This window comes from Somniosus microcephalus, chromosome 8 (genome assembly GCF_052327205.1).
Source record: "Somniosus microcephalus isolate GS21.2 chromosome 8, FLI_Smic_1.0, whole genome shotgun sequence".
Lineage (NCBI taxonomy): Eukaryota > Metazoa > Chordata > Chondrichthyes > Squaliformes > Somniosidae > Somniosus > Somniosus microcephalus.
In genome coordinates, this window is record NC_140994.1 from 167,163,846 (window position 1) to 167,424,917 (window position 261,072).

The 261,072-nt window shown below is 45.7% G+C and overlaps 2 protein-coding genes across 2 annotated transcripts; one reads left to right on the forward strand and one right to left on the reverse strand.

The window, feature by feature from the left end:
- Positions 1–1,882: 1,882 nt before the first annotated feature.
- stk10 (serine/threonine kinase 10) lies at positions 1,883–116,001 on the reverse strand. The gene is made up of 19 exons (XM_085995334.1): positions 115,477–116,001; positions 84,106–84,270; positions 64,787–64,835; positions 63,485–63,634; positions 56,387–56,459; positions 54,465–54,659; positions 50,138–50,219; positions 34,454–34,588; positions 32,634–33,308; positions 29,838–29,968; positions 29,297–29,420; positions 28,088–28,267; positions 24,868–24,960; positions 19,974–20,103; positions 18,199–18,323; positions 14,755–14,943; positions 10,251–10,376; positions 6,926–7,039; positions 1,883–2,533 (listed from the first exon to the last, which is right to left on the reverse strand). The coding sequence occupies exons 1-19, from the start codon at positions 115,630–115,632 to the stop codon at positions 2,396–2,398; spliced, it is 3,030 nt and encodes a 1,009-aa protein (XP_085851460.1). The 5' UTR covers positions 115,633–116,001; the 3' UTR covers positions 1,883–2,395.
- A 106,437-nt stretch (positions 116,002–222,438) lies between these two features.
- Positions 222,439–244,309, forward strand: LOC147113921 (EF-hand calcium-binding domain-containing protein 9-like). Its single transcript, XM_085994049.1, has 4 exons — positions 222,439–222,669; positions 223,571–223,719; positions 225,987–226,163; positions 244,075–244,309. Exons 1-4 carry the CDS (start codon positions 222,534–222,536, stop codon positions 244,219–244,221), a joined length of 609 nt encoding a protein of 202 aa, XP_085850175.1. The 5' UTR covers positions 222,439–222,533; the 3' UTR covers positions 244,222–244,309.
- The last annotated feature ends 16,763 nt before the right edge of the window (positions 244,310–261,072 follow it).

A 261,072-nucleotide genomic window follows, 5' to 3' on the forward strand; every position in this document is an offset into this window, starting at 1 on the left:
AGTGAGAAATGATCTTGGCTCGGAAGATCAAGATGTAGAATTGTGTTTGACTACATTGAGTTTTTTGATGAGGTAACAGCGAGGGTGGATGAGGGCAGTGCAGTTGATATTGTGTACATGGTCTTTCAAAAGGCATTTGAAGTACCACCATATATTAGGCTTGTAAGCAAAATTGAAGCCCATGGGATAAAAGACACAGTAGCAGCATGGATACAAAATTGGCTATGGGATATAAGAGTTGTGGTGGTGAATGGTTGTTTTATCGGACTGGAGGGAGTTAAACACTGGCATTCCCCAGGGTTCAGTACTGGGACCACTGCTGTTTTTAATATACATTAATGACTTGGGGATACACAGGGCACAATTTCGAAATCTGCAGATGACACAAAACTTGGAAGTGTAATAAACATTGAGGAAGATAATAATAGACTTCAAGAGGACATAGACAGGCTGGTAGAATAGGCGGACACATGGCAGATGAAATTCAATGCAGAAAAGTGAGAGATGATGCATATTGGTAGGAAGAATGAGGCAAGACAATACAAGCTAAATGGTACAATTTTGAAGGGGTTGCAAGAACAGGGAGACCAAGGGGTGTTTGTGCACAAATGTTTGAAGGTGGCAGGACAGGTTAACAAAGCAGTTAATAAAGCATCTGTGATCCTGGGCTTTATAAATGGAGGCATAGATTATGTTAAACCTATATAAAACACTAGTTCAGACCCAGCTGGAGTATTGTGTCCATATTTGGGCATTACACTTTAGGAAGGACGTGAATGCTTTGGAGAGGGTATAGAAGAGATTTACGAGAATGGTTCCAGAGACGAGGGATTATAGTTACATGGATAGATGAGAGAAGCTGGGGTTGTTCTCTTTGGAGCAGAGAAGGCTAAGAGGAGATTTGATAGAGGTGTTCAAAATCATGAAAGATTTAGAAAAAGTAAATGAAGAGAAACATTTCCCAATCGTTGAAGGGTCGATAAGGAGAGGGCACAGATTTAAGGTGATTGGCAAAAGAACCAGAGGCGACATGAGGAAAAACTTCTTTACGCAACGTCTGGTTAGGATTTGGAATGCACTGACAGGGTGAGAGTAGCCTTCAAAAGGGAATTGGAGAAAATATTGCAGTGATATGGGAAGAGAGTTTTTGGGGGCGGGGGGGGGGGGGGGGGCGCGGCAGAGAGTGTGGGACTAACTGGATTGCTCTTCGAAAGAGCCGGCGCAGGCTTGATGGGCTTCAAATGGCCTCCTTTTGTGCTGTACTATTCTAGGATTCTCTCTTCGGTACCTTTCCAAGTTGAAAATCTCAAGCTTCTCCAATTCTCAGGCTGTCAACACGGGGGGGTCTGCAGCACTTTAATTTTTCCTTTGCGCCATGGCAAACCGGATGGAGTGCTCAAGGTGTGAGTTGATTACAGCACAATCGATCACCAATTCCTCCTACTTGTACTCTACGGTTTTGGCTGTGTCACTCAATATTCTACTGGCTTTGTTTATTGCTCCTCTGCATTGGTTGGAGGTCAAGTCAACTAGGATTCCTCTGTCAGTCTGAACTCCATTCATAGCCATTTCAACTGTACTTAGGCTATTTCAATGGGCAAGGATCCATAAAAAAGTTGTCAAATTGAATCAGTCAGTCTTTGCTGGTAAAGATCTGTCTGTTCAACACTGCTCAGTGAGACAAGGAATGTACCTGCATATCAATGTACTGGCTTAAAAATGTTCTCCACTCTTCCTCTCCCCTAAGTTAGCTCCCTTGCATTGTCCACATTTCTTGATGGTTTTGTTCACTCTCCTAGGTCATTGCATCAGATTGTTCAAAAGCATTTCCTGGTCATATCACCAAAGAGTAGTAGAATAAAAGTCAAACAGCGACCAATGCTGCAGATTATAACTTTTATTGGCAGTATTTTTTTATAAACATAGTGGTTCACTTAAACAGGATTTTTTTTTGCTTGAACCCAGTTCTTCATTAGGTATTAAGAATATTTAGTAAAAATTGCTTTTTGGTATATGAACTAAAGAACAGATTTTTGAAAAACTTGCTTTATAATCTTGCATTATCTCACTTGGTTAGCTGGTCCTGTACAGACAAGGAAGCTCTGAAAAACAAGCAAAGAATTTAGAAGTAGGCACAACAAAGCCTCCCTCAACTAAAGAACACTTTTGTACATCAACATGAGCATACACTTTTGTTCATAGCAAGGTTCTTAGTTGAACACAGTAACATCGAAGGGTTCGTATTCTTTGAGATATCAGTAGTAAATACAGCATTTCTCTTCCTCCGAAATCAGGAAACATTAATACAATTTAAATTTAGAAAATATAAATTAAAGACTTGTTCATATCTCTGTAATCCTGAGTTCATAGAGAAGTAATGGAATCCTGATCTTCCTTAGGATGGCTCTGAAGTAAAAGGGAAAAATTTGGCAACCTTGTTTGGAGAACTTGGACTCTGACACTCCACTTCTTCACTAAGTTTAAAGAAGATCTCCTGATTTTTCTTTTTCTGGGTCAGTTCTTCTTCCAAAGCCTGCATCAAACACATCGCTATTAAAACGCTGACAAAAGCATTCAGAAACACAGAAATCAAAAGAAACTCTTGATTTATCAGGTACTATTAAGCTTTTCTTGAGTAACCTTTTAAAATATCACTAGTGTTTGACGGTGTTAATAAAGCTGAACTAACATTTGTAAAACCAAACTTTGTTTATTGAATTACTGGAGTAGTACAAATTTATTTGGGCCCATTTAATGCTTCCGTTGTTACAACTTACAAATTCTTAACTTCAAATCATACTTGTTGCCCTCTGATAATGCGGTGTTTTGATGCAGTTCAAATCTAAAAATGAGCTAAATAAATGCAGATATTATAAAATCATACTAATTTTCATAATCTAATCTATTGCTTACTATATACGAAGTCAAAAATCATAGCATGAAGACTGGCTCTGGAGACTTTCTTGAAGCTTCACCCACTCTGCTGCCATGACTTCAGTGGAAGTTCAGCCCATTTACGCACGTAAACTGGGATTGTGACGATGTACCAGTGGTGGAACAGGAAGAGCCTCAAGGAAATTCTTGGGGCCAGAAATGCATTTCATAACATTTCTATTCAATGTTCAAATCATCGCACTAGAAATGTAATTACTTTTAAGCATGAAAGCACTAAATATTATTCCAAGTATAGTATTCCGAATGGACAGTAAATTAATATCCTTAGTACACTGAAGGTAGGACATTAAATTCAGTGTAAGATAGAAAAGTAAAAAGCCAAATGAGATTACATTAAAAAAAAAAGTTGTCATTTTTACTCAAGATCTCAGAATGTGGATGATCCAAGTTAAGGTTTGTATTTTAAAAACAATATCTAAATATTCGTGCCATAACGTCATTGGTCATCAATTCAACAGGTTGTTAGTTACAAGAGATCTGAATTTAAGTCCTGGCAAAATGCTGAGCTTGCAAGATCAGTGCACTCTAGAAAGAATCCTGAAGGCTTAAGTATTTTCTTCAAGTCACATCAAGAGTTTGACCCATTAAATACTTTGACATGGAACAAATTACATTCATGCCTTTGTTCTTGTGCACAAAATCTGGTAATGCTACTCTGCCCAGAATCCAACAGAACAGCCTCTAAACTGGAAGTTGCTCACCGTGAAATGACATAAGCCCTCTTGTGCCCCCTACTTCTTCAGATAGTGGAAGAATAATTATTATATTGTGTGTGTCTTAGACTATAATCTTTGGTTTGCACTCCCTAAATGTAAATGATCAACAAGACAGATTTCACTAGATTATCACAGTAAGGTTCACAAAAGAACAGAAGACTTCATATTTCACTAACTATCCTAATAGGATCAGCATCTGCAAGGTTGACTCTACTCCACTGAGGCTCCATGTGTTCATTTTTGTTCTGATGGAACAAGAACTGCTGAACTGTCAAAAAGCTGAAGACATTTCTCTGCCTGGACAAGGAATTGTCAATCAATTCCTTGCCCCAGACACACCTTGTGGGGCATCCCCGGTTACAAGAATTAGGTCACTTGAATTCAGGTTTGCAGGCATTCAAGGTTGTCAATCAAACAATACAATGGCACCTGGTTGGCCTTGGTCTGACAGCCTCTTAATAGCTGCTGGACTCACATCCATTCATAACTGGTTCCAAGTACCTATTTTTACTTTAATTGACTATTTTCAAAACAAAGCAGACAGAATATTAAGGATACTGTCTCATTACAGCATTCTATAGCTGGTTTGGTTTCAAGAACATGTTTATTGGTTCAATTAAAGTGCCGCTTCCGGACTGAGTGCGGAATTTATTTAACGCAACCCATTTTAAACTCTAAAATACTGTAAAAGGAAAAAAATAATGGACAATAATATTCCATTTTTGTCACCTGGGATATTAGTAAACATTCAATACCCAGCTTCACTCAGTGGTGGCACGAAGTTCGTGCAAGTCCCACTGCAGCACTTGAGCACATATTCTAGGCTGACACTTCAGCGTGGCACTGTGTTGTAAGATCATAAGAAATAGGAGCAGGAGTAGGCCATTCGGACCTTCAAGCCTGCTCCGCCATTCAATGAGATCATGGCTGATCTTCTGCCTCAACTCCATTCACCGGCCTTATCGCCATATCCCTTGATGCCCTTACTAGTCAGAAATCTATCGACTTCTGTTTTGAATATACCCAATGACTGAGCCTCCACACCCCTCTGGGGTAGAGAGTTCCAAAGATTCACCACCGTGTGTGTGAAGAAATTTCTTCGCATCTCAGTCCTGAATGGCCTACCCTTTATCCTGCGGCTGTGGCTCCTGGTTCTAGACTCCCCAGCCAAGGGAAACATTCTCCCAGCATCCACTCTATCAAGCCCTGTAATAATTTTGTATGCTTCAATGAGATCACCCCTCATTCTTCTGAATTCAAGAGAATACATGCCTAGTTTACTCAATCTCTTCTCATTTCACAGTCCTGCCATCCCAGGAATCAATCTCGTGAACCTCTGTTGCACTCCCTCTATGGCAAGTATATCCTTCCTTAGGTAAGGAGACCAAAATTGTACACAGTACTCCAAATGTGGTCTCACCAAGGCCCTATATAATTGGAGTAAGACTTCTTTACTCCTGAACTCAAATCCTCTTGTAATGAAGGCCAGCATACCATTTGCCTTCCTAATGGCTTGCTGCACCTGCACATTCACTTTCAGTGACTCATGTATAAGGACACCCAGGTCCCTTTGAGCATCTGCATTCCCCAATCTTTCATCATTTAGGAAATACTCTGCCTTTCTGTTTTTTCTACCAAAGTGGATAACGTCACATTTATCCACATTATAATCCATCTGCCATGTTCTCGCCCACTCACTGAGCCTGTCGAGATCCCCTTGAAGCCTCTTCGCAACTGACACTGCCACCTAGCTTTGTCTCATCAGCAAATTTGGAAATGTTACATTTAGTCCCCTCATCCAAATCATTGATATAGATGTACCATCTTTTGGATCAAACTTTAAACCAAGGCCACATCTGCATGTTTAGATGAGCAGAAAAAAACCCCACAAGGTACATTTAAGAGGAGTAGGGGCATTCTCCTGATGTCCTGGACAAAATTTATCCCTCAACTAACTCAAACCAAAAGAGATTAACTGGTCAGTTATCTCACTGCTGTTTGTGGGATCTTGCTGTGCACATATTGGCTTCTTTGTTTGCCTACGTAACAGTAATTACATTTCAAAAAGTAATTCATTAGGACACCTGGAGGACATGAAACGTGCTATATTAATGCACGTTCTTTTTTCCTTTGTTCTAGTGCGATGACACTCTCGAGCCTGTCAAAACACCTTTGAAATGTTGGAATATATATCTTCATTAATACAGTTCAAAACTTTCTCTTTTGCCCTACCACACACCATCTGTAGGTAGGAGTGTGGGGGATGACCTGCTCTATTTAATTGCACCATTACAGATTTGTAATAAATGTTGCTTATTCTCCACTATTGAAAGCTGTAGAACCCAAAGCTATTAAACAATCCAGTTGTTTGACAGCACGTTTTGTTGGTTTAATCATTATTCTGGAAGTCCCCTCCCCTACTATTGCTCTCCCAAGATCGCCTGTCCACCATAGCCTAGGGTGTAGGCAACCTGCCCTCAGGTCTCTATTTATATTGCTGAGTCAGACACTTAATGGTGCACAAACGCAGGCCAGCAGCTACTTTCCCTCAAATCTTCGCTCCCTGTCCTCTGCTCAGCAATTCCCCACAGTACGGTGGCTGCACTCAAAACAAAAGCGAGTCTCATTTTAAATCCATGCCCCATTCCCAACCAAAGTGATGAATAGACTAACTTCTCTCGGGCCCCTCCCAATGCCAATATAGAGCTCGTCACTAGGTGCCGAATGACCTAGGCAGATCCACTGAGGCCTGCAACAGGAAGAAAAAAGGTGACCCTTATTGGAATTTTGTCTGTGGAAGATGAACTTGCTTGGGCTCAGCTGCCAAGGACCCCCACAGTTAAACAGACTTCGAATGCTGACTAAGACTTGGAGATAAGGAGCCACTTGGGAAATGTACCAGGCAGCTACCGCCACCCATAGAACTGTAACCTTCCCCCCCACCCCACCACCACCTTCAGAAGAGAACCTACTGAAGAAAGGTTTTTTTGGGGACACACACCCACATTTGTGCCACGATAATCAGAAGTTAAACACAAGACTGCTTTTTTTTTACTAAAATAATGCAATGTTGAATGAATGGAAACCACTCGATACGAACTTGTTTTATAAGGACAGCATGCACAGATAAACAGCAGGATGTAGGAGCAGTTCTCAAATTTCCCTTTTTAAGAACCCCCCATATAGTAATGAAAAAGGGATGAGCAAACACTAACTGTTTCATTTAACCCTTTCGACTGTTCATAACCACTTACCTTTTTTCTTGGTCTCAGCTTCTCTTGCCATTCCTTGAGTTGCTGGTTGTGGTTTTCATCAAGTGCTTTTAACTTTTGGGTCTCGTGTTCAATCAGAAGATGGCACTTTTCATTCTAAAGAATAAGGGATAATTAAATTACTGTAGCCCATCAATATGTGCCACATGCCTTTCTTATATTGACTAAAGCACTACTAAATATCAAAATTTACTTTTACATGTGATCTCACTTGCAGTTCTTGACAATCTACAAGCAGTAGTCAAAAGTAAACCAAAATGTACATGACATTCCAAATCTTTAGCACCCCCAGGACAGGGATCCAATTGTTTGCAAAATATCAAATTTTCATTATGTATTCAAAAAGATACAAATGCAATTATGAAAAAAAGGTATTCCTTTTAATTCAAGGAACAACCACACATCAACTTCACAAAGTTGGCTATACTTGTTTGTAATTACAGGAAACTTTGAGTTATCCGGAGGCGAACCATCCGGCAAGCTGGAGCCACCGGCAAAAATCAGGAGCCGTTTTTTTATTCTTTTCGTTTCTTTTCTTTGCTTTTTTTTCCCCAGTCAAGCACTGCAAGGTCTGTAGCTATAGCAACAGCTTTAGCTACAGACGCTTGCAGCTGCACCCGACTGTTTAGAAGCTGTTGCTAAACAACAGTGTTTGTTGTCAGATACAGAGATGAGAATCTCCGTATCTTTCAACATTAACTCTGGAGTGTCCGGCAGTTTTGAGGGAACGGCAGCAGCTCGGTCCCGTCGGTGCCGGATAGCACAAAGTTTCCTGTATATAATTAGAGGTTAATTACTGAGAATACCTGGGGAATTGCTGGCAAGTTCTATTACTGGATCACTTGAAAATGGCTCTACAATTTAGACTTCCTTCCAATCTTTTACCTAATGCAAATATTTTATTAATATGTAGCTAGTGTTCAAGTTGTGCTTTGAATCAAAACTTTACAAAAGGTTATCTGCAGGAAACTTTAAACAGAAACTACAGAGGGTTCAGTTGTTTGATATATTAGACACTTTGAGCTTGATTTTACCGGCACTCAGAGGGCGGGTTTGGAGGCAGGTCAAAATAGTGAAGATTGACAGCGGGTAGAAAACCCGCCTCCACGGTGTCGGGTCTGTTACCGGAGAGCTGACCAGACACCAAGCGGCAGGGGGAGACAATTGAGCTCATTAAATGGCTTAAGAGCCAATTAAATGATATTTTGAGGCTTCCTTCCAATTTTAGGTGCTCCCCCACAGGTTACCCGCTGCTCGGTGAACACGCCAGCTCACCCTGGTGTGAGTTGAGTCTGCTCTGATGTATCTGATAAGCTGACAGCGGCAGAAGTGGTGTAAAGGATGCCATGTTGCAGATGGTCAGTTTCAGAGTACAGAAATTGTTGGTTACTGCATTTGTAGGACATAGAGATTTCTTTAGCTTGCAAGTGTTGAGGCAACTGTACGTACAGTACCACCTCATTGGAACAACCTCTTTCACCACTGACAGATCGCTTCTGTCACCTCACCTGCAGCTGCCATCTATTGCCCAAGAAACTATCTCACCTTGCTCCTCTGATTCCTTCCACACTCAGCCCAAACACCAACATCACCAGGCACACCAGCAGCACCAACACCAACCTTCTCTGCCATCATCTGATGCTGCACAGGACACAGGGAATCAGCCCCTGACAACACTGCTGCCTGGGAGGCCAGCGATGGCATCACCATGGCCAGAATAACTTCACTTGATGCTGTAAACCCTGGGTGCCACATGATGCGCCAGGTTGATACCATCCCTTTAATGTCCAAGCCATTCCATGCACAATCACCACAATAGTGGGGGGGGGGGAACGTTATGTCTCAACATTCACTGGAACTCAGTAAGATTATTCTCGAGGTGCACACAGATCTGCCCAATAAGGTGAAGTGTTAAAAATATAGATTTCATTGTATGACAACACATTACCAGAAACTTCACATGGACATTGGCTAAACCTCTCAAGTGCCTACCCTTGTGTGTTGTTAGTTGGTATGTTTGCAGTAGGATGAGGGTGAATGTGAGGGGTGGCTAGTGAGATGGGGAAGTGATAATCTAGATAGAGAGGGATGGGTGGAGGTGCAAGGCAAGTTGGTGAGTAAGGATGTGCAGGAGTAGGGTATGGAAGGCAGAGTGATGGGGATGTGTTGAGTGGCACAGCATGGTGAGTTTGAGTGTGGCTTTGCAGTAACGTTTCATGATCCACTGAGATCATTGAAAGGTTGGCGTCACTGCAACCAGGGACTCCTCACGACATCCCTGCTTTTGCCATCCTGTGCAATGTGCAACCAGGCTGCGTTGGTGTCCTGGGGTGGTCTCCTCCGCCCTTGGAAAGGAAGAGAACCTCCCTGCGTGCTGTGACACCCTCCATAAGCATATGGAGGGAGTCATTGGAGAGCCTGGATGCAGCCGTGCACCTTTGTGCAGTGCTTGTCAGTGTTTGCAGCACCTCAATGCTGCAGAACACTGACAGAACAACTGTCAAAATCAATGTGGCCCTGGTCCCTTTAAGGAAACCGGCTGATGATGTGTCATCAAACCCGCTTCCTGTTAATTGGCTGGGAAGCCCGCAGGGCAGGCTTAACAAGGCCAATCAAGGGAAAATCCCTTTGACAGAGCGGCTGCAGCCGGGAGCAGGACCGGAACCCGGCAACCAGCTATCCAGACACCATCCCGACACCGCAGAGAAAATCCATCCCTTTATCTCCATTGCAGTACATATTTCTTAACCTGTTTGAATTCCTTTGGTTCCAATATTATGTTCATGTGCTTAAATGGCATAGACTGCTGTGACATTTTTCTAGAGAATGGGGCATAACGTTGTGATATTCACATCAAATTTACAAAACCACAAAAAACAGAACTGCCAAATTTCACTCAAGGATTTGGACTGACATAAAGCCCATTAGCTTCATTTTTAAAGTTGCACCCGACAACTGTCCAAAGCAGACGGCGCATAATAGTACCCATCAAAACCATTAATGAATTACGATACAAGGATGACTCGGTGAACTTGCTGTCAGGATGCACAGCCAGCTTACAGCCACTGCAGAAAATGAGCATCCCATTTTAATCTGAAACAGCATGAGGAAAATGGACCAGAGATTTTGCAGCAACTGCAACCTGGCCTGTACAAGTGAGCAGGTTATATATTATTCAAGATTCAGCTCCTGTATACCATCCAAAAACAAAAATGATCATAAATAACCAGGAGATTGCAATGTGCTTTATACAGAAACAAACTCAAGTGTGCATGCAAAGACATGTAGCAAATGCTAAACTGATTACCTGTAGTTGCTGGAGCTCCTGGATATTATTCTCACACGTATGTTGCATGTCTCTCATTTGGGCTTCATGCTTTATTTGCTGATTTTGCTTTTCCATCTTTTGTCTTTTCTCTTCTTGCAGACCAAACTATTTTTGAAAGCAACACCATATCACAAGTTAGAGAATGAGAAGGAGGTTATGTCAATATGATTCACAATATAGTCATTTTGAGCCACCTGTGCATGTAAAAGCGTAATGTCCAGGGAATGGAAGTAAATGTTGATTACCTAGTTTTTTCGGGGCACCTTCATTCTTTGAATAAAGGCATTCTCCAAACAATACAGGCCCTGCTGGGTTTCGTACATATCGGACTTAAAAAATCAAAAGATTACTATGGTGTGTGGAGAATGTAGAAGTTTGAGCAATTGCCCTTTCTAACCACGACAAGCATACCTGTCAGATTGCAAATTGAGTAATGTTTAGCCTAGTAGCAAAGTGATGGAAGGTGTCGTCGACAGTGCTATCAAGCGGCACTTACTCAGCAATAACCTGCTAACTGACGCCCAGTTTGGGTTCCGCCAGGGCCACTCAGCTCCTGACCTCATTACAGCCTTGGTCCAAACATGGACAAAAGAGCTGAACTCAAGAGGCGAGGTGAGAGTGACTGCCCTTGACATCAAGGCAGCATTTGATTGAGTGTGGCATCAAGGAGCCCTAGCAAAACTGAAGTAAATGGGAATCAAGGGGAAAGCTCTCCATTGGTTGGAATCATACCTAGCACAAAAGGAAGTTGGCTGTGGTTGTTGGAGGTGATTCATCTCAATCACATGACATCACTGCAGGAGTTCCTCAGGGCAGTGTCCTAGGCCCAACCATCTTCAGCTGTTTCATCAATTACCTTCCCTCCATCATAAGGTCAGAAGTGGGGATGTTCGCTGATGATTGCACACTGTTCAGCACCATTCGAGACTCGTCAGATACTGACGCAGTCCGTGTCCATATGCAGCAAGACCTGGACAACATTCAGACTTGGGCTGACAAGTGGCAAGTAACATTCACACCACACAAGTGCCAGGCAATGACCATCTCCCCTTGACATTCAATGGCATTACCATCGCTGAATCCCCCACTATCAACATCCTGGGGGTTACCATTGATCAGAAACTGAACTGGACCAGCCATATAAATACTGTGGCTACAAGAGCAGGCCAGAGGCTGGGAATTCTGCGGCGCGTGTCTCACCTCCTGACTCCCCAAAGCCTTTCCACCATCTACAAGGCACAAGTCAGGAGTGTGATGGAATACTCTCCACTTGCCTGGATGAGTGCAGCGCCAACAACACTCAAGAAGCTCGACACCATTCAGGATAAAGCAGCCCGCTTGATTGGCACTCCATCCACCACCTTCAACATTCACTCCCTCCACCACCGGCGCACTGTGGCTGCAGTGTGTACCATCTACAAGATGCATTGCAGCAACTCGCCAAAGCTCCTTCAACAGCACCTTCCAAACCCGTGACCTCTACCACTTAGAAGGACAAGGGCAGCAGACGCATGGGAACATCACCACCTACAAGTTCCCCTCCAAGCCACACACCATCCTGACTTGGACCTGTATCGCCGTTCCTTCACTGTCGCTGGGCCAAAATCCTGGAACTCCCTTCCTAACAGCATTGTGGGTGTACCTACACCATATGGACTGCAGCGGTTCAAGGCGGCGGCTCACCACCATCTTCTCAAGGGCAATTAGGGATGGGCACTAAATGCAGGCCAAGCCAGCGACACCCACATCCCATCAATGAATAAATTTTTTTTTTTTTTTTTCCAATTACCTTGCCACCTAAAACTGCATGAAAGCAATGGTGTATGGAGAAATAAAAAAGCTTGGTCAAAAGGCAGAAACTAATTTTCACCAAACTTGGATTTGCATTCAATAGGTTAAATACACAAGAACATAACTCATCTAAAAAATCCACTGGGGATAAAAAAAAATCCCCAGCTCGATATATTGGGCCAGATATTCTGACCCCTATGGGTCTGTACGAGGTGTGTACGCACCCCGTAGGGGCCTCACAAGTGCCGGTTTCAGGCATGCGAAGTGCATGCGCTAAAACCAGACACTTCCGATCTGTCAAGAATTCCTCCGCCTGCCCGGGAGAAGAGTCTACGCGGGCAGAGAGTTCCACTCTCTGCACAACTTCTGCCCACTGAAAACCTTTAAAAAAAACTTACGCCTGGCGTAAAGCCGGCTTTTTACCAGCATAAGAGTTTTAAAAAAAAACTAATTTTTTCCCCCAACTCATTTATAATTTCAAAATACTTTTTAAAAAAGTTTATTTTTAGCCCCGTAAAAAACTTTATTTTTTCAAAAAATTAAATTTGTTTAATATTTAATGTAATTAACTGATTTTAAATGTGTGATTAAAAAAAATTATTTAATGTTTAACTTTTTAAAAAAAAGTGTGATCCCCATTCATAATTTTGACAGATCTGCATGGAGAGACCTGTCAAAAGTGTGCTGGAGTATTCCCTTCTTTGATTGGTTCCCCATGGCCCACGTGATCCCAGGGACGTTTGCAAACCACCTGCGCCTCTGGGCCTCTGCGCATTTCGAAGAGGTGAGGCCCAGGATTGGAAGTCTCGGGACCTACGGAGCCAGCAGGTAAGTGCGTAGATATTTTCCCGATCGGAAGCATCCGCCCTTAGGAAGCCTCCGATTGGAAAATCCTAGCCTTTATTCAGATTACATTTATATTATGGACAGCCTTTTAAAGGATCAAAGAATATTGCTTGGTGTCAGACTTGGCTCAGTGGCATCAGTATGCATCATATCCAGAAGATCGTGGGTTCAAGATCCACTCCAGAGACTCAAGCAGATACTCTAGGCTGACACTTCAGTAAAGTACTGAGATAGTGTTACAGCAGTCTTGGATAAATGTTAAACCGAGGAATCATCTGATCACTCAGATGGAAATAAAAGATCCCATGACATTATTTGAAGAGGAGCAGGGGAGTTTGATTGGGTGTGCTGGCTGAAATTTATCCCTCAACCAACATCACCAAAAAAACACAGAATATTTGGTCATTTATCTCAGTGCTATTTGTGGGACCTTACACAAACTGTCTGCCACATTTTCCTACATAACAGTATGGGGAATGGTAGTATAGTGGTTATATTACTAGTAATCTAGAAGCCTGGAGATACGAGTTCAAATCCCACCACAGCAGCTGGGGAATTTAAATTCAGTTAAATTAATCTGGAATAAAAAGCTAGCATCAGTTGTAAAAACCCATCTGGTTCACTAATGTCCGTTAGGGAAGGAAATCTGCTGCCCTCACTCAGTCTGGCCTATATGCGACTCCAGACCCACAGCTATGTGCTTGACTCTTAACTGCCCTCGAAATGGCAAGCCACTCAGTTAAAGGCTATTCGTGATGGCCAATAAATGCTTTGCCAGCGATGCCCACATCCTGTGAATGAATAAAAAAAGTGACTGCACCTCAAAAGTACTTCATTGACTGAAGTGCTCCAGGTGGAAGGTGCTATATAAATGCAAGTTCTTTCAATATTTTAAAAATGTTTCAAGCATTCCCAAATGTAACTAATTGTGAGAAGTGTGGCAGAGTACTTCTTTAGGAGTTAAAATATTTAATACAATGATGAGTGCAACACGACCATGTAAAGATCTTATTGGTAATATTCATTATACGATTATTAATTAGGCAAATTACATATTTTCCCCAGAGCCCATTAACTGGGCAGTTGTGTGTAAATTGGACAAGTCCCAAATTTGAATTTTATGGTATTGATGCAAGAGGTAGCACCAGAATCTGATGCCATTTGAAGCACGAGACTGTCTGGAACCAGGGTAAGCACACACAAAGGTTCATTTTCACCACCACAGATGGGTCCCATTTTGCTCACAAACCATAACTGTCATTGTAAATGTGAAGTAGTTGTTTTGACAAAAGTCTGCAGTTCAGACTGGAAAGCTACCAGGAGTGAAGGATAAAGTGAGGAATGAGAAATTAGAATTACAAAAATTCCTTCAAATTCCCTCCAATCTAAAGCAATAAAAAGTAACCAGCAAGTTCACAGAGCAAACTAATAGGGGGTAATGTTAAACGCCCCCGGGCTCAGACACCGCCACCATGCCCCCCCCTCCCCCTACTCTGGTGTGCTCCGCGTCCGTCTGGAAGCCAAGCCTGTCAATCAGGGTGACTTCCAGGCTGGGAACCTGTCGGGCCAAAAGATGCACACAGTGGAGTTAAAATTCCACAACTTCCGGGTTTCCCGTCCAAAACTCTTGACCACATCACCACCACCACCCCCAACCGCCTATGTAACCTACCCATTATATCCAGGCCATTATTTCCGTAAATTAGAAATTTGAAAGGAATAAATCCGTTTTGTATATTTCTGAGCTTTGTGCTTTATTAAAAATCTTTTGTGCAACTATAATGATAGCCTGGTGGAAATCACTAAGCAGCAACTAAGTTTATTGAGCTTGGGTCACACAAACTACCTGTTTGATTTTATCTCTGTCTTCTGTGTGACTCCCCGTAGAGTTAATGCGCAAACTCTTCTTGTACATCACCATTCTAGTCTTCCCCTCGCTTCTTTGGATTTTGGGAAGTCTGTTCTTTTCCTGTTGCTGTCTGATCTTTAGCTGCTCAATCATTCGCTGATTGTAACGCTGCATCTGCTCCAACTCCTGTGGGGGTCAACCATGCAAAGTAAATAAAATGAGACAGTATGTACTTGAAATGCAATATTGCCAAACTCCACTGCAGAAAGCTGAATATACCATCGATTGTATAACTAAAGATGACCTAGGTTACCTCAATATTCTTGAATGAGCTTTCCTGTCCTGCATTACCTGCTGCATATTCTCCCGTTTCTCCTCTGGGTGCTATACCCATCCTAAGGCACTACTTAGTACCAATAGCTTTCCACCAACTCATCCGAGTGGCCCCTCTTCACCAGTCAATTTGAACACGGAGGGCCAGCAAATTTTTCAATCTAAAAGGGCATCATAGCCGAGATCAATCATGTCCTCACTGGATGTCCAAATGTGTACTTTCTAGCAGGCGTCATTATCTAGCTACATGGAGCTGGATAATTTTTTCCTCTTCCAGACCTCAGGACATTAAGGTCATTTGGAGCTCCTTGATTAGTTTATGCTGTGTCAGCAAATGTCTAAGATCTTTTAGTCTGTAAGGCTCAGGCAGAACATTTATCCATGCAACCAGGGAAGCTTTAGCAAGTTTAAAATGTACATTGTTGTGACACAGCAGGGGTTTCATCCAATCTGTGCTCCAGCAAGTTGGCCAGAATGCAGTGATGATGAAGGTTGTGGTTATGATTGTGTTCACTCATCTGTCCTCTAAGCCAGAGTCTGGGGCAGATAAATAAGTGGAAGGATACAACCAGTTCTTCCCATCATTTATCAAGTAAAAGCTCTTGTCCAATAATACAAGTTTTGTAGAAAGTGTACTAATTCATATATTTAAAGTCCATGTTTGATTTAAATTACATATTCTATCCTTATATTTAAAAATAAAATCCTATATAACAGCAAGAACAATCTATTCATTTCTAACATTGATTGTGTAGAATTTGGAAATGTAGAGGCATTTAAGTATTACCTTACTAAACAGTTATATAAAACAAAGGTCTCATCTAGTACTACAGAGAGATTATGTCTATTGAAAATGGATTGACGGACTCAACTCAACACTGCAACAGGATCATTTGTCAAAATAAGATAAAGCAATTCAAAAATGTAATGACTAAACCAATAGCTGTTCTCCCAAGTAATAGAAATGGGGTATTTTTAATGCTTCATTTCTTTTAATCTGTAGAAAGTGTTTTCTCACGGCACCTGGCAAAACTTTCTACAAATTTCTGCTGTTAAATATTATGGGAAATAATTACAGAAAAATTGCTACTTTGTGATCAGAGATCTCTGAACAAAATGATTCAGCTAGAATTCCTGTTTTCATGTAAAAATTCTGCCATAATTCACAGGTTAATTGTACTGTAAATATCCATTTCTACACAGCACACATGGAGCAAACAGGAATTTAAAATGCTAATTTGAGTTGACAGGATTTAAATGCATAGGCCTAGAAATTCAGTTGTTAGCGCCAGCCGCTAGCGCCTTAGGAGGAGAAGTGGGGTGCTAAGCGGCTAGCGCCCGGGCGCGGTGCGATCTGCGCCTCTCGCGAACTTCACTCAAGATTTAGCGGCGGTGCTAAACCGCAGCGCCCGCTCAGCTGCGCGCGCAGATCCTGATGTCATTTCATGGTGCAACGCCCTTGGTGCGCCCCGAACTGGAACTTCAGTGGCGCCGCCCTTCTGTGCGCCTGGCACCCCCAGCGACTGGTAAAGGGGAACGGTTCCCAGTCGCTGCAGGGCGCGGGGGGCGCTATTTAAAGGGGACTCCTCCTGCATTATAAGTGGCAGCCATTTTATGCCAATCCTTCTGTGTGACAGACGGATATTTGGAGAGAGACTAAGGCAGAGAGCTTTCTGCTTTGACTCAGCGCTTGCACAGGTACTTCTGGCTTCAGGCCAGAGCTTTGCACTTGGATTTCACTTTCAGTGCCATAGCCTTGAGTCGCCACATATAATGGGGGCTGCAATGGGTGGAAGCGTTGGCTTTCTGCATTGCATTTAAAGGGATCAGAGACGCCGTGAGAGAGTGCCAGTCATGGCCAGATGGAGAAGGGCCAACAGGCGTCGGCACAGGAGACCTTACCCACCCAGGCTATACCGCCAGCAGTTCTCATATCTGAACATGTCTGAGGAGCAGTGTGTTCGGAGGCTGCGATTCAGAAGGGAGGTGGTCACTGAGATCTGCCACCTGCTTCGCAGAGATCTGCAGCCACAGCTGAGGAGCAGGACGTCTCTGTCGGTGGCGGTGAAGGCGATGGTGGCTCTCAACTTCTATGCCACCGGCTCCTTCCAATCCGCTACTGGGGATATTGCCAACATCTCCCAGTTCGCGGTACATTGCTGCATCCGCCAGGTGAACAATGCCCTTTTCAGAAGGAGACGTCAGTACATCTCCTTCCCCATGACCCTGGACAAGCAGCAAGAGCGTGCAATGGGATTTGGAAGAATAGCAGGCTTCCCCATGGTCCAGGGCGTAGAACTGATGAACCAGCAATGGTCAGGCCTTGCTTCAGGGCTGCAGTGTGCAGGGCATGGCAGCCAAACAAGTCGACCCTCCCCCTTTAAGAGCTGACTGGCGCCAGCGTGTCTGCCTTCATTCAGAAACTCCCCGCACCTGCGCTGCGCCCGCCCTCGGTGTTAGCGCCTCGGCACGCCGGCTTAGCGCCTTATGATAGTCGTGCATCGCCTGCTTTAGCGCAGCAGCAACCTCTTGGGGCGATGCAACTGAATATTGGTGAAGGTGGCGCTAGGCGCTAAATTTAGCGAACGCCCGGCTGTAGCGCCCCAAACGTGGCTGTACTGAATTTCTAGGCCATAGTCTTTTCAACTCTGGCGCTGATTGAAGTATTTTCCCATCTATCTCAGCAGGTTTAGTTGAGAAAAAGGAAATGAGTCAGCTTCCACTGATCTAGTAGGACTGTGTCCTACCAAACAACTTTAAAATTCAAACAATGAACTGCCCAAATTGGAATTCATCGTATATTTACTTGCTCTATTATTAGCTTTGTTTCTTTTTAAAATACTGCAATTATTTAACTTGCATAAGAATAGCTGTGGAGTTCCTTTAGCACCGGTTCCTTTTTTGCAACGTTTAACATTATTGTTGATATTCAAAAAGTAAAGTGTAGAAGATACAAAACCCTTCCCTAAACTGGCTGAACATTAGTGAAATTCATTGATCCTCGAGATTAAAACTGCTCCATCTTTGTAGACAAACAAAAATTATCCAATCCTTATGGGTCATATTGATATTTTGGTTTTTCTACATTGAACCAGATTTTTTTTTTACCTTCTCATGCTTCTTCAGCAACTGATGCCTTTGCAGAAAGTATTGATCCTTCAACTGCTGCTTGAGGAACTGATGTTTCTCCTGAAGATGGTGCTCTTCCTGCTCCCAGATGGCAGCCTCCCTATCTGCAGTGACAGGTGGTGGTTCAGGAAGTGTTAGTTATACAATCTGAACTAAATGAGGGCAACCTGGTAGCATACATTTCTATCATACTGAGATCAGTAACCCGTTATATACTAGTTCTAAAGCAATGAAGATGGTATAAAAACATATATATATGCTGGTTTATTCCCCCCTTTGCCATTTTCTCCCCCTCTTCTAAGCATTGACTCAGTTCCACAGGCAGTGAAGGACTTCCAGTACACCTCTCAACTGGTTTTTATTCATGCGACAGCATGGACAACAAGCATGTTTTCTAAAATTTGTTTTAGGATGTGGGATGCACTGGCTAGGCGGCATTCATTGCTCATCCCTAGATGCTCTGGCTTGCTAATCCATTTTGGATGGCGTAATTAAAAGCCTCGATTTTAACCTGGGGATTGGGGGGGCGAAGGCAAGCGTGTGGCCAGTGAGGCAAACGGCAGGCTTGCCCAGACTCGCCAGTGATACTCGGGCTATTTTAACTCCTCACTAACATAGTGCGAACCTGACTCCCAGTGGGAATGTCACAGGAGTGGGGTGAGCACGACAGGAAGCTCCCTCCAGGGAGCCACAGGAATGTTCCTGGCAGTTTGATGAGTGGAGGGTAGGGGGCATGGACATGATCAGAATCAGGAAGGGAGAAAGCCCAAGGACATATTGTGGGGCCTGGAGGTGGCCCATAAGGAAACAGTCAAAATATAATTTTCTGACCCTGAAGCCTCATCATGCCAGCTTACCCTGGCGCAATTGGCATTTGCACAAGTCATGCAGACCAAGGTTAAAATAAAGTGGGGGTCTGAATAACGTCATCAGTACCTGACTTGTGCACGTCAATGAATCACTTGCCCGCCTGGGGCGAGAGCCTCGCACGCTGCCCAAAATGCAGCTGTTAAACGGGGTGTGGTGTGAGTGCAGCATGGCCTAGACGAGTACCATGCTACCATATTTTAAGACCGCGCACGTTCCATTCTCACAGGTGGAAGGGATTAAACTTGGGCCTATAATGTGGGACTGGAGTTGTGTGTAGGCCTGACTGAAGGGCAGTTTTGCTTCCCTGAAGTTTTTCCAATAATCCGGCAGTTTTCATGGTAATTTTTCTGGTGATAACCTAGATTTCTTGAATTCAATTTCACAATCATTGGTGGGATATGAATTCACAACCTCAGTTAGTTCTCCAGTACCATAAGTGTTGATAATCTATTTACCAGCAGGGGGCATCGCAGCCAAAACCTAAACACTGAAGCCAATTGTAGAGCCTCTGGTCTCACCCTGGCTCAGTTGAAATAGTGAGGCACCAGGGATTGAACTGGAGATGTTTCTGGTCTGTATGGCTTAACCACTCATTTGATAACTTAATTGGAGTCATTGGGGCAGCTGGAATTATATTTTTAATGTAAAGCCCTGTAGACTCAGTGGAATTTTAAATCATTCCAGCAATCCTAACTTTTGCATGTACATTTTGCCCAATGTGAAGATTTAAAATGTGTATATCTATATTTAGTAAATCTGAAGTAATTCATTCTCCAATGATACTACTTTCGTTAATGTACATTACAAACCAAGAAAAAGCAGTTCATTTATGCTACTACAGTACTATATATTTAACAAATCATGACTCCACAAAAGCCTCTTACCTCTCAGTAGCTGCTGTTTCTTTGTAAGACATACCCTTTCCTGGTCAGAAATTTCCTTCTTATTCTGTGCAATTATTTTTTTCAGTGCCATATCCAGCTCTTGGTGTTGTTTTGATTGAAACTCCTGCTCCTAGACAGTTACACAAATGTTTTAGTAGATTTAAATATGAGTTTCAGGCTACCACCTTAATGAGCCACTGGTAACTTCATTAAGATGCCTTTATCGCACCACGCTGATTAAGCCAATTTTGTTTCCGTGTAATTGGCTATGCACCATTTGAAATTTCTAACAGTTTTAATTCTTCTACATCAAGAAAATACATGTTTACTATGCCATGAGTCACCTGTCAACGCAGTATCTTTACAATGACAGATCAGCATTACATTGCAGTCAAATTTGGAAATGGCAGCTGCTAGCAAAATGACTTGAACGGTCACGTTGAATGAGTAGGAGAGATATTTAAGGTCATAAGGGGATTCAAGAAAAAAAATCAGACATCAGTTGCCCTGAAGACCCAAAGCTTTGGTTTGAACATCATCCTTTCCCAAGAATTGTATAGATTATTTAACTAATGGAATTTGTGCACATTAAATTAAATCCAAGCTAATTATTTGAAATAGTGATTAACTAGTGCCATATTAATAATAATGCAACAAAGTCACAAGTTTTTTGTTTTCTTGCACAAAGTTCAAAAGGCAATGTTTTGACTGAAATGTTCGGATATAAATATTAGTCAGTAGAGGGGAAAACAGAAATAGGCCACAGCAAGAGTTCGAAAGCTGAACTTGCATTCCCAAACCATGAAAGATAAAGACTTCATTACAACAATATTGACTAAATAAAACTCAATATTCAAGAGAAAACAAATTCCTTGAATGTTAAAGAATTCATATACAACTGCTGCTGAATAAACTTTACTGATGTATGATAGGAAGGAATGTTGCTTCAGTGAATATAAATTTATTTACAGCAGAGGTTACTAGGACCTTGGCATGTCAAAAATTAAATTGGAGCCTTAACTGGAAAATGACTGAACATGATTCAAGTCTTTAAAATAAATGTGAAGTATTGTCAACTCTTAAGAAATTCTGGGCAAGTGAGTTTAAGAATGGGATTGAAGAGCAAGGTTGAGGAAATAGATCAAATACTGCAAAGAACATGATAATTCATGCACTGATGGCACTTGCCAAAAGCAACTGCTCCAAGTATTCTGTTTGTTAACCCTTGGAGTTTGGAGAGTCTAATATCTTGGAGGTTTACCCGAGGTTGGCTCCCTCCATCAAGGGTGTGCTGGATAGAGTCCACAAGAGGACAAATAGTACATGGTCAGCAGAGGGAACGGGTTTGATGAGCCAAATGGACAGCTCTCGCTCCATATGTTATGTTCTTATATATGATTTTAAAGACACTAAATTTGCAAATATATCAAATGCTAGCCAACATGTAAACAACATTGCCACACAGACAGATGCAAACACATGGCAAGGCTTCAGTGAGATCATAATTACGTGGTAATACATAGCAAAGTCTGTCCCACATTTGCTAATAATAGGTAATGAAATATTCAAGGGATAACTGGCTCGGATCTTCCTGGATTGCATTAATGCAGAAATTATACCAAAATTTACGCCGGTTTCTGCACCAATTTTTCAGGAACTTGTGCCGAAATTTCCTGCGGAGCTCATTTGCTTACGCTGGAATGTAAAAACTGGCGGAAAACATGCACAAATTCAGCAATATCATCTTGCCCTCATTCTATATTCTAGATGGCTGGACAGAGGCTTAAATGAATGGTTGTTTGAGTCATTTTCTAATACAATTGATCAAATTTATATATCTGTATGCTAACAATTTTACTTCATTGTTTATTTCTTTAAATAATCAATCTTGCTAATAAATTAAACTTTGTTCTTCACTATGTTAATTCTTAATAAGTGCAACTATTTAGGAACCCCAAATGTGAATTTTTAGAAAACTAGATTTGAATAGTAGCTATAACTGGATCGTATGGTTTCATACAACCACCTTTATAATTGTATCGCTGAACTGGACCAGTATTTTTTCCCATATGGATTTACACTGCAATTTCTATTTAACAGTTAAAATTCTTTTTATAGACGGAAATAAAAATGGTATTTTTGAATAAGCGTCAATTATAAAAGTGTCTTTCCTAAAAAAAATTAAGTATCAGATCTAAGAAATACAGTTATTTCTCCAGTTCTGCTGATAGGTGCTGACTTCGGATCCCACTGCACCTAAATTGAGGGGTAAATCTGCACCAGCGCATTACTGGTGTATATACAGTTAACTCATGTGAGCTAGTCTTTTGCGTGGGGGGGCGGAGCTATATAAATGATTGGCAGAGAGTTTCAGCAGACCTATCTCGGAAGCAGCACAAATGATCCAGGAAGTTCACAGCTAGCGACGTGTCGGTGTTAACCCATCGTAAATCAGTTACGTGCGAATTTCCTCAGTAAAAACGGCACAACTCTGCTCTTGCGCTGTAGATAACGCCAATAAGTTCCAGGAAATTCTAGCCTAATATTCCAGACAATGTGGCAGAGAAAATAGCCTTTTTGTAACTAACTCTCCAGTGTTGATTTTTTGGTTAATCCTGGTAAATGATTCTGGTATTAATATGAAGGAATTAACAATTGGCACTTTTCAAAACAATCTGTTCCCCTGAAGACCTCTGACGAAGACATTCAGCTAAAGTGGCAAAGCACACTGTTCACAAAATGAATGTGCACACCTTTGAGAAAACTTGAGATCAGTAAGTTTATCATTTGCCATTTAGTTTCAAGGGTTAAACTGAAGCCCCAGCAAAAATAAACTTTGTGCCTCTACATTCAAAATTGTAGTTAATTTTGAAAAGAAAATTTTGGTTAAAAATTCAACAGAAGCACAGAAATGTGTGAAAACTTTAGTTATTGCATCAGCATCGTCACCCAGGAATAAAATTTACTGTCAGAAAGATAGAGCTCCAATTAGCACACCAAAGATAAAAAGAGCAGTGTCCACCTGTGTGTCAGGTATCTAATAATAAATGTATGATAAACCTGAAAGAGATTCAGAAGGGTGCATTCCTATTATGCATAGACATCATGAACCGTAACCACATATTCAGAAAATAACATAGAAAAAGTTCTGAACAGTTATGGAAACCTTGAAAGCCTGGTCAAGAAGATAAAAGTGAAAGCTGTAGATGAAGAGGCAACGAGATTTGACAGCACAGACTGTGGACCATGAAGCTGGGCTTCAAGCACGTGACAATACATGTAAGAAAATGCACTTCAACTAGCAAAAACAGCTTATGTTCATTATCTTAAGACAACAGATCCAAGATGAACTATGCCTGTGGAAAGCAAAGCTGGCTCACACGCCATTTCTGCTGGAAGCTGCTGCAGAAACCTGTTGGGAGAAATATTTTAGTTCAGCTTTAAAATCAAATAAAATAGTTTCTCATAAGGTAGCTGAAATTGCTTTCAAAGTTTAATGGATAGAAAGTAAAAAAAAATGCAAAAAATCATGAATATTTTATGAGTATCGAAACAAACCATGTTTTTATTTGCTCTTGGGATGTGGACAATGCTGCTTGGCTGCTTTCTAGTCATTGTTTTTACAACTCACCACTTCAGAGGGCAGTTAGAGTCAAGCACATAATATGGGACTGGAGTCATGTGTATACCACACTGGATTGGGGTGACGGGCTCCCTTCTTTCATAGGCATTAGTGCATCAGCTGAGTTGACAAACTGGCAGTTTTCAGTCATTTTTTCAGATGCCAGCCCATTAATGATCAGATTTCTTGTATTTAACTTCACAACTTACCATGGTGGGAACTGAACTTGAGTCTGGAGTTGCTATTCCAGTATCAGAACCACTATACTACCATATCCAAACACCCCTTAAATAGGAACAAGTTAAAGCTCTTTTTCAGCAACAGAGAGGATGTATAATTTTGGAGTTTACTTAGTGGAAAAGTGGCAACTCTTGATAATGGCTCTTCCAAAAATTATAAAATATTACAGAAAAGATCAGATTTCTGTCCATAATTTACCAACCCAATATCTGAAATATATCAGTTCCCCAAATGCAATTAAACATTCAAGTACACATCAATACATGATCCCAAATACTGACTTCCACAGGAGTTTGTCCAAAACCAGCTATGTTATCAGTTGTAAAGTTGGTATGGTAGTCAACAGTTAAAGCACCCTGCCCACAGGTGCCACCATTACTGTGAACCCAACAGTCCACATACACCACAGGAAAAACATGAGCAAGGAGGTTATGAAGAGCACAATTCAAATCTGGGTCTCCAAGCCAAGAATCCAAAATTCCAGTGGTCTCATTGGGACTGCCTCTAATCTACCTTTTATTGCACTCGAGTCCAGGTCTTCCACGTGACCGAAGAGGCAGATTTCTTCATAAGAAATTTCACTGGACCAAGACCAGAATCCCAAATTCAAGCCTATCCAAACTTCAGCAGCGAGAGCTGGGTAAGAACCAAAGTCAACCTATAAAAAAGGTAATTCTGGCTCCTTCACATAAAACTAGGGCATTTGAAACATCAAGGGAGATCCATTTTCACAAACTTGCTGGAAAAATTGAACAATTATTTTTTGGGGTAAAGAAGGATTTGAGTTAGGAAAGGATATCCAAGTCTGTAGTGTGCGGTTAGATGTGTGCCCGAGTTAGTCGCCAGATGTAATTTTTTGTTTATAAATGGTATAAAGGAAAGCAAATGAAGAGTTTTAAGCAGTGGTTGGGATGGAGAGATGAAGAAGGGTCCAATGGGTTTTGGCCAGTTCAACTCAAGAATAGCTGGAAGCAGCTTACTTATTCAATTTTAGGCCCGTTCTAATCCATTATTTTTATTCACTGCTGCTACCTGTGTCTGTTTCTTCTGTGCAAATTCTCCCATTTTTTGTTTCATGCTGTCTCTGCGTTGGTTTCTGGGAAGTTTTTCAACCTCACTCTTTACCTAATGTACAACAAAAAAGTACATATTTTAACAGTTAATCTAATAATCTGCATCAAATGCAGAGATTTCAGGATCAAGAACAAGAGTGCTTAAGCTATGTATGAAGCAGAAGTGTAACTTATTTTATGCCATTTAGTCATGGCTAAGTAAAATAAACTACAAAATGTATTTTTGATTTTCAATTTCTTTATAGACGACGTTCCATTGTACTTCAGGACCAATCCGCAGCCGATGCCTGAATTACACTGCTTGGCTGGAATTGCACTCTCGTAGTCAGAAAGATAAGTTCAATAAGGACCCAGGAAGACCATTGAGGATTTTCTAAACCTGGTTTGACCACTCAGTAGAGTTCTACTCCACATGGTGCAAAGTTGGAACAGTGCAATACACCCTCCCCCGAGGAGCACTTACACAGCTGTGTTCTGGAGTCGGATCAAACCTGAATTTGAGTGATGCAAAAGTGGCAGTAAAATGAAACCCATGGCAATATACATAAAGATACAGTAAGTGTGTTTTTTTTGGTTTTTGTTGGAGGTGTGGGTCCCGTAGAGAAGCCGTGCTTCAAAAAAATACTTGGCGTCCTCCTAAAGTGGAAGCATTTAACCACCCCAAGGTTCTCTTACAAAATATACTTCATAATTGACAGTTTTCTTCAGTGTGTTCAGTTGCAAATGTATTAAAAAAAAATGTTTAATAACACTTTTCAGCCAAATCTGAATACTAGTAAAGGTAGAAAAAACTTCCATCATTTTTTTGGAAGTGTTCCATTGATACTGGAACAGTAATCATATGGACACTTAAAAAACAATCAGAAACCTAGGCAAAGAGCCAAAGCCCATAGTGCATCATGGTTGGAGAGCAGAAGAGGTTGGCAAGAGTAGAAGAGAAGATGAGATAAATCGGGTAGGATTACCAATATGGGTTTAAAAAAAAACTAAGTTGTCAGAAGAAGGACAGACCAAGGGAGGCAAGGAATTCTACAGTTTTTGAAGTCCTTGGAAAGAATGAAGCAGGAGACAGTGTGACGAGTCTTGACTTCAACACAACAAGGAGGGAGGGAGGAGGAAGAATGTCTAGGACAGCATATTTGCAGCTTACGAGGACTAAGTGGAAAGGTCACAGGCAGCGATGGTCAAAGTTTTATTGATAGAGAGGAGAAAAGTTGGAGGCAAGTGTGCGAGCGATGAATCACAGAAGAAACCAGCCTTTACTTGTATCCTGTCCAGAGGCACAAAAGGGGTTAAAGGAGCCTCCTCAGGTGAGAGAACCTCCTCTGCTACAAGAATTTATTGTGAGAATGTGGAACATGCTGCAACATGGAGAGGCTGAAGCGGATAGCATTGGCACATTTATGGGAAGGCTTGATGCACACAAGAGAGATAATAGAGCGATATGGGGCAGGGTGGGAAGAAGTAATTACAGTGGGAGTAGGCTTGTGTCGAGTATAAACATCTGCATAGACCAATTGGGCCGAATGGCCTGTTTCTGTGCTGTAGATTCTGTGTAATTCTATTCCTAGCTGTTTCTTCAGAAGTAGGATATGGCTAAGATTTGTGTATGACTTGGAAGAAAGCTGCAATCTTAATAAATGGATTAGTTATTTTGCATGCAAAGAGGTTCCCACATTTCTACCATACCCCAGGCTGACTTCTCTGCAGATGATAATACTAAATTGTCTCAGGCGGTATACTTTTGCATGGTATACCACACTTACCGTTGCCTCTGCCTGAATGGGGTGCCACACTACAGCAAGGTATGCCATATATTTACCAACTGGAGATATTAAAAACATCTTGCATCTCCAGTAACAACTAGGACTTCAACTGGAGTTCCCAGCATAGTTGTTTAGTATTGTAGCACTAGAGCTACAGACCAGGGATGACTGGCCATATGGGAAATTTCTTGTGTGTCCCCGTGAATGGTTCTATAGCACTGTATTGCCAGCGCTCCCTATTTCATGAGAATCCTGAAGAATCCTACACACTTTCGGGGGAGCCATTGTTGGAGATGAAACTTTTGCTAACATGGAATCAAGCATCTAAATATTTGATCAGTATAGTTACAATGACCACATTATTAAGTGATTAAAATAATTAACTTGCATATCTCCTGAAGAATTCCAAATTAGACAAAATCTAAATACAGTTAGTTACTTGTGTAACACACTTGTGGGAGGGTGTTATGCTTGCTATCCTTCACACTGATGTCCCCCTCCCTTCATGTCAGTCATGCTATGATACAAGTGGTGGTCAGGTACTCTGGGGAAGGATGGAAGATCAGAAGGAGTATCCCACCCCCCTGGCTGCTCTTGCACACATTAAATTAGCCCAGTTTTTGAGGGGCACTGCCAGAGGTACAGGACAAATAGTCAGTCCACTCATGCCTTTGGTACAGGGCACCTAGTGAAGAGAAAAATACAAGAATTGCAAACAGATTACAAAACACCAACTGTAGTCTCTAAAAAAAAAAAGTTAAGATGTGTATGTGATTTGTATTGGAAAACAGTACCAATGCAACAGTTCTAGAGTATCATCAAACCAAGTATTTCAATCACAATGTAAAAAGGAAGTTACAACATTCTTCAGGTACAAAGATCAAATGTGCATGACCATGTACACATTAAAATCTTTTGACAGGAAACCTCACATCCTGTGCACGATAACATTTTGTGTGTTTTAAACTGAAAGGAGGTTAGAACAGAATGAAATCAGCAAAGTATCAGAAACAAAGTAACCAAAGATGAATAAGTTATCTAGCAAAGAGCAGTTTTAGTACATGGTTCATTAAATTTTTAAACCATACAAGCAAGAATTTAAACCCAAAGTCCAGTGCTCACGGGATATGTATGCTACCTGCACTTGGACTTCAAGTAACTTGCAGGCGTTATTATGTTCATCAAAAAACTAAAGAAGTACAAGAAACGGGAGCTTCAGAGATCATGGACAGATTAGAGGTCCCATTCTAAATAATAGGATCCAAAAAATTGCTATCAATAGTCATCTCAGTCACACAGGTTGAAAATGTAGCTTGTTTTGAATGTATTTCAAGCTTTAACAAAATTTCCGTGCAAGTTTGCTGGAAAGCTTTCAACTTGATAATGTACTTTATCATATTTTATTAATTTTACCTCTTTCTTCTTAGCTTTCAACTGATCGATGAATTTGACATATTCCCTTTCTTGCTCAGCTTTGATTCGTTTGGCCTCATCGCGTAGACGGTTTGTGTGTTCCTGTTCCATTTTCTCAATCAGCTGCTTCTGCTGTCTTTCCAGATTCTCCAACTCTGTGTCAAAGAACTTTTTCTTTGCCTGCAGACAAAAATAGTAACTGTTCACACTGCATTCGTCATTAGAAATGAACTACTGAAAAAAAGCCAATTCTATAAAAAGAAAGCTTATCAAATATCTATTTCCCAAATCATTTCTGAAAAGGTTTTCATAAAGAATATACTAGAACAACGCTGTACAGTGGACCTAACCCTCAACTATTTCTCCTAAATGCCCTGTTTAGAAAAGTGATTTAAAAAAACTATACTGCGACAGGACTGGAATCCTAATCATCTTTGTCAGCCGTGGCTCAGTGGGTAGCATATTCGCCTCCGAGTCCGAAGGTGTGGGTTCAAGTCCCACTCCAGAGACTTGAGCACAAAAATCTAGGCTGACACTCCAGTGCAGTACTGAGGGAGTGCTGCACTGTCAGAGGTGCCGTCTTTCAGATGAGACGTTAAACCAAGGCCCCGTCTGCTCTCTCAGGTGGACGTAAAAGATCCCATGGCACTATTTCAAAGAAGAGCAGGGGAGTTATCCCTAGTGTCCTGGCCAATATTTATCCCTCAATCAACATCACTAAAACAGATTATCTGGTCATTATCACATTGCTGTTTGTGGGAGCTGGCTGCCGCATTTCATACATTACAACAGCGACTACACGTCAAAAAGTACTTCACTGGCTGTAAAGCCCTTTTGGATGTCTGGTGGTCATGAAAGGCGCTGTATAAATGCAAGTCTTTCTTTTCATAGACCCATGCCTAAAAGTGTGGTGTTCGGTCCCAAAAATCCAACTGCCAGCAGTACACTGCTTCCCGCACACTCCCAACTTGTACTGAAAAGTATCCGTAGGGGCGCTGTGAGCTGAAATGTGGGCTTCCAGATATGCACATGCAACCCTTGGGCAGATCATGAATATGATCGCCATAATCAGGTAGTTAGCACACTCTCGGACAGTTGTTTTTATCCACAAAGACAATTACCCAAGAGTGACACAATTTTGAGCCTCATCTCAGAAATTACAAATACCAAGTGTTTAAAAAGAAAATGTGACAGTACAACAAATCATACATTCATCTCTTGCTCAAAACGGCGAATCATTTGTTCCAATTGCTGTTGTAGTTTGAAATTGAGTTGAGTTCGAGCCCGGTGTTCCTCCTTCTGAAGCAACCGCAACTCTCGCAGCTCCTGCCGCCTGTTGATTTAAACAAAAAAAAAATTAAAAGATCATGCAGAGCTTTTACGTGATGTACTATAGATCAGGCAATTTCTGCATGAGCCTTACTTTCCCGAATTCCATAGCTGTCCTTTGTCACAAAAATAAAACCATAGCTTAATTTTTATTTTTACAAAACTTCACAAAAATAACCAGGTACAAAGTTAACTCTCTACAATTTTTTCCAATCAGCTTGATCTTGCAAATATTGTGCCCATGACCTACGGTAGTTTCTACAGCTTCCATTATATTATGAAAACTTAGAAATTTGCTCAAGCCGTTCAAAAGCAAAGCCTGTAAGGTGAAATAAAATGATCAGAGTAGATTGTGAAATTAATAGAAGCTATTTGTTCAATAGATTCAAAGCTATATAGATAAAAAAAAAAATTCACATGCCTTAGGAATCGCATTTCCTCAGCTTTCTTCTCATCCTCACCAATAATCTTTGAAGTAGTGACACTCACTTCCACTCCATCGACAACAAATTTTCTAGTTCGTTTCAGAGTTTTGTTGTATGCTTGGTTACCCTACACAGAACACCACAACAATACCTATTAATTTTAAATTGAACAAAGCGAATCACACTTGACTAGTTACAGGTAATTGCATTCTCTAGTTAGTAAACATGAAAGATCTATTTTTATAGCACTTGCTGGCTATTAGGTTTATTCAAGCTTTTTCACCAGTTTGACAGAATTTCCTAAACAGAATACTTAAGAGTCCTGGTTGTTCATGTTATGAGGTACATTTCTCTTAAAATGCATGAGCATCAGGACCAGAAGTCAGTGTAGTTGGAGTCTTGTGTATTTTAATATTCGTGGAAAATTCTCAATTTTACTGCCAAGTTGACATTGCTTACTGAAAAGTATTGACTCAAATTACAGAACAGGGAAAATAATCATGCTTTGTTCATTTAATCAAAAAGCAGTGTTTCAAACAAATGTGTAGCGATATTACTTTGGCATCCAAGTACAGTCTGTCTGCAGGGTCATTGACATGCCACCAGGTTTTTACTGTATCCCTTTGCCGAAGCCCTGTATCTTGACTGTTGCAGCTAAGCAATGTGCTGATGGTTTATACACCACAACCAACCACTTGGATTACGAGTGAAGTATACAAATTTGAAACTAATGAGTCTCCAACAAGGCTAGAAATTAGAATTGTGCCTTCCCAAGAGTACTGAATATGTGGAAGAGAGTAAAAGTAGCTGCTGCTGTGATGATTAAAACCATTAGAAAGAAGCATCTCGGATGGCTCAGCTGGTTGACATGGTCACTAGCTGAGCTGTACAAGCCCAGGAAAGCCCTTTTGATCCCTGGTCTGTGCTCACTTAGTTGACATTAGCTGGGGGAGCAATCGGAGCACAATTGGAATAAGCACTCCTGGGTTAGAGAGACAGAGAAAATAACTCAAGGCTCACTTCTGATTACTTTGCAGCTACTCAGGCTGGTTTAACAGACATTTTGTCTGGGTTTGAAAATGATCAATACCCACTTGGTTGAGAAACTGGAGGGCACCTGTCCTTCAATCAAGTAACCTGAGCAAGGAGCCTACACCTACAGAAGAGGGAAGAAAATTTAGCAGAATTTTTTCTTATAAAAAAGTGCTGCAGGGAGTTAGGAAAAAGATTCTAAACACAGGCAGAAATTGGAAGAGCCAAGCAGCAATGCTTACTGTAAACAAACAAAAACCCACACAACCACAAAATGAGGCAGAGTCTGAAAAATGAACACTGATTAGTACTGAAGACAACAATGGACAATGCCCTAATGAGCAAGTTACTGACTGAGAGGAAGGCATGCTGAGGAGCTTTATCAATGTCAAAAACTTAAAATGGAGCGATGTCACCATCCTCGGCTGACATGACAAAAGTATATTGAACAGTGAAGGAGGAATGGAAAATAAGAACAAGAGGTTGGGGTAGGGTAAAGGGTTTACAGTTGGGTAAGACTTCACATTTGAAGTAATAAATCTTTTGGATTGAAATATGCAGTGCTTGATTTAGTGCGCCACTTCCTTCCTGGAGCGCTAAGGGACGCAGGTGGGGTGGGCCATGCAGCGCTGCTGCGTTCCGAGGCTCCTTCCCTCCCTTGAAGGGAAGGGCCATCACTGCAGGCTCTGCATTGGGACCAGTTAGCTGCATTCTGGCTCGATCAGCCCCATGTACTCCAGCAGAGTGCCGGGCTGATCAATCGCGGCCCAGTAGAAGTAAAAAAAAATTGAACAAATACATTTCAGAAATTTAGGAACTTACCTCAGCAACCTCCCCTTTAACTGTCGCTCCCGAAGTGCCCGGCCTCCCGAAGTTGTCGGTGTCATCGCCCGGCGATGCTGCAGGGGGCGGAACCGAATTTCGGGTTCAGGGCGCTACACATGGCAGTGACGTCACGATCTCCGGGTAAAGGAGATCGTGGCGCGAAGTCTTACCGCCGCCGCAAACCTCTCACCGAAGTTCATGGGAGTCGTTCATCTTGCTGTGCCCCATTATCACCACCCAGAGGCGAGAATGGGAGGTGCTAAGGAGGCCAATTTCTAGCCCTTGTTTTCTACATGCAACACCACAAGACTGCATTCTGTTTACTAAGGGCAAGAAAAGACTCTTCTATTTTACTCGAAGCAACTGTTCCATTTCAAGAAATTAAAAGAAAAGCTGGCAGAAGTTTGGCTTGACCGTTCATGGTCACCTGGAGAAAGCCTAAAACTGGAAAAGGATAAATTAACCCTGAGCACTCTACATGCAAATCTTTCATAGGCTGAAAGAGGAGTGGAAATAAACTCAATCGGTTAATATAGCTGCAGGATAAGTTCCAGCATTTGATGCTTTCTGCCTTCTGGGTTTACAGGAGATGTAATGAGGCTATTATCAATTCCAATGTACAATGTTATGTTAAATAAGATATTAATCCTGGGTTAAGAAATCCAAGAATTACACTCCTAGCTCTTGCGTCTGGTTCACTTGAGGGGAATCTGCTGTAATTGTTGAAGAGTTTAAAAAAAATAACCATAATAATGGCATTTATTAGAAGTAATCTATGGCAAATATAAGTTGTGTGTGCGTGGTATTGATCTAATAGAAGAACAATACTTTTCAAAAATAGAAGACTTCTAACATACACTTTTCTGTGTCAATGCCATAAGATAGTGACTTCCTTAACAATACTAAACATTTTGACAAGAACAAAAATTTCTTACCCGTATTGATAGAGAGCCACTTTCCTTGTTTAAAGAGAGATCACCTGAAAGGGAAATGTTCAAGTCAACGCTATCGGATGCAGATATGCTACCCGAATCAGAATTTCTCTTTGACTTTCTATTGGTAGAATCTACTGCTCCATTGAGAGTTAATGAATCCGGGACCAGAGTGACTTGTTCATCAGATTTACTTTCCTTTTCATTTCTGGTTAGCAATTCTTTTTCATTCTTTGAATCAGCAGTGCCCTCAGAAATGTGCATGTCTGTAGACTGGACAGACTCAGAATTCTCTGTCAAACTATGTTGCTGTTGTTCAGTGGAATTCTGTTCTGATACTTTGTTCTCATCTGAAGCATTTATGCACTCCTTCGTTTTTCCATCATTAGTCTGCAAGTCCATTTTAGACTTGTCTTTTGCACATGGGCTGGTCTTACCATCATCAGTTCCAGAGTCTGAGCTGATTGTCTTCACCGAGTTCTCACTCTCTGCTTTGTCACTGTCACTGCTGCATATGCCCTCATCCAATAGTCCTTCACTGGACTTAACAGCTTGAACTTTCGTAACTTCAGAACCAGCATTGTTGACTTCTAAAGGCTCAAGTACCTTGGGAAGTTTTTCTGCTTCCAGACTGATTTGGCTCAGTTCGGAGGGACCACGTGCGTGACCTGGTAGGGGCTAAAGAACAACACTTCATTTTAATTAGGTAGGATACGAGTCTGCATTTCAGCCAATTACTACTTTTAGTTTCAGAAAGTCTGGAAATAGGTTTACTGCATTTTGTTTGCAAGCTATGAAAATAAAATTCTGTTAAAACCACATGTTTTATTTACAATGTACAGCATTTTTCTACTTCACATTACATAAACACAACCCTAAATATAACCCTTTCAACACAAGAATTTCTGCATTTCCACATGGACTTGCAGTACTTTAGAAGTCTCATTTTTATTATAATACAGAAAATAATAGAGCTAAAGATCTCATATGAAGCATCTGTTTGGCTAAACTGATTTGGTACAAAATAACAATGCAGACAAATAGGATAAAAATTATAGAATGACACAGCATGCGAGGCCATTCAGCCTATCTTGCCTGTGCTGGCTCTTTGAAAGAGCTATCCAATTAGTCCCACCCCTCCCTGCTCTTTCCCCTTAGCCCTGCAATTTATTTCCTTTTGAAGAATATATCCAATTCCCTTTTGAAAGTTACTACTGAATCTGCTTCCACCACCCTTTCAGGCAGTGCATTCCAGATCATAACAATTCACGCATAAAAAAAATTATAATCTCCCCTCTGGTTCTTTTGCCAATTATCTTTGCCCTCCTGCCAGTAGAAACAGTTTCTCCTTATCTACTCGATCAAAACCCCTAATAATTATGAACACCTCTTAACCTTCTTTGCTCTAAACAATTCTCGCTTCTCTAGTCTTTCCACATAACTGAATTCTTTCATCCCGGATATTATTTTGGTAAATCTCCGCTGCAGCTTCTCGAGGGCCTTGACATTCTTCCTAAAGCGTGGTGTCGAATGGGACACAATACTCCAGCTGAGGCCTAACCAGTGATTTATAAAAGGTGTAACACAACTTCCTTGCTTTTGCAAATTATCATAAACACTATTTTAAAATGGAGTCCCTAGAAGATATAAAGCAAAGCAAATTAATTTTGTTTTGAAGTAATAAAAGCTGCTGTTTTCAAATGTATTCCAAACATTGCTTTATATTCCGACAGACAGGCACTTCAGTCTACATTGCAGTCTGGGCCTGGCCATAATTTAAAAACACAATTCTAAAAGTAAATGATATTTCAATTCGCACTTACTGATAATGGTTCAGATGAGTCATCATCTTCTGCTTCCTCTCTATTGTCTTCTATTTCCTCCATCACTTCAGCTTTTGCCTCTGCCACCAATTCCCTGAGTGGCTTATTACTGCTGACACTGCTCACAAAAGGGTGCTGTTAAAACAAGAGATTGTATTGACTACACTAATTCAGCTGCTACTGCGCACAACTGCATCTATTGAAATTTTGGACCCTGCTGGATTGCAATTTTCACTCAGTTCTGGATTATATACATTCTGCTCAGTTGCTCTTTGTGGGGGATTGCGAGAATAATAAAACGAACAGCACCAGGTTATTCCATCACCCTCACCTAGTATCACAGAGGGAAAAAACATTTTCAAAATCTGGTTAAAAGGCTACTGCAGGAACATCCACCTCCTTCCACTGAAAAATACAAGTGGATCAAAATCAAGAGTTGTGCTTCTATTAAAAAGGTACAATGGCTTCATAGAACACATGTGTGAAACACCTTTGAGAATTCAGTACAAAGCATATACACAATACATACACACAGTCACACTCTGCTAGCATGATCAAAGGTTAAGACAGAAAAAAACAGAGGTACTTTAGACTACATTAAAGAGCATTCAATTAAACGGTAATATACATAGTCTTGGCACAAGAGAGGGAACAGACATTTAGTATCAACACACTTCAATTTATTAAAAGTAACCAACATTATTCAGGAGGGAGTTTCAATTTTGATGAACACATCTATTTTCCCTGTTTTGAAGAAGAATTATTTTGCCTTTATACCCATATTTCTTTAAAAAAATTAAATTGTACATTTTATCTCATCAATAGTTTTATCAGGTTCTGAACCCATAATGTTGCAACATCCCAAATAACTGCACTGGATGGCAGAGTGAGCCCTTGGCTTAGTGGTAACATTCCCACCTTTGAGGCAGAACGTGCAGGGTATGAACCCCGCTTCAGACAGTCCCAGCGAGAGGAGACCACAGATCCAGAATTCTGGGTTGACATCCAATGGCTACTCACGTCCAGTGTGTACAGGTGCCCCACTCACCTTCACCATATGGGTTTTGGGAGCCCATAAAACCCTCCCATAGTGTAGAACTAACCACTTTAATCGGATGATATAAAGATGGTTACGGCCATTGAAGGAGCGTTTATGTCGTGGCCTGTTAATCAGCCTGCTAATCCTTCCACTACTTCACACTATTCTCTAAGGGAAGAGTGTGAAGATACAAAAAACAAACAACTGCAATGCATATTCTCAGCCTCTGGTACATACTCCATCTCATAAGACAAACTTCAGTACGGTTTAAAAAAAAAAAAATGCCAGACACTTCCATGTTGACCTGACAAAGTTAAAAATGGAATTTGGTGAGCAAGCGAATGCCCTATATTACCCCATCATGTCACACAAGAAACTGCCATTCTTTAAGCCTTTCCCTGGTTTACCAGTGTGAAGAAATTTTACCCCATTGTTACTAAACACTCCTGTGAAACCAATTCTACTGTAGTTTGCACACAGTTTGAGGATTGGGAGGTTCCTTCACCCCTTGTCCTTACACAAAGAAATGTGAGCAGTTGGAAGTTATTTAGTCATTTGTTGAAAGTTTGTCATTCATTTCAAGCCAATAACTTCAAAATAAATTCACAGCATTTGTCAATGTCAGGTACAAAAAGTTGTGATAAAGAACCTGTATTAGAAAATGGAATAATAAATGCTCTTTAAGTAACCCACCCCACCACAGAATTTAAACCGACAAAAATCAGAAAACATTGGAATAGCCACAAACAGAAGGTTGAGCAATATGTAAATAAGCTTTCTTAAATTTAGATGTGACAAATAGTGCAATTACAATGCAGCTACTGGTTTAATACAGTATAATCTTGAAGCTGGATCCTCAAAATCATGAAAATGCAAAATTTTTTATTGGGTACACAGAGCTTTGCTTGCTAGCTGTTTCACAACTTTCATTTTCAAGTTTAAAACATTGGCTGTGGGTAAAATGCAGCCTAGGTGAAGCCAGAGGTACCAAATCTCAAACAAATGCTGTTTGGCTGTAGTTAATCTGCCTGCTTGCATTGTTGCAATGCCCAAACGGGTTTACACCAACAAACTACGCAGACTAATTGCCCTAAACACACAAAACAGTTCTTTCACAAATTAATTCTGTTGTCCTTTGACAAAAATGGATAATACAGGAACTTTCAATCAGTGTTAACATACACTATTGTGAAGGGAAGGGGGAGTGACTCCTGGCAGATTATTCACTTTCAGTGGGAGAAGTGTGATGTAGGTGAAAGGTTAAAATGAAAGTTACATTAAAGTTATGTTAAACAAATCTCTCATGGCATTGCTTAAGGCAAACCAGAGGATTCATTTTTCTTTTTCTTTTTTTTTTTATTAAAAGGACAGTAACATTGTACCATGTAATACAATGCATTAATCTGCTGCTAAAGTGTAGCTTTGTGTCCCTTTAAGGTTACATGGCGTAATTGTTCTGCAGAATCAGGACTGGTAGTTAACTACATAAGAATGTCCGAATAAGGTGCAACAGAATAAATGTGACGGTGATCGAGTGAGACTGTTAGAAAATAAAAACAGTAGAGAGAAAGGATCTTGGCTCTGAAAATCAAGTAGTAGAATCAGTTTGGGTGGAGCTAAGAAACAGCAAGGGGCAGAAAACATTGGTGAGAGTTGTTTATAGGCCCCCAAACAGTAGTTGTAATGTAGGGCAGAGTATAAATCAGGAAATTAGAGACGCACGCAACAAGGGTAATACAGTAATCGTGGGGGACTTTAATCTACATCTAGACTGGGCAAACCAAATTTGCAGTAACAATGTGGAGGACAAATTCATGTAATGTATGCAAGATAGTTTTCTAGATCAGTATGTTGAGGAACCAACTAGGGTACAAGCTATGTTAGATCTGGTATTGTGCAAAAAGGGTTAATTAATAACCTTGTAATAAAGGAGCTTGGAGGGAAGAGTGACCATAATAGGATAGAATTTTATATTGAGTTTGAAAGTGATTCAATTAAATCTGAAACTAGGGTTTTAAATCTAAACAAAGCAAATTACATAGGCAAGAGGGGCAAATTGGCCAAGGTAGATTGGAAAACTACATTAAAAGGTAGGACGGTAGAGAAGCAATGGCTAAAATGTAAAGAATTAATATATAATTTACAACAAATATACATTCCTTTAAGGCACAAAAACCCCACAGGAAAAGTGGTCCAACCGTGGCTAACAAGAGAAGTTAAAGGTAGTATTAGATCAAAGGAAGAGGCTTATAGTGCTGCCAAAAATAGTAAGCCGGAGGTTTGGAAGGATTTTAGAATTCAGCAAAGGAGGACCAAGAAATTGATAAAGAAAGGAAAATAGAATGAGAGTAAACTAGCAAGAGACATAAAAACAGACTGTAAAAGTTTCTATAGGTATGTAAAAAGGAAAAGATTAGCAAAAGTAAATGTGGGTCCCTTACAGGCGGAGACAGGAGAAATTATAATGGGAAATAAGGAAATGGCAGAGAAATTAAACAAATACTCTGTCTGTCTTCACGGAAGAAGACGCAAAAAACTTCTCAGAAACCGTGGAGAACCAAGGATCTTGTGAGAATGAGTAACTGAAAGAAATTAGTAAAAAAAATAGTACTGGAGAAATTAATGGGACTGAAAGCTGATAAATACCCTGGACCTGATGGCCTACATCCTAGGGGTTTGAAAGAGGTGGCTATAGAGGTAGTGGATGCATTGGTTGTCATTTTCCAAAATTCCATAGATTCTAGAATGGCTCCCGCGGATTGGAAGGTAGCAAATGTAACCCCACTATTTAACAAAGGAGTGAAAGAGAAAACAGGGAATGACAGACCAGTTAGCCGACATCAGTAGTAGGGAAAATGCTAGAATCTATTATTAAGGACGTGGTAACAGGGCACTTAGAAAATAGTAATAGGATTGGGCAGAGTCAACACGGATTTATGAAAGGGAAATCGTGTTTGACGAATCTGTTGGTTTTTTGAGGTTGTAACTAGCAGAATAGATAAGGGGGAACCAGTGGATGTGGTGTATTTGGATTTTCAGAAGGCTTTCGATAAAGTGCCACACAAGAGGTTAGTGAACAAAATTAGGGCTCATGGGATTGGGGGTAATATACTAGCATGGATTGAGGATTGGTTAACAGACAGTAAACAGAGTGTAAGAATAAACAGGTTGGCAGGCTGTAACTAGTGGGGTACCATAAGGATCAGTGCTTGGGCCTCAGCTATTCACAATCTACATCAATGATTTGGATGAGGGGACCAAATGTAGTATATCCAAGTTTGCTGATGATACAAAGCTGGGTGGGAATGTAAGTTGTGAGGAGGATGCAAAGAGGCTTCAAGGGGATATAGACAAGCTAAGTGAGTGGGCAAGAACATGGCAAATGGAATATAATGTGGAGAAATGTGTTATCCACTTTGGTAGGAAAAATAGAAAAGCAGAGTATTTTTTAAATGGTGGGAAATTAGGAAATGTTGGTGTTCAGAGGGACCTGGGTGTCCTTGTACACGAATCACTGAAAGTTAACATGCAGGTACAGCAAGCAATTAGGAAAGCAAATGGTATGTTGGCCTTTATTACAAGAGGATTTGAGTACAAGAGTAAAGACATCTTAGTGCGATTATATAGAGCCCTGGTGAGACCACACCTGGAGTATTGTGTACAGTTTTGGCCTCCTTACCGAAGGAAGTCTACAATTGCCATAGAGGGAGTGCAACAAAGGTTCACCAGACTGGTTCCTGGGATGGGGGGATTGTTCCATGAGGAGAGATTGAGTAGAGTAGGCCTATATTGACTGGAGTTTAGAAGAATGAGAGGTGATCTCATTGAAACATACAAAATTCTTACAGGGCAGGGAGGATGTTTCCCCTGGCTGGGGAGTCTAGAACCAGGGGTCAGTGTCTCAGAATCAGGGGTCAGAGATGAGGAGAAATTTCTTCACTCAGAGGGTGGTGAATCTTTGGAATTCTCTACCCCAGTGGGCTGTGGAGGCTCAGTCGTTGAGTATACTCAAGACAGAGATTGAGATTTTTGGATATTAAGGGAATCAAGGGATATGGGGATAGTGCAGGAAAGTGGAGTTGAGGTAGAAGATCAGCCATGATCTTACTGAATGGCGCAGCAAGCTCAAGGGGCCAAATGGCCTACTCCTGCTCTTATTTCTTATGTTTGTATGTAAGGGTTACATGAAGTATGCAGTGTGTGCTATATGTTATTTTTAACTGATCACGTGCTGTTGAACATGGGGTGTCAATACCAAGTATAGTCATCAGATGAAGTGGAGTTAGAGGGCAGGGGCATTTGGATTGGGGTGCACAGATGTAATTCATTCCATAATTTAAAGTTATATTTTATTTGTCCACAATAAATTCCTATTGTCACATTAATGATGGAAAGTGCCCATGTAAACTTGTCACACTGCAGCACTGCGGGGTGGGGCGGTGGTGGATGGTATCATTACAGTGTGACAAGTTTACATAGGCAGCTTCCATTATAAATGTGAACATAAGAATTGTTAATGGAAAATGTTAACAGGAGGTACTTGGAGACGAAGATTTTTACTATATTGATACTTAAAATTAAATATATAATTATACTACAGTAGCAAAGATTCTCTCAGTACTGTTTACATTACCATTTTGGCATGACCATAGCGAAAATAATGTGTCCTCAAAAACAATCAATTATTTTTCTATGTACTCAACAGGCTACCAATCATGGGCCATTATAAAGTTAAACATTTTTAGTGACTTAGTGTAATAATTCATATGCAGTCACAGCTACCACAACTAGGTGCGGCACAAGAGTGTGCAAGCTTTGAACTTCCAGCTTGGTTTGTAATGGTGGCATAAAGCATTTCTTAAGTGAACTCCTGAGAGCTGAAATAAGCTAAACACCAACTGCCAGAAACAGATAAAACTTTTTGTGCACATTTAACCAATCTGTCTTCCTGCGTGGGAAGGCCAACAATTTCTTGATTTGCTGACAACCATATTTAAGACAGTGCTCTACAGGAAAATATACCGCTATTCATTGGAAAAGCTCAAGTTTTCTCCTCTTATCTTGTTGTTGCCAGCTAACACAAATCTGTCCTTGTGCAATTGCTGCTGTCATGTTACCACAGATCTGTTCTCATTTGGAATGTGAAAGAACCACACAAGAAGTATAAGCATCCCTTCAAGAATCATTAGTAAGCACTCATAAGCTGCTTAGTATAGGATATTCATTTTTGGCATCTGTGGCTCCATCTGGCCAAGCTGCAAAAAAGTGTGTTGAAAACAGCCATAATTTTTAAATGGGAAAGTTCTGTTCACTTATATTCAGAAAGTTATCGGCTCGGAATTTGCAGTCAGCGGCGAAGCAAAGGCATTCACCGCTGGTCCCAGAGCAAGCGTCGCACAAAGATCGCACAATCTCTGCGTCGAGAAGTTTGGGTTTTCCGACGCATAATTCAAATCAACGGCATATAGTGGGGATCTCCTAGTGTGAACTGCTGTGATGTCAACAAGCTGTCTAAGCAGCCAATCAAAACACAGAACTCTCAGACAGCGAACAAGGAAGTGAGTAAACTCTTAAAATTCTAACTTTTTAAAAATGTTAGAGAGCAAAAAAAACTGTGGCTCTCACATGGGGAAAAAGACAAACCTGAAATAAAGAACAAACTGTAAAATAATTTATTATTATTATTTTTTTTTAAATGTTTAATTTTCATTTTTATTAAAATGGTAAAATTCATACTGCACAAAATTAAAATGCATTTTTCTGGCCCATAACCTTTGTTTAACAGTCAATACGCTATTAAAACCCCAGTTACACCTAATCCCTTTGGGTTTCACTTTTAGTGGGGAATTTAACAACACAATTACTGTGGAAGAGTCAAAGTTTTTGTCAGTTTCAATGATTTGAGTGATTTCACTGATTGCCGGTTCCATTTGGGGGGAGGGGGTCGCACAGCACAGCCTGTGGAGGAGCAGTGAATGACAGACCGCAACTTCAGGATTTCTGCATGCACATGCGCCAAATCCTGATGCTGCGGTCAGTTTCAACGGCAGAATGACAGCAAACGCTGCCAGTTCGCCGTCATTCGGACCACAAATTCCGGGCCAATATTGTTGCTCAACAGGGTCTACAATCAGAAAGCATCTTTCCAAAATATACCATTAAACCTATTTTCAGGTTCATGAAGGTGGGAAAGCTAGGGTATCAGAGGAATGTTCTTTCATTAAAAACATTTCTCCCATAAAAGTTCTTAAAATTCACACTTCTTTTGAAAGAAAAGGTTAAGCTACAGGAACTAAACCAATAAATGTATACACCCAGAATCATTCATATTACGGCATAGTTATGATCCCTATTAAGTCAAATGAAAGACAAAAATCATTACATATCCCAAGACACACAAAAACCAGCGACTATTATAGAAATATCTGCTCTAGTTTGAAGTTGTTCACGCCTCTTTTTAATGAAGCTTTTCAGCTTTGAACACAAAAGGTAAAAGCTACAAAACTACAAATACTAGGGCACATCTGGGTTAAGTACTTCCTGTTATGTTTTAGGGCTGTATTCTAGGTATTTTTTTTTGCTAGTACACCACCCCAAGCCATTTGTTATCTTACTCCTTATGACCAGGAGTGTGCTTTTATCTGCCCAATAGTTAAGTAATATGTAGCGAGTCCAGGGATCGAACAGAAAACCTCAATACTACGGCTGGAATTTTGTCTACCTGGGCATATCTGGTGCGGGTGGTGTCCGTGGCGGGTTGCGACCCCGCTGCTGGCCCCATTCCGCTGTTGAAAATGAACTTACCTTATTGGTGCCTATTAGGCCCGCCCAGCATGTTACCCGGTCCAATGAGATGGGGTGTGTCTAGTGATATCATTCGTGATGAGTTTTCAGCCGGGATCTTTAAAGGGACCCTGACCACATTACATTTGAAGTTTAATCTAACAGTGTTGTCAGTGCACTGCAGCATTGGAGCGCTGCAAACACTGACAATGACTGCACAGAGGCAGAGGGCTGCACCCAGTTTCTCCAATGACTCCCTCCATGGAGGTCCTTCCCTTCCAATGGGTGGAAGAGACGTCCCCAGGAGACCAAGACAGCCTGGTTGCAGATTGCAGGAGGTCACAAGCAGGGATGTGGTGAGGAGGACCTGGGTGTAGTGCCGCAAACGATTCAAGGATCTCATTAGATCAGAAAACGTTTGTACAATGCCACATTCAACCTCATCCTGCTGTGCCTCTCATCACATCCTCATCACGCTGCCTTCCCTACCCTACTCCTGCCAACATACCTTGCACATCCACCCATCCCTCTCCCTCTATCTACATTATCACATCCCCACCTCACTAGCCACCCCTCACACTCACCCTCATCCTAGTGCAATCATACCAACTAACAACACACATGGAGGCCTCTTGGGTGTTTTATCCAATGTTTATGTAAAGTTTCTGTAAATTGGTGTCAAATATAAAAATCTTTATTTTCAACACTTTGCATTCTTGGACAGATTTGTGTGCACCTTTGGAAGTGGCTTAGTGAGTTGCAGTGAATGGTGAGACATAAGGGTACCCCCCGCAATGGTGAGGAGTGTGAAAAGAATGACTTGGTCATTGTAGGGCTGCTTTATGGTGTTGGTGTGGGGTGGTGCCAACCTGGTGCATCATGTGGCAGCCAGGGTGTACAGTATCAAGTGAAGTAAATCTGGACATGGTGAGGCCATCCCTGGCCTCCCGGGCAGCAATGTGCTCGGGTGTTGATGCCCTGTGTAGCATCAGGTGATTGTGGAGAAGGTTGGTGGTGGTGCTGTTGGGGCTCATCATGGTCCGATTCTGAGGACCAAGGTGAGACAGTATAAACAGCATCCATGTTGATGGAATAGATGGCAGGTGAAGTACAGATGACAGAATCATTCTGTCAATGGTGAGATTTCTTCCAATGAGGTGAGACTGGATGGAGACTTTGCTGGAAACACTTGCAGCCTGCAGAATCTGTGCTGGAAATGGACTGAGTAACAGTTTCTGCCTGAGGAAAGTGATCATCTGTCAGTTGGGAGCTTTTACTGTACATTTGATGCTGTCAAGTAATCAGCTGGAGCAATGGCCACGGAATACCCGCCTCAGGTTGAGACGTGGTTCCCGAGCTGCGTGAATCCCGTGGCCATGCAGGGAAGTTTAAAAAGTGAAAAAAGGCTCTTTAGTGCCTGTAAACTACCTGATAATGATTTTAATTGGGTCGCTCGCCGCTGGCAGTCGGGTCAGCTCCGTGATGACAAATGCTCCTGGGGGAAAGGTGAGTGGGGGCAGGATGACAGGGGGCTCCTGACCCGGTCAAAAATAAATTTCCCACCCAACCCACCACCGATCCAGCCTATATTTTAACCAGTGGCTAAACCATGTACCCTCATATGATCTCTCTCGACATCAGAAGACGGTAAAATTAAATGGTGCACGAGACCCAGATTTATGCATTACCTACTAAATCATTACACAGTAAATGAATAAGATTTATGATAATTACAGGCTCAGCTATCCCTTCTCAGCAGATAGAAAATAAACAACAGTCACGTCTGCTGTGCTAACTTCAAATGAACTTGATTAGACACAAGATCCCTGGACACCAACACTTGTGACAGTTTGTTGATCACCCAGAATCATTGTAGCCTATCTTATCACGCTCCAATGCTTCAGACAGGCTAATGTCTTTGAATAACAGAGGCCGAAAGATACCTTTCAAAAAAATGCCCAGGACAAAAAAAAATGTAAATAGGTATCTCAAACTCAAGAGAGAGCTGCAACTCAGCCTCATCTAAGCACAAATAAAGCCTACATGAAGTTTGTATTTGAATTGAATGTCTTGGGCCCCTCCCCTGAACAACTGGTCGGACACAATGCTAGAATTTGTTACGTCCGTGTAATAAGAAAAGGACTGCAGAGAACGGTACAACAGGAGTTTACTCAACATGGTTCAAACAGCAACTGAAACAACAGATTACTACTCAGCGTTATATACAGGTGTGGTCACTGCCGGTACTACAGTATACATGAGCTGTAGAAAGTAGTATCCCCCTTAAAGGTACATACATTACAATTCCTCCCCTTTTAGATTAACAGTACCATAACACTCATTTAACAATTAAATATCAAACTAATTACAATTAACACTTTTAACATGCAACATTAGCTGAAAATAGTCTATTTATAAATTCAGTCTTTGGGGAGGCTTCCTGATCCTTTCTGGATAGCGCCTTTCCCGAGTGTCTTGCTCTTGGTGCTGAGGCGATTCTGGCCCCGTCGTCGGTTGGTTCATCAGCTTCTGATGCTACTGTTTCTGGGGTAGATGCGACCTGTACGTCGGGTTCATCACCAGGTACGTATGGGCGAGGCATGGGGTTGACTTGTTCCTGTGACTCTAGGATCTGGTCAGCATGGCGTCTCACAATGCTCTCCCCAACGTCCACTGTGTACATTAGTGGGCCCTGCCGTGTGCATATCGTTCCTGGCTGCCATTTTTCTGTTCGGTAGTCGCGGGCCAAGACTGGTTGCCCTACGTTGAAGCTCCTTGTTGGCTTCTCATGGATGTGCTGGAATTGCTTACTCTCAACATCTCTTCGTACGTTTGGTCTGAGCAAATCCAGGCGAGATCTTAACCTTTGGATAAAGAACAGCATGGCTGGGGCCTGGTTGGTGACTGCATGTGTCGCATTCCGGTAGGCGAACAGGAAATTGTCCACCTTGTGCTGCAGCGGGATGTTGTCATTGTACATAGCCTTTATTGCCTTCTTAAAGGTTTGTACGAACCTCTCAGCCAATCCATTTGTGGCTGGACGATACGGGGCGGATGTGTAATGCCTTACCCCATTCTTTTTCAAGAACCTCCGGAACTCTTCGGACACAAACTGTGGTCCGTTGTCGGAGCAAATCTGTTCTGGCGAGCCATTCCTGGCAAAAATGGTCCGTAGGACTGCAATAGTTTTCTCCGTGGTGGTGGTGGACATTTTGATGACCTCAGGCCATTTCGAGTGCGCATCCACGGCTATTAAAAACATTGAGTCCATGAATGGACCAGCAAAATCAATATGCACCCGTTGCCATGGAGATGAGGGCCACTCCCATGGGTGTAGAGGGGCCTGTGGTGGTGCATTTTGGACTTTCTGGCATCCCGAGCAGCTCTTGGTCAGGTCCTCGATTTGTTTATCGATTCCCAGCCACCACACATAAGCCCTGGCTAGGCTTTTCATTTTTACCCCTCCCAGATGACACTCATGAAGCTCATTGAGCACTCTCTCCCTTAACTTGGGATCCACACATCAAGGTCCCCCGGCACACTGACAGCTGTTCTCTCCTTGTCGAGAATGCTGGCAACAGTGAGTCGCCATATGCTGGCCATCCCTTCACCGTCGAATCATATACCCGAGACAGTGTCGGGTCATTTCGGGTTTCCTTTTCGATACAAGCGTTAGTTACCAGTAGGTATTCAACTATAGTCTAATGGAATATTTCGACAGGATCCACTGCTGGTGCTTCCTCCGCAGTAGGCAGTGGCAGGCGTGATAGCCCATCAGCACTTCCATGCTGTTTCGTGCCCTTATATTCAATCTCATAGTGATGCGCCCCTAGAAAAAGTGACCATCTTTGTAGTCGTTGCGCAGTCATCACCGGAACGCCCTTCTTCGGATTAAAAATGGAGACAAGAGGCTGGTGATCAGTCAGCAAGGTGAATTTCTGCCCGTGCAGATAGTGATTGAACTTTTTCACTCCCCACACTAGGCGGAGTGCCTCCCTGTCAATCTGGGTGTAGTTACGCTCGGCTGAGGTTAGTGATCGTGACGCAAAGGCTATTGGCCTCTGAGCCGTCCAAGAATTTGTGCGACAGCACCACTCCAATGCCGTAGGGTGACGTATCACAAGCCAACCGAATTGGTAACACTGGGTTGTAATGGGCCAATACCTCTTTCGATGTGATTAGTGTTTTGCTCTTCTGGAAAGCTCGTCTACATTCGTCATTCCACTTCCATGGCACCCCAGTTTGCAGTAGGGTGTTCAGTGGGTGTAGTATTGTAGACAAATTTGGCAAGAACTTATGGTAGTAGTTTACCAGCCCGAGGAACGACCTCAGTCGTGACACATTTTCCGGTGCTGGAGTCTTGACTACTGCCTCAATCTTCTCTGGGGACTTGTGTAACCCCTCTATCGATAACGTGGCCACAATACGAGATCTGTTTTCTAAAAAACTCGCATTTGGGGCGGTTACCTCGGAGCCCATATTCCTGCAATCTAGTGAGCACCTGCTCCAGGTTGGCAAGGTGATCATTTTCGCCCGTGACCAGGATGTCGTCCAAATAACACTGGGTCCCTGGGATCCCTTGCAGGACTTGTTCCATTGCCCTCTGCCAAATAGCCGGAGCTGATGCTACCCAGAATACCAGCCGGTTGTATTGGTAGAGACCTTTATGGGTGTTGATTGTGAGGTATTTTTTTGATGCTTCTTCTACCTCCATTTGCAGATACGCCTGGGCCAGATCAATCTTAGTGAAGCGTTTCCCTCCAGATAGCGAGGCGAAAATATCTTCAACCCGCGGAAGTGGATATTGTACGGTGTGAAGGACCGGGTTCACTGTTACCTTAAAGTCCCCACAGATGCGAACCTTCCTTGGTTCCCCAGGCGTGCTGCTCAACGACTTTTTCATCACAGGGATGATGGGTGTAACCCACTCGCTCCAGTCTACCTTGGACAGTACACCTGAACATTCCAGACTTTCCAGCTCTGCTTCGACGGCTGGGCGGATCGCAGAAGGTACTGGTCTGGCCTTTAAAAATTTTGGGCTTGCGTTTTCTTCAATTTTAATCGTCGCTGTCATGCCTTTTAGTGTTCCAAGTCCTTGCTGGAACACGTCTTTCGCGTCAGTTAGGATCTTTGACAGTCGCCCAGGTGTGACGTCGTCATCCTTTTTGTCAGCCACAGTCAGTGCCTGTATGGAATGCCAATCCAGTTGTATTTTCCGGATCCATTCACGTCCCAGTAATGGTGGTCCTCCATCTTGCAATACATACAGGTCTAGTTTTGGTGTTTCCTTACCGTTATATATAACGGTCACCCTTATTTTTCCTTTGGGGTAGACTTTTTGCCCCGTGTACGTCTTCAAAATAATTTTTGTGTCTCTCAAGGGTATGTGTGAGAATAGCCGCTCGTAGTCCCGTCGGTTTATGACTGTTAGGGTTGATCCTGTGTCCAATTCCATCTTTACCTGGACTCCTGCTATCTTGAGAGTGACCCAAATGGTTCGGTGATCCTCCGTTGTGATCACATTATGTAGTTTCAGACAACTCAGTTCCCTGCTTTCGGAGTCGTTATCACTCTTTTGTTCGTCTGAACTATTTTCTGTTATCTTATGTACCTTCTTGTACTTCACTTTGGTCGGTTTCTTATTGCTGGTTTTCTTTCCCGACCTGCAGACTCGTGCTATGTGTCCTACTTTTCCACACTGTCTGCACACTTTGTCTTTGAAACAGCAATCATTCTGGTCGTGTGTTGTTCTGCCGCAGCGATAGCACTTTTCTGTTCCATATGACATTTCGTTTGTGCCATATTCTTGCGGTCTCTGTTGTATCTCTGCAGCGCCCCGTGCTGCTGCTTCATATGATACCGCAATACTGAAAGCCTTGTCCAGCGTAAGATCCTTTTCTGATAGAAGCCGTTTCTGGGTTCCTTCACTTTGAAGCCCACACACAAACTTGTCCCTTAAAGTATCTGCTAGTCCCGTTCCAAACTGGCAGTGTTTCGATAGCTTGCGCAGTTCCGTTAAATACTCAGCATTACTTTCATCTTTATGCTGGTTCCTTTTGTGAAACTTAAATCTTTCTGCTATCGGCAGCGGTGTGGGGTTTAAGTGGTCCTGTAGGATTGACACTGTTTTCAAAATCCTTTTCTACTGGCTTCTCTGGGGTTACTAGGCTTCGTAGTAAGCCATACGTTTTTGCACCCATTGAATTCAACAATACCAGCGCTTTCTTGTCATCTAGCACTTCATTCGCCTTGCAGTATACTTCTATGCGTTCGACATATGTCGTCCAATCTTCAACTTCATTGTCGAACGCTGGGATACTGCCACTCTTCGGCATTTTTGGGTGTGGTTAGACTGGCTTAAAATGGCGTCTCCCGCGCTTTCCTTTCTTCCCCGCTGCGGCTTAAAATGGCGTCTCCCGTGCTGCTGCCAACACCGCTCTCGGCGGTCCTCGTGGCAAATGGCGACGCCCTGTGGGTTTCGTGTGCTGCTCCTGCGCTGCTGCCAACGCCGCTCTCTGCGGTCCTCGTGGCAATGGCAGCGCCTCGCGTTTTCCTGCGCGTCTCTCTCCCCCGTTGACGCTGCTCGGCCCTTGAACACCGGCTGCGCTCTGCTGTCTCTCGCCTCTCTCCCCCGTTGACGCCGCTCGGTCCTGAACACCGGCTGCGCCCTGTGCGCTCTGCCCTCTCTCCCCCATCGACGCTGCTCGGCTTTTTTCTGTGCCGCTCGGTCGGGCTCTAGCCCGCCGCTGTCCGGGAAGGGTCTGCGCAGTACCTGTTGCCAGCCCGTTTCGCTGGACCACCGTGACTGCAAAGCCAAGCCTGGCTCTCGACAGCCTCCCCTGCGATGCTCAAATCTCCGCTGGATGACTGGGCGGTTGCCCGTGGTCGACGCCCGTGCTTCTGGACTCGACCTTCTTCCACTGTTCTCCAGGAGCGAATCCCTGGGAGGTGATGCAGAGTTGCAGGTAGGTTCGAACTTGCTCGTCGCCACTGTTACGTCCGTGTAATAATAAGAAAAGGACGGCAGAGAACGGTACAACAGGTGTTTACTCAACGTGGTTCAAACTGCAACTGAAACAACAGATTACTACTCAGCGTTATATACAGGTGTGGTCACTGCCAGTACTACAGTATACATGAGCTATAGAAAGTAGTTCCCCCCCTTAAAGGTACGTACATTACAGAATTTCCCTCGGGTTCCCCAATTTCCTGCCCCCGTTTATGTTGTTTCTCTGGGATTTCCCGCCTAAGATATGGTGGATGATCGGGTGACCTCCTGTGGAGATTAATGGTGAACATCTAGACTTTGGGACCAGTGCATCATGTCAGACCGGGCTATTTTCTGAGTGAACTGATTTTTAACCTTATGTGTAGTGACAGAAACAAAATACATTACAGACAAATCCTTCATTTTTGCAATACTGGCCCCAACAAATATATCCTTCAACATGGTCTATTTCTGCTGTTCGATCTTTTCCAAATCTATTGATTGCACCCACGGTGTCACCACATAAGAATGAACAATTGGATCAATATCCATTATAGACTGGATAGTTAGTTGAGAATTTAAGGTTGAAATTCAATCTCAACATTCTTCGAACAGTCAGACAGTATGGCTACTGCATTTAATCAAAGTCAATAAAATGTCTCAACTTTCCATTAACCCACACTTCTGTAGGTAAAGAACTACAGTAGTACATTTTCATCAATTTAAAATGGATAGAAATGTTACAAATAATCCCATGACATTTGTGAAAAATTGAGTTTTAACTAGTATATGGCATGAAAGTAGACAAATACTAGAATTTGCCAACGGCACCGTCCAATGATCTGAAACAAGAATAAGTTTCTCAAGTTCTCACCTGCAATAGCTGAGCAGCACTTAAACGGGTTTCCGGATTCTTATCCAGTGCTTTCTTAAGAAAATCTTTAAAATCTTTAGACCTGAAGAGATGACAATTCCAAGATGCTTAAAATAATAGTTTCATATAATATGCACTGCTTAACTACATCAGGTTCAAAACATATTTTTATTAAAAGTGTTGAAAATGGTACCCATCACAAGCCCAACAGTTTTAAATTCAACAGAGCTTTACATTAAAAAGGCAATGTGTTGTTAACCCCCCCCAAAACCTCTGCACCATCTACAAGGCTCAAATCAGGAGTGTAATACTCACCACTCACCTGGATAGGTGCAGCTGCAACATGCAAGAAGCTCGACATCTAGGGCAGAGAATTTTGCTTGATCAGGTCCCCTGCCACTGGGCTCAATAGCCACCCCCACAATCACTGTTGCACTGTGGCTATAGTATGTAGTATCTGCAAAATGCACTGCAGCAACTCCCCAATGTTACTTTAACAGCATCTCCCCCCCCACCCCAACCCCCGCAAAATATACCAGCGAGAAGGACTAGAGCAGCAATATTGTGGTAACACCAGTCACTTCCAAGTTCCCCTCTAAATCCCCCATCATCCTGACTTGGGCATATATTCCAAACGCGATTGTATGGTCATCATTGTCTCAAGGACTGCAGTGTTTCAAGGAGAAACCCCAAGAGCATTTCCTTAGGGCAAGAAAATGTGGCTTTGCTAGCGTCACCCACATCCCAAGGACATTTAAAAAACTCAAAACAAGCCAAATCGTTTCTGAAGCAAAACATCACCTGTTGCAATTCAAGTGCATTGTTGGACATGTGCAGAAGCTTGTGTGATATGGTCAATGCTCAGACATGTTTTGGTCAGCTAAGTGTGTGACATGCAGAGAAAACCCTCCACCATGTTAGAGAGTCTCCAAACCAAGTTACTGAGAAATCCACATAGACAGAGTTTCTGTATGCCTGATAAAGTGGATATTATCTCCCGAATGTGAGACAGCCACTTAACCAAGTTCAAAGAGCTTAGCAAATCCCAAGTGTGCATAGGGGTACTGCTGGAGTTTAATCTGCTAAAATGGTGCAGCCTACCAGCAAAGATCACTGGTAAACTTCCCATTGCTTGACTAGACAGGAACACTCTAGCTGTTGGAGCATTAGGCTGCAGGATTACCTAAAGCAGATTGGAAAAAACCTCACTCTCAGTGACAATGGTACCCTTACCAAACCAGTCTGGCTAGTCAGTTATTAGCAGTACTGTGCAGTATGGCACAGGCACTGTTTTCACACCCAATGCTACCTTCCAGCAGCTGCCATCCCAAGTCTCCATCAGCTACACAACAAACTGCCTTTACTGTAGTGAAAGGCCCTACAAAGAGCAGCTTAACCATCCATCTTGATATTCTTCATACACAAGTTCAATGCCACCCATCAGTCATACTGATCCTGAATACGATGCTCATGAGGGACTTCGGCAAAAAAAATCCAAGCCTCGAGACTTTGAGACTTCCCCACCAATTTATTCAGTGATGATCAGAGAGTTCTCCCTTCCTTTGACCATTTTCCCCTTTTGCCACAAATCCACTGGATCTCTGACATGAACTGGAGAAAGCTGTTCTGTTGCAGGGCCAGAAGTTGTGAACCATGAAAGACACATGCCACTGTTCAGTGATCACTGACTGTTCATTACATTTCCTGGAAAGCATAGCTGAACAAAAGGTGTCCAAAGGTTTTATTTTTCCTGGGAGGGGTGGAGGTGTGGAAAAGAGAAATGAAGCATTTGAATGCACCAAGGTGAGGATGTCAGTGATGGAAAAAATTCCAGTCCTACTTTTGTAGCCAGTGCCAAATTAATCCTAGGTTTACTGCACACAGCAAACACCCTTATAGAATTGGGGGTGGGGGAGAAGATTTGCTCAATTGCAACTGAACTGTCAACAGCTTTATGCTGTGGATTTGCACCAAGTTGAAGTGGATTAAGACTGCCTAAGCACATTAGGTTTAAGAATTGCATGGCCAATCAAGAAAAAATACCATCTCTTCCCCCCTCTTTAAAGTCAAAAAAATATTTGTTTATTTTCTTTAGTATATAGTGGAAGTCAAACATTAGCAAACAATAATGTTACTTTAAGAAAAAAAAAGGTTGCGATTAGTCTGACAAATTGAGCCCTTACTTTGACACTTTTTCGTAGGAGTTTCCTGTTACAAACCAGAAGTGTAATCTTTCATGTGACCGGATCACATTGAAACTAAGTTAACTGTGTACAAGATTCCTACACGCAACACCAAGGAGCTCAGGAGACCACTTTGTTGAGACAGTTTATACTACAGAATTCAATCTCTGAAAGGCAGACTGCATTTCAAAGAATCATTTTTCTTTATAGAGGTTAGCAATTACCTTTTTCCTTATCACCTCATGACCCTTGGTTTTCTCAGTTTGTCACCAAGTCGAACAAAATACAATGGAGTTGAAATGTTGAAGTCCAAGGGAACTGTGAAAACTTTCAAGACCAAAATTTCTGTCCGCAGCTCCACTACTCTGCACTGTACTCGCCAGCCAGTGTCCCATCTACTGCTGGGCTATGGTGTTTAAGGTTGGCCTGGCTTCATAGATTCATAGAAAGTTACAGCACGGAAGGAGGCCATTGCGGCCCATCATGTCCGCGCCGGCCAACAAAGAGCTATCCAGCCTAATCCCACTTCCCAGCTCTTGGTCCGTATCCCTGCAGGTTAGAGCACCCCAAGTGCACATCCAAGTACTTTTTAAATGTGGTTAGGGTTCCTGCCTCTACCACCCTTTCAGGCAGTGAGATCCAGACCCCCAGAACCCTCTGGGTGAAGAAATTTCCCCTCAAATCCCCTCTAAACCTTCCCCCAATTACTTTAAATCTGTGCCCCCTGGTTTTTGGCCCCTCTGCTAAGGGAAATAGGTCCTTTCTATCCACTTTATCTATGCCCCTCATAATTTTATACACCTCAATAAGGTCTCCCCTCAGCCTCCTCTGTTCCAAGGAAAACAGACCCAGCCTATCCAGTCTTTCCTCATAGCTAAGATCCTTGCAAATCTCCTCTGTACCCTCCCTAGTGCAATCACATCTTTCCTGTAATGTGGTGACCAGAACTGCACGCAGTACTCTAGCTGAGGCCTAACTAGTGTTTTATACAGTTGAAGCATAACTTGCATTCTATGCCACGGCTAATAAAGGCAAGCATTCCGTATGCCTTCTTAACCACCTTATCTACTTGGCCTGCTACCTTCAGGGATCTGTGGACATGCACTCCAAGGTCCCTTTGTTCCTCTACACTACGCAGTGTCCTACCATTTAATGTGTATTCCCTTTCCTTGTTAGCCCTCCCCAAAAGCATTACCTCACATTCTCCAGATTGAATTCCATTTGCCACTGTTCTGCCCACCTGACCAATTTATTGATATCTTCCTGCAGTCTACAGCTTCCTTCTTCAGTATCAACCACACAGCCGATTTTAGTATCATCTGCAAACTCCTTAATCATACCCCCTATATTCAAGGCTTGCCCCAATGTAAATTCTGGAACAGCACTAGCACTGGAACAGTCAGCGTTATTCTTGCCTATGCCATTAGGTTCATCTGTTTGAGTTTGGCAAGCCCAGAGACATACAAAACATAGTGCTGCTCTCTCGCTTGGTGGTGGGTTTTCATAGAATCTTAGGAATTTATGGCACAGAAGGAGGCCATTTGGCCCATCGTGTCTGTGCCGGCCGAAAAAGAGCTATCCAACCCAATCCCACTTTCCAGCTTTTGTCCCTCTCAGACTTAACAAAGGTTGTTTAGTCTTGGCCACCGTGGGATGCCGGTGACTCCTTAGCACGGATTGATACCAGTGTGCTCATTGATACCCGACTGACTGGGCTTTTCTGAATAATGTGGGCAGCATATGCAACAATTTCTTATGGGTCCTTTGCACAGACCAGAGAAATTTGATAAATCACAGTGTTACTTTTTGGTGACAAACATTTTATACAACAATCAGGAGTGCCGGCAATCATGAATACACCATTATGCTTTGAAGTGTTTAACCCCTTAGCAGATATTGGTGCAGACATGCTGATCCAGGTCCTGGTGCTTTATACAGAATGAGAACAGGAAACCACATGCAGCATTGCCCATCTGCAAAAGTCATGTACTGGCTTAGCATATGACTTTCCTAGAACTTTCCATGGTTATATTATGTATGCAGAGATGGGGAAAATGAATTAGAATTTTTGTTTCAAAACACTATTCCCAAAACAGGTTTGGATAAAGAAAAATATGAAACTTATGCAACAATTCAGTCATTACCATTTTGATGGATTGTCCAGCGTTGGAGGATCAGCCTTGGCAATTTTCAGCAAAACTCTCATTGGATTTAACTCATGATGAGGTGGCTCTATCTGAGCCATTTCAATCAATGTTATACCCAAGGACCAGATGTCAGATTTGTAATCATATGGGTTATCCTTCATGGTCTCACACATCACCACTTCAGGGGCCATCCTAAAAACAAATCAAGACAGCAATGACAAATAGAGAAAACAAAATTTATCAAGGTTGCAGAATTCCGTTAATTAGTAAATTCTCAAAAGTCGAATACAGACATGTCTAAACACAATTCTGAATAAGTTTACAGTACATAATTTTATATAAACAGCATATGTATACAATGCATATTTTTAAACTGAAAACAGAATCAAATGAGGACAATACAATTTTAGGATAGCAATCAAATTAATGGGCGGTGATTTGACATTAGTCCAAGTGAAGAAAGGAAGAGCGAGCAATAAACAGGGTGGTTTATACATGCCAACAGGTTTTGTATATAGACAAGTTAAAATTGATGGCATATTTATAAATACACAAGTGAGGGTTACAATTTTGTTTATAGTATTTAATTTTATATATACACAGCATATGTATACAATACATATTTTTTGTTCTGATGGAAGGTCACTGACCTGAAAGGTTAACTCTGCTTCTCTCTCCATAGATGCTGCCTAATCTGCTGAGTGTTTCCAACATTTTCCGTTTTTATTTTACAATTTTATTTGGTTTGCACTGGCAAACATTTTGACAATTCACGAACCTCAGACATGGTACATTTCATCAAACAAGGCTTTTGTTAAAGCAAAGTCTTAATAAAACACAGGTATAATGAGTATATAGAGCACTTAGAGGCTAATAATATGTTGACACCACTCCATTTAATAATTTAAAGACTGCGCGCCAGCTGAGTCACTCTAATGCCACCTCTCTAAAGCACAATGGGCCAAGTTCTGCAAAAAATTCTATATTAAAAGCAGCTGAGCTTATGCTCAAAGTTCATTCTAAAAAAAATCAATCAGTACAAAAGTCTTGCATGACAAGGCATAGAATGATTCTTTAATGCATGTGTCGTGGGACCCTAGTTTTCCACCACCCATTTCTGTAGGAAGATCGAACTTCACGTGTTTTTTGCCTCTCCCAGGAGATTACATGGCTGCGGGGGTGGGTGGAAGGTAAGAAGTATTTAGTCATTATGGTCCAGCCACCATGGTGTGAGGCTTGATGGACTAGCTGGTTTTTTCCCGCCTGTCAATTTTGTATGTTCGTATAGTCCAAGAGTTGTCAGATTTGGCATAAAGGATTACATCCATGTATTGTTGATGTTATGCTATTAGAAAGCAGGTGGTCACAGCAGCTTATGGTGTAATTGAACAATTTGTTTTGCATGATAATAGTTTGAATATTTTGTATCCATCGAATTTCATAAACCAGTTCATTAACAACTTGCATCTGTGCAGTGCTTTTTATACAGTAAGACATCTTGAGCCACTTCATATTAGAGACATGGGCTGAGCAGTAGAGGATTTAGAAGAGTTTGCCAAAGGCACAGTGGTTTTAGAACTTGGAGGGTTTTTTTTAAATTAAGGGCAAGCAAAAACTAGAAATGTAAGCAATGCTCAGGACAATCTACCAATAAAATGGAGAACAAATGATTGCCAACCTATTTTATCACAATGTCCCAATTATAACAAAAAAAAATGTATTCAAAGTAGAAGCAAAGAAGTGACTTTAAAAATAACTCCTCCACTTTGTGCAGCATGTGCAGATCAAAAACATTCGAATTTGCAGAGAGAAATGAAAGTTACATATAAAGTTAAACTAACCACAATGGACTGACATAGAACATCATGAAGAAGGTACAATGTTTGTCCTAGGAAAAGGTCAGCTCCATTTGTACTTACCAATAGGGCGTTCCAATGAAAGTTTCTCTCTTCTGCAGTGTTTTTGTGTTTTTAGCTGAAACACCAAAATCAGCTGTGAAGGAACACAATTGCAGTTAGAATAACTCTTTTTAGGGAATTTGGCAAGGATTCCTGTAGTCCAATCCAACACCATATGGATTTAATAGTACAAAGCATTGTAACATATTACTGATTAGCAGCAGAGCTGTAACCAATCCTGTAAAATTAACCTTGTGCTTACATAACCTTCAACAGTTTCTATCCAGTTGAGCTGTTCTTAAACACAAAGCTGTGCACAACACAAGAATGATAGTAAGAGGGTCAAAGTTCATCATCGATGGTTCTCGTTTCCAGTTGGAAGTGTTTAAAATAATAATGGACACCATTCTGATTAAACGCAGTATGTGGTGGATAAATACTTGAAGGAAGACATTTGAAAAGAAAAATAAGTATTTAGTTATGGGCTGGGTATGAAGGCAGGAAGGGTATCAGCAACATTATAAGAGCCTTAGAAGCAATAAGTACAGAATACCCTTAGTTTATATTAATATAAATGTCACAGATCAAATTCATACGCTGTTTTAATTGGGGGGGGGGGGGGCGCGCCGGAGCAATTCACTTTTAACTGTTAATTAAATTAGAAAATTCTATACTCGTCACATTGTAGTGCCTGTCAAATGTCAAGTTTAAAAAAAAAATCCTCGAATACCTATCCTGTTTTACATGTACCATGATGAAGGTTTAACTGCTCATGGGTTGTCACACAATGTTGCAACTTTATTATGAAACATGAAACTCCCAGGAAATCTTACAAGATTAAAACCTTTTTTTTAAAAATGCAACACGAAAGAACTAATGATCCAGAATTCTAAACTGTAACAAAGTTATGAAAACCAACACAATAAAACGCTATACACAATAAAAACATAGATCTGTCATTCCCAATACAAGTCAGGCAGTAAAGTGGTTGCATTTAAAGAGTGCTGCAATTTCCTGCACTATCATAGCGTACAGTTTTAACCTCTTTCGCAACTTCAGGGTTTAGTACAGAACAATTTTACAACAGCTCCATAGGTGGACACCCTCCTCTATGATTCAACAGCTGTATCTTAAACTGTTGTATACAAAAGTGTCCCTAGTTGTAATTATCTACTTATTGGATAAAACAAAATCTTGTTATGTGCTATCAATCACTGCAGACTGGCCAATAGTAAGCACAGATTAGCAATGTATTTATTTATACAATTGAACAAATGTGAAACACAAGATTTGGCAAAATATTAATGAATACAGTAAGAAAGGTTTGTGATTGGCTAATTATACTTTGTAAGAAATGTCTTCAATTTTCAAAACAGAAAATCTTGGATACTGCTTCCACATGTATGCGGATGGCACCTAGTCTACCTCTCCACCCACCCACTGCTCCTTTTGCCAGACTGCTTGTCCGATTTTCAATGTTGGCTGAGCAACAATTTCCTCCAGTTAAACATTGGAAAATCATTTTCAGCTCCCACCAGAATGCTGCACCCTTTCCCCCGAATCCATCCCTCTCCCCTACATTGTCTCCCAGCCCAATGCTTCCAATTTAAATTTCTCACCCACATGTTTAAATATATCAATCACCTCACTCCCCACCATCCCACCCCCAAATCTCTAACCTTCTCCAGCCTTACAATCTCCACCCCTTCCCAAAAATCTTGATTCCTCTAACCATCCTCTTTTGTATCCCCCCCCTTCTCTTTGCCCCACCATTGGCGGCCGTGCCTTCAGCCTCCTGGGTCATATGTTCTGGAATTCCCTCCCTAAACAACTTCATCTCTTTCTCCTCCTTTAAGGACCTCCTTAAAATTCTGCTCTTTGACCAAACTTTTGGTCATCTTCTTTGGCTCAACGTCCATTTTCTGATTACGCTTGCGTGAAGTGCTTTGGGACATTATTCTACATTAAAGGTGCTACATAAATGCAAGTTGCCGGCAAGGTGAGTTCAATAGGTTCAGTTATCTTAAGGCACGGAGTATCAGCAGGGAATTAAAAGTGAGCTTTTCATCTGATTTCACACTGGAAGTTTTAAATCTACTGCACTTTTTCCAGTGTTATGTGTTTAACCAATTTGAAATTGGGTTATCAGACAATTAAACCATATTACGTTTGATAAATACAAAGAAATATGATTATATAAACATGGAAATGTGATGTATGGTACAATTTACACCCTCCCATCAGGAACATCAACATTTTACAGATTCACTGAAATCAGCAGGTTGCCAGACAATCACAACAGATGAACCATTGGCCCAGAAATTCCGTTCGCAGGCCTCCCGCGGGCTGAGGGCTGTGATCTGGAAAAATCTGCGCCAAGACCGGAGGGCTCCCGGGAGGTGCAGAGTTCCATTGCTGGGCCTCTCCAAACTGCCGGTGCGCAGGGCACACGTATCCCAGAGGCGCAGGCGGTTCGCAGCATCCCTGGGATCACGTGGGCCATGGGGAGCCGATCAGAGATGGGAATCTCCATTCATACATTTGACAGGAAGGTCTGTCAAATATATGAATAGAGATCACCCCCAAAACATTGTAAAACGTCAAATAAAATCACATTTTTAAAATGACTATAAATTAACTATTTTAAACAAAAATTTAAATTTTTGAAAAAAAGAACTAAAGTTTTTAACGGGGCTAAAAATAAACTTAACTTTCTTTAAATTATATTTAAATGATAAATCAGTGGGGAAAAAAAATTAATTTGACTTTTTTCAACTCTTATCCTGGTAAAAGCAGGCCTTGCGCCTGCTTTTACCAGGCGCAAGAATTGTAAGCGTTTTCTGCGAGCGGCGGGTCTCCAAAAAACACAACTTTCCACCCGCAGAGGCCCTGCTCCAGCGCAGCCGGAGGATCTGTCAAGAGCTTTCTTGACAGATCGGAAATGCCGGTTTCCAGCGCATGCCTGAAACTGGCATTTCCGGTGTCCCTACGGGTGAGTACACAGTGCGTATCCACGCGTAGGGACCGGAATATCCGGCCCATAACTCGCATGAAACCACTGCAATGACATTGATATACCTATTCGCAATTTAAGTCACCTAACTTCGCTGCTCTAGGATCTTGGCTCAGTTGGTACCAGTCATAGGTTCAAGCCCATCCAGGACTTGAGCACATAATCTTGGCTGATACTTCAGTGTCTTAATTCGTGAGATCTTGCTGTGCTCAACTGGCTGTCATGTTTAACGATTTAACAGTGAAACACTTCAAAAGTAAGACTGTGTGAAGTGCTTCAAGATGTCCTGAGCACATGAAGTGCTATCTAAAAGCAAATTCTTCCTTTCTGGACTCTCAGCAGCCATTTTCTCAGCTTGAATTGAAAATGAAAACATCAAGAGCCACACATCTGTAACAAGTTCCAAAGTCTGATCTGGCTGAGAAACACAATAGTCAAGGCACACACAGTTCTGGAGGTCCCTAAATCTCTTGCGCGTGTGTGTGGGGGGGCTTAGTTTCATATGTATTTAAGTATAATGTGATATTCTCGTGAAAATTACCACACGCACTAAGCATCAGACCGACACACATCAAACCTATTTTCTCTTTCAGTTTCATCAAGAAGCCTTTAAAAAAAAAAAAAACGATGTTATTGTGTTACCAATTAATTTAAGTCCCCAACAGAAATTCTAGATGAAAAAATTAGAAGAACATGGATCCAGATCCTAGTTAATATTAAACTTGGGATGCATTCAACAGGTTTAAGTGCTATAAAAACACTGCTGGTCACGTGCAGTGGAAGACTCAGCTGCAGAGTTCATGGCAGGGACAGAGAACTTGGGCGGTGCTGTTTTACACTTCTTGGGCTTGCAAAACACCCATGTTATCAACTCAAACAGAAACAATAAAATGCTATTAATAAGTTTGAAACTGGCAAATCTGTGCTAAATGGGAAAGCATTTATATTAAACTTTTTATAACTCTTTGCCAACATAGAAAGATCAGATTTTTTAAAAAGTCCACTCTAATTTCTTAACTGTAGATTCTAAAGTTACTGGTTCACAAAAACAACCTACAGCTATTCCAGCACATGTATTTTAGTAGGCAAGCCTGCTTCAAATAGGATGAAATAATGTTTGCTGACTAACCATAGTAAACTGCTACCCACATATTCAAAAAGATCGCAGCCAAGCCCAATCCCATCTGCATCCAACTTCCACACATGTACTTCCAGCACAGGTCACTGGATAGTGATCAGGACCAGGAGCCCAGGATGATTTTTCCTTCCCTAACCCAGCATGCCCACTCTCTTGTACAAGTATTGTTTTTTTTAATATTTTCCTTCTGGTTCTGTGAATCATGTTTTTAATGCTGCAAATAAATGTGATCAGTAGTTCAGCTTGTACAAAGTGGTAATATTTCCTCATTCTGGAAGTGTAGTGGGCTCTCCAGTAAGCAATTTACAGGAAACTCTCGATTTACCGGCACCCAAACAACCGGAAATCTTGGTTACCGGCAAAATTCAGGAGTAGGTTCAGTTAAGTTTTTCTTCATATTAGTGGCCATTCCTGGATCTGTGGCTATGTAATCGGGGGTTTCGGCACTTGTTGCTAAGCAACAGGGAAGCCTGGATTTGTTGCTGTGTATGGAGCTCTGGTACCTTTTAACTATAACTCTCTGTAATCCGGACTTCTTGATAAACCGGCACCACGCTGGTCCCGTCGGTGCCGGATAAAAAAGAGTTTCCTGTACTGTGATGGGAACATGAGTAGACCATTCAGCCCCTCGAGCCTGCTCCAATTAGATCATAGCTGTTCAATAACTCAACTCCACTTATCCGCCTTTGCTCTGTATCGCTGGATACCTTCACCTAACAAAAGACTATCGATCTCAGTCTTGAAAAGTTCAACTGAACCAGCATACACAGACTTTTGGGGAACAGAGTTCCAGATTTCCACTACCCTGTGTGTGGAAAAAGTGCTTGCGATCAGGGTTAATTGTTAGCTTTGCATGTCAAATATAAAAGATCCAGCATTTAGTTTATAAGAGACTAGCTGGAGTGCCCGGCGGTGCCGAGGGTTTTTTGAGGGCATGTTATGAAAAAAGTAGAAATAATTGTTATCTATATATATATATATCTCAATGAGTCTGTCCAGAGAGAGCGAGAGCGAGAACAAAAGTAGAGAAGTTATGCTGAACTTTTATAAAGCGCTGGTTAGGGCACAACTAGAGTATTGCATCCAGCTCTGGTCACCACACTTTAGGAAGGATATGAAGGCACTTGAGATGGCGCAGAGGGGATTTACCAGAATGGTCACGGGGATGGGGAATCTTAGCTACAAGGACAGGTTGGAGAAGCTGGATTTGTTTTCATTTGAGCAAAGGAGGTGTACAAGATTATGACGGGTTTGGATAGGCTCGACGGGGAAAGGCTGTTCCCACTAGTTGATGGTACAAGGACTACGGGACACAGATTTAAGGTTTTGGGCAAGAGAAACAGGAGGATGCGAGGAAAAACTTTATGTAGTGAGGACCTGGAACTCGCTGCCGACGGAAGTGGTGGAAGCGGAGACACTGAGGGGGAAAAATTCGGTTGATTTGCACCTCCAATTCTAATGGGGCACAAAGCAACAAGCGCCTGGCGCCGCTAACGGCTCCCGCGAAATTCAGCGGGAGGTTAGCGGCGGCAGTAACCGTAAGCTCCCTGTGGCGCTGTGCCTTTGGCGATGACGTCATCGCCGTGTGCAGTGCCCCAGCCGCGATCTTCGGTAGCGCCCCCTGACTTACCGCCGGACGCCATGTCCGACAGGGTCAAGGGTGCCTACCTGCGGCCAGGGCGGTGCAAATTAAAGGGGTGGTGCCGGGCAGCCATTTTTGTTGCTGGCTGCTTGCCAGCACCTGCCCTCAGCCTCCTGTGCAGCCCCCCCAGCGTGCCGGCTGCGCTCCTGTGTTCGAGTGCCAGGCTCTTTTGCTGGCACTCCGGTCCCTGGTGGCCCAGCTGGGCCCCAGGTCGCGCTGCGCTAGGCTCCTCCCCTTTAATAAGGGAAGGCCTGCAGTACCGTGGCGCGACGTGCCACCCCAAAGGTGGCGCAACCAAATTTTCCCCCCTCAATGTTCTCAAGGGGAGACTGGATAGGCACTTGAGGGAAATAAACTTGCAGGGCTACAGGGATAGAATGGGGGAACGGGACTGGCTGGATCGCTCTACAGAGAGCTGGCATGAACTCGATGGGCTAAATGGCCTCCTTCTATGCCATTATGACTATGACACTGGAGTGTCAGCCTAGATTTTGTGCTCATATCTGGGCACGCCACTCAGCTACGGCTAACACTTATCAGCAGTGTTAGAACAGTTTGTTAATCATGCAAGTGCTTTGTTCCCCTTACTAGTGAAGAGACAATTCAGAAATTGGATACAGAACATTTTATTCAAAGCACCCAATAAACAAACTTGTTAAAAGTGCAATGATGGACCAAATGGCCTCTTTTTGTGCTGTATCATTTTAGGTTTCCAAAACTGAAGCAACTTCATGTTTTTTTTTAAAAAAGGAACAAAAATCTCCTGTTTTCCCCTATTAAGGTCTTGCCAGACCATGTGTTTCCTGTGGCTGAGTGGGTAGGAAACCTACTTCAAAGTGTCTTAAATCTATTGTATGAAGGCACTCAGTTCAGGTTCTGTTGAAGAGGAATCTCCCTGATTTGAGGAAAACACCTCCTCTTCCAACAGCAGCACAGCTGAAAGCGAGAAAGCAAATGTCCTTCAACTAAACAGGACAGGTTACTTCTCTATAATGGAGAATTTCTTACTGAACCTCCCTCTAAATCCTGTTACTGCTGAATACACAGTCTGTAACCACAAAAAGTTACTTCCTCAGAAGTCATTTGTGTAAACTTCAGAAGTTTTTTTTTGCTGCACTGAAAATGTACACGCCTATTTCACAGGAAGTTCTATTTAAAAGGCCATGAACAACCATTCAGAATTTACAGTTTGACGCCGACATATTACTGAAAATCTGAACGTTTCACTGTATTTTGCACTTGGTTGAAAGTTTTCTTCCTTTAGACTTTACAATTGTGCAGACTAACTTTGCACAGAAAACTGTTTGAAACAAGCAAATGCCTTACCAAGTTTAACATTGCCATCCTGTGAGAGTAGAACATTCCCTGCCTTTAAGTCCCGATGGATGATTTTCTGACTGTGAAGGTAGTCTACGGCTTCCAACATCTGACGAGCAACAACACGGATCTGTGGTTCAGTCAGTCCACGATCCAATTCTGTTGAAGAAAGCGCCACACAAAGTAAATGACAAGCGAGGGGAGAATGCCTGCGAGCGAACATAGGGGGCGGGAGGAAAGAGGATGGAGTTGGGAAAGGGAAAAGAGGGATATGACATTTGGCTCTTCGGAGTGGACCCCTTCCACGAGAACCCTAAATTAAAGCCAGGGGGGGGACAAGAGCAGAGTTGTGGAGGTGTTTAGTTTCTATTACAATACACCTCAGGTTGCTGCTCAAACAATGTCAGTGCCAGCAGAGATATTTCTCATAACTTTAGAAGCTCGCAGCTGCTTTTAAGTTGGGGTGGGAGGCACGGAAGAACATGCACAGGGGGCTGGTGGGGTTTTGACATTTTGTGTGGTCATGAAGGAAGGTCCAGTGCTGAACAATGACAAAAATCAAGATGCCAGAATTCATCGACTGTTTCACAAGCTTGTGCGTGCAGGTGGTGATCAATTAACTACAGCTACTTCACTATATTACCTCAGCTTCAGGTTTCAGGGAGCAAAATGCTTACAGTTTGCAGAGTTAGTCGTTAGCCAACAGCAGCAGCAAAACTATGAAAAAGTAAATCAGTTTTGACTTTAAATGGCTACCTGAATGGTTTTTAGTACAGATGTGCAAACTGAACAAAGTTTTGAGGAAAACATTATGCTAGTAATAATTAAAACCTCAAACAGTTTATTCAGTGCTGCTGTGTAGTGCACAAGACTGAGTGTGACAGGCAATATGTGACATCCTCTTACAAGAGTTTTTGATATCAAGCACTAGTCCTGGATTACAGGCAAGGCTACAGTGAAGATTTTAATCAAATGCATGCACCAAATAAAATAGAAACTAGGGGATCAATTTTAAACTGGTGGCACATTCGAGAATGGCCACTGGCATAAAATTACACTCTGCAGGGGCTTTAGAAGCCGATGCCGGCACTGGGAGAGGGGGGCTGGGGAGGCCTTAGGGCTCTTTGCAGGGCCTAGCGGAGCACTGCTGCTACACCAGGCCCACAAAGATTCCACAGAAAAGCAAAAAAATAAATAATCAAATTAACTTTTTTTTAAGCCATCAAATTTTGCAAGTACTGTAATGCATGTTCCAAATATTGAATGCACAAAATAAGTTTTGTATTTAAATCTTAAGAACAGAAAGCCTACCCAACATTGTTGCATCCACTGCGCCACCAGGACAGAACTCGATCATAATCTTTAGAAGGAGAAAGAAAAGTAGTAAGAAAGATAAACATTTTGCCTCAGTGAAGTTTCCGACAAAGATATTTTATACAAAGTTATTCCAGAAACCCATAAATATTTGTATTGGTACTTCTCCTGCAGACTGGTTTATCAATTCAAACAAACTAGATCAGCATTTGCCCACTTCGCTTGGATATTCTGCAAATTGAATGCATCAGCTTCCTGATGATGCTTGGCCAATTGATGGTCATGTGTACGGAAGGCCCATGATGCAAACTCACTCATTTGGTCTCTGCTGGACTCTTTTCTTGGAAAGGAAGAGTTAGATTCAGAGGTTCATAAATTAACTGGAGCTTACACACCTCTCTGCCCGAGTAAACCGTTGCAAGTTACTTCCGTGCGAAGGAGCACGAGTCAGCTCCACATTCCACAGTACACAAACAACCCTCTCTCAACAAGAACAGCGGGGCCAGGGAAAAGGGCGACTTAGAAAATATAAAACCCATGCAGCATTGAGACATTAAGAAATTCCTGCCCAGGTGGCAAGGTGAAAAAAAACTGGGTGGAATATTCCAAACAGCAGAAGTGTAGCTGTTGAATGAGCAACTGTCAATGGTGGAGAGAGAGAGAGAGAGAGAGAGAGAGAGGGAGCCAGTGGAGTTTGGAGAGGACAAGATGGAAGGCTTAGTGCTGGATGAGGACTTTGGGCTGCAGCATTATGGATGTGTTGAAACATGGAGGCAACCTAGAGAAATCAAGCCTCGAGGTGATGGAGGCATGAAACAGAGGCTCATCATTAGAAGGAAATAAATAAGGGTGGGAGGTAGGAGACGTTGGGGAGGGAGAAGGAAGCAATTTTAGGAACAGAGTTGATGTAGGGGAGGAAGCAGAGCTCAGGATTGAACAGAACTTCAAAGTTTCACAACTCTTGACTCAGCTTGAAACTCAAATATGTGTTGGTGGGAAGCCAGTAACACCAACGTTTTCACCTTAATACCCAGTAAACTTGAAAAGTCTCCTTTCAACCATTGTTTTGTTTTAAATCCAGTCTTTCTGGACACTGGCTTTAGCAAATCCAACTAGTTTACATTGGGGTTGCTGCCAGGTCATAAGAGTCATAACGGCACAGAAGGAGGCCATTCGGCCCATCGAGTCTGTGCCGGCTCTCTGCAGAGCAACGTGAGGCACATACTTTGTGAAGCAGCAATGCAAGCAGGCAAACTGGTACAAATATACTGATGACACTGGAAAACAGAAAATACTGCAGTAGTTGAAAATTTGAAACAAAAATCAGAAAAAAAAACTACAAATACACAGGTCTGTAGGGAGCATAGACAATTAATGTTTTAGGTGTCTTACCCATCACAGATATGCACCCAAAGCATAACCTATCTGCTCTTCCTACAGTTGCTGATTGACCTACAATGTTTCTAGTTTTTTTCTATTGGAGACTACATCAATTTCAGACTAAACTATGATGTTCAGTGACCCAACCCGACCACTGTTTGGAAAAAAGCAAATGTAAATTGGTTCAAAAACAAGCATTTCTCACAATAAGAGAACTTCCTTGTATCAAAGCATGTGCCTTCCCCTCCCCCGGCAACATCAGCCAGGAACACAATGGTAGGCTGATTAAAAAGGCTCTTTTCCCTTGTTGGTGCTAACAGGGCATGCCAAACATCCTGTTCGGTCAGTATGCAGCAGCTAGCAAACTAGTTACTGAAAGTGAAAATAACATACTGTAGTCCTAAATCATGAACAAAAAAATGCACAAATACTGCATATAAATCATAACTATTATCCGGCCAAGATAACTCTTAAATGTAGACCATCTTTCATAAGGCTTTGCATAAAGGCGATTAAAAAAAACCCAGCATAACCGATCAGTTAACTAGAATTAGACTTTAGGCGGTTTGAATCTGGACATGTCAGCACAAAGGTTTGCCCTGCAGACAAAGGCAATTAAAGGCTCATTTCAGTGAGCAAGCCTGGTATGACGAGTCCTTACACATCATACATACCTCAAGATCAAAGTTCTGACTGAATTTACTCTGGTACTACTTAGTAAAACAGGCAAAATTTAATGACTATTTTGAAGCAGGTAGTCAAGCTGTCGGCTACATCTACTTAACTAGAACCTTTACAACTTAAACCATTGCTCAATACAGCCTGAAGCCACGAGTATCCCAGCTCTTTCCTCATGTGTGGCATTCAGTAGACATGATGTTCCTTACATCTCTCAGCCTCCAACCACAACCCAACTCTGGAATGCTGCTGGAATTAGAATATTCAACTTTGTTTGCAAGTAGAAAATATTTGAATTCAACTTTGGGAGCAGGCATAATTAGGAGTTTCCAGGCTACAGATGTGCCACTGAGCTCTCTGGAAACATGTCTCCTTCATCCATCACTTTTCAAACGGACATCTTATCTAGAACAAATAAAGCATCCAAAATAATAGATAAGTAAGAGGTGTTTATCATAGCCGCATAACGGCAAAGATTATTAATACACTGGGAAGACTCCAGAGAAGTAGTGGTAACCTTCATATTTCTAATAGACTCGATTGGAGTGAATCAGTCTCAAAGATAGTGGGACCATAGCAGTTGCCAACTGTCCCCAGGCAAGAAATTAGCACTTCTGTTTCTAGTAGTTAACAATACTAACCAATAAAATACAGGAAATTTTGAGTTATCTGGAGGCGAACCGTCCGGCAAGCTGGAGCCACCGGCAAAAATCAGGCGCCGTTTTTTATTCTTTTCGTTTCTTTTCTTTGCTTTTTTTTTTTGAACAGTCAAGCTGTGCAAGGTCTGTAGCTAAGCAACAGCTTCAGCTAGAGACACTTGCCGACTGTTTAGAGGCTGTTGCTAAGTTTGTTGATTCATACGGAGATGAAAATCTCCGTATGTTTCAACATTAGCTCTGGAGTGTACGGCAGTTTGGAGGGAACGGCAGCAGCTCGGTCCCGTTGGTGCCGGATAGCACAAAGTTTCCTGTACATACTTTGGTTCTGTCTTCACAAAGGAAGACACAAATAACCTCCCAGAGATGTCGGGGAACATAGAGTCTAATGAGAGGGAGGAACTGAATGAATCAGTATTTGTAGGGAAATGGTGTTAGGGAAATTGACGGGATTGAAGGCTGATAAATCCCCAGGGCCTGATAATCTACATCCTAGGGTACTTAAGGAAGTGGCCCTAGAAATAGTAGATGCATTGCTGGTCATCTTCCAGAACTCGATAGGCTCTGGAACAGTTCCCATGGATTGGAGGGTAGCTAATGTTACCCCACTGTTCAAAAAAGGTGGCAGAGAGAAAACAGGGAATTATAGACTGGTAAGCCTGACATCGGTAGTGGGGAAAATGCTAGAGTCCATTATAAAAGATGTAATAGCAGAGCACTTGGAAAACAGTGACAGGATCAGACAAAGTCAACATGGATTTACAAAAGGTAAATCGTGCTCGACTAATCTACTGGAATTTTTTGAGGATGTAACTGGTAGAATAGGTAAGGGAGAACCAGTGGATGTGGTGTATTTGGACTTTCAGAAGACTTCCGATAAGGTCCTGCATAAGAGATTAGCATGTAAAGTTAAGGCACATGGGATTGGGGGCAAGGTACTGACTTGGATAGAGAACTGGTTGGCAGACAGTATGCAAAGAGTTGGAATAAACGGGTCTTTTACCGAGTTGCAGGCAGTGACTAGTGGGGTACCGCAGGGATCGGTCCTAGGACCCCAGCTATTCACAATATATATTAATGATGATCTAGACGAGGGAACTAGATGTAATATCTCCAAGTTTGCAGACGACACAAAGCTGGGTGGGCGTGTGTGCTGTGAGGAGGATGCGGAGAAACTCCAGTATGATTTGGACAGGTTGGGTGATTGGGCAGATGCAGTATAATGTGGATAAATGCAAGGTTATCCACTTTTATGGCAAAAATAGGAAGGCAAATTATCTGAACAGCAATAGGTTGGGAGAAGGGGAAGTGCAATGAGACCTGGGTGTCCTTGTGCACCAGTCGCTGAGGGTATGCATGCAGGTGCAGCAGGCGGTTAAGGCGGCAAATGGTATGTTGGCCTTCGTAGCGAGAGGGTTTGAGTACAGGAACAAGGATGTCTTGCTGCAGTTGTACAGGGCCTTGGTGAGACCACATCTTCAGTATTGTGTGCAGTTTTGGTCGCCTTATCTGAGGAAGGATGTTCTTGCCATGGAGGGAGTGCAGCAAAGATTCACCAGACTGATACCTGGGATGACAGGAATGACGTATGAGGAGAGATTGGGTTGATTGGGCTTATACTCGCTGGCGTTTAGAAGAATGAGAGAGGATCTCATTGAAACGTATAAAATTCTAACAGGACTAGACAGACTAGATGCAGGAAGGATGTTCCCGATGGCGGTGGAGTCCAGAACCAGGGGTCACAGTCTACAGATAAGGGGTAAGCCACGTAGGACAGAGATGAGGAGGAACTTCTGCACCCAGAGAGTGGTGAACCTGTGGAATTCTCTACCATAGAAGGCAGTTGAGGCCAATTCATTAAATATATTCAAGAAGGAGTTAGATATATTTCTTAAGGCTAAAGGGATCAAGGGATATGGGGAGAAGGCAGGTACGGGGTACTGAGTTTGGATGATCAGCCATGATCTCATTGAATGGTGGAGCAGGCTCGAGGGGCCGAATGGCCTACTCCTATCTTCTATGTTTCCAGAAAATGTCCAAGAGAAAGACCAATCTTTACTGAGGGCCTACAAAATGAAGGTTCTGAAAAAGATTCCACCTGCATTTTTTAGCTGGAGGGCTCTTTAGGAGAAGGTAAAATGACCAGTCACCGGAAGTACATGCAATATCCATGTACATTGATTAGTTTGGGTTGCAAGAGACTGGCATCTGTGGATCAGCTTCCCGAGTTTACATTGCTAAAAACAGCACTCTTTTCCCATCACCACAACAATATGGGTCTGCAATTTTACCATTGGGATAATGGAATCAATTGTAGCACTATAAACATGGCAAGCCAGCACACAGACACCACTTTTCCATGACCCAAATGAAACAAGTGACAATGTAAAAGCCCCTAAAGAGCACTTTCAGATACAGGGGTAGGCAGACACCTAGTGTGTCTGAATACTGCGAGCAGAAGCTGGTCAAAATTTGGGTGTGGGTTATCAAAACTTGGATTTGCTTCAGTACTAGTTGGTTCACTCAAAGCCAAGCCTGCAGCACGGGGAAAAACACCTCCTTAAAAAGCAACTTTCTTCCCTTGCTCTCCCTTTAACACCAAAATTATCACCAGTGACAACTTCAGACATTTACATGTTGAGGCTAGCTGACGGTGCACTATCACAGTAAGGTGGAGAAAACTTATGTCTTCTCATTTCACTTGCAGGCAGCTGCCCAAGGCCCATGCTTGGGAAAATGGACAAAATACAAAAAGCACCTTCAAATTTATTTTCAGTGGCTCATCACCATCTTAGCATCCAAGTAAAAACTGCTGCAGAACTCCAAGCCACAAATTGTGGCAAGTTGAATACAGATAATGGTGGGAACTTGATCCTTCAGCTCATCGACAGTAAGTGAAGTTAGAGCAGACGGAAGGGGCTCTATGCTGTGCCCTCAAGCATTAATCAATCTTCCAGAAAAGTCACAAGCAACAAAAAAAAAAATCAGCTGAATTCCTGGACATGAATGCAGGCAGTATAGGAATAAGCACTGGAATCTCCCACACAAGTATAGGAATAAGCACTGGAATCTCCCACACAAGCAACAGCACAGCTGTCCTAAGTATCATACACACAAAGTCTATAAATGTAAGCCAGCTGGTACTTGCTAGCTTCACATGGTACGTACTCTTTAATAGGACGCCAATGCAGCTAAACTCAACTAACCTTTCGGATACTGTACTCATTTCTGCTGGAAAGGAACTATAGAGTCTTTGGAGCAACAACATTAAGGTAACACATAGGATTCAAAGCAATGCGAGGAGTCAAATGCAGTGTATTGTTGGTAAATGTACATCAGTCATACATGCAAATTGCGCCTTCGTGCAAGTATTGGTGGCCCAAGGACTAGACCGTACAACTATAAGGTATCCTTTGCTGCTCAACGTATACATTTCATGTACCGCATCATTTTAAAAGATTAAACTTCACATACAAATAGAAATCACTGGAGAAAGTATGCAAACTGCTGCTGATTCCTTGCAGATGGTGTCCAGAAGACAGCTGCGTGTTTGCCCAGTAAATGGCCTCTGCCCAAATCGGCAACTTTTATTTCCCCCCCACTCCTCAGGTTCCTGTCCCCCCAGGCAACACCACAGCAGAAAGGGAGGCTTATAATCCCCAATTTTATTTACTATTCTTGCATGCATTATTTTTCTACTGATTTTCTTCCCATACCCCTTCTCTCCTGAAAGCAGTAATCTTTTACTCCCCATCTCTGGGATACCCTACATATAATCCCAATCGAGAACAGAAAGAATCATCAGACACATTGGGCTTGATTTTCATTGAGCCGTGGAGGCAGGCTTGGAGGCGTGCGGGGGGTTGAAATCGCAATAACTGGCGGACGGGACCACCCCCTCCCCCGCCTGGTTCCCGACTCCGAGCAATTTTAACTCGGGCGTGTCTGATGGTCCCAACTCCGTCCCGCATCCAACAGGCGGGACTGGTCGTTAAGGCCCTTAACCACTAAATGGCCTCTATAATGTGAAACCTGGTGGGAGCACTATTGGATTGCTCAATATCAACTGCAGGTCAACCATTAAAGAGGAGATTTGATCAGCGATCATTTGCAGGTGGCAGGACTTAGTGGTCTCAGGTCTGGGGCAACTTTTAGAAGGCTTAACCACACCTGTGGAAGGTTGGAGCCTCACACCCATCTCCAGTGTGATGTCCTGGGAAACCGCTCTCGCCACATTCACTCAGCGCTTCTTCAACTGAGGCATATTCCAGAAGCATCGCAAACATTTAATTCCTTTCCTCCTGGACATCAGATTCGGATGCAGACCAGCCGCGGCAGCAGCAGAACCATGAGCAACAGCAGGAGCATCAACAGGAGCGGCAAGCTGCTAGTCACCCACCTGAAGATGCAGAGGCCAGAAGGCACCAACGCGCGACAACATTGCTGCCCGGGATGCAAGGGTCGCACTCATCCTGGCCAGATTTGCTTAGCCTAGTCAAACAAACACTTTTGCCTCGCAGCTTCTTACCAGAGCATTGACAATGGCCAAGAACCAGAGGATTCCTAGCACTCTGACCACCATACTGACAGTTGCAAGTATGCCTAAGCCCTCAATGTGGAAGTCCCGCTAGCGAAATGACAGATGATACAACTGCAACATTTGCCATCAGAAATTTTATGTACATTACCGAAGTGATGGCATTTTTGCAGTAAACACAAAATTGCACCTAAGTGACTACCCTTGTGACTATTTGTGCAGAATTTTCCTCTTGCGCGTGCTCCTACGTGGTACCTCCCCTGTGGCTTCAGCAGATGTGGAGGCCCCTTGCTTACTTTGCTGCTGCTTCTGTCTCGACACCTTTGACGGGCGTCCTCTGGGGTGGCGAGCCTGTGAAGGCTCGTCAACAGTCTGCTGCTCCTGCGGCTGTGCAGGGGTTGAGACGCCTATCTCACTTGGGTGTGGACTCCGGTGGGGCTCTGCAGTGGCATAGAAGTGTCAGCGCTTGGAGAGGAGCCCCCACTTCCTTGAGGTCTGCCACCAACCTCCCTCTCCTGGGTCAGGTCCCCCTCAGCACCTGCAAGTGGCTGGAAAGCACCTTGCTGCACATCAGGGGGACCATGGGGACCTGTATCTGCAATGGCAGTCCTACTCAGACAAATTCCATGAAGGTCTGGTTTCTCTGTTCAATAGATGCCCATTGCTCAAGAGAGGTCATTCTATTCTGAACAATGACCATACCCTGGCGACTAAGCTCCTCCATGGCCGTAGCCATCCTCTCCTCTACGGTAGCCATCCTTTCCACGGAGGTTGCCATCCTTTCCGTGGTGATGCGTTCATGCGCCAATGACTCCACAAAGACTCTGGTCACGTTCGCTATGGACTCCTCCATTTGCTCCACACTCGCAGCGACCCTAGATACAAAACCTGCCAGAGACTCCTGCATCTGTGCCTGGAGTTCCATCACTGCTGATCTCATGGATGGACCCAGAGGCAGAGGGTCGACATGCTGCTGAGCCGAGCTGGCAGAGTCCTGCGCCCTCCGACTAGGACTCTCCACTGCTGTCCCTGTCTCTACAATCTGCTGATGCTCACTTGTGAGCTGTGATACAACAGGTGACAACACTACTCTATGTCCCGAAGGTCCCACCGAGGTGTGAGTGTCTGCGTTGGTGCTGGGTGCGCAGATTTCTGGTGACGCTGCGCCCTCGGAGGTTGCAGCTTCCTCTGAGGAGTCTGGCTGCTCAGCCTCTCCTTCCTGGCTAGGGGGGACGGATGCTTGTGATGGTCCTTTAGGGGAGTAAAGGAGTCAGAGATGTGATGCCAAGGCTACACGCACATTGCTTTTTGCAGATAAGTCCATCTGTTAGAGCTTCACAATCATTATCAGCAACTCATGCAATGTCAAAGAGAGAGATGGGAAACTTTTCTGTCACCAGCTTGCTGTGTTGCACCTGTCTGTCCATCTCCCACATGCGCCTCATCCTCCAGTTCCACTATTTCGTGTGCCACCTCCTCCCAGGGGGTCAGGTGGACTATAGAGGCTGTCCCCCCTCCTATCCTCGCTCGCTCTCTTTTGTTGTGAGCTCTCTTTTCTTGCAATGAGGGAGACAAGTGGAGGTCGAGTGAGAATGAAGGAGTGAGTGTAGAGATTGCATAGCATACATACTTAGAAGGAGACAAAGATGGAGTGAGGTGGCAATACCAAGGGCCCTCCCTGTGTGTTGTCAGTTGTTTTCATAGCATCAGAGTGATAGGGAATGTGAGGGCTGCATAGTCGAAGAGTTATGTGAATGTGAGCATAGAGAGAGGGGGAATGGGTAAGGGTGCATGGATGTCAGTGTCAAGTGGGATGTGGAGGAAGAGATTGCTAAAGCTGAGTGCTGGTGAGGTAAGGCAATGGGGGGTCAGATTGAGGGTGATGGGAAATTCACACTCACTTTTCCAATGCACTGAAGGTCATGAAATCTTTTCCGGCACTGAATCCAGGTTCGCCGTGTGACTCCCAAAGAGTTGACCTCCTCAACCACCTGCATCCACACTGCCTTAGTCTGCTTGGGTGGCCTCTTCCTCCCTGAGGAAGGGAAGAGCACCTCCCTGTTGGCCCTAGCCCCATCCACCAATGCCTGCAGGGCCACCTCGTTGAAACGAGGAGCTGGTCTGGGCCTCCCGCTTGTCATCTTTCCTGCAGGTCCCTCTCACACCAAATGGAAAAAGCTTGGAAGCCTGCAGAAGAAGCAAGGCTTGCTGTGGACCTTAAATGCAGCAGCAATGATGACGTCATCGGAGGGGACTTTCAGTCATGAAAAACCCATTTGCAAAGGCTTCCCACACGTTAGAAATAAATTGGCCACTTAAGTTAAAATTGCATCAATCTCCCATATCCATTTAGATTCGTGTGGGAAACACGAAATTCGGATATCACGACACCATCCCGCACCTGAGTTAAAATCCTGCCCATTGTCTACAATTAAGCTTTATGTTCAAAATTCACATTTGTATGTCCCTTAGAACTGCGAAAGGGGTGGGGGGAAGAAAGCAGCAGCAAGATATATTTCTATTCATGAGTGTCTTACTCATTTTCTGCCTCAAAATTCAAATAAACAGCAAGTTTAGGACGTTGTGCCCAAAATCATAATGCAGCTTCTTTTCAAAGATCATTTTGTAATTTCATTAAAGAAAGTGCATAAAAGAAATCGTGCAGCGAGCAACCAAAATGTAGTAAAATATCCCAAGGTACTTCAGAGGAGCATTATCAAACAAAATTTCTTCAGGAGATATTAGGACAAGTGGCCAAAAGCTTGGTCAGAGGGGTAGGTTTTAAGGAGTATCTTAAAGGAGGAGAGAGAAGTAAAGGAGGAGAGAGGATTAAAAGAACTAAAGAGGCAGAGAGGTTTAGGGAGAGAATTCCAGAGCATAGGGCCTAGGCAGCTAAAAGCACAACCACCAATGGTGGAGCGATTAAAATCAGGGATGCGCAAGAGGCCAGAATTGGAGGTTACAGAGATAGTGCGGGACGAGGCCATGGATGGGTTTGAAAACAAGGATGAGAATTTTTAAATTGCGGCATTGCCGGACTGGGAGCCAATGTAGGTCAGCGAGCACAGGGATGATGGGTGAACAGGACTTGGTGTGAGTTTTGGATGAGCTCAAGTTTACGGAGGACGCAGGTTGGGATGACGGCCAGGAGAGCATTGGAATAATCGAGTCCAGAGGTAACAAAGGCATGGATGAGGGTTTCAGCAGCAGATGAGGTGAGGTGGGGACAGAGACGGGCATTGTTACGGAGGTGGAAGGAGACGGTCTTGGTGATGGAGAGAATATGGGGTCAGAAGTTCAGCTCAGGGTCAAATAGGACAAGGTTGTGAACGGTCTGGTTCAGCCTCAGACAGTGGCCAGGGAGAGACTACGTTGTCGACATAACTCACATCCCGGATATTCTACACACCAACGTATTTGTTATTCAAGATTGCTCACAAGGTTAGAAGTACTTTACAGTTACTCCATCTGTTACCAATTCAAAAATTCTTTTGATACTGTACATAGAACAAGAGATGGTACTAGCTGGCTGCTGCCTTTATTCCAAGATATTAAGAAGCCAAAAAAGATTCAATATGAATGAGGAAAACATCTGTCTCGGACACAGGTTTGTATAAAATGTAGAAGGCCAAAAGCATTAGACAGACTTAGGAAACCACTCAAACAAGTTTGAGATCTAAAAATATTCATTTTATGGAATTATTGGTTTTCTTGTGTCCTGTACATACTGTGATTTAAAATGTTTAAACTTCAACTTGAAAAACCTCAGACATGCTTGAAAGAATGAATGTCTGCAGCTGGGATAACTTGTATTCTCAAACTTAGGAAGTATTGATTTGCAATAAGATCTTCATTTTAAACAAACAAACAAAATCCAGTATATAAGCTAGACCTATAGGTGTATTTTAAGATCAGCAAACTTGGGAATGTGACTTGTATCGGATTTTACAGTACTTCACAAAATAAGTCTAAAGAGGGTGGACAGGTGAGGGGGCTGGGAGAAGAGAAAGGCACACTCACCACTTACTTCCAGCTACGAGATCAAGCTTTACAAAATGTATTTTATTATGTTATGTCATAATACAACAGAGGAACTAATCAGAAGCTTCAGAAGCCACAGATTCCCTCCAAACGATATCACATAAAAAGGTATCGGCTCAAAGATTAGACAAGACTACTGTCTGAAAATCTAGCTTTGCAAACCCACCACCAAGATAAGGGGACCAGGTTTAGCAGTGTAAACACCAGGCACCAATTCACAGATGCTGGCCTCCAGGAATCTAAACCTGCTTGGAGATCAATAGTTAGGAGCCATGGGCTACTCTTTAATGTTTGTACTGCAAAAAAGCTTTTCTTCAAGCACCTGTGAAGCTTTGCACGCATAAATTCACAGATTTTAAACCAGTTTACACAGGACATAAGGGAACATGTTAACAGTTCAAAAGCTTATAATTAAAAGGTGGGCTTTAATTTGTTAGCGAGCTATTGGAAGTCAGATTTCCACCCCGCCCACACCCCAACAAACATGGCTCCATTAGATATACCACTCTTTCAAAAAAAAGTTATGGAGTCATGCAAATAAAGTTTAGGAAAGACTTGTCCCAGGAGTATAGGAGGAACGTGCAGCTTTGTGAAGTATATCACAGGTCAGATGCAATTCAGGTACATTACTCTTAATTTTGGAGTATCACCTGCTCCAAACATAACTTCAATGCTACTGCTCCATTTTTCAAAATGTCTTAACCCCAAACAATGCAACATACGTATTGCCCCACGGAACTTATCTCTTCCTATCTTGACTCTATCTTTTCTCCCCTTGTCCAGTCTCTTCCCACCTACATCCGCGACTCTTCGGACGCCCTCTGCCACTTTAACAGTTTCCAGTTTCCAGCCCCCAACCGCTTCCTTTTCACCATGGACGTACAATCCCTCTACACCTCCATCCCCCACCCGAATGGCCTGAGGGCGCTCCGCTTCTTCCTTGAACAGAGGCCCGACCAGTCTCCATCCACCACTACCCTCCTCCGCCTGGCTGAACTTGTTCTCACATTGAACAACTTCTCCTTTAACTCCACTCATTTCCTCCAAATCAAAGGTGTTGCCATGGGTACCCGCATGGGTCCCAGCTATGCCTGCCTTTTCGTGGGCTATGTGGAACAATCTTTGTTCCAGTCCTACTCGGGTCCCCTCCCTCACCTCTTTTTCCGATACATTGATGGCTGTATCGGTGCCGTTTCCTGCTCTCGCCCCGAACTTGACAATTTCATTCACTTTGCCTCCAATTTCCACCCTTCCCTCACCTTCACATGGTCCATCTCGGACTCTTCCCTTCCTCGACTTCTCCGTCTCCATCTCTGGGGATAGGTTATCAACCAATATTCACTACAAGCCCACTGACTCCCACAGCTACCTGGACTACACTTCCTCCCACCCCGCTTCCTGTAAGGACTCTATTCCATTCTCCCAGTTTCTCCGTCTCCGCCGTATCTGCTCCGACGATGCCACCTTCCACACCAGTGCTTCAGACATGTCTTCCTTTTTCCACAACCGAGGATTCCCCTCTACCGTGGTTGACACTGCCCTCAACCGTGTCAGTTCTATCTCCTGCACTTCTGCCCTCACCCCTGCCCCTCCCTCCCGGAACCATGATAGGGTTCCCCTTGTCCTCACCTTTCACCCCACCAGCCTCCACATTCAACGGATCATCCTCCGGCATTTCCGCTACCTCCAAAGTGATCCCACCACCAAACGTATCTTCCCCTCCCCTCCCCTTTCAGCATTCCGCAGGGACCGCTCCCTCCGAGACACCCTAGTCCACTTCTCTATCACCCCAAACAGCCCTTCCCCTGGCACCTTCCCGTGCAAGCGGAGGAGATGTAACACCTGCCCCTATACCTCCCCCCTTCCCACTGTCCAGGGCCCCAAACACCCCTTCCAGGTAAAACAGCGATTTACTTGTACTTCTCGCAATCTAGTATACTGTATTCGCTGCTCACGATGCGGTCTCCTCTACATTGGGGAGACCAAACGCAGATTGGGTGACCGCTTTGCGGAACACCTCCGTTCAGTCCGTAAGGGTGACCCCGAGCTTCCGGTCGCCTGTCATTTTAATTCACCGCTCCATTCCCACTCGGACCTCACCGTCCTTGGCCTCTTGTATTGTTCCACGGAAGCTCATCGTAAATGCGAGGAACAGCACCTCATCTTCCGATTAGGCACTCTGCAGCCTTCCGGACTCAATATCGAGTTCAACAATTTCAGATCATAAGCTCGGCCCCCATTTCATTTTCTCTTGTAATTGTTCCACTCCTTTCCCCGCCCCCCCCCCCCCCTTTCCTTTTGTTTCTCTCTCACACCTGGCAGCTATCTTTTGCCCTGCCAGTACACGTTACACCTAATCTCAGCCTATTACCAGCTCGTCTAGCTTCTAATCTCTTTTACTTCTTTTGTTTCTTTTATTCTTTTGTCCGATCGCAGCCCTGCCTTCGATCCAGTTTCTTTTCGTTCCAGTTTTGAAGAAGGGTTCGACCCGAAACGTCAACTCAAATTTCTCTCCACGGATGTTGCCTGACCTGCTGAGTTTTTCCAGCATTTTCTGTTGTTAATGCAACATACTTCTTGTTCTGCTTTCCACCTACTTACTCCAATCTACTGAATTAGAGGTTTTGATCATTTAAGACTCCAGTTAACAAAGTGATAAATTAACATACTTAATAAATCATGTTGCCATAACTTGTCCCGCCCAGACCATCACAGTGGCAGTGTGGCTCTCATCTCCAAATCACATCTTCCTCTGTCCCCTCATTTAAAATCCTTGTTCTCCATTGCCCACCCAAGTACCATAAAAATGTACTTACCGAGATATCTTCAATGCTTTCCTCTTTCAGCATCTGTACTGAGCGACTGCTCATCCTCTGTGATTTCAACCTCCATCTCAATTCATCATGCTCCCTCTCCCGAGTTCACTACCCTCCTATCCTCCCTTAATCTCTCCCCAACCCATATTCACCACCAACCTCTTGACTTTGCCATCTCACATGGCCTCGCTACTCCCATCGTGCCAATCACAGATAAGGCCATCTCAGATCACTTCCTTGTATCGCTCTCCACCCACATCGACATCCCCCTCCCCATCCTACTTCCTTCTGCATCCACCCCTGGGGAAAAAACACCCCCAATTCACTGACAACTGCACTTTCAAAATCACAACTGTCTAACCTTTGGCACTCCATTCACCTTGATATTTCTGCTACCGATCTGTTCAGCCTCACCCTCACTTCCACCTTTGATGCCCTAGTCCCCATTAAAACCATTACTCCCTCTCACCCTGGTACAGCCCTCATCTCCACTCCCTTAAGTCCAAGGGATGCAGACTTGAACGGATATGGCGGATAACTGGTTTAACCATTCACCACAGATCTGGCTGGACCACAAAGCACCATCGGGTCCTGCTCTCGTCTGCAAAAACTGCTCACTATTCCCAACTTCTTATTTCTACTGCAAACCGTCTTCTTAAACCCCTCTCCCCTGTCTGCTCCACCCTCACCTCTAACAAGTGTGAGAAGCTCATGGACTTGTCACTAAGATTGAGACCATCTGATCAGCTGCCTCTGCCACTTCCCTCCATTCCCCTCACCCACCGGGCCAAACATCCTCCAAGGTTCACCCCTGCTCTAGCCCTGAACTCGCATCTTTCTCTAGTTTCTCTCTTATGTCCACTTGTGCCCTCTCCAAGCTCATCTTGTCCACGAGACCCACTTCCTGCTTCCTCGACCCTATTCCCACTAAACTGCCGACCCCCCAACTTCCCTTCCTGGCCCCCATGTTAACTGATATAGTTAACAATTCTCTCCCCTCAGGTACTGTCCCCCTCCACTTCAAATCTGCTGTCATCAACACTCTCCTCAGAAAAAAACAACCCTGGGCCACTCCGTCTTTGCAAACTACCCTTCCATCTCCAACCTCCCTTTCCACGCCAAAGTCCTTGAACGCGCTGTCGCCTCCCAAATCTGTGCCCATCTTTCCCGGAACTCTATGTTTGAATCCCTGCAATCTGGTTTCCGCAGCTGCCACAGCACTGAGACAGCTCTCATCAAAGTCATAAACAACATCCTATGTGGCTGTGACAATGGTAAACGAAACCTCGCGACCTGTCTGCAGCCTTTGACAACATTTGTCTAGATCTTAACCTTTGGGTGGCTGACAGCTGGGAAGGGGGAGGGCAGCTGCTTCTAGACTATATTGACATAGGATAGGTGTCTTTTTCCTCTTGTACAGCCCTTTGTAATGTCCAACAAATATAATTTAGAGGAAATCAAAGTCTGTGCTTATCCACTGTACATGGGATTTACTTGGCTGTCAGGCATATTGGTTCACACCAGCAACGGTGTTCACAGCAGGATATCCTTCCTTTTATGAATTGTGTGTTTGTATGGGAGGACAGCGTATTTAATTTAACTGACAGTAGCATCGCAAAGCACCCAAGCCAATCAGCTTAGTGTTCATGAGGTGGAATTCAGTCTTACTGGACAAAAATTCAGTAACTTGTCCCCCTCATCACTGAATTAGCAAAAAGCAATCCATTACTTCTTGTACCACATTAAGGTTGTGTGAGGAAGAAATGAACACTTATGCAATTCCAAATATTCACGGCAGCTTTTTATTAAAACTGCATAATGAGAAATATTATACTATATAATCCTATCAACCCAAATCAAACACAAAATGGCAGGAAAGCCCTCTAAATTTATGGCTACGTATTACTTTTACCATCCTAGGGTGAATACTGAAACTTGGCAATCACTGTTCACACATGCGTATTACTGCTTATGGGCTTCACCGTGTGCTACTCTAGGTACTTTTTTTTTTAAATCTTGGCTTTATCATCAGGGAAATTATACGTAGTTTAAGTCACTGACCCCTAGTTTCTTTTTTTTAATGCAATTACATGATAACTCGCAGTAGTAAATGTACCTCATTGTTAATTTCTCAACTGTTAATTATGAAGTAACACCTAAACAGAAGACAATAGCTTGATGAAACATGCAAATCGGAAAGCACCTCTTCAAATTTTACACAGACACACGAGGTGTTCAGCAAGTTATTTGTTTTGATAATAAATACCAGGAAACACTCAAAAGCACCGAAAACCAAGATTTACCACACTCATAGGGCTGTTTACTCCAACATTATTGGTTTTTATAGTTTTATTATTGTACGGTACTGAAATATAACAGTTATCATCCATTTGAGTGGTCTACAGAGAAGTCCAAACATTTTCACAAACAGGACTTTTCCAGTATCATTATGCAGTTCTGTTCAGAATTAGAATGGAGTGGAAGGAAGAGAAACTGGATGGTGCAGTGGGTTTATATTTGAGGACTGGTAGTCAGTGTTAGTTGGTGTCATAGACCCCATTATTGTTCTTATTGTTTGATTTAATTGTATATCAACGAGTTTTGTATTGGAAGAGTTTAACCACACAGAGCACAGTATTCTCCGAGTGGAAGCGAGCTAGCACTGAGCTGCACAATGTTTGGGCATTAGCTGCAAGCTTGCTTAGGAGGGCATTTCTGCTCGAGCTTTTGAGCTACTTGGGGAGCTGGTCCTTACAGGTATGTGTGCAATCTAGAGTGAATAGCTTTGGGTCATATGCCAGGCGATCGCCATCCAAGATGATGTTGAGTCATCAACAAGGCGTCAGTCGCAAGGGCAAGGAATTTGTGGCAGGGGCTAAAGATGAAGGCTTTGGTCATCCCAATGTTAAACTGGAGGAAATTGTGACCCATCCAAGATTGCATGTTGGACAAGCAGTCTGACAACAGAGGTGGTGGAGAGGTCAAGAGAGATAGTGGAGCGGTAGAGCTGGGTGTCATCAGCATACGTGTGGAAGCTGATCCTCTGTCTTCAGATGATTTTACTGTGGAGCAATGGCTAGATGAGGAAGAGGAGGGAAGCCAAGGATGGGAATGAGGTGGGTAGAGAAGCCATTGCTGGATACACTCTGGCTACAAATGGATAGGTAAAAGTAGAGCCAAGTGAGGCCAGTCGCACTGAGCTGGACAATGGAGGATGGTGTGTCTGACCGTGTCAAAGGCCGAGGTGGACAAGGAGGGATAGTGCACCATGGTCACAGTAACAGAGGACATCATGGTGACTTTGATTCGATCATTTCCACTGCTCTGGTGGGACAGAAACTTAGAGAGATTCAAACATAGAGCTGCAGGAAAGAGGGCATGGATTTGGGAGGTGTCAACACTTTCAAGTGTTTTAGAGAGGAAAGGGAATGGAAAATGGGATGGTAGTTCGCAAGAACATAAGGGTTGAAGGTGGGATTTTTTGAGGAGGGGATAATGACAGCCATGTTGAAAGGGAGATGGTACCTGAGGGGAGGGAACCATTTGCAATGTCAACTAGCAGAGGCTTCGTTTAGTGAGAATGGGGTCAAGGGAGCAGGAGTTCAGTCTCAAATAAGATGAATTCAGAGGACATGAGGGCAGAGAGCCGAGAAAGATGCTGGTTCAGTGCTAGGGCAGGAGGATCGTGAGGGGAAAGAGAGGTTTGGTAGGCAAGGGAAAGGAGGCTGAAGCATCAGAACCAGTTGAATGGATGTTCTTATTCTTAGTGACAATGAAGTTCATGAGCTTCTCGCACTTGTTGAGAGTGGAGAGAACAGGGGAGAGGGGTTTAAGGAAATGGTTGGTAGTGGAGAAAAGAAGATGGGATTATCTTTGCTTTCCAGGTGAATCGTGCAGTAGTGGCAGGTTTTAGCAGAGGAGTGCGAGGCCCGATAACACGATGTGCTGCAGCCATATCTGTTGACGAATGGCTTAACCAGTTGTGAACCAGATACGCTCAAGTCTGCACCCTTTGAAATTGAAAGAACTTAGATCAGGGCCATACCAGAAGCAACACCAGGATGGGACAAAATAAAAGTTTAAGAACAGACAATGGCATCAAAAGTTGGTGGGGAGGGCGGGGTTGAGCAAATCAGCAGGTGCAGAAGTATTGTGGCAAATGGAATGCCAAAGGCAGTTGAAAGTTTAAAAGTGCAGTTGTAGGCGAATGGAGGAAAGATTTTGTTTTCCCTGTGGGGCTAACACAGAAGGAAATGGGGCTGGTAGAGGGGTAGGGGGATGCGAGTGGTGAGGAATAGAAGGAAGTGGCCAGAAATAGCCTTGTCTGTGATCGAGATCACGGGAGCAGGGAGGGCACGTGAAACGGCAAGGTTCAGGGAGTGGGTGTAAAAATAAGGAGGAGAGTTTATATGGAGGGAGAGGTTTAGGGAGGACAAGAGGGTAGTGAAATCAGACTTGAGCGCGCAAGCTGTTGTGAAAGTGTGAGAAAGCACCAAGGGTGAGGGGTTCATTCAATGCAGGGCTGAGGGAGATGATAGCGATCAAGGATTTTAAAGGAAAGGCGAGAGGGGTGGAACAAGGTAAGGAGCTCGAAGCAGGAGGAAGAGGAAGTGCCAGAGGAGCAGGGAGAATACATTTCTAAATGCTTGCCAAGGCGGCCTCTTACCACAAAGGTGAATCTTTGGAATGTGCAGTTAACAATGTCAACTATTGTTCCAAGTTTTGAGCATGGAAGGGCTAAAATTAGTAAAAAAAACTGCACACAACTGACTATTTATTACCTATTCATCACAGAACAGTGTTCAAACATTACTATTCCAAACAGATAGGTACTGAGAGGCTCTGCAACAATTCTGCACTTCCTGTAGCATGTCTCCTACAGGAAAATTAAATTTGATTTTCTCTTTATAGATTTGACCATTTGTTTAGTTTTAATAATGTACTACTTGAGCTCCACCAACATGCTAGAGTATGGGGTTCGATAGGTACAAAGCCACAATTATTTTCTCAAAACGCAGTCATAATTGCTGTAGAAAACAATTCAGGCAGGAAAAAGGTGGAGCGGTTCATTCAAGACAACTCCCACGCACCTCCCTGTGGCCTTCATCAGAACATAGTCAGTGACTGGCAGCAAGGTTCCCCACCTTCTCGGCCATAATTTATGTCTTACTCTCCAGCAAAATAAAGGAAATAAGCTCTCCTCCTTACCCATAACTTATTCTCGTAAAAGAAAGCATCCAGCTGTTTAACAATGTAAATATGGTCACAAGAGGCCAGAATCTCGATTTCCACCATGTAATCTTCAAGTTCTTCTTCACTCTTCACCTCAATAACTTTTGCAGCAGCTAAGGCTCCAGTCTCCTTGTTTATGGCCTGCAATATATAAATATAAAATATTTTCATACATGGCAGAGCATTGCACTGAAGTTTGCCAAATACATAAGAAATCACATTTAATCTCTCAACCCCAGTTCCCTATCCCTAGGTGGAATTTGTAAAAGAGCCAACACCTATAACAAGATTTTCTAGCTTCCAGAGTGACACCACATGCCATTCATTTTGTTGCGTGCTTTCAAATAGCAGCTCTAAAATCAGTGACAGTGTGCAAACATTTTGGGCCAGAATTTACTGTAAGCGGCGAACAAACCTTGCCCACATACTTTCCATGAGCTTTTGCACTGAAAGTTGCTGTAAGTTAGTTAGAGATCCAAACAGCGCAATGCCCTCTACAGGGATCTGGAACCTGTGTGAAGCAAGCAAGTCTTTGTCTCCTTAACCAATCAGATAGAAGAATCATTAATGAGCAGCGCAGAGTCTGAAGCAGGAAGTGTCAGCTGGAATAGTGAATTCAATGTCAAATCAGGTACTGAAAGCCTGAGAGGGAAAGAAAGATTGGATTGAGAGAGAGAAAAGGAGACAGAAAGAAAATGTTAAAAAAATCACCAAAAATTAAACGCTGAAAAATTGAGACTCGACGCATGTAATAGTTAATTTTTTTTAGTGCCAGAGAGGTTGTTTGGCAGTAATTAAGACTTAACAGGCTGTTAAAAAGGGCACTTAGACTGAAAAGGACTGGCCCTAACTTTCTGTGGCAAGTTTAGTTTGCATCTACTGTGCAACTGCATGAACTTCATGCCATTCAATGCCTTTGAAAGGGGCGCCAGGCAGCAAGATGCCGTTTTTGTGAAACTGGTGGCAGAGCAGCACATCTGACAGCAACTTCAGACTTTCGCATTTAACTGCCTGAAGTTGCTGTCCGATTCGTAAAACCTTTATACAGGGTACAACATTGGTTAGGCCCCAGCTGTAGTATTGTGGCCAATTCTGGGTGCCACACTTTAGGAAGTATGTCAAGGCCTTAGAGAGAGGGTGCAGAGGAGATTTACTAGAATAGTACCAGGGAAAGAATTCAGTTACGTGGAGAGACTGGCGAAACTAAGGATTGTTCTCCTTAGGGCAGAGAAGGTTAAGGGGAGATTTGATAGAGGTGTTCAAAATCTTGAAGGGTTTTGTGAAAAGTAAAAAAGTAAAAACTGTTTCCAGTGGCAAAAGGGTTGGTAACCAGAAGACACAGACTTAAGGTGATTGGCAAAAGAACCAGTGGTGACGTGGGGAAACTTTTTTTTTTGAAACACAGCGAGTTGTGATGATCTGGCACTGCCTGAAAGGGCGGTGGAAGCAGATTCAATAACTTTCAAAATGGAATAGGATAAATATTTGAAAAAGGAAAAATTTGCTGGACTATGGGGAAAGAGCAGGGTAGTGGGACGAAATCAGCACGGTGGCATAGTGGTTAGCACTGTTGCCTCACAGCGCCAGGGACCCGGGTTCGAATCCGGCCTCGGGCGACTGTGTGTGTGGAGTTTGCACATTCTCCCCGTGTTTGCGTGGGTTTACTCCGGGTGCTCCGGTTTCCTCCCACAGTCCAAAGATGTGCAGGTTAGGTTGATTGGCTATGATAAATTGACCCTTAGTGTTAGGGGGATTAAATACGTGGGGTTACGGGGATAGGGTGGGATATGTGTTGGTGTAGGGGTTACAAGGATCGGGTGGGATATGTGTCGGTGCAGGCTCGATGGGCCGAAATGGCCTCTATCTGCACTGTGGGGTTTCTGTGATTCTGTGAATTGGATAGCTCTTTCAAAGGGCCAGCACAGGCACAATGGGCCAAATGGCCGCCTTCTGTGCTATATCTTTCTATGACTTCCTCATAAATAACTGAGGGCTGTTAGCCTCACCATTATTTTGACAGTAAATTCTGTCCCATAGCCTTTGTCAGCACTGCCGCAGGCAGCAGCATCCGACGCTGCATATCTAAAGGAAGCTTCCGGATGGACAGATTACAATTTGTTTTGGCTAATAGAAGGCACAGAACGTGGCTCAAGCATACAAGCTGGCAACTTCATTTGCAATCACTGTACAGACCTTTCCCAGCTGAAGAACAGCCGGCAGCCAGAAACTAAAGCCAAAAATTGAGACTTAAAAGCAACTGTACAAATCAGTGTATGGAGACACAAATGTCCAATTGTTGCTCCAGTACATTCAGCCATCTCCCCCAACGTTTCTCCAGCTGTGTCTAATCTTGCTCCACTGCCCGCTCCCACACAACCACCAACCCCACCCTCCAACCCTTTGTGAAGCACAATTGGACATGTTGCTACCTTAAACGTTCTATGCACGTGCACGGATAAAACTGTGCACAACCTCGGCCGACATTTCAATGCAGTATTGAAACGGAACTGTATTGTCGGAGGTGCTGTCTTTCGATGAGATATTAAACCCAGGTGCTGTCTACCAACCATACACAATTCCCCCGCTGTCCTGACCAACATTCTGCTCTCAACAATCACCACCACCAAAAGATTATCTGGTCACTTGCTGGTTGTGGGACCTTGCTGTATTGAATTGGCTGATATGTTTGCATACACAACAACAAGGACAGTAATTCATTAGAAGTTCTGTAGACAGGTTTCGTCCCGAAACGTTGACTGTTTCTCCCTCCACGGATGTTGCCTGGCCTGCTGAGTTTTTCCAGCGTTTTCTGTCGTTATACAGTAATTCATTGGCTGTAAGGAGCTTTGGGATGTAGGACATGAAAGACGTTATACAAACGCTAGCTCTTTATGAGGAGGGCATGAATTACAAATCATTGTACCTGCAACTGAACCAGTGAGCAGGGTAATTAAGCTCGTGAGAAGCAGATCACACTTCAGTTTCTTTTCCACTTGACTGAAGTGCGACTGGACAGCTCTTTTCACTGCTGCAAATTGAAGCCTTTCAGCCTATACAAGTGAAATAAGAACATTTGCTCATTTGCCAGTTGTTTCGGAACGCTTTAGCAGCACTTGCAGAGATGTCCATGTTCTAGACAGCCGTACCCTCCCACTGAAGGAGAACATGGCAGCAAATGTGCAACATAAAGGAGTGAGGTGGGGCAGATGAAAAATAAGATGAGGTAGGTAATGCCTTGATGCTCTGGAATGAGTTGGGTGGAATCGTCACATTTTGGAAGAAAAACAGCATCATTCCACCTGCAGCTTTCAGGAACAGAGCGAAGTTCCCACCAACTAATTAGAATGATGCAAGCTCACATTTCACATCACAAGTTGGAGTGCATTTAATCAACAACTTACATTTATATAGCACCTTCAACATAGAAAAAATCTCAGTGCTTCACAGAAACCAAAAAAGGAGATATTAGGTCACATGACCAAAAGCTTGGTCAAATGGGGTCTTAAGAGTGTTTACTGAGGGATTTCTAGAGTGTGCGGCCTAGGTGATTGAAGGCATGGCCCCATCAATAGTAGGGGAATCATAATCATCATCAACTTTGTCATTGTTAGTGCACAAGTGCAGTACAACGAAATGTAGGCTTGCGGCTCCTGAGAGTGTACATTTAGATTAAGACATTTAAACATTCAACATACATTTGGCTTGTAATACATTAACATAAATAAACATAACCATAATAAAGTGCATTGGCAGATGTGCAGGCTTTAGAGTTTATTTGTGGAGTTCAGTAGGATGACAGCCCTGGGAAAGAAGCTGTTCCTAAATCTGGTCGTATGCGAATGCATCTGTAGCGTCTCCCAGATGGCAGGAGGGCGAACAGACTGTGGCTGGGGTGGGTAGGGTCTTTGATGATGGACCGTGACCTCCGTAAACAGCGTTTCTGGTATATGTGCTTATGGTCGGTAGCCGGGTGCCGGTAATGCGTTGGGCAGTTTTGACTACCCGCTGCAGGGCTTTCCGGTCATAGTAGCTACAGCTGCCATACCATACTGTGATACAGTTTGTCAGGATGCTCTCGATTGTGCAGCGGTAAAAGTTAGAGAGGATCAGGGGTGACAGGTTACATCCCTTCAGCCTCCTTAGGAAATATAGGCGCTGCTGGGCCTTCTTCACCAGAGAGGAGGTATTGAGGGGCCAGGAGAGGTCTTCCGTGATGTGGACTCCAAGGAACTTAAAGCTGTCCACCCTTTCCACCACAGCCCCACTGATGTGGATGGTGGTGTGACTTCCGCCTTTAGACTTCCTGAAGTCCACAATGATTTCTTTGGTTTTCTTGATGTTAAGGGCCAGGTTGTTATTGGCGCACCACCACTTCACAAGATGCTGGACCTCCTCCCTGTAGGCTGACTCATCGTTGTTGGTGATCTGGCCTACTACCGTGGTATCATCCGCAAACTTGATGATGGTGTTGGAACCATGAACAGCCACACAGTGAAGAGGGAGTAGAGGAGGGGGCTCAGCACACATCCTTGTGGGGCCCCCGTGTTCGGGGGGGGGGGGAAGGTGTGGTTACCTAATTTGACAGACTGGGGTCTGTTTGTTAGGAAGTCCAGGGTCCAGTTGCAGAGGGAAGGTGTTCAGGCCAAGAGTGTGGAGTTTGGTGGCCAGCTTGTTGGGGACGAAGTCAGAGGGTGAGAGTGTTGGAGGTGGGTGGGGGCAGGGTTGTCGGGCTGGAGGAGGTTGAAGAGTTAAGAAGGGGGCGAGGCCATGGAGGGGTTCGAACATGAGGCCTTGGCAGACCAGGAGTCAATATAAGCCAGCAAGGACAGGGGTGATAAGTAAGCTAGACTTGCTGCTAGAGGGGATGCCGAGTCAGAATGAAAGTGGAGTTCTTTCCTGCTGCCTATAAATACAATTTTTAGAAGATAGAATGTGTATACACCACAGTATAGCTGAAAGACACAGGAAAGGCTATGGGAGAAACAAGTGAATTGGTAAACAGGACAAAGCAACACCTATATATTGTACAGATGTGCAAGAATACAGTTTTGAAACGAAGCTCTGAATCTAGACATTAAATAGCAATACGCAGAGTTACACAAAAAATCAGACCATTTCACTGATGGGTGAGTACATTTTATCCAACGCCAGCAAGCTTTCACAAGCTCAATTACCAAATATAGCCCCAGCCACGACGTTTCAATAATTATGCCAGGTTCTTAATTTTTCCCCTCATTTTTTAATATGTCCCAACTGGAAACTATGGAATGTTATAGCAGCAGATATCTGGCATAGACTTTAAGCTAACAGAACCTATTAGATCACATCCTGTTTACCTAGTATATGTACATGAAATAGCATGTTAACTTCAGGGTGAAGGGCTTCCGTATGAGCAAGGCATGACTTGTACAGTACATAGATTGAGGCATAAACACAGAGCACAAGAGAGCAGTCAATCGTTTTATAAAACTCAGACACTGCACACGTTGCTGTAGATGTGAACAGAGCAACAGGTTAAAATAAACACCTCTTTTCAGCTAATGGCCCACCGTCGGTCAGTGGCAGCGACCAGCTCTATGGTTAATCTTTAGTTACTCTGTAGAGAGTGTGATTGGCACCAAAGGTGAAACCATTACTAAAAGCTAATTGTCCATGTACAGTTAAAAACAAACATCTTCAGAAGCAGCAGGTTCCTGTTTTCAAACCAGGACATGTAAAGCTCCGCCTGGAAACTGCATTTGGATGACCATATGGGCATAATTAATAGAATTTTTTTTAAAAATTTACAGGCATTTTGTATTCACTCAACCACTTTAGTAAAATTATACATAATAGTAATTTTGCTCAATCTATGATGATTATGTATGGTATCTCCATGTCATTGAATCAAGAGCGGAACTAGTAGAAGTCTTATGTTTGGTAGGAAAAACAAAGTATTGGGGTGAGGGTATGTTACCTGCATTTATCAGTAAACACAATGGTAACACCTCTTCAGAATCAAACTTGGGTCAATCCAAGAGAGCGAGTAGGCAGCCTGCTGCCAGGACTCTCCAACGCAACTCAGGCCTGCACACACACTACTTACAGACAACTCGCTCTCAGATTTTCACTCCAATGTGGCAGATGTATGGCAACCAAATTGAAATCCTGTGAATATGAAAAAGGTAGGTACACAAGCTAAACTGAGAATCACACAATTTAAACATGCATCGAGGATGCGTTCAAAATGGCAATTATTTGCTTCAATATATGAAAATTCCCAAGTTTACCCTAAACAAGAGCTTCATTGTTACACTGAGAGGAGAGGGAAGTTATGGGCAGGATAGTAATAGATAGAGAAGACATACTAACAAGATTTGCATTACTGATTGTCGGGAAGTCACCTGGTCCGGATGGAATGCAGCCTAGGTTGCTGATAGGAGCAATGGTAGAAATCGCAGAGGCACTGGTCACAATCTTTCAATCCTCATTAGATACAGGAGTAGCGCTGGAGGGTTGCTAATGTTATACCACCACTCAAGAAAGAGAGAGAGGGATAAACCAGGAAACCGTAGGCCTAACCTCGGTGGTGGGGAAGTTATTGGAAACCATTATCAGGGACAAAATAAACTTTCACTTGGAAAGGCATAGATTAATCAGGAAAGCCAGCATGGATTTGTTAAAGGCAAATTGTGTCTTACTAACTTGATTGAATTCTTCAATGAGGTAACAGAGAAGGTTGATCAAGGTAGTGAAGTCGTTGTATTTGAGGAGAGATTGTGTCGATTGGGCTTATACTCACTGGAGTTTAGAAGATTGAGAGGGGATCTCATCGAAACCTATAAAATTCTGTCAGGCCTGGACAGACTAGATGCAGGAAGGATGTTTCTGATGGCTGGGGAGTCCAGAACCAGGGGTCATAGTTTAAGGGTAAGGGGTAAGCCATTTAGGACTGAAATGAGGAGGAATTTCTTCACCCAGAGAATGGTGAACCTGTGGAATTCTCTGCCACAGAGGGCGGTGGAGGCCAGTTCATTAAATATATTCAAGAAAGAGTTGGATATATTTCTTAAGGCTAAAGGGATCAAGGGATATGGGGAGAAGGCAGGGACAGGGTACTGAATTTGGATGATCAGCCATGATCTCATTGAATGGCGGAGCAGGCTCGAAGGGCCGAATGGCCTACTCCTGCTCCTATGTTTCTACATGGACTTTAAGAAGGCATTCGACAAAAAGCCACACAGGAAGCTTGTTAAGAAGATAGAAGCCCATGGAATTAAGGGGAAAGCGGTGGTATGGATACAGAATCGGCTCAGTGACAGGAAGCAGAGGGTGGTGGAGGATGGATGCTTTTCAGACGGAGGTGTTCCCCAAGAGTCAGTTTTGGGTTCATTACTCTTCAATTTTTAGAAATGATCTAGACTCGGGTGTGGGGAGCAGCATTATAAAGATGCAAATGATACAAAACTTGACAATGTAGCAGTGATGAGGATAGTTGTAGGCTTCAGGGTGATGGGACAGGATGGTGAAGTGGACAGAAGCGTGAAGTGGACAGAAGCATGGCAAATGGAGTTCGCTGTGGAGAAGTGTGAACTGATGCACTTTGGGAGGACTAAAATGAAAAGACAGCATACTATAAATGGCACGATTTTGAAAAGCTTAGATGAGCAGAGACACCTTGGTGTCCATATTCACAAATCCTTAAAGATGGCAGAGCAAGCTAATTAACTTTAAAAAGGCAATTGATTTTTAAAATAGAGGCATAGAATATAAAAGCAAAGAGATCATGCTAGAACTTTATAAATTGTTGGTTAGGCCTTGGCTGGAGTATTGTGGACAATTCTGGGCAACACACTTCAGGAAAGATGTAAAGGCATTAGAAAGGGTACAGAGGAGGTTTATGAGGATGTTACCAGGGATGAGGGACTCCAGTTATGAGGAGAGGACTGTTCTCCTTGGAACAGGGAAGATTAAGAGGTGACCTGATAGAGGTTTGCAAGGTGATGAGAGGTTTTGATAGAGCAGACAGAGAAAAACTATTCCCTCTGGCGGGTGGGTCAACAACTAGAGGTCATACATTTAAAATCATTGGCAAAAGATATCAAGGGGAGATGAGAAAAAAAAGTCAGTGTTGTTGGGATCTGGAACACTCGAAGCCGATTCCATGAATAATTTTCAAAGGGAGTTAGACAGGTACTCAAGGATGAGGAACCTACAGGGTCACAGTCAAAAAGCAGGGATGTGGGACTAGGCATAACTGCTCTTTCAAAGTGCCAGCACAGGCATGAAAGGTGGAATGGCCTCTTTTTGTGCTGCAAGTTTCTGTGATTCTATGACTGGTTCATGCACACCCCTGAATCAGTGAATCAGTGTCTAGTTTTAACAGTGGAATGGGACAGGTTTTACTCAGGAACTTTAACCTTTGGATTCAATTACAGCACTTTGACTTGCTCTAACGTGTACGCTGGTTTGAAAGTGGTTGTGGTTTTCCCTGAACAGGACCACATTGAAACTCATTTGTTTTATTCAAATGATAGAGATCACTTCCAACTTCATTGATGTCTATTGTATTGTACTTGCAGTGCTCCACCCCACCCAAAATTCCTGTTCCTTAAAATGATAAATGACCCCTCATGTGCATTCTATGTGGAATTATCTATTCTGACTATAACCGGATTCCACCCACTTCCTGTTCAAAACTTACCTCATAACTAGATGCTGCTTTGTTAAGATAACTTAACAGTTTTAGTAGCCAACTAGTAAACACAAACCAGTGAAGCAGTGAAAGCTCCCTACGCAGCAGAGTCAAATGCACTTATGACATTTGAATAGTTGTCACCAGATTCACTGAAGTTGTTTAAACAATTCTCACGTAACATCAACGTGAAGAAATGGTCTACAGTTTGCTTTGCACCAAATGGCTCCCTCTTTCAAATTGCCATATCAAGATGGAAATTTATACATCCTTGTGACAGTTCACTCATCAACTTTTTTTTAAATCAGATGTCACAGACCTCTAAACTGAAGGAGTTGGGAATTAAAAATACCTCCATGTACAGCAGATACTCAACTACAGGAAACTATGTCCGGAAAGCTCTATCTACCGGCAAAATTCAGGAGCCGTTTCCTATAAGTTTTTTTTTTACTTCTCGTTGCTTTTTTTTTTCCAGTCAGGCTCTGCAAGGTCTAGCTGAAGCTGTTGCTTAGCTACAGAGATGCTTTTAAGCTGTGGCCGACTGTTTTGAAGCTGTTGCTAAGCAACAGGGTTTGTTGATTCACACGGAGCTCAAAAGCTCCGTATGTTTTAACATTAGCGCTGGTTTCTACGGCAGTTTTGATGGTACGGCACCAGCTCGGTCCCGTCAGTGCCGGATACCAGAAAGTTTCCTGTAGTATTATAGTTGTGCAAGTTCTACTGGATGTCAATCATAAAATCCCCTATTCGATCATTTGTAACCACATTAATTCTTAAGAAAACAGACACATATTAGACACTTGCAACAACCCCAAATGACCAGGTCAGATTAGCAATGATTTATTTAGGAACATGTGACTGAGCCTTTGGATCTGGTTCCACTTTTTGTTCCATTAGTGCTTCTCTGACACTCACAAGAACTCTGAATGAACACTTCTTTAGTTAGAATAAATCCTTGTTGAACACGACAGGGAACTAAATATCTGCAACAACTGAATAATTTCAAGACAGATTTGTAAAAAAAAAAATCAAAAATATTCACGTGTTGCCAGTTATGGAAATTCTAATCATGCAAGTTTTAGAGAAACAAGAATCTTGGGGAAAACTATAAATCACATGAACTCGGGGTGTCAGAATTGCACAGCGTACTGGATTTCCATCTTGCTGTGCCAGGGAACGTCAAGACACAGGTTTGTATCTGCATTTCCAACATGGACTCTCTGGTCCTCCGGGATTGCCCCACCATATGGAGGTACTGAACACATCCGGCGGATTTCCGACTCTACCCACAATCCGCACAAAGATAGGCTTATAGTCAGTTATCTCATTCACACAAAGCAGACTTTGAATGAAAGGGTAACTTGTTGATATTGTACAGTTACCACAAGGATCATTTTCTGGGCACTGCAACGAACTGATGGAATGAAAGCCTTTATGACAGATTAATACTATTGGATTGGCTGCCAACATCCATAACCCCATTCCCCTGTGCATGCAGTCAATCTCACCCAACATTCTGCCACCTAAGTAGCCCCAACATCTGGTCTAGTTGCCACATAACAATAACACAATGTTTTAAAATTGATGCCAGGAATGACCCACTGGGCAGAATACTAATGGCTGCTGTCACTCACAACTATAGAGCAGCTGCAATCACTAATAGGTATATCTATTTCCAGCATTACACATACTTGGGACAACATCTTCCTGAAAAATGTGCACTCCATATATACTCTTCCTCTGATAATCCTAAACTAAAATACAAGACCCATACAGACTCTCCAATTGGGCAAGACTTTCTCCTCATAACATGCCTTGTTTGTCTTCACCTTCCATTCTCTCCACTCTTTCACCAACAGAATTATTATTGCAACTAGTGATGCAACCATCATACTTGGTGTCCAACATGTGCACACACATTTCTATTGTTCAAGCCTGGTCAGAAACACAAGAAATTACATTAATCCCAATAACTTGGTGTAAATTTTAGTCCAGCAGCATAAACAATTTGCATTTATATAGCACCTTTAACATCGGAGGTGCTTCACTGGAAATATTTGCAGACATGTTAAACCTACAAACAAATATGTAAACTTGTATAAAACCGTAGCCTTAATGTCTGGACTATTTGCCACATGGCAATAAGATATTGTAAAAATGGTGTGAAATACCCTGATTTTGGAGCATACAGCAGAGGGGGGGGGGGGGGGGGGGGGGGAAGACACATTGTTTCAGAGCATCTTAAAAGAGAAGTGACCCAGTGATTTTTCCAACACTTTTCTTATTTTGAGATATCAAAACTGCTCCACACGCCATACCAGATATAAGGAACTGACTTAAACTCTCATGATTCACTGATGCAGCTAATTAAAAGACTTGTCTGTATTGTTTATTGAAGGTGTGCAGGCTGCATCCAAAACATTGAGTAAATTTTCCTCATATTAACATTATGACACAAGGTCCAAACAATGCTGCAAGGTAAACGTGAGAAAGAATCAACTGCAAGTTAAATGTCTCTCGCAATACGCACATTACAAAACAGGAATTTCCTTCCCCGCTCTTAATTGCTGCACATTTGTTTAATACCAAACGCTTGAGGGGCTGAGCACAGCGCTTGGTTATAATTGTGCTGTAACCACCTTCCCACAAAAAGAATTCAATGCTCAAAATTAAAACTCCAGTGGATGGAAGCTGCTGCCTTATTTACATATTGACTACTGGATTCCACTTATTTAAACAAAAACTGTAAAAGCAATCTCAAGTATCAAAACAAAGCCCCACAACAAAGTGTGAACATATTTGCACGTCCATTGGACCGGTCATACTCCCAAATTGCCCCTCACCCTCCAAAAACAAGTTGCTGCATGTAATCGGTTAGCATGTTAAGTATTTTCTGAGCTCAACAATAAATATTTAATAGCATAATGGCCTCAGGTTTCCTGTTTGTACAGGAAGATTATTATACACTGCGTGCCCAACCAAACCCACATATTGTTGTCTCGATGGATAAAGTTGAACAGGCTATTTGGACTACACTGATAAATCAGTGGATAAATGTAGCATAGTGACGCATAACTGGAAGGGCCCAGGTGGCACCTCTGACCTGTGCGGAGTTAACAGGCTATAGCTGGGAAAACAGTGTGGACTTCGCAATTCTGGTGAGCACCTCTAAATTAGGCAAGAGAGGTTGGGGGGGGGGGGGGGGGGGGAGGAGGAGAGAGAGAGAGAAAAAGAAAAAAAACCCAGACAGAGAGACAGACAGACATTATGCAGGCCACAAGGATCTAAAGCTAGGTCATTTCTGGTTATGAGTTTTTACAAAATAGAACTGGCTCCCAGGAATTGGTGCTCAAACGGAGATCCACTACTGCCATGTGCCCTTCTCCATTTGCTTTTCTTCCTGCTTGTAATGTATATACCTTTAAGGGGGGGGAACTATCTTTTACAGCTCATGTATACTGCAGTACCGGCAGTGACCACACCTGTATATAGTACGGAGTAGTAATCTGTACAGATCAGTTCCCGTGTGAGCCACGTTGCGTAAACACCTGTTGTACCGTTCTCCTGCAGTCTGTGTCTTATTATACACAGACACAACATTGGCGACAAGGCAAGTTCAAACCTACCTGCAACTCTGCATCACCTCCCGGGGATTCGTTCCTGGAGATCAGTGGATTGGAGGTCAAGGCCAGAGACTCGGGCGTCGACAACTGGCAACCGCCCAGTCATCCAGCAGAGACTCGAGAATTGCGGGGGAGGCTGTCGAGAGCCAGGCTTGGCTTTCCAGTCGAGGTGGTCCTGCGAAACGGGCTGGCAACAGGTACTGTGCAGACCCTTCCCGGACAGCGGCGGGCTAGAGCCCGACCGAGCGGCACAGCAAAGGGCCGAGCAGCGTCGACGGGGGAGAGGGGGCAGAGCGCACAGGGTGCAGCCAGTGTTCAGGGGCCGAGCAGAAACCCGCGAGGCGCCGCCATTGCCACGAGGACCGCCAAGAGCGGCGTTGGCAGCAGCGCAGGAGAAGCGCGTGAAACCTACAGGGCGCCGCCATTGCCACGAGAACCACCGGGAGCGGCGTTAGCAGCAGCGGGGGAGGAAGGAAAGCACGGGAGACGCCATTTTAAACCACACCCAAAATGCCGAAGAGTGGCAGTATCACCGCATTTGACAATGAAGTCGAAGATTGGACTACATATGTCGAACGAATAGAGGTATACTGCAAGGCAAATGAGGTGTCAGATGACAAGTAAGCGTCAGTATTGTTAAATTTAATGGGTGCACAGACGTATGGTTTATTACGAAATCTAGTAACCCCAACGAAGCCAATGGAAAAGAGTTTTGAAGACATAGTAACGATACTACAGGAACATTTAAACCCCACACCGCTGCTGATAGCAGAAAGATTCAAGTTTCACAAACGGAACCAGCATAAGGATGAAAGAAATGCTGATTATTTAACAGAACTACGCAAACTATCGAAACACTGCCAGTTTGGAGCGGGACTGGCAGATACCTTAAGGGACAAGTTTGTGTGTGGGCTTCAAAGTGAAGGAACCCAGAAACGGCTTTTATCTGAAAAGGACCTTATGCTGGAAAAGGCTTTCAGCATTGCGGTATCATATGAAGCAGCAGCACGGGGCGCTGCAGAGATACAACAGAGACCACAAGAATATGGCACAAACGAAATGTCATATAGAACAGAGAAGTGCTATCGCTGAGGCAGAACACACAACCAGAATGATTGCTGGTTCAAAGACAAAGTGTGCAGACAGTGTGGAAAAGTAGGACACATAGCACGAGTCTGCAGGTCGGGAAAGAAAACCAGCAATAAGAAACCTACCAAAGAAAAGTAGAAGAAGGTAGATAAGATGACGGAGAACAGTTCAGACGAACAAAAGAGTGATAACGACTCCGAAAGCAGGGAACCGAGTTGTCTGAAACTACATATGATCACAACGGAGGATCACCGAACCATTTGGGTCACTCGCAAGATAGCAGGAGTCCAGGTAAAGATGGAATTGGACACAGGATCAGCCCTAACAGTCATAAACCGATGGGACTATGAGCGGCTATTCTCACACATACCCTTGAGAGACACAAAAATTATTTTGAAGACGTACACGGGGCAAAAAGTCTACCCCAAAGGAAAAATAAGGGTGACCGTTATATATAACGGTAAGGAAACACTAAAACTAGACCTGTATGTATTGCAAGATGGAGGACCACCATTACTGGGACGTGAATGGATCCGGAAAATACAACTGGATTGGCATTCCATATAGGCACTGACTGTGGCTGACAAAAAGGATGACGACGTCACACCTGGGCGACTGTCAAAGATCCTAACTGACGCGAAAGAAGTGTTCCAGCAAGGACTCGGAACACTAAAAGGCATGACAGCGACGATTAAAATTGAAGAAAACGCAAGCCCAAAAATGTTTAAGGCCAGACCGGTACCTTATGCGATCCGCCCAGCCATCGAAGCAGAGCTGGAGAGTCTGGAACGTTCAGGAGTACTGTACAAGGTAGACTGGAGTGAGTGGGCTACACCCATCGTCCCTGTGATGAAAAAGTCATTGAGCAGCACGCCTGGGGAACCAAGGAAGGCTCGCATCTGTGGGGACTTTAAGGTAACAGTGAACCCGGTCCTTCACACCGTACAATATCCACTTCCGCAGATTGAAGATATTTTCGCCGCGCTATCTGGAGGGAAACGCTTCACTAAGATTGATCTGGCCCAGGCGTATCTGTAAATGGAGGTAGAAGAAACATCAAAAAAATACCTCACAATCAACACCCATAAAGGTCTCTACCAATACAACCGGCTGGTATTCGGGGTAGCATCAGCTCCGGCTATTTGGCAGAGGGCAATGGAACAAGTCCTGCAAGGGATCCCAGGGACCCAGTGTTATTTGGACGACATCCTGGTCACGGGCGAAAATGATCACCTTGCCAACCTGGAGCAGGTGCTCACTAGATTGCAGGAATATGGGCTCCGAGCTAACCGCCCCAAATGCGAGTTTTTTAGAAAACAGATCTCGTATTGTGGCCACGCTATCGATAGAGGGGTTACATAAGTCCCCAGAGAAGATTGAGGCAGTAGTCATGGCTCCAACACCGGAAAATGTGTCACAACTTAGGTCGTTCCTCGGGCTGGTAAACTACTACCATAAGTTCTTGCCAAATTTGTCTACAATACTACACCCACTGAACACCCTACTGCAAACTGGGGTGCCATGGAAGTGGAGTGACGAATGTAGACGAGCTTTCCAGAAGGGCAAAACACTAATCACATCGAAAGAGGTATTGGCCCATTGCAACCCGGCATTACCAATTCGGTTGGCATGTGATGCGTCACCCTACGGCATTGGAGCGGTGCTGTCGCACAAATTCTCGGACAGCTCAGAGAGGCCAATAGCCTTTGCGTCACGATCACTAACCTCAGCCGAGCGTAACTACGCCCAGATTGACAGGGAGGCCCTCAGCTTAGTGTGGGGAGTGAAAAAGTTGAATCACTATCTGCACGGGCAGAAATTCACCTTGCTGACTGATCACCAGCCTCTTGTCTCCATTTTTAATCCGAAGAAGGGCGTTCCGGTGATGACTGCGCAACGACTACAAAGATGGTCACTTTTTCTAGGGGTGCACCACTATGAGATTGAATATAAGGGCACGAAACAGCATGGAAATGCTGATGGGCTATCATGCCTGCCACTGCCTACTGCAGAGGAAGCACCAGCAGTGGATCCTGTCGAAATATTCCATTCGACTATAGTTGAATACTAACGCTTGTATCGAAAAGGAAACCCGAAATGACCCGACACGGTCTCGGGTGTATGATTTGACGGTGAAGGGATGGCCAGCACATGGCGACTCACTGTTGCCAGCATTCTCGACAAGGAGAGAACAGCTGTCAGTGTGCCGGGGGACCTTGATGTGTGGACCCCGAGTGGTAATTCCACCCAAGTTAAGGGATAGAGTGCTCAATGAGCTTCATGAGGGTCATCTGGGAGGGGTAAAAATGAAAAGCCTAGCCAGGGCTTATGTGTGGTGGCCGGGAATCGATAAACAAATCGAGGACCTGACCAAGAGCTGCTCAGGATGCCAGAAAGTCCAAAATGCACCACCACAGGCCCCTCTACACCCATGGGAGTGGCCCTCATCTCCATGGCAATGGGTGCATATTGATTTTGCTGGTCCATTCATGGACTCGATGTTTTTAATAGCCATGGATGCGCACTCGAAATGGCCTGAGGTCATCAAAATGTCCTCCACCACCACGGAGAAAACTATTGCAGTCCTACGGACCATTTTTGCCAGGAATGGCTTGCCAGAACAGATCTGCTCCGACAACAGACCACAGTTTGTGTCCGAAGAGTTCCGGAGGTTCTTGAAAAAGAATGGGGTAAGGCATTACACATCCGCCCCGTATCATCCAGCCACAAATGGATTGGCTGAGAGGTTCGTACAAACCTTTAAGAAGGCAATAAAGGCTATGTACAATGACAACATTCCGCTGCAGCACAAGGTGGACAATTTCCTGTTCGCCTACCGGAATGCGACACATGCAGTCACCAACCAGGCCCCAGCCATGATGTTCTTTAACCGAAGGTTAAGATCTTGCCTGGATTTGCTCAGACCAAACGTACGAAGAGATGTTGAGAGCAAGAAATTCCAGCACATCCATGAGAAGCCAACAAGGAGCTTCAATGTAGGGCAACCAGTCTTGGCCCGCGACTACCGAACAGAAAAATGGCAGCCAGGAACAATATGCACACGGCAGGGCCCACTAATGTACACAGTGGACGTTGGGGAGAGCATTGTGAGACGCCATGCTGACCAGATCCTAGAGTCACAGGAACAAGTCAACCCCATGCCTCGCCCATACGTACCTGGTGATGAACCCGACGTACAGGTCGCATCTACCCCAGAAACAGTAGCATCGGAAGCTGATGAACCAACCGACGACAGGGGGCCAGAATCGCCTCCGCACCAAGAGCGAGACACTCGGGAAAGGCGCTATCCAGAAAGGATCAGGAAGCCTCCCCAAAGACTGAATATATAAATAGACTATTTTCAGCTAATGTTGCATGTTAAAAGTGTTAATTGTAATTAGTTTGATATTTAATTGTTAAATGAGTGTTATGGTACTGTTAATCTAAAAGGGGAGGAATTGTAATGTATATACCTTTAAGGGGGGAACTATCTTTTACAGCTCATGTATACTGCAGTACCGGCAGTGACCACACCTGTATATAGCCCTGAGTAGTAATCTGTACAGATCAGTTCCAGTGTGAGCCACGTTGAGTAAACACCTGTTGTACCGTTCTCCTGCAGTCTGTGTCTTATTATACACAGACACAACACTGCTGCCATTTCAAATCAAGACGAATACCTGCAGTGCCCATGGCCAAGAGGAAGGGAACCTATTCTCACTGCGCTTTTAGTTTAACTGGAGACTAAATGGCACTGCAAGACACAGAAATTTAAAACCTTCTTTTATCCTGGAATGCCTAATTATGCCACTCTCTCTCATTTACCTGTATTGCAGTGCAGCCAGTCTCACTGTTGGCTGACTGCTAATTTATTCCAGGCAGTTGTGCACAAGCACAATGCTAATATTTTAAACGCACACACAGATGTAATGATCTTCATGGCGAGATCCAACCTTTTAACGTTTCAAGGTGTTAAATTGGATTAATTTGGCTTTATAACATCCAATGTGCATGCTGCATTAACATTTCAGCCAAACATGTATTAAACTGCACTTTAGCAGTTTAAAATATTAAACTGCTACATATTATTTGTGTGACTGAACTCAGCATGTAAACAGCTTCACCAGTTTGTTACTTTTTTTTGTCTTGTGCATTCTTCCTCCAGTCTGCCTTCTTTCTCACCAGTTATAGAAAACCAGGTTTTGAAACATTAAATGAGGGTCATATTGAATCACCATTTTGACACAAAATAAAACATAATAATCAAAAGCCAATTAAATGAGGGAACACATAGAAGAGAGCCAAGGAAGATCGAACAGAAATTCAAATTAGAAGATATGAGAGAATTGTTGGGACAATTTTTATATTAGTGTAGTGCAATAGATCTCACACACTTGGGAAAAACGCTTAGTACCGGCAGTTACTGAAGTTCAAGGTGGTTTAGAAAATTGGCCACGACTGTTCTCTAACACAGAAATTCTAAACTTTTAACTTCCTCATCAAGAGTTCTCCATGTAGTAAAATCACTGATTTGTCAGTCAGAGCTTCACAGCAGATCAGCTAAATTTAGAAATAGCTTCATTTTTAATAATGAAGCATCTGTTTGGCAGAAGAATTCCTGTAGAATTTATACAAATATTGCTCCCTAACAGTCCATGCCATACATACTTTGACCTCTCAATAATCAGAGCTACTTTAAAAACCGACACTGAATGCTAGCAAAGGCAGGGATCTAAATTTGTCTCCAAGTTTCACAGATTGGCAGAATATTCAAAACTCCATCAGATTTCTTAAATAGAACATTTTTCAATTAAGAGGCAAAACAATCTTGTAAAACAAATATTCAAATGAACTAACAAAGCAATATAGGATGCCTAATATAGATAGGTTACATAATAACAATAATGTATATACAACAATATAGAGTAATGTATATACACCCCTGTACAACAATATAGAGTACCTTCAATCTATCGTTTCACAGAGGTGGAATCAGACAAAAAGTAGACGTCGAGCCAAAGGAGGAGATATTAGGGGGCTGACCGAAAGCTTGGTCCAAGAGCTGGGTTTTAAAGGAGCGTCTTAAAGGTGGAAAGTGAGGTGAAAAGGCTAAGAGTTTTAGGGAGGGAATTCCAAAGCATGCGACCCAGGTGCTGAAGGTATAGGACTACCAATGGTGGGGCGAAGGGAGTGAGGGATGCACAAGAGGACAGAGTCAGAGGAACAGGCAACTGTTGGGGGGGGGGGGGGGGGGGGGGAAAAAGAGAAAGAGTTGTAGGGCTGGAGGAGGGAGGGGTGAGCCCACGAAGGGATCAAAATACAAGAATGAGAATTTTCAATTGAAGGTGTTGGAGGACTAGGAGGTCAGCAAGGACAGGAGTGATGGGCGAGCAGGACTTGGTGCAGGTTATGGGCAGCAGAGTGTTGGATGAACTGAAGTTTATGGAGGTTGGAGGATAAGAGACCAGCCAGGAGAGCTTTGGAATAGTCGAGTCTAGAGATCACAAAGACATAGATGACAGCTTCAGCAGCAGTGGAGGCAAGGCATGGACAGAACCAGGTGGTGCTACAGAGGTGGAAGTAGGCTGTCTTTGTGATGGTGAAGATATGGGGTTAAATAGGACACAGAGGTTGCAAACTTCAGGTTCCACAGTGACCATGAGGGGGATGGAATCAGAGGCAAGAGTATGGAGTTTGTGCCAGGGGCCAAAGATGATGGTTTTGTTCTTTCCAATGTTTAACCAGAGGAAATGGCAGCTCATCCAAGACTGCATGTTGGACAAGCAGTTTGACAACAGAGGCAGTGGAAGGGTCGAGAGAGGTAAAGCTGAGTGTCGTCAGCATACACATGGAAGTTGATCCAATGTCTGCAGATGATGCCACCAAGGGACGGCATATAGATGAGGAAGAGGAGGGGGCCAAGGATAGATCCTTGGGGAATGCCAGAGACAACGGCAGGAAGAGAGGCCATTCCTGGAGATGGTCTAGCTATGATTTGACAGGCAAGAGTGGAACTGAGCGAGGTCAATCCCACTTAGCTGGACAATGGAGTAGGAGCATTGGAGGAGGATAGTATCGTCAACAATGTCAAAGGCTGCAGCAAGATCAAGGAGGAGGAGGGGGGAAAATGCTTCACTGCCACAGACGATGTAATTTGTGGCTTTCAGTGTGAAACCCTGATTGGAGATATTCAAACATGGAGTTGCGGGAAAGATCAAAAAAGATTTGAGACGCGACAACACGTTCAAGGACTTGAGAGGAAAGGGAGGTTGGAGTTGGGGCTGTAGTTCGCAAGGACAAAGGGGTCGATAGTGTTTTTAAAAAAGAGTGATGACTGCTATTTTGAAATGGCAAGGGCTAGTATTTAAGGAGAGGGAGCCATTTACAATATGAGCTGGCATGGGGGCCAGGAAGGAAGGTTGGGTGGCCAGCACTTTAGTGATATGGGGGTCAAAGGAGCAGGATATGAGTCTTGTGGACATGAACTTGGGGGTATAAATTCAAAATTCCCCTTTGTACAAAGGAATTCACTGTTAAGAAAACTCTAAAATGCACAACAGCTGATCAACACTATGCTAATTGAGAAAGTGCTCTCTTAAGAACGTCTCAGAGCATAATACAAATACTACATTCCGCAAGGCAAGCTGGACTGTTTAAAAACTGTTCAAATTACCTTATAAGCCAAGGAACTCCATCAATTAATGACTCATAGCATGAGAACTTGACTGGTTTTATGAGTCCATAACCAAAATATATAGAACGACAGCATCTTAAAACAGCTTGGAGTAGCTTTGATCACCAATTGTACAAACAGAACTGAGACTTTTCACGTTCAGATAAAACCAATGTAATTTGAGATGATTTGCAGCAAATTATACAATTTGAGGCTTCAGAATAATTAGACTGAACTGGTCTCACCGTCTCATTGGTGAGCAAGAGAAACATCAACAGTGGAGTGGGACCGGGCTACCCAATCATTGACCCTGAGCCAATATTATGAGGTGCTTGGGCCCAGGAGGAACCACAAGATGAAAAAGGGATAAACAGTATAGAATGAGGATGCAATCCTGGCTGCACATACAATTTTCCCCATACAATCATACCATTGGGAGAAAAGGGGAAAAGAAGTCAGGTGCTATCCCATGAGGGAACAACCAGCAGTTCACAGGCCGAAATGTTTTGGACTCTAGCAATGCTAAAACCAGTTGGGATAAGATAACCAGGGCAAGTGTATTATGTTCAAAATGGAGGGGTATTGCAGCAATAAAACTGTACAAATGTAGTCCTGATAATTAGCATTAAACATCCATTACAGGCGTTAGGATCCAAAACTACTTGAAACTTAGAATAGTCCAGCATAATGTGAAATGTGCAAAAAATACAACCTTACAAGCGGAACAAGGTAACTGAGCTCCCAATCAAGACCCTGTCTTCACTGTATTTCAGATGTTTGATAGGTCTCGGTCTTGCCTCAGCTCCTAAGGCTATTTCCCTGACAATCCCCGCCCCCCCCCCCGCCAAATCAAACAGGTTGGGGTTCTCAATGATAAATAAGATGAGAAAGACATGTTCTTTCCCACTGAAACTTTTAGAAGTAGAAAAAATAAACTGTCACTTTAAAGCCTCGATATGTTTACTTCAGATAATTGCATGATTATGAAAGCCACTTGTCAAGCTTAAGCACAGGATGCCCACTCACCGTGCAAGTGTATAGAGAACTTGACTAGTGTGCACAACCATGCCAATCAACTATCATTTTTATTTTAGGCCAGTTACCTTAGTTGCTTTAATTTCCATTCAAGTCCAGTGTCTTTGTAATATTTCCAAAACCTGCAGCTCAATTTATAATCGGTCAAGGAAAGATTTCGGAGCAGCTCCTCTCAGGGAAGAAAAATGGCACGAGACCAGGAAAGTCCGATACCTGAGCCGATACCTGGCCAATTAAGCAAGCTACTGGAGGACCACCACATCACGTATATAAAAAGTGTTGAACCCGCACAGTGAGCATCAGCAAGCTACTACTCCATATAGGAAGTACTTAGGTGCTTCCAACAGGGTTCCTTGCACACTAATCCATGTCTAAATCCTGAGTGACTCCATTCCCCACCCCCCGGGCTGCAGTGGCCAATCAGTTAACTGTGCAAAGAATCAAGCCCAGGACCTACCCAGTTTGTATAGCTCAGTTACTCACCAGCCTAACTACGAGAAGAGCCATGAATGTCTTATTTAATATGGATTGTGCAGTTGATTTCAATGCAGCTGGACACTTGCGGTAGGAGACCAATAAATGTGCTTTAAATTAGTTTGAAATGTTAAACTGAAGCACAATGTCTTTAAAGACTTTAAACTTGAAAGTGCTTCCAATTATCAGTTATAGCTACTAATTAACAGGGATTGGAGAGGTTAGTCTTCTTGCACTGACCTACAGTTAATTCAAAAGCATGAGTGATGTGCACAGTGCTGTATTTGGATCAGAATTATTCTGCGTTCTGTACTGCCTTACAGAAACTCCTTACACTAAGTGTGTTTATCATTACTCCGATTTAAATGGCAACTGTTCAGGTAGTATTTGTTTCACTTAAGGCACTGGCAGGAAGCAATTACATTGGTATTCAATTTGATAAACGTGATCGTCAGTTTAAATACTGTGTTTTAAACCCACAATCTTTCTTATTACAGATGCAAACAGGGGAATAATTGTGAATGGGTAATCTGTGATGCAGAGGCACATCCAATACTCACCCGCCACACAAAACAACTTGCATTGCAAAAAGAATGGTTTCTTGACATGCACACTCAATAGCAGCTGTCAGGTTGAAGAAAAGGGAAAAAGAATTTTTAAATCCTTCGGTACTTACATTTACAGCCAGCATGAGAATTAAGCTGTACACATTACACTGTCAACATCTTGCTAAACAAGATGGTGTAATAAATATTAAATTATATATTAAACCCACAGAGAGTCACTGTTGCATCAATTTAAGTTATCATGGTTTCAATTCAGTATGGGGTGCATATACTGCAATTCAGTTTCAAATCTGAATTTTCAATCAGCATTGCAAGTGATGCAGAAGAAATAGGTCAGAGGTCGACAGGATGAAGGAATGTGATAGACAATAGTCTTCTAACTATTCAAACTGGAAGTCTAGTTTTATACTAAACTCAGCCAAATACAACTGAACTGCCTTTGCAATCTGTCTCACTTAATGGGCGACCAACTTGTCTCATTCATAGGTATTCTGTTACTGTTGAACTCACAAAAACAAAGTGAAACATTTGCTGTACGTCCAACTCAACAGCAACACTGGTACTCAATCAAGGAACAGGCCTTGAGACACTGTAGACATGCAATGCAATGTACTTTATTCCTTCAACCCCCTATCTAACCTATTCCTAAATGTTGACATGGTCTCTGCTTTATCGCTAACTCCAGTATTTAATTCCACAGCTTCATAACTTTGTGTAAAAACAAATCCCCCAGTCTGTCCTAAATCTTTTATATTCAATCTTATGTCCATGTCTCCTTATTGTAGACCATTCAATCACTGGAAACAGTATGTTCCTATCTATTCTGTCCCATCACTTCATGATTTTAAACACTATCAAATCACCTTTAGTCTCCTCTCTAACAAAAACCCCAATTTTCCAAGTCTTTCTTCATATTTGTATTGCAGCATCTTAAGCCAATCTGCAGTGTACCCTCTACTGCATCAACTTGCTTTCTATAGTGCTTATCCAAAACGGCACACAATACTCCAACTGTCATCTTACTAAGAGTATTTTGGGTGAGTGTTACGATATTTAAAAAAAAAATCAACACAAACTTTAAACGGGGAAAAATACTGTGTCACTGCAGTGGGAACTTCAGTCAACTTAAGCTCATAGAACAGCTGGTAATAACCTGCACTGCATTCTCAGCTGCAAAGTGGCATATTGGTTGCTGGGGTAATTGCATTTATTGCTGCACAATATATTATAATGCATTATTTTGGTGGGGTAGGGGTGTTTTAACAAGCTCTCAAGATCTCCAGATAATTACAGATGAGGAAGGCCATTCAGCCTGTCTTAATTCGTCCATCGGAATTCTAACGTCCTTCCATTGTAGCATCTCATTGTTTCTTAAATGATTCCAGTGTTTTTTTGCTTCCATTACCCCATCTCGAATTTATGCCGCACTTTGAAGAAGAATTTCCTGATATCAGTCCTAAAACTACCTTTGACTAGTTTGAACCTACGTCCCCTAGTTCTATCCTCAGTTTAATTTAAAGTGATATTCTGGGATAACTTTTTCTATACCCATAACAATCCTATACTTCTATAAGATCACCTTTCAGTTGCCTCTTTTCCAAACTGAAAAGCTCAAGTCCAGTCTTGAGCTCAAGCAACACAGACACAATTGGTTGTGCTATCTCCATGCTAGGGAGGGGAATAAAAAAATCCAGTCTTTCCTCACAGATCAAACCCTGACACTGAAGATTAACCTTGTGGCTCTTCTCTGTACCGCCTTCAGCACTGGTATGTCTCGTTTCTTAGCAACCAGAATTGGATGCACTATTTAAGGCGCGGTCTGACCAGACTACTAAAGTTTAATTATTAACTCCTTTAACTTGTATTCCACTGTTATGGCAATGACGTTCAAAGTGCAATTAGCTTCGCGGATTGCTGCTCTGCATTTTTTTGGGGCATGTTTAGCGTCAAGTCTACCAAGACGCCTCGGTAACTTCAACCCCGTTTCAACTCCGAATCTAAAAGAATAAAACTATGAGATTTATTCTCTCCTTCCTAGGACTCCATCTACAACTTAGTGGATAAATGCACCACATGCTGTCCTAACCCATATAGACCAGTTCGGTCATAAGTTCAAACACTGCATTGTGCCGAGTTAACTGATCTCTGCAAAGCAACACAGACACAACTGGTTGTACTATCTCTATGCTAGGGAGAGGAATAAAAAATAAAAAATAAATCAGCATTTCTGCTTCTGATCATCCAGTTACCTGCTGGAAAGTGCATGCATCAACAGAAAGTGATTAAGAGTTGGATACGTTTGCAGTGCCCCCCCCCCCAGTCAAATAGTTTGCCATCATTCAAATGAAAAATGGCCTCTTGGGTGTGGACCAACATGACTGGTGGCACTCTTAGAATCATACACTTTTAAGAAAGGAAAGGAAAAAAAATTGACCACACTTCATTGGGCATTCAATGTTAACAAATGTGGGAATAGTTAATTGACAGCAACTTTACGGTGATCAATTGAAGCAAGGACAATACATTAATAATCCTAGTAGCACTCTTGGATACAATTGGCCAACATCTTAGGCACAAAGTATTAATGGAATATACTCCAGGGAAGGCTCATTAAAATAGCCTCTCAGACTTCAGTTATGATCTGCAAATACTGAGCTTAATTATTTGAAACTTTAATATGCTAACATCTGTTGCCCGTATACTCGGCCCCAATCACTGCCATTTCCATGCTTAGAGTGCTGAAATGTTGCAGTAAAATAAACATGTGATGGTTAACAAAACCTCAACTTGAATTGAGACTTCAGTTCAACAGCATGTTCTAGGCTCTGTCACTTCAATATCATAGAAACATAGAAAATAGGAGCAGTAGGCCGCCATTTGGCCCCTCGAGCCTGTTCCACCATTTAATGAGATCATGGCTGATCATCGAAATTCAGTACCCTGTCCCTGCTCTCCCCATATCCCTTGATCCCTTTAGCCTTAAGAAATATATCTAACTCCTTGAATATATTAATAAGTTGGCCTCAACTGCCTTCTGTGGTAGAGAATTCTACAGGTTCACCGCTCTCTGGGTGAAGAAATTCCTAATCTCAGTCCTAAATGGCTTACCCCTTAACCTTAGACTGTGACCCCTGGTTCTGGACTCCCCCGCCATCAGGAACATCCTTCCTGCATCTAGTCTGCCTAGTCCTGTTAGAATTTTATAAGTTTCAATGAGATCCCCTCTCATTCTTCTAAACTCCAGCAAATATAACCCTAATCGACACAATCTCTCTTCATACGTCATTCCTGCCATCCCAGGTATCAGTCTGGTAAATCTTCGCTGCACTCCCTCCATGGCAAGAACATCCTTCCTCATATAGCTTAGCTTAGGCAGTCCCTCTGAACAGAGGATGACTTGCTTCCACATTAAAAATGAGTTTGCAGATGACTGATGAGTCCAACGCGGGACCTACAGTCTCTGTCATAGGTGGGGCAGGCGGTGGTTGAAGGGGCGGGTGGGTGGGGTACTTGGGTTGACGTGCGCTCCTTGCGCTGCCTGCGCTTGGCTTCCGCTTGCTCCCGGCAAAAAGACTCGAGGTGTTCAGCGCCTTCCCGGATGCTTCTCCTCCACTTTGTGCGCTCTTGGGCCAGGGATTCCCAGGTGTCGGTGGGGATGTTGCACTTTTTCAAGGAGGCTTTGAGGGTGTCCTTGAAGTGTTTCTTCTGCCCACCTGGGGCTCTCTTGCCATGCCGGAGCTCCGAGTAGAGCGCTTGTTTTGGGAGTCTCGTATCGGGCATGCGGACAATGTGACCCGTCCATCAGAGCTGATTGAGCGTGGTCAAAGCTTCAATGCTGGGGATGTTGGCCTGAGCAAGAACACCGACGTTGGTGCGCCCATCCTGCCAATGGATTTGCAGGATCTTGCAGAGGCAGCGTTGGTGGTACCTCTCCAGTGCTTTGAGGCGCCTGCTGTACATCCATGTCTCTGAGGCATACAGCAGGGCAGGTATCACTGCTGCCCTGTAGACCATGAGCTTAGTGCTGGGTTTGAGGTCCTGGTCTTCAAACACTCTCTTCCTCAGGCGACCGAAGGCTGCACTGGCACACTGAAGGCGGTGTTGGACTTCGTCGTCTGCCCTTGTTGACAGTAGGCTCCAGAGGTATGGAAAGTGGTCCACATTGTCCAAGGCCTTGTCGTGGATTTCGATAATCGGGACGGGGGGGGGGGGGGGGGGGGGTGCAAGGTTGGTAGAGGACCTTTGTCTTACAGATGTAAGCCATGACAGGAGCTGATAACTGCTGGACAGACCACCGCCTAATCCACTCTGTCACCTCCATCAATGTAGCCCCAAAACAGCAGCGGCAACAGAAACAATGCCGCAGGAAAATTAACGCTGGAGCACTCAAAGACCCCGCTAAGAAAGCCCTATTCAGCCTGCGCCTCACAAACAACCTGGTGACTCCCAGTGATGCAGCGACACAGAGTGCCCACAGCGTCTGGTCTGCACTCAAGGCCTCCATAATCAGCACCTGTGAAGAGACGCTCGGTCACTCGACCAGGAAACACCAAGACTGGTTCAACGAGAATGACAAGGAGATCCAGGAGCTAATAAGCCGCAAGCGCAAGGCATTTCTGATCTGGAAACAGCAACAAAGCAGCTCTACAGAAGTCTGAAGGCCGAGGTCCAACAAAAAACTCGCGACCTAAAGAACAGATGGTGGGTGGAGAAAGCGCAGGAGATCCAGCAGCTAGCCGACAACCACGACGTGCATGGATTCTTTAGCGCAGTCAAGACCATCTACGGCCCAAGCACCCAAGGACCTTCCCCACTGCGGGCCAAGAACGGAGAGGTACTCATCAAGGACAGGGAAGCAGTCAGTGCCCGCTGGAAGGAGCATTTCGAAGATCTCCTTAACCACGACTCTGTCTTCGACAAGAGTGTCCTCAACTCCATCCCACAGCATGCTACCCGCCACCATCTCAGCACAACCCCAGCCCGGCATGAGGTTGAAAAGACCATCCAACAACTGAAGAACAATAAGGCCTCAGGAGCAGATGGAATCCCTGCCGAGGCACTAAAGCATGGCGGAGATGCACTACTGGCGTGAATTCATGAACTTATTTCTCTTATCTGGAAGGAGGAGAGCATGCCAGGGGAATCTCAGACACCGTGATTGTGACCATCTTCAAGAAAGGTGACAAGTCCGATTGCGGTAATTACAGAGGAGTTTCCCTGCTATCTGCCACAGGGAAAGTCATCGCAAGAATCCTCCTCAATCGCCTTCTCCCAGTGGCCGAAGAGCTCCTCCCAGAGTCGCAATGCGGATTCCACCCACTAACGGGCACAATTGACATGATCTTCACTGCATGTCAATTACAAGAGAAATGCAGGGAACAGCACCAACCACTGTACATGGCCTTCTTTGATCTCACAAAGGCCTTCGACACTGTCAACCGTGAGGGATTATGGAGTGTCCTCCTCAAATTCGGCTGCACTCAAAAGTTTGTCACTATCCTCCGCCTGCTTGACGACGACATGCAAGCCGTGATCCTGACCAACGGTTCCACCACAGACCCAATTCACGTACGAACTGGGGTCAAGCAAGGCTCTGTCATCGCACCAACGCTCTTCTCGATCTTCCTTGCTGCAATGCTCCATCTCACCCTCAGTAAGCTCCCCACTGGAGTGGAGCTAATTTACAGAACAAACAGGAAACTGTTCAACCTCCGTCGCCTCCAGTCCAGACCCAAGGTCGTTCCATCCTCTGTCGTCGAATTACACTATGCAGACAATGCTTGTGTCTGCGCTCACTCGGAGGTCAAACTCCAAACCATCGTCAACACCTTCACCGAAGCGTACAAGAGCATGGGCCTTACACTAAACATCCGTAAGACAAAAGTCCTCTACCAACCTGCCCCCGCCTTCCTCAGATAAGGCGACAAAAACTGCACACAATACTGAAGGTGCGGTCTCACCAAGGCCCTGTACAACTGCAGAAATCATCCTTGCTCCTGTACTCGAATCCTCTCACTATGAAGGCCAACATACCATTTGCCTTCTTAACCGCCTGCTGCACATGCATGCTTACCTTCAGTGACTGGTACACAAGGACACCCAGGTCTCGTTGCACTTCCCCTTTTCCCAATCTATTGCCGTTCAGATAATAATCTGTCTTCCTGTTTTTGCCATCAAAGTGGATAACCTTGCATTTATCCACATTATACTGCATCTGCCATGCATCTGCCCAATCACCCAGCCTGTCCAAATCGTACTGGAGTTTCTCTGCATCCTCCTCACAGCACACACGCTCACCCAGCTTTGTGTCATCTGCAAACTTGGAGATATTACATCTAGTTCTCTCGTCTAGATCATTAATATATATTGTGAATAGCTGGGGTCCTAGCACCGATCCCTGTGGTACCACACTAGTCACTGCCTGCCACTCGGAAAAAGACCCATTTATTCCAACTCTTTGCTTCCTGTCTGCCAACCAGTTCTCTATCCAAGTCAGTACCTTACCCCCAATCCCATGTGCTTTAATGTTGCACGCCAATCTCTTATGCGGGACCTTATCGAAAGCCTTCTGAAAGTCCAAATGCACCACATCCACTGGTTCTCCCTTATCTATTCTACCAGTTACATCCTCAAAAAATTCCAGTAGATTAGTCAAGCATGATTTACCTTTTGTAAATCCATGTTGACTTTGTCTGATCCTGTCACTGTTTTCCAAGTGTTCTGCTATTACATCTTTTATAATGGATGCCACTTTATAACATGCCAACTATCACAACAGATATTTCAAACCATCTGGTGTGTTAAAAGCATGTTAAAACTTACCTAGCAAGTTCATCCAGAAAGACACTTTTTGTTCACTTAAGTAACTCTTAAGTTCACATGGTCATTCCATTCTCAAATGACCATGAGTTATCCAGTTACGAATAAGTTTATTCTTAGTTACAATCGATGACCAAATTTCCCCAAGTACTGTGGAAGAAACCTTTGTTGCAGATTCAATTACATATAGCAATACACATGCTAAAGCCAACACAATTTTAATCAGCTGTTGGCACAGAAGGAATGTTACAGCAACAAAATTCTTCATCTTGCTCTGAACTAAAAACCCTCCACACATGCTCCATTAAGGCTAAAACTTGAAACAGTTGTACATTACAAATAATGATTTGACATTTTTCTCCTTTCCACTAATCCACATATACAATCACATCATTCCACAGATAGGTCAAGGGATCTGTTCCACCGACACATGATTTAAGCATTCAGAATCTATCTGAAATTCCTCTCTCCACTAGTTTAGCAGAGGGGTTTAATTTTAAATAAATAGCTCCAAAAATAGTGGGCAAAGGGATGCAAAAATGCATTATATGTTCATACACTAGTATCAACATGGCATAATTTCATGGTCAAAATGGTTACAGCCTCCTTCTGCTTCACATCAACTCAGCTCTTCTGCTTATGACGTGACAGATCATGAATTCACTATATGGGGAAGAGAGAGATACAAAACCACATCCTACCACTCTGTTGCCCAGCCCATAGGATCACCCATCAACATAGGATCATTCAATCAACACAAATAATGTAGTACTGCTTAGGAGTGAAATCGGCATGATCAAATTCTGACCAGCAGTACGACAGGCAGAGAGATTTGATCTTTGGACCAGTTGCTGTGTAACTGCAACCAGTACAAAATTTCCTAAATTTCATAATCTTTTTTATGTTAGATGGTGTCTTGAGAATTCTTGGGGAAGCAATTTTACATTAAAAGATTGCGGTTCTCAGGATGACCCAAAGCACTTCAAACACAATTAATTACTTTTGAACTGCAGTCACTTATTGTATTCAAACTGAGTAGCCAACTTACACATAAGCAAGTGAAGAACCAGTGATCTGTTTGTGGGTTTCTTTAAAGGAGGAAGTGTGCTTTGAGATGCTTCACAGCCACTTGAATCACCATAACAAGCAGACCTTCAACATCTCATCAAAAAGACTGCATCTTGAACAATACTGCGCTAACAGATCAGCCTAAATTATGTGAAGTCAGTAGTGGAGCTTGAACTCCGTGCTGCCATCCAGTAGATAAATCTGACCTTCTAGGAATTGAGAACATTGCAGATCCACACAACTACAGGTCTATGAAATCAGGCACCTACTGTTGTGCAAGGTAAACACGGAGAGCTGGTCCAATGTGGCTGAACTCAACAATTGGGTCTTGGATGTTATGCAGTTCTGAAGACCAATAACGGAGGAGAAATATAAATCAGGAGAGCAAGGGGCATCAGGTCACTCTCTTAGGACGGGAACAAAAAAAAAATATAAAAGCGGATCTCAGATTACTGGTAAGCAGTTCTGTCTGGCCAAAACACGATGTGAACCTGGCAGTATAGCCCATGTCCGCCAGCTCCACATCAAAGATGGCATAAATCTGAAACTGGAACCTTCATTAACTTTAATGTCGACTCTGAGGTTTACTTATTTAGGTCGCTTGAAATTCCACAACGTAGCCCGTCTAAGATGTGCAGGCATCCAAGCATTCTCCAGATTGCCTTCCCCAAAACACAGCAGGGCAGGAGCTCACCGTCAGCAACAGGAGAGAACTCACTGACCACTTTTTTGCACCCAGTAAGTGCGTCAGCCGGAAGTCCTCCAAGTTCTCAACCTCAAAATTACCAGCAAAACTGAGCTGCATCGTTACAAGACTTTGCAAAGCATTTTCAAAAATATCCCTTTTCTCGTTATGAAAAGCCGCCTACCAAACACAGAACGTGCTCTTCCGCCAGCAAACTGGCCGGGCACTGAACAAGCGATCAGGATAAAAAAAAGTGTACTTCTGCTTTAAACTCTCCTGCACTCATTCCAAAAGAAACACTTAATAATTGCACAGAAAATAAACACGTGCAATACATAGTTATAAAAACGCAATATTAATCTATCCTTCACATGCCCCTCCCCCCCCCTCATATAAAACGGGGGAAAGGAAGGGAAGAAAGACAACGAGATTAAGGAACTAATGAGATGATGGACTGCAACCATGTCTGTGAGCGCCAAGAATGTCGACCAAAGTTTAAATCGTGAAGTAACATTAAAGAGATAGCTCACACCAGCGACACTGGACATGCAGGGACTGCGGGCAAGTTGGGAAATTCAACAAAACACAAACCTAAAACAAAACAAACGAAAACAAAACAACCTCCCTCTTCAACACATCACCTTATAAACCTTGCCGAAGGCGCCATCTCCTAGCTCCCCGACCAGCTGCCAGATCTCCTCGGGGTTACAGTCCTTGCGAACGTGCTCGTACTGTTTGCATTTCTTCTTTTCAAAAGTGGAAAGTCTCAAAATCCTCTTGAAATTGGCGAAAGCCATCTCGGCCGGAAAAAAAAGACACGAGGATCAGCAGCGCACACAGGCGCTGTGACGAGGGCTGGGCAGAGACAGGAAGCCCGCAATCAGTGAAGTCTCCTCAGTCTCAGCCCCGACCGCTCCCTCCGGGGCCGAGCGGGCGAGCGAGATTCTCTTCTCGCAATCCCAGTCACCTTACAACTTTCATCCTCTCCTCCAGCGCTGGAAAAAGAAACCCCTTCAGTGTTTAACTAAAAAAAAAACAAGTGGCCAACTTCATCTTACGAAGTCACTTATATAAGTATTTTAAACAAAAAAAGCCCCAAGTTAGTGCACCCACTCAACACGGCTCCGCGACATGCTCCATCCACCTGCCGGCTTCCGCGACACATTGTATCCTTTAAATAAACTCCGCCGGCCGGGCCCGCCCCCGCTCCGCGCTCATTGGTCTGCCCTGTCTTCAGACGTCAAGCTGCATTGCCCACTGCCGATTGGCCAGTTTGGACGCCCATCAATAGTCTGCCCGCCTATCGTCCCGCGGTCTGGGGCGTTGCAGGTCCCACTGTCTGCCCCCTCCCCTCCTCCCCAAAGCAACAAGTTCTAACAACAACTTGTATTTATATAGCGCCTTTAATGTAGTAAAACGTCCCAAGGTTCTTCACAGGATTATTATAAGACAAAAAAAAAATTGCCACCGAGCCACATCATAAGAAATTAGGGCAGATGACTAAAAGCTTGGTCAAAGAAGTAGGCTTTAAGGAGCGTCTTAAAGGAGGAAAGAGAGGCGGAGAGGTTTAGGGAGGGAATTCCAAAGCTTAGGGCCATGGCAACAGAAGGCACAGAGGTGAATTACAGGGAGAGTGATGTTTTTTTCTGTGGCCATAATTACAATATGTCCATCCAGAGTGCTGTGATATGCACGATCAATTGGAGTGGTGGGAGTTGGGTTACCAATCTTCAGGATTCTCCTGGAGTCTCTAATTATTAATCCTTGGACACTGCTACGAGCATCCCAGAACAAATTATGTGTTTTCTTCATTTTTTTGAGCAGTTTTGTTTATAAAAGGCTACTTCATTGGGCAGAGTGCTTGGAGACAGGTGGCCATGTGATGAATCCGCCAGGAATAGGTCCAGAACGAACAACGGAGTGGTGGAGGGGAGCTAACCTCTGGCTGCTTTCCACTCTTCTGAGGCCTTGTACCAAACTGGGGGAGCTTGGAACGGGATCTCGGTGTCCACCAGTTCGCTTGAAGCTTTTCGAGACCAGCAGTCACTGCTTGGCCCGTAATGCATTATCAAATTGTTATGCAGCTCAAGAACCAGAAATAATAATTGGAGCTTGCACATGTGGGGAATAAATATTGACACAACTGGGTGGGCAGAATGGCCAGTTTCCATGTTATAACTTACATGGTCCACAATTTTCTTGGTGTGATATGCAGCACTATTGCCCTTTCAAGATAGTTATTGAGCCTGCTGGTCACCAGCAGAGCGAATTACACACAAGGCTCCTGGGCAAGCTCATTTGCATACTCATTGGTGCAACCTCTTTTTGTTTAATTTCAGTGATTGATGACAATTGCCATCGCCAATAAAAAAGGAAGCATATGCCCCCTTAAAGGGGCAGTACCAATAAAACTGTAACTTAAACCAAAATGAAAGGAAACTTAACAAATTAAATCAAAATTCTATTTTGGGGGGTGATGAAGCATTCCAGTCATTCCGATGCCCACTGGTCGCGGAAGACCTCGAGCATACAGAAAGTTCAGAGGGGAAGTGAAAAAGAAAATAAGAAGGGCAAAGAGAGAGTATGAGAATAGATTGGCAGCTAACATAAATGGAATCCAGAAGTCCTCTATAGGCATATAAATAGTAAACGGGTAGTAAGAGGGGGGGTGGGGCCAATTAGGGACCCAAAAGGAGACCTACGCACGGAGGCAGAGGGCATAGCTGAGGTACTAAATGAGTACTTTGCATCTGTCTTCACCAAGGAAAAAGATGCTGCCAAAGTCATAGCGAAAGAGGAGGTAGTGGAAATAATGGATGGGATAAAAATTGATAAAGAGGAAGTACTAGAAAGGCTGGCTGTACTTAAAATTAATAAGTTACCAGGACCGGATGGGATGCATCCTATGATGCTGAGAGAAGTTAAGGGTGGAAATCGCAGATGTACTGGCCATAATCTTCCAATTCTCCTTAGCAGTGGTGTCAGAGGACTGGAGAATTGCAAATGCTCCACACCCTTGTTCAAAAAGGATAAACCCAAAAACTACAAGCCAGTCAGTTTAACCTCGGTAGTGGGGAAGCTTTTAGAAATGATAATCAGGGACAAATTAATAATCACTTGGACAAGTGTGGATTAATTAAGGAAAGCCAGCATGGATTTGTTAAAGGCAAATCGTGTTTAACTAACTTGATCGAGTTTTTTGATGAGGTAACAGAGAGGGTTGATGAGGGCAATGCGGTTGATGTGGTGTACATGGACTTCCAAAGGCGTTTGATAAAGTGCTACATAATAGGCTTGCCAGCAAAGTTGAAGCCCATGGAATAAAAGGGACAGTGGCAACATGGATACAAAATTGGCTAAGTGACAGGAAATAGAGAGTAGTGGTGAACGGTTGTTTTTCGGACTGGAGGAAGGTATACAGTGGTGTTCCCCAGGGTTGGTACTAGGACCACTGCTTTTCTTGATATATATTAATGACTTGGATGTGGGTGTACAGGGCACAATTTAAAAATTTGCAGATGACACAAAACTTGGAAGAATAGTGAACAAGTGAGGAGGATAGTGGTAGACTTCAAAAAGACATAGACAGGCTGGTGAAATGGCCGGACCCGTGGCAGATGAAATTTAACGCAGAAAAGTGCAAAGTGATACATTTTGGTAGGAATAACAAGGAGAGGCAATATAAACTAAAGGGTACAATCCTAAAGGGAGTGCATGAACAGAGAGACCTGGGGGTATATGTGCACAAATCATTGAAGGTGGCAAGGCAGGTTGAGAAAGCAGTTAAAAAAGTATATGGGATCCTGGGCTTCATAAATAGAGGCATAGAGTACAAAAGCAAGGAAGTTATGATGAACCTTTATAAAACACTGGTTCGGCCTCAACTAGAGTATTGTGTCCAATTCTGGGTGCCGCACTTTAGGAGGATGTGAAAGCCTTAGAGAGGGTGCATAAAAGATTTATGAGAATGGTTCCAGGGATGAGGGACTTCAGTTATGTGGATAGACTGGAGAAGCTGGGGTTGTTCTCCTTAGAGCAGAGAAGGTTGAGAGGAGATTTGATAGAGGTGTTCAAAATCATGAGGGGTCTAGACAGAGTAGAGAGAGAAATGGTTCCCATTGGCGGAAGGGTCGAGAACCAGAGGACACAGATTTAAGGTGATTGGAACAAGAACCAAAGGCGACATGAGAAAAAACTTTTTTACTCAGCGAGTGGTTAGGATTTGGAATGCACTGCCTGAGAGGATGGTGGAGGCAAATTCAATCGTGGCTTTCAAAAGGGAGTCGGATAAGTACCTGAAGGAAAAAAAATTGCAGAGCTACGGGGAGAGGGCGGGGGAGTGGGACTAGCTGAAGTGCTCTTGCAGAGAGCCGGCACGGGGTCGACGGGCTGAATGACCTCCTTCTGTGCAGTAACCATTCTATGATTCTATGCAGGTGGACACTGCGTGCTCCAGCTCCAGGGACACCCAGGCGCGAACATAGCCGCGGAAGAGAGGCAGGCAGTCTGGCTGAACGACCCCCTCAACCGTTCATTGCCTGGACCTGTTTATGGCCACCTTGCCAGGCCCAGGAGCAGTCCTAAGAGGAGGTTCTCCAACTTGCCCGCTCCCCATCCCCACCACACTGGATTCATTGGTGCAAGAATTGGTGTAAAACAGGTGTAATCAGCTGAACCACCAGGAAACTTCTGTGCAACCTTTTAAAAACACTGTTCATTTTCAGTTAGCAGCTAACAGGAACAGTGCTTTCCTCTTTTATTTGTTTCTCAAATTACTTCACTGCATGTCTTGCCAAAATTCTGATTATATTTGGACAGAATTATGACCACTTAATGCCATTTGTGTCCAAAGAGTAGAGCAGCATTCTGGGTGAGAACTCAGAATTTCAGTGATGCAGAACTCTAAGTCCTACTCAACAAGATTGTAGGCTGGAGGAACAGACTCCTGGGTGTGTGTTCGACCAACCTGCCAGGACTGCCACTCATGCTGCCTGGAGGGAGGTGACACTGAGTACCAACTTTCTCACCCCCAGGACTGCAGAGCAGTGCTGCAAGAATTTCAATGACATGACCAACGCGAGGAAGGCAACACAATGACCATGCTCACCCTTTCATTTTTGCCCACCTTGGGCACCAGCATATCTTCACCCTCTTCAAGCAGCACTTACACAAACAACCCTTCACACTGCACTCTGGTTAAAGGCGATTCTATCTCCCTATCTCACACTATGGCTACATAGCTCCCCTAACCAAAACATGTGACATGAGGGGAAACTTTTTTACCCAACATGTGGTTAGGATTTGGAATGCACTGCCTGATGGGGTGGTGGATACAGATTCAACAGTAGCCTTCAAAAGGGAATTGGATAAATACTTGAAGGAGAAAAAATTGCAGGGATATAAGGAAAGAGTGGGGGAGTGGGACTAACTAGATTGTTCTTTGAAAGAGCCGGCGCAGACTCGATGGGCTGAATGGCCTCCTGTGTTGTACTAGTCTATGATTCTATGATATGATATGATTCTAAAACCTCTTCCTCCGCTTTAGCACCTTCATAACCCCGCACCTCTTACTTCACTTATGTAGCTTCTGGGCACTCATCTATTGGTGTTCAATGTGGTGGAGGGGGTGGGGGGTTAAAACCAGAAACTCTCATCTGCAGCACCACTGGCTGACAAGTGGCCATATGCTAATAAGCCAGTGGGGATTCAACAGGCGATCGTACGAAGGGTCAAAAAGCATGGCGAAACTTGGAGGAAGTCTTTCAAAAGCTCACAAGCAGTGCAAATCAATTATACCTAATTTTCCATGCGAAAAAAAATCCTACACTGTTCCAGTGCCACTAATGTTCTGAAATCAGCAATGGAATTAACACCCCTCCTCCACTGTATATATATGTTCTGTTAATCTGCAAAATGGTTTAAAGCTCTAATGTGAGGTTTAAAGCTTTCTTGATCATACTTTTTCCATGAATATCCTTATACTTTCTGCTCGAGTCCAAGTTAAAACTTTTTTTTTTGCTTTGCTTCTCCGTGTTTCTTCGCAGCCCCCATTTCTTCTTGCTGTTAGTTATTGTTTGTTTTGTTTACTTACAGACTTCCCCTTTTTTTGCTGTTGCACATTAGCTGCCCCATTTCCCTATATTACAACAGCGACTGCACTTCAAACGTACTTCATTGGCTGTAAAGTGCATTGAGGTCGTGAAAGGCATTATATAAATACAAGTCTTTTTCTTTTCTTTTTCCTTGTATCTTATCTATTATTTTTCACACTCCCTCAGTTTTTGTCATCCCAAAGCCCTAAAATAAATAGTAGTGTGCACCCTGCAACAGTATGGCCACCAACATCCTCAAAGAAAGCATGAAATCACAGATTTCCTCTGAGCATCTTAAGCGCCTGCTTGCTGGTGTCCTGGAAAGCCCATGGGAGTGGATGTTTGCAGGACTTCCTTCCCAGATCAGTTTTCCTTTCACTGGCATTCCTGTTGAACACAGAATTGTCTTTATACACAGGAACACAATGTCCAAGCTGAGAAATCAACACCCTCACCCTGCCTGTCTTATTCTGTGACTAATATTTTTTCCTGTCAAAACTTGCAATTTAGTTGCATCAAGTTTTATCTGAGGCTAGCTGTTTAAGTTCTTGTGCCACTTTTAACTTCAAAGAGAACTGGTTATATAGAAAAACTAGTTATATGGAAAGGTGATATGGAAGAGACTGGGCAAAATATGAATGCAGGATCATAGGTATGAATTTGTCGGGGGGGTGGCGGGGTAGATTCTTGATGCACTAAAAGCAAAATATATCTTTTAACTTCCTGCAACTTGGGTTTAAATAGATGAATCACAACACTTTATCATAAATACATTTATTGCAACAACCCATGATAAAAACAATGGCCCAGAATTCCCTGCAATGGCGAGATTGGCGACGTACGCCGTAAATATCGCTGTCTTGCGGCTGATCTCGCCGTTGTGAACTTAGTCCAACATTTGTTGGATTTGTCATTTTAAATATGCCGCAGCAAACATAGCAGTGGTGCAGTCAATGACCAAAGTAATTTCAGGAATAAAGCAAAATCACAAACCTGATTGATAAGTAGGCTGAAGTATAGGTTTGACCCCCATTTTCACAAGAAACTCCGCTCCTATTTCTGATTAAAAGGATGGTTCATGTAAAAATGTCAACTTTATTTCACACCCCTTGACAAAGGTCAAATTATAGAAGAGTCACTGTTGGCCCTAAATAATTGATTCATCTCTCATTCTGTGCATGGTGGCGGTAATTTAAAGGTTAGGTGCTACTCCATAGTTAACAAACTCTTCTGTGAAACACACTTTAAATAAAGACACAGGGCCCCAAGTTCATTAATGTTCCAAACCGGCCGCAATTCAGGCAGCGCACAGCAATGGTGGCCAGAATGGAGAGGCTCAAGAAACTAAATTCATCCTTGGACCTCATCAGCATAATTCAGGCAAGCTGTTGGCGCTATTCCAGTACCCCGACACAGCTCGCTTGTCTAAGCTGAACCAATTTCAACCGGCGCTGAGGCCCACAGGTAATTCCAGGGGGATTTGAGGGGGGAAGGTGAGCCCCATTGAGATGGGGGCGAGGGTGAGCCGGTATGGCCTGCAGTTGTTTTGTGGAGCCCGGTGATGCACTCCTGCACTTCCCAACTCCACAAAAAATAAGATTTTGGAAATTTTGGGGGCAATTATTTGAACGGCCTTCAGCACTCCCTTTAAGGAGATAAGATAAAAACAGAAAATGCTGGAAACACTCAGCAGGTCAGGCAGCATCTGTTGAACGAAGTGCTGCAAGTTCAGTGGGAGCGAGACTAGAGTGAGTGAATGGAGTAGAGAAATTGAGATAGGTGATGTCAGGAGAGCAGTTCCCAATAAAAAGGTCAAGCCAGCGTAAGAGGCCAGAGGGATGGGTCCAGGTTGGAATGAGAATTTAAGGACCGCTGGTTAGGTAGCTCGTTTGTCTGTTCTGACGAAGGGTCATCGACCTGAAACGTTAACTCTGTTTCTCTCTCCACAGATGCTGCCCGACCTGCTGAGTATTTCTGGCATTTTCTGTTTTTATTCCATACAAAACCGAGCTGTCTATCACAGAAAAGATGCTTGCTGCATTGCAAAATATTCCGTGTTGAGGTTTCTAAGGCACGGGCTGTGGAGCAGGTTTTGACAGGCTTTCATGGTGTATGAAATACTCATACACCTAAACACTTAAGCCTTTGTTGTCTTGAAAGGGCCATGAGTCAGGCTCATACAATGTTATTCTTTGTAGTGACTTATTAAGGATCACGATAGGATGCACCTCCACTCTCTCTCTCCATGTGTCCCTCTAATCTTTTAAAGAATGCATTAAAGAGGCCAGAGGCAATCAAAGGCACTTCTAACTCAATGTTTGTCAGACAAATATATTACCGCTCCCATTGTCATAACCAGTTTCGTCTCGTTGGTTGGAGTGAAAAGACGTATCATTTTACTGAATAAGAACATAAGAACTATTGAAACATTTGTATACTCTCGGTGGCTTTTATTCTGCCCCGGCTACTTTTGTGAAGGAAAGTTAATCTTTTAACTCAATGTTTTATGGGTCTGCTGATCTTAGCTGTGCTGAATATTTCTGGAAAATCAACCCAATGTATTAATCACTTTCTGGATATATTTTTTAACTAGAACGAACCAATGGGAAAGAATGGGTCCAGTGTCAAACATAAGGGTGTCTGTTGTTTAGTAAGTGTTTTACATTCTATGCTTGCCCACAAACACACCTGTACGTAAAAGTGCCAAGTGGATGTGTGAGCACTGCCTGCCTACTGCTGTTTTGGATTGGGAGTAGCGGATTAAATAGTGATGAAGGGCGGTGTTATGCTGGTTTCCATCCATTGACTGGGTATGCTTGCCTGTTGAGTCTTTTCCTTCCTGTATGTGTGAGAGCTGCATACTATTCCTGTGCCACTTGTCCTCTGGTAAGTGTGTTGCTATGAGCTGATTGTGTCAGTGTTGATGGATGTTTCTCAATGCCTAGCAACGACAGCACGTCTATTGGTGTGACTTGCCTGTAAAGCTGTGTGTGTGAATGTACACGTGTCACACAATGTAGGCGCCCCAAACCAATTCTTTGCACGGGGCCCTCGCAAGACAAGCACCACCCTTGTAGCTAGCATTACATAGTATTTACAGCACAGAAACACGCCATTCAACCCAGCAGGTCCATGCCGGTGTTTTTGGTCCACACAAACCTCCTCCCACCCTCTTCATCTAACCCTATCAACATATCCTTCTATTCCTTTCTCTCTCATGTGCTTGACTAGCATCCCCTTTTCTGCATCTATGCTATTCACCTCAACTGCTCCTTAAGGTAGCAAGCTCCACATTTTAACCACTCTCTGGGTCAAGAAGTTTCTCTTGAATTCCCCATTGGATTTATTTCTCTTCCCTCTTTTAAGACAGTTCTTAAAACCTACCTCGTTGACCAAGCCTTTGGTCATCTGCTTTAATATCCCCTTATGTGGCTCTGTGACAAAGGTTTTTTGAAAATGCACTCCTGTGAAGCACCTTGGGACATTTTACTACATTAAAGATGCTATATAATACAAGTTGTTGTTCTTGTTGTATTAGTGGCAGGTAAGGTGCCTGCAGCTACTAGTGTGAGCATGTGGGTGGGGGTCCAATCTCCAACCATGGGGGGAGGGTTATGATCCCCGATTTGGGGGGGGTGGTCTTTGGATAGGGGTGGTCTGATGGGGGAGGGGTGCGATCCCAGGGAAGTAGGTAAGCTTGGGGGGCCCAGGGGAAGCACTCCTGCTCCTCCTGGCCCACAGGCAGTGCTGTAAGGGTACTTACCTTTTCTCCGATGCTGTCCTCACCCCTTAATTGGCCGAGTTTTCTGAGGCCTGGGAAACCCGCCGGTCAGGATTAAACCTGTAAGGGAAATTAAATGTGAGGTTCCCAGTCTCATTATAATATTGAAATAGCCAACCAATCCCCTGTACCGCCTCCGTTAAACCCGGGCGGGTTGGAGGTGGGTTGGGATCGAGTTTGAGATTTTAAAAATATTTACATCTTACCAGACCTCAACCCACCCATTTTTGGGGGTTAAAATTCACCCCATCTTCCCTTCTGAAATCCGCACTGACTATCCTTTATTATATTTTCAGTTCCTAGATGTTTTTCTATTACACATTTGAGAAAGGATCCATTATCTTTCCTACCACTGACATTAAGCTAATTGGTCTATAGTTCCCTGGGCTTGTTCTATCTCCCTTTTTAAATATAAGAATCACATTAGCTGTTTGCCAGTCCTCTGGCACCATTCCCTTTTCTAATGAATTTTTATATATATATGCAATAGTGCCCCCATTATCTCTTCCCTAACTTCTTTTAATATACATGGATGCAATCCACTGAGACCAGGGGTTTTATCCTCTCTAAGTTTGATCAGTTTATCAATTATTGCCCCCTTTCTATCTTAAACATCTTTGACATAAGAAAACTACTAGGCACTTGGTCTGAGTATTAAACAAGGCTTTAATCAACTGTTTTTCAACATGGAGATCTAGTTGTGTCCTTCACTAGTTCCTGTTAAAGAATGTCCTGAGCAAGCTGGGCTCATGCCCGAGTATTTATACTCTCCCTGGACAGCGCCACCAGCAGGCTGCCCAGTATTACTTCATAAGTCATTTCCACATGAATGACAAGATTCATGTCAGTCTTTATATCATTTTTGATTTCTTCTTCTAATGTCATGCCCACCTTATGAGTCTCCCTGGTAAATACTTGTAATCAGGAGTCCACAGACATTAGACTGATAACGCAGAACAATTTCTAAAAAACGATCACAGGCCAGGAAAGTACTACTTTTAGGCAAATTAACAGGCTGAGGAAAGTGAATCTGGGATACTTGGCTATTGATCTGACTGGAGTCATTCAGATCAATACTAATAGCCAGTGATACACCATTGTCACTCCAGATCTGAGTGAGGGGGTTCAGATTAAAAAATGCTTGACTTGAACAAAGCACAAGTGTTCACAGGAATGGAAAGACAAGTATTGGTAGATGAGCCTGTGTGCAAAATAATTTACCACCATCTAATGTTAGCAAATTACAGTTACTTCATCAATAAGAACCTTGGAAGGTTGAGCATAAATTGGAAATGGTGCCTGTTGTACTCACTCAGCACTGTTTTCTAGCCACGAGATGTAATGCTACTGGCCCAAGTGCTGTCGCTAAACCTGATTATAAATTATTTACGCAGACATTGGAAATATGTTTGAGAAACCGATCTTGGAGCAAGAAATCACACTGCTGTCAGGCCACCAATGTCCCACCCATACCATTATTTTTGTGTCTATGTTTCAGCAGCGAGAAAACATCTTAATGCAGGAAATTTGAGATCATTGATTTGAATGGTAGAGCTACGACAATGCACGTTTCACTGTTTCGCTGAGGGTATTGGCGGAGCGGTGCAAAAGTCCCAGGAAATTAAGGAATGGTGCAAGTAATGCCATAAGCCATTTATACCATAATTTCCCGGTTTTTATGCATGGTAAACCGGGCTCTATGACATAGATGCACCATTACAATGTGCAGGTCTCCAGGAAGTTCTGGGCCAATATACATGGGGCAATCCAAAATGAGCCATACCTATGATAGACTTGGCTTTAAATTTAACACTTGCCATGGAAGCACATTTTGAAAATACACCATGGGCAGGATTTTAACTCAGGTGCGGGATGGTGTCGTGATATCCGAATTTCGTGCTTCCCACACGAATCTAAATGGATGTGGGAGATTGATGCAATTTTAACTTAAGTGGCCAATTGATGTCCAACATGTGGGAAGCCTTTGCAAATGGGTTTTTCATGACTGAAAGTCCCCTCCGATGATGTCATCATTGCTGCTGCATTTAAGGTCCACAGCAAGCCTTGCTTCTTCTGCAGGCTTCCAAGCTTTCTCCATTTGGTGTCAGAGGGACCTGCAGGAAAGAGGACAAGCGGGAGGCCCAGATCAGCTCCTCATTTCAACGAGGTGGCCCTGCAGGCATTGGATGGGGCTAGGGCCAACAGGGAGGTGCTCTTCCCTTCCTCAGGGAGGAAGAGGCCACCCAAGCAGACTAAGGCAGTGTGGATGCAGGTGGTTGAGGAGGTCAACTCCTTGGGAGTCACATGGCGAACCTGGATTCAGTGCCAGAAAAGATTTCATGACCTTCAGCGCACTGGAAAAGTGAAATAAAGAATAGATTTGCCTTTCTAATCTAAGCTTTATTAACTTTAAAAATCCAGTAGCACATCTTTCAACACCAGTCTCCAACCATGACTGGAGAGAACTGAATTTAAGATGGTCACCACAAATCACCTGACATCCACTACCAATGAGTTTACAGCATATATCTCAATGGTAGAAACAAGCAACCAATTACAATACTTCTTACTAACACAGAACAACCACCCCATTCACCAATCACGATAATTCTTATTAAACATAGGAAATAATCACCACAAAAAGTGAGTATGAAGTTCCCATCACCCTCAATCTGACCCCCATTGCCTTTCCTCACCAGCACTCAGCTTTAGCAATCTCTTCCTCCACATCCCACTTGACACTGACATCCATGCACCCTTACCCATTCCCTCCCTCTCTATGCTCACATTCACATAACTATTCGACTATGTAGCCCTCACACTCCCTATCACTCTGATGCTATGAAAACAACTGACAACACACAGGGAGGGCCCTTGGTATTGCCACCTCACTCCATCTTTGTCTCCTTCTAAGTATGTATGCTATGCAATCTCTACACTCACTCCTTCATTCTCACTCAACCTCCACTTGTCTCCCTCATTGCAGGAAAAGAGAGCTCACAACAAAAGAGAGCGAGCCAGGACAGGAGGAGGGACAGCCTCTATAGTCCACCTGCCCCCTTGGGAGGAGGCGGCACTCGAAATAGTGGGACTGGAGGATGATGCGCATGTGGGGGACGGACAGACGGGTGCAACACAGCAAGCTGGTGACAGAAAAGTTTCCCATCTCTCTCTTTGACATTGCATGAGTCGCTGACAATGATTGTGAAGCTCTAACAGATGGACTTATGAGCATCTGCAAAAAGCAATGTGCATGTAGCCTTGGCATCACATCTCTGACTCTTTCCTTTACTCCCCCACAGGACCATCACAAGCATTTGTCCCCCCTAGCCAGGAAGAAGAGGCTGAGCAGCCAGACTGCTCAGAGAAAGCTGCAACCTCTGAGGGCGCAGCGTCACCAGAAATCTGCGCACCCAGCACCAGCGCAGACACTCACACCTTGGTGGGACCTTCGGGACATAGAGTCGTGTTGTCACCTGGTGTATCACAGCTCACAAGTGAGCATCAGCAGATTGTGGAGACAGGGACAGCAGTGGAGAGTCCTAGTCAGAGGGCGCAGGACTCTGCCAGCTCGGCTCAGCAGCACGTCGACCCTCTGCCTCTGGATCCATCCATGAGATCAGCGGTGATGGAACTCCAGGAACAGATGCAGGAGTCTCTGGCAGATTTTATCTCTAGGGTCGCTGCGAGTGTGGAGCGAATGGAGGAGTCCATAGCGACTGTTATAAATCTCATCATTCATCAAGAAACGACTCATGAAATAATGCTGGATGACCAGCTGGTGGCACCATCCAAGGAGTATAAATACTCGGGCGTGGGCCCAGCTTGCCATGGACATTTTGTAAGACAAGGAACTAGTGAAGAACAACTAGACCTCCACTTTGGTAGCAAAAACAGGAAGGCAGATTATTATCTGAATGGCAATAGATTGGGAGAAGGGGAAGTGCAATGAGACCTGGGTGTCCTTGTGCACCAGTCGCTGAAGGTAAGCATGCGGGTGCAGCAGGCGGTTAAGGCAGCAAATGGTATGTTGGCCTTCGTAGCGAGAGGGTTCAAGTACAGGAACAAGGATGTCTTGCTGCAGTTGTACAGGGCCTTGGTGAGACCACATCTGGAGTATTGTGTGCAGTTTTGGTCGCCTTATCTGAGGAAGGATGTTCTTGCCATGGAAGGAGTTCAGCGAAGATTCACCAGGCTGATACCTGGGATGGCAGGAATGACGTATGAGGAGAGATTGGATCGATTGGGCTTGTATTCGCTGGAATTTAGAAGAATGAGAGGGGATCTCATCGAAACTTATAAAATTCTAACAGGACTAGACACTGGAAGGATGTTCCCGATGGTTGGGGAGTCCAGAACCAGGGGTCACAGTCTAAGGATAAGGGGTAGGCCATTTAGGACAGAAATGAGGAGGAATTTCTTCACCCAGAGAGTGGTGAACCTGTGGAATTCTCTACCACAGAAGGCAGTAGATGCCAATACATTAAATATACTCAAGAAGGAGTTGGATATATTTCTTAAGGCTAAAGGGATCAAGGGGTATGGGGAGAAAGCAGGGACCGGGTACTGAATTTGGATGATCAGCCATGATCGCATTGAATGGCGGAGCAGGCTCGAGGGGCCGAATGGCCTACTCCTGCTCCTATCTTCTATGTTTCTATGTTCTGAAATAAGTTGATTAAAGCCTTGCTTTATGCTCAAACCAAGTGCGTAGTGAGTTTTATTACGTCAGCGACCATGACCAGAGCCTTTGTGGAGTCATTGGCGCATGAACGCATCACCATGGAAAGGATGGCAACCTTCGTGGAAAGGATGGCTATGGCCATGGAGGAGCTTAGTCACCAGGGTATGGAAAACATGGTCATTGTTCAGAATAGAATGACATCTCTTGAGGAGCGATAGGCATCTACTGAACAGAGAAACCAGACCTTCATGGAAGTCCTTCTGAATTCCACATCTGCTGAAGCCACAGGGGAGGCACCACGTAGGAGCACGCGTAAGAGGAAAATTCTGCACAAATAGTCACAAGGGTAGTCACTTGGGTGCAATTTTGTGTTTACTGCAAAAATGCCATCACTTCGGTAATGTACATAAAATTTCTGATGGCAAATGTTGCAGTTGTATCGCCTGTCATTTCGCTAGTGGGACTTCCACATTGAGGGCTTAGGCATACTTGCAACTGTCAGTATGGTGGTCAGAGTGCTAGGAATCCTCTGGTTCTTGGCCATTGTCAATGCTCTGGTAAGAAGCTGCGAGGCAAAAGTGTTTGTTTGACTAGGCTAAGCAAATCTGGCCAGGATGAGTGCGACCCTTGCATCCCGGGCAGCAATGTTGTCGCACGCTGGCGTCTTCTGGCCTATGCATCTTCAGGTGGGTGACTAGCAGCTTGGCGCTCCTGTTGATGCTCCTGCTGTTGCTCATGGTTCTGCTGCTGCCGCGGCTGGTCTGCATCCGAATCTGATGTCCAGGAGGAAAGGAATTCAATGTTTGCCATGCTTCTGGAATATGCCTCAGTTGAAGAAGCGCTTAGCCAAGGTGAGGAGAGGGGTTTCACAGGACGTCACACTGGAGGTGGGTGTGAGGCTCCAACCTTCCACAGGTGTGGTTAAGCCTTCTAAAAGTTGCCCCAGACCCGAGACCACTAATGTCCTGCCACCTGCAAATGATGGCTGATCAAATCTCCTCTTTAATGGTTGACCTGCAGTTGATATTGAGCAATCCAATAGTGCTCCCGCCAGGTTTCACATTCGTGTTTCCCACCAGGCATGTTTCATATGGGAAGAGTGTTAAATTCGCAAGGGCCTTTCAAAATAGGATTATAGAGGCCATTTAGTGGTTGTTAAGGGCCTTAATGACCAGTCCCGCCTGTTGGATGCGGGATGGAGTCGGGACCATCAGACACGCCTGAGTTAAAATTGCTCAGAGTCGGGAAACAGGCGGGGGGGTGGGGGGGGGGGGGGGGTCCCGTCCGCCAGTTTTTGCGATTTTAACCCCCAGCACGCCTCCAAGCCCGACTCCACGGCTCAATGAAAATCGAGCCCCATGTGTGCACTGCCGTACAGAAGAGTGCAGGAATTTTATACTGTACTCCACTTCTGTCAGTTTACCATAATCATTCGGCCTCAGCAAGAAAGTTATTTTTTTAACAGACTTCACCAGCTGATAATTTAAGTAACAGCAGGGGACAGATTTGCTGCACCAGGAATAGAAAGTCACAAGATTGTGAACCCAGGACAAATCATCCTCTGTGATTAGTGCCACCTACATTAGAAACCTGGCTACAATAAACAAATATAATTTGGAGCCCAGGAGAGAGCGAGAGTTCGGAGCTACTAAAGCAGCGGGAGCCCAGGAGAGCGTGAGACCTCGGCAGTACTAAAAGTAGCAGGAGCCCAGGAGAGAGCGAGAGTTCGGCGATACTAAAGCAGTGGGAGCCCAGGAGAGAGCGAGAGTTCGGAGTTACTAAAGCAGCGGGAGCCCAGGAGAGAGTGAGAGTTTGGCGCTACTAAAGCAGCGGGAGCCCAGGAGAGAGCGAGAGTTCGGAGCTACTAAAGCAGCGGGAGCCCAGGAGAGCGCGAGAGTTCGGAGCTACTAAAGCAGCGGGAGCCCAGGAGAGTGCGAGAGTTCGGCGGTACTAAAGCAGCGGGAGCCCAGGAGAGAGCGAGAGTTCGGAGCTACTAAAGCAGCGGGAGCCCAGGAGAGAGGGAGAGTTCGGCGATACTAAAGCAGCGGGAGCCCAGGAGAGAGCGAGAGTTCGACGATACTAAAGCAGTGGGAGCCCAGGAGAGAGTGAGAGCTCGGAGTTACTAAAGCAGCGGGAGCCCAGGAGAGAGTGAGAGTTTGGCACGACTAAAGCAGCGGGAGCCCAGGAGAGAGCGAGAGTTCGGCGATACTAAAGCAGTGGGAGCCCAGGAGAGAGCGAGAGTTTGGAGCTACTAAAGCAGCGGGAACCCAGGAGAGAGCGAGAGTTCAGAGCTACTAAAGCAGCGGGAGCCCAGTAGAGAGCGAGTGTTCAGAGCTACTAAAGCAGCGGGAGCCCAGGAGAGAGAGAGAGAGTTCGGAGCTACTAAAGCAGTGGGAGCCCAGGAGAACAGCTACAACAGACCGGTGAGTGTAAAGAAGTAAAAAGTAGTTGAAGTGCGACGCCACCAGAAAGCAGGTAATTGATTGGTTGGTGAGTATTTCTATATTTCTCACTTTTTTCCCCAAACTTGGGCATCTAAATTTAAGTGCCTTGGTGTAGATTAAAATATATATGTGTTCCAAATTTTAAAATTAATTTATTAATTAATTGAGATGGGTGACCAGGCAATGTGTTGTTGTTGTTGCATGTGGGAGCTGGTGGACACCATTGAGGTCCAGGGCGACCACATCTGCAGCAAATGTTGGCTGCTCGAGGAACTTCGGCTCAGAGTTGATGAGCTGGAATCCGAGATTTAGACACTGCAACACATTAGGGAGGGGAGCGTTAACTGGACACTAAGTTCCAGGAGGCAATCACACCCACTAGAGTAATTACTTCCAACTTGGCCCATGGTCAGGCTCCAGCAGGGTGGGACTACAAGCGAGGCAGGTATTGGGATCCAGGAGGTAGTGATGGAGGAGCCTCAGCCCTTGGCCTTGTCCAACAGGTACGAGATTCTTGCTCCGTGTGTGGACGAGGACAAGGACTGCTGGGAGGATGAGCAATCTGACCACAGCATCGTGGTACAGGGAGCCATTCAAGTGGGGGGAGTAAAAAGAAATGTGGTAGTGATAGGGGATAGTATAGTTAGGGGGATAGACACTGTTCTCTGCAGCCGAGAGCGTGAGTCCCAAAGGCTATGTTGCCTGCCCGGTGCCAGGGTTGAGGACATCTCGTCTGGGCTGGAGAGAAACTTGGAGTGGTAGGGGGAGGATCCAGTTGTCATGGTCCACGTAGGTACCAATGACATAGGTAGGACAAAGAAAGTGGTTCTGCTGAGAGTATGAGCAGCTAGGGGCTAAATTAAAAAACAGATCCACAAAGGTAATAATCTCTGGATTACTACCTGAGCCACGAGCGAATTTGCATAGGGTAAATAAGATCAGAGAAATGAACGAGTGGCTCACAGACTGGTGTGGGAGAAATGGGTTTCGATTTGTGGGGCACTGGCACCAGTACTGGGATAAGAGGGAACTGTTCCGTTTGGATGGGCTTCACTTAAACCATGCTGGGGCTAGAGTCCCGGCGAATCGAATAACCAGGGCTGTAGAGAGGACTTTAAACTAAATAATGGGGGGGAGGATCCAGGTGAGCGGGAATTTAAAAAGTCAATGAGAATTGAGGAAGCATTAGAGCAGGATAGAGATGGGGGAAATATTAACCAGAGTGTGACAGGAAGGGACAGAATGTATAAAAATAAGAGTGTGTAGCGGTACCACCGAGTGTCCCTTACTTACTGTACATAATTCTCTTTAACGTTGTTTGTGTAGAGTTTGCATGTATGGGGCGCTGCCCCTTAATGACGCAGGTAAACGCGATGACGTCACGTCGCACATCACGTGACAACCCAAGCGCGGGAAGACGCGGGCAAACGCGATAACGTCATGTCGCTAATCACGTGACCGCCCAAGCGCGGGAAAACACGATGACGTCACGACGCAATCCACGGGACTGCCTACTCAGTCCTCGTGGCATCTCCGCCTGGTGAAGACCTCTTTCATGGCTCTCCTGTATCGATCTCGGCAAGCTGTTTGAATTCATCTGTTCCTGCATTAAAGACCTATTTGATTGTTCTCCTGGAGTCGACCTAAATCATTAGTTAGGAATACGTCCAATTCTTACATTGGTGACCTCAATTCCTTCATCAATTCCTACATTGGTGACCAGACAACGTGAGGACGGGAGCTCATCAATTCCTACATTGGTGACCCCGTTTTTTGTGAACGTTTTTCACGAAAGCAGCGCAGCCGGACCCCGAGATTTGTGAACGTTTTTCACAAAGGAAGCACGCATGGAAGCTGAAGCCGTTTCGCTCAGCTACTGCAACACTGGGAGCAACAATCGCCCTCGTGCTTTGTTCTGGTAGAAGCCCCGTTCGCAAAGAAGAACATCGATGCGGCGCAGACCAGGTACGACTATTTGGTCTCCGCATTATAGCTCTACCGACTTTCGGCACGTCAGCCTCTTCGACAACCCCACGGCGGAACAGCAAGTATAACACCCTCACAGCGCAGGTACAGCACGTTTTCGGGCTCACAGGATCGGAGTGCGCCCCGGCGGAGATGCCACGAGGACTCACCCCTCGCAACCCACGAGGACTCACCCCTCGCAACCCACGAGGACTCCCCCCTCGCAACCCACGAGGACTCCCCCCTCGCAACCCACGAGGACTCACCCCTCGCAACCCACGAGGACTCACCCCTCGCAACCCACGAGGACTCACCCCTTGCAAGCCACGAGGACTCATCCCCCGCCGACGCCACCCCAGCTCGTCAACCTGCTGGTCTGCATTTTCCACCACGTGCAAGTCGGCACGAGGGCGAAGCGTTGCCGCCCTCTCTACAGTTTTCCCCCCAACAAAAGCAAACATCTTCTGACTCTGCCACCGAGGACCGGGTCTAACGGGCATCCCGCGGCCGCGATCGGCCACGCGAAAATTGCTGTCATCACTGATCACTGATCAACGCAGCAACGGTTCACTCTCTTCTGTGTTACCGTAGTAACACTACGGCACGCACCGGTCCATGCGTTCCCGACTGCCGATGAGTTCGCTTGCCTGTCGGCGAGTTCACCGACCTGCCAAGACCCACGTTTATTTCCTCCTGGATTGCCCGTTTTGGTGTTCCTGCAGATTTCGTCAGACTGGGGACTTCTTTCCAACATCAACAGAGCCATGGACCGCCCGCCTGTCCACCGGCCACCCATCGTCGTTACGGCAGACCAAGTATGACCGCCCGCCTGACCACCAGCCACCCATCATCGTTACGGCAGACCAAGTACGACCGCCCGCCAGACCGCCAGCCACCCAACAGTCTCCGTCTTGAGACTACAGGAGTCGTTCGGACAGGCTCGTCAGACCATCTCACCATTTGACTTTGTCCGTTACAGCGAATTCTGGGGGGGCGCATGTAGCGGTACCACCGAGTGTCCCTTACTTACAGTACATAATTCTCTTTAACGTTGTTTGTGTAGAGTTCGCATGTATGGGGCACTGCCCCTTAATGACGCGGGTAAACGTGATGACGCGGGTAAACGCAATGACGTCATGTCGCACATCACGTGACAACCCAAGCGCGGGAAGACGCGGGCAAATGCGATGACGTCACATCGCTAATCACGTGACCGCCCAAGCGCGGGAAAACACAATGACGTCACGACGCAATCCACGGGACTGCCTACTCAGTCCTCGTGGCGTCTCCATCTGGTGAAGACCTATTTCATGGCTCTCCTGTATCGATCTCAGCAAGCTGTTTGAATTCATCTGTTCCTGCATTAAAGACCTATTTGATTGTTCTCCTGGAGTCAACCTAAATCATTAGTTAGGAATACGTCCAATTCTTACATTGGTGACCTCAATTCCTACATCAATTCCTACAAGTGCAACAGAAAATGGGGCCAAAACAAGGAGAAACGGTAAAAAAACAAAGTTAAAAGCTCTATATCTGAATGCACGCAGCATTCGTAATAAGATAGTTAAGTTGACAGCACAAATAGATATAAATGGCTATGATCTGATCGCCATTACAGAGATGTGGTTGCAAGGTGACCGGGGCTGGGAACTGAATATTCCAGGGTATTTGACAATTTGGAAGGATAGACAGAAAGGAAAGGGAGGTGGGGTGGCTTTGTTGGTAAGGGATGGGATTAGTGCAGTGGTGAGAAGTGATATTGGCTCAGAAGATCAAGATTTGAATCTGTTTGGGTGGAGATAAAAGATAATAAAGGGAAAAAGTCTCTAGTGGATGTAGTCTACAGGCCCCCGAGCAGTAGCAATACTGTTGGACAGAGTATAAATCAACAAATAATGGAGGCCTGTAAAAAAGGTACGGTAATAATCATGGGTGATTTTAATCTCCATATTGATTGGACAAATCAAATTGGCCATGGTAGCCTGGAGGAGGAGTTCATAGAATGCATCTGGGATGGTTTCCCAGAACAGTATGTAATGGAACCAACCAGGGAGCAGGCTATCTTGGATCTGGTACTGTGTAATGAGACAGAATTAATAAATGATCTCATAGTAAAGAATCCTCTAGGAAAGAGTGATCATAGCATGGTTGAATTTCAAATTCAGTTGGAGGGTGAGAACGTTACAACTCAAACCAGTGTCCTGATCTTAAACAAAGGCAATTGCAATGGCATGAGGGGCAGAACTGGCTAAAGTGGACTGGAAAAATAAATGAAAGGGTAAGACAGTTGAAATGCAGTGGCGAACATTTAAGGAGATATTTCATAACTCTCAACAAAAATATATTCCAGTGAGAAAGAAAGATTTTAAGAGAAGGGAGCACCATCCGCAGCTAACTAAGGAAGTAAAGGATGGTATCAAATTGAAAACGAAGGCATACAATGTCGCCAAGATTGGAGGGAGACCAGAGGATTGGGAAATTTTAAAAACCAGCAAAGGATGACTATAAAATGAGAGAGAAGATGAATTATGAGAGTAAACTGGCAAGAAACATTAAAACAGATAGTAAGAGCTTCTACAGGTATATAAAAAGGAAGAGGGCAGCTAAAGTAAATGTTGGTCCCTTAGAGGATGAGACTGGGGAATTAATAATGGGGACCGGGGAAATGGCAGAGACTCTGAACAAATATTTTGTATCTGTCTTCACTGTAGAAGACACTAACAACATCCCAATAATGGATAATCAAGGGGCCACAGGGAGGGGGGAACCAAAGACAATCACTAAGGAAAGAGTACTTGGTAAAATAATGGGACTAAAAGATGACAAGTCCCCTGGACCAGATGGCCTGCATCCAAGGGTCTTAAAAGAAGTGGCTGCAGAGATACTGGATGTATTGGTTGCAATATACCAAAATTCCCTGGACTCTGGAGAGGTCCCAGCGGATTGGAAAACTGCAAATGTAACACTACTATTTAAGAAAGGAGAAAGACAGAAAACAGGAAACTATAGACCAGTTAGCCTAACATCTATCGTTGGGAAAATGCTGGAGTCCTTCATTAAGGAAGCAATAGGAGGGCATTTGGAAAATTGTAATGCAGTCAAGCAGAGTCAGCATGGTTTTATGAAAGGGAAAATCATGTTTAACAAATTTGCTGGATTACTTTGAGGAGATAACGAGCAGGGTGGACAAAGGTGAACCAGTGGATGTGGTGTATTTGGATTTCCAGAAGGCATTCGATAAGGTGCCACATAAAAGGTTACTGCATAAGATAAGAGCTCACAGAATTGGGGGTAATATATTAGCATGGATAGAGAATTGGCTAACTAACAGAAAGCAGAGAGTCGGGATAAATGGGTAATTTTCCGGTTGGCAAACGGTAACTAGTAGGGTGCCACAGGAATTAGTGCTGGGGCCTCAACTATTTACAATCTACATTAATGACTTGGATGAAGGGACCGAGTGTAATGTAGCTAAGTTTGCAGATGATACAAAGATGGGTGGGAAAGCAAGTTGTGCAGAGGACTCAAAGAACCTGCAAAGGGATATGGACAGGCTAAGTGAGTGGGAAAACATTTGGCAGATGGTGTATAATGTGAGAAAGTGCGAGGTTATCCACTCTGGCAGGAAAAATAAAAAAGCAAATAATTATTTAAATGGAGAGAGATTACAAAATACTACAGTTCAGAGGGACCTGGGGGTCCTTGTGCACGAAACACAAAAGTTAGCATGCAGGTGCAGCAAGTAATCAAAAAGGCAAATGGCCTTTATGTCAAAGGGGTTGGAGTATAAAAGCAGGGAAGCCCTGCTACAACTGTACAGGGTATTGGTGAGACCGCACCTTGAGTACTGCGTACAGTTTTGGTCTCCTTATTTAAGGAAGGAAATACTTGCATTGGAGGCAGTTCAGAGGCGATTCACTAGGTTAATACCAGAGATGAGGGTGTTGACTTATGAGGAAAGGTTGAGCAGGCTGGGCCTATACTCATTGGAATTTAGAAGAATGAGAGGTGATCTTATTGAAACATATAAGATGCTGAAGGGGCTCAACAAGATAGTTGCAGAGAGGATGTTTCTCCTCGTGGGGAAATCTAGAACCCGGGGGCACAGTTTTAGAATAAAGGGTCGCCCTTTTAGAACTGAGATGAGGAGGAATTTCTTCTCTCAGAGGGTTGTAAATCTGTGGAATTCTCTGCCCCAGAGAGCTGTGGAGATCGGGTCATTTAATACATTTAAGGTGGAGATAGACCGATTTTTGAATGATAAGGGAGTGAAGGGTTATGGGGAGCGGGCAGGGAAGTGGGTTTGAGCCCAAGATCAGCCATGATCTTATTGAATGGCAGAGCAGGCTCGAGGGACCAAGTGGCCTATTCCTGCTCCTATTTCTTATGTTCTTATGTTCTTATGAAATAAGTCATTTATTAAAATCCCAACTTATAAGAACATAAGAAATAGGAGCAGGAGTAGGCCATTCGGCCCTTCAAGCTTGCTCTGCCATTCAATGGGATCATGGCTGATCTTCTGCCTCAACTCCATTCACCAGCCCTATCGCCATATCCCTTGATGCCCTTACTAGTCAGAAATTTATCTACTTCTGTTTTGAATATACCCAATGACTGAGCCTCTACACCCCTCTGGGGTAGAGCATGCCAAAGATTCACCACCCTCTGTGTGAAGAAATTTCTTCTCATCTCAGTCCTGAATGGCCTACCCTTTATCCTGAGGCTGTGGCCCCTGGTTCTAGACTCCCCAGCCAAGGGAAACATTCTCCCAGCATCCACCCTATCAAGCCCTGTAATAATTTTGTATGCTTCAATGAGATCCCCTCTCATTCTTCTGAATTCAAGAGAATACAGGCCTAGTTTACTCAATTTCTTCTCATACGACGGTCCCACCATCCCAGGAATCAATCTCGTGAACCTTTGTTGCACTCCCTCTATGGCAAGTATATCCTTCCTTAGATAAGGAGACCAAAATTGTACACAGCACTCCAGGTGTGGTCTCACCAAGGCCCTACATAATTGAAGTAAGACTTCTTTACTCCTGTACTCAAATCCTCTTGTAATGAAGGCCAGCATACCATTTGCCTTCTTAATGGCTTGCTGCACCTGCACATTCACTTTCAGTGACTCATGTACAAGGACACCCAGGTCCCTTTGAGGATCTGCATTCCCCCAATCTTTCACCATTTAGGAAATACTCTGCCTTTCTGTTTCTTCTACCAAAGTGGATAACATCACATTTATCCACATTATATTCCGTCTGACATGTTCTCATCCACTCACTCACTGAGCCTGTCGAGATGCCCTTGAAGCCTCTTCACATCCTCTTCACAACTGACACTACCACCTAGCTTTGTATCATCAGCAAATTTGGAAATGTTACATTTAGTCCCCTCATCCAAATCATTGATACAGATTATGAATAGCTGGGGCCCAAGCTGAGTTGAGGGACTGCAGTCTCATGTTATCTTTATGGTATTCCTCATCTTACACATAGCAATTGTACCTAGCAATTAAATATGTTTCTAAAATGAGAAAAAAATGAATGCTTATTTACATTAACAGCTTCTAAAATTTAAATTTCATACATTATATAAATATTTGATACAGTTTAGAATATAAGAACAAAGGGGACGTTAGATGTATTTGTTTCTCCCACCAAGTCATTAGGACAAATGTTTTATCACAGCAGCTACTGAGATATGATTTAAAACGGAATTGGATCGATATTTGAAAAGGAAGAGTACAAAAGGATGCAGGGAAAGGGCATGAGAATGGGATTAAAGGAGATAGCTCCAGTTGAACATCTAGTACCAGCAGGGAATCAATGAACTGAATGGCCACCTTCTGTGCTGTAATCTCTATGACCATGAATTTAATCTCATTTACAGTTGTATGTGTGCATTCTGCTATAATTAGCTTATTATAAACTATAATGAAGCCAAAAATAATGTACGATGACAGGACTCTCCTACCTTACATCATATAATTTTGGTTTAAAGTTGTAGTTTAAACTCACAGTACTGGCTCAATAGCAATACTAAAACAGGCTTATGAGCCAGTCAGCTAACATTCCTCTCAATTGGAAAATGGCACGGAAAAAAACAATGGCCCAGATTTTGTGGTCAGCAGCACAGGAACGGCATTCGCTGTTCATCACCCTGACAGCTGCCTGCAGACTTTTCTCGGGCTTTTGAGTGGCAACTTACAGTTCTTGGAGATAATTTCCAGTGCGGCGCTATTGAAAGGGTTAAAAGCAAATCCTCTGAGTGTTTAAAATGCAGAGCAAACAAATTACTTTAGACAAAGGAAAGAGAAAGGGGTTATGTGCGAAATCACTAAGAGCTGAGGAGAAGCCAGGTGGCTAGATAAAATGTCTGCCCAGCTCAAGGACTTTATACAATGGAGCCTTACAAGAATAAGATAAGGCATAGCCACCAAGCTACACACAGCTAATGCTGAACTGTGAGAAAGATTTAATAAAATCAGTTAAACTTAAAGTAGTAACATAAAGAAACAAAATGGCTTGCATAGATTATTAAAGAAGCCTCAGCCTAGCAAATATGGTCTGGCAGCCTGTAGAACCAGACGTCATAATCCAGGTGGCAGAGATAAGAAACAGAACAGAAAGAATGGGCTCAGTTACAAACGAGTTGTTGATACTGTAACCTATGACCTGCAGCCCAGTATTGCAGACCAAGAAGGGTCACGAGGGCCTAACCGCCAGAATCATTGCAGGGGAGGATTAATTAGCTATTGTATTGAAGGGGTTAAATTGAACCCTCTCAGAATTCGGACAGCCGAGGTGACCACTACTTAAGTGATGCCAGCAAAATTAAAGTCAGAACAAAGGAGTGGGGTCATGTGAAAGTGACTAAAAGAAACCAGGTTGAGATAAGAAATATCACAATAAAAATTGACTTACGTAAAAAGGCAAAACTAAACAAAGAACAATGTGAGAAGCTTCGAAAAACCAAGATAAGACGCAGTTGTGGGACCAGACAGAATATGTGCATTTTGCGTAAGCAATAAGGAATATGCTGCTTTACCTAAAAATTGTAGACACAGCAGAATATAGGGGTCATGGGAATTTGACCTGTGACCAAAGGCATAGTAAGATGTAACTTACCTTTACTAATACTGAAAAGAATCCATATGTGATCAGGTGATTATTGTAATACAATGTGATCAGGTGATTATTGTAATACAATGTGATTGGATGAAAATAGAATAAAAAGCTGTACCAACCAAGAGAGAACGAGAAGGTGCTCGCACAGACTGCGGGGTCTGAGACTCTTCTCCCAGAGCTCTGATAAAAAACTGCATCTTTTTACTTTTACACGATTTAGATGCGAATTTATTTTCACCACAACACTATCTACAGGGGATCTGTGGCAAATGTGAGCAGGCAAAACAACAGTGCGGCTCTTCAACCAATCAGATTGAAGAATCCTTAGTAAGACACGCGAGCCTAGAAATTCGCGGGCTTACCGCTCTTCATTAAGGCCCTTTACTTGAAAAACAAAATGGCGGCTGCCTCACTTCCGCCTGCCTCTGGTGCGAGACTCAGTGGCCGCTGTAATGATCAGTAACCTGTCATTCTAGAATGGTACACTAGGTGGAACTGTAGAGCTGTATGTTTAAGAGTGGACTACCCACGATGCACTAGGCTACCCACAAGGCAGTAGTCAAGATGGATGCTGTAGAAGTCCACATGGCATGAATAAAGTGACTAGCTAGAAGCTAGCTGTTCATAATGAAAATGACTAGTTATTAATGAACATAACAGCCGCCATTTGGTGAGGGCCATAACGCTGCCATTATCAGTGCTGGCCTTAGAAATGCAAATCAGCAGAGCGTGATGTCAGTCGGCATGCAACACCAACTTGATGCCATGTCTGCAAATTTCGACCTATTCGTTGACTTCAATGCTGGATCCTAAGGACGCTCAGAAAAGCGAGCGTGCAGCAGACCTACAGAGACATTGTCAGCACTTCTTAAAAGGACACATACATCTTTCAGATAAGTTTGGATAAGCTTTTGGACTGGATTTTTTATATTTTATTGAAGTAGTGGCTTGGTGCAATAGATGTTAAAAGTTTTTAAAGTGTGCAGGGAGTGTTGTTGGATGTTTGCAAGGCCTCGGATGGTAAAGGAAGGCCTCTGAGAAGACAGAAAATGCTGGAAATATTCAGTAGGTCAGGCAGCATCCATGGACAGAGAAACAGAGTTCACGTCTCAGGTCAAGATGCTGCCTGACCTGCTGAGTATTTCCAGTGTTTTATGCTTTTATTTCAGATTTACAGCATTCGCAGAAGGAAGAGGAAGACGCAGAAGAGGAGGAAGTGAAAGGAAGGATGCAACCCAGACAGCTCCTTTCTGTCCGGAATATCTTGGATATAATCATCCGTCTGCGGTACCAGTGACCACAATCCCGATTCCCCTTTCAGCATTTGTCCCACACCTTAACTTTCCTCTGTTACTGAGCATCACCGTGTCCTCTTGGCCACAATGCTGAAATAAAAGCCAACACAAAGCAATCATTTCCATCCAATTTTATACATCTATCCATCCAATATGACATCAAGAAATCAACTAATCACCCTTGTGCATTCCCTAGTGACTGCCTTGTGTGTGCCTTTGCCTATGCTACTGATGTCATGCAGTGCTACCCCAGTGGCTGCAGCATGACTGATGGAAGGCTGCTGACCTTACGTGTGGGACACCAAAAATGGCCTTGCAGGATGACCTCAAGGAGCTGGGAGGGTCAATTTTACTTCTTCCTCTTTTCTCTCTCTCCTCTCCTTTGTCAACGTTTGGCTGGGCAGGCTGCATTTCTTGGGGGTGTGAAATGAGGAAGGCACAAGGGTGGAGTTATGGTGAGCGGAGGGTGGGAAAGCAAGCAGTGCATGTGACAATGATACCAGCATCTTGTATTCTATCAGCCCCACCGCCAGCCAAGGGCTCAGCCATGTCTCTGCCAAGAATGGCCAGCATCGACTCCTCCAAGGGGGCGAGGTGAAGCTAGGAATGGGAGGGGTGACTCATGTATGGTACAGATTGTTGGTAGGTGAGTGATGGCTAGGGCAGGGTGGGTGGGGGGGGGGCGCACAATGAGCAGCGTGCGAGGCTACTGGTGCACTTGGTAGGAGACAGCTTTTGAAGATGCATTCACTGACCTTGACCACTGGTCTGAGGTCATGAAGCTTATTTGGGACTTTAAGGGACCGACATTTCTTTCTAAACTGACAGCCTTGCTTTATGATAACGCTGTTCTTGCTCCAGGGATGCTACGGCCATGTTACATGGAGTCTCCTGCTGAGAGTAAAGCCGGAAAAAAAGGGTTTCACGGAATGCATGGTATGTTTAGCGCTGCGCTAAGTTAAATTAACAAGCCGCACCAAAATACCGGCTGCCAGCACTGTGAATTTGGGTGGCAGTTAACTGCGACCCGCAGTGGCACCGGCAAATTTTCAGCGTACTGGAATTTCTAGGCCGCAAAGTCTAAACCAGGAAGTGTAAACTAGGAAGTATAAATTAGATTTAATTAGTTGTAAAATCACGTACAAAAGGGAAAATAAAGAGAGGGAAAGAAAGTCCCTGGAATGGGACTTGAACCCACAACCTTCTGACTCAGAGGCAAGTGTGCTACCCACTTTTTTTTTAAACAACGAAACCTGAAGTTTAATTTGTCTCCTGTAACATATATTAATCGATTGTGCTTTAAAATTGATTGTAAAATACTATCTTTAAATTCCTTTCTGAATAAAACATCCACATAGCCTTATAATGATCTTTTAACTTATATTTAAAATACTCTTTTAGATTTATTCTCCTCCCCTTAAAAAACAGAGCATTCCTTCTTTGCACAATCACGAATCTAGCCAAACTGAACGTTAAATTAATTGCCACTCCGCTCGACTCGGGCAGACTCTCCTGCAATCCCCATCTCAAAATTGAGTCCCACGGGATTCCCTTTCTCGCTCTTCGGTCTCCACCCAGCAAAAAAACCTCTCACAACTGTCAAACATAGTACTTAAAATCATTTAACTGCGGACATAACACCAGTAAATGTAAACTCATATCCCACACACTGGGCAAGTTGCTCACTCCACTCACCCAATCTTACATAAGACCGTCATGGTAAAAATCCGGTTATGAGCCAATTTGAAATCCAGTTCAATCCACTCTGGACATTTAAAATTCAACCATACTCCCTTCCAAATCCTGTTGAAGTCCAGCAGTGGGTATATACTCTGTCAAAACTCCTGACCAGCGGGTGTCTTGAATTTCAATTCTCTAAATACCTCATAGAAATCTCGAGTATTACAGTTGTCAAATTGGACCAACTCTCCAGCAGAAAGCTTGGAAAAGTGGGACGCATTTTACTTCCTTTGGAGATTTACGCATTTATTTCTTCCATCCAATCCTGTGGCATTGCCCTCACAATCTTCTCATACATGATCATAATTGCTTTTTCCTCTACTTCCTGATCCTCCTCCCACACTATATCCCTCACTATCGCTTCCAGCAACCAACCTGGAATTAACTCATATAATACATCTATCACACATATAATAACAGCTTTTATAAAAGCTTGATTAAATAATACCTCTCCTTCAATGTTGACCCACCTGTTCAAAAATAAGGGCTGTTCTAAAAATTCTGCAGCACCCTTGGGCATAAACTGCACACTTTTTAAAAATTGGGCCCAAGTCTCTACAAGCCCCTTATAAAACCTAGGGAGAGGTTTAATCGATTTCAAAAACATATTATTGTATTCCATATACAATATTCCCTGCCCTCCTATCCCACTTCATTTAAAACAAAAGCTCAAAACAACTCTTCCAGAAACTTGTATTTGACATCTGAAGAAAGCTCTTCACCCATTTGATTCTAAAGGATTTTTTCTTCAAATCAGTATCTGGGAAATTGAGTCCTCCCTGATTTATCCATCCAATAATAGTATTGTAAGCAACCAATGCTGGTTTCCCTTCCCATAAAAACCTCACACAAGCCTCTCGGATGGACTTTTCCGCCCACTCAGGAATATCCTCCACCTCAATATGTACCATAGCTTAGATAGCAGGAGAGCGGACACCACTGTTGCTCTTCCTTGCACATTCAACCACCTTCTTTCCCATCTTCCCAAAATCTTTTGAATTTTTATAACCTTCAGTTCCCAATTTAATCGATCCACTTCACCCCTGTCTTTCTTGCACCCATATGCACCCCCAGAACTTCCAAAACCTCCACCACCTTAAAGGGACTTTCCTCCAACCATTCCCCCCTACCCCTTCCCGCAACTAGGCATTGGGACTTACTATAATTCACTCTGGCTCCTGAAGCTCTACGATACTCCTCCACTACCTCCATAGCTTTCCTCACTGACTCCCCATTTCTCAATGTTAAGGTTGTGTCATCTGCATATTGGTGTATCACTGACACCAGCCTGGAACTGGGAACAGCAATCCCGACTACACCTTGTTCTCTTCGCATCATGTAACCTAATGGTTCTACTACTTGTAGTGTATGTAACGTTCTACCTTTAAGAGAACTATTGTATGTAACCGTCCACCTTTAAGAGAACTATTTTAGGGGTTGCACTACTTTATCTTGGCTGCTGTATACTGTAATACCGGTGGTGACCACACCGGTATATAAGTGCTGTGTAATGAGTTATTGGGCAGATTCGCCCTGACCTTCGAATAGTAAAGTCCTGTTAAAGTTTACTCTTGTAGTCTGTGTAATAATTCGCAATATAACACACAGACTTTACAGTGGCGACGAGTTCGATCTTACCCTGCGGCAGCGATACATCCGAAGCAGTTAACGAGCGTCGAGAAGAGGCATCCGCCCTCGTCGTTCTGCTGAGAGAAGACTCGAGTCTGCAGAGCAAGGAAGAAGAAAGAATTCTGACACGGAGCCTTCCATCAGCAACAGGCAGTGATCGTCCCTTCTGTCACGGTGGTGAGTGCGCCGATCAGCCACGAGAAGCAAGTCGGCCACGTTGACTGTGAGTAGGGGGGAAAAATAAAAATAAACGGAGGACAAGGGCGGTGAACTCGACCACGGCCAGGGGAAAGGAGCCAGACAGAAGTCAGGGCCAGAGGCGCTGAGACTGGGGCAGCGTAGGGCACGGAAGCCGCGGTACAAGCGGGAACGCAACCGGTGTGAGAGACCGGGCTACAAGCGGGCTGGGAGATGTGACAGTGTCGTGAGACAGCTCGACCGCGGCCGGTGAAAAAGGCCGGGCAGCTACCGAGGCCGCGAGGCGCTGCGACCGGGATCGTAAGGCGCGGGAGATAATAATATATAATTCAAACCGCGGAGAACTCAGCCGCAGCCGGGGGGAGGAAAGGACTGGACTGCGAGAGGGCTGGGAGGTGCGATTGGAAGCCGCTGAGGGAGAGACAGAGCCCGAGCGAGCGGGAGAGCTTCAGAATAAACTGAAGCCGGCGCGCCGCGGAGAACTCAGCCGCAGCCGGGGGAGGAAAGGACCGGACTGCGAGAGGGCTGGGAGGCGCGATTGAAAGCCGCTGAGGGAGAGACAGAGCCCGAGCGAGGGGGGAACGGGACCGAGCGAGGGAGACCGAGCGAGACTCCGCCCAGCGGCTTACAGCAGCTTCCATAAAGGATCGGGAGCTGGAACTGTTCGCCGCCAACTGGTTGTCCTCAGCGCCCGGGTGCCCTGCCGAGAGAAGGGAACAAGGAGCGCAATCAGCTGTTCTCGCGCTTCGGAATAAACTGAAGCCGGCGCGCAGGCTGCGAACCCCGAAAGCCAGCGGTCGTCGCCCGAGGGCAAAGCTTACCCCTCCCGCCAGGGGAAGAAACGCGGGAAGCCGCCAGTAGGCGGGGAAGAAGACAGGAGCGGGAAACCGCCATTTTGAAAGTGGGCGGGGAAGAAGACAAGCGCGGGAAACCACCATTTTTGGAAAAAAAAGTAACGAACAAATTCGTTGTTGTTTCTCAGAAAGATAGTGAAGATGCCTAAGCATGGTAACATCAACGACTTCGATTCCGAGGTGGAAGATTGGGCCACGTATGTAGAACGCATCGAGATATATTGTGAGGCCAATAAAATAGCAGATGATGATAAAGCTCTAACCTTACTAAACTCAATGGGGGCGAAGACATACGGGCTATTGAAGCATCTTCTATCACCAGCTAAACTGGCGGATCAGACTTTCGCTAATATTGTTGCTGTCCTGAAGGATCATTTGAACCCCACACCGCTGATGTTGGCGGAACGATTCAAATTTTATGCGAGAACGCAACGGAAAGAGGAAAGCAACGCGGAATACTTGGTTGAACTGCGTAGACTAGCGAAATACTGTCAGTTTGGGGAAAATCTGACAGAGGCATTGAGAGGCAAGTTCGTGTGCGAGTTGTTGAAGGAAGGAACACAAAAGCGACTGCTCGAAGAGAACGATCTTACACTTGATAAGGCTGTCCTTATTGCAGCATCGCACGAAGCCGCAGCGAGAGGCACTGCGGAAATGCAGCTGAAGGCAGCGGTACTCAGCGTGGATCAAATGACTTCGGGTACAATGAAATGTTATCGTTGTGGGAAGACAACACACGACCAGAACCAATGCTGGTTTAAAACCCAGGAATGTAGAAAATGTGGCAAGCTTGGTCACATAGCTAAAGTATGCCGGTCAGGAAAGAAGACCAGCAACAAAAAAAAGTCACTGCAGGAAAAGTACAGCAAGGTACACAAGGTGGCTGAGAAGAAGTCAGATGAACAGAATTCGGATTCAGACTCCAACAGCCAGGAACTGGGTAGTCTGAGAATTCACAATGCGAGTAAGGAAGCTGACCTACAAATTATCTGGATCACGCTCAAAATAGCCGGAGTCCAAGTGAAAATGGAATTGGACACAGGATCAGCCCTAACAGTCATAAACCGAAAGGACTACAAGAGGCTATTCTCACATATTCCCTTGAGAGATACCAAGATTGTATTGCAGACATACACGGGGCGAAGAGTATACCCCATCGGAAAGATAAAAGTCAAGGTGAGAGACAAGGGCAAAGAACACCAAGGAATGGACTTATATGTACTACCTGAGGGGGGTCCACCACTTCTGGGACGGGAGTGGATCAAGAAAATAAATATGGACTGGCACTTCCTAAAAGCCATAAAGAGTGAGAACTCGGTGAAGACAATCAGCTCAGACTCTGGAACTGATGATGGTAAGACCAACCCATGTGCAAAAGACAAGGCTAAAATGGACTTGCAGACTAATGTTGGAAAAACGAAGGAGTGCATAAATGCTTATGCTTCAGAGGAGAACAAAGTTTCAGAACAGAATTCCACTGAACAACAACAACATAGTTTGACAGAGAATTCTGAGTCTGTCCAGTCTACAGACATGCACATTTCTGAGAAACACCAGGCTCGAACTCAACTCCATTTCAAACTACAACAGCAATTAGAACAAGTGATTCGCCGTCTTGAGCAAGAGATGAATGCAACAAAAAAGTTCTTTGACACAGAGTGGGAGAATCTGGAAAGACAACAGAAGCAGCTGATGGAGAAAATGGAGCAGGAGCACACAAACCATCTGCGCGAGGAGGCCAAACGAATCAAAGCTGATTCGGTTTCTGAAGGTGCGTGCTCTAATCTGGTGGAGCAAGATGTTCAGCAACTGAAGGCGCTTGTTAGCAGGTTGCAGGCAGAAAAGGCTGATTTGGTTGCCATGAATTCCGAGCTCCTACTGAAGTTGGGTGCAGCATCACCGGACGATTCATTTGTTGAAATTCGAATGGTGGAGGCTGCAGATGATGGAGAATTAGAAGCAGCAAAGGGGCCCCAGTGCAAGGTTACAAACAGCCCTGTAGCCTATCCGTCAAAAAGGATGACGATACTGGGAAACGTCTGATGTCAGAAGAGTTAACGGTCAGCCAACTCCTTCATATGCTGAGGGACAAGACTCTGAAATGGGAAGAACTTGAACACGAGCTTCAATCTTCAAAGGAAAGGGGTTCGGAGCTCTCAAAAGTTATTGAAATAGCTGAGGTTGCAACACAGACTGAGAAGACTGCAGCAGAGGAGCCCTTGGATGCCAAAAGTACGCTGACTCACGTCAATGTAGAACAACAGAATGCTGAAACAGCTGCTCCAGTAGAGGGATTGAATAGTCCGATCAATCAATCTCCGAATGAAGTTGAAGTATTGAAATCACAAATGATGTCATTAGTAAAAGACTTGCAGAAAGCCCAGAAAAAGCTGGATGAAGCTGAACGCATGAAGAAGTCTCTTCAGGAAAGATATCTGGATTTGGAACAAAAGCTGGCTAACGTCCAGCTGGGTATGGAGGAAATAGAAGACCCTCTCACTGGCCTAGCTCAGGACGACACCGAATATTACCATGACCTGTTGGACGACACCGAATATTACGATGACCTGTTCTGCCCAGCTTGTGATGAAAACTCCCAAAGTGCAAAAACCATGAAGAATCACAAAAAGTCTAAGATGGTGGCGCTACTACGGAAAAAGGAGGAAGAGAAGGAGGAACTGTGCATGCAGTTGGCAGCTGACAGTGGAGCCCAGAGAGTCTCCAAGAAGCAGAAAAGGAAAAGACGAAGCAGAAGATGATGACCCATCTGAACCATTATCACCTCTACCAGGTCACACACGTGGTCCTTCCGAACTGAGTCAAATCCGTTTGGAAGTAGAAAAACTTCCCAAGGTACTCGAGCCTTTAGAAGTCAGCAAGGCTGGTTCTGAAGTTACGGAAGTTCAAGCTGTTAAGTCTAGTGAGGGACTATTAGATGAGTCACCCCAGCAACGTGAACCTACTACACCACCGAGGCGTTATCCGGACCGAGTCAGGAAGCGCAGGAGGCGCTTCCGCAGAGACTGAATCTGTGAACTGTTTTCCGCAGAGACTGCATCTGTGAACTGTTTTTACATGAAGTTGGATATATGTTATGATGTTATGTTTAATGGGGAATAGGTATATTGTAAGCTAAAAAGGGAGGATTGTAGTGTATGTAACGTTCTACCTTTAAGAGAACTATTGTATGTAACCGTCCACCTTTAAGAGAACTATTTTAGGGGTTGCACTACTTTATCTTGGCTGCTGTATACTGTAATACCGGTGGTGACCACACCGGTATATAAGTGCTGTGTAATGAGTTATTGGGCAGATTCGCCCTGACCTTCGAATCGTAAAGTCCTGTTAAAGTTTACTCTTGTAGTCTGTGTAATAATTCGCAATATAACACACAGACTTTACACTACTAATGTGTACAACAATGGGGACAGGGGACAACCCTGTCTCACTGACCTCTGTATCGGATAACACTTGGATAAAAAACCATTACATTTAACACAGCTAAATATGTTTGAATAAAAAATCCTTATCCACTCAATGAAATTTTCCCTGAAAACCATCAATAAAAACTCATGAGAGACCCTATCAAAGGCTTTCTCTTGCTCTATCTTTAATACATAAGCCTCCCTCCCACTCTCTTCCATGAGCTCTATCGCATCTCGGATTGAGTCCACAGAATTTGCGATGTCCCTGCCTATGATGCCATAGGACTGAGAGGGAAAAACTATCTGCGGCATCACCTCCTTCATACGATTTGCCATAACCATTGCCAAGATCTTATAATCCACATTTAATAATGGGATGGGCCTTCAATTCTTTAGATCCCTTCTATCCCTTTTATTTTTATAAGCTAAACTTATGACAACTCTCCTCATAGATGGGGTCAGGCTTCCCTCAATTTTAATCTCCTTAAAAACCTCTAAGAGCAATGGATTTAAAATCTCTCAAAATTCTTTATAAAATTCTGCACTTAGTCCATCGGACCCTGGGCTTCCACCCCCCCCACCCCACCCCTTCATTCCACTTATTGCTACTTTTATTTCTGCTAACCCTACTTCTTTGTCACACATGCTTCTCTCATCCTCCTTTAAACCCTCTTCAATAAAAGCACTAACCTTCTCCATCGCCAATTTGGAAATGTCTTCTTTTGTATATAACACTTGATAAAAGCTGCTAGCCGCCTCTAAAACCTTCCCACTTTTATTAATGATCTTCTCTCCAACCTTCAACTCTCCAATTAATGATAATCTCTGTCGCAGCTTATCTTGCTCTAGAAAATATCTAGTGCATCTTTTGCCCTCCAATGCATCTTTAGTCTTTGCACGAAGAATGGCCCCCTTACATTTTTCAGCTTGCAATAATTCCCTCTCTTCCTTTAAAACCAGGAACTCAGTCTCAGCTCCCTTATACCCTCCGTCAACTGCTTTACAGACATCCGTAAACCTTTTGTTTATATTCTCTTCTCGACGCCGGTTAGCTGCTGCTCTCTCTTTCCCATAACATGCCGAAAAAACTTTTACCTCATATTTGAAATTGTCCCATCAAACTCTTTCTTTCAAGAACAAAGGTTCCTTCTGAGCATTCTTTATTTTATTTATAATCCCTTCTTTATAAGCAATTTCTTTCAGGTATTGATTGTTTAAAATCCACACCCCTGGACCGATCTTAACTCTGCTGTTCCTAATTCTAAGAGCCAAAGCCGAGTGGTCACTAAAAAATACATTTTTGTAATAAATCTCCATCACCTCAGAACTTAACCCTTCCTGCATTAACACAAAATCTATTCGACTCTGTTTTAAAACATCACCCACCCAACCTGTTCTGGAGAACTCCCTTTTTATGGGGTTCCGATCCCTCCATAAGTCTCTAAAATATAAATTTGCCATCATTTTTACAATCATCCCTCTGGAGTTATCATCCTTAAATGTCATCTGGCTGAAATGTCCATCCGAGGTAAAAATACATTGAAATCTGTTAAGTCTGTGTGTTCTAGTTGCAATTACTAACACAGACTACAAGATTAAAGTTCAACAGGTCTTTACTGGTTGGAGGTCAGGACTATACTAAAATACAATATTACTACACAGTGCTTATATACCGGTGGTCACCACCGGTATTACGTATACAGCAGCCAGAGAAAGTAGTACATCTCTTAAGGTGGAACAGGCTTAAGTTCTCTTAAGGTGGAACAGGTTACATACACCACAATCCTCCCTTTTTAGCTTAACAGTCATATCCCCATTTAACATAACATAATAACATATATAACTTCAGGTATAAACAGTTCAAAGGTTCAGTCTCTCAGGAGGCCTTCTGATTCGGTTTGGATAACGCCTTTCAATGGTCTCTGATTCCTGTTGCTGAGGTGACTCCTCTAGTTGGTCTCCCATGCATTGGGTGTTATCATCCTCAGGTACATTCCCTGTCGAGGTAGATGCTTCAGGTTCATTAACGTCTTCCACAGTTGTCTCTGTCGCAACCATGGGTTCGACCCTTGCTCTCGATTCTACCAGTTGATCCGCATGACGCCTTATCACATTGTTACCAATATCTACTGTGTACATCAGAGGTCCTTGTCTGGCCCGAATTGTTCCGGACTGCCATTTTTTGTTTCCATAGCCCCTTGCCAACACTGGTTGTCCTACGTCGAAACTTCGAGTGGTCTTGTTATTAATATGCCGGAACTGTTTGTTTTCCACTTCCCTCCGCACATTTGGTTTTAACAAGTCCAACCTGGACCGCAACCTCCTGTTATAAAACATCATGGCAGGACTTTGGTTAGTCACTGCATGAGCGGCGTTTCGATATGCCATTAGGAAATTGTCCACCTTGTGCTGTAGCGGAATCTGATCATCGTTCATGGTCTTTATTGCCTTTTTGAATGTTTGGACAAATCTCTCGGCCAACCCGTTTGTCGCCGGGTGATATGGGGCAGAGGTATAATGTTTCACCCCATTCTTCTTTAAGAATTTTTGGAATTCTTCCGACACGAACTGTGGTCCGTTGTCCGAACAGATCTGTTCTGGCAATCCGTTCCTTGCGAATATTGTTCTTAACACCGCAATTGTCTTTTCTGAAGTAGTGGTATTCATCTTGATCACTTCTGGCCATTTGGAATGTGCGTCCACCGCAATTAGGAACATGGAGTCCATGAATGGACCAGCAAAGTCAATATGTACGCGTTGCCATGGGGCTGAAGGCCATTCCCATGGGTGTAGTGGTGCGATCGGAGGTGCATTTTGCACTTTTTGGCACCCAGCGCAGCTTTTCGTCAACTCCTCTATCTGTTGGTCAATACCCGGCCACCATACATAAGCCCTAGCAAGACTTTTCATCTTAACTCCCCCCAGATGACCTTCATGCAGTTCTTTTAGAACTCTTTCCCTTAACTTGGGAGGAATAATCACTCTTGTCCCGTACATCAAAGTACCATGGCAGACGGACAGCTGGTCTCGCCTTGCCGAGAATGCCGGTAACAGAGGATCACCACGTGTTGGCCATCCTTTCACTGTCACCTCGTAGACTCTGGGCAGTGTCGGGTCGTTCCTGGTTTCTCTTTCAATACTTGCATTGGTGACTGGTAAACACTCGATGGTCGAATGAAATAACTCTACAGGGTCAACTTTCGTCGTTTCTTCTTCTTCAGGTAGTGGCAGGCGCGACAGCCCATCAGCATTGCCATGCTGCTTCGTACCTTTGAATTCTATTTGATATTGATGTGCCCCTAGGAAAAGGGACCATCTCTGGAGATGCTGTGCTGTCATCACTGAAACACCCTTCTTAGGGTTAAAAATGGATACCAACGGCTGATGGTCTGTCAGAAGTGTGAATTTTTGGCCCTGCAGGTAATGATTAAACTTCTTCACTCCCCATACAAGGCTGAGAGCCTCCCTATCGATCTGCGCATAGTTGCGCTCAGCGGAGGTCAATGATCTGGATGCAAACGCGACTGGCCTTTCCGTGCCATTTGGCAACTTGTGTGAGAGTACTGCCCCAATACCATATGGAGAAGCATCACAAGCCAACCGAATAGGCAGTGTCGGGTTGAAGTGAGCCAACACTTCCTCTGAGGTGATCAATTCTTTGCTTTTGCGGAATGCCTTTTTACAGTTTTCGCTCCATTCCCATGGTACCCCCTTCTGTAAAAGAACGTTTAGCAGGTGCAGCACCGTGGATAGATTTGGTAGAAATTTATGGTAATAGTTAATCAATCCTAGAAACGACCTCAACTGAGAGACATTATCCGGAGCGGGAGCCTTTACAACTGCCTCTATCTTGTCAGGAGACTTATGAAGCCCCTCCCGGTCAATGACATGACCACAGTACGAGATCCGCTTCTGGAAGAACTCACATTTCTGCCGATTAACTCTAAGTCCATACTCTTTCAGTCTGTTGAGCACCAGTTCCAAGTTTGCGAGGTGTTCTTCATCACCGTCACCTGTAATCAGAATATCGTCCAGGTAACATTGTGTGCCTGGAATTCCCTGTAATACCTGCTCCATGGCCCTCTGCCAAATTGCTGGAGCCGATGCCACTCCAAAAACCAGCCTATTGTACCGGTACAAACCTCGATGCGTGTTGATCGTGAGGTATTGGCGTGACTCTTCTTCAACCTCCATCTGCAAGTACGCCTGCGCCAGGTCTATCTTGGTGAAGTGTTTCCCGCCAGACAATGAAGCAAAAATATCCTCAATCCGCGGAAGCGGATACTGCACCGTGTGAAGCACCGGATTAACGGTGATTTTGAAATCTCCACAGATGCGAACCTTCCCTGGTTCTCCTGGCTTGTTGCTCGAAGGATGTTTCATAACGGGAACAATGGGCGTAGCCCACTCACTCCAATCTACCTTAGACAGTACACCTGAACATTCTAGCGCTTCCAGTTCCGCTTCTACAGTAGGTCGTATTGCATAGGGTCTGGCTTAAAAATTTTTTGGGTGTGCATGTTCATCAATCTTGATGTTTGCCGTAATTCCTCTCAGTGTTCCCAGTCCCTGCTGGAACACCTCTTTAGCATCATCCAATATTTTGGACAATCGTTTAGGTTTGACATCTGTTTCCCCGGAATCTACCGTTAGTGCCTTCAAGGAGTGCCAGTCCATATTCATTTTCCTAATCCACTCCCATCCCAGTAGTGGTGGACCTCCTTCAGGTAGCACATATAAGTCTATTACTTGGCTTTCTTCGCCCTTGTGGACCACTTTTACCTCTATCTTTCCGATGGGGTACACTCTTTGCCCCGTGTATGTTTTCAATATAATCTCCGTATCCCGTAAGGGAATATGTTGGAATAACCTTTTGTAATCTTTCTTATTCATGACCATCAATGCCGATCCAGTGTCCAATTCCATCTTTACTTGGACTCCTGCTATCTGAAGGGTGACCCAAATTGTCTGGAGATCTGCATCCTTACCAACGTTGTGTACTCTTAAGCTACCCAGTTCATTACTGCTAGCGTCTGAATCTGACTTCTGTTCGGTCGAACTGTTCTTTGTCACCTTGTGTACCTTTATGTATTTTCCTTGCGGTGACTTTTTGTTGCTGGTCTTCTTTCCTGACCGGCATACTTTAGCTATGTGGCCAAGCCTGCCACACGTTCTGCATTCTTGGTTTTTAAACCAACACTAATTCTGATCGTGCGTTGTCTTTCCACAACGATAACATTTTACAGTACTTAAACCCAATTTATTTGTACTGAGTTCCGGTGACCGTAGCTGCATTACTGCCGTGCCTCTCGCTGCGGCTTTATGTGCTGCTGCCATAGTGACCGCTTTCTCAAGCGTCAGCTCATTCTCCTCGAGCAGTCGCTTTTGTGTATCTTCTTTTAATAAACCACACACAAATTTATCTCGTAGTGCCTCTGTCAGTCTCGTTCCAAACTGACAGTACTTTGCTAGCTTACGCAATTCCATTAAATATTCAGCATTGCTTTCATCCTTCAGCTGCCTTCTGCTGTAAAATTTAAATCGTTCCGCTAGCATCAGCGGCGTGGGGTTTAGATGATTTTTCAGGACAGTAACAATCTCCTCGAACGTCTTATCCGCCGGTTCATCTGGTGATAAAAGGTGTTTCAATTGCCCGTATGTCTTCGCACCCATTAAGTTTAATAATGTTAGTGCTTTCTCTTCATCTGGAATTTTATTTGCTTTACAATAATTTTGTATGCGTTCTACATACATGGCCCAATCTTCGATGTCGCTATCAAAGGTATTAATGTTCCCATGTTTAGGCATCGTTGCAATTTAATTTATTTTTATTTTTATCCAAGGTGGCAGCTTCCCGCTCTTGTCTTCGTCCTCCGCCTACAAAATGGCGGTTTTCCCACGCTTGGCGGTCTTCACCCGTCCCCCGACGCTGTCTCTGCTTCACCGCGGCTCTCGCGCCTTCAGTTGCCCCAGACGCTGCGCCTTTTTAGCCCGAATGCGGCCCGGCCCTTATCACCAGCCGCGATCGATGTCCCCGCGCTGCGCCTTTCGGCCTGAATGCGGCCCGGCCCTTATCTCCGGTCGCGATCGATCTCACCGCCCTTATTCCTCCGTCTTCCCTCCCCGTCTGTACAGCCAACGCGGCCGACTTTCTGGTCGCGTCGCTGCCCGGCTTACCCACCACCGAGGAAGAAAGAAGATACCTGACAGCCGCTGATGGAGGCTTTGAGTTCAGGATGTCTTCTGCACTCTGGTTTCTCGATGTCTGCCGCGCGCCGTGTCTTCCAGCAGGGTGATGAGGGTGGAAGCCTCTCTTCGACGTCCGTTCTGTGGACGAAGCCGCCGTGGATATAAACTGCCGCAGGGTAAGAATCGGACTCGTCGCCACTGTTAAGTCTGTGTGTTCTAGTTGTAATTACTAACACAGACTACAAGATTAAAGTTCAACAGGTCTTTACTGGTTGGAGGTCAGGACTATACTAAAATACAATATTACTACACAGTGCTTATATACCGGTGGTCACCACCGGTATTACGTATACAGCAGCCAGAGAAAGTAGTACATCTCTTAAGGTGGAACAGGTTACATACACCACAAAATCCACCACTATACAAGGGTTTTCCGCCTCTGCCACTTCAGTGAATAACCACCGAAAAAACTTGCGATGCTTGCAATGGTCGTTTGGTGCACAGATATTGAAGAGATCGCAATTAAATTTAGCCGTAATTTAGTCAGTGTTCTTGTCCACCAAGGCAACGTTCTCTTTTATGGACGGATTCACCAAAACAGCCACCCCTCTACGGTTATTGTTTGCACAACTTGCAAACACCTCTCCCTTCCAAACTCTTTCTGGGATATCCTTATCCTAAAAGGTTTTTTTCAGGCACAAGTCAGTGACTTTAAAACACTGCAACAATTGCTTTTTTTGAAATTAGTTTATGGGATGTGGGCATCGCTGGCAAGGCTAGCATTTATTGCCCATCCCTAATTGCCCTCGAGAAGGTGGTGGTGAGCTGCATTCTTGAACCGCTGCAGTCTGTGTGGTGAAGGTACTCTCACAGTGCTGTTAGGGAGGGAGTTCCAGGATTTTGACCCAGCGACGATGAAGGATCGGCAATACATTTCTAAGTCAGGATGGTTTGTGACTTGGAGGGGAACTTGGAGGTGGTGGTGTTCCCATGTGCCTGCTGCCCTTGTCCTTCTAGGTGGAAGAGATCGCGGGTTTGGAAGGTGCTGCCGAAGAAGCACTGACGAGTTGCTGCAGTTCATCTTGTAGATGGTACACACTGTAGCCACAGAACGCAGGTGGTAGAGGGAGTGAATGTTTAAGGTGGTGGATGGGGTGCCAATCAAGCAGGCTGTTTTGTCTTCTTGGATAGTGTCGAGCTTCACGAGTGTTGTTGGAGCTGCACTCTTCCAGGCAAGTGGAGAGTATTCCATCACACTCCTTACTTGTGCCTTGTTGTTGGTAGAAAGGCTTTGGGGAGTCAGGAGGTGAGACACTCGCCACAGAATACCTAACCTCTGACCTGCTCTTGTTGCCACAGTATATTTGTGCTGGTCCAGTTAAGTTTCTGGTGAATGGTGACCCCCAGGATGTTAATGGTGAGGGATTCGGTGATGTGTAAGATTTGCAAAATTTCTGCATCTCCCCGAAGGTTATTACCAACAAAAGGGACCCTGCATGGACATTTTAAAATTGAAAAGGGTACCCAAGATGGCGTCCGTGCCTCATGGCAGAAAGCCTGTGGGATCCCAAAATGGATTCTGCAGCGCAGACAGCTTGGGAGAAATCGAAACTAAGGCTGCAGGTTTTCTGTGAAAAGAAACTTTGTGTTTTGGAACGAGACAGGACTTTGAATTATGCATTAGACTGAATTGGAGACGGATCTAATTGTAGTTTAGGCCTATAGTTAAGGCCATCAAACAGTCTGCATACATTATCGGAAACAGATTAACACAGTGATGCGCTATCAATTACTCATAAAAGACTGAGAGTTAGAAGAGTAACTAAAGGCTTTTATTAACAACAGAATGGAGGTCTGCCTCGCGTGGTCGACCGGTCCATGATACTAAGGGCTGGGGAGCAGTCACCTTTATACTAGGACCTGTGGGAGGAGTCAGCCGAGGCGTGTCCAGGCATGTACACAGTGGAATACAAACAGGACAAACAGGAATACAAACAGTGGTTTACCACATTCACCCCTTGTTTAAAATTGAGTCCGGCGGGGTGAAGTGTATTAAAAGTTAGTGTATTGGAGTCTCTCCGGAGGTCTTGTCTGCCGCTGTGATCTGCGTGGCGACGGCAGGGGTAGTGAAGTTTCCGGCGTCGAGTCCAGCGTAGGCTGTGGCACAGGCGTGTCGTCCTCGTAGATGTCGAGCGGGTCGCGGGGCCCAGGCCTGCCGTCTGCTGGGGCTGGATATCGGATCGTGGGGGGGGGTGGTAGTGGGTAGTGGGTTACTGCGGCCCCCGAGGGTGCAAGGTCTCTTATGGAGACTGTGTCCTCCCGCCCGTCCGGGTATGCGATGTAAGCATACTGGGGGTTGGCGTGGAGGAGGTCGACCCTCTCGACCAGGGGGTCCGTTTTATGGGTCCTCACGTGTCTTCTCAGTAGGACCGGCCCTGGGGACGTCAGCCATGGCGGTAGCGATGTCCCCGATGTGGACTTCCTTGGGAAGACAAACATTTTCTCATGAGGGGTGGCGTTAGTGGCAGTGCAGAGCAGTGACCGAATAGAGTGGAGCGCATCGGGGAGCACATCCTGCCAGCGGGAGGTTGGAAGGCCCCTAGACTTTAAGGCTAGCAGGACGGCCTTCCAAACTGTCGCATTTTCTCTTTCCACCTGTCCGTTCCCCCGGGGGTTGTAACTGGTGGTCCTGCTTGTGGCAATACCCCTAGTTAGCAGGTACTGACGGAGTTCGTCGCTCATAAACGATGAGCCCCGGTCGCTATGGATATAGCTGGGGAAGCCGAACAGGGTGAAGAGGTTGTTCAGACATTTAATGACCGTGGCACTGGTCATGTCCGGGCAGGGGAAGGCGAACGGGAAACGGGAGTACTCATCAATAATATTGAGGAAGTACACATTGCGGTCGGAGGAGGGGAGAGGCCCTTTAAAATCGACGCTCAGGCGCTCGAAGGGGCGAGTGGCTTTTATCAGGTGGGCCCTGTCTGGTCTATAAAAGTGCGGTTTGCACTCAGCGCAGACTTGGCAGTTCCTGGTCATGGTCCTGACCTCAATAGAGTAAGGCAGGTTGCGGGCCTTGATGAAGTGGAAGAACCTGGTGACCCCCGGGTGGCAGAGGTCATTGTGGAGGGCCCGCAGTCTATCGATCTGCGCGCTGGCGCAGGTGCCACGCGATAGCGCATCCGGGGGTTCATTTAGCTTCCCGGGCCAGTACAAGATCTCGTAGTTGTAGGTGGAAAGTTCGATTCTCCACCTCAAGATCTTGTCATTTTTGATTTTGCCCCTCTGCTTGTTGTTAAACATAAAAGCAACTGAACGCTGGTCAGTGAGCAGGGTAAATCGTTTTCCGGCCAGGTAGTGCCTCCAATGACGCACAGCCTCCACAATCGCCTGGGCCTCCTTCTCAACAGCGGAGTGTCTGGTCTCCGGGCCTTGGAGGGTTCGTGAAAAGAAGGCCACGGGTCTCCCCGCCTGATTGAGGGTAGCGGCCAGGGCAAAGTCAGACGCGTCGCTTTCCACCTGGAAGGGGATGGATTCGTTCACTGCGTGCATGGTGGCTTTGGCAATGTCCTCCTTGATACGGTGGAAGGCTAAGCGGGCCTCTGCCGTCAAGGGAAAAGAGGTGGACTTGATCAGCGGACGGGCCTTGTCCGCATAGTAGGGGACCCACTGGGCGTAATAGGAGAAAAACCCTAGGCACCTCTTCAGGGCCTTGAGGCAGTGGGGCAGTGGAAGTTCCATAAGGGGACGCATCCGGTCGGGGTCGGGGCCGATGACTCCGTGTTCCACAACACAGCCAAGGATGGCGAGGCGGTTTGTGCGGAATATGCACTTCTCCTTGTTATATGTCAGGTTTAGGAGTTGGGCGGTGCGGAGGAATTTTGAGAGGTTTGCGTCATGGTCCTGCAAGTCACGGCCGCAGATGGTCACATTGTCCAGATATGGGAAAGTGGCCTGCAACGCATTTTGATCTACCATCCGGTCCATCTCCCTTTGGAAGACGGAGACCCCGTTGGTGACGCCAAAGGGAACCCTAAGGAAGTGATAGAGGCGGCCGTTTGCCTCAAAGGCAGTGTACTGGTGGTCCTCAGGGCGGATGGGGAGCTGGTGGTACGCTGATTTCAGGTCAATGGTCGAGAAGACGCGGTACTGCGCGATCTGGTTGGCCATATCAGCTATACGGGGGAGTGGGTAGGCGTCCAGCAGGGTGTAGCGATTTATTGTCTGGCTGTAGTCGATGACCAGGCGCTGCTTCTCGCCGGTCTTAACGACCACAACCTGGGCTCGCCAGGGGCTGGTGCTGCCCTCAATAATCCCTTCTTTCAGGAGCCGCTCCACTTCGGTTTTAATGAAAACCCTGTCCCCGGCACTGTATCGCCTGCTCTTTGTGGCGATGGGCTTACAGTCGGGGGTGAGGTTAGCAAACAGTTGGGGGGGGGTGACGCTGAGTGTGGAGAGGTTGCACCTGGTGCGCGGCGGGCAGTTTGGAAGCTGCTGGCTGCGGACTGTGAGTGGGGGTTGGGGTCCACCGTACGCCATCGTAACACTTTTAAGGTGGCACTGAAAATCTAACCCCAGCAGGACGGCAGCGCAGAGGTCAGGCAGGACCAGAAGTTTAAAATGATCGTACACGGTCCCGTCTACTACGAGTGTCACCACGCAGTAGCCGCCGATGTCCGCCGACTGGGACTCGGAGGCCATAGAAATCCGCTGTTGCGCAGGCAGGACTGGGAGAGAGCAACGCCGCACCGTGTCGGGGTGGATGAAGCTCTCCGTGCTCCCAGAGTCAAAAAGGCAGATTGTATCGTGACCATTTACCTTAATGTCCATTGTGGAACTGGCCAGTTGGTGCGGTCTCGCTTGGTCCAGTGTAACGGATGCCAGCGTAGGGGTCGGTGTGTCGCTGCGGGTATCAGATGAGGCGGTGTCGGGGGCCTGCTGCGTCCCGGCTGTCGTCCAAGATGGCGGCGTCCATGATCCCCATGTGGCTGGAGGCGTCCAAAATGGCTGCTGTACCGGTGATTCGCACATGGCCGGGGAGGTCCAAGATGGCGGCCCGCATGGCCCACACGCGGCGCTGCTGGGGTTCGGGGTGGCTTTGGCCCTGCAGACGCTAGCGTAGTGTCCCTTCTTCCCGCAGCCCGAGCAGATCGCGTTTTTCGCCGGGCAGCGCGCTCTGGGGTGTTTTGCCTGGCCACAGAAGTAGCATTTCTGGCCTTGGGGCACTGCTGTCTGGCCTTGGGACACTGCTGCGGTAGTTGGGCCGTTGTTGGGGTGTGGCTGGGGTGGCACGGCGCTATGAGGCGGTCCTACCGTGTCCCAGGCTGTCATTCCCCGCGGCGTCCACGGTGCAGAGGAGTAGGCATCCATGCCCTGGTAGGCTGCATCCAACGATAGTGCGAGTTCAGAGGCCTTGTTGAGGTCGAGGTTACTCTGCTCCAACAGTCGCTGTCGGGTGTAATTGGATCTGTGGCCCGCTACAAAAGCGTCCCGGATAAGTTCCTCTGTGTACACGGCGGCCTTTATATCCTTACAACCACAGGCCCGGCCAAGCACAGACAGTGCCTGAAGGTATTCCACGGTCGATTCCCCAGGTTGTTGTTTACGACTCCCCAGGAGGTGCCTGGCGTACACTTCGTTCACTGGGCGCGTGTACTGGTCCTTGAGGAGCTTGATAGCGTCCGCGTACGAGGTCGCGTCTTGGATGACCGAGTACACTCGGTGGTTCACTTTGGAGGTCAGGACATCCAGTTTGTCCTCGTCCGATTTGATTGCTTCGGAGGTGGTCAGGAATTTTTCGAAACACTTAAGCCAGTGAGTAAACTTGGTGGATGAGTCCGCCTCCCGATGATCTAAGTCCAGGCATGCTGGTGTGAGGATCTTCTCCATTATAAAAATGTTGTTAATAAAATTGATGCGCTATCAATTACTCATAAAAGACTGAGAGTTAGAAGAGTAACTAAAGGCTTTTATTAACAACAGAATGGAGGTCTGCCTCGCGTGGTCGACCGGTCCATGATACTAAGGGCTGGGGAGCAGTCACCTTTATACTAGGACCTGTGGGAGGAGTCAGCCGAGGCATGTCCAGGCATGTACACAGTGGAATACAAACAGGACAAACAGGAATACAAACAGTGGTTTACCACACACAGCCATCGAGGCTGGACAAGCCCATCAAGGAACTTTCAGGACAATAAAAGTCATTTATCGGGCCGGTAGATGCGATTACCGGCCATCTAAAAACCGTTAGTATGAATTGCTACCATTATTTTAAACTAGCCCGCCAAGGTTAAGACAAAGAACTAACCTGATTTGGTGGAAGATAAGGGTTTTCGATAAAGGTATAATTGAAGGCCCCGGGTAGCATTGAGTTAGGGCAGCTAGTTCGTTCGTTCGGAGGAGGTCCGTAGAGTTTGTTGGTTGCTGGTGCTGCTCCTCGGGCCCCTTGCCCTCGTGGCTGCCGCTCTTTCCCCGTCCCGCGCTTACCTCCTGGCCTTTGCCCATGCCCTTGTCCCACTCCATCTGGAACTGCCCCGGCACCGGGTCGGGCGGACATGAACAGATTCAGGCCAGGCGAGGCAGGACGCGACGAGGGGAGAAGGGAAAACCACCGAGGGGCAGACCGGCTGATGGAGACCAAACGAGGGGAGGCTTCGAATCATCGAGCCTTTAGCCTCGGCTGACCTTCGAATATTTTCACACTAACTCAAACTGGCAGCTGTCGACGAAGAATCATCCCTGCAAGGTAAAGTACCCAAACAGAGACTTTGACTTTGGGGTACTCGAACCTGGACAACACCCTTGCAGCACCCGGAGATCACATGATGACGGCAGGCTCCAGAGAGCACCCAGAGCGAGCCCCGAACCCCACCGCTGTTTTGAATTGAGCAAACCCCGTTTTTGATTGGTGAGCATAGATTCTGACCCCTCATAGCTTAATCTAGTTAAGTATAGGGGGTGGGATAAGAATAAGGGGATTGTTAAGATAGTTGTTTTCCCTCGATGTGCCGTGTGTTCCCCATTCCCTGTATAAGTGCATTTGCCTGTAATGTTATAGTGGTAACTTCTTTTAAGACTGTATTAATTTTTCCTGTTTAACAAAATCTTAGTTTTTGCTTGCATCCAAACCACCTGTCTACTCGAGTTTTCTGTATCGCTGCCTGTACCTAAGTCCAGTGTCTAGAACCCAGGGGCGTGGGAGCGATTCGAACCGCTCACAGTCAGGGGCATAACTGACTGGGCGCACGCGCCACACCCGCCACCCCCCTTACAGATGGTAATGCCATTGAATGTCAATGGGCAGTGGTTAGACTCTCGCTTGTTGGAGATAGTCATTCCCTGGCACTTCTGTGGCGTGAATGTTACTTGCCACTTATCAGCCCAAGCCTGAATGTTGTCCAGGTCTTGTTGCATGTGGGCATGGACTGCTTCATTATCTGAGGAGTTGTGAATGGCACTGAACACTGTGCAGTCATCAGCCAACATCCCCATTTCTGACCTTATGTTGGAGGGAAGGTTATTGATGAAGCAGCTGAAGATGGTTGGGCCTAGGACACTGCCCTGAGGAACTCCTGCAGCCATGTCCTGGGGCTGTGATGATTGGCCTTCAATCACCACAACCATCTTCCTTTGTGCTAGGTATGACTCTAGCCAGTGGAGAGTTTTCTCCCTGAATCCCATTGACTTCAGTTTTACTAGGGCTCCTTGATGCCATACTCGGTCAAATGCTGCCTTGATGTTAAAGGCAGTCACTCTCGCCTCACCTCTGGAATTCAGCTCCTTTGTCCATGTTTGGACCAAGGCTGTAATGAGGTCAGGAGCCGAATGGTCTTGGCAGAACCCAAACTGGGCATCAGTGAGCAGGTTATTGGTGAGTAAGTGCCACTTGATAGCACTGTCGATGACACCTTCCATCACTTTGCTGATGATTGAGAGTAGACTGATGGAGTGGTAATTGGCTGGATTGGATTTGTCCTGCTTTTTGTGGACAGGACATACTAGGGCAGTTTTCCACATTGTCGGATAGATGCCAGTGTTGTAGCTGTACTGGACCAGCTTGGCTAGAGGTGCGGCTAATTCTGGAGCACAAGTCTTCAGCACGATAGCTGGAATGTTGTCAGGGCCCATAGCCTTTGCTGTATCCAGTGCACTCAGCCGTTTCTTGATATCACGTGGAGTGAATCGAATTGGCGGAAGACTAGCTTCTGTGATGGTGGGGACCTCAGGAGGAGGCCGAGATGGATCGTCCACTCGGCACTTCTGGCTAAAGATTGTTACAAACACTTCAGCCTTGTCTTTTGCACTCACTTGCTCTGCTCCACCATAATTGAGGATGCGGATATTCATGGAGTCTCCTCCTCCCGTTAGTTGTTTAATGGTCCACCACTATTCATGACTGGATGTGGCAGGACTACAGAGCTTTGATCTGATCCGTTGATTGTGGGATCGCTTAGCCCTGTCTATAGCCTGCTGCTTCCACTTTTTAGCATGCATGTAGTCCTGTGCTATAGCTTCCCCAGGTTGGCACCTCATTTTTAGGTACGCCTGGTGCTGCTCCTGGCATATTCTTCCACACTCCTTATTACATAGAAACATAGAAGATAGGAGCAGGAGTAGGCCTTTCGGGCCCTCGAGCCTGCTCTGCCATTCAATGAGATCATGGCTTATCATCCAAATTCAGTACCCTGTTCCTGCCTTCTCTCCATATCCCTTGATCCCTTTAGCCTTAAGAAATATATCCAACTCCTTCTTGAATATATTTAATGAATTGGCCTCTACTGCCTTCTGTGGTAGAGAATTCCACAGGTTCACCACTCTCTGGGTGAAGAAATTCCTCCTCATCTCTGTCCTAAATGGCTTACCCCTTATCCTTAGACTGTGACCCCTGGTTCTGGACTCCCCGACCATTGGGAACATCCTTCCAGCATCTAGTCTGTCTAGTCCTGTCAGAATTTTATAAGTTTCGATGAGATCCCCTCTCATTCTTCTAAACTCCAGTGAGTATAAGCCCAATCGACACAATCTCTCATCATACGTCATTCCTGCCATCCCAGGTATCAGCCTGGTGGATCTTTGCTGCACTCCTTCCATGGCAAGAACATCCTTCTGTAAGAATTCGCAATAATTTACAGTTCTGAAGATTAATTTTTTTGATTAAAGAATCCCTGGGCGATGTGCCTTTAAATTTCAGGGATCAGAAATGGCCGTCAGGCCACATGGCCGAAGACAAAAGACTTGAAAAGCAGCTTGTGTCTGTGAGAAAAGGACAATGGCAGTCAAATCTGTCAATCAAAGGGGAGTTTCCCCCTCCCTGCAGAGACAATCGATGTGTTTACAGAAATTGCTACTTTGTGTACACAAGGGAGTAACCACTTGAGACTGCGGTTTCGGGTGACCACAGAACAATGGCCTTCTGTTTACACTCCTCACAAGCTGTTTACATAGTAATACAGCTCCATTCAAAACCCATCAGGATGAATGGAAACAATGAAGACACATCCAAACTGCAGCTTTACATTCAAAGCTCAGCACAGAAGAGACATTTGAACTAAGAAAAGGAACAGTTTAAAATGAATGGGTTTGGATGAATCACCCATTACTGGACAATGGGGCAGTTGGATCCCTTTTGTTTTAGCCCAGAAACCTCCGGAGCTGGGCAGGCCCCAAATGGGGGTATAAAAGATAGCTTCCCAGAAGCTCTTGCTCTCTCTGGCCTTGCCTCCATGTGCCTCTACAGCGTGGGAGTCTGCCTGTGGAAGCAAAACACCAGCAGTTTACTTTTAAAAACACTGGGGTGTTTTTCACTTTGGGGCAGTGAAGATCTAAGTTCGCAGGGCATGGAGCTGGCATTGCAGTGGTGAGCATATATTTTTCTGGCCTTCCACAAGGCAACTTAGGATAGGCATAGGGGTGGGAGTAAAGTGGGAATTTCGATAGAATTGTGATTTTAGTCAATTTCCCTCGTTGTGTCTGTTTTTCCTCTGCTATTTAAGTAAGACAGTGTTGCACCTAGCAGAGAAGTGCGATGGTGAACACTGAATTCGGTATTTAAAACTGTATTAAAAGGGAGTAGCTGTTTTAAAGTACTGTATTTAAAAACTGTATTAAAAGGGTTATCGCACCAAGCAAAGGAGTGCTGTGGTGAACGCTGTTAGCTGTTTTTAAAGTAACTGCATTAAAGTGCTGTGTTTTTAAGTAAAAGCCACTAAGCTAAGGTGCTGTAGTGAGTAAAGGGTCTTTTAAGTAAAAAGTACTAGATCTAAAATAAAAGCAGTGTTGCACTGAGCAGGGAGCCCTCTAGTGGACACTAAGTGTACTGCATTTAAGCACAGTGTTGTACCAGGCATAAGAGCCATATCGATTATTTTAAGTTGTTTCTTTCTTTTGTTTTCAATAAATACTGCTCTGTTTTGCACCCAAACCACGAGTCACGTTGTTTTCTGTCCACATAGCCACCGAATAAGTCCGGGGGTTAGAACTCAGGAATAGGGGAGCGCTTCAAAACCACAAGGGGGTCCCTGGAGCAGCTCAGAGGCTTCTGACTGGCCAGAGACAAATAACCCCAGCCCCGCCAAATTCCCTACACTTCCTCAGATAAGGCGACCAAAACTGCACATAATACTCAAGATGTGTCCTCACCAAGGCCCTGTACAACTGCAGCAAGGCATCCTTGTTCCTGTACTCAAACCCTCTTGGTACGAAGGCCAACATACCATTTGTCTTCTTAATTGCCTGCTGCACCTGCATGTTTACTTTCAGCGACTGGTGCACAAGGACGCCCAGGTCTCGTTGCACTTCCCATTCTCCCAATCTATTGCCATTTAGATAATAATCTGCCTTCCTGTTTTTGCCACCAAAGTGGATAACCTCGCATTCATCCACATTATATTGCATCTGCCATGCTTCTGCCCAATCACCCAACCTGTCCAAATCACACTGGAGTTTCTTGGCATCCTCCTCACAGCACACACGCCCACCCAGCTTTGTGTCATCTGCAAACTTGGAGATATTACATATAGTTCCCTCGTCCAGATCATTAATATATATTGTGAATAGCTGGGGTCCAAGGACCGATCCCTGCGGTACCCCACTAGTCACTGCCTGCCACTCGGAAAAAGACCCATTTATTCCAACTCTTTGCTTTTTGCCTGCCAACCAGTTCTCTATTCAAGTCAATACCTTGCCCCCAATCCCATGTGCCTTAATTTTACACGCTAATCTCTTATGCGGGACCTTATCGAAAGCCTTTTGAAAATCCAAATACACCACATCCACTGGTTCTCCCTTATCTATTTTACCAGTTACATCCTCAAAAAATTCCAGTAGATTAGTCAAGCATGATTTACCTTTTGTAAAGCCATGTTGACTTTGTCTGATCCGGTCACTTTTTTCCAAGTGCTCTGCTATTACATCCTTTATAATGGACTCTAGCATTTACCCCACAACCGATGTCAGGCTTACCGGTCTGTAATTCCCTGTTTTCTCTCTACCACCCTTTTTGAATAGTGGGGTAACATTAGCTACCCGCCAATCCATGGGTACTGTTCCAGAGTCAATCGAATTTTGGAAGATGACCAGCAATGCATCTATTATTTCCAGGGCCACTTCCTTAAGTACCCTAGGATGTAGATTATCAAGCCCTGGGGATTTATCGGCCCTCAATCCCATCAATTTCCCTAACACCATTTCCCTACAAATACTGATTTCTATCAGTTCCTCCCTTTCATTAGACCCTATGTTCCCCGACATCTTTGGGAGGTTATGGTGTCCTCCTTTGTGAAGAGAGAACTAAAGTATGTATTTAATTGGACTGCCATTTCTTTGTTCCCCATTATAAATTCCCCTGATTCTGACTGCAAGGGAACTACGCTTGACTTCACCAATCTTTTTCTCTTCACATATCTATAAAAGCTTTTACAGTCAGTTTTTATGTTCCCTGCAAGCTTACTCTCATACTCCATTTCCCCCCTCTTAATTAATCCCTTCGTCCTCCTTTGTTGGATCCTAAACTGCTCCCAATCCTCAGGTTTACTGCTTTTTCTGGCCAATTTATATGTCCTCTCCTTGGATCTTATGCTATCCCTAATTTCCCTTGTTAGCCACGGTTGAGTCACCTTTTTGTTTTATTTTTATGCCAAACTGGGATGAACAAATTCTGTAGTTCATCCATGCGATCTTTGAATGTTTGCCATTGCCCATCCACCGTCAACCCTTTGAGTGACATTCCTCAATCAATCCTACCCAACTCGCACCTCATACCATTGTAGTCTCCTTTATTTAAATTCAGGACCCTAGTCTCTGAGTCAACTATTTCACTCTCCATCTTAATGAAGAATTCTATCATATTATGATCACTCCGACCCAAGGGGCCTCGCACAAGATTGCTAATTAATCCTTTCTCATTACATAATACCCAGTCTAAGATGGCCTGATCTCTAGTTGGTTCCTCGACATATTGGTCCAGGAAACCATCCCATATACACTCCAGGAATTCCTCCTCCACAGTATTGTTACTAATTTGGTTAGCCCAATCTATATGTAGATTAAAGTCACCCATGATAACTGCTGTGCCCTTATTTCACACTTCTCTAATTTCGCATTTAATGCCATCCCTGACCTCCGCATTACTGTTTGGAGGTCTATTTACCACTCCCACTAACGTTTTCTGCCCCTTGGTATTTCTCAGTTCTACCCATACTGATTCCACATCATCAGAGCAAATATCCTTCCTTTCAATTGTGTTAATTGCCTCTTTAACCAGCAATGCTACCCCACCTCCTTTTCCTTTCTGCCTATCTTTCCTGAATATTGAATACCCCTGGATGTTGAGTTCCTAGCCTTGGCCACCCTGGAGCCATGTTTCCGTAATCCCAATCATATCATATTCGTTTACCTCTATTTGCGCAGCTGATTCATCCACCTTATTACGAATGCTCCTCGCATTAAGACACAAAGCCTTCAGGCTTGTTTTTTTAATGCTCTTAGATCTTTTAGAATTATTATTTACTGTGGCCATGTTTGATTTAAACCCTTGATTTCCCTGCCTGTCACTTTTGTTTTTCACCTTCCTGTCTTTTGCTTTTATCCTTGTTTCCCTTTCCTCTGTTTCCCCGCTCAGGTTCCCAACCCCCTGCCATTTTAGTTTAAACCCTCCCCCAGAGCACTAGCAAATACTCCCCTTAGGACACCGGTCCCTGCCCTGCCCTGCCCAGCTGCAAACTGTCTGGTTTGAACTGGTCCCACCTCCCCTAGAACCGGTTCCAATGTCCCAGGAATTTGAATCCCTCCCCCTGGCACCATTCCTCTAGCCACGTATTCATCTGAAATATCCTTCTATTTCTACTCTGACTAGCACGTGGCACTGGTAGCAATCCTGAGATTACTACATTTGAGGTCCTGATTTTTAATTTACCTCCCAACTCCTTATATTAAGCTTTTCGAACCTCATCCCGTTTTTTACCTATATCGTTGGTACCAATATGCACCACGACAACTGGCTGTTCACCCTCCCCCTCCAGAATGCCCTGCAGCCGCTCTGAGACATCCTTGACCCTTGCACCAGGGAGGCAACACACCATCCTGGAGTCTCGTTTGCGGCCGCAGAAACGCCCATCTATTCCCCATACAATAGAATCCCCTATTACTATAGCTCTCCCCCTCTTTTTCCTCCCGTCCTGTGCAGCAGAGCCACCCCTGGTGCCAGGACGTTGGCTGCTGCTGCCTTCCCCTGGTAAGCCAGCCCACCCATCAGTATCCAAAGCGGAATACCTGTTTGAGAGGGGGATGGCCACAGGGGACCCCTGCACTACCTGCCTGTGCCTAGTACTCTGCCTGTTTGTCACCCATTCCCTTTCTGCCTGTGCCACCTTTATCTGTGGTGTGACCAACTGATTAAACGTGCTATTCACGATGTCCTCAGCATCGCAAATGGTCCAGTATGTATCCAATCGCTGCTCCAGCACCGCAATGCGGTCTGCCAGTAGCTGCAGCTGGACACACTTCCTGCACACATAGTTGTCAGGGATACAGGAATTGTCCCTGAGTTCCCACATAGCGCAGGAGGAGCATACCACGGCACCGGGCTGTCCTGCCATGACTTACCCTTTAATTAATTGAAATTAAATTAAATCAAATCAATCCCACCAATTACACTACAGATAAATGATATATTTTAGGGCCCTGGTTACCAACATTCCTCGCTACACCACAGAGACCCTAGAAACTATAAACCACAGAGTTAGAGTTTAAAAAAGAAATACTCACCAACCAATCACTTACCTGCTTTCTGGTGACATCACACTTCGATTACTTTTTACTTCTCTCCCTCTCTGAGATTGGAGATTAGTAAACCTACCTGGTCTCTGGGGGCCTTTTAAAGCCTCACCACTCGCGTTTCCCGCTGCTGCCGCCGTCGCCGACGCTCTGAGGCCTACCTGGTCTCTGGGGGCCTTTTAAAGCCTCGCCGCTCGCGTTTCCCGCCGCTGCCGCTGATGCTGTGAGGCCTACCTGGTCTCTGGGGGCCTTTTAAAGCCTCGCCGCTCGCGTTTCCCTCCGCTGACGCTGTGAGGCCTACCTGGTCTCTGGGGGCCTTTTAAAGCCTCGCCGCTCGCATTTCCTGCCGCTGCCACTGATGCTGAACCGGGGTTTGTCCCCTGGCTTAATGCTAATGGTAGAGGGAGGGATATGCCGGACCATGAGGTTACAGATTGTGGTGGAATACAATTCTGCTGCTGCTGATGGCCCACAGCGCCTCATGGATGCCCAGTTTTGAGCTGCTAGATCTGTTCTGAATCTATCCCATTTGGCACGGTGGTAGTGCCACACAACACGATGGAGGGTGTCCTCAGTGTGAAGACAGGACTTCGTCTCCACAATGACTGTGCAGTGGTTACTGCTACCAATACTGTCATGGACAGATGCATCTGAGACAGGTAGATTGGTGAGGACGAGGTCAAGTAGGTTTTTCCCTCATGTTGGTTCTCTCACCACCTGTCGCAGGCCCAGACTGGCAGCTATGCCCTTCAGGACTCGGCCCGTTCGGTCAGTAGTGGTGCTACCAAGCCACTCTTGGGGATGGACATTGAAGTCCCCCACCCAGTGTACATTCTGTGCCCTTACTATTCTCAGTGCTTCTTCCAACATGGCGGAGTACTGATTCATCAGCTGAGGGAGGGCGGTAGGTGGTAATTGTTGTGTCTGTGTATAATAAGACACAGACTGCAGGAGAAACGGTACAACTGGTGTTTACTGAATGAGGGTTACTCTAGAACTAACTGTACAGATCACTACTCTGGGTTTATATACAGGTGTGGTCACTGCCGATACTACAGTATACAAGAGCTGTAAAAAGTAGTTCTCTCCCTTAAAGGTACAAACATTACAATTCCTCCCCTTTTAGATTAACAGGATCATAACACTCATTTAAAAATTAAATATCAAACTAATTACAATTAACACTTTTAACATGCAACATTAGCTGAAAATAGTCTATTTATAAATTCAGTCTTTGGGGAGGCTTCCTGATTCTTTCTGGATAACGCCTTTCCCAAGTGTCTCGCTCTTGGTGTGGAGGCGATTCTAGCACCCTGTCGTCAGTTGATTCATCAGCTTCCAATGCTATTATTTCTGAGGCAGATGCGACCTGTACGTCGGGTTCCTCACCAGGTACGTATGGCCGAGACATGGGGTTGACTCGTTCCTGTGACTCTAGGATCTGGTCAGCATGGCGTCTCACAATGTTCTCCCCAACATCCACTGTGTACATTAGTGGCACCTGCCGTGTGCATATCGTTCCTGGTTGCCATTTCTCTGTTCGGTAGTCGCGGGCCAAGACTGGTTGCCCTACATTGAAGCTCCTTGTCGGCTTCTCATTGATGTGCTGGAATTGCTTACTCTCAACATCTCTTCGTACATTTGGTCTGAGCAAATCCAGACGAGATCTCAACCTTCGGTTAAAGAACATCATGGCCGGGGCCTGGTTGGTGACTGCATGTGTCGCATTTCTGTAGGCTAACAGGAAATTGTTCACCTTATGCTGCAGTGGAATGTCGTCATCGCACATGGCCTTTACTGCTTTTTTAAAGGTTTGTACGAACCTCTCAGCCAATCCATTTGTGGCTGGATGATACGGGGCGGATGTGTAATGCCTTACCCCATTCCTTTTCATAAATCTTCGAAACTCTTCGGACACAAACTGTGGTCCGTTATCAGAGCAAATCTGCTCTGGCAAGCCGTTCCTGGCAAAAATGATCCGTAGGACTGCAATAGTTTTCTCCGTGGTGGTGGAGGACATTTTGATCACCTCAGGCCATTTCGAGTGCGCATCCACGGCTATTAAAAACATCGAGTCCATGAATGGACCAGCAAAATCAATATGCACCCATTGCCATGGAGATGAGGGCCACTCCCATGGGTGTAGAGGGGCATGTGGTGGTGCATTTTGGACCTTCTGGCATCCTGAGCAGTTCTTTGTCAGGTCCTCGATTTGCTGATCGATCCCGGGCCACCACACATAAGCCCTAGCAAGGCTTTTCATTTTCACCCCTCCCAGATGACCTTCGTGAAGCTCATTGAGCACTCTTTCCCTTAACTTGGGTGGAATTACCACTCGGGATCCACACATCAAGGTCCCCTAGCATACTGACAGCTGTTCTCTTCTGGATGAGAATGCTGGCAACAGTGAGTCGCCATGTGCTGGCCATCCCTTCACCGTCAAATCATATACCCGAGACAGTGTCGGGTCATTTCGGGTCTCCTTCTCTATACCAGCGTTAGTTACTGGCAAGCATTCAATTATAGTCGAATGAAATATTTCGACAGGATCCACTGCTGGTGCTTCCTCCGCAGTAGGCAGTGGCAGGCGTGATAGCCCATCAGCGTTTCCATGCTGTTTCGTGTCCTTATACTCGATTTCATATTGGTGCGCCCCTAGAAAAAGGGACCATCTTTGTAGCCGTTGCGCAGTCATCACCGGAACGCCCTTCTTTGGATTAAAGATGGAGACAAGTGGTTGGTGGTCAGTCAGCAAGGTGAACTTCTGCCCGTGCAGATAGTGATTGAACTTTTTCACTCCCCACACTAGGCTGAGGGCCTCCCTGTCAATCTGGGCGTAGTTACGCTCGGCTGAGGTTAGTGACGGAGACGCAAAGGCTACTGGCCTCTCCGAGCCATCCGGGAATTTATGCGACAGCACCGCTCCAATGCCATAGGATGATGCATCACACGCCAACCGAATTGGTAGTGCTGGGTTGAAATGAGCCAACACCTCTTTTGATGTGATCAATGCTTTGCTCTTCTGGAAAACTCATTTACATTCGTCACTCCACTTCCATGGTACCCCCGTTTGCAGTAGGGTGTTCAGTGGGTGTAGTACTGTAGACAAATTCGGCAAGAACTTATGGTAGTAGTTAACCAGCCCGAGGAACGACCTCAGTTGTGACACATTTTCCGGTGCTGGAGCCTTGACTACTGCCTCAATCTTTTCAGGGGACTTATGTAACCCCTCTTTATCAATAACGTGGCCACAATACGACATCTGCTTCTGGAAAAACTCGCATTTGTGGCGATTAGCTCGGGGCCCATATTCCTTCAATCTAGTGAGCGCCTGCTCCAGGTTGGCGAGGTGATCACTGTCATTTTCGTCCGTGACCAGGATGTCGTCCAAATAACACTGGGTCCCTGGAATCCCTTGCAGGACTTGTTCCATTGCCCTTTGCCAAATAGCCGGAGCTGATGCTACCCCGAACACCAGCCGGTTGTATTGGTAGAGACCTTTATGAGTGTTGATCATGAGGTACTGTTTTGAGGCTTCTTCTACCTCCATTTGCAGGTACGCCTGGGCCAGATCAATCTTAGCGAAGCGTTTCCCTCCAGATAGCGAGGCGAAAATATCTTCAATCCGCGGAAGCGGATATTGAACAGTGTGAAGGACTGGGTTCACTGTCACCTTAAAGTCCCCACAGATGCGAACCTTCTTTGGTTCCCCAGGCGTATTACTCAACGACCTCTTCATTACAGGAACGATGGGTGTAGCCCACTCGCTCCAGTCCACTTTGGACAGTACTCCTGAACGTTCCAAACCTTCCAGCTCTGCTTCGATGGCTGGGCGGATCGCATAAGGTACCGGTCTGGCCTTAAAAACTTTGGGCTTGCATTTTCCTCTATTTTGATCGTCACTGTTATGCCTTTTAGTGTTCCGAGTCCCTGCTGGAACACTTCTTGTGCGTCAGTTAGCACTTTTGACAGTCGTCCAGGTGTGACGTCGTCATCCTTTTTGGCATCCACAGTCAGTGCTTGTATGGAATGCCAATCTAGCTGTACCTTCCGGATCCAGTCACGTCCTAGTAGTGGTGGTCCTCCATCTGGCAATACACATAGGTCCATTTTTGGTGTTTCCTTGCCGTTATATATAACGTTCACCCTTATTTTTCCTTTGGGGTAGACTTTTTGCCCCGTGTACGTCTTCAAGACAATCTTTGTATCTCTCAAGGGTATATGTGAGAATAGCCGCTTGTAGTCCCTTCGGTTTATGACTGTTAGGGCTGATCCTGTGTCCGATTCCATTTTCACTTGGACTCCTGCTATCTTGAGCGTGACCCAGATAGTTTGGTGATCCTCCGTTTTGATCACATTATGTAGTTTCAAACAACCCAGCTCCTTGCTTCCGGAGTCTATCACTTTTCTGTTCGTCTGAACTACTCTCCGTCACCTTATGTACCTTAATGTACTTCTCCTGTGGAGATTTCTTGCTGCTGGTTTTCTTTCCCGACCTGCAGACTCTTGCTATGTGTCCTACTTTTCCACACTGTCTGCACACTTTGTCCTTGAACCAGCAATCATTATGGTCGTGTGTTGTTCTGCCGCAGCGATAGCACTTCACTGTTCCGTATGACATTTCATTTGTGCCATATTCTTGCGGTCTCTGTTGTATCTCTGCAGCGCCCCGTGCTGCTGCTTCGTGTGATACTGCAATGCTGAAAGCCTTGTCCAGCGTAAGATCCTTTTCTGATAGAAGCCGTTTCTGGGTTCCTTCACTTTGAAGCCCACACACAAACTTGTCCCTTAAGGTATCTGCTAGTCCTGTTCCAAACTGGCAGTGTTTCGATAGCTTGCGCAGTTCCGTTAAATACTCAGCATTACTTTCATTTTTATGCTGGTTCCTTTTGTGAAACTTAAATCTTTCTGCTATCAGCAGCGGTGTGGGGTTTAAGTGGTCCTGTAGGATTGACACTATGACAGGATTGACTGTAAAAGCTTTTATAGATATGTGAAGAGAAAAAGATTGGTGAAGTCAAGCGTAGGTCCCTTACAGTCAGAATCAGGGGAATTTATAATGGGAAACAAGGAAATGGCAGACCAACTAAATACATACTTTGGTTCTGTTTTCACAAAGGAGGACACAAATAACCTCCCAGAGATGTCGGGGAACATAGGGTCTGATGAAAGGGAGGAACTGAAAGAAATCAGTATTTGTAGGGAAATGGTGTTAGGAAAATTGATGGGACTGAAGGCTGATAAATCCCCAGGGCCTGATGGTCTAAATCCCAGGGTACTTAAGGAAGTGGCCCTAGAGATAGTAGATGCATTGCTGGTCATCTTCCGGAACTCGATAGACTCTGGAACGGTACCCATGGATTGGAGGGTAGCTAATGTTACCCCACTATTCAAAAAAGGTGGTAGAGAAAAAGCGGGGAATTATAGACCGGTAAGCCTGACATCGGTAGTGGGGAAAATGCTGGAGTCTATTATAAAAGATGTAATAGCAGAGCACTTGGAAAGCAGTGACAGGATCGGACAAAGTCAACATGGATTTACAAAAGGTAAATCATGCTTGACTAATCTACTGGAATTTTTTGAGGATGTAACTGGTAAAATAAATAAGGGACAACCAGTGGATGTGGTGTATTTGGACTTTCAGAAGGCTTTCGATAAGGTCCCACATAAGAGATTAGCGTGCAAAATTAAGGCACATGGGATTGGGGGCAAGGTATTGACTTGGATAGACAACTGGTTGGCGGACAGAAAACAAAGAGTTGGAATAAACGGGTCGTTTTCCGAGTGGCAGGCAGTGACTAGTGGGGTACCGCAAGGATCGGTCCTAGGACCCCAGCTGTTCACAATATATATTAATGATCTGGACGAGGGAATTGGATGTAATATCTCCAAATTTGCAGACGACACAAAGCTTGGTGGGAGGGTAAGCTGTGAGGGGGATGTCGTGAAACTCCAGTACAATTTGGACAGGTTGGGTGATTGGGCAGAAACATGGCAAATGCACTATAATGTGGATAAATGTGAGGTTATCCACTTTGGTGGCAAAAACAGGAAGGCAGATTATTATTTGAATGGCAATAGATTGGGAGAAGGGGAAGTGCAAAGAGACCTGTGTGTGATTGTGCACCAGTCGCTGAAGGTAAGCATGCAGGTGCAGCAGGCGGTTAAGAAGACAAATGGTATGCTGGCCTTCGTAGCAAGAGGGTTCGAGTACAGGAACAAGGATGTCTTGCTACAGTTGTACAGGACCTTGGTGAGACCGCACCTTGAGTATTGTGTGCAGTTTTGGTCACCTTACCTGAGGAAGGACGTTCTTGCCATGGAGGGAGTGCAGCGAAGATTCACCAGGCTGATACCTGGGATGGCAGGAATGACGTATGAGGAGAGATTGTGTCGATTGGGCTTATACTCACTGGAGTTTAGAAGATTGAGAGGGGATCTCATCGAAACCTATAAAATTCTGTCAGGTCTGGACAGACTAGATGCAGGAAGGATGTTTCGGATGGCCGGGGAGTCCCGAACCAGTGGTCATAGTCTAAGGATAAGGGGTAAACCATTTAGGACTGAAATGAGGAGGAATTTCTTCACCCAGAGAGTGGTGAACCTGTGGAAGTCTCTGCCACAGAGGGCGGTGGAGGCCAGTTCATTAAATATATTCAAGAAAGAGTTGGATATATTTCTTGAGGCTAAAGGGATCAAGGGATATGGGGAGAAGGCAGGGACAGGGTACTGAATTTGGATGATCAGCCATGATCTCATTGAATGGCGGAGCAGGCTCGAAGGGCCGAATGGCCTACTCCTGCTCCTATCTCCTATGTTTCTATGTTTTCAAAATCCTTTTGTACTGGCTTCTCTGGGGTTACTGGGCTTCGTGGTAAGCCATACGTTTTTGCACCCATTGAATTCAACAATACCAGCGCTTTCTTGTCATCTGGCACTTCATTCACCTTGCAGTATACTTCTATGCGTTCGACATATGTCGTCCAATCTTCGACTTCATTGTCGAACGCTGTGATACTGCCACTCTTCGGCATTTTTGGGTGTGGTTAGACTGGCTTAAAATGGCGTCTCCCGCACTTTCCTTTCTTTCCCGCTGCGGCTTAAAATGGCGTCTCCCGCGCTCTTCTTTCTTCCCCGCTGCGACTTAAAATGGCGTCTCCCGCGCTGCTGCCAACGCCGCTCTCGGCGGTCCTTGTGGCAAATGGCGACGCCCTGTGGGTTTCGTGCGCTGCTCCTGCGCTGCTGCCAATGCCACTCTCTGCGGTCCTCGTGGCAATGGCAGCGCCTCGCGTTTTCCTGTGCGCCTCTCTCCCCCGTTGACGCTGCTCGGCCCTTTAACACTGGCTGCGCTCTGCTCTCTCTCGTCTCTCTCCCCGTTGACGCCGCTCGGTCCTGAACACCGGCTGCGCCCTGTGCGCTCTGCCCTCTCTCTCTCTCTCCCCCGTCGACGCTGCTCGGCCTTTTTCTGTGCCGCTCGGTCGGCTCTAGCCGCCGCTGTCCGGGAAGGGTCTGCGCAGTACCTGTTGCCAGCCCGTTTCGCTGGACCACCGTGACTGGAAAGCCAAGCCTGGCTCTCGACAGCCTCCCCTGCGATGATCAAATCTCCACTGGATGACTGGGCGGTTGCCCGTGGTCGATGCCCGTGCTTCTGGACTCGACCTCCTTCCACTGTTCTCCAGGAGCGAATCCCTGGGAGGTGATGCAGAGTTGCAGGTAGGTTCGAATCTGCTCGTCGCCAATGTTGTGTCTGTGTATAATAAGACACAGACTGCAGGAGAAACGGTACAACAGGTGTTTACTGAATGTGGGTTACTGTAGAACTAACTGTCCAGATCACTACTCAGGGTTTATATACAGGTGTGGTCACTGCCGGTACTACAGTATACAGGAGCTGTAAAAAGTAGTTCTCTCCCTTAAAGGTACATACATTACAGTAATCAGCAGGAGGTTTCCTTGCCCATGCTTGAGACTTCACCGGGTCCAGAGTCAATGTTGAGGACTCCCAGGGCCACTCCTTCCTGACTATATACCACTGTGCCGCTACCCCTGATGGGTCTGTCCCGCCGGTGGGACAGGACATACCCAGGGATGGCGACGGAGGAGTTTGGGACATTGGCTGAAAGGTGTGATTCTGTATGACTATGACTATGACTATGTCAGGCTGTTGCTTGACTAACCTGTGGGACAGCTTTCCCAATTTTGACACAAGTCCCCACATGCTGGTGAGGAGAACTTTGCAGGGTTGACTGGGCTGGGTGTGCCGTTGCCGTGTCCGTAGCCGGTGCCGAGGTCTATGCTGGGTGGTCTGTCTGGTTTCATTTTTATTATTTTGTTTCGTAGCGGTTTGTTACAACTGACTGGCTTGCTAGGCCATTTCAGAGGGCAGTTAAGAGTCAACCACATCGCTGTGGGTCTGGAGTCACATATAGGCCAGACCAGGTAAGGACGGCAGATTTCCTTCCCTAAAGGACATTAATGAACCAGATGGGTTTTTACGACAATCTGATAGTTTCATGCTCACCATTACTGATACTAGCTTTTTATTCCAGATTTATGCCGCAGAAAACTCAGCCTCTGACTTGCCCTTGTTGCTACAGTATTTATGTGGCTGGTCCAGTTAGGTTTCTGGTCAATGGTGACCCCCAGGATATTGATGGTGGGCCATTCGGCGATGGTGCTGCCGTTGAATGTGAAGGGGAGATGGTTAGACTCTCGCTTATTGGAGATAGTCATTGCCTGGCACTACTGTGGCGCTATTGTTACCTGCCACTTATCAGCCCAAGCCTTAAAGGGGCAGCAGGACGGAAGTGGGGAGACAAAGACGCCAGAAGCCCACCCCTCTGTTCGTTCACATTAATCGAGACCACTGTAATCATGGCTCCGAATAAGCGAAGTATGCCTGATAATCTCCCCATCATTTAATCTCTGGCCTTTCCCTCCTCTCATGCTCCTTCCCAACTTTTCGGGCAGCTGTTGCTTTTTCCTGCAGCCTCTGGCTCTTTTTCACCTCCTGTTTGAACCTTCCCTGCTGTTTCAGCCTCTTCGTTGCATTAGGTTTGGGCTGAGGAGCTGCCCCTTCTCCATCCTTCTGCCCTTCATTAACCTTTCCGTTTCTACACAATGCCACCCCACCCCCCCACTTCCATATCTCTGTCCCACTCTGATTCCTCACTCTCGAGCTCTTCTGTAACCTCTTGTTCCTGCTCCCCATCAGATACGTAATCTCACTTAGAGAGTCTTCCTGCTATCGCGGTTTCTCCAACAGTGCCGCTCCCTTCGGCCTCGTCTCCACCGCTAACCCTTGATCTCCATTTCTTCTCTCTGGGACAATGGCGCATCTGTACCTATCTTGCTCCCTTCTGATGTCTTTGTCTCCCCGCTCCCATCCTGCTGCCCCTTTAAGGTTCCTGCCTCTTGCACCCTCTCCTTGTCTTGCCCCCTCCTGCTCTCCAAGATATCCAACTCCGTCTTTCTTTGGAGTACCTACATTTACCATGCACCCCACTACTGCCTCCTGCCACCCCCCGCCGTGGACACTAGATTCTTTAGGGAGAGCTGAACCGTATTATGGCTCGACTCTGCCCTCGACCTATGCTGCCCTCTGCTGTCTTTGTCCTTTTCCACTGTACTGGGTGTGTTTTCCACCATCTCCGTCCTGTTCTCTGCTCCGCAATTTTCCACCTCTTCCTGTGCTCTTTTCTCCTTCCATTCACCAGCTGTGTCCTCCGCCTGCTCCGCTCCTCCGGCCATTCCACTCCCACCTCCTGCTCCTTCTACCATCTCCTCATCACTCAAGGTGCTTCCTTCTGCCTCACACTCACAGCGGGTGGAGCCTTTGTGACACACCCCACTGCTCTCTGCCTTGCAGCTCTGAGCGACGTGTCCAGACTCGCCGCAATTATAACAGTACAAATCTGGACGGCTTCGTACAAGATGTTCGTGTCCAAGGCAATAATAACAAACCTTCAGCTGATTATCATGCAGTAACCGGAAGTACTGCACTCCTTCCATTGTCTCAAATTTCATGCTATACGGCAATGACTTCACCCCCTCTGGGAACCGCACCTTTACGTAACAGGTTCTATCTGCTACCCGTGTTCCTGGATAGTATCTCCTCTTTATTGCCGAGCAAATTTTAATGTCCCACGACTCCACCTTTTTGATTAGCACATCCTCCTCAATATAAACTGGCAGGTTTAAGAATGAGACCACCACCTCTTCTGAATATAGCAGAGATACCGCCAAGAACTTATCACCAACCTTCAAACTGAGTAAAAGTCTTTCCACCTTCTCTCAGCCACTGACCGTCACCTTGAACCCAACTTTCAGCTTTGGTCAGTAGGCAAAGCAGCTTCCCTCATCACAGTCCTCATGGATAATATCCCAAGCTTATATCTCCTTATCCTCGCACTGAACCACCACCGTGTTTTATTTTCCAAACCTCCTGATGTCCTGGATCAAATCTTTGGGCCTTTTTTTCCCTCCCATCCCCCAACATTTTCTCCACTGATTAAATTAATCCTGGGAACGCTGTCCTCTGAGGGCCTGGCACTCCGGGCCCCTCAGCAGCTATCTGGCTGCTGTTTATGGACCAAAAAGTCTCTAAAATATGGGAAAAAAAATCCACCACCAACCTTTTACAAACTCACTCCAACTCCCTGCAGTAATCAAGCAACCAGCAGCACCTGCTCACTCCTAGCCCCTCCCACCTTGAGAGTGCTACCCACTGAGATACAACTGACACAGGACATGGTTAGGATATAAATGTGAATGTATTATGCTATGAACTTACATTTTTAAGTCAGTTATTTTGTATTTCCATTGTCTCCTTTTCAGTTATCTTCCTTTTTTGAGGTAGCCCACATGATTCCTCAATTGAGAGCTTCAGTTGGTAACTTGCTCATAAACCAATACCAATGTTGCACTGGTCATTAGGAAGTGAACAAGAGAAGCTTGTGTCGACTCCACTTCCAATCTTTCTTTCATTTTATTAGCAAGTACCAAGCTTTTTCTCAGCGCCTCTCCTTGACTGCCCAGACAATATCACATCTCATCATTCCAGTGAACAGTAAATGAGTACACCAACTTGCTGGGTCAGCCATTGACTTCAGGGAATTTTGATCGAAATACCCTGTGCACCAATCAAACTCCTCCATCCTTCATGTCAGGGAAGTAAATTTGATTGTTACAAATGTGACTCTGAGCATAGTCAGCAACAGCAGCCCAGTATCCCAAGTACAACACTATGTTCATTGGTATGATGACACAATTCATCTGTACATTTCAAACAGATTATTCTGCATTTCTTAGGTAGTAAAATTGTTCCATTTATTCCATAGCTATCAGAAGGAAGACCTTATCCCCAATCAGGGCTGGATTCAAATCTAAATCCTATGATGTTAAGACTGTGTTCTATTTTTCCTTGCCAAATTTCTCCACTCTACTCCCAAAGGAGTTGATTCCTTGCTGAGCTATGGTTCTATGGATGCTGGACACCCTCTATTAGCTTGCTTAAGTGACTATTATTCACGTGAGCAATGATGGATGGTTATTCAATTTCGAGGGACAGCATAATATTGGCCAATTGTGTCCTTGCTCGACTTCTACACACACTTCCAGCAGGGGTCGCTGAACAGCAGTCAGGAGCAGCAATGCTGAACGTTTCCCCCTTCTAACCCAGGGGCACTTTAGTTATTTGTAGTACCCCTCCTGCCCTGGCCGAGATCAGCTATGTCAGCACCAATGGAATTGAATGTGGGACAGTGTTCGAACATATAATGGGAGGCCTTGCAAATGGACAGGAAGTCCTCAGGATATTTTATTAATCCACACAGTAACAGGTGGTTGGCATAAAGATTAAATAATATCAGGCCTCTCTTCCAGAAACAGAATGAGAATTTTAGTATACTAAATGGCTTTTAATATCTTATTATGCACTTTTTTCTATATCATTACAATCTCTTAACACAAACTCCCTTAATTATTATCCAGCATTATGACGAACAAAATTTCTACACTAAAAGGCATTTTTTAAAGTTTATTGAGAACTTGTACTTGAGAACAATTTTCTAATTGCAATTTAGAATATTTAGAGTTAGAACCCAATAAATCTGGGAGAGGTACAACCTGAAAGAATATCTCTGTTTATTTTAACAGCTTAACAGATCAGACATTCTGTTGGTTTAACAATGGTATAAAGATGTGGTTGAATGTGCACATATTTGCTCTCCCCACACTGAGGCCGCGAAATTCAGTATGTTAGCACCTCCTGTTAGCGCTAACGGGGCACTAAGGGGTTAGCGCCCAGGCGCGGCGAATTCAGCATCGCCCGCGAACTTCAGTGCTGGTTAGCGTCTGGGCCTCTAGCGCCTCGCAGATCGTGATGTTGTAAAGTGCACAGCACCTCGTTATCGCCCCGGATGGAAAATTGACTCTTGCCCCCTGCTTTAATCGCCTCACGCTGACAACGCCAGCAAGAGGAGGCGGTGTGTGCTCGGCTGGCCGCTTCAGGAGCGGTAATTAAAAGGAATGCTTTTCAGCTAGCGCAACCTTTTTATTTGCACCAGTCTGGTGCCTGCACAAAGTTTTTAATGTTTCATTGGTGCAAGATGTCCAAGCCCTCCACTTTGTGAGTGTGTTTGGGGCTGTAATGGCAGTCGCTCAGGTTGCCTTGCAAAACAGAACTGACGACAACTAGCTTGTGCAGCATCATTGGCCCTTCCCTTTAAGCGAGGGAAGCAACCTCTGTGATGAAAGAGTGCCGTTTACAATGTGCTCGAAATTGTGTAGCGCTCTGCCGTTACTGTCCCGCTCTCAGACCTTAGTGCCCTAAGAGAAGTGGTTAGCACTTGATTTAGCGCTCCACTTCCCTCTTGGAGCGCTAAAACTGAATTTCGCAGGAGGCGAGAATGATTAGTGCCTGGTGTTAATTTTTTAACTTTTAAAGTTTTAGCACCCCAAACAGGGCTATAATGAATTTCTCCCCCTTATAAGTTTCTTGGTTAAACCAATACCAATTGGAGTCAAAGACCTTTCCCAGAAGAAGTGAGAGGAAATGATTGCTGTCAAGTTAGCTTGCACTACTTTCTCAAATGCCATAGAATTTGATCACCAGCAATACTATTTGATTTGTCTGAGTGTTTTTTTTTATAAAACAGTATTTTCTTTCTTGTCCTTTGAGACACAGGAAAGAGATGACTAGTACAGACCTGCTTATAGGGAGAAAACAGATGAACAAGTTATGGAAGCTTGTATAGGTAGGAGGCTTGCATGCCACCAAGTGTTGTCTTTCTTCTTGTGTCAAATCCAGAGTTTGTTGCCTCATTCAACGCTCTCAATTTGTCTGAATAGATTAAATTTACATCACAAGATGCCCTCATTTTGATATTTGTAGTGAACCCAAACATTAATAAAGAATGAGAGAAAATGCTGGGAATACTCAGCAGGTCAGGCAGCATCTGTGGAGAGAGAAACAGAGCCAACGCTTCAGGTTGATGACCCCCCACCCTGACGACAGGTCATCGACCTGAAACACTGACCGTTTCCCCCTCCACAGATGCTGCCTGACCTGCTGAGTATTTCCAGCATTTTCTCTTTTTATTTCAGATTTCCAGCATCTGCAGTAATTTGCTTTTTTACATTAATAAAGACGATGTTTATGATTTTGCTACAAATAGCAAGGAGGAAAACTTTCCCGAATGTGCAAATTTTATTCGAACAAGTTTCAGTTAGAAAAGTAATATTTCAAATACAGCATGTACTAATACTAATATTCCCATGAAACAGCAGTCTCTAATCAAATGTTACTGTACTGCACATAGTGAGCTGGGAGTTGAGGCTAGGCGAGGATACAGATATTTACCTGCACATGTACACTAGCTGTATAATTTCTTTCTACATGCACCAAAAATTAAAAAGCAGGATGTTTAATTGTTGGAAAGGCAGAGTAAAGTGCTTAGCGTCAGAGTTGTCATCTCTAGGATGGCAGTTATCTCCTGCTCAGCATGCACACCTGCAGCATAGGTAGTCAAACTTAAAATCCTCCTAGTTCAATCACAAAATCGGAGAATGGAGGTGTGGACCGGGGAGGAGCTTTTGTACATGGAGAATGTAATCGGAACATCGGAACAGGAGTAGGCCATTCAGCCCCTCGAGCCTATTCTGCCATTCAATTAGATCATGGCTGATCTCTACCTTAACTCCATCTCACTGCCTTGGTTCCATAACCCTGAATACTCCCTTGCCTAACAAAAATCTATCAATCTCAGTTTTGAAATTTTCAATTGGCCCAGCCTCAACAACTTTTTTGGGGAAAGTTTTCCAGATTTCCACTGCCATTTGTGTGAAGAAGTGTTTTCTGACACCACCGCTAAATGGCCTTGCTCTAATTTTAAGGTTATGCCCCTTTGTTCTGGGACTCTCCTTCCAGAGCAAATAGTTTCTCTCTATCTACCCTATCAACTCCTTTAATCACCTTAAACACCTCAATTAGATCACCCCTTAATCTTCTATATTCAAGGATCAGGATCCTGCAAATCCATTGGCAGGATAGGCGCACCAACATCAGTGTTCTTGCTCAGGCCAACATCCCCAGCATCGCAGCTTTGACCACGCTCGATCAGCTCCGATGGACGGGTCACATTGTCCGCATGTCCGATACGAGACTCCCAAAACAAGCACTCTACTCGGAGCTCTGGAACGGCAAGAGAGCCCCAGGTGGGCAGAGGAAACGCTTCAAGGACACCCTCAAAGCCTCCTTGAAAAAGTGTAACATCCCCACTGACACCTGGGAATCCCTGGCCCAAGACCGCACAAAGTGGAGGAGAAGCATCCAGGAAGGCGCCGAACACCTCGAGTCTCTTTGCCGGGAGCAAGCAGAAGCCAAGTGCAGGCAGCACAAGGAGCGCACGTCAACCCAAGCGCCCCATTCACCCATCCCTTCAATCACCACCTGCCCCACCTGTGACAGAGACTATAGGTCCCGCATTGGACTCAGTCACCTGAGAACTCATTTTTAATGTGGGAGCAAGTCATCCTCGGTTCCGAGGGACTGCCTAAGAAGAAGATATTCAAGGGTATAATGCATCTGGACAATACAGACAACTTATCTATGATGAGGAAACTACTCCTTTCTTTTGTAAATCTCCCCATAAAAAAGAGAAGTAATTGTCTCTCGTAAGGTGCTTCGTACTTACCTTTTTTCTATTCTGGAAATCTTTTGCCATTGTGGTGTACATTTAATCTATCCATCTTGACCTATAAGCAAAGAATGTCTGCAATTAAACTTTTCTTTAGACACAATTAGAAAGTTTAAACCATGCTAAATGATGAACCACTGTCCCTAGTTTATAATGCTGCTTTATTTTGGTCTCGGTAGAGCCCTGTGGGGAACAGTTCAGGAGACACATCATATCTAACTACACAAAATGTGGGAAGACCAGGTAACTTGATGCTGAAGTGGTCATGTGCATCAGATTGCTCATATGGTGCTATTTAGCATTGTAACGCAAGCATTCTGATGCACTGAAGCTGCTCCGCTTGTTCAGCAAGCAAACATTGGCGCGAGCTGTTCTGATGTCAGATTGAGACCCACACAAAAATTCTGTCTCTGATGCTGCTGGTAAAAAGGATTCTTCAGTTAAAAAAAGTCTCACGTTAAATAAGGCTTAAAAACATAATTCTGTGAAAGGGAAGGAAAAGATACAGGAGGTTTCTTCTTCTACCCACCCTGCCATTCACTTTGTCTAGCCTTCTTGACCCTGGGCACAAACACGCCTTTTGTCTGAAAGAGCTATTGTTTTGGTTTATTGGATTTCTTGTGGAAGAATGTTTGAATGTTCTCCTGGAAGTCAAGCCTGAAACAGTACTAAAATTCAGTTGGCACTGCTTCTAATTGGCTTCCCAATCAGCTTTTTCCTCCCTATCCTGGCACTTGTACTTAACACAGCTATGCTGATTGAGTGGCCTGAATGTAAACTCATTTCATCTAATGTTTCCCGTATCTGGAATTCTCAACTTCAGAGCAATATAGGAATCATAATCCTGAAAGGATATAACTTATACCCTGGAACATAAGTGTACTCAGATACTTGATTCGTAGTCAGAAGATTTATCTTTCATGGCGCAACCTTCAAGAGTCAGCTTGGAGAATCCTTTTTAGACATTGTTGTTGTCATGGTTGCCTTTCAGCGGACAAGATGCTTGTCTTGAGCTACTGAGTTTGGAACAAGCTTCCCACCATTGAAAGCCATGCAACATTGGAAATACTGTAAGCAGGTATTTTGAGTTTCCATCACAAGGAAGGATCAATAGCGCTTGCTACAAATCTTGAATCCTGAACCTGAACCATGTTGACCGTGACCAAAATTACCAATGTCACCCAAGCATTCCTGTACATCAATAAGGTTCAAATACTTGAAAGAAATTGCAGATGATGTGACTATGAACACACTATTAATGCTGGAGTTGATTGATGACTGGAAAAACGAACAGGATACGAACAAAGCTAGATTTACAGCTGGGTGGGAAGAGGCCTTTGACATCCATAAAGATTTTAAACATTCCAGATGGCTCAGTGGGTAAATGTACTACCGAGTGTGGAACAGCCCCACAGACTAAAAGGTCAAGGAACAAATTCCCCAGTGTGCTGGGTGACATACACTCAGCTGGGGTGTTGGTAAAACACAACAATTGGGCTCCATCTCAGCATCCCACGATAGGGAGAGGTTAAAAAATAATTCAGTCACGGTCCTTTCCCTTCTCCTGGAGGACAGGATTGTTGAGCTATGGTCCAATCATTCATCAGCACCTTTAGGAGAGAAGGGAAAATGTTAAAAGCAAAACCTCGACTGGGTGCTTGTTCTTTTAATAAATATGGAAATATCCTAGGAATGTGTGGACATTGAATAAAAAAAAATTAATAATCCAAATGATTTACTCTTCATAAGAACATAACATAAGAAATAGGAGCAGGAGTAGGCCAATCGGCCCCTCGAGCCTGCTCCGCCATTCAATAAGATCATGGCTGATCTGATCCTAACCGCCAATCCACTATCACAGAACCATCTCCTGAATCTAACAGAATTAGACACACGAAATAGGAGCAGGATCAGGCTACACGGCCCCTGGGCCCGCTCCGCTACCCACAGGGCCATGACCGATCCGAACCTAGACTCATGTCCAAATTCCTGCCCGCTCCCCGTAACCCTTAATTCCCTTTACTTCTAGGAAACTGTCTATTTCTGTTTTAAATTTATGTAATGATGTAGCTTCTACAGCTTTTGGGGTTAGCATATTCCATGGACCTACCACCCTCTGAGTGAAGTAGTTCCTCCTCATCTCAGTTTTGAAAGAGCAGCCCCTTATTCTAAGACTATGCCCCCTAGTTCTAGTTTCACCCATCATCGGGAACATCCTCCCCGCATCCACCCGATCCAACCCCTTCACAATCTTATATGTTTCAATAAGATCGCCTCTCATTCTTCTGAACTCCAATGAGTAGAGTCCCAATCTACTCAACCTCTCCTCATATGTCCATCCCCTCATCCCCGGGATTAACCAAGTGAACCTTCTTTGTACTGACTCGAGAGCAAGTATGTCCTTTCTTAAGTATGGACACCAAAACTGTACGCAGTATTCCAGGTGCGGTCTCACCAATACCTTGTACAACTGAAGCAATACCTCCCTATTTTTATATTCTATCCCCCTAGCAATGAAAGCCAACATTCCATTGGCCTTCTTAATCACTTGCTGCACCTGCATACTAACCTTTTGAGTTTCGTGCACCAGGACCCCCAGATCCCTTTGTACTTCAGTACTTTCCAGTTTCTTGCATTAAGATAATAACTTGCTCTACGATTTTTCCTGCCAAAGTGCATAACCTCACACTTTCCAGTATTGTATTCCATCTGCCAAATCTCTGCCCACTTACTTAGCCTGTCTATGTCCCCTTGCAGGTTTTTTATGTCCTCCTCACTCACTACTTTCCCTCCCATCTTAGTATCATCTGCAAACTTTGATATGTTACACTCGGTCCCCTCCTCCAAATCGCTAATATAGATTGTAAAGAGTTGGGGACCCAGCACTGACCCCTGCGGAACACCACTAGTTACTGATTGCCAGTCTGAGAATGAACCATTTATCCCAACTCTCTGCCTTCTGTTAGATAGCCAATCCTCTATCCATGCCAGAATATTACCCCCAATCCCGTGATTTTTTATCTTAAGCAATAATCTTCTGTGTGGCACCTTGTCAAATGCCTTTTGGAAGTCTAAATACACTACGTCCACTGGTTCCCCTTTATCCACCCTATATGTTACTTCCTCAAAGAACTCCAGCAAATTTGTCAAACATGACTTCAATGAGGGATATTACCTAAAAACATGTATAGAAATACTTAACTAGTCAAAATCTTGAGTCATGTACAGCAAACCAAACAGACCTGGTCATGGGTGAAGAGGGGGACTGATGAATCATATGAATATTTATTAATCTGTTAGAGTTTACTGAACCTTTTTATTATTTTAAAGTTTCCAACATTGTAGGTGACCATTGTGATTGTAAAAACAAGTTCCCCCCCAAGAGGCAAGATAAACACATCGGGGGAAAAATTGGGTCGCCTTTGGGGTGCTAACGTCACCCCGAAATAGTTAGCGCCCCTGCACCCAAAATTGAATGGTAGCGCCCCAAGTAGGAGGCGGGGCGCTACTGGAAGCTCTCCCCTTCCCTCTTGGGACACTCCCATTGAATATCGCGGTGCTATGTGCAACAGCACCCCGTGCTTTGGCACATAGCGCCACAGTACTACAGGCCTCTCTCCCCTGATTAAAGGGGAGGGGCCTAATGCAGCGCTCACCGGGGCCCTGCTGGACCACCAGGGAGCGGGGTGCCGGCAAAAGAGTCCGGCACGCAAGAGGAGTGCCGGGCTGACCGATCGCGGCCAGCACCCTGCCTGAGGAAGCGAGAGGGGGCAGGTGCTGGCAGGCAGCCCAAAAGAAATGGCCACTTGGCACCTGCCCTGTAGTTTGCACCGCCCCAGCTGCAAACATGGCACCCTGACCCTGTCGGACATAGCTAACGGGTGGTGCAAAGCAACAATATTTTATCCCATTAACTTTGAAAGAAAGTTTTTCTTACTTATGCCTATTGAAAGCTGGGAGTTGAGTTTAGAGGTTTGGGGAGATGTAATTGAGGTCTTTAAAATAATAGAGATTTGATAGGATAAATACAGAAAACAACGGTGGGGGAATCCAGATCTAGGGGGCGTAATCTTAAAATTAGAGATAACTCATTTAGGAGTGAAATCAGAAAGCACTTTTTCACACAAAGGGTATTGGAAATCTCAAACATGTTCCCTCAAAAGGATGTGGGTGCTGGGTCAATTCAAATTTGAAGGCTGAGATCGATAGATTTTTGTTAGTTAAGGCTATCAAGAGATTAGGAGCAAAGGCAGGTAAATGGGCTTGAAGTACAGATCAGCTATGATCTAATTGAATGGTGGAACAGGCTTGAGGTGCTGAAAGATCCACTCTTGTTCCTAATAAGCATAGGCTTTTAAACAATGTATTTTTGTGCTATTAGTCCACCATTTCCCTTCCCCTCCCCCCCGCTCCCCACCCCCCCCCAAAAAAAGCTAATTGCAGTGAAGAAAGCAAATGAACAGCCTGGATTTGAACATCCAATCAATGCTATTCTGAGCCAGCTGCTCAAGTCTCACAGGTATGACTTGCAACATGATTTGCCCTCCTTTCCTGTGGGAAGATACCTGGCTAAGTCAGAGAATTCAGTACAGCACAGGAAGATGATTTGTGTTCCACCATTCCATGACAATATTAACACTCCATTTTATTAAATTAAACCTAGAATACTACTGTTGCCAATATTAGTAGGTGAATGCTTGACAGATTCATAGCATTCCTCTGTCCACCATTTTAGCAGAGACAGGCTAATGCCTGAGTTAAAACATTGGACAGAGAAAGGTCATATTACGTGATTGTGTGCAATCTGCAATAATTTCTATAGTTCTACAAAACAAAACGTTTGGCAGTGAAATTGCTCCACTCCATGTTTTTACAACAAAATCTTGACCATTGTAGAAATAACTAACAATGAATGGTACTTTCCATGTGAAGACACCAGTAATAGCTCCTGAACATCATTTGTTTTAAAATTAGTGGATGGTTGCACCCATTTCCTGAGGTTGGATTTCAAAAGTCTCCAGCAGCTGGCATACCTCAGCGTCAGCCCAGCAGTGGCTTTTGTGGCGTCTGCGCTAAGCAGATCAATCTACACTCTTGACTGATTTTTGCTCCCTGTTAATAATTGTCAACATTCCAATCCCACTGTTCTTCAAATGAATCATTAATAAAATAAATGCTCGCTGAGAGTTAAAGCTGCTATCCTCGGACCGTATCTAAATCAAGTAGTTGGTGGAAAATAAGCCAAGGGCAACTAATTGAGAGAAAGATGACTTCCCAATGGAAAAAAATTCTTCAGTGAGTGAAAGCGAGAATAATGGAGATAAGTAAAATGAAAACATGGCCTGTAAAAGGTTCAGGCCTGAGGAAGAGACTGTTTGAAGACCAGAACCTCAAACCCAGCACCAAGCTCATGGTCTACAGAGCAGTAGTAATACCCGCTCTCCTGTATGCCTCAGAGACATGGACAATGTACAGCAGGCACCTCAAAGCACTGGAGAGGTACCACCAACGCTGCTTCGGCAAGATCCTGCAAATCCATTGGCAGGATAGGCGCACTAACATCAGTGTTCTTGCTCAGGTCAACATCCCCAGCATCGTAGCTTTGACCACGCTCGATCAGCTCCGATGGACGGGTCACATCGTCTGCAGGCCCGACATGAGACTCCCAAAACAAGTGCTCTACTCGGAGCGCCGACACGGCAAGAGAGCCCCAGGTGGGCAGAGGAAACGCTTCAAGGACACCCTCAAAGCCTCCTTGAAAAAGTGCAACATCCCCACCGACACCTGGGAATCCCTGGCCCAAGACCGCACAAAGTGGAGGAGAAGCATCCGGGAAGGCGGCGAACACTTCGAGTCTCTTCGCCAGGAGCAAGTGGAAGCCAAGCGCAAGGAGCGCACGTCAACCCAAGCACCCCACCCACCCACCCCTTCAACCACCGTCTGCCCCACCTGTAACAGAGACTGTAGGTCCTGCATTGGACTAATCAGTCACCTGCAAACTCATTTTTAATGTGGAAGCAAGTCATCTTCGGTTCCGAGGGACTGCCTAAGAAGATGACTTTCGGGAAGCCCCTCACTAAACCTTTCCATTTCTCTCTCCACCTTTCAAAACCTACTCAAAGCCTATTTCTCAATTACACTTTCTTGACCTTTTCTAATCTCTCGCCAGGGCCCAGTGTCCGTTCCTCTATCTGATGTCACCGTGAGGCTGCTTGGGACAATTGTTTTCACATTAATACACTATTTAAATTTCTATTGCTGTTGTAAAGCTGTCTGCATTTTGTGACAACAATGTATCATAAAATGAATCTCAGAAGAATGAGCTCTTCATCACCCAGTCCAAGTTACTCTGTTTGACAATGCCCATTGTTGATCTTGCCTCAATATTTAGACAACTCTCATTGTATGTACTGAACTGGATCTAGAGAGTTCTTAGTATTGCCTTTTCAAAGAACAAAAGCTTCATTCTCTGTGACACTACCCAGGCCAAGTCACCTGCTATGGATTTTATGGGAATCATCCAATTTGTAACATTAATAGCAATGTCACAGCTGAATTGACAAGTCAAGCAGATTGCCAATTTGTTTTCATGATCTGTGTGGCAAGACCAAACTAAAACACAGTTCTATAATTTAAACCGGATTTCAGAGGATCCTGGGACATTAGACTGCAATTGTGAAACTCAAGTACCTTTAGTGAATAGAATCACTTTCTGTAGCAGAAAAGGCTTTTCACTGAGTATACAGACAGCTGGTTTGTAATTCCAAATACAACACACATGACAATTTTATGTCCAGGAATTCTAACATAACTCCTTTGTGCTACCTCATTTCTTCTACAGGAGCATTCTAACAGTTTATTCCACTAACTTGCATTCAACAATGACCTTTGATTAACATTTGCTTCACAGTGTGGCAACAAATAGCAACCTAAAGTGAGCAGGATTCTGATGCAAAATTCATAAAATAATTTGTTTTCATTTCAAATTGTGATCATCAGTCCCCTTAGTTGTTTCAATGAAAGCCAATGCTTCCTTAAAGAGAATGGAAAGTATGTATAATCCTCATATCAGAAATTGAATAAATATCCTTTATGGCATGTAAAATAAATAGTCTGTACACAAACCTACAACATAAAAGAAAAAAAAGTAAACTTAACAATGCGTGTATGAAAAATATTACATTGTGAATCACCTTAGAACATTTTTTTTCCAGATTTAGGGTGCAGTGTTGCATTTGTGATGCTCAGTCATACTGCTGACTATCTCACACTCGACCTCCACAGGTGGTGAATTTTTAATATTTTGAGTTCGTGGATAGAAGCGTCCACTTTCGCATATTATAGAAAGGATAGTAAAATAAGTTTATAAATTGCCCAAGAGGTCCAGTGACTATCTGGGCACTTTTAAAATGTGGCTTTGCACTGGTCGGAGTTGTACTGTAGTTCACACTGGGTACAAGTAGTATGAGTCTGCCTACTTAAGATGAACTTAAATCTCCTGCTTCAGTGCAATCAGATTGTCCAGTTAGCTCCTGAATTACGCTGCCACTTATACTACCAATGTGCATCCAAAACTGCTTCACATTATTGTGAAAGTGGCAGTATAGCTGCACCCTTACCTCCAGTAGTTTTGTGAGTTTACTACAAAAACAGCAAATTTTAAGCTTCGATCCCCTTGGACCCAGGTAAGTAAGAAGATGGTTCTGCCTGGAATTATCCTGGGACATTGACATGGACACCTTCCACTTCTTTTTGAGGCATGCATCATTTATAGATACCCAAAGAATGATTTTCAGTTCCTTGTTTGGTGAATGATATACCCAAGATTATGTATAATTCCACAGCATAACACAAACTCTGTTTAAGTTATTGTTTCAGAGCAGATTTTGTGTTTAGAATGGAGAAACTCGGGGGTAGTTATTTAAAATTTTATATATTTTCTCTTGTTGAGGCTTTGTACTTATCAAGATGAAGAACAAGTTTTGCAAGTGATGTCAGCATCAAGTATTCCCAGGTCAGGAACACTCGAACCAGATGCTGAAACTTTTTTCAGTACCTTTTGCTGTACCAGTGTGATGCTTCCAAATCCAATTCTTCTCATAACCTTGAATGAGTGACAATTCCATCCAAATTATGAACAGTTTTATGCTATGGGCTGGAACTTATTTGGAATTGGGTTGAAATGGCCCAAATTCATTTAATTTTGGATCTTCTCTCTATATTAGCTGTTGGAGGCTTAATGTGAAATAAGTTTGGACAGGCTTAACCTAATTCCTAGCTTCTGTAAAGGAAAAACCCCTTACAGCTAAAGGAAAAAGGAGACTTTCATCTCATTAGTCTGGGCAGCAATAAAACCCCTGCTCCAGAGGTGAAAGGGGAGTGCAGAGTGATGGTGGAATTTTTAAGCAATAATTAGGTGCTGTGATGGAAGGGAAGTTGTTTCTGGATAGATGAGTCTTCCTCATTCCTTGTGCATTAACTCCCCATTCCACTTGGTTCCTGTTAGTTTGTATTCATGTATTATATGATGTGGCTGGCAGAGCATATATGAATATATGTAAAGAAGGATGGGGAAGCAAAGTAAGGTCCATCAAGTCTGCTCTATCTAAACATAGTGTTGTGGCGGAGACCACATAGGGACAGTAACACAATTCACTATGTATAGCCAATGTTGTTATCGCTCCACGTTATGTACGGAACTTGGTTGGGTTATCGGGGCAGGGTCCCTTTAAGAGTCGTCGATTGTGTGATGACGTCATAGCCCTGCGACGAGGCCGAGTCCCTCAGTCCATGCGGAGAGTTAATAAAGCTAACATGCGTTTTTCTTTGCTGCTATGAAAGTCTCGCAGTCTGTTTATTTCCAGCGACTCCTACAGTGTAACCACACATACTGTTGACTGACCCCTAACCACGTAATCTCCTAGGAGAGGGGTGAAAAAAAGAGGGAAAGAAATAACCAGTTCAGGAAAAACACCTGATAATGTAACTAACCAGAATCTTACCCTCTATAACTGGAACGTTCATCATTACTCAGCAACCTTTCAAGTTCCCTTTTATTTTATATGAACGCTCTCTAGTCTGACCATTCCTATCTCAGATAACCTATCCAAAATGACAGGGTCGAATGTCAATTTTGAAAACCTCAACTGTGGTATCTTGAGGTGGCCATAGATGGAGACGGACACAGGTTAACTCCGTAACATGGTTTAATCAACACTTGCACATAAAAGCTTCTGCCATGAGGCAGCAAAAACAAAGAGTACAACCAGTACAGACCAGACTTAACTCAGGAGACCAATTGCCACAGCAGCACCTGGTGGATCAGGTTACTCATAACCTCCCAGGTTACTACACTCCTCCCCCTTAAGATTGCCGTATGCAATTCTTAAACAATAACCCTTACTAGGTACTACGTTTTAATTAACCAGTATGCTCTAACCATGGTTAACCCCTGACTAATTTAACAGGTTTGTATAAGTCTTTCTGGTTGCTTGCGAATCCTTTGTGAACGTCTTAATTCCACTTGTGGTGGATTCTCAGATTCACTCACACTTGAGATTGGAGTAGTCTCTGATGTTGGTTTTACTCTGTTCCGCTGTGGCCTGGCAGTACCAGTGTCCACTGGCACCTTATAAGCTGTGCTGGGTCCTGGAACAGCCTCCTCTACTGCCCTTTGTTCCATCTGAGGCAGTTCCCCCTGCTGCCGGCTGAAAAGCTGATCCACAAGCTGACAAACCCCTCGACCATCCCCTAGTAACACGGAGTACAACACAGGTCCTGTAATGTCCTGGATTAGTCCTGGTATCCATTTAGGTCCATAGCCGAAGTTCCGGGTGTACACAGAGTCCCCTATGGCGAAATGGCGAGCTTTAGTATGTTTGTCATGGTACGCTTTTTGGTTTGTTTGTTTTGTCTCAACCTTGCTTTTGAGATCTGGGTGTATCAGGTCTAACGTGCACCGCAACTTTCTCCCCATCAGCAACTCAGCCGGAGAAAGCCCCGTGGTAGCTTGGGGTGTTATATTGAGCTTGGTCTCCAGGGTGTCACCTGAGCTCTTCCTCATGAGCTCCTTAAAAGTCTGCACGGCTCGCTTGGCTAATCCATTTGAGGCTGGGTGATATGGAGCCGAGGTGACATGTGTGATTCCATTCCTTACCATGAATTCTTTGCTCCCTTCACTAACAAAACACTGTGTATTGTCAGATACAATCATTTCTGGAATACCATGCGTGCTGAAGCTGTTCCTGAGACAATCCAGTGTGGCATCAGTCGTTGCAGAGCTCACTGGATAAACGTCGATCCACTTTGAGTGAGCGTCTACCAGCACCAAAAACATTTTGCCCATAAAAGGTCCCGCATAGTCCATGTGAATTCTCCTCCAGGGTTTGCTGGGCCACTCCCAGGGATGGAGTGGTGCCCCGGCAGGTGCTTTCCTCTGTTCCTGACATATAGTGCATGACTTTACCTTTGACTCAATTCCAGCATCCAAGTTAGGCCACCACAGGTAGCTCCTAGCCAGTCCTTTCATTCTAGTCATTCCTGGGTGCGATTGATGCAACTGTTCCATCAAAGTAGAGCATCCCCCCTCTGGAACTATGATGCGTGCTCCCCACAGCACATATCTGTAGTGTATGTGCTTTAAGTGAGAACTACTTTTTACAGCTCCTGTATACTGTAGTACCGGCAGTAACCACACCGGTATATAAGCTGTGCGCATGCCTCTGTACTCCAGTCTAGAGATGACCCTCCTCCAGTAAAGACCTGTTGTTTGTTTATGTACAGCATCCATGTAATTATTTATCCACTGAACCACGGATCTAACAGTGGCGACGAGTGTTGATGCGAATCTACCTGCAACATTAAAAAAAAGAAAAAATAGTCGAGTCCAGGAACACGGGCGTCGACCGCGAGCAACCGCCCAGCAGTCAGGCAGAGATCCAACTTTGCTGGGGAGGCTGTGGAGAGCCGGGTTTGATTCCCCAGCCACAACGAGCAGTAAGAGACCGACGACAGGTCCAGAGCAGACCCTTCCCGAGCAGCGGTGGCTGGAGCCGACCGACGGCAGAGAGAGAGAGCCGGGCAGCGTCGACGGGGTAAGAAAGAGGGTGAAGAGAGCAGGGCGCAGCCGGGGATTGATCACCGAGCGGCGTCGAGAAAAAAAAAAGACTGCAAACCGGAGAAAGAGAGGGTAAGAAACAGCCGGGTTATAGACTGAGCGGCGTCGACAAATATCAAGAGAAGAACGCGCAGAGCACAGCCAGGGATCACGGGCTGATCAGGGTCCATGGGGCGAAGCAAGGGGAGACGCCATTGAGCCGCGGAGAAGCAGGGGGAGCGTGGGAGGTGCCATTGAGCCGCGGAGAAGCAGGGAGAACGCGGGAGGCGCCATTGAGCCGCGGAGAAGAAGGAAGAGCACGGGAGACGCCATTTTGCAAAGCCGCAGCGGAGAAGACGGGCGAGCGCGGGAAGGAAGGAAAGCGCGGGAGATGCCATTTTGTGCCAGCGGAGAAGAAGGGGAAGCGCGGGAGGCGCCATTGGTGATAGTTAACGCACAGCCAAGGATGCCGAAGAGTGGCAGTATCTCTACGTTCGACAATGAAGTCGAAGATTGGGCGACATATGTGGAATGTATTGAGGTGTACTGCAGGGCGAATGAAGTGCCAGATGCTAATAAAGCACTGGTTCTGTTAAATTCCATGGGTGCAAAAACTTATGGGTTGCTGCGAAATCTAATAACCCCAGAGAAGCCGGTAAACAAGGATTTTGGAAGCATAGTAGAAATCCTACAGGACCACTTAAGCCCCACACCGCTGCTGGTAGCAGAACGATTTAAGTTCCATAAAAGGAACCAACACAAAGACGAAAGCAATGCTGAGTACCTAACAGAACTGCGCAAGCTATCGAAATACTGCCAGTTTGGAGCGGGACTAGCAGACACGTTAAGGGACAAGTTTGTGTGTGGGCTACAAAGTGAAGGAACCCAGAAACGGCTTCTATCAGAAAAGGACCTTACGCTGGACAAAGCTTTCAATATGGCAGTATCACACAAAGTAGCCGCAAGGGGCGCTGCAGAGATACAACGGAGACCGCAAGAATATGGCACCAACGAATTGACCTATGGAACAGGGAAGTGCTATCACTGCGGCAGAACAACACATGACCAAAAAGATTGTTGGTTCAAGGACCAAGTGTGCAGACAGTGTGGGAAAGCAGGACACATAGCAAGAGTCTGCAGGTCTGGGAAGAAAACCAACAGTAAGAAATCTCCACAGGGGAAGTACAAAAAGGTACACCAGGTGACGGACAGTGGTTCAGACGAACAGAAAAGTGACACAGACTCCGGAAGCAAGGAGCTGGGTTGTCTGAAACTACATAATGTAACCGAAATAGAGGATCACCAGACTATCTGGGTTACACTCAAGATAGACGGAGTCCAAGTGGAAATGGAATTGGACACAGGGTCAGCTCTAACAGTCATAAATCAAAGAGACTACAAGCGGCTATTTTCACACATACCCTTGAAAGCTACAAAGATTGTCTTGAAGATGTATACGGGGCAAAAAGTCTACCCCAAAGGAAAAATAAGGGTGAAAGTGACATATAAAGGTCAGGAAATACCTAAAATGGATATAGATGTATTGCCAAATGGAGGACCACCACTGCTAGGACGGGAGTGGATCTGGAAGATACATTTAGATTGGCATTCCATACAGGCACTGAAGGTGGAGGCCAAAAAGGATGACGACGTCACACCTGGATGACTGTTAAAAATGCTAACTGATGCAAAAGAAGTTTTCCAGGAGGGACTAGGAACACTAAAAGGAATAACAGCAACAATTAAAATAGAGGATAATGCAAGCCCAAAGTTTCTGAAGGCCAGACCAGTGCCTTATGCGATCAGACCAGCGGTTGAAGCAGAGCTGGAAGGGTTGGAACATTCAGGAGTACTGTCCAAAGTGGACTGGAGCGAGTGGGCTACACCCACCGTTCCTGTAATGAAGAGGTCGTTGAGTAATACGCCTGGGGAACCAAAGAAGGTCCGCATCTGTGGGGATTTTAAGGTGACAGTGAACCCAGTCCTTCACACGGTGCAATATCCGCTTCCACGAATTGAGGATATTTTCGCCTCGCTATCTGGTGGTAAACGCTTCACCAAAATTGATCTAGCCCAGGCGTACTTGCAAATGGAGGTAGAAGAAGCTTCGAAACATTACCTTACGATCAACACCCATAAAGGTTTCTATCAATACAACCGGCTGGTGTTTGGAGTAGCCTCGGCTCCGGCTATCTGGCAAAGGGCGATTGATCAGGTCCTGCAAGGGATTCCAGGGACCCAGTGTTATTTGGACGACATCTTGGTCACGGGCGAAAATGACGGTGATCACCTCGCTAACTTGGAGAAGGTGCTCGCCAGATTAAAGGAATATGGGCTACGAGCTAATCGCCACAAGTGCGAGTTTTTCCAGAAACAGATCTCGTATTGCGGCCACGTCATCGATGAAGAGGGGTTACATAAGTCCCCTGACAAGGTTGAGGCAGTAGTCAAGGCTCCAGCACCGGAAAATGTGTCACAACTGAGGTCGTTCCTCGGGCTGGTAAACTATTACCACAAGTTCTTACCAAATTTGTCTACGGTACTACACCCGCTGAACACCCTACTACAAACAGGGGTACCATGGGAGTGGGATGACGAACGTAGACGAGCTTTCCAGAAGTATAAAGAATTGATCACATCAAAAGAGGTGTTGGCCCATTTCAACCCAGCACTACCAATTCGTTTGGCATGTGATGCATCACCCTACGGCATTGGAGCGGTGCTGTCGCACAAATTCCCAGACGGGTTGGAGAGGCCAGTGGCCTTTGCGTCTCGGTCACTAACCTCAGCCGAGCGCAACTACGCCCAGATTGACAGGGAGGCCCTCAGCCTAGTATGAGGAATAAAAAAATTCAACCATTATCTGCATGGGCAGAAGTTCACCTTGCTGACTGACCACCAACCACTTGTCTCCATCTTTAATCCTAAGAAGGGCGTGCCAGTAATGACTGCACAGCGGTTACAAAGATGGTCCCTGTTTCTAGGGGCAAATCAATATGAAATAGAATATAAAGGCACGAAACAGCATGGGAACGCTGATGGGCTATCGCGCCTGCCAGTGTCTACGGTGGAGGAAGCACCAGCAGTGGACCCTATCGAGATATTTTATTCGTCGATAATTGAACGATTGCCGGTAACAAACGCGGATATAGAGAAGGAGACCCGCAATGATCCGACGCTGTCACGGGTATATGAATTGACGGTGAGGGGATGGCCAACACATGGTGACTCACTGTTGTCAGCATTCTCATCCAGAAGAGAACAGCTGTCAGTATGCCAGGGGACAGTGATGTGTGGATCCAGAGTGGTAATTCCACCCAAGTTAAGGGAGAGAGTGCTAAAGGAGCTACATGAATGTCATCTGGGGGGAGTGAAAATGAAAAGCCTTGCTAGGGCTTATGTGTGGTGGCCGGGAATCGATCAACAAATCGAAGACCTAACTAAGAGCTGCTTAGGATGCCAGAAGGTCCAAAATGCACCACCACATGCCCCTCTACACCCATGGGAGTGGCCCTCCTCTCCATGGCAACGGGTGCACATTGATTTCGCTGGTCCATTCATGGACTCAATGTTCTTAATAGCAGTGGATGCTCATTCAAAGAGCCCTGAGGTGATAAAGATGTCTTCAACCACTACAGAGAAAACGATTGCAGTCCTATGGACCATATTTGCCAGAAACGGTTTGCCAGAGCAGATCTGCTCCAATAATGGACCACAGTTTGTGTCCGACGAGTTCCAAAAATTCATGAAAAGGAATGGGGTAAGGCATTACACATCCGCCCCGTATCATCCAGCCACCAATGGATTGGCTGAGAGGTTCGTACAAACCTTTAAGAAGGCGATAAAGGCCATGTGCGACGAGGAAATTCCACTACAGCATAAGGTGGACAATTTCTTATTAGCCTACCGAAACGCGACACATGCAGTTACCAACCAGACCCCGGCCATGATGTTCTTTAACCGAAGGTTGAGATCTCGTCTGGACTTGCTCAGACCAAATGTGCGAAGAAATGTTGAGGACAAACAATTCCAGCACATCAACGAGAAGCCGACAAGGAGCTTCAATGTAGGGCAACCAGTCTTGGCCCGTGACTATCGAACAGAGAGGTGGCAACCCGGAACGATATGTACAAGGCAGGGGCCATTAATGTACACAGTGGATGTCGGGGAGAACATTGTGAGACGCCACGTCGATCAGATCTTAGCGTCACAGGAAGGCGTCAACCCCATGTCTCGAGTACCTGGGGATGAACCCAACATACTTCAGCATCTACTTCAGACCCAGTAGCAGTGGAACCCGATGAACTACCCGATGAAAAGGGGTCAGAATCGCCTTTGCACCAAGAACAAGAACCTCCGGAAAGGCGCTATCCCGAAAGGGTCAGGAAGCCGCCCCAAAGACTGAATCTACAAATGGACTTTTTGTTATTGAATGTACATGTAAAAATGTAATTGTTATTTGAATATTAAGGGGGTATTATTAATCTAAAAAGGGAGGAATTGTAGTGTATGTGCTTTAAGTCAGAATTACTTTTTACAGCTCCTGTATACTGTAGTACCGGCAGTAACCACACCGGTATATAAGCTGTGCGCATGCCTCTGTACTCCAGTCTAGAGATGACCCTCCTCCAGTAAAGACCTGTTGTTTGTTTATGTACAGCATCCGTGTAATTATTTATCCACTGAACCACGGATCTAACAATATCCATCTTGGACACTGAGCTCGTGCTGTCTCTGTCTGTACGGCGCGAACTCCGGTCCCTCACGGTGATCTGGCCAGCCTTTCAACACATACTCACGGACCCTTGACAGAACGGGGTCGTTGGCTGTTCAGCCCTGGATTTGCGCTGAAATCATCAGGGGATTGATCTCCTGATCCAGCATCAGGACGTGCTCCTCAGGGGAAGTACTGCGAGGAGATTTTGAGAGGGGCAGGTGGCTGAGAGCATCAGCGTTCCCGTTTTCCTTGCCGGCTCTGTACGTGATCACATATTCATAGGCTCTTAGTATCACTGCCCATCTCATTATTCTCTGTGATGCTATTTGAGGCACCGCTTTCATCTCATTCAGTAAGCTAATAAGAGGCTTGTGGTCAGTACTGATTACAAACTTCCTCCCATATATGTACTTATGGAATTTCTTTACTCCAAATATAATGGCTAACCCCTCTTTATCAAGCTGTGAATAGTTCTTTTCCGCAGCTGTGAGTGTGCGTGAAACAAACTGGATGGGCCTTTCCGCTCCATCTGGCATGCGGTGGGCCAACACTGCCCCCACTCCATAGGGTGATGCGTCGCAGGACGTTATCAGCTCCTTCTTCTCGTCATAATGCACTAACACCCTGCTGGACTGAAGTAGCTCCTTTGACTGCTGAAACGCTTTCGCTTGCTCTAGCCCCCAATGCCATGGCTCTTCCTTTCTCAGCAGTTTGTGCAGGGGTGCCAGCAGCATCGATAAGTTTGGAAGAAACCGGTTATAATAATTCAGGAGCCCTAGATAGGCTTTCAGTTCAGTCACTGAGGTGGGTGCAGGTGCATCCTGCACTGCCCGCACTTTCCCTGGTAATGGATGGAGGCCTATGGCATCCACCCGATGTCCCAGGAATGTAACTTCCTTCTCCATGAAACTACACTTACTCCATTTCAGGCAAAGCCCCGTCTCTTCCAGCCGCTGTAGCACTTTGTCCAGTGTTTTTACGTGATCCTGATCGTCACTTCCTGTTAGCAGAATATCATCTAAGTACACGGCCACCTTTGGAATGCCCTGCAGAATGCCCTCCATAGTCCGTTGGAATATTGCTGGGCTAGAACTGACACCAAATGGTAACCTGGCATACGTGAACAGCCCCTTGTGCGTGTTCACCGTGACAAACTTTTTTGATTCTTCATCTAGAAATATCTGCTGATACGCATGACTCATGTCCAGTTTGCTGAATCTTTCTCCCCCAGCGAGCGATGTTAACATGTCCTCCATTCTCGGAATGGGGTACTGTTCCAGTGATGATACTCTGTTCACTGTTAACTAATAGTCACCACATACCCTGACGTTACCGTCAGGCTTCAATATCGGGACTATTGGTGCCGCCCAGTCTGAAAATTTCACTGGTTCTATTACTTTGTACTTTAGCAGGTGATCTAGTTCCACCTCAACCTTGGTTTTCATTGCAAAAGGTACCGACCTTGGTTTAAAGAAACGAGGCGTGGCATCACTGGCTACATGAATCTTGGCTGTGGCTCCCCTCAAGGTGCCCAGTTCGTCCTTGAACATTAACTCATGCTTCATCAGCACTTCTTGCAGTGCCTATGTACTGTCCTCCATTTTATTCATTGCCTGCCAGTCCACACTCAACTCACTGATCCACCCTCGCCCTAACAGGTTTGGCCCTGACCCTGCTACCACTACCACCGTAAGCTCTTTGGTGACTCCTTTGTGTTCCACTTATACTTCGGCCGCCCCCAAAATGTCCACCTTCTGTCCTGTTTAGGTTTTGAGACTAATGGGGCATGTACCTAGCTCTGGTACTTTTGCTTCCCCTCATAGCTTGGCATACTCAGTCTGCGACATAATGGTTACACTACATCCGGTGTCAATCTCAAACTTTACTTGACCTCCGTTCACTATCAAATACTGAGTGAGAGGAGGTACGTTGGGCCTTGAAGTGTCTATAATGTATATAGTGAAAACCTCCTCACTAGACTTTTCCTCCTCTTGTATGTAATTTGCCCGCTTTGTGTACTTCTCCCTCCCCCCTTTAGCATGCTTTGCCCCTTTAGCACTGCTTCTCTCACTCACTGCCCTTTTACAGACTTTCTTTAAGTGCCCTATTTTTCCACAATTGTGGCACTTTGCCTTTGCAAACCTGCAGTCCTTTGCATAATGGCTCGTCCCGCCACATCGGTAGCAATCCCCAACCCCGACTGGTGGACTTTTCGCGCCAGCTTCCATCTTGAAAACAGCTCCTCCCACTGGTTTACTCCATTTCTCCTTGCTCATACTGTTTAAGTCCTTAATGTCCTTGTTAGCCGTCTCCATGGCTTGTGCTTTTTTAAGTGCCGTCTCAAACGTTAATCCTTCTTCTGACAGCAACCTTTGCTGTATACTGTCGTCGTTAACTCCGCATACTAGTCTTTCCCTTAACATGACTGTTGTGTATGTAACCGTTTACCTTTAAGGGAACTATAGAATGTAACCGTTCGCCTTTAAGAGCACTACTTTAGGGTGGCACTATCTATTGGCTCATGTATACTGTAATACCGATAGTGACCACACCAGTATATAAGGGTTGTGATACGTTAACTAGGGCAGAAATCGCCCAGACCTCTGAATAGTAAAGACCTGTTTTGTTTGTACTTCTAAAGTCTCTGAAGTTATTTACTGCACAACCTACAGACTTTACAGTGGCGACGAGTCCGATCGTACCCTGCGGCAAGACTAACCAGTAGCAGAGAGCTTCAAAAAGAAAACACGAGGCTCCGTCTACTAAAAGTATAGTACTTACTGGAAGCTGGAAGATTAACAGCAAAGCTGCGGCAGCAACAGGCACAGATTACCCTGCTACCACATCTTGAGCGAGCCAATCAGCCTAAAACAAGGCGGCCGAAGAGACTGTGAGTAGTTAAAACCAATAAATTAAAAAAAAAACGGGGTAGAAGTATTTGGAGGAGAAGGGCAAAGCATTCGGGTCCAACGGCGTCGGGTGACAGCCGGACCGCGGGCAATGTGAGAAGCCGTGCAGCAACCGCTGCCACGAAGCGCTGAGCCTGCGAGTAGGCGCGGGAGTGTCAGAGCCGAGAGCCGCGCGAGCGGGGGAGCCAGAGCCGAGCGGGAGGCGTTGCAAGCCAGCGATCGCATCTCCAGATAAGGGCCGAGAGCCGCGAGAGCGATCGGATCTACAGATAAGGGCCGGCAGCCGCTTCGCGATCCAGCGATCGCATTATAGATAAGGGCCGCACTCGGGCTGACAGACGGCGTCGGGGGACCGGGTGAAGACCGCCAAGCGCGGGAAAACCGCCATTGAAGTGGGCGGGGAGAGCGAGAAGCGCGGGAAAGCCGCCATTTTTCGGGGAAAACCGCTGAAGAAGAAGGAAGAAGCGGGAAACCGCCATTTTGGAAATTATTAAGAATTTCAGAAAAGTAATAAGATTTTTCAGAAAGGCTGGTGTGTTCTCAAGAAGAGAGAAGAAAATTAATAATAAGTAAAGTAATACTTGTACTGTTCTCAAAAAGCGAAGAAGATGCCTAAGCGAGGAAATATTAATGACTTTAATGCAGAAATAGAAGACTGGGCCACGTATGTGGAACGCATAGAAATATATTGCGTAGCCAACGAAATTGAGGATGACAACAAGGCAATAACTTTGTTAAATTCGATGGGAGCAAAAACATACGGGCTTTTGAAACATCTAATAGCACCAGTTAAACCAGTGGACCAGACCTTCGAAGAGATCGTAACAGTGTTGAAGGATCACTTGAACCCCACACCGTTGATGCTGGCTGAACGATTTAAATTTTACGCCAGAAACCAGAGGCAAGATGAAAGCAATGCGGAATACTTAGTCGAACTGCGTAAGCTAGCGAAATACTGCCAGTTTGGAAGGAATTTGACAGAGGCGCTGCGGGACAAGTTCGTATGCGGCTTGGCCAAAGAAGGAACGCAGAAGCGACTTCTGGAAGAAAACGACCTCACACTGGACAGGGCTGTCCTCATAGCTTCATCGCACGAAGCCGCAGCGAAAGGGACGGTGGAAATGCAGCTAAAGGCGGCGGCACTCGGGGTGGACCAAATTACAGCAAGCACTCCCAAATGCTACCGTTGTGGAAAGACAATGCACGACCAGAATCAGTGCTGGTTTAAGAACCAAGAGTGCAGGAAATGTGGCAAACTGGGTCACATCGCGAAGGTATGCAGGTCCGGAAAGAAGACCAACAAGCAAAGGAAGCCACCACCACAAGGAAAGTACAACAAGGTGCATCAGGTGGCTGAAAAGAGTTCAGACGAACAAAATTCAGACTCAGACCCAAACAGCCAGGAGTTGGATAGTCTGAGAATCCACAATGTGGGTAAAGTAACTGATCTACAGACGATCTGGGTCACACTAAAAATAGCTGGAGTCCAAGTACGAATGGAGCTGGACACGGGATCAGCTGTATCAGTCATCAACCAAAAGGACTACCACCGACTATTCTCTCACATACCCTTAAGAAATACCAAGTTCGTATTACAGACATACACGGGGCATCGCGTATACCCCATGGGGAAAATAAGAGTCAAGGTGAGAGATAGGGGTAAAGTACACCCAAGAATGAATTTGTACGTACTACCTGAGGGAGGACCACCACTTCTAGGACGGGAGTGGATCAAGAAAATAGACATGGAATGGCACTACCGACAAGCAATGACGAGTGAGGACTCGGTGCAGACAAGCAGCTCAGACTCTGAGCCGGAAGACGATAAGTCCAGCTTATGTATGAAAAACAAGGTTAACATTAACTCACGGACTAAGGTTGGAAAATCGATGGCGTGCATAAAGACAGAGAATTCTGAGTCTGTTCAAGCTACAGACATATGCATTACGGAGGAACACCGGGCTCGAACTCAACGCTATTTCAAAGTACAACAACAATTAGAACAATTAAGTTACCGCCTCGTACAAGAGATGAAAACAATGAAAAAGTTCTATGACACCGAATGGGAGAGTCTGGAAAGACAACAGAACCTACTGGCTCAAGCAGAGAGCGACCATAGAGCCATCGTGACCAATTACCGATCACATCTCCCTGATGATGTTCAGGGGTTAGAATATTTGCATGATCTAGAGATACAGCAGAAGGGCAAATCACGCTGCACTGAGGATTTTGTTCTGCAATTAGAGACGGAGCTAGTGCAGGCAAAGTTAAGAGAAGTTGAATCACAGGGTGCTCTTAAGGAGATGCAGAAACAAATCTTGGACATGGAAAAGAGAAACGCTTCTTTACCTGATGAGAATAATGTGGCCATGTTGCAAGAGGAGCTTATAGGGGCGAAACTGAAAGAAGCTAAGCAAAGGATGTTGGAACTTGAAACGCAGAACCAAATCAGCGGTAATCAGCTATGTCAAGCAGAGAAGGAGTGCAAGGGTCTACATGAGAAGGTGCAATATCTCTCAGCCCAAAATAAGGGACTACTCACTCAGTTAAATGAAAGTAAACGGGAAATGGCTGAGATGGACTGCAAGAATAAAGAAGAGTTGATGGCAGTGAGACTTCGAGAGGCAGATAGCATAGCAGCCTTGGCTGAACTCCAACAGGAAATTGCGAAAGAAACAAATGAAGAGGAATCTTCAGGAAGCCAGGATTTTATTCCAGTTCTTCTCTACGACTCCTTACAAGCAGAGTGCGAGAAGTTGAAGAAACAGTATGAACAGGCCCAGACTACAATTCTGGAGGGGGTTAACTCAGCAACCTCCGAAAAGCTAGTTTCGTTGGAAGTATATGAGCAACTAAAGGTTGAACATGAGCAAGAAGTCCAAAGGCTGCAGGAAATTCTTGAGGAGCTCAGGGCCAAGACAGACTCATCGGTAGAAGTTCCATACATAGATGAGGATGTAGAGGTGAAAGACATGGCAGAACTCATAAAAATATGGAAGGAAGCCCAAGACAAATATGAGGCGGCAATTACCGAGGTTGACCGACTTGAAGAACAGTTTCAACTGGGAATGGGCCCTGAACATGAGCTAGAGAGCATCGAGGCGCAACTTCTCCAAGCACTGGAAGCCAAAGTACAAGAGGAAGAGAAGATGAAAGCATTGGAGAAAATGATGGATGAAATGGAGGAGTACGCTGAATTACGTCCAGGGGAACAGGAGAATGGGGAAACAGCTACTTCAGTAGAAGGATTAAATAGCCTGATAACGAAATCCCTGAAGGAAGGGAAAGGATTGAACGCACAAATGAGGCCAGGAGGGAAGGAAGGGCAGACATCCGAGGAAGAGCAGGATGAATATGATTGCTTGAAGAAGGGTTTTGACCTGTTGAGTGACACCGAATGTTATGAGGATGTGGTCTGCCCAAATTGTGATGGGAACTCCCAAAGTGCTGAAATCCTGAGGAAGCACTTAAGGTCTAAGGAACATAGAGAGTTGGTGGCGCTACAGATGGCAGCCGGGAAAAGAGCTCGGAGAGTTTCAAAAAGGCAGAAAAGAAAAAGAAGAAGCAGAAAATAATAACTGTTTAAAATATTATTACTTCTACTACCTCAGTCCGAACACTACGAAAGGTGCTAAATTTGTAAAAAAAATCCAGGGACATTATCAAGACAGCCAGTGGGTTGTATAAGTCCGCACTGCTGGTTCAACAGGACGAAAGTACAAGCTGTTAAAAAAAAAGCTATGGAGGATGCTGTCTGGAACGAATTAATACCAGAGACTGAATTTATGAACTGTTCCCACAGAGACTGAACCTGTAAACTGATTCCACTGAGAGTATGTTTGTAAACTGTTATATGACGTTGACTCCATTGAGAGTATATCTGTAAATTGTTATATGACGTTGACTCCATCGAGAGTATATCTGCAAACTGTTTATATAAAGTTGAAGATTGTATGTTTAACGGGATTCTGTAAGTAATAAGCTAGGAAGGGAGGAGTGTTGTGTATGTAACCGTTTACCTTTAAGGGAACTATAGAATGTAACCGTTCGCCTTTAAGAGCACTACTTTAGGGTGGCACTATCTATTGGCTCATGTATACTGTAATACCGATAGTGACCACACCAGTATATAAGGGTTGTGATACGTTAACTAGGGCAGAAATCGCCCAGACCTCTGAATAGTAAAGACCTGTTTTGTTTGTACTTCTAAAGTCTCTGAAGTTATTTACTGCACAACCTACAGACTTTACAATGACTGTGAGCGTATTTCCAAAATTACAGTCCTGTGCGAGCTTCCGAAGCTCCTCCACATACTCAGTAACGCTTTCTTCCGGACTCCTAATCCTCGAATTGAATTTCCATCTCTGTACTATTTCACTAGGTTTCGGATTGAAATGATTCTTTAGTAGACTCACCAACTCGTCAAAAGATTTTTCTCCTGGCCGCTCCGGGCTCAGCAGATTCCTCATCCGTATATAGGTTTGCGCTCCCACACAACTCAGTAAAATGGCCCTTTTCTTTTCAGCACTGTCCACCTCGTTTGCCATAAAGAAATGGCTTAGTATTTCACAATACTCCTCCCAAGACTGCGACTTGCTGTCAAAAGGTGCCACGGAGCCTACTGTTCCTGCCATCCTTGGAATCCGGTCACTTCAGCCAAAAAATCAAACTCCGTTTCGACTCCCGCGGCCTAGCCTCGTGCTTTTCCAACTAGTTTGCTAACCAACCCGAGCACCTCTTCCGAATACTCCATAACTATGACTGATCCACCAAAACTTTTCCGTCCTTTATTCTCATCGCCATATGTGGTATCTTGAGGTGGCCATAGATGGAGACGGACACAGGTTAACTCCGTAACATGGTTTGATCAACACTTGCACATAAAAGCTTCTGCCATGAGGCAGCAAAAACAAAGAGCACAACCAGTACAGACCAGACTTAACTCAGGAGACCAATTGCCACAGCACCACCTGGTGGATCAGGTTACTCATAACCTCCCAGGTTACTGCATCAACCATGTCTCTTACTAAGCCCTTGATCTGTATCTAAATTCTCTGTTGCACTCCGGGGGGCGGTAACAGGGCGCTAGGAACTTAGTGCCCAAGCGCGGCGATTTTAGTGCCGCTCGCAAAATTGACCAGTCGTTTTGCGGCGGCGCTAAACACTACTGCTACAATCTTCTGTGCCCGCAGATCGTGACGTCAGTCAAGCGTGCAACGCCCCGGTAGCGCCCCAGACTGGATATTGTGTCACGCCCCCTGCCTTAGCGCCTGCCTCTAGGAACGACAGGTAGAGGGGAACGTTTTCAAGTCGGGAAGGGCTGGGGGAGTGCTATTAAAAGGCGGGCGCTTCCTGCCTTTTCTTGTCGGCAAAACTTTTGGTTTTACCGCTGTCCTAAGGAGTTTTGGCCCTCAGCACCACTTTTGAGGTTCCTAAGCGCCGAGCTCTTTCCCTGGGCCTATCCATTAGTGCTTCCAACACAATTGCTTTTGAGGTCTCTCCAGGCAGAGATTCAAGACTGCAATGAGCAGGAAGTGGCTGGCCAGCAAGATGACCCCTTCCCTTTAAGAACTGGACGGCGCCAGTCTGTCTGGCTTCCATGGTAATTGGCATCGCCTGAGCTTTGGTACCATTCTGAGGTAGTGCCTCGCTCCCTGACGTTAGTGCCTTAGAGAGATGTGTAGCACCTGATTTAGCGCTCAAATCACCTCCAGGGGCGAATTTTGCAGTCAGAGGCGATAATTATCGCCGGGCGCTAAACTTTGCGCCCAGCCGATATTAGCACCCCAAAATGGGCGATACGGAATTTTTCCCCCATTTATTTTTAAATTTATTGTTGATCATTCTGTGATAATTCTCCTTTTGAAAAGGTCAGACTTCATATCCGTTATATCATTATTCTATACACCTAAGCCCCAATTTTAACTTGGGGTGCATTCGTGGCAGGCAGGGGGAGGGGCAAGGGAATCCTCCGTAGTGAGTTGAACATGAGGCCCAGGCCAATTTAGCTCCTGGCCCCTATGTGAATTTGGCAGAACTGTCTCCCCTCCAAAATCAGCATAGGTGTCATCAGAACCGGCAGGCGAAAGTGCGATTTCAGACGGGAGCCCGACACTGCCAGGAACCCAAGGGAATGGTATGTGCCATATTGATTACTGCTGGGAGATGGGTCTGAAAGGAGGTGCCACTGGTGCGAGGAAGAGGGAAGGCCGGGGTGAGGAGGCCTAAGGAATCCTTGCGTGGCCCTGGGTGGCGGGGGAACATTCCTGCTCCTCCTGGACCACAAGGAATCCTCACCAAAAGTTAAAAAAATGACTTCTGCTGGCTACGCTGCTGCCTCCTGCCAGATTTCGGCCTCCCATTTCCACGAGTTAAAATTGGAGTTGCAGTGTACGATGACATCATTGGGTTGTGACTTTAGCATGTTAAATAGGCCCCCACCTGCCTGGCAGATGCCACACTTGTGCCTGAAATATTCTTGATTTAAACATTACCGGGCAGGAATGCGAACACCCTGACTGCCAATTTAAAAACCCGCCCCATTTGCGCTGGGTAAAATCGGCACAATAGTTACTAATCAGTCCCCTTACCTTCCCTTCAACAAACAATTCAGATTGATATCTATATCCTTAGCTCCTAGAAAACATAACAGCTCTACTGAATGACATCCCTCTGCATTGTATACTATCAACATATATCACAATGGAGTTTCCAACAAGGCTCAATTACTTACTTTTCTCACCTTTGGTTTCACTAAGTTTTTGGAGCTTCCAGCTGTTGTAACCCTGACCCTTCTCATCTTTTTAGGGTAGTTCATAGATTTTAAAGTAGAAGAAGTAGTTACATCAGTCAGATGAATTATTGCAAAGCTGAGAGGCATCCTCAGCTGCCTGGGAACCGGCTATCAAAACAGAAAAGCAAATATTGGAAATAAAGCCAAGTTCAGTAGATGTGTAGCAATGGAGGGAAAGTGAATCACATACAGATTTACCAAGGAAAGAATCAAAATCTACCAAATATTTTAGCCAGTTTGCACATTTTGGACAAAACTGCATTGAACCACTTCTTATCTAAATGAATTTTAATACATACCAGAATCTTTCCACTACAGATGTTGCCACTTATTGGAGCATTCAGGGTGGCCATAATTCCATTAGTCCTGTTCAGATGGTGAAAGAAGCAAGCAAAGCTAAGGCACACAAACTGCCTTTGACTACTTCCAGTTCAGCAGCTAATCAGATTGTTTTTTTATTTGTTTGTGGGATGTGGGCGTCGCTGGCAAGGCCAGCATTTATTGCCCATCCCTAATTGCCCTTGAGAAAGTGGTGGTTCGCCACCTTCTTGAACCGCTGCAGTCGGTGTGGTGAAGGTACTCCCACAGTGCTGTTAGGTAGGGAGTTCCAGGATTTTGACCCAGCGACGATGAAGGATCGGCGATGTATTTCTAAGTCAGGGTGGTATGCGACTTGGAGGGGAACTTGGAGGTGGTGGTGTTCCCATGCGCCTGCTGCCCTTGTCCTTCTAGGTGGTAGAGGTCATGGGTTTGGGAGGTGCTGCCGAAGAAGGCTTGGCGAGTTGCTGCAGTGCATCTTGTAAATGGTACACACTGCAGCCACGGTACGCCGGTGGTGGAGGGAGTGAATGTTTAAGGTGGTGGATGGGGTGCCAATCAAGTGGACTGCTTTGTCCTGTATGGTGTCAAGCTTCATGAGTGTTGTTGGATCTGCACTCATCCAGGCAAGTGGAGAGCATTCCATCACACTCCTTACTTGTGCCTTGTAGATGGGAGAGGGGCTTTGAGGGGTCAGGAGGTGAGCTACTTGTTGTAGAGTCACTTGTCACAGTGTACCCAACCTTTACCTTGCTCTTGTAGACACAGAGGCCCATAAATTCCATTCCCTACGGGTGTGTACGCGCTATGTACTCACCCGTAGGGCCAATGTAAGTGCCGGTTTTAGGCATGCACTGCGCTGGAAACCGGAACTTCCGTTCTCTGAAGAAAGGGCTTCACAGATCAAACGCCTATGCTGGATAGGCAGCGCGTACGGCTGAAACTTCCGTTTTTTCCCACAGTTGCTTCAGTCCAGGTAAGTCTGAAACAGCTGCGCCTGGAAAAGCAGGCGCAAGGCCTGCTTTTACTAGGCTAAGAGGTGAAGAAAGTAAAAAAAAAAAATTTTTCCCACTGATTTATCATTTTAAAATACTTTTGACACCAAAATATTTTTAGCCCTGTTAAAAACTTTAATTACTTTTTTCAAAAATTTAAATTTTTGTTTAAAATAGTTAATATGTAATTTATAGTCATTTTAAAAATGTGATAAAAAAAAATATTTGAAGTTTTACTTATGTTTTGGGACTGATCTCTATTCATTGATTTGACAGGTCTTCCTGTCAAATCGATGAATGGAGATTCCCTGCTCTGATTGGCTCCCCATGGCCCACGTGATCTCAGGGACGCTGCGAACTACCTGCGCCCCTGGGATACGCGTGCCCTGCACACTGGCAGTTTGAAGAGGCACAGCAATGGAATTCTGCGCCTCCCGGGAGCCCTCCGGTCTAGGCGGAGATTTTTCCAAATCGCAGCCCTCCGCCTGCGGGTGGGCTGCGAACCGAATTTCTGGGCCAGTGTGATTTGGCTGCTCCAGTTCAGCTCTGGTCCACGTTGTCCGTGAAGATGCTGATGGTGGTGAACTTTGCAACGGTGAAGGTCAAGGAGAGTTAGCTTGGCTTTCTCTAGTTTGAGACTTATGTGGTGCAAATGTTACCTGTCAATTGTCAGTCCAAGGCTGAATGTTATCCAGGCCCTACTCTCAGCTGACATTGGCACTTGATTCCTGTTAAGACTCCTATGGGAGCCTGGAAGGCATTAGTGGCATTCAAGTTCAGGGTAGTGGCTACCTTCACTTCAACCATTAGGGCTGTCCTTCTGCTGGACTTGCTTCATGTCATCGTGGACCAGGTAAGAAACTTGGTGACTGCACCCTTACTCAGCCTGACCCTTATCAAACACTGCTGTTCTTTGAGATCCACTTAGCTGTGGAAGTATCTCATTCTGGTATAGTTGGCTAGCACAAAATTGATTTTTCTCCTCCATTTGCTTATCCATAATCCGATACATCAAAATTGATACAACAACCATTTCTTGCTATTAACCAGTTTGAACTGTGTAATAAAAAGAGCCATTATATTTCACCAACTGTTCACAATCTCTAACCAGATATAAGTGCAAGTAAATAACTATCTCTTTTAATTTATCTCCTGACAAAATGTACATGCATTTCTCTCTACCTGGCTTCAGTAGCTATTAACAAGAAGTTAACAAGCCCTGAACAAGGTTTTTGCCTTTCATTGCTTTAGCCATGGGCGGAATGCTGGAACTGGTGAGGCTTTGATGTTAAGGGTAAATTATTGATAACAAAAAGCAATCCTCAATAGTTTCCTCACTTCTCCAATTTCAATACACTTTACTCAATGAGCAAAAATACAGCCCTATTTTTCATAAATGTGAGATAGAAACATAGAAGATAGGAGCAGGAGTAGGCCATTCCACCCCTCGAGCCTGCTCTGCCATTCAATGCGATCATGGCTGATCATCCAAATTCAGTACCCTGTCCCTGCTTTCTCCCCATATCCCTTGATCCCCTTAGCCTTAAGAAATATATCTAACTCCTTCTTGAATATATTTAATGAATTGGCCTCAACTGTCTTCTGTGGTAGAGAATTCCACAGGTTCACCACTCTCTGGGTGAAGAAATTCCTCCTCGTCTCAGTCCTAAATGGCTTACCCCTTATCCTTAGACTGTGACCCCTAGTTCTGTCCTCCCCCGCCATTGGGAACAGCCTTCCTGCATTAAGTCTGTCTAGTCCTGTTAGAATTTTATAAGTTTCAATGAGATCCCCTCTCATTCTTCTAAATTCTAGTGAATATAAGTCTAATCGGCCTAATCTCTCTTCATACATCATTCCTGCCATCCCAGGTATCAGTCTGGTGAATCTTCGCTGCACTCCCTCCATGGCAAGAACATCCTTCCTCAGATAAGGCGAAAAAAACTGCACACAATACTCAAGGTGTGGTCTCACCAAGGCCCTGTACAACTGCAGCAAGACATCCTTGCTCCTGTACTCGAATCCTCTCGCTATGAAGGCCAGCATACCATTTGCCTTCTTAACCGCCTGCTGCACCTGCATGCTTACCTTCAGCGACTGGTGCACGAGGACACCCATGTCTCGTTGCACTTCCCCTTTTCCCAATCTATTGCCATTCATATAATAATCTGTCTTCCTGTTTTTGCCACCAAAGTGGATAACCTCGCATTTATCCACATTACACTGCATTTGCCATGCATTTGCCCAATCTGTCCAAATCGTACTGGAGATTCTCTGCATCCTCCTCACCGCACACATGCCCACCCAGCTTTGTGTCATCTGCAAACTTGGAGATATTACATCTAGTTCCCTCGTCTAGATCATTAATATATATTGTGAATAACTGGGGTCCTAGCACCGATCCCTGTGGTACCCCACTAGTCACTGCCTTCCACTCGGAAAAAGATCCATTTATTTCAACTCGTTGCTTCCTGTCTGCCAACCAGTTTCTATCCAAGTCAGTACTGCGTTTGGGTGACCGCTTTGCGGAACACCTCCGTTCAGTCCGTAAGGGTGACCCCGAGCTTCCGGTCGCCTGTCATTTTAATTCACTGCTCCATTCCCACTCGGACCTCACCGTCCTTGGCCTCTTGTATTGTTCCACGGAAGCTCAACGTAAACTCGAGGAACAGCACCTCATCTTCCGATTAGGCACTCTGCAGCCTTCCGGACTCAATATCGAGTTCAACAATTTCAGATCATAAGCTCGGCCCCCATTTCATTTTCTCTTGTAATTGTTCCACTCCTTTCCCCCCCCCCCTTCCTTTTGTTTCTCTCTCACACCTGGCAGCTATCTTTTGCCCTGCCAGTACACTTTACACCTAATCTCAGCCTATTACCATCTCATCTAGCTTCTAATCTCTTTTACTTCTTTTGTTTCTTTTATTCTTTTGTCAGATCGCAGCCCTGCCTTCGATCTAGTTTCTTTTCTTTCCAGTTTTGAAGAAGGGTTCGACCCGAAACGTCAACTCAAATTTCTCTCCACGGATGTTGCCTGACCTGCTGAGTTTTTCCAGCATTTTCTGTTGTTATCTCTGAATCAACTACTTCACTCTCCATCTTAATGAAGAATTCTATCATATTATGTTCGCTCCTCCCCAAGGGGCCTCGCACAACAAGATTGCTAATTAATCCTTTCTCATTATATTATATTGTGGCGGAGCCACCAGGGGGACTCTGATCTTATGTACATAATTATCTTTAACAAATTATTAGTTACAGAATGAATCTGTATCTTTGTTCATATCATTGCATGTACATAGCGCGGTCCCTTTAATTAAATTTTTCGCGGAAAAAGCGAAGCTCGACGAAACATGGAAGCGAACTCCGTGGCTTTGAAACTCCCACAGTTTTGGGAACAACAGGCAGCCTCCTGGTTCGTCCAAGCAGAAGCACAATTCGATCTCCGAAACATCGTTGCGGATCAGACCCGTTACCTTTACCTGGTCTCCGCACTCGACAGCTCCACGGCCTCACGGATCATCAGCCTGCTCGAAAACCCCCCGGTTGACAGCAAGTATAATACTCTTAAAGCGCGGTTAATACAGGCCTTCGGGCTCACGAAGGCGGAGCGTGCCCGCTGGCTACTCGCTTTGCCTGGGCTTGGCGATTCCAAGCCATCTGAGTTAATGAGCCAGATGCTCACGCTCCTTGGCTCAGAACCACAATTTTTCCCCTTTCAGGAGTTATTCCCGAGTCAACTACCCGAGCAGGTTCAGGGTGCCCGCGCCAGATCAGAAGCCACAGATTGCGCAGCACTTGCTGCACAAGCAGATACGATTTATGCGGTCACGCAGCAAAACTGCGCTGCCACGAGGCACCCCTCCCCCGCGAACGCCACCCCGACGCCTCCATCCCCCGGCTTGTGTTTTTACCACGCCCATTTCGGCGCGAAAGCCAGAGGCTGCCGCCCTCCCTGCAGTTTCGCGCCTAAAAAAAACCCGACATCAACACCAGCAGCAATTCCAGAAAAGGAGGACCAAGCCTGAGGGACGTTCCGCGGCCGCGATGGCGATTGGAAATACCGGGAAGCTCCTCTACATTACAGATTCCCTCTCAGGCCGGTGCTTTTTATGTGACACCGGGGCGCAGTGTAGCATCCTTCCTGCCTCAGCACTCGATATTCAGTTTGGGATGCAATGCCTCTCCCTCGTGGCAGCTAATGGCGGGGCCATTTGTTCCTTTGGCAAACGGCGGGTCCAGTTGTGCTTCGGCAGGCAACGGTTTCAGTGGGAATTTATTACAGCCAAGGTTTCGCAAGCCATCCTTGGCGCGGATTTCTTATGCGCCAACAGCTTCTTGGTGGATGTAAGAAATCGTCGATTGGTCAACGCGGCCACCTTCCACTCCATCCCTTGTTTCCGCAGTTCCGCAACGTCGCACACGGTCACCTGCGCGTTGTCCTCGCCGGACGAGTTCACTCGCCTATTAGGTGAATTCCTGGAGCTGTCCAAGCCCACTTTCTCCTCCTCGGCCACTAAGCATGGTATCGAACACCACATTACCACGACTGGCTCTCCGGTTTACGCACGAGCTCGGTGCCTGGAGCCCCGCAAGCTCGCGGCTGCGAAGGCAGAGTTTGCCACGATGGAACGGCTGGGGATTATTCGCCGGTCGAATAGTCCCTGGTCCTCGCCTCTCCACATCGTCCCGAAGCCCGGCGGTGGCTGGCGGCCATGTGGGGACTACCGACGCCTTAATGATGCCACTACTCCCGATCGGTACCCGATCCCGCATATACAGGATTTCTCCGCCCATTTGGCGGGAAACTCAATCTTCTCCAAGGTCGACCTCGTCCGTGGCTACCACCAAGTACCCGTACACCCGCAGGACGTCCAGAAAATGGCTGTCATCACTCCCTTTGGACTATTCGAGTTTCTACGGATGCCATTTGGGCTCAAGAACGCCGCACAGGCTTTTCAACGACTAATGGCCTCGGTCCTGCGAGATCTTCCCTTTTTATTTGTCTACCTTGATGACATCCTGATAGCCAGCTCTACCAAAGAGGAACACGTCTGCCATCTCCGCACCCTCTTTCGGCGCCTCAGTCAACATGGCCTCAATCAACCCGGCCAAGTGTCAGTTCGGCCTACAACAGATTGACTTCTTGGGCCACCGCATTACTTCGGAGGGCGCAATTCCGCTGCAGTCAAAGGTCGAAGCAATTACGGCATTCCCAAGGCCGCAGTCCACCAAGGCTCTTCAAGAATTCCTGGGCATGGTGAATTTCTACCACTGCTTTGTGCCCAAGGCAGCACGACTCATGCAGCCCCTCTACGAGGCCCTCAAAGGTAAGGCCGGAAAGGATACAATAGCCTGGACGGTCAAAATGGACAACGCTTTCGACAACACAAAAACCGCTCTAGCCAATGCAACTATGTTGGCGCACCCTCTGCCAGGTGCCACCATCGCCCTTACCACCAACGCTTCTGACTATGCCATAGGCGCTGTGCAGGAACAGTTGGTCAACGGGACGTGGCAACCACTGGCATTTTTCAGCCGCCGACTCCGGCGCAACGAACGCAAATACAGCACTTTTGACTGGGAGTTGCTGGCGCTGTTCCTGGTTATCCGCCATTTCCGTTTTTTGTTAGACGGACGTCTCTTCACTGCATATGTAGATCACAAACCACTGACCTTTGCCATGGCCAAGACCGCCAAACCGTGGTTGGCTCGACAGCAGCGACAGCTAACTTTCATTTCGGAATTCACGACAGACGTCCAACACGTAGCTGGCAAGGACAACTTGGTAGCTGATTGCCTTCCTCGCGCGACCTTACGGGCGGTCCAGCTGGGCATCGATTATGCCCTCATGGCTACCGATCAGACATCCGACCCTGAAACACAGACGTATTGCACCGACACCTCTAGCCTCCAACCGAGCGATGTGCAATTCCACGCTGCAGGCACCTCGTTACTCTGCGATGTCTCCATGGGAGATCCCCGCCCGATCGTTCCAGTCACCTGGAGCCGCAAAGTTTTCGATGCCATACATGGGCTTTCGCATCCTGGAGTGAAGGCATCTCAAAAATTAATGTCGGCTAAGTTCGTCTGGAGAGGAATGCGTAAGGATATCCGCGACTGGGCTAACACCTGCGTCGTCTGTCAAACGTCTAAGGTGCAACGTCACGTTAAGGCCCCATTGGCCACGTTCGCAGTACCAGAACGTCGATTCGACCATGGCAACGTGGACCTCGTCGGGCCGCTTCCACCATCGCAGGGATTCACACACATCCTCACCATGGTCGATCGTATTACTAGATGGCCAGAGGCAGTTCCTCTGGTGTCTACTACGTCTGCCGATGTCGCCAGAGCATTCCTCTCCTCGTGGGTCGCACGTTTCGGTGTTCCGGCGGACATTTCTTCAGACCGCGGTCCACAGTTCTCTTCCGAGCTCTGGAACACTGTGGCCCAGGGTCTCGGCACCAAGCTTCACCGCACCATGGCCTGTCACCCGCAAGCAAACGGTTTGTGCGAACGTTTCCACAGATCATTAAAGGCATCGCTGAGGGCCAGCCTCCAAGGCACCGGATGGGTGGACAAGCTTCCGTGGGTCATGTTGGGTCTCTGCACGGCACCCAAAGAGGACCTGCAATCATCCGCCGCGGAGCTCGTGTACGGCCAGCCACTCCGCGTACCGGGAGATTTCCTGCCGCTTCCAACTGAGCCGTGGTCCGCAGCCGAACAACTCAGCAGTCACCGGGAAACAGCCAGGGCTTTTGCGCCTATCCCAACTTCGCATCACGGCCTTCCATCTTCACACGTACCAGCGGAGCTAAAGAATGCTGAATTTGTATTCATTCGTTATGATGCTCATAGGGATCCGCTCAAGGCCCCTTACACAGGCCCTTTTCGCGTACTGGAGACAGGCGACAAGAGTTTCTCTGTAGACATCGGTGGTAAACCCGACCACATATCCATTGACCATCTCAAACCGGCACACCTGGAGATCAACCGGCCAGTGGAGACTGCACAGTTACCACGATGTGGTCGACCTCCCGCTGCATCCATGCTAGACCGAAGGCTTCCATCCGCCAGCCTGCCCGCTGTTCAACAACGTCTACTCCAAGAATACAGGAGTCGCTCTGACAGGCTTGTCAGACCTCCTAGTCGATTGACTTTTACTGTTGAAGACAATTCTGGGGGGGCGCATGTGGCGGAGCCACCAGGGGGACTCTGATCTTATGTACATAATTATCTTTAACAAATTATTAGCTACAGAATGAATCTGTATCTTTGTTCATATCATTGCATGCACATAGCGTGGTCCCTTTAAGAATGAGACCAAATGCGATGACATCATCACGTTGATCACGTGATCCTCCAGCGGCGGGAAAACGTGATGACGTGATGACGTCAGGCTGGGGAGCCGCCATAGTCAGTCCTCGTGGAGCCAGCAAAGAGTACAGACCTGTAATGTAGTTCTCCTGTGTTTTCGTTTTAAACTCTGTTGATTAGCATTAAACATCATTTGTTTGATAGACTGACTCGACCTCAGTCCTTTAGTTAGGAATCTAGCCATTCCTACAATACCCAGTCTCAGATGGCCTGCTCTCTAGTTGGTTCCTCGACATATTGGTCCTGGAAACCATCCTGTATACACTCTAGGAATTCCTCTTCCACAGTACTATTACTAATTTGGTTAGACAAAACTATATGTAGATTAAAGTCACCCATGATAATTGCTGTGCCCTTATTGCACACATCTCTAATTTCCCGTTTAATGCCATCCCCAACCTCAGCATTACTGTTTGGGGGTCTGTATACAACTCCCACTAACATTTTCTGCCCCTTGGTATTTCTCAGCTCTACCCATACAGATTCCACATCATCAGAGCTAATATCCTTCCTAACTAATGTGTTAATCTCCTCTTTAACCAGCAATGCTACTCCACCACCATCTCCTTTTTGCCTGTCCTTCCTGAATATTGAATACCCCTGGATGTTGAATTCCCAGCCTTGGTCACCCTGGAGCCATGTCTCCGTAATCCCAATTATATCATATCCGTTAACATCTATTTGCGCAACTAATTCATCCACCTTATTACGAATGCTCCTCACATTAAGACACAAAGCCTTCAGGCTTGGTTTTTTAACACTCTTAGACCTTTTAGAATTACTGCAGCCATGTTTGATTTACACCCTTGATTTCTCTGACTTCCACTTTTGCTTTTCTTCTTCCTGTCTTTTGCTTCTATCCTTGCTTCCCTTTCATCTGTCTCCCTGCACAGGTTCCCAACCCCCTGCCGTTTTAGTTTAAACCCTCACCAACAGCACTAGCAAATGCTCCCCCTAGGACATCGGTCCCAGTCATGCCCAGGTGCAAACCGTCCAGTTTGTACTGGTCCCACCTCCCCCAGAACCGGTTCCAATGTCCCAGGAATTTGAATCCCTCCCCCTTGCACCATTCTTCTAGCCATGTATTCATCTGAAATATCCTTCTATTTCTACTCTGACTAACACGTGGCACTGGTAGCAATCCTGAGATTACTACCTTTGAGGTCTTATTTTTTAATTTACCTCCTAACTCCTTATATTAAGCTTTTCGAACCTCATCCCATTTTTTACCTATATCGTTGGTACCTATATCCACCACGACAATTGGCTGTTCTCCCACCCCCTCCAAAATGCCCTGCAGCTGCTCCGAGTCATCCTTGACCCTTGCACCAGGGAGGCAACATACCATCCTGGAGTCTCGTTTGCGGCCGCAGAAACGGCTATCTATTCCCCTTACAATAGAATCCCCTATCACTATAGCTCTCCCGCTCTTTTTCCTCCTGTCCCACGCAGCAGAACCACCCATGGTGCCAGGAAGTTGGTTGCTGCTGCCTTCCCTCGATAAGCCATCCTCCCCAACAGTATCCAAAGCGGTATGTCTGTTTGAGAGGGGGATGGCCACAGGGGACCCCTGCACTACCTGCCTGCGCCTACTACTCTGCCTGGCAGTCACCCATTCCCTTCCTGCCTGTGCAGCCTTTACCTGCGGTGTGACCAACCGATTAAACATGATATCCACAATGTCCTCAGCATCGCGAATGCTCCAGTATTTATCCATTTGCAGCTCCAGCGCCGCAATGCGGTCTGCCAGTAGCTGCAGCTGGATACACTTCCCGCACACATGGTCGTCAGGGACACAGGAAGTGTCCCTGATTTCCCACATAGTGCATGAGGAGCATGCCACGGGGCCGAGCTTTGCTGCCATGACTTACCCTTGAATTAATTTAAATTAAATCAATACCACCAATTATACTACAATTAAATGATATACTCAAGGGCCCTTGTTTCCCAGCACTCCCCGCTACACAACAGAGACCTTAGAAACTATAACCACAAAATTAAGACCATCTAAATTTTATAAACTATGAACCTTAACTGTCAAACTATAGAGTAGTATAAGTACTCACCCAATCAGTTGCTCCCTCCTGCCCATGTCACCTTCTGAATCATGACGTGGCTCTGGAACGCCGCCGCTGGTCTGCGAGATTTGTAAGACTCTGTAAAAAAGCTCGCGAAAGTGAGTTTAAATACTGACTGAACCTCCGCTCTCACCGCTCCCGACAATGGACTCTGTAAAAAAGCCCGCGAAAGTGAGTTTAAATACTCACTGAGACTCCGCTCCCGACACTGGCCTATGGAAAAAAAACCTGAAAGTGAGTTTAAATATTCACTGAACCTCCGCTCTCAACATTTTAAATGGTGGTAATAGGAATATATTGAACAGCCACATTGTGAAGTCATGCTTTGTGATGAAATAGAATTCACCTTTAAAAATAATCTAATTTATCACATCACAAAGCATGACATCATAACCATACATCTTTTGTTATTTAACAGTCGTGTTTATTTCTGATTGTCAGACTTGTCTGGACTACTGACTTGGACAGCAGTGAAATTATAATTTGTATCCCTGTAATTAAATCTTTCAGTGCTACTTTCAAAATGAAATTGAGGCCTGGATATATTTTCAATTTTTTGTATCTTGACAGATTTCATGTTTTAATGTCAGTGAGAAATACTACGGTGCTTTTGGAGTATTTTAAACTTCTGGATGTTCATGACAGCAATACTTTAAATGGTAAGATGAAGATTTCTGGGAGGAAAATTAACTCCAGTATTGAATATGTTCAGTAGTAGAAGAATAATTGAGCGATGTTCCGACAGATTTTTCGTAAACTGGCTTAAGCTTGGCTCAGTTGTCAACATTCTTGCCTTTGACTCAGAAGTTGTGGGTTCAAGCCCCACTCTGGATTGAAGCATTAATCTAGACTGCCACTTTAGCACAGTACTGAGGAAGTGCTGCATTGTCAGAGGTACAGGCTGGGATCATCCTCCCAGTGGCAGTGTCATGGCAGGTAGGACTTCCGCCTGCCCCTTTGACTGTGTCGGGGTTCATTCCATATGCACAGCAGCTCTCAGCAATACACCCACTTCCAAGAGGGAGCCCCCCCACTGCCCAGCTGTAATGTGATTGTAAATGCATGAATTCATCATTAAATTTATATTTCTAAGGTTTATTCCTAAAGTACAAACTCTTATCTTCCAGAAGGATGGATTGTTATAAATTCATTTCTATACAGCCTATATAGCACTCCAATGATCTGCCAGAATTTTCATGGGATAAAGCTTTGCATGAGATATTGCCTTATTGTGTTGTCCACTAACACTAATGTTTCAGATATAAATCAACCTCACAGCCTGAGAAAGACTAAATTCAATATGTATAATACTAATTTAGATTATTTGTATTGTTTTTGTCTTCATTCCTTGCCTAGGATATTGCTGTATGTCCAAAATGGAGGTCCTCTCCATTACTTGCCAATTCTTCTATCCATCATTTGAGGGTGGGGGAAGGCACCAACCCTTTGTTGTGGTCGATAATAGAGATTTAGTTGCATATCAATGAGAGATTTGCAAACCAGAAATATTTTTAACACACTTCACACTACATTTTATTGCTCTTCACAATTGTCTTACAGATGTTCAATTTTTTCACTTTCTTCGCTGTGTCACGGACATGAGCAAATGGCAAATAAAGACGACTTTCAATATGTTCGATTGGAGAGCCTCTGGGGAGATTGGATTTGAGGAGTTTTACATGTTGATTTGCATCATAATTGCCAACAAGGTATGAATTTAACTTAGACAATTTAGAAAATATTTTCCAAATACCAACAGTTTCCTGGACTGCCCCCACCCACCGCCCCCCCCCCCCCAACCCCAAAGGTACAGAGCCCAAATTCTGAAGGAAATTGGTACTATAAAGACACCCTAATGAAAAAATGAGTAACTACAAGCATGACCATCAGAAAGGCAGCCTTTTCACACTAGTCCCAAGACAGCTAGGCCTAGAAATTGGTCATGCCCAACATGATCTGCTACCCCAAAACTGATGAACAAGAGGACAAATTGGTCCTCTTGCATAACCAGGACACGACTGGCATGCTGGGGATGCCAGCCGTACTTCAAGAGGTAGTGCATTGGTTGCAAAAAGGATGATGATTGGCCAGTGGGGACACTGGCATGGACTTAACGTGAGTCTGCGGTCTTGGAAATCAATTTCCAAGTGTTTAAATAATATAGCTTTTACTCATTTGGTTCCCACTGCTGACACTCCAGGCTATGATATCTCATCAGCTGGGGGAAGTGGGAGCCAAGCAGTTTAAGTTGGGGACCTTTCAACAGCCACTGTTGATGCTGCTCCTCATTTGGGAAAATCAGACATATTTCTGCAGGGTGGAATACTTCACTACTGCAAAGTTCATCATTTAGTAAGGCAGCAAGGACCACAAAAACTTACCCTTTGAAGGTTGGTACCTTCAAATACCAATTGAGGTCTGGACGGTATTCCAAAGATCTGTCAGTAGAGCTATTGGGGCTCTTTAAGAATACTATGATTCTCTCCATGTGGGGAATTGTTATTGGAAAGCATCAGGTTCTATTGTAAGATGATGCTAGCCAGATACTAAAACCAAACTGTTCACTCAGATCATGAGGAGCAACTGCAGTGGTGCTTCACATTGGTCAATTATAAAAGGTTCTCACATACCTAATTTATGCTCTAATCCAGAGCTGGAATCTATGTCTCAGAATTCAGGGGCACAACGTTCTGTTCACAAGATCATCCTGCTTATACCTCAGGGGTGTTGTTGCCCATAAGAGAACATCACTGGTGCAACATTATAAAAACATGCCAATGTCAGTCTTCTCCCTCTTTCCAGCTTTAATTGTCCTCATTCTAACACATACTTCTTCTCTTACCATATTGACGTAAAAAAAGTGGTACATGTGCCTTTAATGGCCTTTAACTGTTTTTGTTATGACAAGAGGAGATTGTGAGGCTGGAGTAACAAGCTTTACGTACAACATTTTCGAGTGAGAAGGCCACATTACTGATGTGTGGCTGCAGCACAACACAAATTTCTTCCAATGCTTCTTTATTTAAGCATTTTCTTTTTAAGCACACCTCCTCATATACATCGTGGAATGGGCTGAGGGATCTGTAAACTCTAATTGAAGGGTAAAACCGAGTGGGTCTAAACCAACGTTGGAGCAGCCTCAAACCTTCTTCATTCTGCTGCTGTTCAGCCTCCATCATTAGAGAAAAGAGAGGAATGCCCAGAGGTAACCCCATGGTCAGGGGACAGCACCCTGAAGTCAAATAAAAATTATTGGAGCCAAATCATACTCAAAGGCAGTTTATAGAAATGCTCCGGTGCTGCTCAAAAAAAATACTTCATCACTCCAGTAACTCGAGGTATTCTAAAATTTTGAGGAATTCCAAAGCAGCCTAAACAGCCACTTCCACTCAAATCTATTAATACTGGCACTCAAGGCTGCTTTCTACAGGTGTGAGATAAATCAGGTGCAGTACTGGTAGAAATGATAGGATGATGACATTTATCAGAAATCCTTTCATTGTGGGTCGGGAGTTTCTTAACCCACTTCCACCAAAATTTTTGGTCCGCTGCAAAAGGGGTGGATCACTAACTTTTGACTCCTACCCCATTCCTCCCGTTCCCCAACCAGATTTCAATTGTAAAATTTCTGGGCTACATTGATTACAATTAAAAAAAGGAACCCAAATCACCCTTCGATGTATTCATTTTGTGGTGATGTGGATCCAATTGTGAACAAAACCAGCCAGCTGGTGAGATAAGAATGACTTTCATGTCACCAGAACCTTAGACTGATTCTCAGAAAACTGCACCCATTATATTAACTCGTTAGTTCGCTTTCATCAAAGTTAAAATTCTATTGTGCAGACTTGTTTTGGTTTCACATTACTCTGAAATGCAGCTCTGCAAGACTAAGCGGGGTTTAATGTCAAATTACTGCATGTTTCTGGTAGTTGTCGCATCTACACACAATCATTCTTGGTTTTAAATGCTACAGGATAAAATTGAGCAGCAGTTTCTTTATCGTCACTCTCGCTCCATCTTTGACCTAATTGACATGGATGGGGGACATATCATCACTCCAGCAGGATTTTATGCTGCAGGATATCTCTTCAACATCAAAGGACGTGCTTATTTGCAGATGTTTCAGGATTATAGTGCAAGTGGTGGCGAGGTAAGATGGCAAAATTGTAGCAGTGAACTTCCCTGTCTCCCAATTTGCTCCCCATCTGTCCTGAAAACAATGACTCTTGCAGGGTAAGGGTTCCATGGAGTCATGTGGCACTTCAGTACCTCACCTAGGTGGGCATGTTTCATGCTTTGAGCTCAGTGAGTGTCAGCAGGCTATCAACCGTGAGGAAGTTTACCGCCTAGCCTAATCCTGACCTCACCAGATTATCTAGGCACACTTTTAAGCTGGATAATGATTAAGTGGGTCCCACCCGGCTGCTATTTCCCTTCTTAAAATGGGGAGAGGCAGACTGAGGTCAACTGTAGTGTCCCTACCTCTGGCCCAGCTAAGTCAACACAAAATCTGGGATCTTCCCGACCTGGTGTATTTACCCATGTAACAATTAAGAAACCTATTTTTCATACTTCCAAATGACTTAATTTGACATTAATTAGAATTTTGCTACCCATGAAGATAAGGGATGAGAAAGGAAATCTCAATTTTGGATGACAATTGTTAATCCTTCTGAATAAGATTACCAATTTATGTTGAACTAAGGACAGTTTTTAAGAACATAAGAAATAGGAGCAGGAATAGGCCATATGGGCCCTCAAGCCATTCAATAAGGTCATGGCTGAATTCGACCTCAACTCCACTTTCCCGTCCTATCCCCATATCCCTTGATTCCCTTAGTGCCCAAAAATCTATCGACCGCAGTCTTGAATATACTCTTCGACTGAGCATCCACAGCCCTCTGGGGTAAAGAATTCCAAAGATTCACAACCCTCTGAGTGAAGAAATTTTGCATCTCAGTCTTAAATGGCCGACCCATTTTGTGCAATAATCTTTCACCCACTAGCAGAGATGTAATCATGTACAAAGGTCAATTCTGAGATATGGAGTTGGTAACAACAACAACAACTTGTATTTAGGGCCTTTGACGTAGTAAAACATCCCAAGGCGCTTCACACGAGTATTATAAGGCAAAAAATTTGACACCGAGCCACATAAGGAGAAATTAGGGCAGATGAACAAAAGCTTGGTCAGAGGTAGGTTTTAAGGAGCGTCTTAAAGGAGGAAAGAAAGGTAGTGAGGCAGAGGTGTTTAGGGAGAGAATTCCAGAGTTAAGTCCCAGACAGCTGAAGGCACGGCCACCAATGGTTGAGCGATTATAATCAGGGATGCTCAAGAGGGCAGAATTAGAGGAGTGCAGATATCTCGGGGGGTTGTGGGACTGGAGGAGATTACAGAGATAGGGAGGGGCGAGGCCATGGAGCGATTTGAAAACAAGGATGAGAATTTTGAAATTGAGACGTTGCTTAACTGGGAACCAATGTAGGTCAGCAAGCACAGGGGTAATGGGTGAACAGGACTTGGTGCGAGTTAGGACACGGGCAGTGGAGTTTTGCATGACCTCAAGTTTAAGCAGGATAGAACGTGGGAGGCCTGCAAGAGGGTGACACAACCCGTGTCAAAATAAATGGTGGGTGGTGGGGGGAAGATACCTATTTCCTCATCCCCCAAATGCTTCTGCCTTTTTCTGCTAGGAGATGGATGCAGATTGCATAAATGATTTCATGTAACACCCAACAAGCTAGCAGAGGCAGGTGATTTTTATCCATCAATCTAGGTTAGATTCAAGTCCAGCTTCTGAAATATGAAATGACGGTGTGTAGAGTGACTGAGTAACTCAGTGTCCTTTAATATCTCTCATCTGTATTTACCTTATGGCACTGCTGCTGACAGCAACTCCAACTTTACTGGTAGTGCTTTAACGTAAATGAGATGGCACATAGTAGGAGTAGGCCATTCAGCCCGCCAAGCCTGTTCTGCCATCAAGCCTGTTCCGCCATTCAATTAGATGATGGCTGACCTGCACCTCAACTCCATTTTCTCATCTTTGCTCCATGTCCCTTGATACCATTACATAACAAAAATCTAACAATCTTCGCATTGAAAAATTCAATTGAACAGCCTTTTGGGGTGAGAGTTCCCAATTTCCACTACCCTTTGTGAAAAATGTTTCCTGATTTCACTCTTAAATGGTTTGGCTCTAATTTTAAGATTATTCACGGAAGACACAAAAAACATTCTGGAAATAGTGCAGAACCAAAGGTCTAGTGGAAATGAGGAACTTAAAGAAATTAGTGCTAGTAAAGAAATAGTACTGGAGAAATTAATGGGACTAAAAGCTGACAAATCCCCTGGACCTAATGGCCTACATCCTAGGGTTTTAAAAGAGGTGGCTACAGAGATAGTGGATGCATTGGTTGTGATCATCCAGAATTCCCTAGATTCTAGAATGGTCTCTGCGGATTGGAAGGTAACAAATGTAATCCTGCTATTCAGGAAAGGAGGGAGAGATAAAACAAGATCTATAGGCCAGTTAGCCTGCCATCAGTAGTAGGGAAAATGCTAGAATCTATTATTAAGGACGTGGTAACAGAGCACTTAGAAACTCATAATATGCTTGGGCAGAGTCGACATGGATTTATGAAAGGGAAATCATGTTTGACAAATCTGTTAGAGTTTTTTGAATTTGTATCTAGGATTACATAGGATATACAGCACAGAAACAGGACATTCAGACCAACCAGTCCATGCCAGCGTTTATGCTCCACTCAAGCCTCAGCTAACTCGAACAGCATAACCCTCTATTCTCTTCTCCCTCATATGCTTATCTAACCTCCCCTTAAATCCATCACCCTCCCCTTAAATGCATCAAGCAGAGTAGCAGAGTAGATTAGGGGGAACGAGTGGATGTAGTGTATTGGATTTTCAGAAAGCATTTGATAAGGTGCCACACAAGAGGTTATTATGCAAAATTAAGGCTCATGAGATTGGTGGTAATATATTAGCATGGATTGGTTAACAGACGGAAAACAGAGAGCAGGAATAAATGGGTCATTTTCGGTTTGGCAGGCTGTAACTAGTGGGGTACCGCAAGGATCAGTGCTTGGGCCTCAGCTATTTACAATCTATATCAGTGACTTAGATGAGAGGATTGAGTGTAATATATCCAAGTTTGCTGACGATACAAAGCTAGGTGGGAAAGTGAGTTGTGAGGAGGATGCAAAGAGGCTGCAAAGGGATATAGACAGATTGGGGGGAATTTTATCCGAAGAAAAGGGGTGGGTTTGGAGCGTGGGGGTAGTTAAATTGTTAAAATTTGGATTCTCGACCTGAACCCATCTCCAACCCGCCCACTTCCAGTCTTAACAGAGGAGGGACGGGAAGCAGGATAGGGGTGGGCAGCCAGCCCGCTGCCAGGAGGCGGTTTGTCAATTTAAATATTATAATGAGGCTTGTAGCCTCTTTTTTATCCTCCATTTTGTTTTTAACTGCATCTGGTCAGGTTTTACACATTTCAGAAAACACGGCAGTTACAGCAAGGCAGGAACTGCTGCAACCAGAAGGTAAGTGCCTTTACACCTACCTCCTGGATCCAGGGTCCCTAACTATCCCACCCCTGCGATCGGAGACGCCCCCCATGAGGCCTCTGACCACCTTCCCGGACTTCCCCACCCCCCACGATCATCCTGAGGCTGGCCATGATCCTCTGGTGGCCGGCCCCTATCTTCCTTCCCCCACCCCCCATTAGCATCGGGCCAGCCCCGAAGTGTTGTTCCGCCCTCCCCCCCTCATCGATCATCCTGAGGCCGGCCTCGATCCTCTGGTGGTCGGTCCTGAAGTGATCTTATCCACCCACCCCACCCCCCCCACCACCCCACCTATGGTCCCTCAATGTTCCCAATCTTCTCCCATGCAAATCAGGCCCTGCCATTAAAGTCAGCAGGGTCTGAGGGAAACCCAGCCTCCCCGCCCCCAACCTGTCTTCCTCCTCAAAATCCAGCCCATTAAGTGAGTGGGCAAGAACATGGCAGATGGAATATATTGTGGAGAAATGTGAAGTTATCCACTTTGGTAGGAAAAATGGAAAAGCAGAATAGTTTTTAAATGGTGAGAGATTGGGAAATATTGGTATTCAGAGGGACCTGGGTGTCCTTGTGCACGAATCACTGAAAGTTAACATGCAGGTACAGGAAGCAATTAGGAAAGCAAATGGTATGTTGGCCTTTATTACAAAAGGATTGGAGTATAAGAGTAAAGAAGTCTTACTGCAATTATATAGGGCCCTGGTGAGACCACACCTGCAGTACTATGTACAGTTTTGGTCTCCCTACCTAAGGAAGGATATACTTGCCTTAGAAGGAGTGCAACAAAGGTTCACCAGACTGATTCCTAGGATGGGGGATTGTTCTATGAGGGGAGATTGAGGAGACTAGGTCTATATTCCTTAGAATTTAGAAGAATGAGAGGTGATATAATTGAAACATAAAGGCCTAGAAATTCAGTATAGCCACTTTTGGGGCGGTAAAGTCGGGCGGCCGCTAAAGTTTGCGCCCGCCGGAAAGTGGAGGCCACTTCGCCGATATTCAGTAGCTTTGGCCAAGGAGTTTGCTCGAGCGCTAAAACTGGCGTTGCACGGCTATCTTTAGGCGCTAAGCCGGCGGTGCAGAGTGATACCGCCGAGGCCGGCCGCAGCGCAGGTGCGGTCATTTCTTGATTGACAGCGGACACCCTGGCGCCGGCCAGCTCTTAAAGGGGGAAGGTTTGACTTGGTCTGCTGCCACGCCCTGGATACTGCAGCCCTCCAGCTAGGCCTAAACACTGCTGCTGGAGAGAAATAGCGCCAGGAAGGATGCAGAGGGCCCGTGAGTGAGCGCAGCGCTTCTCTGCCCATGATTTAAAGGTGCTGGTTAGGGCTTTGGAGAAGAGAAGCCATATCTTGTTCCCGGACAGTGGCAAGAAGCCTTCCAAGAGGGTGTACAGGAGAGCCTGGAGGGAAATCGCCCAGAGGGTCACAGCCAACAGCGATGTCCCCAGGATTGGTGTCCAATGCCGGAAAAAGTTTAACGACCTTACTCGGATTGTCAGGGTGAGTACCCTTTCCAGTGTCCTCCTCATCCTTGCATGTGCACCTCACATTATGGGCAAGGGGACCTCAAAGGCCTAATGGCCAGCCCTCATCCAGCAGCTATGGCACTGGCATGAACATCAATTGCACTTTCTGCACTTTACACACTGGCCAAGCTATTCGACCATGGGAGGCAGTGCACACAACAACAGGGCACCACACTGGCCAAGCTATTCCACCATGGGAGGCAGTGCACACAACAACAGGGCACCACACTGTACTTAGAGGCCGTCCTTTCTCTTGCAGGCCAAGCTGGCCCAGAATCTGAAGAGCCGGACTGTCACCGGGGGAGGCCGTGCCCAGTTCCAGCAGCTCAGTGACCTGGAGGAGCGCGTGGGTCGAGTCATGGGTGCCCGGGTGATTGGCCCCGTTGCAATTGGAGATGCCGACCCTGTGCTGGGCCCCAATGGTAAGGACATGACCGTTTGGACCTCTCTCGTTCCCCTGGCGCTTCAGATCTACATCCTTTGCCACTGTCCGACCAATGCGCAGAATGCCACCACTCATGCCTCCCTCGCTGATGCCCTGTCCTCACTCTAAAGCTACTCTTGTGCCTTCCTGCTTTCAGCTGGTGAGGAGGAGGTCCCTGAAGCTGCGAGTGTCAGTCCCTCGGAAGAGGAGGACGAGGAGGAGCAAGAGGAAGGCGGCACATCGGGGGAACCCTCATCCGCGCCAGGGGATGGCAATGGAGGGGACACGTCTTCCCTGGAGGAGAGCCAGGGGGAAGTGTTGCAGGGGGGTGTAGCTCCTGTGCCCAGTGGCGTCCAGCCACGCGGGAAGGGTCGGGCAGCTCGGCTGCCTTCTCCCCAGAGGGGGGAAGTGTTGCAGGGGAGTGTAGCTCCTGTGCCCAGTGGCGTCCAGCCACGCGGGAAGGGTCGGGCAGCTCGGCTGCCTTCTCCCCAGAGGGGGGGGAAGTGTTGCAGGGGAGTGTAGCTCCTGTGCCCAGTGGCGTCCAGCCATGCGGGAAGGGTCGGGCAGCTCGGCGGCCTTCTCCCCAGAGGGGGGAAGTGTTGCAGGGGAGTGTAGTTGCTGGGCCCAGTGGCGTCCAGCCACGCGGGAAGGGTCGGGCAGCTCGGCGGCCTTCTCCCCAAAGGGAGAGTCCGGCCTCCAGTCCGGAGATGGTCCTCGCCCAGGAGGTGCGCCTCCTTGATCAAATGTCCGCGGACTCGGATCGTCGGCACACCGAGTTCATGGGGGTTGTTGCACGGTTGTCTGAGGCCATTGAGTCCCTGGCTCATAGTGTGTCCGATTTCGGGGCCTCACAGGCCAGGGGTTTCGAACAACTCGCGGCAGCACAGGCCAGGGGTCTCGAACAATTCGGGGCATCACAGGACGCGAGTCGGGCACAATTCGGGGCATCACAGGACGCGAGTCGGGCCGAATTCGGGGCATCACAGGACGCGAGTCGGGCCGAATTCAGGGCAGCACAGGACGCGAGTCGGGATGACTTCAGGGCAGCACAGGCAGCGAGTTGATCAGTGGTGCCGTGCAGTCACTGGCTGGTCTGATGCGGGCACAGACCAGGGCAGTACGGGCACTCACTGCTGCCACACTCGCTGTGTCACGCATGCATCGCCAGGGCACCCGCCGCGCTGCAGCAGCACAGCGGTCTGGCCTTCACCAGATTGCTGCGCTTGCTGCAGTGCCAGCCCGGCCGAGTGCCAGTGTCTCTGGCGACCAGCGAGCGCCTGGCATCAGCCAGCTTGCCCCCATTGCTGCAGCCGCCACTGCCACTCCCCCAGCAAAGCTGCGACGAGCTGCTGGAGAGACTGATGCTGCCCAGCCACAGCTGCAGCAGTCAGCAGCCGGCCCCTCGAGGGCCAGAGCTCGTCTAGGCCGACCCCCAAGGGCATCTGCCGTCACGCAATGTGCCCCTCAGGAGCCTTCCCCCAGCCTTGCAACACCCACAGGGCCCAGGTTGAGGCGGAGCAGCAGGTCGGCCAGGGGCCGGAAAAGGCTGAACAAGGACTCGCCCTCTCGGCACACAAAGTAGAGTGTGTTGACAAATGTTTTTTTATATGGGGGTGCTTGTGCTGTCTATGGGGGGAGTTCTTTTGGTAAGGCCGAGGATGAAGGCCATTTGGATGGACAAGTTTTGTTATTCCTCCCCAGGTTGTGGGAGTGAGATATGTTTTTGACTGTTTTTTGGGGGTGTTGTGTGTTTTTGGGTTTCATGTGGGAAGGGCCCTGAGTTTGTTCAATAAAGCTTTTTCTTTATTCAGCTTGTCCATGTGTGATGTTTCAAGTGGTTGTTGCGTTAACCGGCTAAGGGCTTGCGGAGCGGCTGCATTCATGTGCCTTCATTGCCACAAGCCATTCCCTGACAGGGGGCCTAGAAGTGTCGTTCAATAAGCCGCCGACGGACGGCCCTTGGACCTTGTGGCTCCCTCCTGGGCTGGTACTCCTCCTCCTCCTCCTCCTCATGGTCCTCCTGCTCGTCCTCCTGAGGTGGTGGTCCAACGTGAGGTGGCAGTGCCTGAGTCCTGCGGATAGCCAGGTTGTGCAGCATGCAGCAAACGACGACGAACTGGGAGACTCTATCCGGCGAATACTGCAGAGATCCGCCGGAGCGATCCAGGCAGCGGAACCGTTGCTTGAGGATGCCAATCGTTTGCTCTATGATGTTCCTTGTGGCTTGATGGCTTTCGTTGTATGCCTCCTCAGCAGGGGTCCTGGGCGCACGGAGCGGGGTCATGAGCCATGTACACAAAGGATAGCCTTTGTCCCCGATAAGCCATCCTCTTGGGGGAGGCTGTGCCTGGAACATGTCAGCCACAGTAGTCTGGCGCAGGATAAATGCATCGTGGCTGCTGCCTGGAAAGCGGGCATTGACAGCTAGGATGCGCTGCCTGTGGTCACACACCAGCTGTACATTGAGGGAATGGTAGCCCTTCCGGTTGCGGTAATCCTCGGCATTGTCGATAGGTGCCCGCAAAGCCACATGCATGCAGTCAATGGCGCCCTGCACCATGGGGAAGTCGGCGATCCTCGCAAATCCGACTGCACGCTGCTCCTGCCTCTCTAGGGTCATGGGGAAGGAGATGAATTGGTGTCTCCTTGTGAAAAGGGCATCGGTGACCTGCCGGATGCAGCGATGCACGGCGAACTGGGAGATGTTAGCTATGTCCCCAGCAGCGGCTTGGAAGGAGCCGCTTGCATAAAAGTTCAGAGCCACCGTGACCTTCACTTCCACCGACAGAGACGTCCTGCACATCAGCTGTGGACGCAGATCTCTGTGAAGCAGCTGGCAGATCTCTGCAACCACCTCCCTTCTGAAGCGCAGCCTCTTAACACACTGCACGGCAGTCATGGTGAGATAGGACACCTGCTGGCGGTATTTCCTGAGTGGGTAAGGCCTACGTTGCCGACGCCTGATGGCCCCTCTGCGTCTAGGCATGGCTGCCCCTCTCACACAGCGTCTGCGAGCCCTTCGCACATAATGCTGGAACTGAGGGTTGGAACCCCATGCAGCCCCCATAATATACTTGCAAACAGTGAAATCACAATGAGTCAAATTTCCAAGCTCTGGCCAGAAGCCAAAAATACCTCTCCTATGTTGGCCCAAATCAGTAAGGTCTCTTCCTTGGTCTCTGTCCATAATCCGTTGCACTAAAGTCATTGCAGCAAAATGGCTGGCCTTTATAGTTCAGTCTAAGTTCCCTTTAATTAGCGCTCCCCGAGGCCCGCAGGGCCTCTGCTGCGTTCCACTTCACAGTTCTTAACAGCGCCACGCCCACATTGGGCGGGCGCCACTGAAGTTCCGGTTTGGGGCGCACAAACGGCGTTGCACGACGAAATGACGTCATAAGTTGCACGCGCAGCTGAGCGCGCGCAAACACTTTGCGCCGGCGCTAAATGTCTACTGAAGTTGGGCGTAGGCGCAGATCGTTCTGCGCCCGGCCGCTAAGTGCCTAGCGCTCGAGATCTACTCCTCTTATAGCGCTAACGGCTGGCGAACGCAACTGAATTTCTAGGCCATTATTCTTAAGGGGCTTGATAGGGTAGGTGCTGGGAGGATGTTTGCCCTGGCTGGGAAGTCTAGAACCAGGGGTCACAGTCTCAGAATAAGGGGTTGGCCATTTAGGACTGAGCGAAGGAGAAAATTATTCCCTCAAAGTGTTGTGAATCTTTGCAATTCTCCATCCCAGAGGGCTGTGGAGGCTCCGTCGTTGAATATATTCAAGACAGAGATCAATAGATTTTTGGATATTAAGGGAATAAAGGGATTTGGGGATAGTGCGGGAAGGTGGAGTTGAGGTAGAAGATCAGCCTTGATCTTTCTGAATGGCGGGGTAGGTTCGAATGGCTGAAAGGCCTACTCCTGCTTTTATTTCTTATTGTCTTGTGCTCCCCCAACAGAGGAAGTAGTTTCACTGCATCTACCCTATTGAATCCCTTTATCAGTTTAAAGCCTTCGATTAGATCACTTCTCAACCATCTAAACTTAAGGGAATACAAGCAAAGTTTATGCACCCTGTCCTCTGAATTTAACCCTTTAAGCCCCAGTATTATTCTGGTAAATCTGTGCTATACACCCTCCAGGGCCAATATATCTTTCCTGAGATGTGGTGCCCAAAGTGAATGCAGTAGTGTAGATGGGGTCTGACCAGGTTTCTGTACAATTGAAGCATTACGTCCTCACTTTTGTATTCCAACCCCCTTAAGATAAAATCCAACATTCCTTTAGCATGTTTGATTATTTTTTGTACTTGTGCACTAGCTTTTAGTGATTTGTGTACACGGACACCTAAATCCCTTTGCTCCTCCACAGCTCCGTCTCTCCCCATTGGGAAAAAGTTTTGAAATAAAAGCAGAAAATACTGGAAATACTCAGCAGGTCAGGCAGAATCTGTGGAGAGAGAAACAGAGTTAATGTTTCAGGTCGATGATCTTTTGTTAAAATATTTTGATTTGTCTTTCTCGATCCAAAGTGGACGATGCCACACTTCCCACATGGAACTCAATCTGCCATAGTTTGCCTTAATCTGTTTATATCCCTTTGTAACTTTTTGCTTCCATCTAAACAACTTACTGTGCCTCCTAACTTGGTGAGATCTGCAACTTGAATACACATCTCTCTATTCCTTCATCCAAGTCATTAATATATGTGCTGAAAACCTGAGGCCCTGGTGAACACTACTTGTCACAACCCGCCAAACTTTCCCTTTATCCCTACACACTCTGCACTCTGTCTCCTACCTCCCAGCTGCTTTAGCAGGCCCCGACTAGAGAGCTGCCTAAAGTGGTGGGTTCTCTTCACAGTCTCCAGAGGCAATAGGGCTGAAGCAATAATATAATTGCTGCCTTCAACAACACCAGCAGCCAATTTTTCTCAGCCCTCCCCCATAAAGATAATGAGGTTTCCTAATTACTCGTGTGTACGGACCTTCTCAGCCATTGGGGTAAGGTCCAGCTCCCAGAAATCAAGGGGGTGATTTTGCCAATGGGGGCGCATTGGGTTTTAGTCCCACCTCCATCGACTTGTGGCCAACCCATGCTATTTTCCCTCGATTGACCTTGTTAAGCCCACCCAGCGGGCTTAGCAGGCCAATTAAGGGGAAGCCAGTTACAAAGAACGTCAAAAGCTGTCAAACACTGACATTCTATATTGTTTGATGAGTCCTTGTATTCAAGACTCATCAAACCTATCTGCTGAGCAGAAATCAGATGGCTGTTGTATCAGAGAATGCAGCAGCCATCTGTCATCTCTGCCGGTGAGATGCGGGAGTCTCTGGTTCTTCTTGTTTCTTTCTGCAGGCTTCAACAGTTCCGTAAGAACATGGAGAGAGTCATCATTGAAATGTGGTGCAGCCCTTTGTCTACCTGCAGTCATTGTTGCCTGAACCAGCACTCAGGAGCATTAAATCAGAATTGAGAGCAAATGGGGACATGGCCCCTTTAAATATACCAGCAACAAATGCATCATCAGGTGATGTCACCAGACCCGCACCTTGTAATTGGGCTGGGTAACGTGCAGGGTGGGCTTAACAAGCCCAATTAATGTAAAATCCTTTTCGCAGAGCAGCTGGAGCCAGGAGCGGAACCAGGGCCGGCCAACAACCTCACCTGCCGCAATCCCGCCTCCGATAGCAAAATCACAGCCATAATTTCCACTATGAGTGAATTGTCAAATATTTCTCCATTGGAAAACAAAGTAATGTTCTACTTCAAACTCATTATTTAATTTGATCCCACTTCTGTTTAAATATACAGTCTGTGATCTCATTGCTGTGAAGAAACTTGACTGAAAAGGAAATGTTCAATTTATTTCAATAATCTTACACAGGAAGTGGTTCGTTTTTGGTTTCAAGATGTGTTCTTTCTTGTTAGCTGTGGAACCTTCTCTTTATTTAAAATCAATATTGTGGCGGAGCCACCAGCGGGACTCTGATCTTATGTACATAATTATCTTTAACAAATTATTAGCTACAGAATGAATCTGTATCTTTGTTCATATCATTGCATGTCCCTTTAAGAATGAGACCAAACGCGATGACGTCATCACGTTGATCACGTGATCCTCCAGCGGCGGGAAAACGTGATGACGTCATGACATCAGGCTGGGGAGCCACCCAAGTCAGTCCTCGTGGAGCCAGCAAAGAGTACAGACCTGTAATGTAGTTCTCCTGTGTTTTCGTTTTAAACTCTGTCGATTAGTATTAAACATCGTTTGTTTGATAGACTGACTCGACCTCAGTCCTTTAGTTAGGAATCTAGCCATTCCTACAGTGGTGACCCCAAATTTTCGTGAACAATTTTCGCGGAAGAAGGGAAGCGCGACGAAACATGGAAGCAAATTCCGTGGCTTTGAAGCTCCCACAGTTTTGGGAACAACAGGCGGCCTCCTGGTTCGTCCAAGCAAAAGCACAATTTGATCTCCGAAACATTGTTGCGGATCAGGCCCGTTACCTTTACGTGGTCTCCGCACTCGACAGCTCCACGGCCTCATGGATCATCAGCCTGCTCGAAAATCCCCCGGTTGACAGCAAGTATAATACTCTTAAAGCGCGGTTAATACAGGTCTTCGGGCTCACGAAGGCGGAGCGTGCCCGCTGGCTACTCGCTTTGCCTGGGCTTGGCGATTCCAAGCCATCTGAGTTAATGAGCCAGATGCTCACGCTCCTTGGCTCAGAACCACAATCTTTCGGGAGTTATTTCTGAGTCAACTACCCGAGCAAGTTCAGGCGGCCCTCGCCAGATCGGAAGCCACAGATTGCGCAGCACTTGCTGCAGAAGCAGATAGGATTTATGCGGTCACGCAGCAATCCTGCGCTGCCACGAGGCACCCCTCCCCCGCGAACGCCGCCCCGACGCCTCCATCCCCCGGCTTGTGTTTTTACCACGCCCGTTTCGGCGCGAAAGCCAGAGGCTGCCGCCCTCCCTGCAGTTTCGCGCCTAAAAAAAACCGACATCAACACCAGCAGCAACTCCAAAAAAGGAGGACCGAGTCTGAGGGACGTTCCGCGGCCGTGATGGCGATTGGAAATACCGGGAAGCTCCTCTACATTACAGATTCCCTCTCAGGCCGGTGCTTTTTATGCGACACCGGGGCGCAGTGTAGCATCCTTCCTGCCTCAGCACTCGATATTCAGTCTGGGATGCACGGCCTCTCCCTCGTGGCAGCTAATGGCGGGGCCATTCGTTCCTCTGGCAAACGGCGGGTCCAGGTGTGCTTCGGCCAGCAATGGTTTCAGTGGGAATTTATTACAGCCAAGGTTTCGCAAGCCATCCTTGGCGTGGATTTCTTATGCGCCAACAGCTTCTTGGTGGATGTAAGAAATCGTCGATTGGTCAACGCGGCCACCTTCCACTCCATCCCTTGTTTCCGTAGTTCCGCAACGTCGCACACTGTCTCCTGCGCGTTGTCCTCGCCGGACGAGTTCACTCACCTATTAGATGAATTCCCGGAGCTGACCAAGCCCACTTTCTCCTCCTCGGCCACTAAGCATGGTGTCGAACACCACATTACTATGACTGGCTCTCCGGTTTACGTGCGAGCTCGGCGCCTGGAACCCGGCAAGCTCGTGGCTGCGAAGGCAGAGTTTGCCACGATGGAACGGCTGGGGATTATTCGCCGGTCGAATAGTCCCTGGTCCTCGCCTCTCCACATCGTCCCGAAGCCCGGCGGTGGCTGGCGGCCATGCGGGGACTACCGACGCCTTAATGATGCCACTACTCCCGATCGGTACACGATCCCGCATATACAGGATTTCTCCGCCCATTTGGCGGGAAACTCAATCTTCTCCAAGGTCAACCTCGTCCGTGGCTACCACCAAGTACCCGTACACCCGCAGGACGTCCAGAAAACGGCTGTCATCACTCCCTTTGGACTGTTCGAGTTTCTACGGATGCCATTTGGGCTCAAGAACGCCGCACAGGCTTTTCAACGACTAATGGCCTCGGTCCTGCAGGATCTTCCCTTTTGATTTGTCTACCTTGACGACATCCTGATAGCCAGCTCTACCAAAGAGGAACACGTCTGCCATCTCCGCACCCTCTTTCGGCGCCTCAGCCAACATGGCCTCAATCAACCCGGCCAAGTGTCAGTTCGGCCTACAACAGATTGACTTCTTGGGCCACCGCATTACTTCGGAGGGCGCAATTCCGCTGCAGTCAAAGGTCGAAGCAATTACGGCATTCCCAAGGCCGCAGTCCACCAAGGCTCAAGAATTCCTGGGCATGGTGAATTTCTACCACCGCTTTGTGCCCAAGGCAGCACGACTCATGCAGCCCCTCTACGAGGCCCTCAAAGGCAGGGCTGGAAAGGATACATTAGCCTGGACGGTCAAAATGGACAACGCTTTCGACAACACAAAAAACGCTCTAGCCAATGCAGCTATGTTGGCGCACCCTCTGCCAGGTGCCACCATTGCCCTTACCACCGACGCTTCCGACTATGGCATAGGCGCTGTGCAGGAACAGTGGGTCAGCGGGGTGTGGCAACCACTGGCATTTTTCAGCCGCCAACTCCGGCGCAACGAACGCAAATACAGCACTTTCGACCGGGAGTTGCTGGTGCTGTTCCTGGCTATCCGCCATTTCCGTTTTTTGTTAGAAGGACGTCCCTTCACTGCGTATGTAGATTACAAACCACTGACCTTCGCCATGGTCAAGACCGCTGAACCGTGGTCGGCTCGACAGCAGCGACAGCTAACTTTCATTTCGGAATTCACGACAGACGTCCAACACGTAGCTGGCAAGGACAACTTGGTAGCGGATTGCCTTTCTCACGCGACCGTACGGGCAGTCCAGCTGGGCATCGATTATGCCCTCACGGCTACCGATCAGGCATCCGACCCTGTGAAACAGGAATATCGCACCGACACCTCTAGCCTCCAACCGACTGATGTGCAATTCCACGCTGCAGGTACCTCGTTACTCTGCGATGTCTCCATGGGAGATCCCCGACCGATCGTTCCAGTCACCTGACGCCACAAAGTTTTCGACGCCATACATAAGCTTTCGCATCCTGGCGTGAAGGCATCTCAAAAATTAATGTCAGCTAAGTTCGTCTGGAGAGGAATGCGTAAGGATATCCGCGACTGGGCTAACACCTGCGTCGTCTGTCAAACGTCTAAGGTGCAACATCACGTTAAGGCCCCATTGGCCACGTTCACAGTACCAGAACATCGATTCGACCATGTCAACGTGGACCTCGTCGGGCCGTTTCCACCGTCGCAGGAGTTCACACACATCCTCACTATGGTCGATCGTACTACTAGATGGCCAGAGGCAGTTCCTCTGGTGCCAGAGCATTCCTCTCCTCGTGGGTCGCACGTTTCGGCATTCTGGCGGACATTTCTTCAGACCGCGGTCCACAGTTCTCTTCCGAGCTCTGGAACGCTGTGGCCCAGGGTCTCGGCACCAAGCTTCACCGCACCACGGCCTATCACCCACAAGCAAACGGTTTGTGCGAACGTTTCCACAGATTGTTAAAGGCATCGCTGAGGGCCAGCCTCCAAGGTGCCGGATTGGTGGACAAGCTTCCATGGGTCATGTTGGGCCTCCGCACGGCACCCAAAGAGGACCTGCAATCGTCCGCCGCGGAGCTCGTGTATGGCCAGCCACTCCGCATACCGGGAGATTTCCTGCCGCTTCCAACTGAGCCGTGGTCCGCAGCTGAACAACTCAGCAGCCACCGGGAAACAGCCAGGGCTTTTGCGCCTATCCCAACTTTGCATCATGGCCTTCCATCTTCACACGTACCAGCGGAGCTAAAGAATGCTGAATTTGTTTTCATTCGTCATGATGCTCATAGGGATCCGCTCAAGGCCCCTTACACAGGCCCTTTTCGCGTACTGGAGACAGGCGACAAGAGTTTCTCTGTAGACATCCGTGGTAAACCCGACCACATATCCATTGACCGTCTCAAACCGGCACACCTGGACATCGACCGGCCAGTGGAGACTGCATAGCCACCACGACGTGGTCGACCTTCCGTTGCATCCACGCCAGACCGAAGGCTTCCATCCGCCAGCCTGCCCGCTGTTCAACAACGTCCACTCCAAGAATACAGGAGTCGCTCTGACAGGCTTGTCAGACCTCCTAGTCGATTGACTTTTACTGTTGAAGACAATTCTGGGGGGGGCGCATGTGGCGGAGCCACCAGGGGGACTCTGATCTTATGTACATAATTATCTTTAACAAATTATTAGCTACAGAATGAATCTGTATCTTTGTTCATATCATTGCATGTACATAGCGCGGTCCCTTTAAGAATGAGACCAAATGCGATGACGTCATCACGTTGATCACGTGATCCTTCAGCGGCGGGAAAACGTGATGACGTCAGGCTGGGGAAGCCGCCATAGTCAGTCCTCGTGGAGCCAGCAAAGAGTACAGACCTGTAATGTAGTTCTCCTGTGTTTTCATTTTAAACTCTGTTGATTAGTATTAAACATTGTTTGTTTGATAGGCTGACTTGACCTCAGTCCTTTAGTTAGGAATCTAGCCATTCCTACAATATAATGTTTAACTATTCTGTGCTGGGAGATTTTGAGGTAAGGAAATCTTTTTAACAGGTCAGCAGATTTCAATCTTTTGGTTGTAGCACAGTTGTTAAGATGACAGCAGTGAAACACATTGCGAGTATGGTTAACGGAGTGAAAACAAAAACATTATACATCAGTGTAGCCAGAGTAATAGTTCCATTCCTGTGTAATGTTTTTTGTTCCTACTCATTTAATGGACATGTTAACCACTAAAATGGCTATGGTGGGTATTACAAGTAAAACAAGCTTACCTTCATCTTGATGTAAAAATGAAGAAAAATATATAAAGTAAGTAATAGGATCCTCCACCTTCTGAGCTTTTTGCTATGGTGTATTCATCAGGAAGTAAATCAAGGCAAAAGCCACACAATGGTATCAATTTTCATCCCCTTTGCTGGGCAGGGAAGGCGTGGCAGCAGGATTAAAATAACCTACTTATCACCACGTTCCCGCCAACTTCTGGATTTCCACTATTCTGATTGGGGCCTTGAAATGGTTGCTCCAGGTGCCTGCTGGTAACAGGTAGGAACCTCATTAGCCCATGCAAATCTCGGTCATATTATGTCAATATGACACTGATGCAATTTTGAAGCACCAATGGGCAAAGCGTGTGCCATGCACATTCTGGCCATTGGTACTTGGTGTTGAATGGCCTCACCAGCGGCCCTTAAAGGGATTGCTGCAGTCCGCTCAGAAAAGAGGGTAAAAGAAGTTTGTAAATGATGTTTGTGAGGTCAGGGGGAGAATTAAAGTTCCTCTTGGCCTCACACAAACTGTTTCTTGTGATACCTGACCCTCCACGACTCTCCTTCACTATCACCTCCTCCCTTCATTTACTTGAACTGGCTGGGCTCCATAGCAGAGCTGCTCAATTTTCAGCGCTCTCCAATCAGTGAGCTGCTCCAAATGGGTGAGCAGCTTGCCGGTGGAATAGTAATGAGGCTTTACCATTGTAAAGTCTGTGGGTTGTGCAGTTAATTATGACACAGACTTCAGGAGTAACATACAACAGGACTCTACTATTCGAAGGTCAGGGCGAATCTGCCCAATAAGTCATGCCACAGCACTTATATACCGGTGTGGTCACCGTCGGTATTACCGTATACAGAAGCCAAACAAGTAGTGCCACCCCTAAAATAGTTCTCTTAAAGGTGAACGGTTACATACATAGTCTCTTAAAGGTAGACGGTTACATACACTACAACCATGAAAATTGTCTGTTGACAAACCCTGGGCTCACAACAAACACCTTGGAAGACAATTTTTCTCGAGGCAGAAATAATTATAACGATTCTCACTTCTTCGCTTGTTTCTTAGAAAAACTATGAGAACTTGTGGAAGGCTTAGTACGCCATCTGCTTCACTTCCTGTTATTCCAGATTTTATTCGGAATTTGTTTCAAGTTATCAACGAGGTTGGTATGTGGGAACACACATCTCGCATGGACAGTGTATCCTGGGAAGAAAACACTCATGTAATCTTGACACTTATTCATTGAGGGCAACAGTCACACTCAGTATGTGACAGCTGAGAACTCTCCATGCTGCAGTAAGAGGGGAATGGGAAAGCCAGGCATATGCTGAGCAGCAGCCTGAAATAATGCCCAAATAATTTGAAGGCACTCAACACGCTCCAAAACTGTGGAAAGTTCTTTTTTTTTGCCTTTTCTGCCTCCAAAAAAGAGGTTGCATTGATGAGCTAAAATGTGGGCAACAGGAGAAAGGCGAGAAAAAAATATAAAATATAATAAAAATGACAAAAAAATTTGTTTTAAAACCAGCCAGAATAATAATTCATTGTTAGAAGTATGGGCTCATTTCATGATGACAAATTTTAATACCACCTGAAAATCTTTAGGATTAGAATGTTAAAAGAAAACAATTGAACCATGATCTGAAAATTGTTTAGTCATACTCATTTGGCATTGTTTGTTTATGTGAACTAGAACCTGACCTACAGTGAATTCAAGCTGTTCATCATGGCCTGCATAGATAAGGATGAAAAAATTAAGGAAGATAAACGGAAAAAGAAACAGAAACACTCACGCATGGGACTATTTTCTCAAAGCACGAATTCTTCAAAGAGGAATTAGAAATGTTTAAAAGATATTTGGACACACAAAATAGTATTACTTGCTCTATGGAATATCACAAAGTATTTAATAAAGTTTAAAAATAAAACATTTTAACTAGAAGTGTTACTTGGAAAAATAAAACAGACTAAAGATAAGGGGTGAGCCATTTAGGACAGAGATGAGGAGGAATTTCTTCACCTAGAGTGTGGTGAACCTGTGGAATTCGCTATCACAGAAGGCAGTTGAGGCCAATTCATTAAATATATTGAAGAAGGAGTTAGATATGTTTCTTAAGGCTAAAGGGATCAAGGGATATGGGGAGAAAGCAGGGACAGGGTACTGAATTTGGATGATCAGCCATGATCTCATTAAATGGCAGAGCAGGCTCGAGGGGCCGAATGGCCTACTCCTGCTCCTATCTTCTATGTTTCTATATTGTTTATCTTATACATTGTTAAATGGGTAATATCAATGTATGCTGCTGTAAATGCCAGGCCTAATTCTTAAAAATAGATCACCCCAATATGTAAAGAAACAAAAGAAAGACTTGCACCTATTTAGTGCCTTTCACAACCTCAGGACATCCCAAAGTGCTTCATACCCAATGAAGTACTTTTTGAAGTGTAGTCACTGTTGCAATGTAGGAATCACAGCAGCTAATTTGCACACAGCAAGATCCCACAAACAGCAATGTGATAACAACTAGTTTTAGTGATGTTGGTTGAGGGATAGATATTGGCCAGGACACTCGGGAGAACTCACCTGCTCTTCTTCAAAATAGTGCCATGGGATCGTTTCCGTCCACCTGAGAGGACAAGATGGAGCCTTGGTTTAATGCCTCATCTGAAAAATGGCACCTCCAACAATGCAACACTCCCTCAGTACTGCACTGCAGTGTCAGCCTAGATTTTTCGCTCAAGTCTCTGGAGTGGGACTTGAACCCACAACCTTCTTACTAAGGCGAGAGTGCTGCCACTGAGCCACAGCTGACACCACTGTACATTTTAAGAAGTTATTTTTAAGCTCCCCCGATAATACAGTGAGATGTTGAAGTGAATACCAGAGCCACAGACCAGGTGTAAGGTTCGATCCCCAGTTTGTGCTGTTAGCTGATCCTAGCCACGATGATGACAGGGGACCTACAGTTGGCTTCAGCTTGCTATCCTGTAAGCTGCCTCTCTCCCACTGGAAGTGAGCATGTGTAGGTATGTCAGGTGAAGACAGCATCTGGTTGGTCTGTGATGTCCCTCAAGCTCACAGTGTCTGTCACCACTCACCACCACAACTCATACATGATAAAGTCACGTAGGAAAGATACTGGTGCTTGTGGAACAATACCCCAACAAGGAGGGAGAGGAGGGGGAGAAAACTGGCAGAAGGGGGAAAAAATTTAAATAACAAAGCTGTTGCTGGTCAATTTGGGGCAGCTTTTGGTGAAGGTGCAGGTTTTCAAAAGTTAACCCCATCATGAAAACTAGACTCACTAATGAAATATACAGCAATTTGATCTGTAACCCAACAACTGCAAATGTAGGCTCATTTCATTCAGGCACTGAACCTGTGTGCAATTGTTAATGAGAATGAGGGGATGCTCATGGCTTGAATTGAAATTTGTAGATACGATGGAGAGGGAAAGTCAACAATTTATTCAACAAATGTCTGCAGCATTCGATAGACGTATTATGTGACCATGGAGAACATGGGCTCTAAGCTCTCTCTGTTTGCAGTTTCAGTGTAGGTGAGGGAGTCAGAGTCTACACTTGTAACGAGGAGAGAAAATTCCTCTAACCAACACCGGCAAGTTATATAATGTACAATAAAAAGCAGAAGTGGGAACATAAGAACATAAGAAATAGGAGCAGGAGTGGGCCTTTTGTCCCTTGAGCCTGCTCCACCCTTAAAGAAGATCCGGGGTGATCTTCTACCTCATCTCCACTTTCCTGCACTATCCCCATATCCCTTGATTCCCTTAATATTCAAAAACCTATCGATCTCCGTCTTGAATATACTCAATGACTGAGCCTCCACAGCCTTCTGGGGTAGAGAATTCCAAAGATTCACATTCCTCTGAGTGAAGAAATTTCTCCTCATCTCAGTCCTAAATGACCGACCCCTTATTCTGAGACTGTGACCCCTGGTTCTAGACTTCTCAGCCAGGGGAAACATCTTCCCTGCATCTACCCTGTCAAGCTCTGTAAGAATTTAGTATGTTTCAATGAGATCACTTCTCATTCTTCTAAACTCTAGAGAATATAGGCCTAGTCTACACAATCTTTCCTCATAGGACAATCCCCCCATCCCAGGAACCAGTCTGGTGAATCTTCGTTGCACTCCCTCTATGACAAGTATATCCTTCCTTAGGTAAGGAGACCAAAACTGTACACAATACTCCAGGTATGGTCTCACCAGGGCCATATATAATTGCAGTAAGATGTCTTTACTCTTATACTCGAATCCTCTTGTAATAAAAGCCAACATACCATTTGCTTTCCTAATTGCTTGCTGTACCTACATGTTAACTTTCAGTGATTCGTGTACAAGGACACCCAGGTCCCTCTGAACATCAACATTTCCCAATCTCGCACTATTTAAAAAATACTCTGCTTTTCTATTTTTCCTACCAAAGTGGATAACTTCACATTTCTCCACATTATATTCCATTTGCCATGCTCGTGCCCACTCACTTAGCCTGTCTATATCCCCTTGAAGCCTTCTTGCATCCTCCTCACAACTTACATTCCCACCCAGCTTTGTATCATCAGCAAATTTGGATATATTACATTTGGTCCCCTCATCCAAATCACTGATGTAGATAGTGAATAGCTAAGGATCAAGCACTGATCCTTGTGGTACCCCACTATTTACAGCCTGCCAACCCAAAGATGACCCGTTTATTCCTACTCTCTGGTTAACTGACAGAAAACAATCCTCAATCCATGCTAGTATATTACCCCCAATCTCATGAGCACTAATTTTGTTTAAAACTTATTGTGTGGCACCTTATCAAATGCCTTCTGAAAATCCAAATACACCACATCCACTGGTTCCCCCTTATCTATTCTGCTAGTTACAACCTCAAAAAACTCCAACAGATTCGTCAAACACAATTTCTCTTTCATAAATCTGTGTTGACTCTGCCCAATCCTATTATTATTTTCTAAGTGCCCTGTTACCACGTCCTTAATACATAATAGATTCTAGCATTTTCCCTACTACTGATATCAGGCTAACTGGTCTGTTGTTCCCCACTTTCTCTTTCCCTCCTTTATTAAATAGTGGGGTTACATTTGCTACCTTCCAATCCGCGGGAACCGTTCCAGAATCTATGGAATTTTGGAAAATGGCAGCCAATGCATCCACTATCTCTATAGCCACCTCTTTCAAAACCATATGATGTAGGCCATCAAGTCCAGGGGATTTATCAGCTTTCAGTCCCATTAATTTCTCCAGTACTATTTTTTTTACTAATACTAATTTCTTTCAGTTCCTCATTCTCGCTAGAACCTTGGTTCTCCAGTATTTCCAGAAAGTTTTTTTATGTCTTCTTCTGTGAAGACAGATACAAAGGGCTGGATTTTCATTGAGGAGTTGGGACTACAACTTTCGGGGTTGTAGTCCCGCCTCCATTGAGTTCCAGCCAACCCATGCAATTTTGACTTGATTGACCTTGTTGAGCCCGCCCAGCGGGCTCAGCAGGCCAATTAAGGGCCACCTGGCAACAGGTGAAGTCACAGATTGATATTTCTTCTGTCAAAACCTTTTGACAGATGAAATATAAACATTTCACAGCTATTTGAAGCTGTCAAACACTGACAATCTGTATTCTAAGTTAATTCCTTCCTCTCAGGATGATTTAGAGATCTCCCCAGAACAGAAAACTGAATGCTACAATTTTTGACAGCTCGCAGCCATTCTGCTTTCTGTGCCAGTGAGATGAGGGACTCCCGAGACTTGAAGGAAGGAAGGCTGTAAAGGTAAGTAAAGGTATGTAAAACTTCTTTAAACACTTTACACACACCAAACACACTTACCTTTGCACTCATGCACCCATCACTTGCCTGAACGGCTGAGGGACATCGTGCTCCCACTGCCACTGGATGCCATTGAATTGACTTTCTGAACGCGGTGCTGTAAGAATAGCTGACATGTCCCTACGGGGAATAAGCATTCCATTGTACTAGTTACATATGGCAAATAAAATTGAATTGAATTGAATTGAATTGAACTGAGCACCAGACATCTCGACCCCTCCAAGCCCTTCATCCCGACAGTCCGCCTCCTCTAACTTGGCATGGTTTGGAGCCATTGGGAATCACACACTTCAACATTAAAAATAGGGATTAGGCTAACAACTACCTGTTAACTACCTGTTAACAGGCAGTTAATTGGCACTAATCCCCTTCCCGCCTCGGGGAGGCGGATCCCAGTGTGGGGCGGGTACCCGCCTCCTTTGAAACTGGCATGGAGGTGGGTTGGGGGCAGGATGGGTTCGTGCCCCCCCTGATTTCAGGATTTTAACCCCCCACACGCCTCCAACCCCGTCTCCACAGCCCAATGAAAATCCTGCCCAAAGTATTTGTTTAATTTCTCTGCCATTTCCTTATTCCCCATTATAATTTCTCCTGTCTCAGCCTGTAAGGGACCCACATTTACTTTCACTAAATTTTGCTTTTTACAGTCTGTTTATGTCTCTCGCTAGTTTACTCTCATATTCTATTTTCCCTTTCTTTATCAATTTCTTGGTACTCTGCTGAATTCTAAAATCCTCCCAATCCTCAGGTTTACTACTCTTTTGGCAACATTATAAGCCTCTTCCTTTGATCTAATACTATCTGTAACTTCTCTTGTTAGCCACGGTTGGACCACTTTTCTTGTGGGGTTTTTGTGCCTTAAATCAATGTATATTTGTTGTAAATTATGTATTAATTCTTTAAATGCTAGCCATTGCTTCTCTACCATCATACCTTTTGATGTAGTTTCCCAATCTACTGTAGCCAACTTGCCCCTCATACCTATGTAGTTTGCTTTGTTTAGATTTAAGACCCTAGTTTTGGATTTAACTAAATCACCTTCAAACTCAATATAAAATTCTATCATATTATGGTCATTCTTCCCTAAAGGCCCCTTTACTACAAGGTTATTAATTAACCCTTTCTCGTTGCACTATACTAGATCTAAAATAACCTGTTCCCTAGTTGGTTCCTCAACATACTGATCTAGAAAACTATCTTGCATACATTCCATGAATTCATCCTCAACACTATTACTGCAAATGTGATTTCTTAGCTCCACCCAAACTGATCCTACTTCTTGATTTTTGGAGTAAAGATCCTTTCTCTCTACTATCCTTATCCCATCCTTTATTATCTGGGCTACCCCTCCTCCTTTTCCATTTTGCCTATCTCTTCTAAAAGTTAAGTATCCTGGAATATTTAGTTCCCAACCTTGGCCACTTTGCAACCATGTCTCCGTTACGGCTATTAGATCAAACCTGTTAATTTCTATCTGCGCTATTAATTCATCTAATTTGTTGCGAATGCTTCGCGTGTTCAGATATAGTGTCTTTAGCTTTGACTTATTTCTATTTTTCCAATGTCACCTTAGTCACTGATGCCTTATTACCTTTATTACTCTCTCTGTCCCTTCCTGACCCACTCTGCTTATTTTTACCCAAAACTCTACTCTGCTCTAGAGCCTTGACATTTCTCTCGCTGCTTTTAAATTTACTCTTTCCTGAATCCTCCCCCTCCCACCCCACCCCCCCTTCATTAATTTAAAGCCCTGTCTACTGCCCTAGTTATTCTGTTTGCCAGGACACTGGTCCCAGTCTGGTTTAAGTGGAGCTCGTCCCAACGGTACAGCTCTCTCTTTCCCCAGTACTGGTACCAGTGCCCCATGAACTGAAACCCCTTCCTCCCACACCACTCTTTGAGCCATGCATTTAAACCTCTAATCTGTTTGTCCCTATGCCAATTTGCAGAGATTATTACCTTTGAGGTTTTGCTTTTTAATTTGGATCCTAGCTCCTCAAACTCCCTCAGCAGAATCTCATTCCTAGTTCTACCTGTGTCGTTGGTTCCTACGTGGACCATGACAACTGGATTCTCCCCCTCTCACTCCAACTTCTTCTCCAGCCACGAGGAGATGTCTTTAACCCTGGCACCGGGCAGGCAACACAGTCCTCAGAACTCTCAGTCGCGGCAGCAGAGAACAGTATCTATCCCCCTGACTATACTGTCCCCTACCACAACTATATTCCCCATCACTCCCCCCACTTGAATGGCCTCCTGCACCATAGTCAGCTTGCTCATCCATCCTGCAGGCTTTTCCCTCATCCACACAGGCAGCAAGTACCTCATACCTGTTGGACAAGGGCAAAGGCTGAGGCTCCTCCAGCACTGCAACTGGGGTCCCCTTACCTGCCTGGGTTGCAGTCACATCCTCCTGTCTCCGACCACTAAGCAGACCTAAACTAAGGAGTGTGACTGCCTCCTGGATCAAAGTGTCCAGTTAACTCTCCCCATCCCTGATGCCCCACAATGTCTGCACCTCAGACTCCAGCTCAAAAATTCTGAGCTGAAGTTCCTCAAGATGCAGGCACTTACTGTAAACATGGTTGTCCAAGATCACAATGCTCTCCACAAACTCTCACATGCTGCAGTTGCGGCACACACCTGCACTGTCATCCCTATATGACCTTGTTTTATTTAATTATATTTAATATAATTTGTATTTAAGTAACTTAATTTTCAGTGTAGTCTCTTGACTACTTACTTGATCTAGATTAAGTTAAGGGTACTGAAATTAAATATCTACCTGTAACACAAAGCACTACAAGTAGTGTAGGCAAAAAGCAACAACTCCTTCCCCCTCTCTCTGAATTCCCACTCTTTCCAAATAAAACACTGTTCAAGTCCACTCCATTTAATCCTGCTCTGTGGTCTGCCGAAATGTTTGCTGTTATACCAATCAGATCAGATGAGCAGATGTACAGGAAATGAATCTGAGAGACTGTCAGTGTAAAGGAAATTCAGGGCCTCTTTGTCTGACTGCCTGCTTATAGCCAGGCTGGACCCCTTTCTCATCACCAGGTTTGAGTGGACTCCTGGATGGACACCATTGAGCAAGACAAAAGCAGTTTACTAACATATACAACAAGTTAGCAAATGATAATTAGGCTTCAGGCTGCATATTGCAGCAGAACAAGATTTAAATCAAATCAAGCTGCAATCAGATACGTAGGACTGGATTTTGTCAATGAAGGCGCGTTGGGGGCGGGACTGCTAGTTTTTGGGTTTCAGTCCTGCCCCCAGTGACATCTGACCAACCCACGCTATTTTCCCTTGATTGACCTCGTTAAGCCCACCGGCCAATCAAGGGGCAGCCGTAGAGCAAGTTATTATCTTAATGGCAAGAAACTGGAAAGTACTGAAGTACAAAGGGATCTGGGGGTCCTGGTGCACGAAACTCAAAAGGTTAGTATGCAGGTGTAGCAAGTGATTAAGAAGGCCAATGGAATGTTGGCTTTCATTGCTAGGGGGATAGAATATAAAAATAGGGAGGTATTGCTTCAGTTGTACAAGGTATTGGTGAGACCGCACCTGGAATACTGTGTACAGTTTTGGTGTCCATACTTAAGAAAGGACATACTTGCTCTCGAGTCAGTACAAAGAAGGTTCACTCGGTTAATCCCGGGGATGAGGGGATGGACATATGAGGAGAGGTTGAGTAGATTGGGACTCTACTCATTGGAGTTCAGAAGAATGAGAGGCGATCTTATTGAAACATGTAAGATTGTGAAGGGGTTGGATCGGGTGGATGCGGGGAGGATGTTCCAGATGATGGGTGAAACTAGAACTAGGGGGCATAGTCTTAGAATAAGGGGCTGCTCTTTCAAAACTGAGATGAGGAGGAACTACTTCACTCAGAGGGTGGTAGGTCCATGGAATATGCTGCCCCAAAAAGCTGTAGAAGCTACATCATTACATAAATTTAAAACAGAAATAGACAGTTTCCTAGAAGTAAAGGGAATTAAAGGTTACGGGGAGCGGGCAGGAAGTTGGACATGAGTCTAGGTTCGGATCGGTCATGGCCCTGTGGGTAGCGGAGCGGGCCCAGGGGCCGTGTAGCCTGATCCTGCTCCTATTTCGTGTGTCTAATTCTGTTAGATTCAGGAGATGGTTCTGTGATAGTGGATTGGCGGTTAGGATCAGATCAGCCATGATCTTATTGAATGGCGGAGCAGGCTCGAGGGGCCGATTGGCCTACTCCTGCTCCTATTTCTTATGTTCTTATGTTCTTATGACAGATGACATCAGTGTATGACGCTTCATCTGTCGAAAAAATTTTGACAGATGAATTGACAGCATTTGACAGTTTTGAGAAGCTGTCAACCTCTGATAATCTCTGTTCTAAGGTGAACCCTTGCACAGAAGGCTCACCAAAACCTCTCTCCTCAGCAGAAAGCAGATGGCTGCTGCGTCTGAGAATGCAGCAGCCATTCTGTCATCTCTGCCATTGAGATGAGGCACCTCTGCAGAAAGAAGCAAAGATAAGGAAACTTTTTCCAGCACTTTACACTCACCTCTCATACTTACCTGTCCACACGTGCACCCATCACTCACCTCTACAGTGGACATTTCGAGCTCTCTCACCCCTGCAGACCCACTGCTCGCCTCGTTGACCCTAGCAAGGTTTGCAGTCTACAGGAAGCCCGCAATTGTAGGTGTAAAACGGGGATAAGCCTCTTAACTGCCTGTTAACTATCTGTTAACAGGCAGGTTATTGGCTCTAATCACCTTCCCGCCTCGAGGGGATGGTGTGAAGGAATAAGCCACATTTCAGAAAAATACACCATCATATGAACAGAATTCTGATTTTATTAATACATGATATACTGGGTTTAAAAGTCTGGAAATCCTCGGCGACACAAGCTGTGTCAATACAGGCTTCTGAGATGGGATGATTTGATAACACAAAAGTAGTAAAACACCATACAAGCTTTGAAATGGGAATTGGTTAAAAATACTAAAACAATGGCCCTATTGAAATAGCAGTTTGGTGCTTCCAGAAGGACTGGAGTTTGGAAGGAACACAATGGAATGGCCCAAGTAAAGTGTTATAAACTAACATGTTGAACAGAAACACAGAAACATTAAAAGAGGCATGTGCCTTTGAAAAGATGACATCAAGTAAAAGAAACACCTGCTGGTCAAATAGTTTTTATGTTAAACTTGGAAGACAGGAGACATAATTCTTAATACAACCATTGAGATAGCTAGAAAACAAATAAACACCCTAATTGAAGTGTCTTTAATTTACATGTTGTAAATATACCAACAAAACACTTTGATGATATGACTTCAATAGATGACACCAAGCAATCACATGGTTTTTGTATTGAACTTGGAACACCACGGAGACACGACGTCTGCTAATAACCAGTTAAGCCAATATTAAGAATTGAATGGAAGACCTTCGATAAGAATGACATCAAAGAGATAAATCTGTTGTAGCCATTTTTTAAATAAGTTTTTGAAACACCAAAACACAGACAGGATTCTAAAAGCTAACAGTTGAATTGACAGTAAGAATAGAAAGAAGTCAACAGAAAAAATGACTAGAGATCATTAGCTTACATCAGCAGAAAACTTTAAAGGATAAACCACTTAAAAAAAGGTATAAAAATAAGAGTTTTTCAGATAGACAGTCAGAAGTCACTGGGAAGGGGCAAGCGATTCTCAGCTTCAGAACCACTCTAAGCCTACAACTCTGAGTCTCAGTTAATCAAGGTATTTGATTTTGGTGGATATCCTGGATTAGAATTAAGAATAAGAAATGTAAAAATGTACGAAGTTAAGATTTGAGAATAAGGATCTCTAAGGATAAGAAATGCAAGCTATTTGTTTTTGAACTGTTAATGTTGCGATTGACTCAAAAGCTGTTAACTGTATGTCGGCTCTTAAATAAATCTATATATTTTTAGAATTGTCTCAAGTAGTATTTATGTATCAATCTCACGAACTCAATTTCTGTACAGTCTTTTGTAAGGAGTTGCAGAATTCTGGGGGGCATTCCGGACCCTCATAATATCCGGAAGGTTACAGTCTAGTTAAACTTATTAAAAGTGCTATCCGGAGGACGGTAACATCTTCACGTCGTTCCTTTCCTTTAGGGAGAGACAGTCTGGACCTTTAGACCCAATTAAGCATCTTATAGAATTCGGCTATCTTTAACTTTAGTTGAAGGTGAACATCTGGGGAATACGCCTGATCTGGGGTAGCCCGAAAAGGGCTAGGACTAGTAATCATCCCTTCAACGGGTCACTGCGTGACTCGGGGACCCGCTTCCTGGGAAGATGGCATGGAGGCGGGTTGGGAACGGGTTCGGTACCCACTCCCAGTTTCTGCCATTTTCCCGGCAGTCCTGCCTCCATACCCACCTCCTCAGTGCTGGTAAAATCCAGCCCGTAGTATCTGGAATCATAGAAAATACAACACAGAAGGTGGCCATTCGGCCTGTTATGACTATTTTACTGGAATGGTCTACTCTAATCCCATTTTCCTGCCCTTTCCCCATATTTGTATTTTTGTACTTTTCCACTTCAAGTATTTATCCAATTTCCTTTTAAATGATCTTATACTCTCTGGCTCAATAGCCACTTGTGGTAAAGTCTTATATGGTCTGTCTCTGGGGAAAAATTCAAACTGCACCCCCCCCCACCTCCCACCCACACACTTTCATTCTTAGAGTGATAAGGCTGAGTCTATGCCTCCTTGTAACTGATTCACCAACCAAACAATATTTCACTTGGGGAGAGAGGGGGAGGGGGAGAGGGGAGAGAGGGAGAGAGGGAGAGAGGAGAGAGGGGGGGAGAGAGGGGGAGAGGGGGGAGAGAGAGGGGGGAGAGAGAGGGGGGAGAGAGGGGGGAGGGAGAGGGAGGGAGAGCAGAGAGGGGGGAGGGAGGGAGAGTGGGAGGGGGAGGGAGGGAGAGGGGGGAGAGAGGAGGTGGGAGAGAGGAGGAGGGGGGAAGAGAAGGGGGGAAGAGAGGGGTGGAAGGAGAGGGGGGGAAGGAGAGGGGGGGAAGGAGAGGGGGGGAAGGAGAGGGGGGGAAGGAGAGGGGGGAAGAGAGGGGGGGGAAGAGAGGGGGGGAAGAGAGGGTGAGGGGGAGAGAGGGTGAGGGGGAGAGAGGGTGAGGGGGAGAGAGGGTGAGGGGGAGAGAGGGTGAGGGGAGAGAGGGTGAGGGGGAGAGAGGGTGAGGGGGAGAGAGGGTGAGGGGGAGAGAGGATGAGGGGGAGAGAGGATGAGGGGGAGAGAGGGTGAGGGGAGAGAAGGGGAGGGGGAGAGAGGGGGAGGGGGGAGAGAGGGGGAGAGAGGAAGGGGGGAAGGAGAGAGGGGGAAGGAGAGGGGGGAAGGGGAGGGGGGGAAGGAGAGGGGGGGCGGGAGGGGGGCGGCGGGAGGGGGGGCGGCGGGGGGGGGCGGAGGGAGGGGGGGCGGTGGGAGGGGGGTGCGCGGAGATGGGGGGCGCGGAGAGGGGGGCGCGGAGAGGGGGGGCGCGGAGAGGGGGGGCGCGGAGAGGGGGGGCGCGGAGAGGGGGGGCGCGGAGAGTGGGCGCGCGGAGAAAGGGGGGGCGCGCAGAGAAAGGGGGGACGCGGAGAGGGGTGTCGCGGAGAGGGGCGTCGCGGAGAGGGGCGTCGCGGAGAGGGGCGTCGCGGAGAGGGGCGTCGCGGAGAGGGGCGACGCGGAGAGGGGCGTCGCGGAGAGGGGCGTCGCGGAGAGGGGCGTCGCGGAGAGGGGGGGCGCGGAGAGGGGGGGGCGCGGAGAGGGGGGGCGCGGAGAGGGTGGGCGCGGAGAGGGTGGGCGCGGAGAGGGTGGGCGCGGAGAGGGGGGGCGCGGAGAGGGGGGGCGCGGAGAGGGGGGGCGCGGAGAGGGGGGGCGCGGAGAAAGGGGGGGCGCGGAGAAAGGGGTGTCGCGGAGAGGGGGGCGCGCGGAGAGGGGGGGCGCGCGGAGAGGGGGGGCGTGGAGAGGGGGGGGGCGCGGAGAGGGGGGCGCGGAGAGGGGGGGCGCGGAGAAAGGGGGGGCGCGGAGAAGGGGGGGTGTCGCGGAGAGTGGGGGGCACGCGGAGAGGGGGGGCGCGGAGAGGGGGGGCGCGGAGAGGGGGGGCGCGGAGAGGGGCGGGCGCGGAGAAGGGGGGGCGCGGAGAAAGGGGGGGCGCGGAGAAAGGGGGGGCGCGGAGAGGGGGGGCGCGGAGAGGGGGGGCGCGGAGAGTGGTGGCGCGGAGAGTGGGGGCGCGGAGAGGGGGGGCGCGGAGAGTGGGGGCGCGGAGAGGGGGGGCGCGGAGAGGGGGGGGCGCGGAGAGGGGGGGCGCGGAGAGGGGTGGCGCGGAGAGGGGGGGCGCGGAGAGGGGGGCGCGGAGAGGGGGGGCGCGGAGCGGGGGGCGCGGAGAGGGGGGGCGCGGAGGGGGGGGGCGCGGAGGGGGGGGGCGCGGAGGGGGGGGTCGCGGAGAGGGGGGGGCGCGGAGAGGGGGGGCGCGGAGGGGGGGGCGCGGAGAGGGGGGCCGCGGAGAGGGGGGGCGCGGAGAGGGTGGGGCGCGGAGGGGGGGGCGCGGAGAGGGGGGCACGGAGAGGGGGGGGCACGGAGAGGGGGGGGCGCGGAGAGGGGGGGGGCGCGGAGAGGGGGGGGCGCGGAGAGGGGGGGCGCGGAGGGGGGGCGCGGAGGGGGGGGCGCGGAGAGGGGGGGGCGCGGAGAGGGGGGGCGCGGAGTGGGGGGGGCGCGGAGTGGGGGGGGCGCGGAGTTGGGGGGCGTGGAGAGGGGGGGGAGGGAGGAGGAGATAGAGAGGGGGAGGGAGAGGATAGAGAGGGGGAGGGAGAGGAGAGAGAGGGGGAGAGAGAGGGAGGGGGGAGAGGAGAGGAGAGGAGAGGGGGGAGGGAGAGGAGAGAGGGGGGAGGGAGAGGAGAGAGGGGGGAGGGAGAGGAGGGAGGGGGAGGAGAGAGGGGGGAGGGAGAGGACAGAGGGGGAGGGGGGAGGGAGAGGAGAGAGAGAGGGGGGGAGAGGAGAGAGAGAGAGGGGGAGGAGAGTGAGAGAGGGGGAGGGAGAGGAGAGAGAGAGGGGGAGGGAGAGGAGAGAGAGAGAGGGGGAGGGAGAGGAGAGGGGGGTAGGGAGAGAAGAGAGAGAGAGGGGAGAGGGGAGAGGAGAGAGAGAGAGGGGGGAGGGAGAGGAGAGAGAGAGAGCGGGGAGGGAGAGGAGAGAGAGAGAGGGGGGAGGGAGAGGAGAGAGAGAGAGGGGGGAGGGAGAGAGAGGGGGGAGGGAGAGGAGAGAGAGAGGGTGGAAGGGAGGGGAGAGAGAGAGAGGGGGGAGGGAGAGGAGAGAGAGAGAGGGGGGAGGGAGAGGAGAGAGAGAGAGGGGGAGGGAGAGGAGAGAGAGAGTGGGGGAGGGAGAGGAGAGAGAGAGAGGGGGGAGGGAGAGGAGAGAGAGAGAGGGGGGAGGGAGAGGAGAGAGAGAGAGGGGGGAGGGAGAGGAGAGAGAGAGGGTGGAAGGGAGGGGAGAGAGAGAGAGGGGAGGGAGAGGAGAGAGAGAGAGGGGGGAGGGAGAGGAGAGAGAGAGAGGGGGAGGGAGAGGAGAGAGAGAGAGGGGGGGAGGGAGAGGAGAGAGAGAGAGGGGGGAGGGAGAGGAGAGAGAGAGAGGGGGGAGGGAGAGGAGAGAGAGAGGGTGGAAGGGAGGGGAGAGAGAGAGAGGGGGAGGGAGAGGAGAGAGAGAGAGGGGGAGGGAGAGGAGAGAGAGAGAGGGGGAGGGAGAGGAGAGAGAGTGGGGGAGGGAGAGGAGAGAGAGAGAGGGGGGAGGGAGAGGAGAGAGAGAGAGGGGGGGAGGGAGAGGAGAGAGAGAGAGGGGGGAGGGAGAGGAGAGAGAGAGAGAGGGGGGAGGGAGAGGAGAGAGAGAGAGGGGGGAGGGAGAGGAGAGAGAGAGAGGGAGAGGGAGAGGAGAGAGAAAGAGGAGGGAGGGAGAGGAGAGAGAGAGGGGGAGGTAGAGGTGAGAGAGAGAGGGGGAGGGAGAGGAGAGAGAGGGGGAGGTGAGAGAGAGAGGGGGGAGGGAGGGAGAGTTGAGAGAGGGGGGTGGGAGAGGAGAGAGAGAGAGGGGGGAGGGAGAGGAGAGAGAGAGAGGGGGGAGGAGAGGAGAGAGAGAGGGGGGAGGGAGAGGAGAGGGAGAGAGAGGGGGAGGGAGAGGAGAGAGGGGGGAGGGAGAGGAGAGAGAGAGTGGGGGAGGGGAGGAGAGAGAGAGGGGGGAGGGAGAGGAGAGAGTGTGGGGGGGGGAGGGTGAGGAGAGGGGGGGAGGGAGAGGAGAGAGAGGGGGGAGGGAGAGGAGAGAAAGGGGGGTAGGGAGAGGAGAGAGAGAGGGGGAGGGAGAGGAGAGAGAGAGAGGGGGGGAGGGAGAGGAGAGAGAGGGGGGAGGGAGAGGAGAGGAGAGAGGGGGGGAGGGAGAGGAGAGAGGGGGGAGGGAGACGGGGAGAGAGAGGGGGGAGGGAGACGGGGAGGGAGACGGGGGAGGGAGACGGGGGAGGGAGACGGGGGAGGGAGAGGGGGGAGGGAGAGGAGAGAGAGGGGGGAGGGAGAGGAGAGGGGGGAGAGGGGGATGGAGAGGAGAGAGAGGGGGAGGGAGACGGGGGAGGGAGACGGGGGAGGGAGACGGGGGAGGGAGACGGGGGAGGGAGAGGGGGGAGGGAGAGGAGAGAGAGAGAGAGGGGGAGGGAGAGGAGAGAGAGAGAGAGGAGGGAGGGAGAGGAGAGAGAGAGAGGGAGAGGGAGAGGAGAGAGAAAGAGGGGGGAGGGAGAGGAGAGAGAGAGAGGGGGGACGTAGAGGAGAGAGAGAGAGGGGGAGGGAGAGGAGAGAGAGAGAGGGGGGAGAGGAGAGAGAGAGAGGGGGGAGGGAGAGGAGAGAGAGAGAGAGGGGGGAGGGAGAGGAGAGAGAGAGAGGGGGGAGGGAGAGGAGAGAGAGAGAGGGGGAGGAAGAGGAGAGAGAGAGGGGGGAGGGAGAGGAGAGAGAGAGAGAGGGGGAGGGAGAGGAGAGAGAGAGAGGGGGGAGGGAGAGGAGAGAGAGAGAGGGGAGGGAGAGGAGAGAGAGAGAGAGGGGGAGGGAGAGGAGAGAGAGGGGGGAGGGAGAGGAGAGAGAGGGGGGAGGGAGAGGAGAGAGAGAGAGGGGGGAGGGAGAGGAGAGAGAGAGAGGGGGGAGGGAGAGGAGAGGAGAGAGGGGGGAGGGAGAGGAGAGAGAGGGGGGAGGGAGACGGGGAGGGAGACCTGGAGGGAGACGGGGGAGGGAGAGGAGAGAGAGAGAGGGGGGAGGGAGAGGAGAGAGAGGGGGGAGGGAGAGGAGAGGGGGGAGAGGGGGATGGAGAGGAGAGAGAGGGGGAGGGAGGTGGGGGAGGGAGACGGGGAGGGAGAGGGGGGAGGGGGGGAGGGGAGGGGGGGAGGGGAGAGAGGGGGAGGGGAGAGAGGGGGAGGGGAGGGAGGGGGAGGGGAGAGAGGGAGAGGGGGGAGGTGGGGAGAGAGAGAGGCGGGGAGAGAGAGGGAGGGGAGGAGAGAGGGGGGAGGGAGGGAGAGGGGGAGAGGAGAGTAGAAGATATCAGGGCGTAAGGGAGAATTTCTACCCAAAATTCACAAAAATATGCCCGGAATTCAGAAATTTGAATAACGACCAAAAACTCCCATACCTACTAGGGGGAAGAGAGATATTGTGTAACACTAGCGGCACACTATGTTACAGCTTGCCATAAACAGAGGGACAACCACTAAATATAAGAAAAGAGTATATATAAATTATATGAAAGTATATTTATACACTCAGGGATATATCTGTTTATACACTGTATGGATAGATCTGTATTTTTGTGAACAAACATGAATGTTTTTCGATGCTTTGGCAACGTAAGATGTAACTTGTCATGCCAATAAAGCGATTTGAATTGAATTGAGAGGAGAGAGGGGGGGAGAGAGGAGAGAGGGAGGGAGAGGAGAGAGGGGGGGAGGGAGGGAGAGGGGGAGAGGAGAGAGGGGGAGAGGAGAGAGGGGTGGAGGGAGGGAGAGGGGGAGAGGAGAGAAGGGGGGGGAGAGGAGAGAGGGGGGAGGGAGAGGAGAGAGGGGGAGAGGGAGGGAGAGGGGGAGAGGAGAGAGGGGGGGAGGGAGAGGAGAGAGGGGGGGAGGGAGAGGAGAGAGGGGGGGAGGGAGAGGAGAGAGGGGGGGAGGGAGAGGAGAGAGGGGGGAGGGAGAGGAGAGAGGGGGGAGGGTGAGGAGAGAGGGGGGGAGGGAGGGAGAGGGGGAGAGGAGAGAGGGGGAGGGAGGGAGAGGAGAGGGGGGGAGAGGGAGAGGAGAGAGGGGGGAGGGAGAGGAGAGGGGGGGAGGGAGAGGAGAGGGGGGGAGGGAGAGGAGAGAGGGGGAGGGAGAGGAGAGGGGGGGAGGGAGAGGAGAGAGGGGGGAGAGAAGAGGGGGGGAGGGAGAGGACAGAGGGGGAGGGAGAGGAGAGAGGGGGGAGGGAGGGAGAGGGGGAGAGGAGAGAGGGGGGAGGGAGGGAGAGGGGGAGAGGAGAGAGGGGGAGGGAGGGAGGGGGGAGAGGAGAGGAGGGAGAGGAGAGAGGGGGGGAGGGAGAGGAGAGAGGGGGGAGGGAGAGGAGAGAGGGGGGGAGGGAGAGGAGAGAGGGGGGGAGGGAGAGGAGAGAGGGGGGGAAGAGAGGGGGGAGAGAGGCCCTAAAGAGACAATGCAACATAGCTGATTACCTGACCATGGTAAAGGAAAGCAAACTGAGAAAAATCCTGACAATGTATAGACTTAATGAACATAGCCTGGCGATCGAAAAAAAAAAAAAAGGTAGACACAGGCAGACCCGG

What these genes read in the sequence shown, in the direction of transcription:
- stk10 (XM_085995334.1), bottom strand. Translation starts at nt 115,632, where the DNA reads ATGGCTTTCGCCAATTTCAAGAGGATTTTGAGACTTTCCACTTTTGAA. An exon ending in TTCATTGGAACGCCCTATTG is followed by an intron (nt 54,660 to 56,386) that starts GTAAGTACAAAT and finishes ATTTGTTTTTAG; the next exon opens with GATGGCCCCTGAAGTGGTGA. An exon ending in ACTCATCTGAACCATTATCA is followed by an intron (nt 33,309 to 34,453) that starts GTAAGTGCGAAT and finishes GTTGTTCTTTAG; the next exon opens with CCCCTACCAGGTCACGCACG.
- LOC147113921 (XM_085994049.1), top strand. Translation starts at nt 222,534, where the DNA reads ATGAAATTGAGGCCTGGATATATTTTCAATTTTTTGTATCTTGACAGA. An exon ending in GCATCATAATTGCCAACAAG is followed by an intron (nt 223,720 to 225,986) that starts GTATGAATTTAA and finishes TAAATGCTACAG; the next exon opens with GATAAAATTGAGCAGCAGTT. An exon ending in ATAGTGCAAGTGGTGGCGAG is followed by an intron (nt 226,164 to 244,074) that starts GTAAGATGGCAA and finishes TATGTGAACTAG; the next exon opens with AACCTGACCTACAGTGAATT.